General features: G+C 39.1%; 7 protein-coding genes and 1 pseudogene across 9 annotated transcripts; 1 reads left to right on the top strand and 7 right to left on the bottom strand.

Annotated features, from left to right (window-relative positions):
* Positions 1-65,542: 65,542 nt before the first annotated feature.
* Positions 65,543-89,537, bottom strand: ca2.S (carbonic anhydrase 2 S homeolog). Of its 2 annotated transcripts, XM_041567068.1 has the most exons (8): positions 89,449-89,537; positions 86,049-86,237; positions 83,657-83,854; positions 72,189-72,307; positions 71,456-71,548; positions 70,332-70,394; positions 69,707-69,862; positions 65,543-66,720 (listed from the first exon to the last, which is right to left on the bottom strand). In XM_041567068.1, exons 2-8 carry the CDS (start codon positions 86,080-86,082, stop codon positions 66,601-66,603), a joined length of 783 nt encoding a protein of 260 aa, XP_041423002.1. In that variant the 5' UTR covers positions 86,083-86,237; positions 89,449-89,537; the 3' UTR covers positions 65,543-66,600.
* Positions 89,538-123,045: 33,508 nt separating this feature from the next.
* Positions 123,046-139,004, bottom strand: LOC108719741 (carbonic anhydrase 13). Its single transcript, XM_018268905.2, has 7 exons — positions 138,830-139,004; positions 134,471-134,668; positions 130,567-130,685; positions 128,113-128,208; positions 125,512-125,574; positions 124,717-124,872; positions 123,046-123,508 (listed from the first exon to the last, which is right to left on the bottom strand). Exons 1-7 carry the CDS (start codon positions 138,858-138,860, stop codon positions 123,383-123,385), a joined length of 789 nt encoding a protein of 262 aa, XP_018124394.1. The 5' UTR covers positions 138,861-139,004; the 3' UTR covers positions 123,046-123,382.
* A 1,336-nt stretch (positions 139,005-140,340) lies between these two features.
* LOC496283 (uncharacterized) lies at positions 140,341-158,750 on the bottom strand. 2 transcript variants are annotated; one of them, NM_001095443.1, is given in 7 exon segments: positions 140,341-140,585; positions 140,782-140,937; positions 141,116-141,178; positions 144,588-144,683; positions 145,210-145,328; positions 146,964-147,172; positions 158,722-158,750. In NM_001095443.1, coding segments are annotated over 6 exon segments (792 nt in total). In that variant the 5' UTR covers positions 147,160-147,172; positions 158,722-158,750; the 3' UTR covers positions 140,341-140,423.
* A 9,565-nt stretch (positions 158,751-168,315) lies between these two features.
* Positions 168,316-174,853, top strand: rbis.S (ribosomal biogenesis factor S homeolog). Its single transcript, XM_018223835.2, has 4 exons — positions 168,316-168,473; positions 169,534-169,697; positions 172,464-172,580; positions 174,753-174,853. Exons 2-4 carry the CDS (start codon positions 169,584-169,586, stop codon positions 174,819-174,821), a joined length of 300 nt encoding a protein of 99 aa, XP_018079324.1. The 5' UTR covers positions 168,316-168,473; positions 169,534-169,583; the 3' UTR covers positions 174,822-174,853.
* A 3,183-nt stretch (positions 174,854-178,036) lies between these two features.
* On the bottom strand, positions 178,037-194,913 carry e2f5.S (E2F transcription factor 5 S homeolog). The gene is made up of 9 exons (XM_018223833.2): positions 194,597-194,913; positions 188,535-188,644; positions 186,941-187,102; positions 185,599-185,642; positions 185,406-185,470; positions 184,986-185,238; positions 180,241-180,456; positions 180,113-180,157; positions 178,037-178,481 (listed from the first exon to the last, which is right to left on the bottom strand). Exons 1-9 carry the CDS (start codon positions 194,708-194,710, stop codon positions 178,375-178,377), a joined length of 1,116 nt encoding a protein of 371 aa, XP_018079322.1. The 5' UTR covers positions 194,711-194,913; the 3' UTR covers positions 178,037-178,374.
* A 3,561-nt stretch (positions 194,914-198,474) lies between these two features.
* Positions 198,475-220,809, bottom strand: LOC108719740 (annotated as a pseudogene).
* A 24,244-nt stretch (positions 220,810-245,053) lies between these two features.
* Positions 245,054-255,132, bottom strand: slc7a13.S (solute carrier family 7 (anionic amino acid transporter), member 13 S homeolog). The gene is given in 5 exon segments (NM_001089793.1): positions 245,054-245,323; positions 245,353-245,800; positions 247,831-248,195; positions 251,227-251,358; positions 254,361-255,132. Coding segments are annotated over 4 exon segments (1,245 nt in total). The 5' UTR covers positions 254,863-255,132; the 3' UTR covers positions 245,054-245,323; positions 245,353-245,554.
* A 10,713-nt stretch (positions 255,133-265,845) lies between these two features.
* Positions 265,846-275,076, bottom strand: LOC108695346 (solute carrier family 7 member 13). Its single transcript, XM_018223803.2, has 4 exons — positions 274,251-275,076; positions 271,627-271,758; positions 268,731-269,095; positions 265,846-266,329 (listed from the first exon to the last, which is right to left on the bottom strand). Exons 1-4 carry the CDS (start codon positions 274,975-274,977, stop codon positions 266,084-266,086), a joined length of 1,470 nt encoding a protein of 489 aa, XP_018079292.1. The 5' UTR covers positions 274,978-275,076; the 3' UTR covers positions 265,846-266,083.
* Between the last annotated feature and the right edge of the window lie 13,282 nt (positions 275,077-288,358).

Genomic DNA, 288,358 nt, shown 5'->3' with positions numbered 1-288,358 from the left:
GTTCGGTAGGTTTTAGATTGCGAACTAAGGGGTCGAAGTTTTTTTTAAATAGACAGTACTTCGATTATCGAATGGTCGAATAGTCGAACGATTTATAGTTCGAATCCTTCGAGTCGAAGTCGTAGTCGAAGGTCGAAGTAGCCCATTCGATGGTCGTAGTAGCCCAAAAAACACTTCGAAATTCGAAGTTTTTTTACTTCAAATTCTTCACTCGAAGTTAGTGAATCGGCCCCTTAGAGTAAAGTAATAATAGCAGTATAAATTCAGCACACACTGAATGTTTAGAATTATTTTTAACCCTTTGTAGAATCTAACTGACTGACTCTTAGGGTTGCCACCTGTTCCGGATTTCACCAGGACAGCCGAGTATTTGGAAGGGCTGTCCGGGTGAAACCTTCCTGTCCATTATGACTATGAAGATTTTCATATTATATTATACATATAATATTAAAATATTTTCATATTATTATAAAACATAGGTTTGCAAATTAGGAAATCCGAACAGGACAATGAAAATAATGACAAGGTGATCAGCCAATCACTGATCACCACATCATCAGTCCCGCCACTGCCATCACCAGTCCTGCCCCGCCCCCCTGCCCGTTTTCCAGCCCCAGAAAAGCTGGCAACCCTACCGACTCTCAAGTTTAAAGGGTAAATATCTTGAAAATGAAAATGTAATATTACAGTACATTTACAGAGGAAGCGTTTGAACATTCCAGCCCTCAGGGCCCCCGGCTTCCTCTGTAGTTACACTAGTGCCAGAAACCAAAACCTGTGAGGGTTCAATTTTATAAGTATTTAGGGTTTCCAACTTTTCTGGAAAATAATACCAACGATTTGGACAAATCCAAGTGTCTGGATGAAACAAATTCTATCATGTGATTAAAGATACTGTTCTAACCACTTACACAAAAGCATGGGCCTGTCTCTTTGGAAGATGGTGTGCACTATCCAGTGTTGGCTACACAATCATTTAGCACCACAGTATAGTAGAGTTCCAGCAACAAAACTTTTACATTTATAAAACATTATAAAGTACTCCCATTTGGTCCAACAGAACCTTTTACTGGGCACACCTCCAGCAAACTATAGGGGAACAGCTCTTCCTTCAATCTACACACTTGATTTTCTGTACTGGTAGATTATACACCTAGTAAACTGACTAAGCCAAGGTATAGCTTAGGCCAACAAGGGATGTCAGTAGCTCAGTTCACTGAGAGGGGAAGCAGGTAGACTTCTACCATTTGTAATAGTTACAATTGGCCTCAGGCTATATAGGGCCAGAGTCCCAACTTCTCAATGTTGTTGGGTGACTCTTGAAAATTTTGCTTTTGGGCCCAGTAGCACCAAGTTGTACTACTGGGTGGGATACAAGTTCAATGATACAAGAAAGATGGATAACTGTGGTCATCTGTTCATCATCCGACTCTGAAAGCTATTGTTATAAACACATAAACTACTAATCAAGTCACTGACACAGCAACTATTTATCAAAGCATTCCTAACATGACTCTCCTCTGCTCTTTATATTGCAACACTTATTCATCACTACATGTTCTTCTGGTAGCGGCACTTACCCACACTAGGATACAGATATATTGTTATTGCTTCACTTTAATATATGTCAGGCAAGGAAGTGTTTAGTGATGTGCAGGTTGACCTGAAACTCCTGGTCACCTATGGGTTGAGTACTGGGTAAAGTTTAGGGTTGGGTGCAGGTCAGACTGGGAAGTGCACCCCTGCTCTGCTCCTGAAGATTCCCTGTCTTGGAACCAGTGGCATGCACGGAAGTAGCGTACAGAGCAAGAAGACATGGGTATGGGTAGGATGCTGGATAAATGACAACTCAACCCCCCAATTAAGAAAAGCCCATACCTACTAAGCTAGATAGTCCCACATCCCTGTTTCCCCCTGCTCCTCCCTGTTTTAAGGAATATGACAACTAGACTCTACTTTAAATCAGAACTCAAGAGCAACAAAGAATTTGTACACCTTGTTTGGGAGGTTCTGTAAAAGCCCAAGGCAACAACAGCCCTTTGGCAGTGAAGAGTTGTACCCCTAATTATGCCCCCCAAGAGCCCCCCCATCTTCTTTTCTGCTGGTTCACTTCACATGGGCCACTGTCACTTACCCTTAGGGATCACAGTGTATAAACACAAATATCAGGAACCGGCACACCCAAGTAAAAAATTTTCCCCTCTTCATTTACATCATATTAGGTCCAACGTTTCGGTCCTTGTTAGGACCTTTTTTAAGGAAATAGATAGATATTTGAAAAAGGTCCTGATAAGGACCAAAGCGTTGGACCTTATATGATGTAAATAAAGAGGCGAAGATTTTTTTATATGGGTGTGCCAGTTCCTGATATTCGTGGATATACGTAAATTATAACTGTGCACCCCGGTTACATAAGGAAAAAAAAGATTACATTGGAGTGCGGATACTCATAATATTTATTATAAATGACTAACGTTTCGGCTAGGTCCCTGCCTTGAAACGATAGGGACCTAGCCAAAACGTTATTCATTTATAATATATTGATTTTTATAAGTCCTGAAAGTGCAGACCTTCTTGTAGTATTTATGGATAATTTATTGGGACTGCACCCAGGCAAATTCAAGCAACTTTATCGAGAGTACTGGCAACCCTTGGACTTGTTTATATATATATATATAGTGAATAAAGTACCCCCTCTTGTAAAATATAAGGATATTATAAGTTACCGAGGAGTTTCATAACCATTTATACCATATTTTATACAGGTCATGGAACTCTGAGGTAACTTCTAATATCCTCATATTCTGCAACTGGGGTACTTTATTTGTTATAATAAACAAGTTTCAGTGAGTCATGTGACAGAAATGACATCAGAACTCACCGTTTATAAGGATATAATTTACAAGATATTCATGGCTTTTGTGTAATATACCGTATATATATATATATATATATATATATATATATATATATATATATATATATACTGTTCAAATGACCAGCAACTCCAGGGATTTCAGTGAAAAAAGTTTTGTATTTAGATAAGTGCAGTTACAGCCAACGTGACGTTTCGGTCCACTCAGGGACCTTTCTCAAGGCCCTGAGTGGACCGAAACGTCACGTTGGCTGTAACTGCACTTATCTAAATACAAAACTTTTTTCACTGAAATGCCTGGAGTTGCTGGTCATTTGAACAGTGTATGAATTTTTTACCGTGCACCCGGGTAATCGATGTGATACAGTGTGCCACCCAGACGAATACGGATATATATATATATATATATATATATATATATATATATATATATATATATATATATATATATATATATATATATATATATATATATAGTCCACGAATAGCCAGCACTCACGATAAATAGTATAATTTGCCTGGGTGCAGTATCACAATTATTTCGATAGACAACCAACAGAAGAGATCCGCACTCACAGGTCTTAGATGAAAAATAAAGAAGTTTTATTGCAAAGATGTAAGCAATAACATCTTTACATCTTTGCAATAAAACTTTCTTTATTTTTCATCTAAGACCTGTGAGTGCGGATCTCTTCTGTTGGTTTTATATATATATATATATATATATATATATATACACTAGATATATATACACTCCAAGAAGACCAGCAACACCAGGATGCTTGTGTATCAAATCAAAGTGTATTAATTTAATGCATGAATAGCCGACGTGACATTTCAGTCCATGTAGGTATGGAACCTTTTATCCAGAATGCTCAGGACCTGGGGTTTTCCCGATAATGGATCTTTCCGTAATTTGGATCTTCATATCTTAAGTCATGTCAACATTAAATAAACCCAATAGGCTGGTTTTGCTTCCAATAAGAGTTAATTATATCTTAGTTTGGATCAAGTACAAGCTACTGTTTTATTATTACAGAAGAAAATTGAATTATTTTTAAAAAAAATTTGGATTATTTGATTATAGTAGAGTCTATGGGAAATGGCCATTCCATAATTTGGAGCTTTCTGGATAATGGATCCCATACCTATAAAAAAAAAAAAAAAAAAAAAAATATATATATATATATAATAAAAAAAGATTAGGCATTTAGATTCACATTACATGAACGATCAAGTTTCAGTATGATGCTGAGAGAGTGTGCCATATGAAATACATTGCTTACATCCAGAAATGAAATTATTCAGGCTATTTCCTCACGGACTGTAATTATAAGGGCACAAGGACACATCCCAGATCCCAAAGCCCCGTGAGATGCAATTTCTATTTATCTTGTATGTAACTGATTGACCAAGGATAGAGATTGGCCAAGGTCAAGGCTCCTATTGGCCAAGGATAGAAAACTGCAAAGTCCCTGTGTGTAGAATGAAGGGTGCTGATAATAATTAGATCCATTCCAAAGAGTATCTTATATTTATATTATAATTTATCTTTATGATGCACCCTTCTCTGCATAGTTGGCTGTATATGGAGAAAATCTTAGGAGCAATTATATGAATGTGTCTGTGTGCCATCTCAAAGACATTGCTTACAAGTGCAATTATGCAGGCTATTTCAACATGGCTTGTAAACACAGGGCACTAGGACACATCCCAGATCCCAGTCCCATGTTTTATCTTGTATCGAATTCAGCTGCTCATATTGGCTATGGAGAGAAGACTGTGAGGTGTCATGTAGGTATTAAAGGAGACATATAGGATTGGTGAAGACCCACCTAATATTGTGGCAATAATGAATAAGACATGGTGCTGCTTTTACTTTGGCCTAAAAATAAAGATTATCTTTAACCAATTACATTTATCATAGTATGGTTCAATATAAGAAAAAAGTCCTACATACGCATTCTAAATGCTTTGTACTTATAGTATGCTCTTATATTGAGTATCTATACATATATATGATTATTGTGGCCCCAAAGATTTGTATCTGCTGTGCATTTTCTAGTTGAGGTTGCAGCACTTCAACAGTGCAGTAGCCAGCAAGGAAGGCCTATTCACAGAATGGGAACAAGCTTCTCTAAATGACAGTTGCTTCTACACTGGATGCAATGAACTTTTTTTTATGAGGATATTAGAACTTCAGAGTTCCATGACCTGTATAAAAGCACTCAGCCTTCAACCTTGTGCTTTTAGATGGTCATGGAACTCCTCATGACTTATAATATCCTTATATCTTACAATAGCAGTACTTTTTTCACTATATAAATTGCATGCTTTTTGTGTAATTGAAATGCAGTAAGTTTGCCTTGCACAAATGGTTTACAATCTGAACATCAGCATGGGGCAAGCTGTAATACATCAAATGAAAATGCTATGTTACATACAGTATGTTATAGATTACATTGCAGATTACACAGGCCAGGAATGCCAGCACTTAGTACTCACTGTTCATTCCTGCTAAAGAACAATGGGGCTCATTTATTAACGCAGCGCAGCGCTAAAAAGAGCGCAGTGGCCAGACATTTGCCCAGCGCATGCGAGTATTTAATAATGTAGCGCACGATACCTTAACAGTGCGATTTGTGCGCTAATGTAGACACAAGACAGGTGCGACGTGTGAAACTGCGTATCAGCTGTCGCAGTGCTTATAATAAATTGTGCGCACAGGAAGATACCGCAAAGGTAAGGATTAGTTGTGCTCATGTATGAATGCGCTGCTTTAATTAGTTGCGTCACATATTGCGCATATTGCGTTCACTTAGACGCATCTGCATTTGTTTCTGTGCTAATATTTGTTTGGTTGCAAAGGTGTTTAGCCTACCTGATACCCTTAAAGGAACCTTGGTCAATATAAACATGTTGGGTGGAAGGCGTGGTTAATATGCACTTTACAAGGGTTGTTCATCTTGAATATACTAGCGCAGCTGGGCAGGAATGCGCATTTTGAAGAGCGTTACTATTACGCCACGAAGAGGCAGGCGTAAAAATTGTGGTGCTGTTGCCCGGGTGCAGTTTTGCACATATACAGACGCAAATCTGCGACGGCCGCAGTGCAAGCGCATTGTAGCCACGCCCACAGCCACGCCCCTAACAACCACGGCATCGTTTGCGACATAAATGCCCAATCTTTTGCGCAATGCGCATAAACAAAACCATCGCAAAAGCTCTGTGTTATGCGCAATATCACGCAAATATATTAGCGATCACGCTTGTGATGGCGCAGACAACCTTTTGCGTCCACTTATGCGCTGCGCTGCTTTAATAAATGAGCCCCAATGAGTTTCCCATCCCTCTTATAGATCCTAATATGGGCAAACTGTGCAACAAGTGCAGCTCTGTGATATCACTAATCTATGGGCTGTCGATCAGCAGCAAGTTGCCTTTCTGCTGCATTTCATTACTTTAAGAAAAATAAAGCATATTTTGTAATAAACTATTTCCCAATGTTTTAGCTTTTCATACGTTCTGCAAAGTCAAAGTTGCTTTCTGCATGAATATTTCTGTCATTCTTTTTCAGCATTTATAAAACAAAAGCTGAGCTTGGCATTAAATAGTGATATGTCAAAAGAAAAATGCATTACCAACTCCAATGATATAATACAGTTATTCATATATAAGAAATCAATGCAAAATATGTGTTTTAGAGGGATCTCCAATAAAGTAATTTGAGTCGTAACCATATCAGACAAATAATTTATATTATTCCAACTGTTGTTTATAACACATGCTAGTCAAGTTTTATTCCTTATTGGAAGCAAAACCAGCCTATTTGATTTATTTAATGTTTAAATGATTTTCTAGTAGGCTTACTATAATTTTCATAATTTGGATCTTTATAGCTTAAGTCAACTAGAAAAGCATGTAAATAAAACCAATAGGCTGGTTTTGCTTTTAATAAGGATTAATTATATCTTAGCTCAAGTACGAAGTACTGTTTTATTATTACAGAAAAAAAGGAATTCATTTTTAAAAATTTGGATTATTTCGATAAAATGGTGTCTATGAGAGACACCATTTTTCTGTAATTCAGAGCTTTCTGGATAACGGGTTTCCAGATAACGGATCCCATATCTGTACAACAGTAGTCACTTTTGCTTTCCAGATCCAACCTATGGGGAAAAAAGCCTGTAGGTGTGCATAAGCAGGCTACATGATATCCACTTATTACCCGTTACATACAATTTTATATGCATAGTTAAGTTGGGTTGAAAAAAGACTAGTCTATCAACTTCAACCCCACCAAATGATCCCCAGTGCACATACCTACACTTGTACAGACCTGTCTATACACATATATAACAACATATGCACTAAACTAGCTGTAAACCTTAAAATCACAATAGCCTTGGATATTATGCTTCTCCAAGAAATCATCCAAAATTATGAACTAAACCCTAATATATACTGTATACTGAACTTATTGAACCTTTCACTGAAGTGTCATTGCAAATCAGCAGGCAGACAATTAAGCTGGCCTGTCAAATAGACTGATGCTATATTGCTGATTATTACAATTCTGATACCAATTATGTTGGTTTCTGAGCTGCTATGTACCAAATTATTCACTGTATTGTGTGCAATAGTCCCTAACAGCATGTGCAGTGAATCAGCAGAAAAGAAGATAGGGAGCTACTGGGGCATTTTTGGAGACACAGATCTTTACTGCTAAAGGGCTGTGGTTGCCTTGGGCTGGTACAGAAGTACAAAATATAATGTGAAACATTTCTGCCTACTTCTTTAGTTGAGCTTTAGTTCTCCTTTAAAGACATTAACACAATTAGCCCTTACAACATCACCCGGCAGTACATTCCACAACCTCACTGTCCTCACTGTGAAGAACCCCCTACGTTGCTTCAAATGAAAGTTATTTTCTTCTAGTCTAAAGGGGTGGCCTCTGGTACGGTGATCCACTTTATGGGTAAAAAGGTCCCCTGCTATTTGTCTACAATGTCCTCTAATGTACTTGTAAAGTACTTGTAAAGTGTAAAATACTGGTCAGGTGGCAACCCTACCTCTAAAGCATCATTTTCCAAAGAAAACAACCCCAACCTTGACAGTCTACCCTCATAATTTAAAGGAAAACTATACCCCCCAAACAATGTAGGTCTCTATTAAAAGATACTGAGTAAAACAGCTCATGTGTAAAACCCTGCTTCATGTAAATGAACCATTATCATAATAATATACTTTTTTAGTAGTATGTGCCATTGGGCAATCATAAATAGAAAATTGCCAATTTAAAAAATAAGGGCCGCCCCCCTGAGATCGTAAGATTCACTGTGCACACAAACAAACCACATGTAAGGTCACATGAGCCAATTAACAGACAGAGTTCAGCCTTTTGCTTCCTCACTTCTTCCTGTTACAGTTAAAGTTGTAGTATTTCTGGTCAGGTGATCTCTGAGGCAGCACAGATAGAGTCACGAAATGGTGGTTCAAGGCAAAAGATGTAAAAGGGCAATATTTATGTAAATATATATTCCAGTTTGGTAAGATTCTTTAATATGTCATTCAATTTGATATAAACTATCTGTTGCTTAAGTATTCATTTTGGGGGTATAGTTTTCCATAAGTCTTCCATTCCTCTAACCAGTTTAGTTGCACTTAGTCTCTGCACTCTCTCCAGCTCATTAATAGCCTTGTGTTGGGCATCACTGATATCAATTATTGGTTGGATTCCAAATATACAAATAGCTAAAAGCAATGCAAAATAATCTAATCAGTGATAAATTCAAAAGTGATATTGTACCTTCAAGTTCATTAAATGCAAGGAATCATTACATTAAAAAGCATATTTTATCTATTACTCTGAAGGTTACCTGCTTTATTTAAAACTGAATTAACCTTTGGGCCCAGTGGCATTGGCAGTTAACAGACTGCATTTGAGAAGGTTAATTAATTAACAGCCGTCTATCTCTTCATTAGCAAGTGACAACAGAACATTGACAACGTTACATTGGGGAACAGCAGGTACATGGGGGTAAATGTATTATGTACAGGTACAGAACCCGTTATCCAGAAAGCTCAAATTATGGGAAGATCATCTCCCATAGATGACATAATTATAAATATTAAAACATATTTCCTTTCTCTCTGTAATATTAAAACAATACCTTTAGTACTAGTAGACTACTTTAGTAGACTTAGGGCAGGGAGATCCAAATTACGGAAAAACCCTTATCCAGCAGTAACATGAATACTTCCAGCTAAAATACAAATGGAAATGACCCCAGTATATAATTAGGGAAGCAGGGCAGCTATCAGCTGAATTAGTCTGTTCTGAGCATCCGAGCACCAAATCAGTTTCCTATCCCTCTATGCTGTGTGACAATTGCAACTCTATGATATCTCTCCTCTATGTTATCTGTTGCAAGACTTTCTGTTAGTGTCAGTACATTTTGTAACAAACTGTTTTGTCTTTTCATATGTCTGAAGAGTCATACTTACTTGCCTAACAGCTTGCGTCTGTGTTGCTTTATCTATTCCATAAAATGCAAATAGATACTGTATATATATATATAATTGGGACATTAGTGTTTTTTCAGTGTCATGATGAATTATCTTACATGTGTCTTTCTGACACTTTTGTTGTTGGATGGAAAACAACTGCACTAAAAAAGTAATATTAGAGAACAAAAGTTTCAACTTTATAGATGAGATGCAGTTGTTTCAGATACAGGAAAGGGATCTTTTATCTGTAATGTTTGGGGCCTGGGGGTCTCGGTTCTTTCCACAATACAGAGCACCATACCTTAAGGCTACTAAAAACATTTATATATTTCAAAAACCTAGGGGGCCTAGGGTATCCACCTCACTTACTCTTCCTTTCGTGTCTTCCCAGCACCAATAGAGAACAGCTTAGGGTGCAAGTTATGAGGTCGCCCCATAATTTCAACCTGCATGGACCTCAGACGGGCACCCTCATCCACAGTGTTGCCCTTCCCCACTCTTGGAGTGAGCAGATCCACAGTTTGAGAACTTCTGCCATTGAAGTTGATTTAAAATTGTTTATTTAATTACCAACACTTGCAGTTGATGAGTTAAGGCAGATATTTATATTAGATTCCAATAGTAACTCAAATCACCTGCAGTGTTTGCAGATGCTTCACATGGTGGGACCAAGGAGGTTATTTACTAAACTCCGAATGCCAAAAATCTGAAATTTTTTTTTTAATTTAAAATCCAATTTTTTAGTGGAAAAAAACCCAAAAAGTTTTCGGGATTTATTATACCCCAATGATGGAAAAAGTCTGAATCTCAGACCTGCCACAAGGTTGCTTATAAGTCAATGGGAGAAGTCCTAAAGATTTTTTGATATGCTCTGGGTTTCATGCAATAATAGGATTATGTGGTTTCGGCCAAAAATCCAAAGTAATCAGAGTTTTTGGGTGGAAAAACCGAAAAATTTGCACGATTACTTTTTAAATATTTTTTTAGGGTTTTTTTGCCGCAAACGAAGTTTTCAGAAAAAGTGTATTAATAAATAAGGAGAAAAAACCCATGCAAATTTCTTCAGAAAATATTGAGATAAATTCGGACTTTGAAAGATGGGCCTTCAAGTATGTAGAGTCAGTTTTATAAATCAGTAACAGACAATAAAAACCTTAGTAATGGGCAACATGCAAACATTCAGGACATCACATGTAGCCCTTGCATACTCATTAAATATCTCTTGGGGAACTGTTTAAGCACGCAGAGTTATCCAACAAAAAGGCATCATTATTCTGAGTTTTAGTGAAATGAGGAAATGTGAATTATTTAACATTATGTGCATGTATATTTCCAAGCTCTCCATAAAATCTGTGAAGGCAGCAGAGAATGGCAATCTGGTGGACCCTTTTGTGGTGGACTGTAGCTGTGCACCTATGTGACATGCAGTGCTGGGTTGACTTCCAATTATATATAGATAAAAGTAATCCTAATTTAACTAATATATAGTGATATTGTCCCTTAAAGCAAAGGCACAGACACCTTGGGGGTTATTTGTTAAAGTCTGAATAGTAAAAACTTGAAAAATTTCAGCTCTAATGTTTGGAGATTTATTATAACCTGAGGATGCTAAAAGTCTGAATCTGAATATATTCTATCTTCAACCTGTCGAGGTCATGTAGAAGTCAATGGCAGAGGTCCTATTTGCAATTTGAAGAGATTATTCGTCTGTGCTGGGTTTCATACGATAATCCACACATTCAGGTTGTCCCGACGATTTCATGAAAAATTCTGACTTTTCAGGCGTCAAATCTGAAAAAATTCAGATTTTTCACATTACAATCTGAAAAAGTTGCGGTTTTTGACAATCTGATTTTTATGTGGTTTTTAACAATAAATAAGTGCAAATTGTAGATTCTAGTTTGGTTGGACTTTTTTTATTTAAAACATCAGCAAAAATTTTGAATTTGATAAATAACCCCCTTAATAATGCAATTCATTTTTAAAATGAATGTTTAGCTATTATTCTGAAGGATATCATCTGTCTGGATATAAAACTGCATTAAGTTTTGGGCTCAATCGCGTTGTCGAGTGCACAGACTGTATTTCAGATGGTTAAACTAGCAGCAATCTATCTCTTCATTAGCGTATAATATAAACATAATATAGTGAATAAAGTACCCCCTCTTGTAAAATATAAGGATATTATAAGTTACCGAGGAGTTTCATGACCATATAAAAGTAAGAGGCCGAAGGCCGAGTGTTTTTATACAGGTCATGGAACTCCGAGGTAACTTCTAATATCCTCATATTTTACAACTGGGGGTACTTTATTTATTATAATAAACAAATTTAAGTAAGTCATGTGACAGAAATGACATCAGAACTCACCGTTTATAACTGATGACATCAGAACTCACCGTTTATAAGGATATAATTTACAGGATATTCATGGCTTTTGTGTATTATAACGGGTTACAGTGGGGAAAAGTAGCTTCATGGAGATTAACATACAGTCTACACATTCTGCTATTGACACCATCAACTGCAATTCAATACTTATATTTAAGTTCATAAAAAAACATACAATATAAAATAAAATAAAGCTCTCATGTAGTTAAAAGTCATGCTTACTTGCCTAGCTGCTCTGTGGTCATTTATCTATTTTATAAAATGCATACCTTAAAAAAAAATTTTTTTTAAATGATTTGTGCCATCAAAGCTTGTATTTATTATATGGCTTGCAGAGTCATGCTCGCTTGTCTAACAAGTCTTTATGGACACTCTTTGCTGCAGCACAGAGATAAAAATATTTTGATGTTTCAGTTATTAAAAAAGCAATTTTACAGAACGTAATGTCTCAGCCTTTCTTTTATAGGAAGGCACTATTTCCATATACAGGTAGAAGATTTTGAGTTTTCTGGATAAGGCGTCTCTCCATAATGCAGAGCTTCATTCCTTTAAGCTATTCAAATATTTAAACATTGCAGTTCATTGGATTCAGTAGGCTTGTTTTCCCATGAATTCATGCAGCTTATGTATCATGCAGTACTAGGTACTGTCTACAAAGAAAAAGCAAATTGCAGAAAAATGCAGAATACATTTACGAGTTTCTGAATTATAGTTCCCATACATGACTATCATCAAGTACAAGGTACTGCCTTATTATTGTATGCAGTGTTGCTTTAATTCAGATTCTGGATAGCAGCCTTTCTGAATAATGGATCCTATACAGCTTCTGAAGATGAGAGATGAAAGGATCTCTGTGCTTATAAAATACTTACTACCTAAAACTACCTAAACGTAAAACTACCTAAAAACTGATCTTTACTTAAAGGAGAACTAAACCCTAAAAATTAATATAGCTACAAATGCCATATTTTATATACTGAACTTATTGCACCAGCCCAAAGTTTCAGCTTCTCAATAGCAGCAATGATCCAGGACTTTAAACCTGTCACACCGGGTCACCATCTTGGAAAGTGTCTGTGACACGCACATGCTCAGTGGGCTCTGAGCAGCTGTTGAGAAGCTAAGCTTAGGGGTCTGCACCTAGACCAGCAGCACCCTCCTGCACACACAGATGCAGAGCTAACTTAGTAAGCAATAGTATACAACTGGTAGTGATATGATTGAGCTAAATAGTCAGATATACATAGCTCAGTGTTCCCTTTATTTCTCCATATATGGCAGTTGTGACTGTGTATCTCAAGCCTTTACAGGGTATTAAGCATAAAATGAGGTTGGTCTGTAATTTAAGATAATGCTGAAGGGCTGATTATTAAATTCTGGTACTGGTTTCTGTGCTGCCATGTAGTAATTATCTGTACTAATTACTAATCAGCCTCGACTATTCACACACATTTAATTGTACTATGCACCATTTACTTCTTTAGGGCTCTTACTCACGAGCTTTTTTACCTGCGCTCCCCTGCGTTCCGTTTTTCGGCGTTCAGCCGCAGGGGAGCGCAGGAATAGACACATTTCATTAAATGGGGCTGTACTCACACAGGCGCATGTAGGCGCCGAACGCAGGTTGAGACGCAACATGCTGCATTTTTCCTGTGTTCGGCGTCTACATGCGCCTGTGTGAGTACAGCCCCATTTGAAAAAATGAAATGCGTCTATTCCTGCGCTCCCCTGCGGCTGAACGCCGAAAAACGGAACGCAGGGGAGCGCAGGTAAAAACGCTTGTGAGTAAGAGCCCTTAATCTCCAACCAAAACTACAGTTTCTGGCTACCAGTCCTCTTATTTCCAGAGATACTTCTAAATAATGTATAATAAAGTCAAGTATATGCCCATTCACACACATGTCCATGGTAGCAATGTCATTTATAGTGATTATCCTATTATATACTGTGCTACAGAAACACTCTTTGTGTTATTTAAAGTGATTTGGTCATGGGAAAACATGTTTTTCAAAATGCATAAGTTAATAGTGCTGATCCAGCAGAAATCTGTTTTTGAAAAGAGCAAACAGAATTTTTTTATATTTAATTTTAAAATCTGACATGGGGCTAGACATATTGTCAGTTTCCCAGGTGCACCCGTCATGTGACTTGTGCTCTGATAAACTTCAGTCAGTCTTTACTGCTGTACTGCAAGTTGGAGTGATATCACCCCTCACTTCCCCTTCCCAGCAATCTAACAACAGAACAATGAAAACGTAACCAGATAACAGCTCCCTGACACAAGATAACAGCTCCTTGGTACATATGAGAATAGCACACAGTGGTAAAATTCCATGTCCCACTGCGACTCCTTCCGTTACATTGAGTAGAGAAACAATAGCCTGCCTGAAAGCAGTTCCATCCTGAAGTGCTGGCTCTTTCTGAAAGCACAGAATCAGGAAAAATGACCTGAGATGTTGCCTAAACACCAATATTACAATTAAAAAAATTATACTTGAATACAATTTTATATGGTAGAGGGAATTATTATTATGTAATTTAGAAATAAAAACTACACTACAAAAATCATGACAGTATACCTTTAATTTACATAATGAAATAGGCACATAAGCCTACCTTACTGTTTCTCCATTTTTTCCTTTTCCTCTTAAACAGAGGTCAATCCTTCGTTTTCTGACAGCACTTGGCTAGGCCTCATTCATCCTCAAATATGGTTGAGGATAACATTTATAAATATATGTTGGTTACAGTCTCCTGCTGTGCTCCAGTAATAGCTAACACAGGGAATGAGAATGTATCCCCAATTTTCAACAAATCCATACCTCCCAACTGCCCTGTTTTCGGTGGGACAGTCCCTCAGTCCCGGGTTTCTTACAGAAATTTCCCGACTGTCTCTTTGATCTCCTGACTCAAAAAAAGATACAAAGTTTCAGAAACTATTAAAATAATATGCTTTTTGGCAGATAGCCAAGAACAGTCAGCAGTTGCACTTTTGATACTTTTGTAACAATTTAAGATAAGCAAAGAAACAGTTGTAACAATTTAAGATAAGCAAAGAAACAGTTGTAACTATTTAAGATAAAAAAATCTCTTGGGAGAACTGAGACTAGCAGCTTAATGGGCAATTCACTTTCATTAGCAAAACTGTTATAACACATAAAACATTGCACTAAAACTCCCAGAAATGTTTTCAAACTTTCATAACCTGCCAAATTTTGGAAAATGGACATGGTAATTAGGGGTGTGAATAGTAAAAAAACTAATGATACTTGATAAAGGGCCTTGCCCGAAAAACATGTGGTGTGCCCACACTGCTAATAAACACATTGCAGTTTAAAAATACTGCCTGGAGCTGTTTGATTAAACTATTTTCCTAATTTGGGGTGTAGCCATAAAATGGGTGTGGCCAAAAAGTTTCGCCGTACTGCGCACAGCACAATTTTTTGTTTCTCATTTCATTTTTCAAATGTTAGGAGGTATGTAATTAGGTAATTCTTTACATAAGTAGTGATTATGATGCCGTTAAATATAATAACAAGGTTTTTATCGTAAGTAAAGTCGAGTGCCCTATACAGGTATAGGATCTATTATCCAGAATGCTTGGGACTTGGGATCTTTTTGTAATTTGGATCACCATACCGTAAGCCTGCTAAAAAAATATTTAAACATTAAATAGGATTGTTTTGCCTCCAATATGCAATTTAGTTACCATCAAATACAATTTACTGCTTTATTACTATAGAGGTAATTTAAAATTTTTTAAAATTATTTCCTTAAAATGGAGTTTATGGACCTTCCCGTAATTCAGAACTTGGATAGCATATTTTTGGATAACGGATTCCCATACATGTACTGTAAAAAAAAAAAATATTTCTGAAAAAGTTACTTTCATTGTTTTTCCTTTGCTGGGAAACAAGAGTCCTGTCTTTATTAGGGATGTAGCGAACGTCGGAAAAAAAGTTCGCGAACATATTCGCGAACTTGCGCAAAAATGCGAGCGGTTCGCGAACGGTTCGCGAACCCCATAGACTTCAATGGGAAGGCGAACTTTAACATCTAGAAAAGACATTTCTGGCCAGAAAAATGATTTTAAAGTTGTTTAAAGGGTGCAACGACCTGGACAGTGGCATGCCAGAGGGGGATCAAGGGCAAAAATGTATCTGAAAAATCTGCCTGTGTGTGCTTGGAAGAGATAGTGTAGGGGGAGAGCTGTTAGTGATTTCAGGGACAGATGATAGTAAATTTGCTGGCTAGTAATCTGCTTGATACTGCTCTGTATTGGAGGGACAGAAGTCTGCAGGGATTTGAGGGACATTTTAGCTTAGGTAGCTTTGCTGGCTAGTAATCTACTGTTCTCTTTAAACAAAACATACGTTGACCTTGTAGGCATTGTTTGCCCAGTTTTTTTGGACGCAGCCACTGAAGCACAGTTGCCAGAAAAAATATGCCATATAAATGCTGAAAATAGTCATTTTTCGCCATACGTTGACCTTGTAGACATTGTTTGCCCAGTTTTTTTGGACGCAGCCACTGAAGCACAGTTGCCAGAAAAAATATGCCATATAAATGCTGAAAATAGTAATTTTTCGCCATACGTTGACCTTGTAGACATTGTTTGCCCAGTTTTTTTGGTTGCAGCCACTGAAGCACAGTTGCCAGAAAAAATATGCCACATAAATGCTGAAAATAGTCATTTTTTGCCATATACGTTGAGTCAACGTATGGCAAAAAATGACTATTTTCAGCATTTATATGGCATATTTTTTCTGGCCTCTGTGCTTCAGTGGCTGTGGCCAAAAAAACTGGGCAAACAATGCCTACAAGGTCAACGTCGTTGACCTTGTAGGCATTGTTTGCCCAGTTTTTTTGGCCACAGCCACTGAAGCACAGAGGCCAGAAAAAATATGCCATATAAATGCTGAAAATAGTCATTTTTTTGGTCGCAGCCACTGAAGCACAGTTGCCAGAAAAATTATGCCATATAAATGCTGAAAATAAAAATTTTTTTGGTTGCAGCCACTGAAGCACAGAGGCCAGAAAAATTATGCCATATAAATGCAGAAAATATGCATTTTTTTGGTCGCAGCCACTGAAGCACAGTTGACAGAAAAATTATGCCATATAAATGCTGAAAATATAAATTTTTTTGGTTGCAGCCACTGAAGCACAGAGGCCAGAAAAATTATGCCATATAAATGCAGAAAATATGCATTTTTTTGGTCGCAGCCACTGAAGCACAGTTGCCAGAAAAATTATGCCATATAAATGCTGAAAATAGTAATTTTTTTGGTTGCAGCCACTGAAGCACAGAGGCCAGAAAAATTATGCCATATAAATGCAGAAAATATGCATTTTTTTGGTCGCAGCCACTGAAGCACAGTTGACAGAAAAATTATGCCATATAAATGCTGAAAATATAAATTTTTTTGGTTGCAGCCACTGAAGCACAGAGGCCAGAAAAATTATGTCATATAAATGCAGAAAATAGGCATTTTTTTGGTCGCAGCCACTGAAGCACAGAGGCCAGAAAAAATTAAACCAGTAGGGTTTGCACCCTAGTTTGTAACGGTGGCGGAGGGAGGAGGAGGACGCTAAAGGACAGCTGTGTGTGGAGTCATGAGGCTTGAAGAGAAGGACAGCTGCATAGAAGTCAGAACAAGTCTTCCGGCGTGCAGTAACCCTCCGAGATCCACCCCTCATTCATTTTAATAAAGGTCAGGTAATCGACACTTTTGTGACCTAGGCGAGTTCTCTTCTCAGTTACAATCCCTCCTGCTGCACTGAAGGTCCTTTCTGAGAGCACACTTGAGGCTGGGCAAGACAAGAGGTTCATGGCAAATTGTGACAGCTCTGGCCACAGATCAAGCCTGCGCACCCAGTAGTCCAGGGGTTCATCGCTCCTCAGAGTGTCGATATCTGCAGTTAATGCCAGGTAGTCCGCTACCTGCCGGTCGAGGCGTTCTTTGAGGGTGGATCCAGAAGGGTTGTGGCGCTGCCTTGGACAGAAAAACATTTGCATGTCTGACGTTACAGACTGGCCAAAGGGCTTTGTCCTTGCAGGTGTGCTCGTGGCAGGATTACTGGCACCTCTGCCCCTGGAATGTTGATGAGTTCCTGAAGTGACATCACCCTTAAAAGCATTGTACAACATGTTTTGCAGGCTGGTTTGTAAATGCCGCATCTTTTCGGACTTGTGGTATGTTGGTAACATTTCTGACACTTTATGCTTGTACCGAGGGTCTAGTAGCGTTGCGACCCAGTACAGGTCCTTCTCCTTAAGCCTCTTGATACGGGGGTCCTTCAACAGGCATGACAGCATGAAAGACCCCATTCTCACAAGGTTGGATGCAGAGCTATCCATCTCCGCTTCCTCATTATCAAGGACTGCATCATCCACGGTCTCCTCCCCCCAGCCACGTACAAGACCAGGGGTCCCCAAAAGGTCACCACTAGCCCCCTGGGAAGCCTGCTCCTGTTGGTCCTCCTCCTCCTCCTCCACAAAGCCACCTTCCTCCTCTGACTCCACTTCTGGCACCTCTCCCTGCGTTGCAGCATGTGCCTGGGTTCGTTCTGGTGATTCCGACCAGAAATCGTGCGCTTCCAGCTCCTCGTCACGCTGGTCTACAGCCTCATCTGTCACTCGTCGCACGGCACGCTCCAGGAATAAAGCGAAGGGTATTAGGTCGCTGATGGTGCCTTCGGTGCGACTGACCATATTTGTCACCTCTTCAAAAGGTCGCATGAGCCTGCAGGCATCGCGCATAAGCACCCAGTAACGGGGGAAAAAAATCCCCAGCTGTGCAGATCCAGTCCTACCACCCAGTTCAAAAAGGTACTCGTTGACGGCCCTTTGTTGTTGCAGCAGACGTTCCAACATAAGGAGCGTTGAATTCCAGCGAGTCTGGCTGTCAGAAATCAAACGCCTGACTGGCATGTTGTAGCGCTGCTGAATGTCAGCAAGGCGTGCCATGGCTGTGTAGGAACGTCTGAAATGGGCCGACACCTTTCTGGACTGGGTGAGAACGTCCTGGAATCCTGGGTACTTGGAGACAAAACGTTGGACTATTAAATTTAACACATGTGCCATGCAGGGCACATGTGTTAAATTGCCTAGTCTCAACGCTGCCAACAGATTGCTTCCATTGTCACACACCACTTTTCCGATCTGCAGTTGGTGTGGGGTCAGCCACCGATCGGCCTGTGACTGCAGAGATGACAGGAGTACAGATCCGGTATGGTTTTTGCTTTCCAGGCACGTCATCCCCAAGACAGCGTGACAACGGCGTACCTGGCACGTCGAATAGCCTAGGGGGAGCTGGGGGTGCACAGGTGTGGAGGAGGAGAAGGAGGACCCAGCAGCAGAGTAAGAAGAAGAAGAAGACGAGGTAGAGAGCGATGGAGGAGTAGAGGTGGTGGCAGAACCGCGTGCAATCCGTGGCGGTGACACCAACTCCACTGTTGTTGTTGAGCTACCCATTCCCTGCTTCCCAGCCATTACCAAGTTCACCCAGTGGGCAGTGTAGGTGACATACCTGCCCTGACCATGCTTGGAGGACCATGCGTCAGTAGTCATATGGACCTTTGGCCCAACACTAAGTGACAGAGATGCGGTAACTTGGCTCTGCACATGTTGGTACAGGTGTGGTATTCCCTTTTTAGAAAAAAAATTGCGGCTGGGTACCTTCCACTGCGGTGTCCCAATTGCTACAAATTTGCGGAAGGCCTCAGAGTCCACCAGCTGGTATGGTAAAAGCTGGCGGGCTAAGAGTGCAGACAAGCCAGCTGTCAGACGCCGGGCAAGGGGGTGACAGTCAGACATTGGCTTCTTACGCTCAAACATGGCCTTCACAGAAACTTGGCTGGTGGCAGATGACTGGGAATGGGAACAGGTGGTCAAGGTGGAAGGCGGAGTGGAGGGTGGTTCAGACGGGTCAAGGAGAGCAGAGGTAGAGCAGTAAGATGCTGGACCAGAAGGAGTGTGGCTTTTAGTTTGCCTGTTGCCTTTGAGGTGTTGCTCCCAAAGTGCTTTGTGCTTGCCGCTCATGTGCCTTCGCATAGAAGTTGTACCTATGTGGCTGTTGGGCTTACCAAGGCTCAGTTTCTGACTGCACTCATTGCAAATTACGATGCTTTTGTCAGAGGCACACACATTAAAAAAATCCCACACTGCTGACTTTTTGGAAGTGTGCGATCTGGCGGTAACAGTAGAAGTTGGCGGAGTTGGCGGTATTGGCGGCAATGGCGGGTGCGTTGGCCGGCTGAACACAGGTGCCGATACATGTTGTTGCCCTACTGATCCCTGCGGGCTGTCCTCCCTGCTTCTTCTAAGTCTTATTCTCCTACTGCCTCTCTGACTCTCCGTCTCTCCATCTGAACTACCCTCCTCTTGCTCTCTTCTACTAGGCACCCACAAAACATCAATCTCCTCATCATCATTCTCCTCAGATGCATCAATTTCTTCTGACACATCACAGAAGGAAGCAGCAGCGGGGACCTCCTCCTCATCACTCATTATGTCCATCTCTATCGTGTTCTCTGCCAGAATTAAATCTGGTGTAAGGTCCTCATCTCCTTCATCTTCTTCTGGCAATAATGGTTGCGCATTACTCAGTTCAAGAAACTCATGGGAAAATAACTCCTCTGACCCCAGTGAAGAAGGGGCACCGGTGGTGGAGGAAGTGTTACGTGGGGTGGCCATAGCAGTGGAGGATGAGGAGGATGTTGTGGTAAAGTTAGAAACGGTAGAGGATGGGGTGTGCTGTGTAAGCCAGTCAACTACCTCTTCAGCATTTTGGGAGTTCAGGGTCATTGGCTTTTTAAAACTGGGCAATTTGCTAGGGCCACAGGATTGCATAGCAGCACGGCCCCTAGCACGGCCTCTGCGTGGCGGCCTGCCTTTGCCTGGCATTATTTTTAAAAAAACAACAACAACAACAAAAACTCAGTTGGTTTTTCTGGAAACGATAATACACACAGCTAGATGGCGGGTTGAAGAAAACACTGTGCAAATAATGCCTACAAAGTCAACGTATACACTACTACAGCGGTGGATACGGATTACGTAAAATATATGAATGCTGCTTGAAAAAAAGTAACTCAAGTGGTTTTTCTAGAGACGATAATATTATCAATATTTAGACAAAATGTGAACAAGCTCACACAGCTCGATGGCGGGTTGAAGAAAACACTGTGCAAATAATGCCTACAAGGTCAACGTATACATTACTACAGCGGTGGATACGGATTACGTAAAATATATGAATGCTGCTTGAAAAAAAGTAACTCAAGTGGTTTTTCTAGAGACGATAATATTATCAATATTTAGACAAAATGTGAACAAGGTCACACAGCTCGATGGCGGGTTGAAGAAAACAGTGTGCAAATAATGCCTACAAGGTCAACGTATACACTACTACAGCGGTGGATACGGATTACGTAAAATATATTATGGCTGCTTGAAAAAAGTGACTCCGGTGTTTTTTCTGGAGACGGTAATATTATGGATATTTAGACAGAATGTGAACAAGGTCACACAGCTCGATGGCGGGTTGAAGAAAACAGTGGTGCAAATAATGCCTACAAGGCCAACGTATACACTACTACAGCGGTGGATACGGATTACGTAAAATATATGAATGCTGCCTTGAAAAAAGTGACTCCGGTGTTTTTTCTGGAGACGGTAATATTATGGATATTTAGACAGAATGTGAACAAGGTCACACAGCTCGATGGCGGGGTTGAAGAAAACAGTGTGCAAATAATGCCTACAAGGCCAACGTATACACTACTACAGCGGTGGATACGGATTACGTAAAATATATGAATGCTGCTTGAAAAAAGTGACTCCGGTGTTTTTTCTGGAGACGGTAATATTATGGATATTTAGACAGAATGTGAACAAGGTCACACAGCTCGATGGCGGGTTGAAGAAAACAGTGTGCAAATAATGCCTACAAGGCCAACGTATACACTACTACAGCGGTGGATACGGATTACGTAAAATATATGAATGCTGCTTGAAAAAAGTGACTCCGGTGTTTTTTCTGGAGACGGTAATATTATGGATATTTAGACAGAATGGGAACAAGGTCACACAGCTCGATGGCGGGTTGAAGAAAACAGTGTGCAAATAATGCCTACAAGGCCAACGTATACACTACTACAGCGGTGGATACGGATTACGTAAAATATATTATGGCTGCTTGAAAAAAGTGACTCCGGTGTTTTTTCTGGAGACGGTAATATTATGGATATTTAGACAGAATGGGAACAAGGTCACACAGCTCGATGGCGGGTTGAAGAAAACAGTGTGCAAATAATGCCTACAAGGCCAACGTATACACTACTACAGCGGTGGATACGGATTACGTAAAATATATGAATGCTGCTTGAAAAAAGTGACTCCGGTGTTTTTTCTGGAGACGGTAATATTATGGATATTTAGACAGAATGGGAACAAGGTCACACAGCTCGATGGCGGGTTGAAGAAAACAGTGTGCAAATAATGCCTACAAGGCCAACGTATACACTACTACAGCGGTGGATACGGATTACGTAAAATATATTATGGCTGCTTGAAAAAAGTGACTCCGGTGTTTTTTCTGGAGACGGTAATATTATGGATATTTAGACAGAATGTGAACAAGGTCACACAGCTCGATGGCGGGTTGAAGAAAACAGTGTGCAAATAATGCCTACAAGGCCAACGTATACACTACTACAGCGGTGGATACGGATTACGTAAAATATATTATGGCTGCTTGAAAAAAGTGACTCCGGTGTTTTTTCTGGAGACGGTAATATTATGGATATTTAGACAGAATGTGAACAAGGTCACACAGCTCGATGGCGGGTTGAAGAAAACAGTGTGCAAATAATGCCTACAGGGCAAATAATGCCTAAAAGGTCAATTTATACACTACTACAGCGGTAGTAAAATAAAAAAAAGTAAAATAAAAAAAAAATGAATATTAAAAAAAAAAAAATAAAGTTGGTGCTGCTGAACTACTAGGAGCAGCAGATTAGCACACCAGTCCCACTCCCCAACACTGCTAGACTAATAGCACTGGGCTCTTATAGTAGTAGTAGTAGTAGTAGTAGTAAAACAACAAAAAAATAAATAAAAGCAGTCCTTACAAGGACTACTGTTATTGCAGCAGTCAGCAGATGAGATCAGAAGCAGGACAGCTGCCCACTGCAGCTACATACAGAGCACTGCAGTAGAAGGTAGATTACTAGCCAGCAAAGCTACCTAAGCTTAAATGTCCCTCAAACCCCTGCAGACTTCTGTCCCTCCAATAACAGAGCAGTATCAAAACGATTACTAGCCAGCAAACTTTCAACTGTCCCTGAAATCACTAACAGGCAGCAGCTCTCTCCCTACACTATCTCTTCAGCACACACAGGCAGAGTGAAAAAACGCTGCAGGGCTTCGGTTTTTATAGGGAAGGGGAGTGGTCCAGGGGAGAGCTTCCTGATTGGCTGCCATGTACCTGCTGGTCTGGGGTGAGAGGGCAAAAAAAAGCGCCAACAATGGCGAACCCAAAATGGCGAACGTCGCGCGACGTTCGCGAACTTCCGGCGAGCGCGAACACCCGATGTTCGCGCGAACAAGTTCGCCGGCGAACAGTTCGCGACATCTCTAGTCTTTATGTCAGCAATTTTAGATATGCCCTGAGGCTGACAGTCCCAGAAGGCAAAGTAAGATCCTTTAGCCTTTTATCTGAAAGACTCATTAGTATTTAGTACGCTGTATCTTGGAGATGCCTGTGGCTGATTTAACAATGAGAATGAGAAATAAAAGAAATATTTGCTGAGCCACTGAAAACAGCAATATCCAACTTTTTCAATTTCGACCTCTTATTATTATTATAACATTTATTTATATAGCGCCAGCATATTTCGCAGCGCAACCTCTTTTGAGAGAATATAACACAGCATTATTATAGTTTGTGCACATAATTATATGTTTTGTGATTAATATTGTGAAACAATACAAGTGTGTTTAGATACAGTTCTGCCTAAAAGCTCTGCAGTGCTAGAAACCCACTTCTCCAACTAGGGGAAACAAATGCACAAAATAAGAAAAAAATGCGTTGTTTCCTTTCACAAGGAACTGTTGCTATTTTAAAATGCACTGCATTGTAGTCATTTGGCAGATGTTTTATTATTTTTACTGTACTTCCCGAGCCTTACATTTTTCCCGTTCTATAAACACCCCAGCCATGCTGTGGGTCATTGGAATCTGTAGGCGACTCACAGCATCAGGGTATTTTGTTGCAACTGCAAAAGAAAAGGTCTCAGGATGAACCGATAATTTCAGATTTGATTTTTTTTTCTGAAAACTTGTTTTTTTTCTGAGTTGTTATGAGACCCTTCGGCCCTGCTTCCTAAATTCTTGTCTGCATTGTTTAAGTGTGCGCTTTCTTATATTTGTACGCACACCTTCATATATATATCGTGCAGCCAGTCTTGTGCAGCCTAGTGAACCCTATGTACATGTTTTTTGTTCTTCATGTAGGTCTTCCTGGTGTCAGATTGGGCCAGAGAACCAGGTTTTTTCCTGGTGTTCCGCTGACCCAGTCCAACACTAAACAGACCTACATAACCAGACCTGCTTCGCTCCCCACCAGAAATGACTGCCGCTCCCCCGGACATGTGTCACCAGCTCATAACTGGGGTAAGGGGGGCCCCTGAGGTGGCAGCTCCGATGGTCCCAGACACCTCAGTCTGATGCTGGGTCTACTAGACATTTTACAATTAAAATTCTTCCCTGAACTACTGAATTTTCCAGCCTAGAGGTTCAGAAGCCATATAATAGTCTATGGTCTTTGTCTTCTTCAGTTCCCCATCCAAGGTACTTGTAGGCCATCTTTTGAGTGTCAGTGGCCCTGCACATGCTCAGTGTGCTTTTGAGAATATAAGCCGAGGGACCATTGTAAATCATCAATACACTGACAGAAAGTGTGTTTACACCAATTCTGATACAGAATATACTTTGGCTCTTTATTGCAAATTTTATTTTGTGTATGTGTCATGATGTCTCATCCTTAAAGGAGAAGTAAAGGTTAAAAGTAAGTAAGCTTTATCAGAAAGGTCTATATAAATACACCAATAATGCTGTTCTGTTCTGTCAAAAGAAACACCACATTTCTTTCCTTCTATTGTGTACACATGGGCTTCTGTATCAGACTTCCTGTTTTCAGCTTAAACCTCCAGGGCAGGGCTTGAGCATGCTCAGTTTGCTCCTCTCTCCCCCTCCCTCCTCCCATCCCTGCTGTAATCTGAGCTCAGAGCTGTAAGTGAGCAGGGAGAGACTCAGACAAGAAGTGATGTCACACCAAGCTTAAATGGCAGCTTCTATCCTAAACAAACAGAGACAGTGTCTAGAGCATTCTGCAGAATAAATATAGCGTTCTAGCTTGCAATATTGTGGCTAATCTGTTGGCAATAAACTGTCTTGGAGCTTTCCTTCTCCTTTAAGTTATCCTTACGTGTTATGGGCATTGATCAGGTGACCACTGATGTGGATAAGAATACTTTATTACTCAGGAAGGAAGCTAAATGGATATTTTGTTTGGACACTGTCACTGCTGGTCTCAATGATATGTTAAACCGTTCTTGTTTTTTAAAGACTAGATGAATTCCCTTTGTTTATAGCCTTATCTCTTGCTTAGCCCTCGAATACATCATAAGACTCCTCTTTAACCTCAAGGTGGGTAGTCTATTTCAGTACATGTGTCTCTCTCATGATCTCTCACATCCTTAATCCCTTTTTTTCACATTTAGGGCCCCACACACTTGGTCTCTCTAAATGTTCCTGTATCAAGCTGACTATCTTCCATCTTCTGTGCATGGACCTTTGCTGTTATTGATGGCATTATATTTTATATTTTGATATTGCATACCTCCCAACATGTTGGAAACAAAAAGAGGGACAAAAAGATGTGATCACGCCCATTTTTGTGACCATACCCCCTAATTATCATGTCCATTTTACAAAATTTGGCAGGTTATGAAAGTTTGAAAACATTTCTGTGGTTTTTATATGTTATTACAGTTTAGCTAATGAAGGTAAATTGCCCTTTAAGTTGTGTAAGTTCATATCTTATCTAAAACTGTTGCAAAAGTATGTTAAGTATGTATTCTGTGCTCTCTGCCATGAGCCAATTAAGTTAGAAGCTTTGTATCTTTTTCTGGCAGATCAGTGCAGCACATCAAAGAGAAAATCTGTACATTTCAGTACATATCCGGGACTGCGGGTTGAGCTGTCAAAAGCGGGACTGTCCCGCTCAAAAAAGGACTGTTGGGAGGTCGTACTATGTGACTGTACTATTGTTGTACATAAAGTAGTTATGAGCCTCTCGTATTGTCACAACTATCCCCATATGGGTAAATGGAGTTATCTCTAAGGCAAAGTGAATTGTAGGAATAATACAAATGCCAGTATACCTAAACAGGGCGTTTATTAAATATATGTAATATACGTATATGTTGAAAGCGTTATTAATAATTGTATAAAGAGGACATAGAATCTTCGCTGTGACTAGGTATTCAGTTGGTCCCATAGATTTAATACTTTATTAACAGATATATAGTCATGCCATTTGAGTTCTGGTTAGGGTTTTCAGCCTTGTGAAAACCGAACAATAATCTGGTCAATTAATGAATTATCAAGCGAGGTTAATTTCTTATTACAGAAAACAAAAAAAAAGCAAATCAATCAAAAATAAGAAATTGGTTTTCTAAATTAGCATTGCTGTATTTCAGAGCATTCTGGATAACTGATTTCTGTAAAATAGCTCCCATACCTGTAATTGAAGCATTGGGTTTACTCATCAAGCATAATATAGATAAGAGAAAGGTTGCCACCAGTGTGTGGACATCAAAACTTTCTTTCTGGTTTGTCATTACTGCTCCACCCCCAATGCTATCTGCCCCACCCCCTTGTTTGGGTTTAGCCGCTGGCAAAGGTGGCAACCCTAGTTATGGTTCCCTTCAGGTTGAGCAGCCTTCAATAGGTTAGTTCCACATGTTGGAACACTAGTGCGCTCCAACTTGGCACACCTTATGCATCATGAAGGTATAAAACTAGTATGGACTAGAGTGATCCCCAACCAGTAGCTCGCGAGAAACATGTTGCTCTCCAGCCCCTTGGATGTTACTCTCAGGGTCCTCAAAGCAGGTGCTTATTTTTGAATTCCAAGCTTGAAAGCAAGTTTTAATTGCATAAAAACTAAATATACTGCCAAGTTGAGCCTCTTGTAGGCTGCCAGTCCACAAAGGGGCTACCAAATAGCCAATTATAGACTTTATTTGACACCCAAGGGACTTTTTTCATGCTTGAGTTACTCCCCAACTCTTTTTACATTTGATTGTGGCTCACAAGTAAAAAAGGTTGGGGACCCCTGTACTAGACACTCATTCTGCCTTTATCCCTTTTGTTTTTCTTTGCATTATTTTTGATATTTTTCCCCTGATGTAGACCTTAAACTGTAGAAAATTGCAGGGCTAGTATTTTGATCTTGTATTAATTGATGGAATAAAATGGATTTAATTCTTCTTATAAGTGTGCAATCTTAATTTTTGGAACAGCACAGAGCATGTGCAGTGAAACAGCAGAAAAGAAGATGGGGAGCTACTGGGGCATCTTTGGAGACACAGATCTTTACTGCTAAAGGGCAGTGGTGGCCTGGACTGTTACATATAATATAGTCTTTCCATCCTAATCCTTTGTTGAGCTTCCCCTTTACAGAGAAAAATGTTTCCTGGAAAAGTTATACATCACAAATCTGGCTTCTGTTCACACTGCTGTAAATATTTTACTATGTTCTACTAAGACTTAGTGAATCGATTTTATGAACGATATTAGCTAAAATCTAATGAGAACCTTATACAGGCTTCTTTCTTACAATTGCAATAATCTAAATTGGATTCAGGCTATAGTATAAAAATACAGACAGGCAGGCTTCATCTGACATTTATTTCAATAGTAAATCATTATCTAGATTTATTTTTCCATTTTGCTTTTGATTTAGGACATGGTGTGGTTTTTTTTTCCTAGGAGAGAGATGGAGTTTTTTGGGCAGTAAATCACACTGACCCTTTAGCAGTGAGAGAATTGTTAGTTACAATGTTCAGAAATAAAATATAATGGGAACTGTTCCACTTAGTCACTTGACTGATTTATGTATCGGCTCATAAGCTGACTGTCACAGTAACATTATATTATCTGCAGTTTCTATGACTTTTAATGGATTGTCACGAAACCCATGGAAATGACAGAGAACAGGCAGAACTGTGTGCTGAAAACTCACTGGATTCCATCAGATTACTTTAAAGCATGGTATGGGATCCGTTATGTGGAAACCCATTATCCAGAAAGTTCTGAATTACGGAAAGGCTTTCTCCCATAGGTCCATTTTTTGAAAATTGTACTTCATCCCAACTAAGATATAATTAATCCTTAGTGGAAGCAAAACCAGCCTATTGGGTTTATTTAGTGTTTACTTGATTTTATAGTAGACTAAAGGTATGATGATCCAAATTGTGGAAATATCTGTTATCCGGAAAACCCCAGGTCCTGAGCATTCTGGATAACAGGTCCTATACCTGTACTTCTACCAGGTCCCATCCTTCTGGATAATAGGTCTAATACTTACTTGTACAGATATACAGAATGTGCTTGCTTTTATAGACCCCACTTCACTGACATTACAAAATGATGTTGTGCAGCAGCACCAAGTCTACCTTTGTATTGTATTGTCCAGAGCTATGAATAAGGTGCCTTGGAACATGGACTTATGTGAGGTATTCTGGGTGCATGCCATAGCCCCTCCTAAGACCAACATGGGTGTTCTTGGCAACAGAAAGCAATCTATCCAACACCATATATAGAGGGTGAAACTATATTTGGATGAAGAGGAGAATCTTGTATGAAGAGCAGTTCCTCAGTGCCGGCAATACTACACTGTCCAAATACCCTGACCTATTATTATTGTATTATGTTCTTTACCTTAAGTTCAATGGATGATGTTCAGCAACTGAAAGGCAATCATGAACACTGCTTTTTCCTCAGAATACTGCTTTTTCATTAGTACAAATTCCACTAGAAAGATAAATTGTTTAGCTTTATGTGACCATTTATTTGCACTAGTTTAGTGTATACAATACACTGTAACACACTTTTGTATTATAGTGTTTTCTACAATACAGTGTTGCCTTTAAAATAATAATAATTGTTACATAAAATGAGCCACGTAGCAGGCAATTGGGAATAAAGTAAGTTATATAACACATGCCAAACACACAGAAGTTAAATGAGTTTGTCTATTCAATTTGTTGCTTCCTGGGCTTTGCACTTAATGCAGACAAATAAAATTTGACTGCTCTCAATACTAATGAGAATTTCAGAGAAATTAGCAGGATCCAACACAATGCAAATTCTTCATGGTTCCTCAAAATAAATAAGGCATTCTAATGGAAACTGTGGTAGAGGGTTCCCTATGCACACCTCTCACTAATGTAAGTGTGCACAAGGGATAAAAAAGGCTAAATTGAAGGGCTAAGTCCTTTCCTTCTATATTGTGTACATCATTTCTGTAAGTGCTATCTGGATGTGTATATAGGTCTGGTAATGCAAGATAGATACATATATGTGTGCAGCTGGCTTTCATGGTTAAGAATAATGTATACATTTTATAACTAAAAACATTTCTGTTTTCCTAATCAATGGGTTGAGTGCAGATGACCTGTTGTATTTGTCTATGTGAATTTTGTGGTCACAGCCTCATTGCACCCCCGCTTAATGTTTTTAAAAAATTAGTTGTGAGCACAACTTTCCCTTGTTTCTTAGTTTATACAGGAGCAGTGGCCAGCTCCATGTTTTAGCTCCCACCCATTCCAGCTACAGTCAGGTGATCCCACTGGTGTCTAATAAAAGGGCAGCCAAGTTTGGGAGTTTTACTTTGAAAGCAGCAAGTAAGTTGCGGGTAAAGCTTAGTCCCTTTACAAAATGTATAATGAAGCAATAGAATTGTCAATGAATCAGATGAAAGTTGAGTGTAGGACTGGCCAGTAGTGATGGGCGAATTTATTCGCCAGATGCAAATTCGCAGCGAATTTGCACGATTTGCCCCGGCGAATAAATTCGCGAAATGGGCGCGAAAATTTACTGGCGGCAAATCGCGCACAATGGGCGTCGGTGTCAAAAAACGGGCTTCGGCATCAAAAAAGCGTACGCTGGCGTCAAAAACGAGATGCCGGCGCCGTTTCCCAAATTTTTCGCCGTTATACGAATTTCACAGGAATTTTTCAGTGAAGCGAAACGGCGCAAATTCGCCCATCACTACTGCCCAGATATGGGATGACTTTGACGTAGTTGGCCAGCTTAAATATATTGCAATATATGGACAAACAATCCCTGTTTTGTTTAAAAGGTAAGGCATTTTTAGTAGCTTAAGCCACAAAATGTTTTAATGTCCTTAATATATTGATAATGGGTTGAGTGCTGAGGACCTTGTATTTTGTATTTGTTTATGTGAATTTTGTGGTCACAACCTCATTGCACCCCCGCTTAATGTTTTTAAAAATTTGTGGTGAGAACAACTTTCCCTTGTTTGTTATCTAGGAGGTGGTTGAGACTAATTAACACATGGCACTTTTTTCCGCTGGATGCACTTGATATGTAATTAATCAATTATGACTCAATTAACTTTTGTATAGTTGTATTATTTCTTACATATGAATTTAAGTGATTATTTTTTTACTTTTTCATCACACTTAATTTTCTTTACATGGGTGGTACAACATTAATAACTCTTCTGGTAGCGTCTTACTTTTGGATAATTTAAAGTTATCAATAAAGGAGTTGTCAGCACATATCATTACCCCATCAGTAGTCAACAGTGTTCTTCGACATAATGACCATGATTATCATAACATTCAATAACAATATAAGGCAGAAAATAGCCCAATTGCAGCATTTAGCAGTAGGGGCAGAATAAGATATTCGGAAACAGTGGGTAGATCTTTCCAATATCCATTAGTGTCACTTTTGGATTCCACTTAGAAGCAGATAAGGAACATTTTCCATGCATTTTAATGTGATTATAGAAAGAGAACATAATTCTGAACTATGGTGATTCAGTGTGACTCTCGCTGAGCACAGCCAGATGATTCTTTCTTTAAGCAAATTTGTCATGCTTGTTAGAACTTCATATTGGTCAGAGATTACTGCTTGGGGCATTTAGATATTCATATAAATAGCTGTTCTTAGCCTCTTTATATTTGTACCTACATACATAATTCATGAGAACGTTCCACTGCAAAGCGGAAACATTATTTTTTATGGAATACATTTTATTTTATAGAACTTTTACGATACTTTGAAAAAATCAGAACAGTTATAGCACAAGATGAGAACTTTGGTACGGATCATTTTGTGCAAGAAATAGACATTTTTGTGGGGTTATCTAACTAGGATACCGGAATATAGCCCATAGTTGTTTCAAGAATCCCATCTGCTGCAAGTTTTTTTTCCTTGAAGCAGAATTAATGGGAGAGCTTATGATATCCCTCAGATCTTGTCTGGGAGTGTGTAGTCCCATGTAATAAACAGGACCATGTAACCCTGTCCCTAGTGTAAGGAAAGGGACTCCAGAATCTTTCTTGGATTGAAGGTATATGTGGATCTTGTAGTAAAGGTTGCGTTCCCTTGAAGGTGGGTAAACCAGTGTAGGGCTTGAACTCGATTGGACCAATTTACTAAAATTCAAACTTCTTTTTTTTCCATGAATCATATCTTTTCTCTTAAAATGTGTGTTTTTATTTATTTTTCTAAAACGCTAAAAATTCAAGACAAGTGTAAAAACCAAAAAAAACCTCAAATGCTAAACATGTACGAGAAAAAGTCTTGTTAAAATGCCTGGACAGTTAGGCAGAGGCAGCAAGATGTGGAAGTAATTGAGTAGTTGAAGGTACACCTCTAGGATGGAATGCCCAGGTGTGGTCCGGATCCCATACAGTGGAATAATCAGGGAGAATAAATCTAAAGCCTGTTTCCCTCTATCCAGCTGTGGTCCCTTCACTATAGGCAAACTCAGAACCCTACTACAATCTTGGTTGGAGCTCAGGACTGCTTGTGCTATTTAACCTCTCTATCTTACTCTCCTAGAGATTACTAACCTGTCACTGTCTGGCCTCATTCACGGGGTCCCTGCTCCCCGAGTGATTACTAGAGGTACTGCTGGTCCCTCTAAGGCAGAACAACTTTACTGGGCCTTGGTGTACCTAGGCTCCCCCCGGAACAGATCCAGCTGGGGCAGCAACCAAAAGCCAAAGAGAAAGATTTTGCTATTTGGCTTAAGAGATGGGATAACCAGTAGCTCAATCTCAGGTGAGCCTGCCTGCAGGAGAAACTGCACACAGACACCATGCTTATCTTGCTTCAAGAAGACATACTTTATTAACACTATTAAATGCCTTCCCGCAGGCAAGAATGTGAATCGCCATCGGGTTGACATACGTATTGCTTCCTTTTCCGAAGTTGCCTGAAGTTTCCTTGTGTGGCAACTTCAAGCAAATTCGGAAAACTGAAGCGATACGCATGCCATCCCTCTGGCGATTCACATTCTTGCCGGCGGGAAGGCATTTGGGGAGATTAGTCGCCCGCAGTAGAGAAGATTTGTCACTTGGCGACTAATCTCCCCATGTGCCACCACCCTAAAAGAACCCCACATATATGCATACCTATTCAATCGTTCTTCAGAGCTACGTAGAGCTTTTTTTACTGCTTGTTGCTTAACTTAAACCCTAGGGGATTATTTAGCAAAATTTGTATTGGTGTAATAGTAGAGGGTTTTTTCTACCACAAACAAACTCACAATTTAAAAAAGCTCAAATTTTCCATATTTATTTAAAAATCTGAATATAAAAATTGCAAATTAATAAAATTGTGGAAAAAACAAATATGGCAAACCTGAATTCATAGTTTACTCTTTTTAGTGAGTTTACAAGAAAATTTTATGAAAAACTCTATAACCTCAAATGAAATAAATAGTTTTTTATTTGCTAAGGACAGCTCCCATTGCTTTCTACATGACCTCGGAAGCTATTAGATGCCACATATATTAGATGCCACATATAAATTATATTTGCGTTTCTTTCACTTTTTTTTAAAGCTTAATAAATAAAAGTTTGTGGTTTTAAATCTATTCTTAACTTAAAAGTTCAAATGGCGGGAAAGAAAATACAAAATGCTGATGAATCATCCCCGTAGTGTGTTGCAAACTATGGAAATCTACAATTGGCCTCCTAGTTAATATTGATATGATCAGAGACTGCATATTGTAAACTACTTGTATAATTACATCAAAGAGTAATCATTGTATATACAAAGATGAATCCCATGTGTGGAGTACAATAAATTTGCACATTAGTAGTTAACCTGCGACTTTGTCCTTCTGTTCTATACTTTGAACTTACGATGAATCCCATGGCTTCATGGGTAACATGGACGTCTATTGACTTTAATGCATTTGGCCAACATAGGCGCGCGTATAACAATTGTTGAGGGCGTCGAGATTGACGTTTCACAAATTTTGCAAGAAATTCTTGAATTTTTTTGCGAATCGAAACCATGACAAATTCACCAATCACTAGCACAGCATAACAGAAATAAAAAGAATGGTCAGATCTTATGGACTAGTGCTTATAAAACCAATAGTCTCCTTGCATACTGAGTACACAAGAAGACTTTTGCAAGTTGAACCATAAAGTAAATGAGGCCCAATGTCTTGCCTAAATATTTGCATTGATATAATTGAACAACCAATGTTATCAGGCTTTCCAAGAAGGGGAATTCTCCCTAAGTCCATGCTTTAACACACATAAGGACATACAGTATATATTAACATGGATGCTAACCAGCAGACGTGCAGTTGCTAATGGCAACCAATATGCCATGAAAGAGGAAAATAAGCTTGAAGGTATAGATTTGTATTCCTACATACAGCTACTAATTATACAGAGCACTGCACAATTAATGGTTCAAGCTTTGAAGACTAGCTGAGGAAGAATTAAAAGAAGGGGAGCCCTAATTACTTTGGAGTATATGCAGCTCAGAAAATATATTAATTATTCCCCCACCCATCCCACTTCTCCTTGGATTGCACCTGCTTGAAGCACACCTAACAGAGCTGAAATATAAAACAAATAGGGGTCTGTGGGGTTTGTGGGTATCCACACGTACTTGCACTTATTGCATTTATGATCCTATTCCAAAAGATTAAAACTCCAGCCAGCAGTATTACAGTGTCATACCTCTAGGGTTAGGGACATGGGTGGATTACCATAAGTGTAAATGGAATGTCAGCTCCAGGAGTTCCAGGCAAAGGCAGCAATGGACAGGCCAAACCCTTTTATGATGATGTGGCCTTTGTAAATGTTATTTTCTCAGAAATTGAGCTCTTTAATACCTTTATTGTCATTCAATATAAAAGTGACCATTGTGCCAAAAGTAGATTTCAGGCTTGTGTTTGTGTGTTTACTGACGACACCTGGCACAGCAAGATGTAAGAGAAACTGGAACAGAATGGGTTAAACACTAACCAGTTATATATCTTGTAGTGTCTTGTTTCTTAACCTTATATTGCCAGATGTAGTTGGCCTACAATTGCAATATGGTGTAATACTTGATTATGGGGGTTATTTATCAAAATCCAAATTTCTCTGATTATTTAATTTAAAAAAGTCCGACCAAACTAGAATCCAAAATTTGACCTTATTTATTTATAAAAAAGCTCAATTTAATTGGATCGTGGAAAAACTAGAAAAAAATTAAGCAAAAACCAGAATCTGAAGACTTTTTCGGATTTCTTTCCTGAATCGCTCGATTTTTTCAGGCTTGTTCCCGAAAAGCCAGAATTTTTCAGATTTTTGCCAGAAAAGCCCAAAACAGTCAGATTTTCGGGGTAATTCCAGCGAGGACCAGAGACATTTCCTAATAGGATTGGGACCTCTTTGCCTGATATAAAATAAACAGTTTTGCAAATGTATAGCCCAGAATGTGCAACCGCTTCATTATTTATATACTGACTGTACATCATGTCACTGCTTGAAAACTGAATAAGCAAATCATAGACACTCCTTTATAAATAAGTCAAGCACAGGCAAAAAACAGTTGATGCTTGCAATATGCCTGCTAAACAGCACAAGCCAGCTCTCTGAATGGGCTCCGTCATATAATTGGTAGCCATATGCAATGGGATGTACTGTATGCATTAATGTTTATTGATAGCTTAAACTTCAATTGACCCTCAGAATATAGAATATGCAGTGTATCTTGTATCACTGATGATTTATTGGAGCTACTTATCCAGTTAATGAAATGAAGCAGGGACACAAAGCTTCAACAGAAATGTTCTTCAGAATGCACATGATAGAAGTTACAGTCCACTTAACTCTGGGTTTAGGAGACATGGGGGATGCAAATATTTCAGATACAAATCTAAAAAACAAATTGGTTATTGGTCAAACATGGTCAATATATCAGCAGCTATCAGAATACACTTAATGCACCCAGTGGTAAGGATCTAGTTCAGAGATCCCTGACCCCTGATCCCCGACTGTTTTCTCCCATTTGCCTCAAAGCCGGTGCTTATTTTTGAATTCTTGGCTTGAAGGCAAATTTTGGTTGCATAAAAAACAGTTGTACTGCCAAACAGGACCTCCTGTAGGCTGCCAATCCATATATGGGCTACCAATAGCCAATCACAGTCCATATTTGGCACCCCCTGGAACTTTGTGCATGCTTGCGTTGCTCTCTCCAGTTCTTTTCATATTTAAATGTGGCTCAATGGTAAAAAAAAGGTAGTAGTAATGAGATGAAAGTATTTGAGGTGCAGGCAGTAGGGTTAACCCTAACTAAATCAAGGCAGGGTCAGAGCTGGGATTAGACAATGTACAGGTATGGGATCCTTTATCCAAAAAGCTCCAAATTAAGGAATGGCCACTTAAAATACAAGTTTTTTTCATTCTCTGTAATAATAAAACATGCCCATATCACTTCATATTTCTACCTTAATATCATTATACCAATACAGCTGGAAAATAAAAAATATGACCGGCAAGCATTAAATGGATTTGATCTCTGCTATTCCACTATCTGATCAGCTTAACTGGTGAAAAAGTGAAACCCAAAAATGTGTCACTTGCCTGTTTTTCATCTTTGAATCTATATTCAAAGATTAATTCTTGCCATTTCCATGCTTCTTCCTTTGTATCAGCAGCATAATAATCCTGGCACAAATAAGGTCCATACGAGATGGATTTTATGAGATGGAAGTTAAAGAATTTGACTGGCCTGCACAGACCCTTGCCCTCAACCCAACTGAACATCTGTGGGATGACCTTGAATACTGATAGATGCTAGGTCTGATCACCCAACATTGGTGCCTAACCTCCTACTAGAGTCCTGCAGCGGGTCGGGTACCCACAGGTTACCCGCAAAAACCTACGGTACCCTGCGGGTTGCGGATAGAAGTTCCGGGTGCGGGTACAGGTGCGGGTACAGATGCGGGTCGGCGATTCTGTGGGTTTGCGGGTCGACCCTCGTCTTAATATAGATTTTTACTCATTTTCTCTGTTCACGCCTACTTCCGATGATGTCACTTCCATTTACAATGACAGCACTTCCTGTTTTACTCCTTTTTTTCTGATCACGCCTACTTCCAATGATGTCACTTCCAGTTTACAATGACAGCACTTTCTGATACTTGATCGTCAGTGGGTCGTGAGTCCGGGCTGTGGATAAGGTACTTGCAGGTCAGGTAGAGTAGCGGGTCCAATCGGGTAAAAATGCGAGTTTGCGGATTGCAGGTTGCGGGTACGGGTCGGGTACGGGTTCCAAAAAATGGACCCGTTCAGGACTCTACCTCCTACGTATAAATGAGAGCAAAGCAATATTCTAATATATATATATATATAGTCCACTTGTAGCAGCCTCACTCAAACTGGGTTTGTTCAATTTAATTCGGGTGCAAGGTCCAAAGTTTTATGTATAATTATTGAAAAGACCCGCACTCCATTTTTTATAAAGTTCAAATTCTTTATTGTGTACAAAAATCCGACGTTTCGGCCCCCATTGGGGCCTTTTTCAAGGCCCCAATGTACACAATAAAAAGAAATAAACTTTATAAAAAATGGAGTGCGGGTCTTTTCAATAATTATATATATATGATTTGAAAGCAGCTAGTAAGTTGCAGGGAGTGCTGGTTTGGAAACTATTGGTATATATATATATATATATATATATATATATAATATATATATATATATATATATATATATATATATATATATATATATATATATATATATATATATATATATATATATGAGTCTTTTCTTGCTTTCCTCAGAAGCATGGCACAGGCATTCTCTCCTGGTATTGCCGTAACTGCTCTGCATGCTATTCATCTTTTGCTTTCATCAGTCATACCTGAAATGCTTCTTAGTAACTCTGTGCAACTCAGCACCAATGAATGAAATGGGAATTGATGTTGGTACCTGGAAACCATCAGAAAGAAGATGTTATTTTTTGTTATATGTAAATTAAAAAGTTGAACTTGGCTAGTACCACGCATAAGAATATCGGCTGCATTGCAATGAGACAGATGCAATTACTCCTAAACATGTCCACATCCAGAATTTTACCTGGTGCATTAATGAAGTGTACATAGGTCTTAACTGTTGTTAAACTTCAACTTCCAACATTTACTTAGAGTCACAGTCAGGAGACGCACACTGGGACTGATTATTAGTCAATTCTGATGCAGAATGCATTGTCCTAAATCCAGTATTTTAATGTTCTCAGCGCACGCTCCCTGCTGAACCTGTAACAATGAACAATGAAAATGCCAGTATCTGCCTTCAGGTGAAAGTGCTGTGTAGAAATTTCTACATTTGAGCATGAATTAATATTAAAGAAAGGAATCAGCCTTGGGAAATGTTATTTAAAGACCTGGATTCTACTTCATGAGAAAGATTTAAAAGGATACATAGGTACCCCCTTTGTTTTAAAGTAAACTAATTGTTTATAGAAGCTAGAATAATATAATAATAATTCTCCGTCACAGTTGCATAAAAAATTAAAAACTGGGTAAATAGACAGACTGTACAACATAAAAAATGTTTCTAATATAGTTAGTTAGCCAAAAATGTAATGTATAAAGACCCTATCTGCTGCCTGACCTCCATAAATTACAATCAGCTACCACTAACTGTATTTGGTGACACCCGCGGATTCCAAAACATATAATATTACTCCACAAAGTGAAATATATAAATATGCAAATATTAAAGATTTTATTGGTAAATCGTATTAACTAATACGATTGAGCAAATATGTCTCGTTTCGCTTCACTGAAAAATTGGGAAACTGCGAGAAAATTCGGAAATGCGAAAAATTTGCAAAACACATTAAAGTCTATGGTCGACATTTTTATCACAGCAAAAAAAATAGCAAAATATATTGTCTTCTGCATGACATTTTCTGTTGCACATATGAACATTTTTGTCACACACTGAACTTACTGCATGGTAAATTTGTGGCGCCGTTCCCTCAAAACTTTTTCCCGGCGCCAAAACTCAGAAATTCATGGAGAAAAACATTAATGCTAAAAAAATGCTTATCACTATGAACTAATCCTAAAGCCTTTTTTCAGACACTGTCATATTTTACAGAGTGTCCTTTGACAAGGTCAGACACAGGGGGATTAATCGCCAAGCGACAAATATTCGCTACTGCAAGCAACTAATCTCCCTGAAATATCTTCCCGCGAGCAAGAATGCGAATCGCCTGCTGGATGGTATACGTAACGTTTTGTTTCCTTGTGATGCAACTTTGGCGACTTCAGACTTTGAAGCGATACGTATGCCAACCAACCAGTGATTCACATTCTTGCCGGCTGGAAGGCATTTCAGTGAGATTAGTTGCCCACAGTAGCGAAGATTTGTCACTTGGCGACTAATCTCCCTGTGTGCCACCACCCTAAAAACTCTTTCTATTGCAGCAATATACCTTCTCTTGTTTTTGTTTGTCCACAGTAACTTCATAAGCTCTTTTCTTGTTATCACCTTCCTTTACTTTCTTTTGATGAACTTTCCTGTTGTGTTCACCTACTGTTCTAGTGCAGTTGACATTTATCTTGGTAAAACTCTTTAACCTCTGCCATGTCTTTCCCTGGGTTGTTTGAGTCAACCTATACCTGGTTGTACACCTGGATGACTCAACTTTGTTTCTTTTCCTTGATACTGCCAGAATTATTCCAGCTCTCTGTTTCTGATACTGGCTTACTGCTGTTATTAGTGCCAGCAGCAGATATTTTCTTAGTAAAGATCGTACCACTCAACATTTCAAAATTGAAAAAGAGAACATTTAAGACAACACTCATGATATGCCCCAGACAGCTTCCTCAAAACCTCTGAGGTATGGTCAAGATGAGCATAATGTTTCAATAAATCTAGAAGATAGCAGAGATAAAGAACATATGAAAAGTTTTTTTAACCTGCTTAAAAACTTTTTCAAATTAAAAGACGAAACAAGACATGATGTAGCGTTAACCTTAGGAGATGTAGCACTGAGAGAAACTGAACCAAACCCAAATTTTTCAACATTCAACCCAAATGTGATTCCAATGTCTGCACCACAACCTCTCCCACTTCTTCCTTTCCAGCTACTCCCTTCACTTTATATAAGAGTCTCCATCCATTTATACTCCTGTATCCTCCCTATCTGCTGTACTTTTCAATAGATTTCAGCTAATGCTTCCATTAATGGCTGTTTGTTTGCTGCCCTCTGGATAACTATAGACAGGATTGATGTGAATCTGAACTTAATGGTCTGGCTCGAGTCTTATTTTAAACCTCAGCTGCTACATAACACTGTTCTTAAGTAACTACTACATCTCACCTCCTTTTCATAATAGAAAATTATGAGCCATTACGTACTTGGTGCTTTTATCTACTTGTTCAATATAAAGTATCAGATATACAATTAACATAAGGTTAATAATTATAAGGTATTTTAGAATCATTCCCCCTTTGCACTCAAACTATTGTCCAGGAAACACCTTTGCTCAGACCAAGCTAGCACATACTGTATATGAAACCCTTTTAAAGGGGATCTTAACCCAAATAATGTAGTGATATATACAATGCTTTTCAAGTACAGGTATAGGATCCCTTATCCGGAAACCCGATATCCAGAAAGCTCCGAATTACGGAATGGCTGTCTCCCATAGACTCCATTTTATCCAAATAATCCAAATTTTTAAAAATGATTTCCTTTTTCTCTGTAATAATAAAACAGTAGCTTGTACTTGATCCCAACTAAGATATAATTAATCCTTATTGGAAGCAAAACCAGCCTATTGGGTTTATTTAATGTTTACATGATTTTCTAGTAGACTTAAGGCACGAAGACCCAAATTACAGAAAGATCCTTTATCCGGAAAACCCCAGGTCCCGAGCATTCTGGATAACAGGTCCCATACCTGTACTTTTTATACTGCTAATACAAGGCTATTGTCTCAACAGCCCTTTGGGAGAGTCTGGGGCTCATCTATAAATACTAGGCAAATTTGCACCAGGGCAGTAATCCATAGCAACCGATCAGTAATTAGATTTATTTCAGCCAGCTGCAAGGGGAACAATAAAAGCAAACATTGGATTGGTTGGCACGGGTAACTGCCCAGGGGCAAATTTGCCCAGTGTTTATAAATGATCCATTCTCAGCAACCCTAGTGCGACATGACTGAATCTAATCGGGGAATGTATTATTATTATTATTATTATTATTATTATTAACATTTATTTATATAGCGCCAGCATATTTTGCAGCCCTGTAAAGTAAATGTGTTTATACAACTAAATCACATGAATTATATACATAGAACATATGGAGTTACATACATCACAACCAATACCGGTACAAAGGTGAGGAAGGTCCTGTGCAAAGGAGCTTACAATCTAAAGGGAAGGGAACAAGACACGGTGTGGGAGTGGGCAAGATCAGAATTGAGTAGGTGAGAAACATTTTGCGAACCCTTTGTCCCTAAGAAAATTGGATAGCAATTGCAAAATGTATAGTTTTCGATAATGCCTCTAATACAAATTCTTATTGAAAATTGTTACATTTGCTCCAAAAGTTTATGCCATCTGCAGGCACATCTTCAAAGTGTGTAATTAAGATTTGCAATGCAATAAGAGTCTAATGAAGAATATTACATTGCGAAATACAAATTTTATTCTTAATTGTGCGTAAATTGGTTCTCTTTGAAAATGTTTATTACATTTTCCCCATAGACAGTTAGGGCAAGGCCAGACGTGGCGTTTTTACATTGCATTTTTAAAAAAAGAGACGCCGGGCGTAAATATGCCACTGAAACCACATGCGACCGTCAATATGCGCTTTTCATTCGTTTTTCAGCACGTAGGTTTCCTTTTTCCAACATGCACTTCAAATTGTTCTCATTGAGAATTTGGACTCCATTTTTAAAATACGCTGCGTATTTACGCAAAGTGTGGTTTCAAACGTGCAGATCCTATAGAGCCTATTGAATTGGTAGTTTCATGACGTATTGGCATTTCTGCTGAAAAACACCAATACTGGCGTCCTGTGGCAGATTTAGGCTTGCAAGTGCCCTGTGTGAAATCCCATAGTGCGTTTTCCATTAGTTTCAGTGGTAGTGCAGTTTATGCCTATTTACGCCTGGCGAAGCTTTTTTAAGAACGCAGCGTAAAAACGCCACATCTGGCCTTGCCCTTAGGGTTGCTGATCCCATGACCTTCAATCGCTTGCAATTAGCAGTCTAAAATTGTCCAAAACTGACTCTTGGAAACCACCAAACTCAAAAAATAAAAACTTAATTTTGATCCTTCAGCAGCAACGAGGCCAGGAAACAAAGCCATGTGTGGAATGAATTAAATGGTTGGTTAGTTAAATAGTATGGTTAAAAAAACATTTTACAAGTTGATCCATAGAAACGGTAACCCAAACATCCTGCCCATGAATTGCTCAACCAAAATTTGACCAAATACATATTGGGCAGATTAGAAAATATTCTTGGGAGGATCACATTGGCTCTGTTGATGGATCTGAATGGCACAGAGGCACATGATCGCTTATACCTTATTTTACCAGTGTACATGGGTTGCAAAAGGTCCATTCAGGCAAAGATTAGGAAATGATCAGGCAATAATTTGCTCATTTGGTGCAAATAGTGGGCTAATTTTTTCATCTTTTTGGGATGGGTCAAAGACTACTATTTTATTTTATCATGCAAAATAGTGTAATAAAATGTTTATTGAAGTTTTTTGCCTTTGATATTTGTTTTGTTTCATGGCAGGGCCTGGCAGAAGGTTATGGTGGTGACTTTGTTTGGTAAATTAGACAGAAAAGTGAGGCAGACTGACCAGGACTGGAACAAGGGGCCGACAGAGGAGGCACCTGCCTAGGGCACAATGATAGGGGGGAGGGCTGGGCAGGTACCTGTTAAAGGAAAATTATACCCCCCAAACAATGTAGGTCTCTATTAAAAGATACTGAGTAAAACAGCTCATGTGTAAAACCCTGCTTCATGTTAATGCACCATTATCATAATAATATACTTTTTTAGTAGTATGTGCCATTGGGTAATCATAAATAGAAAATTGCCATAGAGTCACGAAATGGTGGTTCAAGGCAAGAGATGTAAAAGGGCAATATTTATGTAAATATATTTTGCAGTTTGGTAAGATTCTTTAATATGTCATTCAATTTGATATAAACTATCTGTTGCTTAAGTATTCATTTTGGGGGTATAGTTTTCCTTTAATGGGTCTTCTACCTATCCCTAATCCATGCCACTCTCCCCTACTGAGAAGACAGAGAAATCCATCACATCCATGGTCCTGGAGAACATATGCAAAGATTTAATTGATCAACAATGTCTCTCAGGCCCCGCAAGGAATGATAGCTGTGTCTGGGCATTGCAATGAGTCATTTAAGCAGAACAGTGATAATATGCAGAATTCAGGCATAACATAATCAAGAGATGATATTTTTGCCCTGTACATTTAGTCATCTCCATTTGCACATTATTATTCTGTCAATGCCATTCATTCTCTATTGGCAGCTGCAACCAGGAGGCTTGATCAACAGCCGGAAAGTGACAATAGGATTTGATTGGCTGCTGGCAGTTCCGCCGTCTGTATAGTATATTCAATTGCATTTTTTTTAAAAGGTTATTTAGTTTAGCATTTGATAGGATTGTCATTTTATCAGCATTAACCACACTGGTGGATTGGCATATTTCTGATGCTTGTGGTTTTCCTGTTTGAAGGAAATGTTTTATTTTCTTTGTGGACTTTCCTTATTAGCTTTAATTATTATATAAATCCATTATTATAACTGTCAGACATAACGTACATCATCTGCTTTATTAGAGTAATCCATCCTCACTTTTCTTGCCTCTGCCCAATATAAATATTTACAATAAGTGAATATTTGCATTCAATGGACACAAGAAAATGCATTTGTTTCCAAAGGATGTAAATTGTTATCCAGGAAGTGAATTCTTAGGCAAACAGGTCAGGCTTCCTCCTGGGATTTTACGGCACCAATCAGGGAGGGTCTTTGTTAATGCAGCAATGCTGGGGACCCCTAATTGTATGGGAATGCTTTAGTTATGCATCCCAAGTTTATATTATACAGACAGAGTTTCTGTCAATGGGCATAGTAAGCAACAGAAGTTCCTGGGGTATAACACATATACAGCAGTAAGAAAGGATATCCGGAAAATGGACCTTTAGCTGTTGATAAACTAAGAAATCCCAGTAAAAAATAAAACGCAAGAATTTGCTGAAAGTTGAGAGCTGCTTTGAAAACCCAATTTAATAAAAAATAAATTAACTCCTCAAACACTGTTTTGCCCTTTGGCTCACCATAAATGATTCTGCTAGTAAAGATATTGTATAGTCTTGTAACCCCTCTGGGCCTTTATTGTTATGCCTCTAATGTTTCTTATTCCCCCAACATTTTTTAACTATATTCTGAAATCTTGGGGTTTGTCTCTGTTGATTCAGTGCATTGGCTTAGATAAAGTTTATGGTACTGTACCATTTTCCCATTTAGGGCATAAGAAAAAATGTTATTCAAGATCCATCCTCTGTGTATTCTCTGTATTTCAACTACCTCTGTATCCTTAAAGGGCTATTGTGGAAGACTACATTGAAATTGCTGGGCTGAAAGATAATGCTATATCTCATTGCAGGTAATGACAAAACTAGCCCGTGGAGAGCGCCATTTACTGCCTAGTTCTGTTGCTCATGCCTTAAGAGAGGTCTATACCCAGATCAATCAATAAGATGATATTTATATAAATAACACTCTTGGATCTCCTTTTTAAAAAGTGACTTTACTGTATTAGTAAGTCTTTGAATGCTATCCAGGCTGAATAGAAGATATCTGGTTTTCTATATGAAAGAGAGAGAAAAAGAACTGACCCATATGATTGCACCCTCGAATCTGAATGTGTCCGGAAGCTCATATATATACTATATATATATATATATATATATATATATATATATATATATACACAATTAAAACATAACTTTTAATAACCAAAATAGTTTAAAATAGTCCAGTGTATCACCATTAAAACCCGGTTAGGACCAAGGAGACGGATTAACAAGAGGCAGTGGGCTGGTGGTATATACAACAGTATATTATCTGGCAAATTAATCCTTAAACCTGAGGTGTCATTTCCAACCAAAGGCATAACCCAGTAGGAGAATGATTAGGAAGCAGGAGTGATCAATTCACCCCCTTAGATTCCCAAAATTACCAACACATTCACCCGCTTAGATTCCCCTCACCCAAGAGTAGACAGATCCAAATCAATGGAAATTAAAAGTGCACATGTATGTTCAGATGGGATGGTGCAAGCATATGGGTCAGTTCTTTTTCTGTCTTTCATATGTGATTTAATTACTTGACCCTGCACACCATCCACTGTTTTTCACATTTGATAGGAGGTGCTCCCCAATATTTCTTTTACATATCTGGTTTTCTAGCCTCTCTGTGCCATTAGCATGGGGTTAGGAAGTTCAACTTTCAAAGGCATGGCCTCTCTGGTATTTAAAGTCTCCTCAATGTTCACGTCACAATACAATGGTTCTCTTTATGGCTTGGGAAACGTTTGTTACTATCTGCCATTTGGCCTCATGGCTGTCTAACCTTTAGCTCTGAATACACCTTTGGTACTGATGCTATTTTCAGCAAGTTGGATTCTCTCAGGTCACAGAACATGTTATCAATAGATTTTTCTATTTAATAAATAATAAAAGACACTTGCACTCAGCATTCAGCAAGGGTAGTCATATAGCCTGTGAAGCCACATCTTCCCATCTTGTGTGTTTCACCATTTCCACGAAGCTTTGTGAAAATGTGTGATAAAGGCAATGAAACAAGAACAGCCTGAGCCTGACTGTCTCAGCTTCCATCCCCTCTATCTTTATACTTAGAAATGCAAAGCATTTTATTGTCCTTATTATCCTTATTCAGAAAAACAGGCATTCAAAAGGAATACATTTCCAAACCTGAATAGAGTTGCACTTGTTTATCTTTAATATTTATGGCACTTAACATACAACACATGAAACAACTTTATATAGCTAAAAACCCCTTCCCTGTAAAAATATTACTAGAAGAGAGAACATACAGTCATCAACCTACAGAATAGATTTCAACACCAAAGCAAATATTTTATGTGAACACATACTCGCAGCATTATTTTATGTTAATTTCACTTGAATACACTGCAATAAAAAAGGAAAATATAAACAAAATGGGTTTCGAGGGGTTCTCATAACTAGTGATGGGCGAATTTATTCGCCAGGCGCGAATTTGCGGCGAATTTGCGGGATTCTCCCCCAGCGAATAAATTCGCGGCAAAAATTCGCCCGTGTCAAAAAAAATTTCCGAAAAAACGGACGCTGGCGTCAAAAATGAGACGCCAGCGCCGTTGCGCAAATTTTTCGCCGTTTCGCACAAATTCCACAATCACTACTCATAACTATCCAAATTATTCACACCAATGAGCTCACTCATACTTATCTTTATCTTATACTTATCTTTAAGTGCCTATTCACAAGGAGTAATAGCAAAACAATTTAGACCTAACAATGGGCAACGAAAAGGCCCCTTTAAATAGATTTGAATTTCATGCCAATGCGTGATGACGTCATCACGTGGGCGCGTAAAACTCAGAAGTGTGAGCTGTGCCTGCCATAGGAGAACTGGCACAGAAGGTGCAAGTGTGTCAGGCATCCCCGCCAGCCACTAGACAACCAGAGTAAGCGTCCCTCACATTACCCCCCTCAAGGAGGGGCCATTGGACCCCCAGGCTTGTTAGGAAACCTGATGGGGAACTGTTTCCTAAGTCAGTCAGCCCTAACATCTGAACAGAAACCCAAGAATTCTCCATAGGACCATATCCCTTCCACTGTACTAAGTATTGTAAATACCTCACACAAGGCAAGAGTCAATGAGTCTCTGGGCTAAAAATTTGGGCTGACCCTTTTATTAGGGCTATATGATTCAAAAAGAAGAATGTTTCACCTGAGATCAAACACATGGAACAAACAAATTGTACATGCTGTACTGAGAAAAAGTTGTTTACACACTGATACAGAGTAAACACTATTTACAGTAAGCACTCACACATCTGGGCATATAAATATAATAAATATACAAATAGCATCATAATGTGAGAGCTTTTAACATGCTGTAATTTGCACAGTCCCTACACCTTCTTGGCTTGCCCCATACCTAACTACATCAGAGTGAAAGGAGAGTTTTGCATTGGTTTCTACTTAAACTTACAAATGTGCAATTACTGCATGAAGCAAAAATGAGATATTGAGTATAACAGCATACACAACCGGGTGGAGAAGTAACATTAAAATCTATTTATGTTTTTTTAATCCATTGTCCCTATTAAGTTAAAAGGTCAAATTAAAGTAAATGATTATAACATGCTTTAACACTGGTGGACGTAATAATTCATTATTCACATAAAGAGTTCTTAGTGAGTGAAAACATTTCATGTACACAGGAAGACCAATTCATTTTCTAATTGATTTGAGTGGTACAATCATAGTGATTATTCAAATGAAACCCTTATCAACAATCAGTCTGACCATTTAGATAATTAACACCATTCTGATTAGAAACCTTTATCCCAAGGGAAAGCTACTTAGTTTTCAGAAAACTGCATTGCCAAATATCTAGTTTGTACTATGTCAATATGGTTTCATTGCAGGTAGCAGGTTTTTACATAGGATAGGAGGAGTTTAAAAAAAATATGTATATATATATAATATAAAAATATAGCAAAAAGAAATAAGCTTTGCATTAAACCAGAAAGCCCCATAATCCAACAGTAAATAAAAATGTACCCTTTTGTTTAAAAAAGGTAAGATAATATGGTAATTTATGAGCTCAAGTTCTGAGTGTGCAAAGTGTGATTCGGATGCAATTTGCAGAGTTTTTCCTCATAATGGGGAAACCTTGTTTAAACCTTGGATTTAATGTCACGTTTGAGGTGATACTGTCAGGAGCACTCTGCTTCACAGCCCAGATGGTGATGCCCATGGGTGCAAACTGACATAATCACACTGCATTGTGATGTATTGACACATGATGTTATTGCGCCAAAAGTACACCAGAGACCCGGTTTAATGCCCAAATATAGGTGTTTCTTGCCAAAGTCCCTGGGTGCTCCTAAATTGTTTTTCTGTTTTGATCCTTTTGTTCCTGACCCTGACCTTGGTACTTGCTGCCTGCCCCAATCTTTGCCTGGATAACGACTACAAACTCTCTTAACCTTTCAGATACAGCATTTTGGACTTTCTCTGCATACATCTGCCTCCTACAAGTGCTGCTAGGCCTTGACAGATCTCTTATATATCCAAATAAGTATAGTATTATTATGAAATCTTCACTGGAGTGGTAATGTGACCCATGAGCTGTAAGGACTGGAGTGTTCATTTTTGTATTCATGGGGCACAGCTAATGTAGCACCACTGTATTCCAACATACCCCATCATAAGGGTATGATGGAGTATCACTTGTAGAAATATAGTATGTATGCTAAAGGGGCCTAGATTTCAAATTAAATAAAAATTGGCATTTATTCATTGTTTATTTTATTCACGATTGATGTATTATGTCCAGCATTCCTTTATATTTAAAATCTGATGTGAGTTTCAGAGCACAGAGCTAAAAGATCTTGAAGCAAGTGCTCTGTACATGGGGCTCTAAGTGGCTCTAACTGCTCCTGCAGTTTCAGCTAGCCCATTAAAAAATAAATTAAAAAGTAAATTATCCCTCATTCTTTTCTGCTGCAAGTTTTTAGTATGTTTATTAGTGTTACAAGCAGGATATTTAATATGAACTGAATATTAACTGGATATCCAGACAGGTGGTGTGCATTTAGCAGTATGTTGGCTGCACTTTTAGGCACCTAAAGATAAGTATGAGTGAGCTCATTGGTGTGAATAATTTGGATAGTTATGAGAACCTCTATATGAAACACGTTTTGTTTCTATTTTCCTTTTTTATTGCAGTGTATTCAAGTGAAATTAACATAAAATAATGCTGCGAGTATGTGTTCACATAAAATATTTGCTTTGGTGTTGAAAGGTATTCTGTAGGTTGATGACTGTATGTTCTCTCTTCTAGTAATATTTTTACAGGGTGGGGGTTGTTAGCTGTATAAAGTTGTTTCACGTGTTGTATGTTAAGTGCCAAAATATCTCATTTTGCTTCATGCGGTAATTGCACTTTTGTAAATTTAAATTGCAAAACTCTCCTTTCACTCTGATGTAGTTAGGTATGGGGCAAGCTAAGAAGGTGTAGGGACTGTACAAATGACAGCATGTTAAAAGCTCTCACATTATGATGCTATTTGTATATTTATTATATCTATACGCCCAGTTGTGTAAATAGTTTTTACTCTGTATCAGTGTGTAAACTAGTTCTCAGTACAGCATGTACAATTTGTTTATTCCATGTGTTTGATCTCAGGTGAAACATTCTGTCTTGTTGGATCATATAGCCCTAATAAAAGGGTCAGCCCAAATTTTTAGCCCAGAGACAAGGGGGCACATTCACTAAGATGCGAAGTTGCGCCAGGCGCAACTTCGCCGCAATTCGCCGCACTTCGCCAGGCGTAGTTTCGCCAGGGCTCCGCAAATTCACTAAAATCCGAAGTTGCGCACAGGGGTAGCGTAAGGTTGCGAAGTTGCGCTAGCGTTGATTCGCTATATAAAGCGAAGTTACGCTAGCGAAGGCTAATTTGCATACGGCGCGAAATTCAAATTTCAATGGAGGAACACGTATCTGCACTACAAATGCCTAGAAAACCTTCAAATCAGCAAATAAAAATTTTATTTTGCCCTACACATGTGCCCACTGTCTAGGTAAGTTGCCATGAGTCAGGAAATGTAGGGGGGAGGAAGGGGAGCCCCAAAAATTTTTCGATCTTTTTCAGCCTATCAGCCATCATGTAGAAAACACGCCAGCTTTTTTTGGGACTTAGAAAAAAAATTGACTTTTTTTGAAACAATCCCTTTCTACTCTATTGCGCTTCGCCAGGTCTGAGGTGGCGAAGGAAATCTAGCGTAAAAGGTAGCGTTCAGTACACTGCGCAAGTTAGTGAATTTGCGTAGTTTCTTCGCTAGCGAAACTTCGCCTGGCGTAAGGTTGCGAAGTAACACTAGCGAAACTACGCCAGCGTTCGTTAGTGAATTTGCGCAGTAGCAAAAATGCCAAACGCTAGCGAATTAACGCTAGCGTTCGGCGCTTCGCATCTTAGTGAATTTGCCCCCTTGACTCTCGCCTTGTGTGAGGTAAGTTACAATACTACAGTGGAAGGGATATGGTCCTATGGAGAATTCTTGGGTTTCTGTTCAAATGTTAGGGCTGACCATCTTAGGAAACAGTTCCCCCTCAGGTTTTCTAACAAGCCTGGGGGTCCGGTGGCCCCTCCTCGAGGGGGGTAATGTAAGAGACGCTTACCCTTGTGGTCTAGTGGCTGGCGGGGACGCCCGACACATGGTTCCTTGCTCCTTCTGTGCCGGTTCTCCTATAGCACGGACAGTTCAGACTTCCACGTCATCACTCATTGTCACGAAATTCAAATGTATTTAATGGGGCCTTTGAATTAAACTTGTTGCCCGTTGTTAGGTTTAAATTGTTTAGTTTCTGGGTGCTTATTCCTTGTGTATCCTGCTTGTTATATTGGTATTGACCCTTGCCTGCCTGCCTGACTATTCTGAACTCTGCAATCCTGACCCTAGCCTGTCTGACTATTCCAAACTCTCCAATCCTGATGCCTGTCTGGTTATTCTGAAATCTCCAATCCTGATCCTAGCCTGTCTGACCTTGCTTGAGCTCTGCCTGTACTGACCCTGCCTGTCTGACCACGCTATTCCATTTGGTTCCTTCGGAGTTGTGGCCTTCCTTCCAAAATCCTTGGTAAACAATCGTGCCCCTTTGCTCGTCCAGAATTCTTGCTAGGCTCCTCTCTTATTAAGACCTGATGGCATCCAATTAGGGGAGGACTCCTCCAGAAGTGAAAGGCGGCTGCTACAGGCGGAAGCAGAGCCGAGACCAGGGAGCCTAGCATTTGTTCTGGATTTAGGGTGCTGATCGTTACAGCTTAGAACCATAATTAAAAATTTGTGTAGATGGCATAAGAACTCAGAAGAGCACACTGATCAGGGATACATTCATTTGTTTTGAGGGTTTGCACCCTATTTACATATTTGTTGTAACATTATATAGTGAATAAAGTACCCCCTCTTGTAAAATATAAGGATATTATAAGTTACCGACGAGTTTCATGACCATATAAAAACACGAGGCCGAAGGCCGAGTGTTTTTATACAGGTCATGGAACTCCGAGGTAACGTCTAATATCCTCATATTTTGCAACTGGGGGTACTTTATTTATTATAATACACAAGTTTCAGTGTGTCATGTGACAGAAATGACATCAGAACTCACCGTTTATAACTGATGACATCAGAACTCACCGTTTATAAGGATATAATTTACAAGATATTTGTGGCTTTTGTGTATTATATAGTTATAATACACAAAAGCCATGAATATCCTGTAAATTATATCCTTATAAACGGTGAGTTCTGATGTCATCAGTTATAAACGGTGAGTTCTGATGTCATTTCTGTCACATGACTCACTGAAATTTGTGTATTATAATAAATAAAGTACCCCCAGTTGTAAAATATGAGGATATTAGAAGTTACCTCGGAGTTCCATGACCTGTATAAAAACACTCGGCCTTCGGCCTCGTGTTTTTATATGGTCATGAAACTCCTCGGTGACTTATAATATCCTTATATTTTACAAGAGGGGGTACTTTATTCACTATATAATACAGACAAATTCCAGAAGTCCTCTGAACTCTACCCATTATCAATATATCTAAAACATTCAGACATTTTTGCCTTATGCTACTAAAAAATGCCTTACCCTTTAAACAAAACAGGGATTTTTTGTCCATATATTGCAATATATTTAAGCTGGCCAACTACGTCAAAGTCACCCTGGGTATGGCCAATCCTACACTCAACTTCATTAGCAAAACTGTAATAAAAATAACATAAAAACCAAATTTTGTAAATTGAACATGGTAATTGGGGGGTGTTGCCACAAAAACGGGAGTAGTCACCAACTATTTTTGTCTCTTTTTCTATTTCCAAAATTTTGGGAGTTATGTGACTGAAAGGCCCAACAGAAGTCGCTAAAAGGAGGTTGAAATCATGCATGAGTGGGATGATCGACTCAACCCTTATTAATTATTGCTACATGTGGCTCCCTGGGACGCTCTGCTAATGGGTTTAATTAGCTAAACATTTAAGGGTTCACAAAGCTGTTAAAGGAGGGGGAGAGGATGTGAGAGCAGGACCACATGCTTGACCCTCAATGATAAACAATATATGTGGCTGCAGACCCTGGCATGCTCTGCCAATGCTTTTAACTATGCACTGGATGATTTAATATTCTTCCTAACCTGGCACACTAAATAATCTTCATTGTGTCTGAGGCAAAGCTGTGGGAGATTTCTATTAATGCAATCTGCTACATTAATTGAGCTATATATATCTGAAGTAATCTCATTGGGAAGGATGTGGAGCTCCACGTGTGGGTATACAATTGAATATATTAATCCGATGGATTCATTTTTCTTTCCCCAAAATGGGACTACCTTTTTCAGTTGAGTTGTTTTCAGATAAAAAACACCATAAACAAAGACTTTTTTCATTTGCTTTCCTTCTTTTATGTTTTACTTTTTTCCCAAAATGTAAAGTTTTTTTTCAGTCTGGCAGCTCAGTGATCCAGGAGCAGATTCTGAACTGTTACACTAAGGGGCTGATTCACTAACTTCGAGTGAAGGATTCGAAGGTAAAAAACTTCGAATTTCGAAGTTTTTTTTGGGCTACTTCGACCATCGAATGGGCTACTTCGACCTTCGACTACAACTACGACTTCGAATCGAAGGATTCGTAGTAAAAATCGTTCGACTATTCGACCATTCGATAGTCGAAGTACTTCGACCCCCTAGTTCGACATCTAAAAGCTACCGAAGTCAATGTTAGCCTATGGGGAAGGTCCCCATATGCTTGGCTAACTTTTTTTGATCGAAGGATATCGTTCGATCGAACTATCTGCGCTAAATCCTTCGACTTCGATATTCGAAGGATTTTAATTCCTAGTCGAATATCGAGGGTTAATTAACCCTCGATATTCGACCCTTAGTGAATCGGCCCCTTAGTTGATATATTTCTCAGTAGTATCTGTGCAATATTAGCAACTATTGTATCAATTCTAACAACTGCCTTGAAAAATTCTTTATTTTCGGTGAACTATCTGAAACCAACTGAACTGAAAAAACAGTTTGAAGGTGAACAATCCCTTTAACATGTGTGAAGCAGTTGAACTATAACTCCCTTACATTGTGATGCTTGTCAAATGATTTGTAAAGAAAAATCTTTGGAGTGCCTTTATATAGGTCTTTACTGGCTCTTTTTTTTTTTTTAGTTCTACCCATGGGCTCCGCCACCAGTAAATATATTGGGAGTGGACATGTGATTATTGGTAGATGTGCAATCTACTTATTTATTTAAATATTATACACTCAACTTTACCTGATTCATTATGATTTTTTTACTGCTTTATTTTAAATTTTACACAGAGACTAAGTTTTACCTGCAACTCATTTGCTTTCAAGGTTAAAACATAGTTTCCCTTTAATTGGTCACCATTGGGATCACCTGACTATAGTTGGGAAGGGTGGGAGCTACAACATGGAGCTGGCCACTGCTCCTGTATATATATCGTCAGGTGATCCCACTGGTGGCCAATAAAAGGGCAACCACGTTTGGGAGTCTTTACCTCGAAAGCAGCAAGTAAGTTGCAGGTAAAACTTAGTCCCTGCTTAATATGTATAATAAAGCAATAGAACAGATGAAAGTTGAGAGTAGGAACTGGTCAGATTTGGGATGACTATGACGTAGTTGGCCAGATAAAATATATTGCAATATATGGACAAACAATCCCTGTTTTGTTTAAAAATGGGGCATGTTTAGTGGCTTAAGGATAAAATGTCCCAATGTCTTAAAGGGATACTTTCATGGAAAAAAACCTTTTTTTTTTTAAATGAATCAGTTAATAGTGCTGCTCCACCAGAATTCTGCACTGAAATCCATTTCTCAAAAGAGCACACAGATTTTTTTATATTCAATTTTGAAATCTGACATGGGGCTAGACATTTTGTCAATTTCCCAGCTGCCCCAAGTCATGTGACTTGTGCTCTGTTAAACTTCAATCACTCTTTACTGCTGTACTGCAAGTTGGAGTGATAACACCCCCCTCCCTTTCCCCCCCAGCAGCCAAACAAAAGAACAATGGGAAGGTAACCAGATAGCAGCTCCCTAACACAAGATAACAGCTGCCTGGTAGATCTAAGAACAACACTCAATAGTAAAAACCCATGTCCCACTGAGACACATTCAGTTACATTGAGAAGGAAAAACAGCAGCCTGCCATAAAGCATTTCTCTCCTAAAGTGCAGGCACAAGTCACATGACCAGGGGCAGCTGGGAAATTGACAAAATGTCTAGCCCCATGTCAGATTTCAAAATTGAATATAAAAAAATCTGTTTGCTCTTTTGAGAAATGGATTTCAGTGCAGAATTCTGCTGGAGCAGCACTATTAACTGATTCATTTTGGATACATGACAGTATCCCTTTAAATATATTGATAATGGGTTGAGTGCAGAGGATCTCTCGTATTTGTCTGTATGAATTTTGTGGTCATAGTCTCATTGCACACCCTTTTGGTTTAAAAATGATTGGTGAGCACAATTTTACCTTGTTTGTTATAGTAATAATACACTAGATCAGTGATCCCCAACCAGTAGCTCGTCAGCAAAATGTTGCTCCCCAACCCCTTGGATGTTGCTCTCAGTGGCCTCAAAGCAGGAGCTTATTTTAGAATTCCAGGCTTGGACACAAGTTTTGGTTGCATGAAAGCAGGTGTACTGCCAACCAGAGCCTCTTGTAGGCTGCCAGTCCACATAGGGGCTACCAATAGCCAATCACAGCCCTTATTTGGCACCACTCATGAACATTTTTCATGCTTGTGTTGCTCTCCAACTCTTTTTACATTTGAATGTTGCTCACAGGTGAAAAAGGTTGGGGACCACTGCACTAGATCCATGAATTTGCTATACATTATATCCTTATGAATGGTGCTTAGCTTAGTGATGTCATTAGATATAAGCAGAGCTTAGTGATATAGTAAGAACCCTGTAGAAAAATATAGAAACAGAAATAATAGAAATCACCTTGGAGTTCCATGACCTGCATAAAAGAACTCTGACTTATGCTTTTAAATGATCATGAAAATACTTGGTGACTTAAAAAAACCTTATATTTTACAATAGGGGTTACATTTTTCACTATATATCAGATTCTTCATGCAGTTGTTTGCTTACCTTCTTGCTTCTAACACTCTCCCTGACATTCTAATCACGTGCTTGATGATTTATTCAACTTGGAAAATGTTTGACTTGTCTGAGCCGGTTTGATACTTTGACAAATTAACGTGTAATGAAAAATTTACAGGTCATCCAACATGACTGATATATTTAATAGGGTTTAAAATGCAATTTACACACAGTGCTGGTTAACATGCGAGACAAGCTTTTAATGGCAGTTCCTGGATTTTATGAGGAGCTTCAAACTATGACCCCTTTTTCTTTGTGTTTTCTTGTTCCTCTGCAGCCCAATGCAAGTTACTTTTTATTAACATTATTAACAGTTAGGTGGTCTGAATATTTCTCACTATTTTCTTAAAACCACTTTGACCAAACTCCCATGTACATTTTTACTGTATTTATCAATAAATTTACTCAAAAAAAATCTGGTGCATGCAAAGTCTCAATAAAAACTTAAATTGTACTATTTTTTTGTATTTGACTCGAGAAGATTAATTAGTGGGCAATAATCGGGTTATTGTATGAAACCCAGTGCAGTTCATGAAATCTTCCAATTGTAAATGGAACATCTGCCATTGACTTCTACATGACCTCGGCAGGTTTCAGATGTAGTATTTTTTCATTTGTTGAATGTACAACTTACATTCATGTTTTACATAACACACCCGCCCACACTTCATTCCTACAAAGAGTAACAATCTAACTTTACTGCCCAATAGTGATGGGCGAATTACTCGTAAATCGACACCCGCGTCAATTTTGACGCCAGCGTTAAAGTCAATGGACGTCTGAATAGTGTTGACGCATGGTGATTTTGAAGTAATTGACTTTTCGGATTCTCGTCCAAAATATTTTTTTCACGGGAGTTTCACAAATTTATTTACCGGGGGTGAAATCCGAAAATTAGCTTCGAATTCTCGCCCGGGTGAATTTATTCACTTATCTCTACTGCCCAACTATTTGACTCATCTACTCACCTGTATTATATCAAAAGGCTCCCAAAAGATTGAAACTTCCATAGGTGCTGACACCTGTTTGAGATCTGATTGAATCTGCCCAGTTCACCAGATGGACAAGCAAAAACGTTAAGTATATGTTCAGTTTGACCATCAATGTTTATGTCTGTAGCTTTCAGCAAATTCGTTCAGTCACCTTCAAGTGACCTCAGTCACTTAAAAAAGGATCCCTGTGATCCGGAACATGTTGTGAATCAATAAATATTTATTTGCGGCAGAGTCTGCAAGTTATGTGCTCCATCCATACTTATGTTTGCTGTTTATGTATGTCAAATACAAGATTTTCCAAGATTGTTTGGAGGTATTCTTTTGCAACATAGTCAACCAAAAGGATGAGACAGTGAAGGAACACTGAGCCAGTGAAGTTGCCAGACAGGCAAAGATCAAGTAAGGGCAGAGAGCTGACAGTATCATTAGTATGCAATAGGGAAATCTTTTCAGGACACGTCTTTTATAAGTAAAAAAAAAAAAAATAATAAACAAAGAACTTGAGCCATAACCCGATAGCCAAAGATTGTGACACAGAACAAGACACCGTTTTGGACAACTGAACAAGGTTTCCTTCCCAAGGAAGAAAGATTATTATTGTTTAAAGATATAACATCAATAACTAGGACTGGGTGTTCAGATCTTTCATCATTCTAGATGCTTTGTTGTGTTGTTATTATCATTATTGCATTTACAAGTTTACAAACTTCTGACATTTCGGATTGGTTGAATACAGAATATTACACAAAAGAATAAATTACCAGAGAAATATGCAAACTAAATTTTGCAAGAAAATGTCCAAAACCTATCCAACTGTTGATTGAAATTCATTTATCAAAAAACATGTTGTACTTTTTGAGGCACCACACAAACTACCCGCCCATATTTATATACAATTGCATAGCAAAAGTGGGGGTACTCCACAAGTTTATTTAATGAACATTCAACCAGATTTAAACCCTGTAGGCTTTTCTGAAGAGAAGTTAAGATGAATCTTACCACAATACCTACAATTCAGAAGAATCCCACAGAGAACGTATTTTGAACATTTAACAAGTAAAAATCCCACACAATGATATAATTTATGCTTTCACGGATATGCTAGGTCTCTCCTCTGAGGGTTGCGGGTAATCTTATATAATCTGCTGTATTTTTACAGGCTCTGTTGCAGGTCAAGCACAGTAACATGTTATGTGCAGTTCCAACATCAGAGAGATTAATATGTTTCACTTGCTGGGAATGAGAGGTGTCTGATGACCTGGAGGGATCGAGTGAAATGGAATGAATATCAGCAGCAGGAGCATCAAAACTCTCTGCTATGTCAGCTCCTTATTTAATGGGAACTTATCTGGGGAAAGGGCAGGGCCAGGCCAGGGTCAAACCAATCAGTCAGTGCAGTACAGAATCAGGATTCAGAAGCATAGTCAGAAAACTGGCAATGGTCTGTTCAGGCAGACAAAACAGGAATGGTTAAGGACAAGCAAGTGTCAAGATACAGTGAACCACTTTAGAAACACACCCAGGAACTATCTATATAACAGAAGCAGGTGCCTGTAAATATTTGAATTTCAAGCCAAGTGTGATAACTTCACATGCAGCACACCAGATTTAAAAAGATGAGCAGGCCAAAAAGCGGGCATCTCCAAGGCCCACTAGACCATCAGGTATTGTTACAATCTATCAGCTATCCATCTGTCTATATATTAATCTATCTATCCATCCATCCACCCAGATATCTTTCTTTCTTTCTTTCTTTCTTTCTTTCTTTCTTTCTTTCTTTCTTTCTTTCTTTCTTTCTTTCTTTCTTTCTTTCTTTCTTTCTTTCTTTCCACTAACTATCTAATAATTTATCTATCATCGCCTTTCTATCTCTAAACAGTGTTGCAGATGGCCTCTTAGGGTGTATCACAGTTACCCAGAACACACTCTATGAACCTTTAGATGTAAAACAATTTGATGTTATCGGTACCAGTCTCTGAAGGTAAAAGCAGACAATTAACAGTAATTGTAATAGAATGACCCTCCCTACAGCTTGGGCCCATTGGGAGATTGACAGGAACACTGGCAGGCCCTTTTGACTTGTGAGTAATTATCTTTCTGTCCATGTGTGTCTCATACTCCTGGAACAGCTTCAGATTTGTTGGCATTTACCCAGAGTAAACTAAAACTGTCTAAAGCCTTTTAAGAACTGAAGGTTTTGTGTTTCTTCTTATAGTATTGTGAGGGTTACATTCACTGTACATGAAAAAATCATAGGTAGACCCCATTGTTAATTGTTAGGGGCAGATTTATCAAGGGACGAAGTGAATTCGAGGGACTTTTTTAAGTAAAAAAATTTTAAATTTGAAGTAATTTTTTGGATACTTCGACCATCGAATAGGATACTATGACTTCAAATTTACTTCGAATTCGATTCAAAGTAAAAATAGTTTGAATATTCGACCATTCGATAATCAAAGTACTGTCTCTTTAAAAAAACGTCAACTTCAATACTTCGCCAAATTAAACCTGCCAAATTGCCCATGTTAGCCTATGGGGGCCTTCTACAAACTTTTTCCAAGTCTTTACACATCGAATTAAAATCCTTCATCGATCGTGAAATCCTTCGAAACGTTTGATTCGAAGGATTTAATCATTCTATCGAATGATTTCAATTCGATCGATCGATTGCCAAATTTGCTGAAAAAACTTCGAATTCGATATTCGAATTCAAAGTATTTTAATTTGATGGTCGAATTTCGAAGTATTTTCAACTTCGAAATCTGCCCCTTAGTGTTGATGGGCATTTCTGCCAGTTTAGAATATAGAAAAGATAACTTTGTGCTATATACACTCTCACCATGGGTGCCAGCATTTAGTCTATGACCAAATACCAGACAACAGACCATATATCTCAAAATAGTTTTATGGGTCAGGTAGGTAAAATGGCACATTACCTGCAGCCAAAGCTCCACTTGTTTGATAAAAACCAAGCACCAGCTTGTTTGATAAATTCACTATTAATGGTTAACCATGGTGTAACTTTAGAAAGAAACGTTAGCCTGCTCTATGTGTGGCTTGAAATGAAAGTGCTTGCTGTTGGCACGGACTACGAACTGCAATATGTCTACTGTAACTTTCCCTTCAGCAATTTGCCGACATGCAGGTTGTGAAATCTTAGTGCTCACGAAAGCATCTGATATTCCAACGCCTTAAAAAGGGCTGATACATGAACTGACTCAACTACTCTGAATGGCCACTGGTATGTGATCTTTACTGCAGGGAAACCCTTCACTTCACATAAGCAGATCACCGCCACCTATTTTCTAGCTGAGATGACTTTCAGAATGCAAAAATATCTGGATTTCGAGTAACAAAAAATATGCTTTCATACTGTGATATTTTATGCAACTGACACATATATTTATGCCAAGCATAAAAGCTGTAGCAATATATATCTGTCTCTTGTACATACAAGTCAGTTTATTGTAAATAATACATGTAGGTTATATAATAGCTCTGGTGAACCTATGCTCTGTGCATGGTGGTTATTAACATTTTGTCTAAGAAGATACTAATAATGAAATCATGTTTCTGATTGGTTGCTGTCAAATAATTTCCCAGAGCAAAATTTGTATTTAGTTATAAAAGATGGTAGCATTTATAGGTCACCAGTTTGAAAGCAAACAGATAACTAGTTAAAACCTCTATAATTACACTAATTGATAACACTAATTAATAAATAGGCCTCCCCGAGTATATTCTACAGAATGACAAGTTTCATGCTGGTGATCCTGAACCTCATCAAGCTATGGAAGCATGAGATCCTCATAAACAGATCATATATTGGAATCATATACAGTTCAAGTCACTAATTTGGATTTCAGATACTGCAGTTCCAGTTAGCAAAAGATCCGAAACACGTTCAGAGTTATTTTATTACATTTGCATTAATCAAGAGACTAAACACCTTGGTCTGCAGGATTTCCACAATTTTTCCACTATTACGTTTATTTCCAGCACAATTTCTGATTTAGTTTAAACCCTCAATAATAGGAAAAAAGAGCTACTATTAATTTCTGCAACGTGAAGATTGCGATCAGTCTTATCTGCTTATCTTTAGGAAGGGCATGTATTGTGTCAGACCTAGTTAGACAACTTCAGAAGGGGAAGTGGAAAGTGAGGCCTCACAGCCAGTCGGAACTGAGATCAAAGTTTACAAAAATCGACAAAATCTAAAAACAAACAGATGCAGCATAGGCAAGCGGCCAGGTCAAGTGTAGATGGGCAGGAGGTAGGCCTATGGATTAAAGAGCCATGTAAGGTTTGGCACACCTCTGGAATTTAACACACTTATACTTGCCATCATTATTGTACGTTTCTTATAGATTGATCTTCACAATGTGACTAATGGCTTAACTAGGTGTTACTAGGCCCCACAGCAATCTGTTTTTCTGTAGTTATGCCCCTGGATGTGACATGTTATCAATAGAAAGTGGCAGTGAGATGTACATAATGGCTATTCTGCCTAATGGTAGCATGAACCAGGATATTGTTTCTTTATTTGCATTAAAGGAGAAGTAAATGTTTGCATTGCATTCACTATCCACCAAACACATTAGCTTTACACGGGAATTACATTACACAGAGAGAGAGAATGAAACAAAAAGCACATCAGCTATCCCTGACAGTTACAAAGCCGCAAGATTGCCAGGCGCAGACTGAGCAGATCTGTGGGATAAGGAACTGCTCTCTGGAACTTCCTGCACAAATTGGCAGTAGAGCTAACACAGCCAGATTGTGGGATGTCGAAAAACAGCCATAAACACGACAGAAATCCATGAGCAAATATGCAGGCAATTAGGATATCAGAGGAACGTTTCTCCACTTGTATTTGCTCTACACGTGGACTGGAAATGCAATATAAGTGAATTTAAATATTAGAAAATGAATTACTTTATTTATTTTCTAATATTAGACCAGTGCCACATGAGGCATCCACGGTCTCTTGTGTCGACACTGCGGAAGCCAGGATGCAGACACACAGAGCGAATTTCTGCATGAAACCGACTGCATGAAACTGTTCCTTCATGTCGGGATACCTAGACCTATACTTCCCAAACTGTGGGTTGGGCCCCACATGAGGACCCATAGCATTGCCACTGGTCAATCCTGAATGCCAGTGTGAGATTTAGAGTGAATGCTTAATTTGCTGTACTATATACTCCCAGAAACACAGCCTAAACATCATTTAGAGTAACATTTGTGGGTGCACATTTTGCCCTCCAAGAAATTATTGTAATTATGGCTGAATGGATGATAAATCAATGTTTTCATATAACTTTAACCTTTTCAGGGGCAATTCTATCCCCTCAGCCACCTGAGGCAACTTCTACACTGGAGCAGATCCAGTGGAGCAGCACATTGCTAGTACAAAGAGAGAGCTCTCTGAATTAGAAGAGCCAAAAGTCCAGTTTGTAAACACCAAATTTGGGCTTTTGCCACCACAATAAAGGCACATGTAGCTCATGGCCAGGGACAGAACTAAGGGTAGGCAGAAGAGGCCCATGCCTAGGGCACAACAAAGTGGGGGTGCCAAACACGTACCTCTTCTTTTCGAATACCCCCAATCAAGTTTCCCCACCGGCACTAGTGTTTCGGCACTCTCTAACTCCCCCCTGCACTGTCACATTGTCCGCACACTTGCTGGGGAGTGGCCGAAGTGGCCGGCTGGGTTTCCTAGGGCGCCTGGGCGTCTTGGCCCTGGCCTGCCCCATATCCCATACCTCCCAACTGTCCTGTTTTTCACAGGACAGTCCCATTTTGACAGCTCAACCCACAGTCCCGGGTTTGTTACTGAAATGTCCTGACTTTCTCTTTGATCTCCTGCTCTGAACAGCCAGAAAAAGATACAAAGTTTCGAACTTAATTGGCTTTTGGCAGAGAGCCCAGAATAGATACTTAGATACTTTTGTAACAGTTTAAGATAAGACGGTCTCTTGGGAGAACTTAGACTCACAGATTAAAGGGCAATTCACCTTCATTAGCAAAATTGTTATAACACATAAAAACCACGGAAATGTGTTTAAACTTTCATAACTTGCCAATTTTTGTAAAATGAACATGGTAATTAAGGGGTTCAGAAATAGACATGGTCAAAAAAATGTTGACCGCGCGGCAACTCTTTTTGTCCCTCTTTCTATTTCCAAAATGTTGGGAGGTGTGAATTATCCTTCTTTTTTCATGGAGGGGCCCTGATCATATTGTGGAGCTCAAAGCTGGGCTTGAACCCAAAATGTCAATAAAATATTTAGATAAATATCAAATATCAGCATTCAAAGCTAGGGAATCATTTTGGATACAAGATACAGTATATTGGACGTAAAACAAATAAAAAACATTTATATACATAAATATACATTTATGCAAATATCCAGAAAAGAAATACATAGATAAAATATGGCTAGACAAAAAAAAGGTATAATGTTTAACATATATACACTAATAAAGCCAAATGTTTTGCCTCCACATTATCTGAGAGCAGGAAAAGGAAGTGATGTCACATCACCTCTGAGTATCATAACACTTCCTGCCCAGTGAAAATGTTTCCCCCAGAAATAGATACATAGAAAAACTCGACATTTACATTTCTGTTCTGATTTCCTTGTCCCAGTACATGATTATTTCTGCAGGCAGCAAGAGACAGAAATACATTACTGGCCATATCCAAACTTGGAAGTTCCTTAATGCTATCCCAGGTATAATCTGATTTATGTTCTGGGAAACTTCCTGTTTTCTAGTTCCCAGCTCCGTATTATTTTCTACTGTCATGGAAGCAAAGATTCAGCCTGCAGAAACAAGACCTTTACTAAAGTTTTACTGCAGCTTCACATTGGCACCTCCAAAGTATTGGAAAAATTCTGTGCTTTGGACAATTTACCGGTAACTTAATCAAGATAAAAAATGTAGGCGCATAGGAAAAGAGTGCAGATAGTTTAGAGGATGAAACCACACTGGTTGGTAGGACTTTTTGCTAATCACTGTTGTTTGGCTGCAGTTTAAAATGCCAGCACACATGTATGGCTGCCTCATCAAGTCTTCTTTTCACTGTGTATATAGGACTGTGGGGGAACTTTATCAATCATGCTGTTTTTAAGTGTTTTCCCATTTGCCCGTGCCAAATGTTTCCCTTTTAAAGGACCAGCAACATTAAATATAATAAAGATTAATCTGATTTGCAATACAGTTTTTTTTTTTTATCCGGTACATATTACTTTTAAGCCAAGTGTTAGCTACCTGCTCTGCTTACCTCATATATCCTACAAAACTAAAGGTGACCATACACAGACCAGTAGAATCTCCAGCCCCAGTTGGCATCTTACTGGCCTTGTATGGGACCCTTAACACAGCCTGCCTGACCAAGTTGGTCGAGGATCTATCCCTAAACCACACCTGTTGTGACCCATGGTGCCGTTGGCCAAATCAAGTAAAGATCCACTTGTTTGGTGAGCTACCCAAACAAACTGATCTTATGGTATATGCCCAGCTTTAGTTTAAAGCAGATCTAGTATCCCATAACAACCTAGGAGCAGTGCACCTCTAGACTCACTCACACCACCTACTGCCACCAACCCTATCCCACCCAGTTAAAAGTTCCTACACAGCCATTCCCAAGGGCAGATATGGCTTGTGGGCAAAATATTGCTCCTACAATCTTGCCCTCCTAGGGATAGGGCTTTGTGCCCTTACCCTGTCTATGGCATTTTCCAAGAACACTATCCTGCGGGCACCTCTAAGCTCAGCTAGTGTGTTACTCAGTGTCATGTACCTCCAAATCCAGACAGCCTTGTTTTACACTAAGGCCTGACTAAGTATTTAATGTAGGTCTCCCTAGAACTAGGCCTCATATTTGATACTCCCCCAACTAATTTCCTAATTCCGCTTGTTTTGCTTTCAGGAAAGGTTCCTTAGCAAACAAGCTCTCTCACTAGTATATCTATCTTACTAAACAGTTCCAACTGGTTATGCACAGGAGGATTAAGCAGACATTCTGGGTTTTTTTATGAGCAGGGATGGGTAGAGAATGGAATAAATAGGATTTAATTGTGTCTGTCATTTCAGTCTAGGGGACAGGGATGAATCATTTGTTTTACTTCAGGCCATGCTGACATATAGATTTCATTATGATTCTACAGAATGTTTTTTGTTTTCGGATATTAGATTTAACCAATACACCCATTAAAATTATTGATGGTTGCTATGACAACTGTGACAGTGTTTTGCACTGTTTACTTATAATTTTAGTATTGCTCGTAAGTATGAGGAAACTGTAATTGTATTCATTCCTTCAAGATTCTGTGTAGAATGCTCTATATATAGCAGAGCCGAATAAAATAATGTTGCCTGCTGATTTACTGTATCTGGTTTATTTTGCTGTCATGGGAGGGAAAACCCTTTTCACAGAATTCTTTTTTTTTGCATATTTTTGTTTGCAATAGAAGCTAAAATGTTCTGTGCTACTATTCATGCTGCCTATATGGTACCAATACCATTATGGGTATCTAACTTGTAGGTTAATGGGTTATGAGTACACTGCAATAGGAGCAATGCAATGCTGGTAGCACTTGAACTTTGTAAAGGTCTGACTGGGCCGGCAGAAAAAGCTGGTGGGCCGCACAGACCTACTCCCACCTGAGACGCCCACTACCCCCTGAGCTCCTCCGATGGCTCTGATCACGGCGGGGGCGGAGGCGTGCAATTCTGAATATAGACATCAACTTATTTGTGAAATCAAGTATGTAAAAGTGTAAAATATAATAAAATACATGTATCTTTATTTTTGGAAATTAAGATATAAAGTACCTCACACCCATTTAAAGTTATGTTATAAAAAGCACTAGGTTTTCCCATGTGCAATAATCCATAGCAACCAATCAGTAGGTAGCATTTACTGGTCACCTGTTTAAAAGCAAACATCTTATTGGTCTCTATGAGTTACTGCACCTGGGCAAACTTACTGCCTTTTATTACACAAAGGGGTGGTTCTCATACCCTTCTCCTCTTAGCTTGTAAGTAGTGAAAGGCAAATTTCTCCCTTTTCGATTAGACGAAGAATTTTATTTCATTTAAAAATCTCAGCTGTCAATCAAATATTGCCTGCCCCTCCCCTATGCCTTAGGCATATAGGCGGGGCAGACAATTACTTTCACTTTCCATTCAGCACTTCCTAGATGTCACTGCTCTCCCCACATTCCCCCATTCTCTTCACCATTTAATTGTGTAACCAGTACATGGGGATGGACATCAGGTCCCCCATTCTGATGCACAAACAAGATTCTGAGATGATACAAGGCTTGCCTTAATAACAGTGCCCACAAAATGGCTCCTGCCTGCTTGCTATAATTATGAATTCTCAGACTGATGGAAACAAGATTCAAATAATTTATACATTTAAGTAAAGTTCATTTTGCTTGACTAACATGATAATATAGGATTTGGAATATTTTTTTTTGGGTGATGGGTCCCCTTTAAAGAGCTGCTTCCACTCCCCCAAATGAATGGAAAATGAATCCTCCTTAAAAAGAATACATACTTAAATAAAAATAATTTGACCATGAAACTGTAAACCAAAACTGAATCAGTAAACCAATTTGTGATCAATAAAACTTTTTTATTAAGGTATCTAAAATACATATATATATATTATCATATATGTCATCTGCTAATTGAGGTTAAGACAGGTGCAAAATAGGCACCGATATTAAGACATTTTATATTAGCTCTATGAGTGTAAAATTTGTATACCTCTGTTAAAAGCTATGTTTAAATAAAACAAATTTGAAATGAGCATTGGTTCACATTTCTAATACATATCTGTGTATGCACCTATATTCAAGTTTCTTTGTTGAAGAGAGACTGTAATTCCTGGAACTCGAGGAGGGAATTCACGCAAGTCGAACTTATACATTGATGTATCATTATCATTAAAATATTGCGCTTCATTCAGAAACATCAATTGCTGTTTCTAAGTCTTTTACGAGGCCAAACATAACGTCACATCTAAAAGTTAAATGATGTAGTGGTAACACTTCATTAATATGTCATCGTGCCACATCTATTTCAGTTGCTACTTCATTTTTGGTGTTTTGCACGTTTTCTAGTTGACAAATTGTAAATTTGCTTTATTTGCAAATGAATAGAGAACATTAACTAAAGCTAAAAATTGGGATGACGTGTGTTTTGGTGAATTCCTCCCTAGGGCCGAGTCCGTTTCCTATCTTGTTAATATAACAGTGCAGCATATATTTTAGCAAGAAGATAAAGGCAAATGCTAAGCTAATGGGCAATATCTCATGATATACCTAGGGATTTGATTCTCCCAGACGATTTTCACATTTCATTAATCAGAATCTCACTTGAGGGCATATTTATCAAAGAGTGAAAATAGAGGATGCCAAAGGGGAATTCACAACTATAGGCTTTTTAGGGGCATGCTTATCATACAGCGAAAGTTCACATTATAATAAATAAGCCCTAGAAATCATATACACGTGAATAGAGAACTGGAGATTTCCCTTCTAGTGAACTGTGGCAAACTCTATTTTCACTCTGATAAATATTGAGGAATGAGAGATACTCCTAATGTGCAGGCAGCGAATGGAAATTGAGCATTTTAAAGTTGCTTCCAACGGATGCAGGAGTCTCGTCCTACTGGAATGAAGCTCTCACATCACGGCCCTTCAGAGGCTGAGCTGGGCGGAAGTTGTCCACCATGGAACAAGGGGTATCTCCTTCAGCATTAAAGAAAAGGCTACGCAGCTGTGACAGCTAAATTAGAAAAAAAAACAGAAAATAAATCAGTTTTTGCTTGTCGCTATTAACACAAATAACACAATAGTTGCATGGTTTGTCCAAGCTTTACAAGGTATTTAGATGACTCTGATCAATATTTTACCCCCTTCTTTCTCATCTGCATGATAATGCCACTTGATCTCCCCATGCTACTTGTATGAGCAGGTAATAAATATTTTGAGAGACAGTCTATGGCAATGGCAAATATTCCATTTGCCATTGGTCTCCAGCATCACTGGGACCATTTTGAGCATCAGTTGCTATATATTTTTAGCATTTTCAATAGGCAGCCTTCTAGCTGTTGTTTTAACTTCCAACCAAAACAGCTAGGTGGCTGCAGGTTATTTTCGCTGTTAGATATGGGCCCCAACTTTCCTACACTGACAGGGGCCTCATGATCTCTAACTGTGGTCGTACAGTGTATGCTATTCCTTATATATTTAGTGACATTCTAAATGCTATCTGCTTGAGAGGAACCTAACTGGTACCCAGTGGCATTATAAGATAACTGAGGCCTCCTCTGATAAAATTTGAAGTAACCATGAGTGCATAATTTTAAAGAAATGCACTCTCATACTAAGGTTTTTATCACTATCAAAAACATTTTCCTAATTCGTGGTTCTTTTTTGAAGAAAAAAATTTATTAGCGTCTGGGCAATATTTATATATTTAATGTTAAAACCATGTTTACAGTAATAGTCCTATATGCCACCACAACAGTTACCTACACTATGTCCGTACTGACCTACTCATGGGGTAATAACACAAAAGACTGTTTGGTCTTAGCTGAGGAACTTAACTCCCCAGGAATCATCCTTTGCTATAATGCTGGTGCTTGTACTATACTTTTTCTATTATACACAGAAGTGTTTTTGGCCCTAAGCTAAGCTACAGTATCAGGTAGGGATCCACTATTTTGGATGCGGCCGAACCCCCGAATCCTTCGCTTAAGGTTCGGCCGAATACTGAACCGAATCCGAATCCTAATTTGCATATATTTGAATATGCAAATTAGGAGTGGAAAGGGGAAACCATTTTTTACTTCTTTGTTTTGTGACAAAAAGTCACACAATTTCCCTCCCCACCCCTAATTTGGATATGCAAATTAGTAATTGGATTCGGTTCGGCCGGACAGAAGGATTCGGAGAATCCAAATCCTGCTGAAAAAGGCCGAATCCCGGACTGAATCCTGGATTCGGTGCATCCCTAGTTTCAAGTGACTTTATTCAAGTTTTCACATAATCCACATGGGGATAAAGTCACTTGAAACTTGAAACCGTTAGTGCTCCTACATTTATTATTCCTATTATTCACAACTAAGAGGAGCACCCAGGACTTGACTTGGTATATAGAGTGCCTGTATACGCTGAGACTATATATATATATATATATATATATATATATATATATATATATATATATATGCCATGTCCTTGTGTACATTTCAGATAACATATACAGAAACAGCTGCTTTGTTGTGGAGAAAAAAGCATAAAAAAGTAAAAACAAAGCATAACAGTTAAGAGTTAATCATGTGCGAGACAATATGCTGGAAACCAAATGGAAATATTCATAGACAGTGTAATCTGGTGGTGTAAATGAGGCAAACAAATGAAACACAGATAATATATTACTTACATTTACTATTACTCTCCTTCGGTAAATAAAGGTGCATTTGTCATCAGAGCCGGATTTACATAGTGGGCACCCCTAGGCCCGCTGTCGTTCGTCGCCCCCGTCCCCTCCTTTTTATTCACTCAAATTTTCATTGGGACCGGAGAAATGGGGATTGGCGCACGGTAAATTTAAAAATCTATTGTATTTCCTGTGCATCCCCAATGTTTCTAAACCAATGTGGGTGTGGTTGGGCATCATGCCGCCCTAAGCTCGGGCCTAGGTGGCCTTTCCACAAATCCGGGCCTGTTTGTCATGTAACTTATACAAGAACTATATGTAAGTAAGTAAGTAAGTCTTATATATGAACTCCATGACTTTCCTTACTCTGGTTGGGCACCACAATAACAGTCTCACGGGCTGCCAGTTGTTACTGAGCCTGGCAATTCTTATTCAGAATACATGGACATAAATATACACTGTCAGAACCATCTCCCAGAGACTCAAACCAAATTATCTGGACTATGGCATGATTGGACTTCTACCCACCTGCATCTCAGACATGCATCAGTTTTAAAATAAACAAACGTGTGCGGATTGTATTCAGAGTAAAGCATTGCATGATGGGTTTTCTGCTTATCCATACTAGTTTTTGATCACAGAACACCTGCCGTGCCTCCATATATAGCCCACTCAGGACTATGGGGTGAGTCTACATGGAGACTAGCCTTACAGGGAGATCCCATCTCTTCCAAAAACATTTATTTATAGTCAGTGATAGATTTCTAGCATTTATCTTAGCTTGACCACCCCACCATTTCTCTCAATTCCAAGGAACTGCTCAATGTAGAAATTTAAGATGTATTTTGTGAAACAGTTTTTTCTTTAAAAAAAAAAAGCAGTCAAATTTTATGTCATTGTGTTGGAGGAGACATTGTTAATATTCTTTTAGCTTACACACATCCACATCTTTCCTAGTAACATTCTATGAAACCTTTCACTGGTGGATGCCATACCATGGCATTTTGCCTTCAAAGGAACACAAACCTTTAATTGTATAAAGGGACTTTATGGCTGTCTAATAAGGGGCTATGAGAAAACATTGGGAATGTGTCCATCATTCACAAGGTAACTGCTGTTATCCTTAGCCACACACCCAATGACTCTAGGATGAAGCCATGCCCATAAAATTATTATTTTATAGTATGACAAGATATGAATACATTTGAATATTTATTTGAAAGGCAATACGAGTTATCAGCTCCCCCCCCCCCAGCTTGAGCTCAGCTTGTCCCATGTTATTATTAATGCTATCAAGTATATACACAATTTATATAGACAAGCCTACCTGCTGCTTGCTCACAGCTATCGGCTCCTTCAGGACATGCCACAGCACACACTGGAGCAGTGGGGGTGTAGTTAAAGATCCCTTATAGGTCCAGAAGTCCAGTGAATTGGGAAGTAGGACAGAAGGATCAAAATCACTAAAGTGGGCTTCATTTCCCTAAAAAAGAAAAAAGTCACAATGAGTTTCCTTAATTCTGAAAAATGAAGGTGTTTATATTTGTATGGAGCACCTAATTGTTATTCCCTTCCCTGTAGCCTTGCAGCGAATATGAATAAAAACATTAATACAGAGCATGACATAGAAACTAATGGGGCAGCTATGATCCTTAATTTGCAGAGTTGGACCAGTAAAAAATCAATACATGCAGAACCCTTTAGATATAATTTCCATCTAGCAGACAACTAAAAAGCTCCATCAGTGACGGACTAAATCATTAAAGTAGATTATGAAAAATAATGAACCTATGTGCAAACCTAAATGCCATTGTGCTAAGTTGCTTGGAAAAAAGTAAAAAACAAACAAAGAAAAAATAAATTTAAATATAAAACTAATAAGTGCTGGAAATATTATATATTTGGATATATACAGATGCATTATAAAAAAAAAAAAAAAGAAGCAAAGTTACCTTGTTTGGTATAAGCTTTAGTGCATCAAGCACTTTCTGCAAACCTGGATGTGCTTCTCCTACCTATAAAATATTTAAAATAAAACAAGCTTTTCAGCATTCTTACATTTATTTATAATGTGAGAACAATTCTTCATCACTGAGAGCAAAGCAAGATTTTTCACTAGGGCCCCATGTTAGTGTAACTTTTCATGGTCCATATATAAGATCAAGCAGCAATACTTGTTGATTTGAAGGGCTCCAGCAAGAACTTCTGCAAAGGTAGATCCAATTATAGGCCGAAGTGTTATTTGAGTGGCCATAATAGGTAAAGATCCTGGGGAGTGGTTTGGACAGCTTCTAACATGGTGGCTACAAATGGTGTACATATACAGGGCCTCAAAGTATCAGGTGAGTTTGTTATATCAAGGAGCTTAATTAACAGTTACCTACAGCAACCAATTATCAATTGCTATTTTAACTACACCGGTGCAATAGAGCACTTATTTTTCTGTATCAGCCCCAAAAGATAAATGTATTTGTACCCCCACTGTGATTCTGCAGCTGTGTTTCTGAAATGTGGGTCCTCAGGGTGTGCTTAAGCTAAGACAACCCTCATGCTTTGTCTCTATACGTTGGAGGATTCTAGGAGATACATTCCAGCAACATTAATGGACTCAACATCCACAGAGTCACTGTTATTCAGTGTTTTGGTAAGGGTCAGAAAACTGTTCATGCTCTATGTGTACTGCTTAGTAGAAGAAAGATATTTTGCTCTGATTTATTAGTGATGTAAACATTTTAAATTTAGAACTTTGAGAAATTTTGAACATGAAAAGCCTCAAGAAGAATTAAGAGTGGAAGTAATTAGTTACAGTTAGAGTAGGAATGGCTGTTCTCATTGTGTTCAGGTAAGCAGATAAATCCTCTGCAGGAACCAGTTAAATCTCACAGTGTATTGTTAGCCATAAGGGGTACTGTAATATTGCGGTCTAGGCCACCCACCCCTGACATGTTCAATACAAATATGGGAAGGACTAGTATTCTATGCACACCTATGTAATATTCTCTTGCTTTACTCTTTATTACAAGAAAACTAAACACATTATTATGTTTCCATAAATAGAGTGTATATCAGTTATTACCTTTAAAAAGACCCCAACCACAGCAAGTCCATCACAGTGCTTTACGGCTTCTGCCATGCTTCCATATTTTGTATTCCAGTGAACCAAATGAAGCTGAAATGAACAACAGGAAACTGTGTAACAAGAACAAAACAAACAGCACAAACTCCCCCTTCCCTACAGCATTCTACATCCCCCAGACCAGTGATCCCCAACCAGTGGCTCGTGAGCAATATGTTACTCACTGACCCCTTGGATGTTGCTCCCAGTGGCCTAAAAGCAGGTGCTTATTTTTGAATTCCTGGCTTGGAGGCAAGTTTTAGTTGCATAAAAACTAGTTGTTCTTTCAAGTAGAGCTTCTTGTAGGCTGTCAGTCCACACAGGGCTATCAAATGGCCAATCACAGCCCTTATTTTGGCAGCCACAGGAACTTTTTTCATGCTTGTGTTGCTCCCAAACTCTTTTTACAGTTGATTGTGGCTCACAGGTATAAAAAAGGTCTGACCCCTGACATTTGTTTCAGAAAAGGATCATCTTGACTTCATGGAGTTATTCCCATGATTATGGGATTTCTGATGGCCCCCCTCTGTTCTACCTTCCCTTCTTGTTCCACTTAGTCTTCCCTTTCTTGTATTTTGCTGTCTGTTGGTATCCTGCTCAGTTTTCCACCTCTACTGTTGTCCCATCCTTGGCAGTTTATCTGTTTAGCTTGTCCTTAGATGACCATTTTATACACATCATTATATTTCCTTACCTCTGCTTCACATTTGACTCCATTGACTGTATGTTCTGAGCCATGACCCTCACAAGATCCCCAGTGGAAGTGGAATTGTTTAAGGCGATAGGGTTCACTCAGTGCTCCCCCACTAAGGACTGCAAAAAACAAAAAAAACAAAAGAAGAGCAAGTAATTAATATGTGTTAGCAATGCAAGCTTAATATGGAAAATGGAATGTGATGTTTGGCTCAACCCAATCTACTTAAATACATTATATATATATTAGAGTCCCTATCAGCAGAGGAAATGCCCTTCCACATGTGATTTAATAAAAGCTAAGGAGACTGTAGTTTCTCCCCGCTGTGTCATCTGGATTTAAGAGATTTTCTTTTAATTTGAAAATGAACTGTGACATCTAATCCCTTTACATACATTAACAGGATTATAAGAGTGCAGATCATATGCACAAACAATATTTCAAGCAGTCAGCTATGCATTTCCTACATATTCATTCAAGATTCATAAACATTGCAGAATGTGTGAATTATTCCTGCCAGTTGGACCTATTGTAAGGCTTTTGGAGACAAGCTCCATTTAGGCTGTTCAGTAGTCTAACAGATATAGAACACCCAAGATATTCCGCCAAATACCAGCCACATCCTCATATAACCTTCCTGATCTTGGTGGGTTATTTACCAATACAACATTAAGTATATGCCTTGAATGCCTTGATTATTAAGTAGCTGCAGCCTGCAGAGGAGATCGAGTTTGACACATATAGTAATATATTTGGTCTCAGCATACCTTCATGTTATAAGTATCTTTATATTATTTACAGGACCTAATAACATTATACAGATTCATACATTAGATTAGTAGATTCCTATCTACTTAACCATCTTAGCATCCGCTGGTTACATACAGCTTCCTACAGTGCTAGAAATACTGTTCTTTCAAGATAGGGCTATGAAATACATAACATCTTAAGATGAGGATTCCAAAAATCCCTTTAGATGCCTATAGAAGTATCTATTCTAAGCAACTTTTGAGTTAGCATTCCTTATTTATTTCATATGTGTTTTTTATTATTTGACTACTTACACTGCCTATTGTATTTCTATTTGGCAGCTGAAAACCCTAGAGGGTCGCTAATTCCAGCAAACTCCCCCCCCCCAAATGTTGACTTCAGTTTCATTGTCATTCTTATTTTTTATTGTTTATGTTTCTGTTCAGACCCTCTCCTATTCATCTTTCATTCTGACAACCAAAATGTTGCTAGAGTCAAAATTAAGACCAGTTGCAAACTGTCTTCTTCATCATACTACATGCCAACATCCATTTTAAGCATAAGAGGATGCACACAATAGTAATTAGCATAGATATGTTGTAACTTCCTGTAGATGGGCAACATAGAGTGCACTGGTAGCATTATATATATTTTTTTTTTGTTTTGTTTTTTTCCCCCAACTCTGTAGAGGCAATAACTGCATGAGCCATATAGTATTTAGCTTTTGAAAACAGCGTTCTCTCATTCAGACTTAGAGCAGGGCTTTTATATCTCTATGAGCCTGCCGATCTAGCAAATATCACACAGCGGGAGTTTCCTGCTTGGAAGATTTCTAACCAACTTGAAACAGAAAGCAAACATCCCTGGAAAACTGAACTCCAACTCCGACTAAACTGGACTGCAGCACAGTCATAGCAGTCAGCCTGTTGCCATATCTGTCTACTCATTTTTAAAATGATAAAGCAAAAATCTATCCAAATGTATCAAATGCACTAATTCTTTATGACCACAAGGGGTGCTGTTGCTATTGCAGGCTACCTAGTTGCAGGTAATATGACACACCTAAGGCTTACGGTAACTACAATGAAACTGAATTCCTGTCAACAGAATCAGCCCTGCCCTTATACTTTTTTTTTTTATTCAAGGGAAACTAGAGTTGAGATTGTAATAATAATTCTACACGATAATCTCTACTTGACATATAAGGCTGTGGTTTCTGAGATGACTAATTTCTTTGTATCCAGCAGCCCAAGATAAAAACTCATTGTCTGGCTAAACTGTCGGCAAAGCAGTCACGTACAGGTCTGACACTATTGTTCCTCAAAATACACAATACACAGCGTGAGTGCAAAACTGAGGAATGTTTCTCCCAGAGCAGCACAGACTTTGTATATTCTAAGGGTTATTGCTTCTGCTACAAAATAATCATATGAACAAGACACTGGTTTATATGACAAACATAACCAGAATGTGTATGATCTTACTGCCCTGCCATGTGCCGCAAGCTGAACAGATGAGAACTGACTGGGCAGGAGGGGCACCTAAAGGCCTTTAGAGCAATTGGCATTTAGTCCCTACAATGGTTCCCAAGAGCAATACAACACCAAGCTGCCATAGGGTTTAGAGGGTTTACTCTGCCTGCCCTATGCTCCCTGTGTGTGCCTGTTCTATACTCCCTATGTGTGCCATACTCTGCCTGTCCTATGCTCCATGTGTCTGCCATACTCTGCCTGCCCTATGCTCCCTGTGTGTGCCACACTCTGCCTGTGCTATGCTCCCTGTGTGTGCCATACTCTGTTTGCCCTATGCTCCCTGTGTGTGCGCCATACTCTGCCTGCCCTATACTCCCTGTGTGTGCCATACCCTGCCTGCAATATGCTCCCTGTGTGTGCCATACTCTGATTACACTACTCTGCCTGTGAGGCATAAGCCTGGTAGTTGTTTTTTCTGGGGGTTGTTAGCATTTGGAAATGTTATGGATTTCAGGGTATAGCTTAATATGACTTTTTCACATGTAAGTGAAAGCCCTTGCAGCAAGTACCAACCATTTGTTTTTTATGTTGTGCTATCACCATTAATGTGGACATGGTCTTGTGGTAACATGGTGTGTTGCAAGAGGGTGTGGTTTAAAACAGGGAGTGGTTAACACTGGCTTCCATTATTGGCCCTCCACCAGAAATGTAAGCCCTTGGGATCACAGAAGTTGCACAGCACTGAAGTAGATTATTATATTTAGCTGATATTTAAGTCAAGTAATGGAAATCCCAACCAAAGAGAAGTCACGATTAGCATGATTCATTGGCTGGGTTTATAAATAGGCTAGGCGCCTTCCAGCAAGAGAAAGCATTTGGTACAATGATTATAAAATAAAATCATCTGTGTGTCTGATAGAAGGAGAAACGTATTCCCAGGGCAGTTATATCTGCTGTCCTCAAGTAAATGGGCATATCTGTACAAGACTGAGGTATGTGCAGAACATGGAGACAAACTGGTTGCTTGCCAGCATACAGACTGTATATAATCTGATTTGGTCTGCCTAAACTTTCTGCTAAAAGTCCATACTCATACTAATTCCTGAATGCTAAGGTCAAAATCGAACAAACATTCAAAACCACCTAATTCAAAACCAGTTCAAAATGACTAGAAAAGTTGGAAATTTGGCACATCCAACCTTTGAACCTCCATCTGTTGATACGGTGACAGTCGAACCAACTCTTAAGCCAATATCCCCACTAAGAAGGATACCCCCGACAAAGTTAACGTTAAGTTCTAGGGGTTAAAAGCTTGGCAAAACACCCATGTGACTGCTCCTATCTGTATAGCATGTGGCTTGAGAACAGCACTGACTGGGTTAAATTGAAACCAAGCAAACTGATTATAAGTAGAGAGGATCATGTTGGCAATTTCATTTTGATGTTAAACAGCAGGAAAATGGACTCATTACATGGAGGGCAGCATTATAGAAAGGCAATTAGCTCATTCAATAAAAGTACAAAGTAGAGGAATAATTGAATAGCACCAAGGCAGGATGATTATTTTGTAACTTGGGTTCGGCTCAGATAAAAATCTATTATGGAGGGAAGATAAAAAGCAACGCTGTTGCACACTTGGCAGCCTCGGGCAGAAGCCTTTCACCTTAGTCAGCAAATGAAACAGTAATTGCTCAGTTAGAAACATCCTGCAACTTCAGTAGTACAGTAAATTGGGCAGTCTGATATAGGAGGAGCTAAATGCCCCAGCATCGTGATAGGCGTATGGCATGTGGTCAGTTTAATTTAGACTTGAACATTGTCCTGACAAAAATGAAAATTTAGGAAACATTCCAAAAAGAGACCAACTGCTATGTATGTATGTATATATATATAATTATAAGATATTGGTTTAATATACATAGGCATTTACATGTGCATCTCCACTGTGATTTTGCATGGGTACTTTGCACAGATTTGCTGATGGTCCCTGTGTGTATTTTGTCTTTGGGTGGGCTAAATAAAACACTGGTGTATTCAAGTAAGAGTAAGGCTACCTAATTATGGACCAGCCATCACTCATAATGTTATTTCTGAGGCACATTACCAAAGACAGGTCAGTCAATGGGTTTATTGTGCTTACAAAGGCGCATTTAACAAAACAGGGTGAATTTGCACCTAAGCGGTAACTCATGGCGACCAACTACTGATTCCCTTTGTTCAGCCCACTGCAGGTAGTACAATGGAAGAAAGAAATTTGATTGGTTGGCATGGGTTACAGCTCAGATGAAAATGTGTCCGTTGATGAGCCGACTTATCATGCAAAGATCCTTATGCTTCATTAGCCGCAGTCACTTCATTATGTAGTTGCTGTGGATAAATGATAAATGCAAGATTTCCTACTCAAATATTTGTCTCTCTTACGCCCATACATTTCAAACATGTCACTTACAATCCCTTTATCTTTTTTTTTTTATCCAACCTAAAGGCAGGAATGGTTCCATTCAATGATTTCAAACAGCACTTGTTTCAATAAAGCCACCTTTATAATCAGTGAGGGCATGGTTCTGTAGATTGCACAGCTATGCATCAGACTCAGCATGGCCCTAGGGTGCAACATTCCCCACAATGACTTCTGTTCCTATTAAGGAACAAGAGGGGGTGGTGCTGCCACTGCAACTATGGATCACTTGTGTCCAGGTCTTTGCTGCACTTGCACTGGATAAAAGTCCAGTATAAGGTTTAGAGTTCAGTGCTGGTACGTGCCATAGTGCTGCAGCCTACACTCACCAATCTCCCTAACTTGTGTGACTGAATGATGAGCATGTAAGGAGATGGGTAAGGGATGGAAGAGGGGATGCCTAAGTACCTTCCCCCACCTACTCCTCAGGAATACAGCACTGTATGGGTCCCTACAGCACTGAAACCTTGATGAAGTGTGCAAGGTGCAAAAACATCATGGCTTACCTCTACTGTTTACATTTTGCACTGTGTAATAAAAGAACTCTTATGTATTCATGAACTACTTTCTCTCTAAATGATATACAAAAGATATGAGATAAGTTAAGTAGGGCTCCCTTACCGCCCCAGAATCCTCACCAGAACAGTAATGTGCAGGGACAGAAGCCTATACACTCAGTGCTGAGCAAACTATTTTGGATCCAATGGGATTTCCATTATTCATGAGATGGGAACAAACACACAACAGACTAAAGAATATTTCACATTTCTTGTGACCTAGATGTGTCCCCACAATCCGACGCCTCGGTGATCAAAGTGCTCTGGAAATAGTTATCATATTGAAACTGAGAAAGAGAAGGTCCATGTTAATTTCGAGGCTTCTAACACTTATTTATGGGGTTTTATTGGAAAACGATAACTTTTTGGGATGGGGGTGCTTTTCCCTTTAATTTTATTAAAGATCTTAAATTTGCTTTGCAATAAAAATGTCACAAAATTTTAATGTAAAATTCTTACATATTAACTACAGTTTCTTGTTCTCTCGGTGGAGACCTGGCAGAGGGCGGGGCTGTGATGCGGAGGGGGCAGGCTGTGATGCAGAGGAGGCAGGACTGTGACACGGAGGGGGTGGGCTGTGATGATGGGGGCGGGGCTACGATGTGGTGATCGTCGTTTGGTCGATCGCGGTGTCAATCATAGGGAATTTCCTAATTTCCTAATTTGGAAAACCATGCAGGCAGTTTTGACCCGGGCAGCCTTTCAAATTACTGGGCTGTCCGAGTCAAAACCGGACAAGCGGCAACCCTATTCTAATATCCTCATATTTTTCAACAAGGGGTACTTTATTTATTATAATACACAAGTTTTAGTGAGTCAGGTGACAAAAATGACCTCACTAAACTCCATTTAACTGATGACATCACTACGAGCCATTTACAAGGATATAATTTACAGGATATTCATGGTTTTTGTATAGGATTTATGAGGATTAGTTAAGGATGATGGGAATGTTTGCAGCATCAGGAATAGCCTGTAATCTGCAGGGTTCCTCCTCCTGTATAAGCTGGTAAAGTCACTATTGCTTTAATACAAAGATCCTGGTCACTGGAGGAACTCAGGGCTTAGCAGGGAATCACAGACCTTGAGCGTACTGAGTTGTCAGATTATTAGCCAGCATATTGCTGCGTCTCCCATGGGTCTCCAGGGCCCAGGTCCGCTCGATAATTCAACAGTAACATTCTAGTGAGGCACGACCCTGTATTTTATATAAATACAAACACAGAAAGAGCCAGGATTCTCTGCAGATTCCCTGCTAAATCTGAGAGTTTCCTGGAACATTCTTCCACCCTATTTACTATGAAAGATCATGAGATGAATTTACAAGAGCAATACCATTCATCATACTGGATCGGCATAGAAGTGCAATGTATTAAATGTTCTAGTGGATAACACAAGGTCATTGAGCAGTAAAGGGAAAGTTATCTTAAAGATGAACCTGTTCATTTGACTTCTTATGCCGCTTCTTTCAAGGCTTCAATTTCAACTGCTCTCTGGTTACAAGGGTTGCAGGGATCACTGATCACACAAGTTAAATGCAGGGAACTGAACAGCAAACCAGGCACTCAATCTGTTGCAGCCCCTACATATAAATTATATGTAAGTGTACAGGTATAGGACCTGTTACCCAGAAAGCTCGGGACCTGGGGTTGTCCGGATAATGGATCTTTCTGTAATTTGGGTCTTCATACCTAGAAAATCATGTAAACATTAAATAAACCCAATAGGCTGGTTCTGCTTCCAGTAAGAATTAATAATATCTTAGTTGGGATCAAGTACAAGGTATTGCTTTATTATTACAGAGAGAAAGGAAATCAATCTTAAAAATCTGGATTATCTGATTATAATGATTTTTTTGTAATTTCGAGCTTTCTGGATAATGGGTTTCCGGGCAACTGATCCCATACCTGTATATGTATATATGTATATATAACAGGTAATGCTCCAAGTAACCCCATTGCAGCCAATTAAATATCTTCCATGAGTTACTAGACCTGGAGCAAACCTTGCATCTGCTAATACATTAACACCAATTTGTGCAGAAAAGAGCAGTGCAGTGGGAAAAAATTAATTTGGGGTTAATCAGGGTGCACACAGGCAGGAAAAAACTCTGGACCATGGGCTGAGCTAAAGCTCTTGCATGATCTTAAGTTTTGCTCTTTCACCCCTCCGTGCGATATGGAGCTTACAATCTATTTTTAGAGTTTAAGCCATTAGGTGCCAAGACTGACACAGCAAAAGAAGTAAAGTCCAGTCTGCCAGTTACCACCCTTGCCAAATGTTTAACCCATTCAACTCAAGCTCATTTTCTGCTTATGGGGAACAGGCAACCTACAATCTTTCAAAACTACAACTCCCAGAATCCCACATTTTACAACACATAACACACAAAACAGGTTGCCTGTATCTGATCTAAATCCAACCTGCTGTTAAACTGCAATTCTCAGCACCCTACGTTAAATCAGCTGGACAATCTTGATCTAGATTTGCATTAAAGGGGTATTGTTCACCTTTAAATAAAGTTTTAAAGTTTTAGTTTTGTAGATAGTGTTATTTTGAGACAATTTGCAATTGGTCTTCATATATTATTATTTGTGTTTTTTTAGTTATTAGTAGCTTTTTTTTTAGTGTAACTCCAGTTTAGAATTTTAACAGTTATTTAGTTGCTAGGGTCCAAATTACCATAGCAACCAGGCCAAATAATAAAAAATAACAACAAAAGTGCAATGTTTTTTTTGGCTAAAGGTGGCCCCCATTTAAAAATGGGAAATATTCAGAAGAAGGCATAAAAGTTAATTTAAAGGAACAGTAACATTAAAAAATGAAACTGTTTCCCTGTACTGCTACAACTGGTGTGTTTGCTTCAGAAATTCAATAATAATTTATATAATTAAGTTGCTGTGTAGCCATGGGGGCAGCCATTCAAAGAATAGGTTACATAGCAGATAACAGATGCACTCTGTAGAATCCCATTGTATTCTATTACATAACTTATCTGTTATCTGCTAAGTAACCTGTGCCTTTTTTCCTTTTTTATCTTTAATGGCTGCCCCAATGTCTACACAGTAGCCTATTTACAGAGACTATGGTTGTCTTTCTAAAGAAAACATATATCTTGCATAGCAACAGTACATTATATTTGAATTACTTTAAAAATGTTATTATTTTTTGGTGTTACTGTTTGGACCACCACATTAAAACACCTTGGTTATTGACACGTGCAGCAAAAAAGCTCAGAAATATGTATGAGCTCATGATTATTTATCTGTATATAAAAACACTCGGCTAGGGCTGCCATGCCTTGGGCAATGCAGTACATGTGGATAATAAAGGTCCCTGTATTATCATAACAACATGATGAATAAATACCATTTTCCTTTGAGTTTCTAATGCACTACTAACACAGAGCTGTGATAATTAGGGGCACAAGCACTTTGCCAGGTTGGTATTTTTCTTACCAACTTAGCAGTGATTTTCTGCATTGTGCATAATTAATACTGTTCATTAGTATAGCAATTAAGCTGGACTATCAATAGAAAAAAGCACCGCTGCAGGGGAGGGTACTGAATGGGCAAGTGAAATGTCAGAGGTGCAGCACAGTCTCTGCAAGTCATTGAAGAATAAAGGGAAGGATGACTATGGGACGAGCGGAACAGCCTGCATGCCTAGTTCTAATGTGAATGCAGTGCATTAATCAAGAAATCACTCCCAAACTTGATAATAAGATCAGCAGCAGCATCTGCGAACATTATGAATTAACTACTGAAACCTCAGTAAACACCACTGCCCTTACAGTGACATTACAGCAGCCACTAACTGATTGAAACACACACGCAACTTGCACTGCTTTTCTGCTTCATATCAACTCCATTGTCCATGTCTTAAAGGGATACTGTCATGGGAAAAACATTTTTTTTCAAAATGAATCAGTTAATAGTGCTGCTCCAGCAGAATTCTGCACTGGAATCAATTTCTCAAAAGAGCAAACAGATTTTTTTATATTCAATTTTGAAATCTGACATGGGGCTAGACATATTGTCAATTTCCCAGCTGCCCCAAGTCATGTGACTTGTGCTCTGATAAACTTCAATCACTCTTTACTGCTGTACTGCAAGTTGGAGTGATATCACCCCCCTCCCTTTTCCCCCCCAGCAGCCAAACAAAAGAACAATGGGAAGGTAACCAGATAGCAGCTCCCTAACACAAGATAACAGCTGCCTGGTAGATCTAAGAACAACACTCAATAGTAAAAACCCATGTCTCACTGAGACACATTCAGTTACATTGAGAAGGAAAAACAGCAGCCTGCCAGAAAGCATTTCTCTCCTAAAGTGCAGGCACAAGTCACATGACCAGGGGCAGCTGGGAAATTGACAAAATGTCTAGCCCCATGTCAGATTTTAAAATTGAATATAAAAAAATCTGTTTGCTCTTTTGAGAAATGGGTTTCAGTGCAGAATTCTGCTGGAGCAGCACTATTAACTGATGCGTTTTGAAAAAAACATGTTTTCCGATGACAGTATCCTTTTAAATTATTGCTGAGCAAAACATAGAAAGGATTATTTCTACTTGTCCACCTATGGGCGCTGTTTCACTGGTGCCTTTGTCTATAGCTGCTCCCTCTCTAAAATTCAGAGCTCACCACTAATCATACGATGGAAATTTCACAGGTATCTAATTAAAGGTGGCCATACACGCTACAATTACGATCTTTCCCACGTCCATTCTACCAACGTTAAGAGCTGAATAGTCAGATATGCAGATAAAAACTAAATAATTCTTTACCTCTATCTGACAACTCAGCATTCAAGTTACAATGTTCGGGCACCGTCAAAAATTTTCAGTTCTGCCTATCCAAGGCTTTTTACCGATAACGGTCGCCTTGTCTCCAACCAAACACACACTGATTATCGTAGGAAATATGTTATTAATAATAACAATATATCATTTATTATTATTATTGTTATTACTGTTGTTATTATTATTATCATATATAATAATTATAATAATAATATATTATTGTTATTATTATTACTATCTTATATAATAATTATAATAATAATAATAATATATTATTGTTATTATTATTATTGTTATTATTAACATCTTTCATACGATAATCAATGCGTGTTTGGTGGGAGACAAATATATGATATATAATATATTCTTTTTATATTATAATATATGATTTATAAATATATAATAATAATAATATAATAATAATAAAGATAATTTTGGTCTGTGTGTATGGCCACGTAAAGTAGATATGATTTTTAGGGGCATATTTATCAAGGTGGGTAAAATGAGAATTCCTACATACATACGTAGTAACAGAGAGCTATGAAATTGCCCTGTGAAGGCCTCTGTATTTATTTCTATATACACCTTTATGTTTCACAGAATATTTACAGACAAAATGCCATATTTTCCCTTTAAAAGATCTTTTTCCAGCTAGTGTGTACTTGTAGAAGTGTGTACTAGTGTGTACTTGTGTGTACTTGTAACATGTAGTTACAAATACAAAAATGCAGTTGATAAGTTTGAAAAAAAAGACACAAAACAATTCAATCACTCAACCAAATAACCCCTTTTTTAAGCCTAGAGTCTAGAGATCCCGGTGCCCCTAACACACACACTTATTTAAAGAACAACAGAATCAGACCTGCTACAACGATCTAATTTAAAGTCTGTCTAGTCAGACTTCGTAGTCAATGGTAGGGGGTGGGGATATAGGGTCACTAATTATAAATATATTCATTATGTATAGATATTTTCCACTATGCATATGATTGGCCTTTCGCAGTTGCACACTTCAGTTCCTTCTAACAGCCAAGTCTGTTAAGAGGTGATGGGAGTTGCAGTCTCCAACTGCCAGAGGATCAATAATATGTTGAAAACTATTAAGTACTTAAAATGAAATCCTGCAGAGATCAATTTGTAATGGAGAAGGATCCAGGATCCCCTATATCAATTGTAAGGCTAGAAAACTTCTAGAGGTTGTAGTTCAGCAGTGTAGCTTCTCAGCAGAGATCCACATTGTAAGGAGCACTGGAAAGTTATCGGGCCATTGTGAGTCATGCTGATAGTGTGAGCGGAATACAGTAGCACGCTGGAGAGTGTGTATATAGCATATCTCTTGCACAGAACAGATAACTGCCACCTTGAAATGGGCCAACTGCCACCTCTGACTTTCACAGTTACACACACACACCTATTCACTAGAAAGCTCACCTGATCTGTTTTCAGAGTCGTCAAACTCCACGTTGAAGGCGTGTCCATTGTTCAGGATGACTTTGGCCGTAGATGGGTCGTACTTGATGCTGATGGGTTTCAGATGTTGGTCATACTTGGCTTCGGCGGGTACAATGTTAATAGGGGACTGATATTCTCCATTTGCCAGAGGGAAGGCATGGTGCCAAGTGCTTGGTCCTATGGAAATATACAGAATGGAACATTATATCCTCCCTCTGTGGGCTAAAAGAACATCACTATGTCTATATCATGTCAACTATTGTTTAAGTAAATTAACTATACAAACAGCAAAAGATGAAGGTCTCCTTAATACTATATTTTGTAGGATGGAAAGTCATTTAGAAAGTGATCCTTATTTATTGATATATTTTTTTAACACACCATAGTTAGCGGTTCCCTTTTGGTTAATACTAAACCAGTGGGTAGTGGTGCTCCAAAGAGTGTCCTACAGTGGAGCTCCCAAGTACCCTACAGCTGCTGGAGTAGTTCCACTAAGTACCCTATATTTATTATTATTATTATTATTATAAACATGTATTTAAGTGATCTAAAGCCTGATGAGTGAGATCCCACCAGGTAATCTATTGCCATTGGGGGAAGAAGCTCTACCTAGTAACTCTAGGTACCCTACAGTTGCAGGAGGGATTCCACCAAGTAACCTAAAGTCTGATGAGCAAGATCCCACCAGGTAATCTATAGCCCCTTGAGAAAGAAACTCTACCTTAACCTACAACCACTGGGCAGAGGTGCCACCAAAATTGCCACCTGAGCAACCAAATACAACTTATTTTCCTATTATTTCCTCTTCTTTTTAACACAATTATAAGAAATGTTAGGATAGGGGAGAAAGGGGCATTTGGGAATAAAATGTTAATAACAGCACAAAGGACGTATCACCTGTTCAGTTAAAATATATACACACTGTGGAAGTCCAACTTGCAGCCCTCCAGCTGCAACTGAACAGCAACATCCAGGCCCCCATTGATAGTTTGCAGGTGGGGGTATTTGTCATTTATCAGTTAGAGGACCATGGGCTGGACCTCCTGCAGTTGCATAAAGTTTCTCTTGGCTTCCTTCAAAGGGGCAAATTTACCAAAGTGTGAAATTAAAGCTCAGCACAGGCAAATTCACCACCTTTCTATTCATTCAACTGGTGAACTCAGATTTTCACTCATTGATAAATACGCTTCCAAAAATCCCATAGGAATGAATAGAAAGTAGTGAGCTCTAATTTCTCACTTTAATATACCTGCCCCAGGGTCTCTACAGCTCAGCTGGAATTTCTAGGAGCAAATTAAAAGCCTAGATGTACAATATGTGATATGATACTTCCATATTTGTTATATCCTTCATGTTACAAGTTTATAATCCTACACCTGGCGTTATCACCTTGTGAGCAGGGGACACAAGCAAGGAATACAAAAGCATCATTTGCAATTAACAGAGAAATATAGAAATAAAATAAATATTTCACAAGGATTTTATTCATCGTATTATTCCCTTATTCTTCCGTATCAGTGACCCAATAATACAAACCAGAAGGAATGTCAAGGTTCCACAAGGTCAGAATAAGATAACAGCGCTCCCTTGTAGCCAGTAGCTTGGGAAGATTAATCAGTAGCTCTTAGCAAAGTTAATATTGAATTATTCCCTGAAACAGGCAAACAGTATGCACAGACGTTGCTAATTCTCAGATCCTTCTATACGTGCCCATCCCACGCTGGCATGGATTTCAATGAGGACATTATAAGAAAGAGATGTCATTAAAGCTGAGTTATTGAATAGATTGCTGGAAGAGGGTTTAATGAGCACAATAAAGGGGGGGGGGATACAGTTATACCTGTCCTATTACACTACCGGATGTCTTCTATCAAGGTCACACAAGCAGCAGACAGAAGAGGGATCCCTGCCATTCAGTATACTGCACTGAATACAATGTATTGCTACAAAACTCACTGCATCAAATGCATTTAATAATAACACATAATAAACACATTGCAATACTTTGAGTAAAGTTAGAAACATATCCTAATAATGCACAGGGATGCCCGGTGCTAAACACATTAATTTGGAAATATAGAGCTGGAGGGACAGATACCTGTAAAGCACTAAATACAATACCACGTCCCCCTTGCACTGAGGTTAATGGGAATCCCCGCTGCAGCAATCTGCTTAAAGAGGGTTATAGGGCAGATAAATGGGACACTCAGAGATGTGACTCCTTAATGAGACACAACTTTAGTGGGATCAGGGGGTGTTCCTCTCCTAGCTGAGTTTTCCTTAATGGTTTGGCATCTTTAAATACCAGGCCATTAGCTGTTACCGTCAGCCCAAGTCTGCTAAACATGCCCCACTTGCTCCCATCACTCACCGTTGTCAGGACCATATCCCCAAGCGTGTGCCATTCTGGTTAGTAGAGTTGCGTGCTGTCAGCTTGCTGCCTTGTGACAAGTGTCCCTTCTGTGGGTGCCCAAGAGCTCTCCACCTGGCTTCTTGTAGTGCACTTTTATAGGATCCCACCAGCTCCATCTCCATCAGAACACAGCAGGTGGGATTGGCTCTGTTTATGGGTGGAGACCAGTATTAACCCCCTTATTGGCCAAACAGGGAGATAAAGGGTTATCATTCTGTGCCAGCCCCTTCTCCAGCCCTCCTCCCATTCATTATCTTTTAAAACTCATAACTATATACACAGTAAACATACAGCACTGCTGTCTCTTAGCACCCACAACAAGACAGGCCAGATTCTCTAGTACAAGCTGGTATAGTCCAAGTCTGGCTGGGAAAACCCACCCCAAGGTACACTCATCATCACCAAAGCGATTCAGCAGTAGCAGCACCAGGGTAACATTGCACAACTAATGCACCACAAAGCATCACAACATATAGACTGACAACATGTCAATACCAGCTGCAGGGCACACATGTCTCCCAGCTGCACAAAACAACCCATGTCCAACATTGCATGGCCATTGAACTGCTTTTCATGAAATTCTTGAAACTTGAGATCAAGCTTTTCCTGACGCACACAAACAAATATACAGTGACACACACAAATATATATACACACACACACCCATGTGAGGGCTAGCTGCAGTGTACATGGTGGCACCACTCCCGCTCACTAAGGATTACTTGATGGCACGGCTGTTGGCACTGCCCCTTCCCAGGCTGTACATTATTTGTGGCGGCTCTGCTGTCCATTTCCTGTAAGTTGTTTGATAACACTGTTACCCCCAGTCTATAGATTTCTGTATGCCTCTGCTCCCCCAGCTGGTAGTTACTTGGTGGCACTGCTTACCCTCTAGGTCAGTATCTGGCACCACATCCCCCTCTCTTTAGGACCAAAGCTGGCACCATATCCCCATCTCTTTAGGACTGTAGCTGGCATCATCTCCCCATCTCTTTAGGTCAGTATCTGGCGCCATATCCCCCTTGTTTTAGGACAGTAGCTGGCACCACGTCCCCCTCTCTTTAGGTCAGTAGCTCACACCATATCCCCCTCTCTCTAGGTCAGTAGCTAGCACCATATCCCCCTCTCTAGGACAGAAGCTGGCACCATATCCCCCTCTCTCTAAGTCAGAAGCTGGCACCCTATCCCCCTCTCTAGGACAGAAGCTGGCACCATATCCAACTCTCTCTAGGACAGTTGCTGGCACCACATCGTCCCCTCTCTTTAGGACAGTTGCTGACCCCATATCCCCCTCTCTCTTTGTCAGTTGCTGGCACCATATCCCCCTCTCTCTAGGTCAGTAGCTGGCACCATATCCCCCTCTCTCTAGGTCAGTACCTGGCACCATATCCCACTCTCTCTAGGTCAGTAGCTGGCACCATATCCCCCTCTCCAGGACAGAAGTTGATACCATATCCCCCTCTCTCTAGGTCAGAAGCTGGCACCCTATCCCCCTCTCTAGGACAGTAGCTGGCACCGTATCCCTCTCTCTCTCTAGGACAGTAGCTGGCACCACATCCCCCTCTCTTTAGGACAGTTGCTGACCCCATATCCCCCTCTCTCTTTGTCAGTTGCTGGCACCATATCCCCCTCTATCTATGTCAGTTGCTGGCACCATACCCCCCTCTCTCTAGGTCAGTAGCTATAGCTAGCACCATATCCCCCTCTCCAGGACAGAAGTTGATACCATATCCCCATCTCTTTAGGACCATAGCTGGTACCATCTCCCCATCTCTTTAGGTCAGTATCTGGCGCCATATCGCCCTTGCTCTAGGACAGTAGCTGGCACCACATCCCCCTCTCTTTAGGACAGTAGCTGACACCACATCCCCCTCAATTTAGGTCAGTAGCTCACACCATATCCCACTCTCTCTAGGTCAGTAGCTAGCACCATATCCCCCTCTCTAGGACAGAAGCTGGCACCATATCCCCCTCTCTCTAGGTCAGAAGCTGGCACCCTATCCCCCTCTCTAGGACAGAAGCTGGCACCATATCCCTCTCTCTCTAGGACAGTAGCTGGCACCACATCCCCCTCTCTCTATGTCAGTTGTTGGCACCATATCCCCCTCTCTCTAGGTCAGTAGCTGGCACCATATCCCCCTCTCTCTCTCTCTCTAGGTCAGTAGCTGGCACCATATCCCCCTCTCCAGGACAGAAGTTGATACCATATCTCCCTCTCTCTAGGTCAGAAGCTGGCACCCTATCCCCCTCTCTAGGTCAGTAGCTAGCACCATATCCCCCTCTCTAGGACAGAAGCTGGCACCATATCCCCCTCTCTCTAGGTCAGAAGCTGGCACCCTATCCCCCTCTCTAGGACAGAAGCTGGCACCATATCCCTCTCTCTTTAGGACAGTTGCTGACCCCATATCCCCCTCTCTCTATGTCAGTTGCTGGCACCATATCCCCCTCTTACTCTAGGACAGTAGCTGGCACCATATCCCCCTCTCTCTAGGTCAGTTGCTGGCACCATATCCCCCTCTCTCTAGGTCAGAAGCTGGCACCATATCCCCCTCTCCAGGACAGAAGTTGATACCATATCCCCCTCTCTAGGTCAGAAGCTGGCACCCTATCCCCCTCTCTAGAACAGTAGCTGGCACTATATCCCTCTCTCTCTCTAGGACAGTAGCTGGCACCACATCCCCCTCTCTTTAGGACAGTTGCTGACCCCATATCCCCCTCTCTCTATGTCAGTTGCTGGCACCATATCCCCCTCTCTCTATGTCAGTAGCTAGCACCATATCCCCCTCTCCAGGACAGAAGTTGATTCCATCTCCCCCTCTCTCTAGGTCAGTAGCTGGCAGCATGCCCCCCTGGCTGTACTTGATGGCACATGAAGTGTAATTGCTGCTCCCTCAGTGTGAGTCAGATAAGAGCAGCAGTATTGCCCCAGTACCACAGGCTGTAGGATGACACTGGGCGGCACAGCGCTGAGCTCACTGGGATACCCGCCGGGAAACATAACATTAATGGAGGAGGAGAAGGACTGGGAAGCAGCAGACTGGGAGACCACTCAAAGCTAAGGATTCGTGGGTTCCTCTGTGCACAGTTCAGTATCTGTTCCCCAAATAGCAGCACCGACTCCCCCAGAGCCAGAGGTACCAGCTCCCCACGAGTCAACCAATAACAGCCCCCCGGCATCCTCCGTCCTTCATCCTGGTCCCGCCCACACGCACGGGGACCCGAGAGCAACAGGAGCGAAGTCGGATCGCGGCGGAACTTTCACACCTTCCCCGAGACGTGATTAGAGGAGATAAAGCGCTGCCTGACCGTGCGAGCAGCCAATCGCCTTCTATAAACCCGTCCTGCCCGCAGCACCTACCTGTCCTGCACCTCCCCATCCAACAGTATCAGCGAATCTCACTCTTATCAATAAATCATCCATTGACCTTGGCAGCCAGAGCCGCGGAGCCGCAGTTGTCTGATCTGGATTTTTAATCAGGATCGGATTACAGGGAAATGGAAGTATCTGCTGCCCCCTTGTGGCAGAAAGAGAGAATACCGCTGTTTCCTAATCCATCAGAAAACTCGAGCGAGCCCCAGAGAACCCAACTAGGGCTGCCGCCTTGCCTGGAAATAAACGCCTGGTGGCTTCCAATTTCTGCATTTTACTGTATAAAAACAATAAAACAATAAAAATAAATTTCCAAAGGGTGTTCTTTTCCCTTGCATTGACTGTATGATGTACTTACACACACACTATGTCCCATGTTATGAAGCATCTGCATCTGCTTTTTTAATGTTTTTTCAAATTACTGCCTTACATTTATCAGAACAATAGTTGCCCTTTATTGTAAGCATATGGCAGTGCCGCTATATTAATTGCCTGTGTTTGCTATTACTGGAGCACAGCAGGAGGGTGTAGCCAACATAGAGTCCTAACCAAATACTAGACAGAAAATGAGTGATTGATCCTCAAATGTCTGAAAACCTCTGTTCAATACGAAGTAGGGATGCACCGAATCCAGGATTCGGTTTGGGATTCGGCCAGGATTCGGCCTTTTTCAGCAGGGTTCGGATTCGGCCGAATCCTTCTGTCCGGCCGAACCGAATCCTAATTTGCATATTCAAATTAGGGGAGGAGAGGGAAATCACGTGACTTTTTGTCACAAAACAAGGAAGTAAAAAATGTTTTCCCCTTCCCATCCGTAATTTGCCTATGCAAATTAGGATTCGGATTCAATTCGGTATTCGGCCGAATCCAAAATAGTGGATTCAGTGCATCCCTAATACGAAGAGGCAAAAATGGCTTCTTCGAGAAAAAACTGGGCGGCAGAAAACTGTAACAGAGGCGTGTGTGTCTATTGAATTGTGAAAAGTTCAGTTCACTATAAATGACTTTGCTACCACTGGGAATCTGTATGGGTGGGCTTTTACTAGACTTTAGAATACATTATTCAGAATATATATCTGAGGAAATAAGAGAATTGGTGGTCAGAAATAGTAGTTTTTGGATGGTAGTAAGAAATATGGGTAAACAGCTGAGGCCTGAAGGTTGTTCATATCTGGTGTGGAATGTGGTCAAATGTACTTTTGGGATAATGTGTAACCAGGGTTGGACTGACTTGACAGGATACTGGGAATTTCCCTTTGTATCCTAGACAATATAGGCCCTGCATTACTGGAATATATATATATATATATATATATATATATATATATATATATATATATATATATATATATATATATATATATACACGGTCCATAGATCCTCCGCACACCATTACGTTGCAATTACCCAGGTGCTACCAATAAACTGCTGTATTATTCATTCATCCAAGGAGTAGGTGCACACTGGGATTTAATAAATATAAAATTTAAACTTTAATTGTCATCTTTAAAAATCGGCCAACGTTTCGGACCTTTGGTCTTGATAAAGGTCTTAAGTGGAGACCGAAACGTTGGCCGATTTTTAAAGATGACAATTAAAGTTTAAATTTTATATTTATTAAATCCCAGTGTGCACCTACTCCTTGGATAAATGAATATATATATATATATATATATATATATATATATATATATATATATATATATATACACATTTTCCTGAAAATTTCCTGTGCGGAAAAACAAGAAAAATTCATGAAAAAATTCGTATCGAACTAATTTTTCAGATTTTCCGCCCAAAACCTCAAAATCTTTAGATTATTGCATGAAAACCCAGTGCAGATCAAGATATCTTCTCCCATTGACTTAAAGGCATTTTCGGCAGGTCTGAGATGACGGTTTTTCGGATTCTGACTTTTTCCATCCACAGGGTGTAATAAATCCCGAAAAATTCATGTTTTTTTTTTCTCATTAAAATTTTTTGGCATTTGGACTTTAATAAAAAAAAAAACCTTGGTGTTTTCGCCCCTATGTAAATCTAGATTAGGTAAAGATTAGGGGATTATTAGATAGGTAATAGAATTTATATAAATCATTACTGCATACCATAATTAGGCAGTACCTTGCACTTGATGTTATTCATGTATGGAATGGTAATCAGTGACCAAATATCACAGGACAGGCATATTTCTCATGGCTCATGGCATAGATGCACAGCTAGGGAACCCACCAGAATGACTTTGTCTGCTGCCTGCAGAGATTTTATGGAGTGCTCCTAATGTTAAATAATTTAAAACTCAAAATAGTGATGGTTCTATGTGCAATTGCTTGGATCACTCCCTGTGCTGCACACAGGTTCATAAACAGTTACCCAAGAGATATCTAATGAGCAGGTCCGGACTGAGAATTAAAATAGACCCTGCCATTTCAGGTACACAGAGGCCCAATCAGCCCTCACAGAGGCCCAAACAGCCCCCACCAGCCCACTAAATACTGACTTTCTATGGCACCTTATAGCAGCCCCTCTGGCATTTGCCAGAACCCACAGATTGCCAGTCTGGGCCTGCTAATGAGTATGCAAGGGCTACATGTGATGTCCTGAAGTTTGCATGTTACCCATTACTGTTTTATTTATGATCTGTTACTGATTTATACTAATATTTCTTGATTAGTTCTGTACTCTACATATAGTGAAAAAAGTGCCCCTTATTGTAAAATATAAGGATATTATAGTCACAAGGAGTTCCATGACCATAGAAAAGCACAAGGCAGAACTCTGAGGTTACTTAAAATATCCTTTTATTTTCCAACAAGGGTACTTTATTTATTATAATACACAAGTTTCATTGAGGCATGTGACAGAAATGACATCACTACTCACTATGTTTATAACTGATGACATCACTAGTCACTGTTTATAAGCATATAATTTACACACACACACACACATATATATAATACACAAAAACCATGAACATCTTGCAAATTAAATCCTTATAAACGGTGAGTACTGATGTCATCAGTTATAAACAGTGAGTAGTGATGTCATTTCTGTCATACGACTCACTGAAACTTGTGTATTATAATAAATAAAGTACCCCCGTTGCAAAATATGAGGATATTAGAAGTAACCTTGGAGTTCCATGACCTTTATAAAAACACAAGGCCGAAGGCCCTCTTATAATTTACAAGAGGGGGTACTTTATTCAATATATATTGTACAGGGAGACCGCGAGTTACATACAAGCAACATACATACAACTCATACTTACATACAGAGGTTATTACAGTAACATACTATGGTTTGCTTGACTTTCATTACCATTTAGCTTTAAGAAACCACCTGCCCCAATCCCCCTGGTGTGTGGTGTCTACTGCAGAGCACAGAAAGGTAAAAAATAAATATACATAGAAAGGTAATAATAAATACTATGTTAAGACAAACATCTGTCTAAGTTGCATTTAATAAGTAAATGTATATGTTTCAACTCACATACAAATTCAATACGTAACCTGGGACTGCCTGTACCTGAACGCACTTGGTATGTGCCATCATGTGACACATCTGCAAACACATTAGGTGATTTGAATTATGTTCGTTGAGTTACCAAGGTTTAAATTAGTGCCGGGAAGGCAGGCAAAGGAGTCATATAAGTAAGGTGGACAGCAGACCCCAAAAGCAGACCAAGTCCCCTCTACCCTGGGCCCCCTATCTGGGTCAGCTCTATTTACTTCACTGAATACTGTTTTGTAGTGTTTTCAGTAGCCTTAATATATGGTGCTCTGTATTGTGGAAAGAGCTCCCATGCCCCAAACATTACAGATCATAGATTTCTGTACATGAAAAAAATGCATTTAATCAATAAAGTTGAAACTTTTGTTCTCTAATATTGCTTTTTTTTAATGCATTACTTTTCATCTCAATACAGCAAAAAGTGTCAGAAAATACCCATGTAAGCTGTGAGGCAAGTCATCATAACACCGAAAAAACACTCAAGTGACAAAATGTATGTCTATATATTTTTTTAAGGAGTGCATTTTATGAAATAGATAAAGCACCATAGACTCAAGCTGCTAGGCAAGTAAGCATGACTCTTCCAACACATGAAATAGACAAAACAGTTTGTTACAAAATGTACTTTATTATTTTCCTTCCTCTGACACAATGTAAAGACATGCAACAGATAACATGAACCGATACATGTGATGTCCTGAATGTTTGCACGTTGCCCATTACTGGTGAATTTATTATATGTTACTGATTTATATAACTGATTCTACACACTTGGTCCCATCATGTGAATCATCTGCAAACATTGGAGGTGATTTGAGTTACTAAGGATATTTATTGGAATCTAATAAAAAATATCTGCCTTAGCTCATCAACTGCAAATGTTGGTAATTTAATAACTGAGAAGTTCTCAAAACATGGATCTGCTCCCTCCAAGAGTGGGGAAGGGCAACACTGAATGAGGGTGCCCGTCTGAGGTCCATGCAGGTTGAAATTATGGGGCGACCTCATAACTTGCACCCTAAGCTGTTCTCTACTGGTGCTGGGAAGACAAGAAAGGAAGAGTAAGTGAGGTGGACAGCAGACCCCACAACTGATCCAGCCCCTCTACCCTAGGCCCCCTTGCTGAGTGAGCTGCACTTATACCACTGAATACTATAGGTTTTTGAAATGCATCAATATTTTTAGTAGCCTTAAGGTTTGGTGCTCTGTATTGTGGAAAGAACCGAGAACCCCAGGCCCCAAACATTACAGATAAAAGATCCCATTCCTGTATCTGAAACAACTGCATCTCATCTATAAAGTTGAAACTTTTGTTCTCTAATATTACTTTTTTTTAGTTTATTTGTTTTCAATCACATGTAAAAAAAAAAGACACATGTAAGACAATTCATCATGACATTGAAAAAACACTAATGTCACAAAAGATATATATGTATTTGCATTTTATGGAATAGATAAAGCAACACAGACACAAGCTGTTAGGCAAGTAAGTATGACTCTTCAGACATATGAAAAGACAAAACAGTTTGTTACAAAATGTACTGACACTAACAGAATGAGAAAGACTTGCAACAGATAACATAGAGGAGAGATATCATAGAGTTGCACTTGTTACACAGGAAACTGATAGGAATAGGGATAGGAAACTGATTTGGTGCTCGGATGCTCAGAACAGACTAATTCAGCTGATAGCTGCCCTGCTTCCCTAATTATATACTGGGGTCACTTCCATATGTATTTCAGCTGGAAGTACAGGTATGAGATCCGTTATCTGGAAAACTGTTTTCCAGAAAGCTCTGAATTACGGAAAGCCTGTCTCCCATAGACTCCATTATAATCAATTAATCCAATTTTTCAAAATGATTTTTTCTCTCTGTAGTAATAAAACAGTGGCTTGTACTTGATCCCAACTAAGATATAATTAATCCTTATTGGAAGTAAAACCAGCCTATTGGGTTTATTTAATGTTTACATGATTTTCTAGAAGACTTAAGGTATGAAGATCCAAACTACGGAAAAATCCATTATCCGGAAAACCCCAGGTCCCGATCATTCTGGATTACAGGTCCCATACCTGCATTTGTGTTACCGCCATTCCAGACTTTCTTATTATAATGATTAGATGTTGTTGCTTTTTTACCTTATATGTTCAATTACTGTAGGTTTCCAAAACACTCACCCTTACTGCATTTAGCAAGTAAGCAATTGTATTTATATGTAAAATTATATGAACCTATATATTTGAACCAATGGACAAACTTGGGGGTCATTTATCAACACTGGGCAAATTTGCCCATAGGCAGTAACCCATGGCAACCAATCAAATGGCTGCATTCATTGTTCTGCCTGCAGCTGGCTTTAAAAAGCTAACCACTGATTGGTTGCTATAGGTAACTGCCCATGGGCAAATTTGCCCAGTGTTGAAAATGAGCCCCACTAGTGACTCAACATTTGGATTATTTGCATATTGGTGCTCGCCCATCTCTCTTATCCCCGGCTCATGCATGTTTGCTGTGTTATATATTTTCATTTATTTTCCTTAAATATATGTATTGGGTTTGGTTGAGGGTGCCACTAACAGAATGTATATAGATGCAGAATGTAGATGATTATCTCCATGTAGCGACTGTTCCCCATGTAACTGTTATTACTCACTTATGAAGAGACAGGCTTCTGCTTGCTGATTAACCATCTCAAATGCAGTCTGTGTATTGATGCTTTGTTTGAAACCAGAGGTTAAGTTTTCCAAAGAATGATAAACTTCAGAATAAGAGTTAATGATTGAACTTAAGTAAATGATTGAACTGAAGGCTGAACTTGAAGGGATAATCTCACTTTTGCATTTCTTACTGATTTAATTACTCATCATTATTTTACCTATATAAATATATAATTTGGAACCCAAACCATCAATTATATTAGGAATGTCCAATAAAACCTTTTGGATTGCATGTGGCCGATTGATCGTCAGCGACAGACTTCAAGCTAGGGAGCCCTCCGCGATGCCATAGTCTGCTGCCCTGCTTATGTCATCTATATCTTCATCTTTAGAGGTCACTGCAAATATTTGGAATTCTTCATTGAGTGACCAAGTACATTTATGGGGAATAACTGAGAGATGAGAGATATGCATTTGTTTCTCAAAAGCAAAGACTCATGGGTTGTTGCACAATGCACCTTGTTTCCCTGTTTTTACATCTGGAGGCACAAACATTTACTTCTTGCACTAAGGTGTCAGTTGACCAAGGTGCGATAAGCAGCGATAATAGCCTGCGTCAGAAAAAATGCCAGAAAATCAAGTTTACTAAAGTGCGAGCACTTCTGTCATTGCAGATATTCTGGGGAATATATATATTTACGCCTATTATCACATTCATGCTACGTAAATTGTCTCACAAAGTTTACTAAAGATTATCGACAGAATTGTCACCAAATATGGAGACAATTGTCGCCAATTTTTATCCCCACCCAGAGAGTGGCGTTATGTGAAAAAAAGACAGAAATTGTATAGTAAAAGAGGAGTATAGTCAATTTTTTTAAACATAAGCAATGAAAATGAGTGATTGCACTGGGGAAGAATGATACCTCTAAATGTATTTTAAGTGAATTTAAGAAAAAATAATATAATGGGAAAATAATTTATTCCTGATAGTGCAGTACTTAATTTACCATAAGTATATTTAATATCACATTTTAAACTGGTAATAAATACTATTTTATATAAACAAATCCATATATTCATACATATATATATATATATATATATATATATATATATATATATATATATATATATATATATATATATATATATATATACAGTATATATATATATATTCATTAGTGTGGCCTTTGGCAGTGGTGCCAGAAAAAATCTACAATATTTAAAGCAGATTATGCAGTTAATCTAAATGAGCACCAAAAAACTCGGAATTCACCAAAAATAATGCTGAAACTAGCTACAACGTTTGCGTAATTAACGGCACTTATTACAAATTTGTCTTGAGGCATTTTAGTAAACATTCGAGCGGCGTTAATTTTGTCACAAGAATATTCTCAGCGATAATGGGCGATATTCTTTAAACCCATACAAGTAATCACAATCTTCTGGCTCCCATGTAATGGAGATACTCTGTACAGAGACCAGGACACATATTCTATGACAATTACACTCTACGGGCAAACATAAAACATCCAGCATTAATAAATAAAATATTTAAAATGGTGCCTTAAATAACTTCCTAACCTTCCCCCCCCATTTAAGTTGCCTGCCATCTTTTAACAACAATAAAGGTGAGCATCACAGGTATAGTAACCCATATAAATGAGTCAGAAAACAACATTATCTGGTCTACAGCAGTCAGAATATTGGAATTCATAGGCTAGGAGTAGTGATGGGCGAATAAATTTGGCAGGTGCGAATTTGCAGTGAATCTCTGCATTTCGCGAAACTGGCGAGAAAATTTGCCGGCATCAAAAAATTTTGGACGCGCGTCAGAAAAGTCACTTGCATCAAAATCATTGAGTGTCAACATTATTCGGACGACCATTGACTTTAATGCTGGCATCGAAATTGATGCAAGCATCTGAATATTTAGCTGTTTTGTGGGAAATTCGCGCATTTTTCTGCGAAGCGAAATGGGACAAATTTCACCCATAACTAGTTAGGAGACCTGGAGTAAAGTACAGCTTTATTAGTTCCTACATAAAAATGATCCATTTGGTGGAAAAGTAAATAATCTCTAATCACTTGATTTGAGATCTCAGTCATGCTTTGCCTATATACAGGTATAGCCAGTGGAGTAACTAGATGTTACTGGGCCCCATAGCAAACTAATTTTAGGGCCCCCAACATATCCAGAGGTTTTTAACAATATATATTGAAATTGTTCATTAATTAGGGCCTCATGGGGCCCACTATACTGCTTGGGCCCCCTATACTGCTTGGGTCTGCTTCCTCTGTAGTTATGCCCATAGGTAGTATCCATAACGGCTTTTATCCAGGATGCTCCAAATTAAAATAAAGCCATTTCCCAAAGTCAGCCAACTATTACTCATGCTGCATGTTCAAGGGCCAGATTATATTGAAATGATGATGATGTTATACATTATAGTCTATTGAACCCTTTAGTAGACTGGGGGCCATAAAAATCATTTAAAGGTAGTGATGGGCGAATTTATTCGCCAGGCGCAAATTCGTAGCGAATTTACGCAATTCACCGACGGTGAAAAATTTCGCTAGCGTCAAAAAAATTTCTGATATAAACAGACGCCGGCGGCGAAAACGGACGCCGGCGTCAAAAACGAGGCGCAAATTTGACCATCACTATTTAAAGGGCCACATGTGGCCATCCAGTTTGACATCCCTATACTATATAATGCCACTGAATCCTATTGGTTTCTGTAATACTTAAAGGTTTTAAGTAGCTTTAAAGTATGGTGCTCTTTTTTGTGAAAAGAACCCTTATCTGGGGATCTCATCCCTGTATGTGAAAAAACTGCATATCATATTAAGTAAGGTCAAAACATTTGTTCTCTAATATCGCTTTTATTTAATGCCTCATTTTTTATCACAATATAGAAAAAAAGTGTTGGAAAAGACCCACCTAAGCTGTTAGGCAAGTCACCATGACTCCGAAGAAACACTAATGTCACAAATAACATCAGTATATTTGTTAAGCTATGCATTTTATGAAATAGACAAAACACTGCAGGCCCAACGTGAAAGGCAACTAAGTATGACTCTTCAGTACAAAACTATTTATGCCAAAATGTACCAAATGTTCCAAACAGATGCAACTTGCAACAGATAACATAGAGGAGAGATATCATAGAGTTGCACTTGTTACACAGGAAACTGATAGGAATAGGGATAGGAAACTGATTTGGTGCTCGGATGCTCAGAACAGACTAATTCAGCTGATAGCTGCCCTGCTTCCCTAATTATATACTGGGGTCACTTCCATATGTATTTGAGCTGGAAGTATTTGTGTTTTTGCAGTTCAAGGCTTTTTTTATTATATTCCTTGGATGACCCTTGTTTAGGTTCCCAAAACACACACCCTTAGGGTTCTTTTTTATGAGTTTTTTAAAAGCATGCTGAGCGACTAACTGCAACTAAGTACGTTTTTTTCTGTTCTAAACACAACCCTCTGTTCTATTGATATCTGAACGTGCCTAAGTGAAAGAAAATGCAACATGCTGTGTCTAAACAAATGCACTAAAACGCAAATGGAGTAAAAGGCAACTCAGAATGCTCATGAATACAACCAGGCAGAATATAATGGAATTGATTAAATATAAATGTTGGATGATGGATCATAGTTGATGGTGCCTTTAGCAGAATGTTGATCAGTGATCCCCAACCAGTGGCTCATGAACAACATGTTGCTCACCAACCCCCTTGGATGTTGCTCCCAGTGGCCTCAAAGCAGGTGCTTATATTTTGAATTCCTAGTTTGAGGGCAAGTTTAAATTGCATAAAAACCATGTGCACTGCCAAACAGAGCCTCTTGTAGGCTGCCAGTCCTCATAGGGCTACCAATAACCATTCACAGCCCATATTTGGCATCCCCAGGGACTTTTTGCATACTTGTGTCGCTCTCCAACTTATTTGTACATTTGAATGTAGCTCATGGGTAAAAAAAAAAAGGTTGGGGAGTCGGGACCCCTGATGTAGAATGATAAAGAATGCAGAATGTAGGTGATTATCTCCATGTACCTACTGTTCCCCCCTGTAACTGTTATTATGTTTATACTCTCTTATGAAGAGAGAGACTGCTGCTAGCTGATTAACCATCTCAAATGCAGTTTGTGTACTCTGTGTTCTCAAGCTTGAGAAAGGGGCGTGACCCCGAAACATTGCACTTTGCAATAAACACGCAAGGCAACTTGCTTGCAATTATCCTGTGTGCCTTGGGATTCTTTCTGCTGGACTGTTTGGGAGGCGGCCGATCCTCTACCTTCGTGCACCAGGTGTCGTTACTCTAATTTACTAAGGGTGTGCGAGAGCCATAGTTGAACTAACATAATAGCCAGAACACTACTTCCTGCTTTTCAGCTCTCTAACTCTACGTTAGTCAGCGACTTGAAGGGGGGGAAACATGGGACATAACTGTTCAGTGAGTTTGCAATTGATCCTCAGCATTCCGCTCAGATTTAAAAGCAACAGTCATGACCCATGTGCCCCCCTCAAGTCACTGATTGGATACTGCCTATTAACCAATCAGTGGAAATCAAGAGAGCTGAAAAGCAGGAAGTAGTGTTCTGGCTATTATGTTACACATCCAGTCACTCCAGCCTTTATACATTACATTTTTGGCTAACTAACTATATTAGATACATTTTTTATTTTGCACAGCCTATTTACCAGGTTTTTATTTTTACACTGAACAATTCCTTTAAAGTAATGAATAATAAAGCACTGTTGCCCTGCACTGGTACAACTGGGGTGTGTACTTCAGAAACACTACTATAGTTTATATAAACAAGCTGCTGTATAGCCATGGGGGCAGCCATTCAAAGCTGAAAAAGAAGAAAAGGCACAGGATACACGGCAGATAACAGATAAGCTCTCTGTAGTATACAATGGGATTCTTCAGAACTTCTCTGTTATCGACTGTGTATCCTGTGCTTGAATGGCTGCCCCCATGGCTACACAGCAACTTGTTTATATAAACTATAGATGTGTTTCTGAAGCAAACACCAGTTTTACCGATACAGATCACCACTTCATTATATTGTCATTCCTTTACAACGCTTTTATAACTTTATCCAAGATCCCGCCTATGCCTTTCCTGTACAGGTATAGAATCTACAGTATTATCCAATAAGCCTCTTATCCAAAAGTCATATACCAGTGTGTCCTGTTGAAACGAATAGTTCTTCAACTTACACTGCTTTGCTTTCCTCTAAAATAAGGTAATATCTTGTACAGCACTGGGTGGTACCTAATCCATGTGTAAGGCAAAGGAATCCTTTTGAAGTTTTTAATATACCTTGAGTCTCCTCAATGCATTACAGAATAGCCTTTGTCTGTAAAACCCCAAGTAACTGTCTATGGAAAAATTGTATCTCATGTATGAGATTAAGGTTGAAACTTGAATAATATAAATGTAAATACCCCGATCAGCATTTGTGTTTATCTCCATTATTTCACAAAAGCCTGTACAGGATCTGTTATCCAGAAGGCTCAGAATTACAGGCATCACCCATAGACTCCATTTTAATCAAATAATTTAAAAGTTTCAAAACATATTTCCTTTGTCTCTGTAATAACAAAACAGTACCTTTTACTTGATCCCAACTAAGATATAATTAATCCTTATTGCGTACCTCCCAACATTTTGGAAATAGAAAGAGGGACAAAAAGGTTTGGCACGTGGAACGCAGCAATTTTTGACCAAACCCATTTGACCACACCGATTTTTGACCACACCCATTGACCACACCCATTAGTGTGGCCACACACCCTAATTTAAAAAATTTGCCAGGTTATCAAAGTTTGATCACATTTCAGTGGTTTTTATGTGTTATTACAGTTTTGCTAAGGAAGGTAAGTGAGTCTTAGTTCTCCCAAGAAACAAAACTGTTACAAAAGTATCTAACTATCTATTCTAGGCTCTCTGCCAAAAGCCAATTAAGTTAAAAACTTTGTATCTTTTTCTGGCTGTTCAGTGCAGGAGATCAAATGAGCTTTCAAAAAACGGGACAGTTGGGAGGTATGCTATTGGTGGGGGAACAATCCTATTGGTTTTATTTAATGTTTAAATCAATTATTTTTTAGCAGACTAAAGGTATAATAATCCATATTACTGAAGGATCCCTTATCCGGAATACCCCAGGTCCTGAGCATTCTGGAGATCATGTCTCATACCTGTAATTAGACTCATGTAAGAAGCTGTTAAACAAGTAAAGATCACTGTAGAGATCATTTAAAAAGTAGAAATACTGTTGTCACCAAAAAGATATATATATTAAGGTAGGCCTTTTATAAAATAAAGCACCACAGACACAAGCTGTTAGGCAAGTAAGCATGACTTTTCAGACTATGAAAAGACAAAACAGTTTGTTACAAAATGTACTTGATTTTCCTTATGCTAACAGAATGGAAAGACATGCAACAGATAACAGCTCATAGAGGAGAGATATAATAGAGTTGCAGTTGTTACAGAGCACAGAGGGATAGGAAATTAACATATCAAATTAGGGCTCAAGTTTAGGGTTGGGCAGGGCCGCTCCTGCCATGAAGTGAGAACCTTGCTTCAGACTAGGGTTGCCACCTTTCAAAAAAATCTCTACCGGCTGTTGGAGGGGGGCGGGTATAAAAGGACGGGCACTGTCTGCAAAGGGGCGGGTGCGACAATTAAGGGGGTGGATCCATGGCACGTGATTGGCTGGGCCAGTCGTGACGTCAAAGGGGGCGGGTCCACAGCGCGCGTTTGGACTCAAGCCAGCAGCAAAAAGGTAAGTTTTTACTGGGCTGGGTGCAGGCCACGGGCATTTGTTTGATGTATTACAAATTTACCAGCAGCTACATTGCCGGTAAATTTCTAATACCGGCCCCGCCCTTTGCTGGTATTTTACCGGCTAGGCTGGTAAAATACCGGCCAGGTGGCAACACTACTTCAGACGGCAGCGTGAGGCCAGTTACAAGGGGCAGCAAAAAGCCGAATTAAGAACCGAATTTCCTGATTTTAACCCAGAAATTCAGCTCCACTAGTGCAGAGAGCTCCAGGGGCGTAAATACAGAGGAAGCAGACCCTGTGGCTGCAGGAGGCCCAGGAGGTATAGGTGGCCCCATGAGGCCCAAATAATGAGCGATTTCAACATATATTGGTAAAACAGGACAATCTCTGGATATGTTGGGGGCCCTAAAATTAATTTGTTGTTAAGTAACATCTAGTTAATGCACTGGAGAGTACTATTGTGCTCATTGCACTAGCGATGCGGCCAGCCTTTTACCCACTCAGACTCTGGTGTTTTAAGATCAGAGCAGGAGAGGGGGGCCAGGATTACCCAGGATCGCCCCTGGAATTGGGTTAAAGAAAAGTGCACAGTGGGACAGGCAACTGATTAATTTGGTCCTCGGATCATCTGAGCAGACTTCTGATTCACCCAAAATTCCAGGGTAACTGAAAAACTTTACCCATCCAGTACCCAATATGATGCACCCCTGCCATCTTGGGTTTTGCACAGGCAGGACATATAGTTACATACAGTGATGCAAGGGCACATTGCTATAGGTACCCATACTGACTCCTTGATTAATGGCAAATATAAAGAACAGGGCTCTCTCATAGGATAGCTATTGGCATACTTGCCTAGTTTTGTGTATTTTATGGTATGTATCTTTGTTTCCTAGTGTTTCTGAGTGTGTTATGTCTAATTCCATATCACCCAATAACTCATAATAGGACAACAGTATTGGTATTACTGACCTGTGTTTATTAATGTACCAATACTGCTGCATTGACTAATACTAATTAACTTTAATGCTCTGTCACTATATACAGTTAGGTCCATAAATCTTTGGACAGAGGCAGCTTTTTTCTACTTTTGGTTCTGTACATCACCACAATGAATTTTAAATGAAACAACTCAGATGAAAAAAAAGCACTGGTGAACTCAGCAACTCAGCAAAAAGACCTGTACATCCACGGAAGACAACAGTGGTGGATGATCTCAGAATCATTTCCATGGTGAAGAGAAACCCCTTCACAACAGCCAAACAAGTGAACAACACTCTCCAGGAGGTAGGCGTATTGATATCCAATTCTAACATAATGAGACGACTGCATGAAAGTAAATACAGAGGGTGCACTGCAAGGTGCAAGCCACTCATAAGCATCAAGAATTGAAAGGCTGGAAAAACATTCTTTGGACAGATTAAACCAAGATCAACCTCTACCAAAATGATGGCAAGAAAAAAAGTATGGAGAAGGCGTTGAACAGCTCATGATCCAAAGCATAGCACATCATGTATAAAACATTTGGGAGGCAGTGTGATGGCTTGGGGGTGTGCATGGCTGCCAGTGGCACTGGGAAACTAGTGTTTATCCATCATGTGACACAGGACAGAAGCACAAGAATGAATTCTGAGGTGTTCAGAGACACTGTCTGCTCAAATCCAGCTAAATGCAGTCACATTGATTGGGAGGCATTTTGAGAGGATTCGGGTCCACGTTCTATCCGGCGCAGGCGCGGGCGCGTGAATGCGCACCGGCGCGTGACGCTGGACGCCGGCAACGGGCGTGGGCGCGAAGGCGCCGGTCGCTGGCGCAAGGACACGGGCGAAAACGCCTAAGACGGACGTGACGTCAGTACGGCGACGCCGGCGAAAAGACGCCAGTTGGCGCCAAACTGACAATATTTAAACCTGGTTCTGATAGAGATGCATTGCCTGGTTATTAGGTTGTTTGACTGAAACCCTAGCGTCTCTATACTCTTGAATTCCTGTTGTTGACCATTGCCTGTTCCCGGACTACGATTTCTTCTGCCTGTCTCGACTCTTCGGCCTGTCTCATCAATTACGAATCTCGCTGCCTGCCTTTTGACCTCGGACTTCCTGACTACGACTTTGCCTAATCCTTTTGTACTTCGCTGATCGTCTCATTGGCTACTCTCCACAACCCTGCTCCCTGTTCCACTCCAGGTGGGTAGCGGTTGTGTGAGGCGCTTGTGGGTTCACTATCTACGGCTCCAGCTCCTTCTACGACTGGATTATACTGGTAAGCTTGACACATTTCATAATGACCCAAAACATACAGCCAAAGCAACCCAAGAGTTTATTAAAGCCAAAAACTGGAATATTCTTGAATGGCCAAGTCAGTCAACCTGATCTGAACCTAATTCAGCAGCAGTTCACTTGTTGAAGACTAAACTTCGGACAGAAAGGGCCACAAAGAAACAGCAACTGAAAGCAGCTGCAGTAAAGGCCTGGCAGAGCATTTAAAAGGAGGAAACCCAGAATCTGGTGATGTCCATGAGTTCAAGACTTCAGGCTGTCATTGCCAGCAAAGGGGTTTCAACCAAGTATTAGAAATGAACATTTTATTTTCAGTTTCTTAATTTGTCCAATTACCTTTGAGCCCCTGAAATGAAGTGATTGTGTTACCAAAAAGGCTTCAGTTCCTCACATTTTCATGCAATCTTTTTGTTCAACCTACTGAATTAAAGCTGAAAGTCTACAGTTCAACTGCATCTGAGTTGTTTCATTTAAAATTCATTGTGGTAATGTACAGAACCAAAATTAGAAAAAAGTTGTCTCTGTTCAAAGATTAACTGTATATATATGATAAAGGTCACTGTACAGAAATAAAGTGCAATTTAGCAAATGATATGCTGACTGACTAGGGCCAAGATGAAATAATGGTATAACATAATAATCAATAATATCCATTACACTCCAGAAAATATAAACCAATTGCTAAGGTACTTCCCCGGTAAGTACAAATCCATAATATAAGTCCAATAAATAAATCACCACAATCCAGGGGCTTTCTACTATGTCCTGTTAATTGAAAGATTAAGGGGTTCTTTGATTAACTGAAGACAGCGTGCAATTGGCTATTTTTGGGCACAAATTGCTGCAGGTCTCTGTTCTCTGTTTTCGGACACAGGACTACCTCCATGAATACAATGCCCCTTTCAGCCCCCTGTCTATCACAAATGACCCTAATACTATCCATTTTATTAACCAAGTGTAAAGAGTGCCATCTAGTGGACATATGATTACCAACTTTTTTCATAAATAAGGCTATTTTAGTAATAGTTAAAGGGATCCTGTCATCAGAAAACATGTTTTTTCCAAAACGCATCAGTTAATAGTGCTACTCCAGCAGACTTCTGCACTGAAATCTATTTCTCAAAAGAGCAAACAGATTTTTTTATATTCAATTTTGAAATCTGACATGGGGCTAGACATTTTGTCAACTTCCGAGCTGCCCCTGGTCATGTGACTTGTGCCTGCACTTTAGGAGAGAAATGCTTTCTGGCAGGCTGCTGTTTTTCCTTCTCAATGTAACTGAATGTTGCTCAGTGGGACATGGGTTTTAACTATTGAGTGTTGTTCTTAGATCTACCAGGAGCTGTTATCTAGTGTTAGGGAGCTGTTATCTGGTTACCTTCCCATTGTTCTTTTGTTTGGCTGCTGGGGGGGGGGAAGGGAAGGGGGTGATATCACTCCAACTTGCAGTACAGCAGTAAAGAGTGATTGAAGTTTATTAGAGCACAAGTCACATGACTGGGGGAAGCTGGGAAATTGACAATATGTCTAGCCCCATGTCAGATTTCAAAATTGAATATAAAAAAATCTGTTTGCTCTTTTGAGAAATGGATTTCAGTGCAGAATTCTGCTGGAGCAGCACTATTAACTGATTCATTTTGAAAAAAATATTTTTTACCATGACAGTATCCCTTTTAGGGTAATACTACTGGTGAGGTAATGGAATCCTGTTCACACAAATGAACTGTTCAGACATCATTAACAACAGTGCAATAAAGAGTGTGGTATAGAACATATGATACATCAGATGTCAGGAGTGGTGATTACAGGTACATAAAAACAATTGGCTATTAATACTACCCACAGGGATTCTCAAGAGCAACAAATTGCTCCCTCTGCCACTGCCCTTAAGGGTTATGGCAAATATGGAGCTCCTAAGGTCATGGCCACATAGAGCTGTAGGCTCCATTGCTCTCAGACTGTGTATTTTTGCAGGCAGAGAGAAGCAGATCCACTCCATGCCCCATCTTCATTGCTTCCACTTGTGTGTGCTAACAGGCAGGAAGGAATGTTGGTCTAGAACATATTATTGTACCTGGATAAGAACTGGCTGAAGGTAGTAAAAAATAAATTGTTTAATTGGACAATTGTTTTTAGTGGAGTGCTGCAGGGCCATAACCCTTAAAAGTAATGTATTTTGTTCCAACTCATACATTCAATAATAGGGGTTTTTAGTTGCAATTTTCTAATTATAAAATTGCCAAGCCACCATACCATGTCAAGGGAAACCCCATATGGTGGTCCTAACTATTTACCTCTGCTCATGTTTTTCATAGCTTTGCATCTCTATTTGTCTTTGCATGCTTTTAAGAAAACTGTCTCCTGATCAAATAATAGGTTTCATAGTTACATAGTAAAATTGGGTTGACAAAAGACCAAAGTCCATCAAGTTCAACCCAGCATCCATACATAAACACATTCACACTGACCCCTTTATACACTCACATAAATTATATATATATATACCATTTATAAAGTTTTTTTAATCATATAGGCATCCGAGGGCCATCCCCTTAAAGCTGTCACCCTAGGTACAAGCCCTTGAGTGACTATATGGTAAATATGCCCCTGTCTGAATTAATTACTGAAGATAAATGTATCCTGTATTTAATACTGATGTCTGCTCCTTGGTGCAGACCCCTAGGAAAACAAAAAACAATTAAAACCTGTATTGTTCTGCAGAGGAGTACATAAAAGGCACCACGCATGAATTTTAGAATTCCAATCTTACCTTCTTAGTTGGCGTATCTCCATAGAATCCTTGAATAAAGTGCCTATAACTGTGAATTGTAGTAAGGTGCCTGTTGTTCATAGGCAAGTAGCATCAGGCTGCCCTTTAACATTAAAAGGTACAGAACTCAGGCTTTATCCTAAAAACAAAAATACTCTTTATATAGGCATTTACATCCAAATGACTATTTAATTGCTGTGCTTGGGGTGATCTCCAGATCTGCGTTACATTCCCCCATTTAATTAAAAAGACAGCAGTTCTGTGACACAGATGAACCAATTACATGTGTAATAATCAGCAGTGCTGCAAATAGCACCAACACAGAGAAGTCTGCCTTGTGAACTCAGTGTTTAAATTGGAGCATAAGGAATGTTTTTCTGCAATTTGTTGTTTCCTAGGTTTTTGATAAGCTCGAGCTGCTGTTCAGTGCAGACAAGATTAATTACAGCACTAGTTTTAAGATGAGGCCTTTCTGGTACCTCTGTGTAGGGCTGAGATCTGTTGAAAAAAAGGCAGCTGCATTCTTGAGGTTCTGCAAAGCTGGCTTTAAAGGGCATGTAAAGTCTAAAATAGAATAAGGCTAGAAATGCTGTATTTTGTATACTAAATATAAACATGAACTTACTGCACCACAAGCCTAATTAAACAAATAATTTATGCTTTCAAAGTTGTCTACAGGGGGTCACCATCTTGTAACTTTGTTAAACATCTTTGCAAGACCAAGACTGTGCACATGCTCAGTGTGGTCTGGCCTGCTTAGGGATCATCATAAACAAAGCTGCTTGAGTTCTGCATGGCTGGGAAGTAAGGCGGGGGGCTCCCCCTGCTGTTCATAAGTATGATTGTTTCCCTGCTCAGCAGTTAGGGACCATCTGACAATTCCTATCCACAGCAGTAAATGAAGGGAGAATTTCACTGCATACAGTCAGGTTTCTTATAAAAACGGTACACATTTTTTAATTAAAGTATATTGGAAGGTTTCTTTTTCATCAAAGAAAGTAAAAATGGGATTTTATTTTTTGCCTTTACATGCCCTTTAAGGAGATGCAGGGAGTTGTAGTACAATGGCAGTTAGAAAGCCACAAAACAGTATATGGATCATAGTCGTCCAGAACGAAAATATAAAAAATGGCTGTTCAGTCCATTTCAAGCATTCTAAGTGACCTTAGTAACTCACACTTTTTTCCCACATTTTTGTGGCCACACCCCCCAATTACTGTGTTCATTTTACAAAATTTGGCAGGTTATGAGGGTTTGAACATATTTCTGTGTTTTTTTCCAGTTATTACTCAAAATTGTTACAAAAGTATCTTATCTTCTGCTGTGGCTGTTCTGGTCTCTCTGCCAAAAGCCAATTAAGTTAGAAACATTGTTTCTTTTTCTGGCTGTTCAGTGCAGAGAAAAATGGGACTTTCCAGTACAAACGAGGGACTGCGGGTTGAGCTGTCAAAAGAGGGACTGTCCCTCTGAAAACGGGACAGTTGGGAGGTATGCACCCCTTTAAAAACAAACACATATGGAATACACAGCCTGCATGGCTAATTAGCAATTCATTTAGATACATGATGCATGGTTGCACATAAATCAGTTCAGTCTGCAGCATGTATATAAATGAATTGTTAATTAGCCATGCAGGCTGTGTATTCCATATGTCTTCAGGTTTTAAAGGGGTGAGTTTGCAACCCTATGGTAAATATAGTTTTCTCAACATTTTGTCTGCCATGCATTTTTCTATGCAAAACATGGTATTAGTATGCGGATGTTTTCTATTGGAAAAGCAGAAAAACCAGCACAAGTGTAGATTACAAGATGGGCATCCACCCTTGCATGTTTATTTGCAAAAAAAGTTACGTGTCCCATTTGTCAAACTACCCTTTTGCAATTAAACATTCAAGGGTGGATGCCCATCTTGTAAACTCCACTTGTGCTGGTTTTAGAGACTTTTCCAAGTGTTTGGTGGAGTGCTGATCCTTCGAAACTGAGTACCGGGAGGAATTGAGAGGAGAGGCCAGGGTGTGCATGAGACCATAACCATTGCCAGCAATGAGCAACTATTTCAAGCTCAGACTTCAGGTTCACAGACTCAGGTATGTAGCTGGGACATATTCAAGGGGGGATGCTGCTGAATCATGCAGATTGGAATTGAAACCCGGAAGAATAGAGTTCTGTTGCTGCTGGAACTGAACCAACGTGGCCACAAAGCAGGGGAGTGGAGCCTTAGTATATTTACAATGGAGTCTCAAAAAATAAGCAATGGCCCTTAAAGGGGAACCTTTAGGCCTTTATTTAGCTTAACCCGGAGGTGTAACCAATTGTGGCTTTGTGCAAGAAACAGGAACATCCTGAGAAGAATGTATGATAAACACATGCACCGACTGTACCATGAACGTAGGTTTACAAGCACAATATAATCATGGGATGCTTTGCTGCAGTGCAGTAGATAACACAGTACTACAATACAAGTACAGTATAATCACTGGATGCCACATGACAACAAAGGACATAACACAGCACTAGCATTTATTTCTAGTTTATACTTTGTTTACCTTCCCCTGATGCACACACCAACTATCAGCACAAAATGTATAGCAACCACTCCAGGCTAAATTGCAGCTTTGGACTGGGAGTCTGGGCCGTGTCAGTGGACATTACTAGTGTCTGGACACTACCTCCAGCCCCCCATCCCAGGCGCCTCCATTGGCCCCGATGCCATAAGTGCAATACCTTCCAATGTCCCCTCGTCCCAGGCACTACCCCTTCTGATGGCCCTTGGATTCAAAGAACTGGCTGAAGGGCAGAATACAAAGACTAGTAGTAAAAAATAAATCTTTTTAATTAGACAATTGTTTTTAGTGGATTGCCGCAGTTATCTGTCCTTGGTTCTTTGCTTTTAAACTTGTTTATTAATGACCTGGAGGTGGGCATTGAAAGTACTGTTTCTATTTTTGCAGATGATACTAAATTGTGCAGAACTATAGGTTCCATGCAGGATGCTGCCACTTTGCAGAGAGATTTGACTAAACTGGAAAACTGGGCAGCAAACTGGAAAATGAGGTTCAATGTTGATAAATGCTAAGTTTTTATACACTTATGCAGAAATAATAAAATGTGACTTATGGCAGTGTTTCTTTAATTGAGAAGGATCAATGTTCTTTGTAGATAACAAGTTGTCTAATTCTGGGCAGTGTCATTCTGTGGCCGCTAAAGCAAATAAAGTTCTGTCTTGCATAAAAAAGGGATGAAAACATAATTATGCCTTTTTTTAGGTCCCTGGTAAGGCCTTACCTGGAGTATGCAGTGGAGTTTTGGACTCCAGTCCTTATCGATCAGTCAGTGCCTTGAAGGGCACATGCGACATAACAGTTCAGTGAGTTTGCAATTGATCCTTGGTATGCAGATTCGATTCAAAAGCAAAAACAATTATGACCCATATGCCCCAACCCATAAGTCACTGAGTGGTTACTGTCTGGTAACCAATCAGTGGAAACCAAGAGAGCTGTAAAGCAGGAAGTAGTGTTCTGGCTATTATGTAACACATCCAGTCACTCCAGCCTTTATACATTACATTTTTGGCTAACTAACTATAGTAGAAACGTTTTTTTCTACGTTCACCCTATCTATTTTCCCAGTTTTTATTTTTATACTGAACAATTCCTTTAAGAGTGGTTTGAATGATTTCTATTGATTGATTTCTATTTTCTATATGATTTGGTATTGGTATATATAGTTTGAAAGTGTGTGGAGAAGTACACGTGTGTGTATGTGCACTAGGTTTCATTTGGAGGGGTTGAAATTGATGGACTTTGGTCTTTTTTCAACCCTTGACTAGATAACTATGTAAGTAATAAGAATAAAAAATGATAAGTGAAACTACACTTTGATGAAGAGAGTTTTGTTGCAGCCGGGACGTGACCTAGCTTGAAAATGATTGACCTTTCTTCTTTTGAAAACAAAAGAAATCATTTAGAAGGGGTGAAACATATATACTGTGACATGAATAAAATATGAAACAAAAACAAAAGATGAAAATAAAAATATGTGAAACTATATCTTGAAAAAGTGAGCTTTGTTGCAGTTGGGGTGTGGCCCAGTTTGCCAATCATTGAACTTGCTTAATGTTGGAGATCGAAAGTTACCAAATGTAACTTCCATCCTGTCACTGCCAAAAGGAAAAGTCTCGAGCATCCAAAATAAAATAATTCAGGAAGGGTTAGGAATGGGTGAAATTGTATCCCAGGTTTCACTGCAATAGACTTCAACATATTAAGAAAAATGAATGCATTTACTTCAATGCACTTTGTGAATTTTCACCACTTTGCAAATTTACAGCGAGGCGAAACTTAAATTTTTACCTGTGCAGGGTTACAAATAACTTTGTTGTACAGGTTTGTTTGTACAATACTGCTGGGCAGAAATACAGGATCAATATATGCTTCAAACAATGTTACCTGGAAAAAAAAAACATTTCCTTCCCAAGACAGCCATTAACAAATGGTATTGTGTTGCCACCCTGTGGCTGAATTGAGGTAAGCTATAGAATATAAATAAAGTATTATCAGTAGTCATCATCACCATTTATTTATATACAGTAGCTCCAAATGCTACATTACAATAATAATATAATAAACAGGGAAGCTTGAATATATTCCATTATATATATATATATATATAGAGCAGCAAGTAAGGGCCGCACACCCCGAAAAATGGACGAAACCTGGGTGCATATACATCAAAAGTTTATGTAAGGTATAAAGTGATGGCACTCACAGGAATTGGTAAGGCAATAAATGGAGATAAAAAGAAAAAAGTTTATTGATCCGACGTTTCGGTCCCACACAAGGACCTTTTTCAAGGAATATATATACACCCTCCTGTGGGCAACACCGGGTCTTCTTTTGTTTTATATATATATATATATATATATATATATATATATATATATATATATCAATGTTTTTCAGACCAGCACTCCCTTTTATATAAAACAAATAATCTTTTATTGTTGCATCATTATCCAATGATTCGGTCCCTGTTGGGACCTTTTTCAAGGACATCCTTGAAAAAGGTCCCAACAGGGACCAAAACGTTGGATAATGATGCAACAATAAAAGATTATTTGTTTTACATAAAAGGGAGTGCTGGTCTGAAAAACATTGGCGTATACAAGATTTACCGTGCACCCCTGCCTCTATTAAGATCGACCTTGGAGTGCGGATACTCATCTGGAAGTTATATATATATATATATATATATATATATATATATATATATATATATATATATATATATATATATATATATATATATATATATAAGAATAAGTTACCGAGGAGTTTCATGACCATATAAAAACACGAGGCCGAAGGCCGAGTGTTTTTATACAGGTCATGGAATGCCGAGGTAACTTATAATATCCTCATATTTTACAATTGGGGGTACTTTATTTATTATAATACACAAATTTTAGTGAGTCATGTGACAGAAATTATATCACTACTCACAGTTTATAACTGATGACATCACTACTCACCATTTATAACTGATGACATCACTACTCACCGTTTATAAGGATATAATTTACAAGATATTCATGGCTTTTGTGTATTATATATATATATATCCACTATTTTGGATTTGGCCGAACCTCCAAATCCTTCCCGAAAGATTCGGCTGAATACCGAACCAAATCCTAATTTGCAAATGCAAATTAGGGGTGGGAAGAGTAAAACATTTTTTACTTCCTTGTTTTGTGACATAAAGTCAGGCAATTTCCCCCCCCCCACACCCCTAATTTGGGTTCGGATTCAGTTTGGCCAGGCAGAAGGATGTTCTCTTGGTCCCCTGCAGGGACTGATATCGAGCAAAGGTGCTGTGAGTATATGCCTTTCCACTGATGATATGTGATCCTGCTTGCTCTGTATGTACACTCCATTGTAGATGCTCCTGTTCAATAAATATGTTCTTTGGTTAAGTTATACGAACCACTGGTGCCCAATTATTGTACCCTGCACCAAGTTACAGTTGTACTGCAACCTGACTCCACATCGTTTATGACGGCTTACCCCTGAATAATTAAAGTCTCATCGGGAGCACAGTATAGGGGTGAAGCCTATAGCTAGAGAACGGTGCACTCAATTTACTATAGCGCTACACAAGTATGTTATCAAAGTGCACTTCTGTTCTAGTGTATCAAATAGTAATCCAGCAGTGAGAGTGTGAAACGTTGTGTTGCTCTCTCTATGGATGCCGGCACAAGTGCATGGGCTCTAAGAGCAAATATCCATTAAAGGAACAGTAACACCAAAAGATTAAAGTGTTTTAAAGGAATGCCAATATAATGTACTGTTGTCCTGCATTGGTAAAACTAGTGTGTTTGCTTCAGAAACTCTACTGTAGTTTATATAAATAAGCTGCTGTGTAGCCATGGGGGCAGCTATTCAAGCACAGGATACACAGTAGATAACAGATACCGTATATACTCGAGTATAAGCCCAGTTTTTCAGCCCCCAAAATATGCTGAAAAACACTACCTCGGCTTATACTCGGGTCAAGCGCAAAAACGGTCGCCGACGTCTAAGAATAGTCGCCGGTGTCTAAGAATAGTCACCGGCGCCCAAGAATAGTAGCCGGCATCCAAGAATAGTCACAGGCATCCAAGAATAGTCTCCAAGAATATACGCCGGCGTCCAAGAATGGTCGCCGGCATCCAAAAACCGAGACGCCGGCACCTCCAATGGGAGCAGAAACCCTCAATTTTTTGATTGAAACTTACCAGAAGCTGCTGCATTTCTCACCCTTGGCTTATACTCGAGTCAATAAGCTTTCCAAATTTTTGGAGGTAAAATTAGGTACCTCGGCTTATACTCGGGACGGCTTATACTCGAGTATATACGGTAAGTTCTGAAGAATCCCATTGTATACTATAGAACTTATCTGTTATCTACTGTGTATCCTGTGCATTTTCTCCTTTTTCAACTTTGAATGGCTGCCCCCATGGCTACACAGCAGCTTGTTTATATAAACTATAGTTGTGTTTCTGAAGCAAACACTTACCAGCGCAGATCAATAGTACATTATATTGTCATTCCTTTAAAACTCTTTCATATTTTGGTGTTACTGTTCTTTTAATGAGACCATATACTGAATATATTGACACCATAGAATTTACCATAGAAGGCAAGAGACGGTCAATGTAACAAAAATATGTAGAATGAGAGATAAATGATTTCTGATGACACCTGTAGATGGCAGTGCACATCCATTGGGTGAATTACAGCACGTGTCCCAACGGAAAACCCAAACTGCCATTCATTGCTCTTTATAACTTTGTTACAGTGCAAAAAAAAAGAGCAACACATTTACAAGTTAACCTCCCCCCCCCAAAGAATGTTATTGCATTCAACAGTAGATAAGTTAAATGAAAAGTCATGGTAATGAAACAAAATTCTTAGGCAACATTTAAAAATAATAACGTAAAAAAAAAACTAAAAATAACGTAAAAAATAATTAACAATGAGCAAATCTATCAGGTTTCGTTTCACAACAAAAATCGAGAAGCGGTGCAGCATTAGCAAAGCACATTAAAGTCTTTGGGTGACTTTTTGTAGCAAAATACAGTCTATGGGCATTTTTTCATGTCACCTTTTTCCTCTTTTGGGCTACCAATAAAACATTCCCTTACTTTCAAGTCTTGTTGACTGTGTTGAATGAGTCTGCCATGTTTTGCTTTGTGTCAAAATTTGCAAACCGGTGTAAAAATTTGCCAAATTGCATTGGAGCCAATGAAAAGGCAAATTCACAGGTAATTACAGGTATACTGCTACACACATGCCCTACATTTTTAGGGGACCTCCTATGCACTATGTTACAACTGCTTTTTCAATAAAAAAAAAAAGGCTCCCATGTTGCCAATTTCTTTAAAACATGTCTGTGAATTTTGACATTGGTGGACTGGTAATAGTATCTACTACTACACATAGTAAGTATGTTGCTGTGTTAACCAAAAAAGTACCATCCATAGTTTATATATCGCTAGCTTACTAACACAGGCACAACTTATAAATCCAACCACCAACAAATAAGATCTGAGTGCACAAATCCTCCCATTAGTTAATGTGGAGGGAGAGAGGAGGATAATATGATGCGCAGGTGTTTTCTTGTCTACTGTGGCGAAACCATTCATGCCGAAAAAATTCGCTCATCGCTAATAAGGATTTATAGAAAAGGGCATTATTGTCCATTTATATTGGGGGACGTAAGTAAGGGGTTAAATACAGTTATAGTATTTCAGCTCCTGTTCCAATTGCCATGGTAATAATATTAGACCATCAGCATAACAACATTAGAAATGGCAGCTCAATATGTTAACTGCTGTTATCTTAAAAGAGACCTGTTATCTCTTGGATAATGGAGAAATGTGCCGAATAAAAGGTCAGGGAAGTCTGACTATCCAACATGTACTAAAAGATAGAATCTTCTTCTAGATATGAATTATAAACAGATGTTAGACGTCATTGATCAGTTCTGAGGCCATATAAAACCAGTAAATAGTAAACGAATAAATAATCACTGACATTGACTGGTACGTGAACTCTGAGTATAATTTTTGCAGTGTTGGTTATAATGTACACCCTAATGTAAATTATAAGGATATTTGAAGTCACTATGGAGTTCTGAGGCCAAATAAAGTCACAAGTCAACAGACAGAATTATAATATAAGTCATATATGATAACATGTTGCATCCTATAATTTGAGGAGCTCTGTGACCATATAAAATGATTACGCTACAGGCTGACAAATTCAGAACAATGAAAATCACTTGTGTATTATATGGACTGATGTGCCTTCTAGTGTATGAAAAGGATTTTAAAGGCCAGTGAGTTGTGTGATCATAGAAAGGCACAATGCTGTTTGCCCATTTAAACTGGTACAGGTATGGGACCTGTTATGCTCAGGACCTGGGGTTTTCTAGATAACGGATCTTTCCGTAATTTGGGTCTTTATACCTTAAAGGGCATGTAAAGTCTGAATAAGGCTAGAAATGTTGTATTTTGTACACTAAATATAAACATGAATTTACTGCACCACAAGTCTAATCAAACAAATAATTTATGCTTTCAAAGTTGGCTACAGGGGGTCACCATCTTGTAACTTTGTTAAACATCTTTGCAAGACTAAGACTGTGCACATGCTCAGTGTGGTATGGGCTGCTTAGGGATCATCATAAACAAAGCTGCTTGAGTTCTGCATGGCTGGGAAGTAAGGCGGGGACTCCCCCTGCTGTTCATAAGTATGATTGTTTCCCTGCTCAGCAGTTAGGGACCATCTGACAATTCCTATCCACAGCAGTAAATGAAGGGAGAATTTCACTGCATACAGTCAGGTTTCTTATAAAAACGGTACACATTTTCTAATTGAAGTATATTGGAGATAGGTTTATTTTTCATTAAAGAAAGTAAAAATTGGATTTTATTTTTTTGCCTTTACATGCCCTTTAAGTCTAATAGAAAATCATTTAAACATTAACACAATAGGCTGGTTTTGCTTCCAATAAGGATTGGTTTGGCTCAAATACAAGGTACTGTTTTATTATTACAGAGAAAAAGAAAATCATTTTTAAAAATCTGGATTATTTGGATAAAATTGAGTCTATGGGAGAAAGCGTTTCCATAATTCGGAGCTTTCTGGATACCTAGTTTCTCGATAATGGATCCCATACCTGTATCTTAAACTCTGAGTATCATTTTTGCAGTGTAAGTTAGTAAGCATCATTTATTAAGTGCAAGGTGCAAAAAATATTCTGCCTTTCAGACCCCCCCCCCCCTTTTAGGTGCTTTTTGCCATCAAAATAATCATAGCATTATCAGTGATGGACCATAGGATAATAACTTATCCTGCTATTATTATTGAACAAGCAAAGTGTTTTTTATCTGTATGGCTATGAACAGCACCAATTTAATGATTGAGTATCCACAGTTACTTTTTTAGGGCTGTATACAGCAGATCTTTGTTCAACTAATGCTTTTAATAGGGAAAAAATTGATCAGGTGTGACTGAGGGGTCCATGGCCAACTGGAGCTGCTGCTTTAGGAGCCCCCATACCCCCCAGGACTCCAGTCTCAGATGTGAATCCCTGATAAAGAAAAATATTGGGGTATCAGGCAGCCAGAGTTCTGCTGGGTACTCAAAACGTGATTTGGAAAAAAATTTGAAGAACATTTTTTTCCTGAGTAGATTAAGGTGATTTATGTCTTTATGGAGTGTTCATGACTTAATTACTTAATTTTTATTAGCTTTTACCACATGGTGTCACTTACAGAAGAAACTTCATTAAAGGAGAACTAAAGCCTAAAAATGGATATTGCTTAAAATGACAGATATTGAACGTATTGCACCAGCCTAAAGTTTCAGATAATAGCAGCAATGATCCAGGACTTCAAACTTGTCACAGGGAGTCACCATCTTGGAAAGGGTCTGCGACACTCACATGCTCAGTGGGCTCTGATCAGCTGTTGAGAAGCTAAGCTTAGGGGTCGTCACTAATTATCAAGCAGAAAATGAGGTTGGTCTGTAATATTAGCTGATACTACAGGGCTGATTATTAAATTCTGATGCTAGTTGCACTGGTTTCTGTGCTGCCATGTAGTAATTATCTGTATTAATTACTAATCAGCCTCTATTCTATTCTATGTGTACTGTATATTGTGAGTGGGTCCTTAAGCTCAGTAAGTGACAGCAGCACAGAGCATGAGCAGTGAATCAGCAGAAAAGAAGATGGGGAGCTACTGGGGCATCTTTGGAGACACAGATCTTAACTGCTAAAGGGCTTTGGTTGCCATCGGCTGGTATAGAAGCCCGAAACATAATGTACAACATTTCTAGCTACTTCTTTAGTTGAGTTTTAGTTCTCCTTTAAGCAGGGAAAACAATGTAGGAAGTTAAGAATAAACACTGCCGCCAGAGAGGTTACAAAGGTTACAAGTAATAAAAGTATAGGAAAATTACATAATGACACAATAGTCTGGTTACTACGCCTTTGTGTATGAGGTTCTTTCACAATATCTGAAACAATCATCCTTTTAATTAATCAAACCTACTCCTTATCAGTGTGAGGTTGCACATTAGCCATGGCCATGAAACAAGATTACAGAAATTGGCTATTGCAACATACCGTGTGACAGATAAAGCTTTATATCTCCTTTCTGCACATAAGGGATCAGTAAGCCAGCGCTGGGAAATATGTTGGCACTCTATAAATACATGTTAATAAATAATAATAATAAGCACCTTACCTTGAAGTGTCTTGTTATTCTGAATCATGCTACAAACTTTGGAAACAAAACTTTTTAGATGATAAAATCGAAGTATTAAGAGACCTGCAGAACCGAGCTTAGTCCAGGTGAATATATATCCTAGCATATTCATATAATATATCTCTCCATAGGTTATGAACAAACATAGAGGCCATAGCTGCATAATTCTATTTTAGGTAGCCAGCATGGAACAAAGGCAGTTTAGGCAAGACTATTATATATATATATATTATATTTTGTGCTTCTGTACCAGCCCAAGGCAACCACAGCCCTGTAACAGTAAAGATTTGTGTCTCCAAAGATGCCCCAGTAGCTCCCCATCTTCTTTTCAGCTGATTCACTGCACATGTTCTGGGCTGCTGTCAGTTATCTGAACTAAAGGGCTGATATACAAGTATGACATCCATTATCCGGCAATCCATTATCCAGAAAGCTCCAAATTATGGGAAAGCTATCTCCCGCAGACTCCAATTTAAGATAATAATTCACATTTTTCATTTTTTTCCCTTTTTCTCTGCAATAATAAAACAGTACCCTGTATTTGATCCTAACTAAAATATAACTAATCCATATTGGAGGAAAAACAATCCTATTTGGTTTTTTTAATATTTAAATTATTTTTATTGGACTTAAAGTTTGATGATCCAAATTATGGAAAGATCCAATATTTGGAGAACCCCAGATCCCAAGCATTCTGGATAACAGGTTCCATACTTCTATTGCAAGTCACTAACCAACGCTGATTAATAATTTGCACCAGAATTTAATAAATAGTCCTCTGGCATTAGCCTTTATGATAGGCAAACCTCATTTTCTTCTTAAAGGAAAACTATACCCCTCAAACAATGTAGGTCTCTATAAAAATATATTGCATAAAACAGCTCATATGCAAAACCCTGCTTCATGTAAATAAACCATTTTCATAATAATATACTTTTTTAGTAGTATGTGCCATTAGGTAATCATAAATCGAAAATTGCCATTTAAAAAAAATAAGGGCTATATAGACTGTATATCTGTTTCTCAAGTATTCATTTTGGGTGTATAGTTTTCCTTTAATGATTTAAAGCTCAGCTTGAAATGTAACCCTAAAAAAAGGTGCTTTTATTCAAAAACAGAAAAAATCTTTCACAACTATTAGTTGAGGTCTGACTAAATGTCAGAGCAACAAACACAATTTTAAGAAAAAGAAAAAGAAACCCCACCAATAGTTATGATTCTAAAGTTGTCCAAAAAATTCTAAAAAATGATGTACCACAATTATTTAATATCAATAGTTCCTAAAGAATTATAATAAGATTATAAAGTGCCAGTGCCGCTATAAATTCATCCAAAGATAGAAAAATTCATTATTTAAGTAAAGTGCAGTGCAATAATTTAGAATATTAGACCCAAAAAGGATTTTGATTTAATTTTAAAAAAAAATTTTTTTTTTAAAAAAATGATCAAACATGGTAGTGGGTTAAAAAATGCAGTCACAATCCAAAGAATTAGATGGTAGAAATTGGAAAAAATAGATGGTGGAGTTGTCCCGTAAACTAGCTGCCTGATTTTTTCTAGAACCTGGGACACCACAAAGATAAGGCAGGACAGGGTAACCGGGGCTGTGGCCTTGGTATTTAGCTTGCCCTAGATGTTTACAAGAGGCTAGATAACCCTAAAAAGCCACAAACCGTCGGCCCCTTAGAATAGAAGGAAGATTACAAGAGGTTGTATAGGATAAGAGAGGATTTGACCCAAAGCTTTCTTGCCCCCACTTCCGTTAAAAAGAGACCCAGCCAGGCTATTGTTGATAGATCGATTTTACAAAAAGATTCAATTTGAGCACAAGAGGATTACTAGGAACGCCGACGTACGTTTCGCTGAATAGCTTTGTCAATAGCTTTCGCCTTGACAAAGCTATTCAGCGAAACGTACGTCGGCGTTCCTAGTAATCCTCTTGTGCTCAAATTGAATCTTTTTGTAAAATCGATCTATCAACAATGATTTGGTGAGCTCCTGTGCACAACATTAAATGCTTGAATTATTATTGTTACAGATTATGAAACTTTAGGCAGGTGCAGTTTGGTGTAGAAAATTTCCACTCATATTTGTTTATAGGGTTTAATTCTCCTTTAATAGCAGATACAGGTGACTGACAATGTACTGTAAATAATGAGGGATGCACACATATTGAAAATAATTAATGATGGTGAATCTTATGTTGGCATAAAAATCTGAGGAAAAGGCATAGACACAGGTGTTAAATTGGGCAGTTCCTCTTGAAAGAACATTGTCCAACTCCCAGATATTTTGCAGCATCTAATTTCATAATTCTTACTGTAGCCTGGCGACTAATCGCCTTTTCTTCTGGGTGGCAACTGCCTTTGCGTGTCTTCCCATCTGCTATAATGAAAAGCCACCTGCGCTAAAGCACACGCGGCGCTTTGTTTTCCTAAGTCGCCCAACGTTTCCTTGTGAGGCCACTTTGGGCGACTTCGGAAAACGGAGAGCCGCGTGTGCTTTAGCGCAGGTGGCTTTTCATTGTGGCAGACGGGAAGACACGGGAAGGCAGTGACTCTGCTCGTGTCGACTGACCCTTAAGTTATAAATGTTACATTCTGATGTCAGAATGTACCACTGATTAAGCTATAATGTACTGTTCAGTGATTAGCTGAACAATATATGTGGATATGGGTTTTATTTGTTCTTTAAAATACAATGGTGGTAGTATAGAATGTAAGCCCCAGCAAATCTGATATTTTCACATTATCTATGTTTTATTTGGTTGGGGGCAGTAAGAGTCTTTGGCAAGGGACAATGGCACCTGTTCCTTACTATTGTATATAGGGGCTCACAATTCAGCAATCCATCTTGCAAAGCAGTTCACTTATTTTTTGAATAGCTGCTATAAGTGACTAGGAAGAAGCATATACTTGCCAAAGTATTTAGCAAGCAAAGAGAGAGGCTCAGTTTTGCATCAATTATTATTTTATTAACATGTATTTATATAGCGCCAACATATTGCGTAGTCAATGTTTATTTAACCATATCTGAATCAGTATAAAAGAATACACAGAGCTGAAACATTAAAAAAATATATACAATTATCAAAAAGGATAAAAAGCTCTAAACATTCCAGACCAAGATGATTATGCACCTAGTACTACCTTAGAACCTTATGGAGATACCTCCTGGTCACTGCCTCTCAGACAATGGAATGTGACATTGACCAAAAAAGAATAGATCTCAATACACATTGTCCTATAGAAAATATTAAAGAATAGTGACACCAAAAGAAAGGCCACATATGCACCACCCAGTTCCTTAAAATGCCTGATAAAAGTAAATATTGTGGGAGCAGGTCAGGGAAATGTTATGCACTCAAGTAGAGAACTATGTTGTATGACTCAATTGTCTTCTTCAAACAATGGTGCCTTCATTTGTAGTTAAAATAGCAGTACAAGTCTACCGCAGTAGAAGATGAAGGAAGATCACCACCTTTGTTGACCAAACTCAGAAGCCTTCCCAATCAGTTCTGGCCTCACGTGGATATACAGGAAGGATATTGTGCCAGGTGGAAAATTTGGCTGCCAAATACAATCAACACAAGGGTCTCAATTTTTTATTGACATTGATATGAAAATAGTTTTAATATGTTGTCTTCATTTTCATTTTGTTTCTAAGGGGTAAATTTATCAAAGAGTGAAGTTCCGCCACTAGAGTGAAATTCCGCAGCTCTCAATTCATTTCTATGGGATTTTGAAAGGCGTATTTATCAGTGGGTGAAGTGAAAGTTCACCCTTTGATAAATACGCCTAAAAAATCCCATAGAAATGAATGGAGAGTGGCGGAATTTCACTCTAGTGGCGGAACTTTACTATTAACTTCACTCTTTGATAAATATACCCCTAAGTCTTGTAAATTGCATATGCTGCCAATAGTGGAAAAAATATTAAAAACAATAGCATAAAAAACACACAATCTACACTATGTGGCCTTCTTCTGAGAAGGGTTTCCACTAGATCTTGCAATGTTGTTGGTGGAATTTGTTTCCATTTATACTGAAGTTGGAGAGCAGACTAGGGTTATATTGGTTTTCCAGTTCATCCAAAAGGTGTTCCATGTGCTGAGGTTAGACAAGCCAAGTCTCCCATCCACACACATTCTGCACAGACCTTACTTTGTGCAAGGGGGAATTATTGTGCAGAAATAGAAAATAGCCTTCTCCAAACTGTTGCCACAAAGTAGGAAGCACTGAATTATCACGAATGTCATTATATGATTGTATTGTAGTGGATCCTTTGTCTACAATCATAGCTGTGGCTTATATAGCCAATACAGTCATTAGACGGGTGTCCAAACTTTTGGTCATAGATTGTACTTTTCAAATAGATTTCAAATAGGCCCTGGCATTCCTAGTACACAGAGGCCCAAAAAGCACCAATCAGCCCACTTAGAAGTCACTTTCTATGGCATCTTACAGCAGTCCCTCTGGCATTTGCCAGAACCCACAGATTGCCAGACCGGGCTTGATTACTAAGGACATCTACAACAAGCAAAAGTTGAATAAACATTTCAGCAGAGCACTGGAAGTGATCTAAACGAACGATGCCCTGATGTTCCGGTTCTTGAGTGGCTGAACTGGTCGGTGATTGGTTACCATGCAGCAGGATTCTATTTCTGCTGTCTCATTGGTGAACAAAAGGCTACGGAATTTGGCCAGCTGGAAAAAATATAATACAGATTACATAATTACAGTAACCAAAACCTTAAAATGTTTAGGTTAAATATTTGAAGTAGAATAAAAGAATGGGAAATTCTCATTCTACCCACATTTGCATGGCACATTACAAAAACTAGGTCTTTATATTTAAGGAGACACTAATGGGCACAATTACTAAGCTCGAGTGAAGGATTCGAATGAAAAAAACTTTGAATTTCGAAGTATTTTTTTGGGTACTTCGACCATCGCATAGGCTACTACGACCTTCGACTTCGATTCGAACGATTCGAACTAAAAATCGTTGGACTATTTGACCATTCGATAGTCGAAGTACTGTCTCTTTAAAAAATACTTTGACTACATACTTTGGCAGTTTAAACCTACCGAGGTTCAATGTTAGCCTATGGGGACCTTCCCCATCACTTTTCTAACCATTTTTTGATCGAAGAAAAATCCTTCGATCGATTGCTTAAAATTGTTCGAATCGTTAAATTCGAAGAATTTTATCGTTTGATCGAACGATTTTTACTTTGATCGATCGATCGAAAGGATTTGCGTTAAATCCTTCGATTTCGATATTCTAATTCGAAGGATTTAAATTCGAGTGTTGAATTCGAGGGTTTATTAACCCTCGATATTCGACCTTTGATAAATGTGCCCCTAAATTGTACATTTCCATTTCAGGAAAGTTTTTGATACTTATTTAATACACAATTACCAAAGCAGATTAATGCGTCTGTCGGTCGGATATGCTTGGAAAGATATGCCTCTTAGACAAGGTTAACCCCGTTTTTTTTATCACTGACTGTGTGCTAATATGCAATGGAATAGTGATGTTGCTTAAGCTGGGTCTATCCCAAGCCATTCACCCTCCACCCAGGAAAACACCAGACTGGCCTTCAGTGTTGCAAAATGGTGCACTTTGGTGCATTTGGTTACACTGATTATTTCTAACTGTCAATATTTATATTAATTTAGCTGGAAGATAAAAAAAAAAAGTTTGGAAACTGTGATTCCAATTGCAGTCCGGATTTGACCCATTGGAGTTCTGACTAGTGACTCCAAATATGCCTTTACTTTATTTACACAAGGATGAGACAGAGGCTGATATTATCATGTTCTCTGAGATCAAGGAAAGTCAAGGTTGATCTGAACCAATTTGTTAGTTTTGGAGGTAAGATTCACTTACTGTTCTGAAGCATATTTACCTGTTCACAACTAACAGATATTGGTTCCTTCAAAACAGTCCATATGACACTCTCTAAAAGTGGTGGAACAGTAAGAGATCCTGGGTAGGTCCAAAAATCCATGGAGGCAGGGAGCAGGCATGAAGGATCAAAGTTTGTAAATGGAGACTCTTTGCCCTTCAAAATAAATAGGTACATATATGAAACACATTTACTGCTGTTATAGTCATTACATAAACACAATAATTAGCGATCTTGACAAAAAAAAATTGTTTGGCCCAGTGGCACAAACTAAAGCTGGTTATAAATGGGCCAACAACAGCCAACATCAGTCCAAGTTCACCCACAAACTGGCTGCCAAATTCGAATAACAAAAAACCCCACCCAGTTATAAATGCTAAACCAGAACACACCAAAGCCATTGTATCTGTTACTGGCCATATTTCTCCAGTGGATTAATCAACAGAATCAGTAATGTAAGAGATTTCAGAAGAGAAACCCAACCAATAATTCTCATTCATATTACACAGATGAGCACAAGTTGGATCCATTAAACTGAATTTGTAAAGTACATAGCAATTTAACTGTATAAAAAAAAATATATTTAAATCTTCAAAGAAATCACTTCAATTAAAACTGAGGGAGGTAGCATGGTGTGAAGCTGGTTTATTACGCCAAGTCTGTAAGTAGCTGATCTATGTACATAATACATGTTTATAAAAGATTGGCTTTTCTAAATCCATTTGGATAGGGAAAAGGATCCAGGAAAGATTTGCCAATTTATTTTTACAAATATAAGTATTTTTCAACTGTTACCTTAGATCTGATGGCATCAAAAGTATCTGTGATTCTCTCAATGTATCTGTTCGGCTCACCAACCTGGATGGGAAGATGAATGCAAAAGAACATTAAAGGAGAAGGAATAGCATTTTACACGTGGGGTTGCCAAAGGTTAGGCAACCACAAGTGACTACTTTTACTTACCTGACACCCCAGGCCGGCGCTCCTATCAGCAGAAAACTGCACCAACCCAGGGTTTTTCTAGTGACCACCATGGAGAGATCCTCTTCCAGGTCTTTGGGTCTTCTCATGGTTTCACATGCACATTAGAGAGGAAAGCCGGACTTTAAACAAAAAGCTGACTGTTTCACTCTACTGCGCATGCGTCTGCCCCAGTAAATTTAAAAACTGATGAAGCACGAAGAGGATCTACTGATCGGAGCACCGGCCCGGGCTGCCAGGTAAGTAAAAATAGTCACTTAGGGGTGCCTAACTTTTAGCCCCTCAATTGTAAAATGCTATTCCTTCTCCTTTAAGGGAGTATTTTAATAAAAAAAAAAAGTCCGCCTAAATTAGAATCCACTGAAATTAAAAAAGCACAATTTAATCAGATCGGGGACAAACTCGATAAAATCGAGGGAAAATCTGAATCATACAATTTTTTCGTAGTTTTGTTTCCTGAATCGCTCGATTTTTTTCTGGCTTTTTCATAAAAAAACCCACATTTTTTGCCCGAAATAGTCAGATTTTCAGGGTAATTCCAGCACAGACCACAGAAACTTCCAAATAGGATAGGGACCTCTCCCATTGACTTGTATACAACCTCGGTAGGTTTGAGATAAGTCTAGAAAAGTTTTGAGTTTTTTTCCCCCGCTAAAAATTCAGATTTTATAGTAAAAAAATGTATAACCCCTACATATTCAAATAGCATTTGTAAAATTTTGGTTTAGTATCCCTTTTAAAGAAAAAGCCTACAAAGAGTGATAATTAGGGCTTTAGACAAGTTTATTTTTTTGTAGCCAGTTGGAAGCAGTCAGACTATAAGAGATAGACTATCTCTGCTTTGACCATTTTTCCCACAACCCTAGCATTTCCTTTTACCAGTCTGTATCACACTGAATTACTGTTTTTGTCCTGGCTAATTACATTATATTTATTTAGTGTATAACAGACAATACCAGGTGTTGTAGGAGGTCAATAGTACAATTAAACTCACTTACATCTACCTGAGGTTAAATAAAACACTTGCCAATGTGCCTTTTATAATATCTTAATTATTGTATATTGGAAAGTTGCCTGGAACAGCATTTTCTTTTATACAACAATTTTTTTTATACTGTGGGTGGAGCTCGCTTTAAAGGGAAAATGTATTTTCTCTTAAAGGGAATATATGTTTTAAAGGAAAACTTATCCAACAGATGATTTATATTCAAATATGTGACCTATCATAGAGCCATTTCATTAGCACACACATTTGTTATTAGTGTCACTCACTGATAACCTGTGGGTTCTAACTGTAACAGGAAGAAGTGGTAAGGCTTTGTGTGTACTCTGGAACTCTAGTACTTACACACTATTTTGGGATAAGCCAATGGCACTTATTAACGGGAAAAAAATACATTTTACTCCAAGACAAGGTTTTATTTATTACAAATATACTTTTAAGATGATCTATTTTATGTGATACCATTATGATAGTGAGACAAGGTAGAAAGTGCCAAAAATGTGCAAAGCTCGCTTTTTCTTGCACTTTGTACCTTGCCTTTATGTTATTTTATGTGTGCGTCCATAGGTACAACGCAAGTCACAAAATGAAGTGCAAAGAGCTGGACAGGACCTAGGTGCCCACTGGCAGTCTCCCTATCTTATGCATCATTCAGGATTGCCAGAGGATGCTGGGAGCAAAGGAATCCACTACATCTCTTGTACCCATGCAAGTGGCACTTTGCATCTTGAACTACATTTTTAAAGGATAAATAAACCTTAAAAGTAAGTGAATGTAAAATTGATGAGAGTTTTGTTCTAAAAACTTTTGCAAAGTGCATTCATTATTTATTTATTTTTAATTCCAAGATATTAAGGGATACATGTACTGTTAACATCAATGAATTTGTTTACAGCAGCGCCACCTGCTGGTTATTTTCAGACCAGTCTGACCACCAAGTAGTCACGGAAGTTGTCAGGAGAAAGAAAGAGGGCTGGTCTTAGTGTTTCTGGTTAGGAAATAAATAAGAAACCTTTCTCAAATATATCCTAAACAAATAAACATCAGACCAGGCCTCTTTCTTTCTCCTGCCATCATCCTTGTCTACATGGTGATCAGAATGGTCTGAAAATGACCAGCACTGCTGTAAACAAATTTATTGATGTTAACAGTACATGTATCCTTTAATATCTTGGAATTAAAAAAATATAAAGAAACTGTTCAGAATAGCACCCTCATCAATTTTACATTCACTTATTTTTAAGGTTTACTTATCATCATTTATTTATATAGCGCTGTCCTTTGTGTGTTGAGTACAGCTTGCCGACAGGAGGTGTAGGGGATCTAAGGAGTACCAGTCTGCACTGCTTAGTACCTTGGTACCATTTTATTCATTTTTCAGTAAAGCAGCTTGAGCCATATTGTGAGCTTACCTTGAGAAACACTGCCAGTACCGCTAGTCCATCTGGCGCATAAGCTGCATCAACAAAACTGGAGAACTTTTCCGAATTCCAATGGACAATATGCAGCTAAATGAGAAAGAAGATGAAACTGAGAGGAAGAGCAGAGTAACTGACCCCCTTACAGTCCACAATTGTAATGTTATGTCTATGGGGAATGACTATAATTGGTCCTCCCTTTTCTCACCCATCTTACACCACAGTCCTTTCTTGGCTGCTTAAATACATGGGCAAAATGGGGCAGAGAATACAACACGCAAAGATAAGTGATGAGCGAAATTTTTTGCCGGGTTTCACCAGGTTTGTTGCATGATAAAAAAAAAAAAAGTGCTGCATGTTAAAAAAAATGTCGCCCATAAACTTCAATGCATTTGCCTATTTTTCACCATTTTGTGAATTTTTGGCAAAGTGAAAAGGGTCAGATTTGCCCATCACTAGCAGAGATCTTACAGAAATGGCATGCAATGGATATACTTCTACTCTTTACCCCCCTGCCAGCAAGGTTGTCTCTCAGAGCCGGGCCAGACCGGCCAGGCACCCTAGGCAACCTGGCCGGTCGCGGCTCTGGCTGAGCGCGCATACGTGAATTGGTCCTCACTCACGCAAGCTGTCGCACGCATGCACAAATCGGTATGCGCACATGCGTGGAAGTGCCAAAAGACACTGAAGTCACACACATGCATGGGGCAGATTCCCTAAAAGGCGAAGTGATTAACGCTAGCGAAAATTCACCAGCGTGACGTCATTTCATAAACAGGTGCAGGCGCCACTTCGCTGGGAAGGAGATAGATGATAGCGTTGATTCACACTCTAACACCAGATGAATTTTCTCTCTGGCAAACGGACGTAATTCACTAAGATGCAGATTTTACTGAACGTTACCTTATTCGCTAGACTTGCTTTGGCAGCTCAGACCATGTGAAGTGCAATGGAGTGCATAGAACTTCCTCAATTTTTAGTGCAAAAATTTTCCCAAAAAACGCTGGTATCTTTTCCTTTTTTTTGAGTGATAGCCTGCAAAGGTCTGTAAAATGTTTTTGGGTAACTGGGTTCCCCCCTACATTTTCTAACATATGGAACATAAACTATACACTGGGCTCATGTGTCGGGCATTATAACAACTCTATTTTATTTATTAAGGTTCCCTGGACTTGTGTAATGTAATGTATTTGCTGCAACATATACATCCATTCAACTTTTTCATTTCCCGCCATATGCAAATTAGGGAATGCTAGCACATCTTTGCATTCATTGCTGAAGCAACACTAGTGAAAATTCGCGAGCGTTCAGCACCCTGGACACAATTTCGCACGAGGGAATTGGCTTTGTCCTAGTGAATTTAAGCCTGAGTGAAGCGAAGAGATGGCTGCGAGGTTGTAGCTGTCGAATTTTCGCCGCTTTGGCAATTTGCCCTATAGTCGGGAGAGAGGGGACCAGACATGGGGTAGGCAACAGAGCAGGTACATGTCTGGCGCCCCCCAGCTTTGCACCCTAGGCGTGTGCCTACTCTGCTTTCCCCTAGTTCCAGCCCTGTTGTCTCTACAGGATCTAATGGAAAAATTACCGTTAATTCTGATATGTTTACACCATCTTACTGAGTCCCTAAAATAGCTAGGCAGTAGTGATGGGCGAATTTGTCCCATTTCGCTGAAAAATGTGTGAATTTCCAGGGAAATTCGCAAAACGTGTAAAATTTGTGAAACGGTGACAATTTGACATTCATCAAAGTCAACGGGCGTGCGTTTAATTGTCGTCGGCGTGGGAATTGTTGCTGGCGTGGCTTTTTTTAAATTGTGAATTTGATTTGCTGGCGGCGAAATGTGGAAATTTGCCGTGGCTTTGCGCCTGCTGAATGAATTCGCACATCACTACTAGGCAGCAAGGAGAAGCTGTACTTCACTATAACTAGATAGAGAAGCCTCCCAAGACCCTCTGATGGTACCTGGTCATTTAATTCTATGCAAATGAATAGAACACAAAAAATGAGCAAGTATGATAAAGAATGATGTTTGTATACAATAAGCTCATTTCCCTTGACTAGCATATTGTCCCTTTAAAATAGAGGCCATAAAGACAGATATAATGGATAGTGGTGGTATTTATGATCCCTCTATTAAAACATTAATCGGTAAAGAGTGATAAATGTGCAGTAAAGTTAATTTCATCTCCCGTCATAACCTTGAGTACACAAAAGGGACAATGTCCTCCATCCAGTGCTGAGCCTCATTGCAGTAAAAACCTGACAGTACCTCGCAGGGGAGCCCTGATAAATCCCAGCTTGCTAATCACCCTGTAATATACTCTTTTAATTATTAAATAATATCGTTTTATGGTTTTGTGTTTCATTGATTATTCATCATTATCAACATCTTAAAGGCATGTTTTTCATTTAAGGTTGGCATAATAAAAATGAACTGTCTCTAATACCTCGGCTGCATAGTCCACGCCATCCACCTTGTGTTCAGAGCCATGGCCGTCGCTGGGACCCCAGTGAAAATGAAACTGGCGGAGTCTGTAGCTTCCCACGAGTGGGCCTCCCCTGAGCACTGCACATGAGGAGATGAAAGTTACAAGAAGCTGATGCAATTCCTCTTCAAGAAGCTGAGATGTAAGGGCAACTCAAGAATCTATTTTTTTTTCTATTTTCAGAATTTGAACATCTTAAGTCTGTGGCTTACCATTTTTGGATCACTGTGAAATGGAACACTGTTTGAAGAAGAACTAAAGCTTAACTAAAGCTTTCAAAGCACTTCATAACTCTGCCCCACCCTACATCTCTGAACTCATCTCTATATATTCACCCAACCGATTACTACACTCCTCTACTGACCTGCTACTCAACTCTTCTCTCATTACCTCCTCACATGCTCGCATTCAAGACTTTGCAAAGTCTGTCCGACTTTCTCCCAACCTTTCTGCTTTCAAGAAATCTCTGAAAACGCACTTCTTTCAAGAAGCCTACCCTCACTCTGTTTAACTACCAAACGCAACACCACATACAATACCACATTTCTCACCCACTTAATTCGATCTTGCCCACTCCCACACCTTGTGTATTACTCCCTTCACTTTAGAGTGTATGCCTATGCATAGGGCCTTCCTCACCTTTTGTACCTGTATTGATTGTGATGTCTGTAACTCCATATGTTCTATGTATTTAATTCATGTGATTTAGTTGTATAATCACATTTACTTTACAGTGCTACGCAATATGTTGGCGCTATATAAATACATGTTAATAATAATAATAGGGTTTAATTTAAATTTAAATCACACATTTTATAAAATATGTCACTAAACAAAAGCGTGATTTTATAATATTTTGGGGCCCATTTACTAACAATCAAATTTAAATTTTTTTGCCAAGAATCACAAAAAAATTGAGGTTTTCCTATATTTCTCGAAAGCTCCAAAAGTTCGATTTTATTAAGTGTAAAAACATTGACAACCTCTACTGCAAAACTTCAGCAAGTCAAACTTGTTGAGGTGCTGTAGAAGTCAACGGGAGCTGTGCTGATCGTATTGGACTGCTTTTAATCAATTCAGACTTTTAGAGGTTTTCAGATTTATTTCGATAGGAATTGTCCAAAATTTTTTTTAGAGGTTTTCAAGGTATTTGTACCTTGTACTTGATCCCAACTAAGTTATGATTAATCCTTATTGGAAGCAGAACCAGTCTATTGGGTTTATTTGATGTTTACATGATTTTTTAGTAGACTTAAGTTATGAAGATCCAAATTACGGAAATATCCATTATTCGGAAAACCCCAGGTCCCGAGCATTCTGGATCACCTTTAGGGGCAAATTCACTAAAGCGCAAAGTGGCTAATGCTAGCGCAAATTTGCCAGCGTGACGTCATTTCATTACTTCGCCGATTTACTAACGGGCGCTGGAGTAAATTCGCTAGCGAAGTGGACTTACTCTAGCGCTACTTCGCACCCTTACGCCAGGCGAAGTTGCGCTATGTCGATAGGACGTAACTATGCTAATTCACTAACTTGCGCATTTTACTGAACGTTACCTCTTGCGCCAGACTTGCCTTCGCCACCTCAGACCAGGCGAAGTGCAATAGAGTAGATAGGGATTGCTTCAAAAAAAGTTGAAATTTTTTCTAAGTCCCAAAAAACACTGGCGTCTTTTCCTTTTTTAAGGGCGATAGGCTGAAAAAGATTGAAAATTTTTTTGGGGGTATCCTCCGTCCCCCCTACATTTCCTAACATTTGGCACCTAAACTATACAGTGGGCACATGTATAGGGCAAAATATCAACTCTATTTTATCTTATGAAGCTTTCCCAGGCTTGTGTAGTGTAATGTATTTGCTGCTACATATACGTCTATTGTACTTTAAATTGGCGCCATATGCATATTAGGCATCGCTAGCGTAACTTCGCTTTGCTTGACGAATTAACGCTAGCGCAAAATTCGCTACCGTTCGCCTCCCTGAGCGCAACTTCGGATTTTAGTGAATTTGCGTAACACTGGCGAAACTACACCTCGCGAAGTGCGGCGAATTTGAGAATTTAGTGAATTTAGTGAATTTGCCCCTTAGTATTTTTGTTCTGACCATGTCAATGATGAAGAAAGCCAGATTAAAAAAACAATGCTCTGAGCCCCCTATGGTACACTGGAAAGGAGGTGCTACAGCGTATCTGTGTGTCATCATGATAGGAGCACTGAATTAATTTGTCACTCATGAAAGATCCTCATCCCTGAAAGAACCACCATTGCAATTAAAATGCTCTGTGTAACAAAGGCCTGACATAGGGAAAACCTGCAGCCGACTGTCATTCATACAAATCTGGGCTGCAAACCTGCTGCTAAGCAAAGTTTATATTCTCGATATACAGGTATGGGATCCGTTATCCAGAAACCTGTTATCCAGAAAGCTCAGATTTACAGAAAGTCCGTCTCCCATAGACTCTGTTTTATCCAAATAATCCAAATTTTTTAAAATGAATTCCTTTAATAAAACAGTAGCTTGTACTTGATCCCAACTAAGATATAATGAATCCTTATTGGAAGGAAAAACCAGCCTATTGGGTTTATTAAATATTTACATGATTTTCTAAAGGTATGAAGATCCAAATTAAGGAAAGATCCCTTATCCAGAAAACCCCAGGTACTGAGCATTCTGGATAACAGGTCCCATACCTGTAAAAGTTAAAATAATACAGAAGAAAATGTGCATATGTATCTAGTCTCTAGATATGTATCTAATCTAGTATTTAGATATAATATATAGCAAACTAATACATTCGACATACGAGCAGAAGGATCACCTACGTGTCATTATGGTTCACATTTCATTCCCCGAGCAGGAAATATAGAGGCTCAAGTTGTGTGACTCAGTGCTGAAAACTTTCAACAACTTGATGACATACAAGTGGTTTGGTTTTAAGGTTAGGCCCCCATAGCAGCTCCAAGCATGGCACAACTAAGGGTCATGCTTGACAAAGGGGCGTGCCCTGGAACGTTGCACCGCATTAATAAAATTGCAAGGGCTTGCCCTGCTAATTGAATTCCTGTGTGCCGGTGAATTTTCTATGTACCTTGGCTGGGAGGTTGCCGATTCCCCTATCACCGGGCACCAGGACACGTTGCTTTGGTTTTGTGAGGTGTGCAGTTTCTCCAATTTGGCTTAAAACTAAGGGTCAGGGCACATGCTCAGATTCGGGGAGATTAGTCGGCCGTCGACAAATCACCTCTTCTTCGGGGCAACTGATCTCCCAGAACTGCCTCCAGCCAGCTAGAATGTAAATCGCCGGCGGGATGGTATTCGGAGCATTTCGTTTTCTGAAGTCGCCTGAAGTTGCTTCACGAGGAGCTTTAGGGTCAGGGCACACGCTCCGATTCGGGGCGATTAGTCTCCCACAGAAGAAGAGGAGATTCGACGTCAGACGACTAATCTCCCCAAATCCGAGCGTTTGCCCTGAGCCTAAAGCTCCCAGCTATTTAAAATTACAGAAGGGATTCGGGGCTTGTAAGTGTTTGTGTCCTGTTTATCTGTTGTAGGGATATAAATAAAAATGTTGATAGTGGCTTTTAATGGAGCAAGTTGTAGCTCAATATGGACATCTAGTTTATTCACTCAGCTAAAGCAGAGGGCACAGGGTTGAGCAGCTGAGGGGAGAAGGGAATTTAAACTAACAGGGGAACCCCGACCGCACAGCTAAAATTCTCTATTCAAAGTTAGCACAGTCATTAAAAAACAAGCCAATTCAGCCCTTCAGAAATACAACAAATAACTACATTATAAACTGTTGCACCTGAGTGATCCAGAGAGCAAAAGACTGCAGTAAAACACAGGCAATAAAATCAGTTCCACATACCTGAGCTGTCGTCCCCATCATCAAACTCCACGGTGACCGTATGGCCATTGTTACTGATAACCTTGGCTGAGTGAGGCTCATAATCGACCAGGAGCGGCTGCAGTGAGGGGTCATGGGTGGCATCTTGTGTTATTATATTGATTGGAGACTGGTGATTGCCATTTGCAAGAGGGAACAGGTCATGCCACGTGTCTGGACCTGGATTCAATTGAGGAAGATTTGACATTTTATGTGGCAAAATAATATTAAAGGAGAACTAAAGCGTAACTAAAGAAGTAGATCGAAATGTTGTACATTCTGTTTTGTGCTTCTGTACCAACCCAAGGCAACCACAGCCCTTTAGCAGTAAAGATCTGTGTCTCCAAAGATGCCCCAGTAGCTCCCCATCTTCTTTTCTGCTGATTCACTGCACATGCTCTGTGCTGCTGTCACTTACTGAGCTTAGGGACCCACAGTACACATAGAATAGAAATATCACAATATAAGGCTGATTAGTAATTAATACAGATAATTATTACATGGCAGCACAGAAACCAGTGCAACTAGCATCAGAATTTAATAATCAGTCCTGTAACATCAGCTTATATTACAGACAAACCTCATTTTCTGCTGGATAATTAGTGACGAGCCCTAAGCTTAGCTTCTCAACAGCTGCTCAGAGCCCACTGAGCATGTGAGTGTCACAGACACTTTCCAAGATGGTGACCCCCCGTGACAAGTTTGAAGTCCTGGATCATTGCTGCTATTGACAAGCTGAAACTTTAGGCTGGTGCAATAAGTTCAGTATATAAAATATGGCATTTTTAGCCACATTCACTTTGACACACAATTGTCACAATTCTCCTTTAACAATCTCTAGGCACAAACTAACACCAGCCTGGGCCAGGCAGTATTTACAGAGCTCCCGTTAAGTTTATAGGCATGGAGGTCATAGAAACATATTCCTGTATCCCCTTCTCATACCGCCCCTTCATTAGCAGGTACCAGTTGTGTCCATGTAATAATCTTTACAATTGTGGGTATTAAACACAGTGAATATTTTACACTTACGCTCTGGTAAATGAGTCTTTTTATTTTCTAAAAACAGCAAATGTCCCATGTGGGCTGCCTGACACTTCTTGGGAAAAGCAACAGCAACAAAATGCCTGGGACAGTCACAAATCTCTTTCTTTCTGATTTAATGTTATTGTACCTAATTTAATGTGATTGATAACATGTTTGCAATCATGAAAAAATGACCACCTTAAAAATGATTCCTATTATGATCCTTTATAGAGTGCTGATGTCATTGTTTCATTATTTATTTTGAATTAGTCCTTATATTCAAGTAGCTGGCAGTAGAACAGAACAGAAAAGAAGATGGGGAGCTACTGGGGCTTCAAAGGCCCCTGCTAAGGGTCTATAGTGGCCTTGGGCTGGTACACAACCCCAAAACATAATGTGCAGCATTTCTAGCCTAATCCTTTGTTGAATTTTAGTTTTCCTTTATGCATTCTAACCCACTGGAGTTTACAGTCGAATCCCTTTAATTACCCTAGTTACTATGTTGGTGGAATAGTATAGGATCTCTTTTCCGGAAACCCGATATCCAGAAAGCTCCGAATTCCAGAATGGCTGTCTCCCATAGACTCCATTTTATCCAAATAATCCAAATTTTTAAAAATGATTTCCTTTTCCTCTGTAATAATAAAACAGTAGCTTGTATTTGATCCCAACCAAGATACAATTAATCCTTATTGGAAGCAAAATCAGCCTATTGGGTTTATTTAATGTTTAAATGAATTTCTAGTAGACTTAAGGCATGAAGATCCGAATTACGGAAAGATCCGTTATCCGGAAACTCCAGGTCCTGAGCATTCTGGATAACAGGTCCCATACCTGTACTGTATAAATTAAGTCTACTAAAAAAATCATATTAACATAATAATAAATAAACCCAATAGGCTGGTTTTGCTTCCAATAAGGATTAATTATATCTTAGTTTGGATCAAGTACAAGCTACTGTTTTATTATTACAGAGAAAATTAAATCATTTTTTAAAATTTGGATTATTTGATTATAATGAAGTCTATGGGAAACAGCCTTTCCGTAATTCCATAATAAAATGCTAACAGGTACAGTTTGGGGCATGAGCCATGGCCACATTCTACAAATGTGCTGATTATGATTACTAATAATGCAAAATGAATGTAACATTTGCAAAGAGAGGTCGTATTGTGCTAAAAGGCAATGGCACACACTACATTTCCATTGCTGTAATCCATTGTTTCACTATAAGTGCAAGAAATAAATATGTTGTGTGTGTGTCACAGCCATAACGGCAAATAAATGCAAGAAACATTTACAGAGCTTATTTCCCTTTCAGCACCCACAAATAAGGGTTTGTGAAGCACAACAATGTTATTATATGCAGTGAAAGTGACATCTTGTAACAGTAGGTAATGAATAGACTAAACACTCGGCACAGATAACCCCTATCTCTCCAATAGAGAATAGATGCAGTGTGTGCTGATAGCAGGGCTGTGAGGTTCAAGGGCGGAAGGTAGATGATCATATTTAACTGTTTTACTGCCATTACTGCCTGTTAATAATAGGCATTTAGGTAATGCACAGTTTGATCGCATTGACTCTAGAAACCAGGGGGCCTATTTATTGAAGAGGGAACAGACTATAAAGCTGGCCATAGACTCAAAGATCCGCTCGTTTGGCGACATCGGCAAACGAGCGGATCTTTCCCTGATATGCCACTAACGGCATGTCTATATCGGGGTAATTCGAACGTTCGGCCGAAAGATCAAATTGCGATACGCCAAGGGGCTCTGACGGGTCGGTCGGTTAAAAATCAAACCTTCCCGATCGATTTCGTGGCCAGATATAGATCAGGAAGACCCGTCGGAAGCCCCCATACACGGGATAAGCTGTCAAATTGGTCCAAACGACCGATATCGGCAGCTGTATCTGCCCGTGTATGGCTTCCTTCAGACATGTAAACATTCAATACCAGTGAACAGAGCTTTGTAATTCTCCTCTTGTGAACTTCTCTTTGGTTAATGCGTCCCTTGGTGCTTTAGATAAGGGAAGTTTCTGTCTGTATATCACCCTCAGGATCAATGCAATGCAAAGGGCAAAGGAAAGTTTCCAGTCTACATTTCAAAAAATGGTTATAACCCTTGCATTTTATTTATAAGGGCTTATTCACAGACATTGCCGCAGGTATGGTCACATTAAAATGCATGCAGATATTGTGTACATTGCATTCCAAACACGCTTTGCACTTCCATATAAGTGCAACAGCAACATGGCATGTATTTCGCCTCTTTTGCTGAATTGTGCACAAGTCTGTCTATTGGTGCTGTGGAATTCCAATAGGTTTTGCATCAAGAGGTGCAACAGATTCACTCGCTAGTGGCATTGTAAGAGCTCCAGAAGTGACACAGTCCTATCTCTGAAAATGATACAGGAAGATACAGCATAGATTTCATGCATCAGGCACATTGCGGTGGGGAGCAATTTCATGTTTGGCTGCAATTACGATGGTGTTCTGGGAAATAAAACTCTGCAATGCGTGGATAAAAAGATTTGCACACCAAATTGCCCTTTGCACACTACACTTGGTTAAATAACAATGACATGCTAACATATTCAGGTCATAGGCAAGGAGTAATAAACAGACTACTGTATATTTAGCTTGTTATTTTTGTAATCCAACAAAATTAATTACAACATTTGAAAGAAAAAACTGGGGTATTAGGGTGAAGACACACGGAGCTATTAGTAACAGCTACTTGTTGTACCATGCCATAGAAAAAACAGAATATTGCCTCTGCTAACACATGTAAAGCCAATTATCACTATTTGTCTACTTTGTAGCCTTGACTAGTAGCTGCTACTAGTAGCTCTGTGTGTCTTTACCTATAAATTCTGAGCACGTTTGCAATATAACTTTATATTTGAATCTAATTTAAAATGTTAAAAAAATTTGTGCTGCTAAACCGGCTTCATAGTTCTCTTCCAGGGCTGCTGAGCCGGCGGCTCCAGGATTTTCCGATTATGCATGGGGTGCCTTCAGTGCAATTCAGCTGTGTCCCCTTGGGATTCTAGATCTGCTCCCAGAGAGAAGGAGCTGCTACTCACCAGCCCAGAATAGTCCCCTACTCACTGACACGGATCCTACATGGCACCAGTGTACTCACCCCCAAAAACAGGATTTCCATGCACATTATTGGGTTTTCATAAAACCAGAATGTAAACAAAATATAATTCCCTCTACCATTCCTACCATGTTGTGGTTGTATTTTCCCCCTTTCATCCTTTTTTGCAAGTTTGGCTCTCACAGCCCATATCAGCCACTCTACTTACCATTGTGCTTTTCATATCCCCACTGCTGCATTATGTTAGAGTTGGCAGTGTCCCAGGGTTTCCCTTTTGCTTGTTTCTTTCACTATAAGCTTGCAAAATACCAAAATTGTTGTAAAGTTGCTAATCTTCCTATACAGCCTTCTACAACCCTGGTCAGCTGGAAGAATAGATTGGAATTGCTCAAGTGCAGATATTTTGTCTCTTGTTCCTGCCCACTGCTTTACACATTCATAAATATGGGTGGAGTAGAGATGATAGGCAAACCAAAGTACAATCTTACAACGCAAGCCGCTTCTTTAAAGGGAAACTACGCCACGCTGCAAACTTCTCTACCGTCTAGACAAGGGAAAGCTGTGCAAAAATATAGCTTGTAGAGAAGACTGTGATGAGCAGTTTAAGAAGGACTTATATATATATATATATATATATATATTTATATCTGAACATGTAAAGGAAGCAGCTAGCAACTGATTATCAAAACCATATACAGTTGTTCATAGCAACCAGTTATTTTTAAACTTGCAATAGACTGATCAAAATGTATTGATAATTAATTAATATAGGAAACTATTACAATTTGCATTTATTTAGAAAATCAGGCACAATATGAGACATAATACATCATGTGAATTGCAGCAAATGATAAAGAATTTTATATTTATTGCTTCTGCTGGCACAGACAAGGTAAACACGTGTCTTTAAACCTATGGCACAAGGGGAATTTTTTGGGTTTGCTTCAATAGGTCGGGTGCTGACATGAACAAAGTGTATATCACATTAATGACAAACACTTAGACCCTCATTTATCGAAGTTTGAATTTATCTCAATATTTTCTAAAAACAACTTTGACCAAATCTGCACAGGTTTTTTCACCTTTTTATCAATACAATTTCCCAAAAAATTTTGTTTGTGAGCAAAAATACGATCGCAGTTCACCGCAGCCATCTTCCAGGTCTATGTGTTTTCTTCTGGCGCTTCGGCAATTTCTATCCTATTCGGCGCAGTTGTTGTAAACCGGTAAATTCAACTTCAGCTTACCGAAGACCGGGAAGATGGCTGCGGAGAACTGCGATCCCTGAATCTGCACCAAGGGGTAAGTAAAAAGTTAGGGGCATTACCCCGGGGGCCAGCTAGGCTGGGGAAGAGGAGGGAGGGAGGTCTACGTGGGTTGGGGATTAGGGTTTTTTTGGTAAAGGGTTTGTTTCTCCTTTAATGATGTTTTTGTGTTCAAAAGTTGCTTCGATTTCTCAGTTTTTGGGTGTTAATTATTTGACCATATGGTTAAACGGAGAGTGACTTCTCACAAGTTTATTCTTTCCTTTGGGACGGGGAATATAAAAATGTACTTAATATTATTACCTGAACCTACGTTTTTGATAGCTTATCTAGATTGCCGTGGCGATTTAACATATTATACACAGGGATATAGTCAAGAGATCTGATTTCAAAATGATTATCTCCTTTGACTAGAATGATTGCAAATGTAAAAAATATACAGAAAAGCAAAATATTTGGGTGTTCAAGCTTTAATACCACAGTGGACTGAACACAGGATGCTGGAAGGTGAACGTTGAAGATGATGAATTGCAAAGTTTAGAGGAAACCCTGTTGCCATGAATGGAAAAGTTTGTGTTTGACGGGACACGAAGATCGAACAACTCTGTGGTCTAGTGGCTGAACGGGCCTGTGGTTTTCCAGAATGAAGCTCGGATTTTCATTCTCAGATGTGCACTGTAGCCTGCGAAATTGTTCCAGCTGTATAAAAGAAAACAATACTTTCTTACTTTGGGCATAAAATTTGTATTACATCATGTTGGTTTTCATGTTTTTGAAAGTGTAGAATTGTAACGAAATGCAAACGTACATATTTTGTACTTTAAGTAGCTTCTACGATGTTTACAATGACTTTCAAGGTGTTGGAGGAGACTGTAAGTTGTTCAGCAAGACTTACCTGCTCTGAGCTGACAGTTATGGCCTCCTGAAGAATAATCCAAGTAACACACTCAAAGTAAGGTTTTGTGGTTAGCGATCCCATGTAAGTCCAGTAGTTAAGATCCTTTGGAAGGAGGTCAGTAAGATCAAATTCTGTAAATGGACATGTTTTACCCTAAACACATAATAAAAGCATGAAAGTGATTAGTAGGATTTAGTTATCCTACATGCTTCATCCGACAAAGAGCAAAATCTTGACCACGTTCGAAGTTATCATCATTATCCAGGAGGAACTCAGCATATATATATTATATGACATATTACTGTTAGGGGTATTGAGAAAAATAACGTACCTTTGTTTTAACTCTATCCAGATTTTGTATAATGCTTTCCAGAACGGGGTTTGTGTCTCCGAGCTGAAAGTAGAAATCAACTACAAATGTTAAAGGAAAACTATACCCCCCAAACAATGTAGGTCTCTATAAAAAGATATTGTATAAAACAGCTCATATGTAAAATCCTGCTTCATGTAAATAAACCATTTTCATAATAATATACTTTTCTAGTAGTATGTGCCATTGGGTAATCATAAATAGAAAATTGCCATTTTAAAAAATAAGGGCCGCCCCCTGGGATCGTAGGATTCACTGTACTCACAAACATACCAACAAACCATACATGTAAGGTCACATGAGCCAATTAACAGACAGATTTCTGCCTTTTGCTTCCACACTTCTTCCTGTTACAGTTCGAGTTGTAGTATTTCTGGTCAGGTGATCTCTGAGACAGCACACAGACCATCACGAAATGGTGGCTCGAGGCAAGAGATGTAAAAGGGCAATATTTACTTAAATATATATTCCAGTTTGGTAAGATTCTTTAATATGCCACTTAATATGATATGAACTATCTGTTGCTTAAGTGTTCATTTTTGGGGTATAGTTTTTCTTTAAGCATTTTCCTTCACTGTAGCAGCTACCAAAACATGGTCAGTTATACATCTATTAATCCATTCATTATGTATATAATCCTTATACATATATACAAATACAAATTCTGCAGCCGATTTCATTGTCAAACAAACATGACTGTATTCAAGGAGAAATGCAAAGGAGCCACAACTGTAAAACTGGGAGCTTGCATAATGTTCTTAATGGTGCTGGAGAACAATGGCTACCAGAATCAAAGTCTCTAAATAACTGAAAATAGCTTTCATTCGCCTCTGTAAAACTTCAGTGTGTGCATATTTGCAAGTCAGTGGAAAGAAAGATCATAATATGCCTTTATGTTTCCAAGAGACTACTACAAAAGTACAATAATTGTTTCATATAGGCAGCTAGCCTTCCTTTAAATATGATTCATTTAAATATGATTTTTCCCCGAAGGTCAGTCAGTACAAACTAACCTGAGTTTTGTTCTTGGGCCTAGAGTCAGAATAATGTTAACTTGTCTTTGGGGGTCAAAAAATTATGTCCTAAGCACATAAATGATTTCTATTTCTATCTGTCTTCCCTGTCTTCCCTATGCTAGTTCCAAGTCCTTAAGTTCTGCATCTACTGTACTTTGCGATGTCCCTCTAGGTCAGTCTCTTATCTGCTTCCCATCTGGTACCCATCCCTCTGCAATATGATGGAGGCCATGTCCTCTAGATGACACTGAGTAAGAAGGTCATAGTTTGTAATCCTCTATGGCCAGAAGGTTTAAAGAGTCTTTCTCAGATGTGTGGTATAAATGACTGTTAAATAGTTAAATTGGGTTGAAAAAAGACAAAGTCCATCAAGTTCAACCCCTCCAAATGAAACCCCAGCATCCATACACACACCCCTCCCTACTTTTAATTAACATTCTATATACCCATATCTATACTAACTATAGAGTTTAGTATCACAATAGCCTTTGATATTATGTCTGTCCAAAAAATCATCTAAGCCATTCTTATAGTCATTAACTGAATCAGCATCACAACATCACCCGGCAGTGCATTCCACAACCTCACTGTCCTGACTGTGAAGAACCCTCTACATTGCTTCAAATTAAAGTTCTTTTCTTCTAGTCTAAAGGGGTGGCCTCTGGTACAGTGATCCACTTTATGGGTAAAAAGGTCCCCTGCTATTTGTCTATAATGTCCTCTAATGTACTTGTAAAGTGTAATCATGTCCCCTCACAAGCGCCTTTTTTCCAGAGAAAAAAACCCCAACCTTGACAGTCTACCCTCATAATTTAAGTCTTCCGTCCCTCTAACCAATTTAGTTGCACATCTCTGCACTCTCTCCAGCTCATTTATATCCCTCTTAAGGACTGGAGTCCAAAACTGAACTGCATACTCCAGATGAGGCCTTACCAGGGACCTATAAAGAGGCATAATTATGTTTTCATCCCTTGAGTTAATGCCCTTTTTATGCAAGACGGAACTTTATTTGTTTTAGTAGCCACAGAATGACACTGCCCAGAATTAGACAACGTGTTATCTACAAAGACCCCTAGATCCTTTTCATTTAAGGAAACTCCCAACACGTTGCCATTTAGTGTATAACTTGCATTTATATTATTTTTGCCAAAGTGCATAACCTTGCATGTTATCTTGGCTAAGTCACTTTTTGTCATATGCAAGCACAATGAACCATAAAGCAGTGTTGGTTTTGCTTGTGATGTTCCTAGCTTTACGGAGCCTGTTTCGATTGACATTTTTAGGGCTACCATTTTTTGATCAATACTCCCAAGGTAAAGGAAACTATAAATGGTAGTTTTTACCAAAAATATTCACTGTTGCTGGTGTTTAAAAATTCAAGGCCATGTTCCAGTTTTAGTTTCCTTTTGACGGACCTTCAAGCCTACCATTCAGCAAAGTACCTTCAAGCCTACCCATTCAGCAAAGGACCTTCAATCCTACCGGTTCAGCAAAGGACCTTCAAGTCTACCCGTTCAGCAAAGAACCTCCAAGCCTACCTGTTCAGCAAAGGACCTTCAATCCGACCTGTTCAGCAAAGGACCTTCAAGTCTACCTATTCAGCAAAGGACCTTCAATCCTACCTGTTCAGCAAAGGACCTTCAAGTCTACCTATTCAGCAAAGGACCTTCAATCCTACCTGTTCAGCAAAGGACCTTCAAGCCCACCTGTTCAGCAAAGGACCTTCAAACCTACCCGTTCAGCAAAGGACCTTCAAGCCTACCCATTCAGCAAAGGACCTTAAAGCCTACCTGTTCAGCAAAGGACCTTCAAGCCTACCCGTTCAGCAAAGGACCTTCAAGCCTACCCATTCAGCAAAGGACCTTCAATCCTACCTGTTCAGCAAAGGACCTTCAAGCCTACACCTGTTCAGCAAAGGACCTTCAAGCGTACCTGTGCAGCAAAGCTGCACAAGTGCTCTTCCCTCTCCTGCTTGTGACGGTGAATGTGGGTCAGTAAGGCTAAATTGTCTGAAAAGTCTAGGTTATTTAATGTTTTAACAAGGGACTACCTGAAACTTCTAGGTATATCATCAGGTGTCTGCCACAAAACCCAGTTGAATAGGAGATTAACAATTAGTGCAGACATCACACATCCCAGTCTGACACTTGCCTTTACTTCAAAGAGCATATTGCTATAGTGCCCACCACAGAAAAGGTCCTTGTAGAAGCTATTTATCACCTGTACCAAATGTTGTGGTATGCCTTAAACTCTCATGATATGCCATATGAATGCTATCAAATTCCTTATAGAAAAAGTTGATATAAAGCTGTCTTTGTACTGCTCGAGCTGGTGGCAGCCAATCTGTCTTCAAGTTTTTAAACAGATAACCAGTAAATGCCACTTGTTAATAATAAGTCTACTGTAAAGTACCATACCTTTAAGAAAACTCCTACTACGGCTACACCATCAGAATGCTGTGCAGCTTCTTCAAATGAAGTGTACTTTTTGGAATTCCAATGTACTATGTGAAGCTAAAAAACAAAACAGGCAGTTAAAACTAGTCAGTTCTTATCCACACAGCATGCATTAATATAAAGCATGCACATAAGTATAAATAATACAGTGTTACTAATTGCTAGTACAACTTGATGCACATAGAAAACTGAAATAACTTCAATTATCATTGGCCCCCAGATAGAGATGTGCTGGGACCCAGCAAGTTTTAGGTTCCCACTGTGTTCACAAATATAAATATTTCATGACTTTTCACTAATTCTAGTTGGTATAAGTGTTTCTACACTGGGACCCTTTTGTTCTGTCTTTGACCAAGTAGAATGTGGAAATAATATGCTTTGGCAGCCACGGGTACCATTTATCTTGCCATCACCCCAGTCCTCTCTTTGTATGTCTCCAAGATCATCTGTTGATGGTACTAAATGCGTCAGGTGCTCAGACACATGTTTTATTCCAATATGCCTTCATTCCCACATGTTAGTTACATAAATGATTTGTTAATTAGATCACAAGGAGAATGGAAATACACAAAGTGACTCTCACCTCAGCAGGATACAGTTTTCCATCAATATTGTGTTCAGAGCCATCCTTATCGGATGATCCCCAGTGGAAATGGAACTGACACAGGCGGTAATACCCAGTTAATGGCCCCTCTCCAAGTACTGCAATAAATCCAGACATGTATCAGCGGTGTTTTGTACAAGTATTTTGGTGGTGACATAATAATAAGGGAAAATATACAACAACTGGCAACCCAATCAGCTCTTTGCTTTAGTCATATCTACATGAAATAATTAAAGAAGAAGTAAAGGCTAAAATTAAATAAGCTTTATCAGAAACGTCTATAAAAATACACCAGTAAACCCTGTAATGCTGTTCTGAGTCTTCTGTGTACACATGGGCTTCTGTATCAGACTTCCTGTTTTCAACATAAACCTCAAGGGCTAGGGCTTGAGCATGCTCAGTTTGCTCCTCTCCCCCTCTTCCCCTCCCTTTCCCCCACTCCCTCCTCCCCTCCCTGCTGTAATCTGAGCCCAGAGCTATGACTCAGGCAGGAAGTGATGTCACACCAAGCTAATATGGCAGCTGTTATCCTAAACAAACAGAGAGAGCTTCTAGAGCTGTTTATTCAGGTATGGTAAAGTATTCTGCAGAATAAATAGAATGGTATAGCTTGCACTATTGTGGCTAATATATTGGCAATAAACTGCTTTGGTAGCTTTCCTTCTCCTTTAAAGACTAAACATCAATTAGATGCAATGGCTTACATCTCCAGTAGCAGTTATGACAACAGAGTAATGATATCTAGCTAAAAGGTAGCTGGTAGTCTCCTGCATGTCCATACCCGTATATGCGTATTGTGATACTGTGGCAAAAGGTGGACTTTAAGGCCAAGGGCAGACGGTTTGTTGGCTCCACTGCTCTCATTCTGTGTATTGTTTTGTAGGCTGAAAATAGTGAAACACCTCCATGCCCCATCTCCATTAATTTGAGCCACTTCCACTTGCATGCAGTCCCGTGCAGCAGAGAGGATGGTCTAAAAATATGCTTTTGCATATCTGTCAAATAGTAAGAAGAGCATCAACCACCTTAATATTATTCCTGCATTTGTGTCTCTGGGCTGACCTCCACTGTGCTCTTGGTATCCACATGCAAGCGGCAGCGGTTCATTTTTATGGAGTTGGGGCACGGAGTGGATCCACTTCTCTCATCCTTAAAAAATGATGCAGACTGAAAGCAGTAGAGCCCTTGACCTAATGATTATGTTACTAGCTGGAAATCTGGACTGATAAAAGATTCAGCTCCTTTTGACTTTGGGGAATCCATTCTATCTCCCAATCCTTTAGGCTCCAAAAACTAAAATGCAGGTTTTATGACGCATACATTCAGTATAACAGTCCATAGCACACGAACACCAACAAGTGCGGACAGATACCTTTCTTTTAGTGCAATGTTGCCGTAGGGAGCAGTTTAATAGTTCTAATATCAGCCTATTTGGTAATACAGGAAGAGACTGTTTATCATTGACATCAGTCCCTGTCCAGAGGAGCTTACAATTTAATTTCACTGTTATAGTCACACATATTATGGTCGATTTCTAAATTAAAACTAATTAACCTCTCATTGTTTGTTTGGAGTGTAGGAAAAGCCTGGGGTACCTTCAGAAAAACCCACACAACCAAGGGTAGAATATGGAAACTCTTTGCAGAATGTATCCAGGTGAGAATTGAACTCAGGACTCCAGCACTTCAAAGCAACCATGCTAACCACTGAATTAAAAAAAAAAACCTACATACCTGATCTATCACATGTATCTTCAAATTCCACATTGAAGCAATGCCCAACATTAACAATACGTTTAGCTGTTTTTGGATCATAGCTGAACTTCAGAGGCTTCAGGGAAGGATCATACTTTGCCGTTCTGGTGTGAATATTGATGGGAGACTGGAGGTGAGTTGGACAAGGCTTGTGGTGTGAATTGTGCAGACCCATTTTGTGCTGTATTCTGAAAGGTATGAAAAGGTAATGAGTAAAGAGAAATCAATGATTTCAGAGTATGTCCCTTAGCTGTAAAGTCCCATCAGGGAGGACTGATATGGAAGTATAGACAAGACTGAATTTTGAAGATGAGCTAGTTGCACCCTTATAGCAGCTAGGGCAAATAATACAAAAGGAAAACAAATACACATAAAACTTTCTGAATATTTTCAGGTGGTCACATAACAATGCAAAAATATATAATGACAGGATTTCGGTCCTTTATGTATGATATTGTGACATGCAGTAGGTGGTATAGCAGATACGGGATATATTACCCAGAATGCTCAGGGGCTTTCCGGATAAGAGATCTCTCTTTAATTTGGATCTCCATACTTAAGGCCTACTATAAAATCACTTAAACATAAATTTAACCCAATGAAGTAGGGATTAATTATATCTTAGTTTGGATCAAGTACAAGGTACTGTTTTATTATTACAGAGAAGAAAGAAATAATTTTAAACAATCTGAATTACAGGAATATGAATTTAATGGAATTTATGGGAGATGTCCCATAATTCTGATCTTTCTGGATAATGCACTTCTAGAAAATGGATCCCATACCTGTACATGATTTTTATGTATTAGATCGGGTACAGCACTCTTTTATGCACAGGAACTGTATATGTTTTTCTACATATAAAAACTCTAAATATATTTTATATAAAAATGCATTATCTTTGTTATCATTTGCAACACAAGCAAAGCTTTTCAGTGATATATTCAGAATCTTGGGTTATAAGACTACTTTGCAGAGTAGCCAGAAATATTAAAAAAAAAGGTAAGATGTAAAAATAATAGAATATAATATAAAACTTATAAAGCATAAACTCAGTCTCAGTTCCTAAAGAAGGGTCATGTAGCCTGGGAAAAAGGCAAAATATGCCTGAACTTTTCAAAATAGGGTATATTATGGTTAAAAAGTACAAGAAAGGCCATTATTTTCTAACAGGTCAAAAACAGGTCCATCATAGAACCTAGGAAATACAATCCTGCATCTGACTCTTCTTTATTAAATGCTAAATAAAGTGTTAATATATTATTTGTATGGTATCAATTATACATTGCATAGTTTTTTATTATCTGGATAAGACAGAATCATCTGCACTGATTCTTTTTTTATGATACAGCTCTCCTGTTGCTTTCTAAAATCTGAATATATTGTTAATTTTCAAGTACGATGAACAATGACATGTTATTATACCTATTATTATCACTTCAATCACGTCATGTTACAAAGACCTTATTAGTTCCATGAAATAACCAGCAAGACGTGTGAATCAGACAAGTTAATGTTTAGTTGAAAATTTGATATGCACAAATAATAGCTGGAGAGGGTACACTGAGATACACACCTTAAATTGTCTTTTACACTGTGTGTTTATCATTTTGTCATCTAATGTAGCTGCTTCAAAAGCTGATGATTGATCTTGCCTGGCAGTAGTTATAATAATACTTGTAAAGGGGTAAGAATAAAGAATTTATTTTTATGTAAATAGTTCAGCTATGCTGTAGTGCAGCCAGCAGGTGGAGCTAAGTCCACGTGTGAGCCTATATAAGACTGCTTTGCTGAGGTACTCAGGGTTGCCCGGTTGGTAGCTTTATAGCCAGATTGGGCTGTTTTACAAGTCCAAATCCAAATGGATTTGGGCTACTTTTGGAAGTTGCTGCGGGTCTGAACTTTCAGAACCTGCCCAATTTTTTTTAACCAAATTGAAGCACTTGAGTGACTTGCACCGGAGGGGGAAGACGATTTGGGTCAGAGTTCGTGTGACAGTTGTATAGAGAGAGAGAGAGAGATTGTGTGGCCGTTGCTTAGTGACCTGTAGCGTGTGTGTGTAGTATTGTTGCACAGCCAATTCCTCCAGGGCACTTTATTGTGTGGGCACTTTAACAGGGTACAGTGTGCGGGTAGAATTCAGCGTAAGGGGCAAAGGGGCTTCTGAGTGCTTTATTGGGCCACTATGTGTCATGCTGCACCGGATACATGGGCAACTGATATACTGTAACTCTATGTGCAGGTGCCTCTGCATCTTTATTTTATTAAGATTTTTCAGTGTACAAATTGGGCTATTTTTGGGCTACTTTTGAAATGGCTTTTGGCTAGTTTTTTTTTTAAATTTCTTTGGCTGGTTTTGAAATGTAAACCTGGAAACTTTGCTAGCGAATTGTCCTCTATGCCTGTTACTAAATTGGCGATGTCCCTGTGGATTGAATTTCTGGAAAATTTTCACTAGCGATGGCCACTTCACCCTTCAGTAAATCTGCCGCCATATATTTTTCATAGCCAAACATTCAGTTCTAAACCACTGCTGTAATGGCCCTTGTGCAATGTCAATAGCTGGTGGATCCCTGGAACAGTGGAAATGAATGTGGCAGCAGTTTGGACTGGACCAACCCTTGTTGCTGGTGATGTGTTTTCTATACATTTTCTTACATGCAAATTTAGTTGCCAAAAAAAAAAAAAGTTTGTTTCTACATAGTTACATAGTTACATAGTTACATAGTTAAATTGGGTTGAAAAAAGACAAAGTCCATCAAGTTCAACCCCTCCAAATGAAAACCCAGCATCCATACACACACCCCTCCCTACTTTTAATTAAAATTCTATATACCCATACCTATACTAACTATAGAGTTTAGTATCACAATAGCCTTTGATATTATGTCTGTCCAAAAAATCATCCAAGCCATTCTTATAGTCATTAACTGAATCAGCCATCACAACATCACCCGGCAGTGCATTCCACAACCTCACTGTCCTGACTGTGAAGAACCCCCTACGTTGCTTCAAATGAAAGTTCTTTTCTTCTAGTCTAAAGGGGTGGCCTCTTTAGACATAGGTCTTTTAGCATGATATATTTCACAAAGAAGCACAATGATTGTTAATACGGAAATAGAAATACTTTCTTGGGGTTTGGTAGAGAGGAGAGATATTTGGTTGAATATTTTGGGAAATATTCCTCATTGTATAATCAGGGAAGTCATTTAAGCAGGAAATCAGGATGTAGGTACAATGGCGCAACCAGGAAGGAAAGAGATTGGGAGATTCCATTTGAATGTAAAACTCTTCCTTGAAGATTTAAGAAATGATGGTTGAATATGAACATGAAAATCTGGATCAATCAGTTTCGGGAAAAGGAAGAATGATGTTGTATTTTGGTAGCCGAGGATGAGTAGAGTATAACAGTGCTTTATTAGCAGGTTCATGCAACCATTACACTGCAACAGTAGCTTCAACTCTAATATGTTTCAAGCAGTATAGAAAGTACTGTGTACACAGTATAACTCTTGTGTACAGTGACACCTGCAGGCCATTTGTATAAACACCATAAATCAGAATATCTATTGGGAAATGTAGGTCTTTTTCCTCTACAGTTGTTTCTTTTTCAACATGTACCATATTAAATAATACATGAATAAACGTTCTACGGATATGGGACCTGTTATCCAGAATTTTGGGAGATTTCTGGATAATGGATCTTTCCGTAATTTGGATCTTCATACCTTAAGTCTACTAGAAAATACTTCAAAACATGAAATAAATCCAAAAGGCTGCTTTTGCATCCAAAAGGATTAGTTTGGATTAGTTTGGATCAAGTACATGGTTCTGTTTTATTATTACAGAGAAAAGGTGACCTTAAAAACTTGGATTATTTGGATAAAATGGAGTCTATGGGAGATGGCCTTTCCATAATTCGGAGCTTTCTGGATAACGGATCCCATACCTATACACGGCTATCTGCTGGCCAAATGATACAGAGGTTACCTAGTGCATGAGTGGCAATGAGTTTCATCGTTTGTATGAAGCCTTGAAAAACGTATATATAACTGATCCTCGTGACCTTGTCCCATTGGTTAAAGGCACCATAAAGTGACATCACGGAATATAATTATTACATATGCTGAGGAACATCTTCAATAATCAATCAATAAAGAATGTACAGTGCTGGGAATTTTGCTATCTGATAGAAGAAGTTTATGTCAAGTTTCCAAATGATATGACTTGTTTCAGCCAAAGTATCTTTATTGTCATAACAGTTGTATCGTGGCTTTACATAATTTATCAGTTGCATTTAGACAACTCCAAACGATTATGATTTATATATGTGAGCCTAAACTCAACTCTAACTCTGAAGACTTCTTAAAGGAACCAGTTCCTTTCTTTGTTTACTCATTATGATTCTGAGTAGTTATTGATAAAATAAATTAAAATATGTCAGTATCCCTATATAAAACATAAACTCTTAAAGGAGACATATAGGGGCTGATTCATTAAGGGTCGAATATCGAGGGTTAATTAACCCTCGATATTCGACTAGGAATTGAATTCCTTCGACTTCGAATATCGAAGTCGAAGGATTTAGCGCAAATTCTGCGATCGTACGATCGAAGGATTATTCCTTCGATCGAACGATTAAATCCTTTGAATCGAACGATTCGAAGGATTTAAATCCAACGATCGAAGGAATATCCTTCGATCAAAAGAACTTAGGAAAGCCTATGGGGACCTTCCCCATAGGCTAACATTGACTTCGGTAGCTTTTAGCTGCCGAACTAGGGGGTCGAAGTTTTTTTTAAAGAGACAGTACTTCGACTATCGAATGGTCGAATAGTCGAACGATTTTCAGTTCGAATCCTTCGATTCGAAGTCATAGTCGTAGTCGAAGGTCGAAGTAGCCCATTCGATGGTCGAAGTAGCCCAAAAAATACTTCAAAATCAGAAGTTTTTTTACTTCGAATCCTTCACTCAAATTTAGTGAATCGGCCCCCAAGTGTAAAAAAAAAAAACAGGGATGTGCCAGCGCATTATACTCTTTTAAATATAGGATTGTGCTTTAAAAAGTAGTGTTTTGGGCTGATCTATTGAAAATGTCTGCAAAAACCCTACTAGCCACGCCCATCTGTTCCACTTCCTGCTGCCTCCTTTCCCAGGCAGAGCAGGGGAGCCAGCAGCGTTTAGAACACTGCACTGTAGGATAGGAACAGTCAGAAGCTAAGCTGGCCTGATAGGAAACTGAAACCTGTCTTTGCTTGCCTCCCCCTCCAACTGTACTTCTGGCAGGGACCATTAGGACATGCCGACCCCTTATTTAAACTTGGACTGCGACTGTAGCAAACCTATAGGGAGCTCCAATAAAGGCACCATTTTTAAAGATAGTATCTAATTTTAGCCTAAAGTAAAAAAGTTCCATATATTATTCATTACTGCCTATCATATTAGGGGGGTTCACTTATCCTATATGTCTCCTTTAAGAGCAGGGGCAGTAAAATGTTTGGTTAATAGACTTCAAGGTCTTGGCATGTACAACTTAAAAGGAAAATAAAGCAAACATTTACATTTAATATAAGCTTCATCATACTGAAATAAGAAATTTTCTAAATACAATCAATTAAAAATTATGTACCGTACTCTCTCAGCATCTGTTTCTCCTCATTCTGTCTTCATACAGGAGTTCAGTGTCAGATGAATGATCCAATATATCTTATAGGGGGGCTCCTTTTGCCTAGAAGATGTATTAGAGCTCACTCTATTGAAATCACCAGACAACATGTCTCTCTACATGCAGGATTTGTGCAAAAGGCAGTTATTTTGTTTGATTTTGTTTGTACTGGAATCAGTTATTTGAGTGAGCTCTAATTCATCTGCTAGGAAAAGAAGCCCCCTATAAGATATAAAAAGCACTGCGTATCTTGTCGGCACTATATAAATAAATGATGATGATATTGGATCATTCATCTGACGCCCAACTGCTGCATGAAGACAGAATGAAGAGAAACAGATGCTGAGAGAGGGGTAGTGAAGATCAACTTGATTATTTTGAAAACCATGCAGAATTTCTAATTGATTGTTTTTAGAACGTTTCTTACTTCAGTAAGATGAAGCTTATATTACATTTTCATTTTCGCGATAGTTCCCCTTTAAAAATAAACAGGGTGGAAGCTGATAAAATAAATCAAGAGAAGTTTGTACAGTTTGTAGGATAACAAAGCACTACTCGAACTACATGGAAACAGATATGTGGATTAGCCTCCCAGTAAATATTGCTGACAACATAGAAAAGGGAAAATAAAAGCTTATTTCTATGACACTTAAATAAAAATAAAAAAATAAAAAATTAAATAAATTAAAAAAATTAAATAAAAAATTAAAACGTAAACTAACAAAACATGAGATTATACTTTTGAATGGGCAGGCCAGTGCTTCAGTTGGATATGTTGCCTACAGTGTCCCAGGCTCTCCACACCATTCCCCAGTGACATCCCCTCTGTTCTCATTGGAACAAAGACTTTTCTACAAAGCAACATAATTTAGAGGTCGAATGTTAGAGTTTTTTTTACCTCGTATGACCTCAAAACTCAAATAGAATCTTATTTAAAGGGGTGGTTCTGTTATGTTATAGAAAAGCCTATTCTAAGAAACTTTTCAATTGACCATCATTATTTTTTACAGTTTTTCAATTATTTGCCTTTCGTATTTTGACTCATTCCAGCATTCAAATGGGGGTCACTGACCCCGTCTAAAAACACACACTTTATAAGGCTACAAATGTATTGTTATTTCTACATTTTATAACTCGTCTTTCTATTCAGACCCTCCCCTATTCATATTCCAGTCTCTTATTCAAATCAATACATGGTTACTGGGGTAATTTGGACCCTAGTAACCAGACTGCTGAAATTGCAAACTGGAAAGCTGCTGAATAAAAAGCTAAGTAACTAAAAAAACACAAAAAAAAAATGAAAACCAATTGCATATTGTCTCAGAATATCACTCTCTACATCATACTAAACATTAACTAAAAGGTGAACAACCCCTTTAAGAAGAAACTCAAACGTCTAAATATTGATAGAATGTTCCCAAATGGAATCAAGTTTTTTCTCTGAATGTCAGGAAGGCTATTAACATGTTCAAAAGGGTCACTGGACCTCTGCCATTGACTTCTACATGAACTCGGGCAGGTTTTAGGTGGTGAATGGTCGAATTCAAGTTGTTCCCACGGTCCAGGTATGATAAATCTCAAATTCAAGTTTAAATTATTCCCAACTCGAATTTGTGAGTTTTGACCAAAAATCCAACTTGGAAATTTTAATTTGAATTTACAATTCGAACCTTAAAGGGGTGGTTCACCTTCAAACAACTAAATGTCCTAACAGTTCCGAATTTGCACCTGACTTTTTGCCAAACTCAAACACCAGAGACACGATCATTCAACTTTAAACTTAGATTTTGGAAAAACAGTAAAAAATAAATAATGGAAAGTAATTGGAAAAAGTCTTTGGGGCAAATTCACTAAAGCGCAAAGTGGCTAGCACAAATTTGCCAGCGTGACGTCAGTTCGTTACTTCACCGATTTAAGTCCCAAAAAACACTGGCGTCTTTTCCTTTTTTAAGGGTGATAGGCTGAAAAAGATCGTACATTTTTTTGGGGGTACCCTCCTTCCCCCCTACATTTCCTAACATATGGCACCTAAACTATACAGTGGGCACATGTATAGGGCAAAATAACAACTCTATTTTATCTTATGAAGCTTTCCCAGGCTTGTGTAGTGTAATGTATTTGCTGCTACATATACGTCCACTGTACTTTAACTTGGCGCCGTATTCAAATTAGGCATCGCTAGCGTAACTTTGCTTTGCTTAACGAATTAACGCTAGCGCAACTTCGCTACCGTTCGCCTCCATGAGCCCAACTTCGCATTTTAGTGAATTTGCATAGCGCTGGCGAAACTACGCCTGGCGAAGTGCGGCGAAGTTACGCCTGGCGCAACTACGAATCTTAGTGAATCTGCCCCTTTATTTCTGGGGGAAAATCGAAAAACAACTTAATTGAAAAAAGTGTTTGGAAGGTGAACAACCCATTTTATAAATCTGCCCCAGATGTATTGTTTGAACTGCCTACTCAGAGAAGTAAGGTTGCACCAAGTGCCGACAGAAAGTGCAGCAAATCATCTTTCTGTATAAAGACAGTTCATCATGTGCCTTATACTCACAGAGCAGCTGATGATCGAGGCTTCATTCAAACTGTACTGAGCTTGACTTCACCAGCATTAATTTCAACATGAATCAGAGATACGGCAACAGTGCCCGAATAAGTGATACTGGTTCCACGGCATGTAGAAGGCAGTCTATTTAAGCTGGGTGGAACAGGATGGCACTGGAGGAGCGGTTACATTCATTTGTGCTCGTAATAACCAGACTTACTATGTAATGCAATACTGCAGATACCTCGCACACACACACACACATACACAAAGTTCACAAATTCTGTGCATTTTTTCTTCCTTGTGGCTTACATCTGATGCACGAGTTATTTGCTTCTGTTTCACTGTGGATGCTTTCTGTACGTCAAAATATGTTTTATACAAACGTATATCATGAAATAATGCTCAGAAACCAAGCAGCAATTCAGCATCAATCCAAACCCAGACACAGAAATGAACGACTGCATCCCACAGAAACATTTAGCATTATAATTATTGCACCGATTAGCTGAAAGGCAGTGTGACGGCACAGTGGGGGAAAATTATATATTTGTGTTTAAAGGTAAGAAAAGTGGAAAAACAGCGTCTGTGATCTCCGTCAGTCTGGCACACTAGACAGCATGTGAGATTTAACGGGTTGTTCACCTTCGAGTTAACTTTTAGTATGATGTAGAGAGTGATATTCTGAGACAATTTGCAATTAGTTTCCATTTATTATTATTTGTGTTTTTTTAGATATTTACCTTTTGATTCAATAGCTCTCCAGTTTGCAGTTCCAGCAATCTGGTTGCTAGGGTGCAAATTACCCTGGCAACTATTCATTCATTTTCCAGCGACAGTATCCCTTTAAACAAGAGACTGGAATATGAATAGGAGAGGGTCTGAATAGAAAGAGGAGTAATAAAAAGTAGCAATAACAATAAATCTGTACCTCTAAAGAGCATTTGTTTTTCAGATAGGCTCTGCAACCCCCATTTGAAAGCTGGAAGGAGTCAGAAGAAAAAGGCAAATACTTAAAAGTAAATAATGAAGACCAAATTAAAAAGTTGCTCAAAACTGGCCATTCTATAACATACTGGGGGGCAGATTTATCAAGGGTCGAATGTCGAAGTAATGGGAGTTTTTTTTGAACTCCCATAACTTCGAAATTTGAATAAAAAAAACCAATCGAAATTTATTTAAAAAATCCAAGTTTTTAACTTTGGGTGAATAGGCTGTATTCAAATCGTTCGAATCGAAGTTTTAGCCCATTCGATCAAATTCGAATCAAAGTATTTGCCCCAAAAAACTTAGATTTCTCGAAGTCCACCAAATGACTCCAAATAGGTTTAAGAAGGCTAAAACGACAATGCAGCAGGTTTTAGATGGTGAAGGGTAGAAGTTGAAGTTTTAAATAGACAGTACATGATAAATTTTGATATTCGAATCGAATTTTGGCCTATTCGATAGTCGAAGTACACAAAAATAGCTTGAAATTCTAATTTTTTTACTTTGAATTTTCACTTCGACCCTGGATAAATCTGCCCCCTAAAGTTAACTTAAAGGTGAACCACCCTTTTAAGCAGGTTATTTATCAAAATCCGAATTTATCTCACTATTTTTGGAAAGCCCCCCCGACCATATCCACATGGACTTTTCCCCCCTGTTTATCATTACATTTTCCCAAATAATTCTTGTGCGGGAAAAGTCTTGATAAGATCGTAAAAAAAATCTGAATCTGCAACTTTTTCGGAATACTGCAAATTGTTGTGGATTTGACGCCCTGGACTTTTTCGAAATCCCAGCGCAAATCAGGATATCTTTGGGACATCTGCCATTGACTGCTACATGAACTAAGCAGGTCTGAATTGGAGTATTTTTTTATTTGGACTTTTAACACCATCAGGATTTTATAAATCTAGAAAAATTCAAGTTTTTTTTTCTATAAAAGAATGGTGTTTTTTCCCTTTAAATGTCCAACCAGAATAAAATCGAATTTTGATAAATAACCACCTGAATGATACTTATTTGTGAACATGATTTCCAGAATGTGTCTCATAAAAATACAGGCAGTGTGTGGATTAGTAGCACTGCGCAGATAATAATTCTTTAGTTAGGTCCATTACAAGAATCTATACTGAGATTTGTAATAAATGGTCAAGGGAACATGTGCCATGTTACTAGGGGGCAGTAGAATATGGTTCTGTTCCTTAGGAGCAAGACTAGATCTACCATAGGGCAGGTAGTAGTTACAATACCCTGTGCACAACTGTCTAGTAGCGGTATTTGGAGCAGAAATGGTTCTCTACAGATGATACAGGCCCAGAAGTGCATCAGCTTGTAATGCTGTACAGGTATGGCACCTGTTATCCAGAATGCACAGGACCTGGGGTTTTCCAGATAATGGATCTTTCCATAATTTGGATCTTCATACCTTAAGTCTACTAGAAAATCATGTAAACAAGGTACTGTTTTATTATTTTAGAGAAAAGGGAAATCATAGATTTCAGAGATACTGACACCTGAAATTAAACTTTTTTTTACATCTATTATAATATTGGCTTTGCAAGCTACTTCTAACTTTGCCATAAAGTATTTGCATGATGCTTTAACATTACCTGTCTGATCCCCCATGTTCCTGTATGAGGGGGCTGCCATATTTGTGCAGCAGGAGTCCGTTAGCATTAGAAACTGTAACTAACAGGCTGAGATGGGACAGTCAGGTTGGCAAAGTCAGAGTGTCAGAGAGTCAGGCTTAGAAACTTCAACTAACAATTATATACAAAAACAAACCTCTCAGCAAAAAATGATCAACATGACCTATAGGTAACATTTAATGTACATTCATATGCTAAAATTCATTTTTTAGTGTCAGTATCACTTTAAAAATGTTGAATATTTGGAAAAAATGTAGTCTATGGGAGATTGTCTTTCCATAATTCTGAACTTTCTGGATAATGGGTTTCCGGATCCCATACCTTTATTTAAAAAATAAAATAAAAAAGGACACCTCTCCCCATTCTCAAATACAAAAAGCCTGTTCTTTAATTTAAACTATATTCACTGGATGCTGGCAGATGTGACAGAGGTGCTTCATTATAAATATCTACATTATAAATATCTGGCTGATTCAGTTAATGACTATAAGAATGGCTTGGATGATTTTTTGGACAGACATAATATCAAAGGCTATTGTGATACTAAGCTCTATAGTTAGTATAGATATAGGAATATAGAATTTAATTAAAAGTAGAGAGGGGTGTGTGTATGGATGCTGGGTTTTCATTTGGAGGGGTTGAACTTTATGGACTTTGTCTTTTTTCAATCCAATTTAACTATGTAACTAACTATGTAACTATATATAGGGAGTCTAGGTTTTGGGGTCATAATAAGTCATGGGACTGGTTCAATAGAATGGCCTAGTATAGCATAAAATACTGCTAGGGTCTCACACACTATTATCTATATACCTCTGCTCTATGCTGGCAGTTGTTAACAATTTATGTAGCGATCAGAAGAGCCAATTTGAATCTTTTCCCAAATGCACATACCTTACTGTCTCCCTTCCACTGGATTATAACCCAAACAGCAATACTGGACAGCACTTATTTAAACTGCCTTTACTGTACTAGACATGGCACAGACTATTCACCAATAAAGGGGGTGGCAAACTGCTATCAAGTCTTATAAAGGACTTTCCCCCAAAGATGCACATGCACAGGCTACACATTCTCATTACACTCTACATTAGTGGCAAAGTTAGTACATGTATGGGACCTGTTATCCAGAATGTTCGGGACCTGGGATTTTCCAGATAAGGGATCTTTCTTTCATTTTTTTTCATACCTTAAAGGGGTTGTTCACCTTCCAAACACCTTTTTCAGTTCAGTTGTTTTCAGATTGTTCCCCAGAGTTTTTTCAATTACTTTCCATTATTTATTTTTTTCTGTTTTTCCAAAATCTAAGTTTAAAGTTGAATGTTTGTGTCTCTGGTGTTTCAATTTGGCAGCTCAGTAATTCAGGTTCAGACTCTAAACTGTTACAGTTTTGCAACATTTAGGGGCACATTTATCAAGGGTTGAATTTCGAATTCGAAAAATTTTTTTTTCTTTTCACCCGTGTCTTTTTTTGTGAACGTTGTGATAGGGTTAACTTTCCCTTTAAAGCCACTTTAATCCACTTGTGAATTGAAATAGGGTTAACCTTCCCTTCAGAACTTTTAAAAACACTTGTACACTCACTTTTCTGCCACTGTCAACAGGTTTAAGCTGAATGATTAATTTACAGGCCTTAAATAGCCTACGGATTGAGGGAAACACCTTCCATACACAAGATTCTACTGTAGTTTCTAAAAATAAATGTTATGATTATTAATAATACTGTAATAAAGGCTTCCTTCTTCCCAATTCCAGTAATAGGAAATTATAGCATGATGCTAAAGGTCAGTGGGTGCAATCCAAAAGGCTTTCTAAAGATGCTTTCAAAGCGTCAGCTACAAAAAGGGATATGCATAGAAGGTACAGTATATTAACTCACACACATCAGAGCTCCACCTTAGGTGTGTTTCTTAACCCAAAATTCCCCAGCAGGGAATAAAGTTTCCAACTTCCTGCTTTACTAAGTACTCACAAGACATGAATCACCACACTATAACAAGGACATAAATACATGAAATACTTATATAGGGTTAAAAGACCTGTCTGAAACATTGAATAAATGTGAAAAAATGCAGATTTTAAAGGTTATATTAGTTATATAAGATTCTTATACATCTTATACATCATAATTCAGCCAATAATACACCAAGAGCAATGACAATTAACAGGCATGATATTCCCAGCATGTGTAATACATGTAACTCACTAACAATGAGACTGATCCACACACTCCTGGCAGTCTCTACCCCTTCTCTCTGAGGTATCCAGAGTGGCTCCTTTAGGCTAACAAATCTCCCATGAAAGATTCAGGGGGTTATTTATCAAAATCCAAATTTTTTTTTATTTATTTCTGAAATATACTCCGACCTTATCCGCACGGGTTATTTCCACTTATTTATCAATACATTTTGCAGAAAATTTCCTTTGCAGGAAAAAACAAGAAAAATTGTATAGGGCCAACAATCTCAGCATGCTGCTTCCATATTCCAACGGGCACCTACTTACCAATGCTGGACCCTATAGCCTTCTCTCATGGGTGCCACACTGATTGCATACCTCCCAACTGTCCCGTTTTTAGAGGGACAGTCCCTCTTTTGACAGCTCAACCCGCAGTCCCTTATTTGTACTAGAAAGTCCAGTTTTTCTCTGCACTGAACAGCCACAAAAAGAAACAAAGTTTCTAACTTAATTGGCTTTTGGCAGAGAGTCCAGAACAGCCACAATAGCAGATAAGATGTTTTTTTTAACAATTTCAAGATAAGCAAATATGTAATTGTAACAATATAAGATAACAGGTCCCTTGTGAAAAGTTAGACTCACAGTTTCAAGTAGGGATGCACCGAATTATAATTTTCCCTTCCCATCCCTAATTTGCATATGCAAATTCGGATTCGGCCGAATCTTTTGCGAAGGATTCGGGGGTTCGGCCCAATCCAAAATAGTGGATTCGGTGCATCGCTAGTTTAAAGACCATTTTATCTTCATTAGCAAAACTTGTAGGGGGCCCTCCAGTCGTTAACCCCTTACAGGAAACAATAGTAAGACGTAGTAATTTTTAAATAAAAATATTTCTGATTTATTTGAAGTAACAAGGATTCCGTACAGTTCCACTTGCAAGTTACAAGCATTCAAGCAACATCAACTCCTGTGTCACAACTGTTCTTAGTTTTCCACCACAGTTTCCTAGGGCCTTTCCCAGATCTCAGGCAGGGTTAACTCTTACCATTCCGGACTCGTCCACCGCTTGGTTCGGTAATCCGGTGCACTTTAGCACCCCTTTACCACTCCGCCAAGCCTTCCCGTCTCAGTAATCCGGTGCTCGACCAGCACCCCTTTACTATTCCGACCGGGACCACTCACAGTCCTTCTTCTTGCCCCAGGCCTCTTTAACCCTATCCTGTGTCTTCCCTATCTTCTGGGTCCCTAACTTGTGGGGTATCCACGGAAAACTAATTTCCACTACACTCCTAGGTAGGGCAAGAAACTACCCATGCTAACTTCCCTATCTCAGACAACTAGTGCCTGCTAACTACAAACTACTATACTAAATTCTATCTTTCTTTTCTTTCTGCTGTAGCTCTTCTTCAGGACCGCTCCTCCCATAAAAGCCATTAACTCTAGGGTGTGGCCTTCTTTTATACCTTCCCCGGTTCCCAGTCACTGCTGTATCACTCCCTCTGCATGTGCTAGTCCTCAGTCTGTCCATGTGTCTCTCATCTGCTGATGGGAAATAAATTACACTTTTCTTACCCTTGATCTCCACCTGTTGGCCACTTACCCAAATAACACTCTCAACAATTTTTTACACATACTCACACACATTATTCAATCAACTTTCAACCACAACACAACATTTGTTTCACCCTCTTACACTCGTGCCCAGTTGAATTAAGCACGTCCTCTAGCATACTGCAAACATACTAATAAATCAATGTCCCAAAACAATTGTGATGCACCACCAAACTTTTATAGAAATAGAACATGTTCTATTAGCTTCATAGAACCATTATTTTTAAGAAAATTAGTAACAAAAAGAAATCAGCATTTCCCCGTGAAGTCATTACCTCATGACAACACAATAAACAATTCCCTTCTCAGGAATATTTAGAAGTTCTGAAATAGAAAACAGTCAACATTGAAACATGTTAGGCAGAATCATAATACCATAACTTCCAACAACAAAGTTCAACTGGACCAGCTCACATCATACGGTGAAACCAATATTTGGTGAGAGAATGGGAGACATAATACGCCGGATGAGGCTTTTCCACCAACTCCTTATTGTCACGGACCACGTCCTTGCTCAGACGTCTCTCTGGTGCTCTCTTACAAATACTTCGCACATGGGTGCGCAAAATGGTGTGGCCTAGCCACCATTTTGGTAAACAATCGGCAATCAATTCTCTCACTTGTTTCCGGGCTTCACTCTCATGCTGGTCCAGGCTGTTGCTGTCCATTTTGAGGTAGCTTATATTATCTTGTTCAATCCAGCCTCTCAACTGCTCATCCACTTTTCTGTACACCCATTTGGGGGCATAGGGCATAAAATACCCCCACTGTTGATGTACTTCATAATTGATGATCCTCTGTACTTTAGAGATAGCTCGATATTCTCTCGGGGGTGCCTCTCCAGGTAATACCCATATATCAGTGGATTCCTCCCAGACAGGTCTTGGAACAGTATCATCAGCTGGAAAATACGCCTCGGATGTTGAAGGTAGAGTCCCATAACTGCTGGTCTTATTGCTCACGAGGTCTGTTGTCCGCAGTCGCGAATCTTCGGCAGAATTAGAAGGTTCCCAGTCCTCAAACCAGGTTGACAAGGACATTTCACCAGATGAACGTATGAACGGTCCTTGGGAATTGCCCATAAAGAATGGCACATTTGCCTTTGAGTCCTTTGCCGTTTGCAGTTCAACAGGAGGTAGGGTTGACATATTACCTTGGACTTCCTCAGTCAATTCAGCCAACTCCCTCACTGTGGTATCCTCTTTGGGTACATCTCCTGCCACAGGGATATTGGCCAACTGCAAGTCTATTGGGGCACTTTCCACCACATCATCTGTAGCAACGCTAACATCCATTGCCACAATAACGGGACACTGCGTGCCTTGCTCCTGGAACGTTGGTTCCAGCAATGGTTTGTCCATCATAAAAGGCCCCAGATAATAGCGCCGCTTACACCGGGCGCACCTTCCATCTGCTGCAAATATGGCCCAGCGCAATTCTGCGTGGCAGCCGCCACACATAGGTAAGAGCCAGTCCTCACCAGTAGCCGTTGTACTTTGGCTAAAATAACCGGCCCATATGAACTGCCGATTGTGGTCAGCAACATCAGCAGACACGTCCTTTGCTTCCATGTTGTATGCGCCAACAATAATACTGCGCCACAGCAACTTCACCAGGTAAAGATGGCCGCTCACTAATCCAGCCTCTTCCGTTCTGCGCAGCAGTATAATGTGTATTCCCTTTTCAAATATGGCTGCTGTTCCGCTTCCCTTTCCTGTAACCTGTCACAGAGCCTCGCTCACAGCGCCACATTCAAACAGCTGTCACCACCGCTGTCAATTGTAAATCCACAGTCCTGTGTTCCGCAAAAATCCCAAAATTTCTTTAGCAAGGGGTTCCCAACAGCGCATACGCTTTCTCACCCTGCTCGCAGCGCCAAATTATGTAGGGGGCCCTCCAGTCATTAACCCCTTACAGGAAACAATAGTAAGACGTAGTAATTTTTAAATAAAAATATTTCTCATTTATTTGAAGTAACAAGGATTCCGTACAGTTCCACTTGCAAGTTACAAGCATTCAAGCAACATCAACTCCTGTGGCACAACTGTTCTTAGTTTTCCACCACAGTTTCCTAGGGCCTTTCCCAGATCTCAGGCAGGGTTAACTCTTACCATTCCGGACTCGTCCACCGCTTGGTTAGGTAATCCGGTGCACCTTAGCACCCCTTTACCACTCCGCCAAGCCTTCCCGTCTCAGTAATCCGGTGCTCGACCAGCACCCCTTTACTATTCCGACCGGGACCACTCACAGTCCTTCTTCTTGCCCCAGGCCTCTTTAACCCTATCCTGTGTCTTCCCTATCTTCTGGGTCCCTAACTTGTGGGGTATCCACGGAAAACTAATTTTCACTACACTCCTAGGTGGGGCAAGAAACTACCCATGCTAACTTCCCTATCACTAGACACCTAGTGCCTGCTAACTACAAACTACTATACTAGATTCTATCTTTCTTTTCTTTCTGCTGTAGCTCTTCTTCAGGACCGCTCCTCCTCTGACAGCATCCTTAACTCTAGGGTGTGGCCTTCTTTTATAACTTCCCCGGTTCCCAGTCACTGCTGTATCACTCCCTCTGCATGTGCTAGTCCTCAGTCTGTCCATGTGTCTCTCATCTGCTGATGGGGATAAATTACACTTTTCTTACCCTTGAGCTCCACCTGTTGGCCACTTACCCAAATAACACTCTCAACAATTTTTTACACATACTCACACACATTATTCAATAAACTTTCAACCACAATTCAATTACATTTGTTTCTTACAAACTTTAATAACTGAAAAAAAAACACAGAAATATTTGTTAAATTTTGTAATATGAACATGGTAATTAGGGGATGTGGCCACAAAACGGGTGTGGTCAAAAATAATTTTGCTGCGCTACAAGCGTCAACTTTTTTGTCCCTCTTTTTCTTCCCAAAATGTTGGGAGGTATGTGATTGTGCAGCTGTGATGCTGGCCTGGAGCTCCAACCCATATAATGTGTCTGCATAGGGAGACAAGGGCGCTTAGATTTATAAATTAGGAATATAGACAGTTTTTGAAAATGTTAAAATAATTTTGAAAACCTTATAAACAAAAATTCATAATTTATTTTAGGGATTATGCAAAGACTAACATATATTGTGCATCTTAATATGTCTGATAGGTTAACAATGAAGCACAAACGCAGCCCTTTACTTGCAGGTATATATAACGAAACATTCTGACAGCTGTTTCACTTTTACAGGTTCTCATCTCTGCCACTATGGGACAATGGCCTTTGAGGCACAAAACATTCAATGTACTCATATAATGGGCTAAAATATATAGATGTAAAGCCCTCTTTTATTTAAAAAAAAACAACAAATCTGGGTACAGGTGGGTAGAATTGAAATTAAATAAGCAGATTTGTACCTCCCTGTACCCTTATGTAATGAATAAAGTAACCTCTATTGAACAATATATCGATATTATAAGTCAGTCAACAAGGATTCCCATGACCATATACAGTAAAAGCACAATGCTGAAGGCCGATTGCTTTTATACAAGTTATGGAACGCCGAATTGACTTCTAATATCCTCATAATTTTAAAAACAGGGGGTACATTATTTATTATAACACACAAGTTTCAGTGAGTCATCTGAAAGAAATTACATCACTAAGCACTGTTTATAAGGATATAATTTAAAGGCTATTCAGGGCTCTTGTGTATTATACAGGTATCTACTAAACTTTATATTATTTCACATTACATACTCCAGATCTAAGGCCTAATTGATGAAACATTGTGCAAGGTGTAAAATCAACAGTGCAAAGTACTGAACTTCTTGCCCTTTTTTGTAAATCCTACAATGGCCTAAAAAGAGTTGTACCTTACTTTAAAAGCACAATGGTGTCTCCTAAACTGTAACTTGCTTATGCAACACTTTTTGTACCCCCCCCCCCCCTTTTAGGGTTGTCATCTGGACGGTTGATCCCAATGTTATTAATAGGGAAAAAAGATAAATACAGTGGTGTGAAAAACTATTTGCCCCCTTCCTGATTTCTTATTCTTTTGCATGTTTGTCACACTTAAATGTTTCTGCTCATCAAAAACCGTTAACTATTAGTCAAAGATAACATAATTGAACACAAAATGCAGTTTTTAAATGAAGGTTTACGTTATTAAGGGAGAAAAAAAACTCCAAATCTACATGGGCCTGTGTGAAAAAGTGATTGCCCCCCTTGTTAAAAAATAACTTAACTGTGGTTTATCACACCTGAGTTCAATTTCAAAGGTTATAAAGCCATTTCTAAAGCTGGGACTCCAGCGAACCACAGTGAGAGCCATTATCCACAAATGGCAAAAACATGGAACAGTGGTGAACCTCGCCAGGAGTGGCCGGCCGACCAAAATTACCCCAAGTCTCAATTTTGCTAAAAAACATCTCAATGATTGTCAAGACTTTTGGGAAAATACCTTGTGGACCGACGAGACAAAAGTTGAACTTTTTGGAAGGTGCGCCTCCCGTTACATCTGGCGTAAAAGTAACGCAGCATTTCAGAAAAAGAACATCATACCAACAGTAAAATATGGTGGTGGTAGTGTGATGGTCTGGGGTTGTTTTGCTGCTTCAGGACCTGGAAGACTTGCTGTGATAGATGGAACCATGAATTCTACTGTCTACCAAAAAATCCTGAAGGAGAATGTCCGGCCATCTGTTCGTCAACTCAAGCTGAAGCGATCTTGGGTGCTGCAGCAGGACAATGACCCAAAACACACCAGCAAATCCACCTCTGAATGGCTGAAGAAAAACAAAATGAAGACTTTGGAGTGGCCTAGTCAAAGTCCTGACCTGAATCCTATTGAGATGTTGTGGCATGACCTTAAAAAGGCGGTTCATGCTAGAAAACCCTTAAATAAAGCTGAATTACAACAATTCTGCAAAGATGAGTGGGCCAAAATTCCTCCAGAGCGCTGTAAAAGACTCGTTGCAAGTTATCGCAAACGCTTGATTGCAGTTATTGCTGCTAAGGGTGGCCCAACCAGTTATTAGGTTCAGGGGGCAATTACTTTTTCACACAGGCTTGGATTTCTTTTCTCCCTAAATTATAAAAACCCTCATTTAAAAACTGCATTTTGTGTTTACTTGTGTTATCTTTGACTAATAGTTAAATGTGTTTGATGATCAGAAACATTTTGTGTGACAAACATGCAAAAAAATAAGAAATCAGGAAGGGGCAAATAGTTTTTCACACCACTGTATATAGGAAGGTTGGTATTTTTTTCCAGAAAAGGTGGCAACCCTACCCCCCTTAGAGCCCCAGCACTAAAATAAAGTCCCTTATCTCGTGAGTGTCTAATATATATATATATATATATATATATATATATATATGTGTGTGTATTTTCACCTTGATAAATGTCCGAACGGGGACGAGAATTTCTCGACCTGCACCCGACCCTAGCCTACCCCCTCCCAATACGCGCCCGGCCCTCTGTTGCCCCTCTATTTATAGACCTGTGCCCGACTCGGAGACGGGCGCAAGTCTATAAATTTCGGCGCCGGAAGCTCTAGGCCATGGGCGGGGAGAGCAAGAGAACAGCTTGACCCGGACCCGTGACTTGAAGATTTTGTGCAGGAGTCGGCCTTCCTATATATTTAGATTTTCTCCCTATTAATAACATTGGGGTCAAGCATCATTTTTAGAGGTCAGGCAGGTAAAATACTGGCCAGGTGGTAACCCTATGTAACAATGTCTTGTAATGTAACACTATAACACTACTTTATTATGGCAAGACAGCTGGTGCTGTTTTTTTCTTTTATTTGTATTTATAATTTCATGGTAATAATAAAAATACTTTTCAGCTGTATCAAGTGAAATGTTTAGCTGCCAGGCCTTCAACACATCAGCTAAGTGGCTGCTCACCTGCCCCAGTATTGGCTAGAGTAAAGCAGATTAATAAAAACTATGTATACCCTGCTTTAACTAAAATATTAAGGGTTTCAAAGCTTTCTCCAATAACTAGAAATTGCCTGGACAAAATCCAACGCCCGACATTGCTTGCCGTAAAGTGCGAGCTTTGTGTATGACGCACGCTACAGAACTCAGGGGATACTGGGAGTTGTAGTGCAACTAATAGCACTTAGGGCCAGAAAAAATGGCACATATTCAGCCCCCTAAAACCTGCGCTGTGACTATCCTGTCTCCCCTCAATAGGCAAGCCGGCTATTAATCAACTATTTTGCGCATGATTATCCCGGTTCAGCGCCTCCCCTCAGAGCGGAACTTCCCTCCTTCACAAAAAAACACGCCCACTACAGGCTCATTAGCTGAGCACATTCAGCGCCTCCCCTCAGAGCGGAACTTCCCCGCCTTCACAATAACCACGCCCTCAACAGGCTCATTAGCTGAGTACATTCAGGCTCATTAGCTGAGCAAATTCAGCGCCTCCACTCAGAGCGGAACTTCCCCTCCTTCACAATAACCATGCCCACAACAGGCTCATTAGCTGACTACATTTAGCGCCTCCCCTCAGAGCGGAACTTCCCATCCTTCACAATAACCACGCCTACAATAAGCTCATTAGCTGAGTACATTTAGCACCTCCCCTCAGATCGAAACTTCCCCGCCTTCAGAATAGCCACGCCCTCAACAGGCTCATTAGCTGAGTACATTCAGGCTTATTAGCTGAGCACATTCAGCGCCTCCCCTCAGAGCGGAACTTCCGGTCCTTCACAATAACCACGCCCATTTTACATGTCGCATGGTAATGACGTCAACAGACCCGCGTGTGTTCGCAGGACAGGAGACAGGCAGCGAGTGGCTGGAGGAAGTTCTGCGGACTTGTGTTGTTTACATTGGGGATGAGCCCTGCGAATTAATAGAACCGTAACCAGGTAACGGAGAATTGGTCTGTTTCTGTCTCATAATTGGTTTTATGAGTTTAAACTTCATCTTTAGGTGAAGGATAACATGAGTGTAGCTCAACATCTGCTTTTGCCATTTCCCCCTCTTGTTGGCTAAAAGAGGAAATCTAATTCTAAGCAACTGTACAGTATACATTAACTACACGTTTTTGTTGGCTTAACAAGGGTTTCAAATGCAATTGCGTTGGAAAGCAGTATCTGTCTGTTTATATACTCTGCACACCTGGTTCTGACTCCAGAAACAATGTAGCCACAAATGTGGAGAACTGACCTCTGCTGCAAGAGTCAGCCAACAGAAAGGAGTCCCTTTAGACTGATTGAATCAACTTAATGGGGTTGTTCACCTTTGGGTTATCTTTTAGTATGATGTAGAGAGTGATATTCTGAGACAATTTGCAATTGGTTTTCATATTTTATTATTTGTGGTTTTTGAGTTATTTAGCTTCTTATTCAGCAGCACTCTAGTTTGCCATTTGTGCAATTTGGTTGCCAGGGTCCACATTACCCTAACAACTGTGCAAAGATTTAATTAAGAGACTGGAATATGAATAGGAGAGGCCTGAATAAAAAGATGAGTAACACAACAATACATTTGTATCCTTACAGAGCATTTATTTTAAGATGGGGTCAGGGACCCCCCCATTTGAAAGCAGGAAAGAGCCAGAAGAAGAAGGGAAAATAATGAAAAAAAAAACTATAAAACCTCAATAATGAAGGTCGATAAAAAAGTTGCTTAGAATTGATCTTTTTATAACATATTAAAAGTTAACTTTAAAGTGAACCACACCTTTAAAGTAGTCAGTCTGTACAGCAGCGCACTCCGGACCTCGCAGGAAAAAGCCAACAAAGTCAAAATTCCAAGTTAAAAAGATATACATTTTATTTGAACATTAGATATGCAAACAAGCGTCTGAGGTCTTAAAAGTAGATAGCAACACAAAAAAAATACTTGATTGGGCCACATTTAGTCTGCAGGTATCTGGTTGGACAACCCAGGCTTTAATACTTTTTCATCTTTTTTTTTTATTAGATTGCACCCAAAAAGGCATTTGATTTCCAAAGTTATCATCAGCAGAAGCAATGGCAAAAAGCAAAGGGAAGGGGCCAAAACAAAAGAATGTATTCCACGTGGCAAATAGTAAATGCATGAAAGCCAAAAACAAAGCAAAGCCAGTGAAGACAAGTCTAAAGAAGGTTTGTATTGCTATACCAATATTCTCCGTGCCATTTATGCTAAATGTTATGGTGTGCTGCCCACTTTGTTGGGAAAAGAGTAAAAGAGATTAGAACTTTTTAAAGGCTAACAAAAACATGAAAAGGCAGAAGGTTAGCAGTTGGCTCACAAGAAGATACAGGTATGGGACCTTTTATCCAGAATGCTCGAGACCTGGGGTTTTCCGGATAATGGATCTTTCCGTTATTTGAATCTTCATACCTTAAGTCTGCTAGAATATCATGTAAACAGCCCAAAAGGCTGGTTTTGCCTCCAATAAGGATTCATTGTATCTTCGTATGGATCAAGTACAAGGTACTGTTTTATTATTACAGATAAAAAGGAAATTATTTTTAAATATTTGGATAAAATGGAGTCTATGGGAGACAGCCTTTCTGTAATTCAGAGCTTTCAGGACAACGGATTTTCGGATAACAGGTCCCTTACCTGTATCTTACAAATTGAAAGTCCTTCGTCAATCAAATCCGCTCAGGCCATTGCACTTCCATAAAAATCCAAGGAATTGTACCAGCTTGGAGTACTTTACAGCTGAGCAAATCACCACCATGTTTTTTCTCTTCCCTTGTGCTGGGACATACACAGTACAGTAAAGTCCATAAGTAATATATAATAGATACTATTCTGCACATATGCAGCAAGCATTACACACAAAGAAGACAAAAGCTAGTGGCACTGCGCCCTGCAAAATAAAGTTCCCCAGGCCAGTGGCGTTTATATAGTCGAGGTCCACTGATTTGGGGCGGAAAGTTAACAGTTTGGTTCACTGTGGGTTTCCTAACAAATTGGCAAACCCATCATTTCAATAATTTTTTGTTTAATGGAGAGGGAAAGGCTAATTCATTTGGGGGGGGGGGAATAAATCCGGCACCCCTCGGTGATTTTAATCTCTTACCCAAGCTTAGACTAGCAAGCACTGTGCAGCCATTGTTTCCTTTCTCCAGATACTTTGCTGGCTTTTCTAAGATGAACATGGGGTGATCCATTTATCAAAGGTCAAATTCATGTGAATTTTTTTTTTTTAATTCGAATGTACTCACAATTCGACTGGGAGGTTATTTAAGTAAAAAATTGATTGTCTAATATTCGATCTAGTGGTTCCGACTCGAAAATTAAATTCTTACAAATTGAGTTTTTCTTAGAAAAACAACCTAGAATGTCAGGAAGGCTATTAACATCTGCAAATGGCTCAACAGACCTCCGCCATTGACTTGTAAATGAACTCTGCAGGTTTTAGGTGGCGGATATTCCAGTTAGGACAGTTTCCATGGTCGAGGTGTGATAAATCTCACATTCGAATAGGGGGAGTAAAATTCAAATGTGTGAATTTTGAATCTTGAAAATTCAAATTTACTATTCGACCCTTGATAAATCTGCCCCTTACCCTGCTGCGCATGCCCAGGCCAGAGTAAAGACCTTTGGACAGGAAAAAAAGGATTGCAAAGCAGCACTCACTAGAATACTATAGATAAAGATTGGCATACCACTGATTAACCCTTGTTAATCAGTTGTTCATGTTCTGTATTGTGTAGCACATATAATCAACTGTTCCCACCCCCGACGTGCAGTGGATTCCCAAAGGGTTCATTTCATGTCATATGGGAGAAATCATTTACAACTATAACCATAAGGGTTCTTACACACGGGCGTTTTTTGCTGCTTTCTTCCGTTCAGCCGCAGGGGAGCGCAGGAATAAACGCACTCAATTATTGTCAAGGGGGCTGTACTCACACAGACGCATGTAAGTGCCAAATGCAGGTGGGACGCAGCAAAAACTGTCTGTGTGTAAAAGCCCTAATGCTTCTCCAATGAGGTTGATGCACCATATCCATCCAAATCGCTTAAAAGGAGGACCAGCAACTAATTTCATTAACATTCCAGTCACAGCTGTAAACACTGGCCGACAGCCACTGCATCCATCTGGAAATCACTGCCTATGAAGTCCTTGTAGAGATTCCCATATGTATATGCACTTAAAGGGGACCGGTCACCCAAAAAAATTATTCATAATCCTATTTTATCACATCAGTCCAGTAAAATAAACTTCAATTATGCAATATAAATTATTAAAATCTTGTTTCCATCAGTCTGGGAACTTATAATTATAGCAAGCAGGCAGGAGCCATTTTATGGACACTATTATTAAGGCAAGTCTTGCATCATCTCAGAATCTTGTTTGTGCACCAGAATGGGGGACCTGATGTCCATCCCCATGTCCTGGCTACACAATTAAATGGTAAAGAGAATGGGGGAATATGTGGAGAGCAGTGACATCTAGGAAGTGCTGAATGGAAAGTGAAAGTAATTGTCTGCCCCGCCTCTATGCCCAGGGCATAGAGGAGGGGCAGACAATATTTGATTGACAGCTGAGATGTTTAAATGAGCTTACAACCGCTATGAATGCTTTAATAAAAATTAGAAATTGGATTTCATGTTTAATTTGAAAAGGACTTTTATTATGCAGCTTTTTGTGTCTGGGTGACAGGTCCACTTTAAGTCTAAAATGAAGGCAAAAATAGTCGACAAGTTCATGTGATACAGAAAAGTTTGGCTTCGCAATCCCTATAATAAATGGCTGAAGAGCATGTGGCAAGCACAAAGCAGCTCTACACAATACACACGTATTTTCCTCCAGTTATTCACTTTATTTAGCGGCAGAAATCCTCACTGATGCACATGGAGGAAATTGGTTCAGTATGTTCTAATACATTTGTATTTACTTTTAACAGATAAATGTTTGTACCAGCGAGAAGGTGATCACTATTAACAAGGTATTTACAGAGATCGAAAAGGAGGTCGTACAAGCAAAACAGAATGTCCCCTCAAACCAGATAAAGAAAAAACAGGTAAATAACATTTTAATCAATTTGTAGTAACATAGCCAGAATTCCATCGTGCTACCCCTATATGTCCTGAGAAAGGAGTACTATAAATCACATTTCACTTGTTTTTTGTGCTGTGTATATGTTTCATTACTTAGAAGCCTTTTTGAAAGGGATACGGTTGCAGGAAAAATGCTTCTTTCAAAACACATCAGTTAATAGTGCTGCTCCAGCAGAATTGTGCACTGAAATCAGTTTATGTAAAGAGCAAACAGATTTTTTTTTATATTTAATTTCGAAATCTGACATGGGGCTAGACATAGTCAGTTTCCCAGGTGCCCCCAGTAATGTGACTTGTGCCCTGAAAAAACCTTCACTCTTTACTGCTGCACTGCAAGTTGGAGTGGTATCACCCCCTCCCTTCCCAGCAGCCTATCAAGAAAACAATGGGCAGCTACTGTTTTATAATCAGGAGTTCAATAACCTAAGGCAAAGCCAGAGGGACATGCCCCGGTCCAATGGGCAGTTAACCAGACAGCAGCTCCATGACAACTATGCTGAATGTTTTGCTTGCATTGCTAAAGGTGCTAGCCACACCTAGTGGTAGACATGAGAATAGCACCCAAGCAGGAAAACCCCTGCTTTTTTTCTGCTAGGAAGCACAACCTAGAGGTCATGGTGAAATACATTGGGAAGGAGAAAAAAAAGATTAAAAACTCAGCAGTTATTTTAAAAGCTATGTTATAAAGGGTAACAATGTGAAGTCCCTATTCTTGTAATTTTGCTCCCAGTTACTCGCCAACCCTGCTTTCTTCCTTAAAGGGATAGTTCACATTCAATCCTTTTTCAAGTAACGGGTGTTTAGTTTAGTTTGGTAGCTCTTTGGGAAAGCGACCCATCACTAGTCAATACATTTTTACTCATTTCCTAACCTAGAAAGACACTGGTTTGCAGGGAAAGGGTTCCATTAAAGCTTTAGTATGATTTAGGCTCTGAGATTCTGAGACAAATAGCAGTTGGTCCTGATTTATTTTTTATGGTTTTATTTTTGTTAGGCAGCCCTCCAGTTTGGAATTAGCCATCTGGTTAACATAGAACTTATCCTAGCAACCAGGAGGTGGTTTGAATGAAAAACTATTTGGGTTAGCCTGGGGAACAGCACATATCTGTAATTCCATATGGCACTGCCAGGGGTCAGTTATACTTCTTCAAACCTGATCACGCCCATAAGACGTTTTCTTGATACCAGGCCAGTGGCACAGTTTACTTTTATAACTGACTAACCCCATAACATGATGTGTTGCTACCACTCTTAATGGATTTGGATGGGACAAAAGAACTAGATACTTTCCTGTTTTTTTTTAAAATAACATTTAATTATAACTGTGGGCAGTGCTTTAATCAGTGCTAGAAATACTATATTTACATTGCATATGTTTGACTAAAGGTGGCCATACTTTTATCGTTCTGCGATGAACGATTGTACTGTTAAACGATCGTCTGATTATTTTACCATACGATATGCCATCCACGGAGAACAATTAATGGTATTGTTTGCTTCGTGTACAGACGAACGTTGTTCAACAAACAAGGAGTGGTGCAGCTTTGTGTCCTTGTCTGTAGTATATAGTCGCTTTCTCCTTCCCTGCTCCATGCAGACATATGGATTTATGTCTTGCTATGGCATAATAAACTTCTTTCACATACAGTGTGATATTCCAGCAGTCAGCACCAATTTATTTCTTTACATATTTCATATAGTTACAAATGAAGCTGTCAGCAAAGAACGTTTGGGTTCTTCCGTATATGTTCGTTGGCTTGAGCTACAATCCTAACATGCGCAAAGAGGGAGTTTATCCCTGAACGACTAAAATTTTTAAACTCATCCGATCAATTTTGCGAATGATAATGTCAAGACGATCGTTTGTACACCATCAACCATCCGATTGTTATCGATATCAGAACGTTCTGAAATCGGTCGTTTGGACGTAAAAAAATCTGTCCGTGTATGGCCACCTTTAGACTGTGCAGGCACAATAGATGGACAAATAATTCAGCATCCACTGAAACCTGATGCAAATCAGAGGCCACTAGTGAACTTCCTCTCTAACATTAGGAGGGATTTAGGCAATGCTGTATCCTATATCAAATCTCATAGGAAGTTAATTACTAACCCACAAACTTTCTCTTTCACAGAAACCCAGTGTAACACAGGAAGCCCCTCCAGATGTAGACCAGGCTGCAGACTTGTTTTCACACTTGTAACACTATAAATGATTAAACTAAAATCAAAACAATTTGTCTGAATGTGTTTATTAAAAAAAAGTTACCAGTACAAACATTGGCATATTTAATTCTCATGGAAGCAAAACAAAAATATGGAGTTGCCATATTAGTTGTGTTGTACAGCCTATAAGAGTAGCCTGCCAATTGCTTTGCACACCAGGCTACTGATAAAAGGAGTGAAAGTGCAGCGTTTCAAGGCACTTTACAAATCTGTCCAACTAAAAAGAATGCAACAAGACGAGTTTGGTGTAACCTGAAACGGGCAGTGACTATTTACATAAAAAACAAACTGATAAGAGCATTCTTGGCAGCTACAACACATCATATAACAATGAAAATCAACTGGTACAAGGAACTGCTCATTTTAACTTTTTGCACTAAAAAATATTTGTCCTTTTATGCGTTTCAATGTCTTTGAATCGAAACACATTGAAAATGGCTTTATGTGGTGGCTGGTATTTCATATTTGGAAGGCTGACAAGACATGTATACAATATAAATGGCACCAGTCATTAACTAAAACGGTATTGGGCAGTTTTGTTAAGCGTTTCATGGGATTTGTGTAAAGATACCCTAGAATAGATCTTCAGACACCCTTTAGAATTTTTTTTTTTTTTTCTACCTGACATTACATGCTATCTGGCCAATTTTCAACCAATATCAGCAAGGCAGGTTTCACATTATGCCATTCTTACCAATTTTTTTAAACTAAACAAATTTAAAGTCAGTACTCCCTGGCTAAACAGAGTGCCTAAAGGTATCCGTTCTGAGCATTAGTACCCGATAATGCAGCTATAAACCTTGGTCTGAAATGAGATATTCAGTGAGTTTGGGGGGTATGTACAGATCAGCTGCAGATCAAAACAGGTTCACAATGTCTTCTTAGTAACAAATTTATATTACCAACCTCTGTCATTGCAACAGATGCAGATGAGGTCTGGTAGCATCACAGCCAAGTACCCTGTACTACTTTGACTCCAGGCACAGTCTGAATACAGTACAAACCCCCTATATTTAATTCTGAATCCAGTGTCTCTATCCTCTATCTTCAAGTGCATTTCTTCAGAATACATACAAGAATGTCAGTGAAGTGACTTAACATTCTGCCAATGGATATGCTATAATAATCTAACTACGTGTTATAAAGTTGTACAATATCCCCTTTAGAACAGGGATGCAGATGCATCAGAAAGAAGGCCACTGTTTGGACATTACTGCAGTTCCTATACAGCGATGTGCTGCTTTGGCCTGTAAACAGAATTCATTATACAATTTTTTTTTTTTTTTTAGTAAGCCTCCATGTTTTTTATAATAATAATAAAAAAGTATACTTATACGCTTAAGGGGATACGGTCACCATCATGATTAAGCAGAAATTGTCACTTTGCCTTTGAAAGAGAAGGAAACCCAGTCGGCGCAAAAACCCTCCCCCCTCCCGTGTGTTGCCCACCCTCCCCCCTGGCCTACCTGTCCCGCTGGGCAAATGCCCCTAACTTGTTACTTACCCTTCTGCGCCGGTCCAGTCTACGGAGTTCACAGGCACCACCATCTTCCACGCGATCTTCTTCCTGCTTTGACCGGCGTTTTGGCGCATGCGCAGTAGGAGCATTTCGCCGGTACAGATCTACTGCGCATGCGCCAAAAGTCAAAGTTTTCCGATTTCACTTTGTGACTTTTGGCGCATGCGCAGTAGATCGTACCAGCGAAATGCTCCTACTGCGCATGCGCCGGTCAAAGCAGGAGGAAGATCGCTTGGAAGAAGATGGCGTCGGTTTTTGCACCGACTAGGTTTCCTTCTCCTTTATTAAGCTTTGCATCACTAGATCTTACGTTTTGTACTGTGCCAGTCTCCAGCAGTGGTGTCATTGAGAAAATCAGTCCAATACCTTCGGGTGCGGGAAGGCAGGAGGTGAGTTACCATCATGTATTAAAGGCACAGTGACATTACTTTTTCCCCCCCAAAATCTCTCTGCCCCCCCCCCTTTAATTCCTTTAGTAATGATGTGGACACAAGGCTGCAATAAAGGCATGCAGGCAATTAAACGCTAATTTGTACATAACCAGCTAATTACCATTAAAATAAACGGGGGCAATTACATGTCATCCCATCACCTGCCCAGTGTGAACAGTTGAGCAACAAATGTGTTTATTAACCCTATAGGCGTCGTTATTGGTACTGAACCTATGGAGTGCTCAAGTGTCAGGTCACATTCTAGTTTTACCGGGAAAGCTCCACCTTGTGGTGGTAACAACAGAGGTTCACAGAGTGATGGCAATGAATTGACTGTCTGTGGACATAGAGCAGTCTTATGAAATCCCTAAGGATGTTTTCAAAGAGACAGGTCAGCACATGTAATGAACAAAGCAGATATAGTAAATGTAGGTCCCATATACATGTGCTCTCCATGCAAGCTTTGTCAAATCAATGGCTAACACCCTTAAAGGAGAACTAAACCATAAAAAAAATATATGGCCCCATGCTTTATATACAGAATACATTGCTCCAGCTTAAAGTTTCAGCTTGTCAATAGCAGCAATGATCCAGGACTTCAAACTTGTCACAGGGGGGTCACCATCTTGGAAAGTGTCTGTGACACTCACATGCTCAGTGGGCTCTGAGCAGCTGTTGAGAAGCTAAGCTTAGAGTTTGTAGCAAATTATCAAGCAGAAAATGAGGTTTGTCTGTAATATAAGATGATGCTACGGGGCCGATTATTAAATTCTGATGCTAATTGCACTGGTTTCTGTGCTGCCATGTTGTAATTATCTGTATTAATTACTAATCAGCCTTATATTGTGACATTTCTATTCTATGCAAACTGTATATTGTGAGTGGGTCCCTAAGCTCAGTAAGTGACAGCAGCACAGAGCATGTGCAGTGAATCAGCAGAAAAGAAGAAGGGGAGCTACTGGGGCATCTTTGGAGACACAGATCTTTACTGCTAAAGGACTGTGGTTGCCTTGGGCTGGTACAGAAGCACAAAACATAATGTACAATATTTCTAGCTACTTTAGTTAAGCTTTAGTTCCCCTTTTAGTGCATATTACATCCTCTGACTCAATATGTACTACATTCCATCACTCATTGCAGCTAATAAACAAAAGCAAAGAGGAGCTTGTAAACAGTTGTGTTGGACTGGTTTCACCATGCAAGTTGTTGCAGGGAGAAAATCACATGTACATGAGACCTGAAGAGCCATTATTTCTCACGCTTTATGATTCAACCACATAACACAGTTCAAAGATTAAAAAAATGGAAGTATGCAATTGAAAACAAGAAAATTAATATATATTCAATTGAAATATACTTAAGGCAAGGCTATGCCAATCACAGATTACAAAAAAAAAAAAAAAATACAGATTAAATTTCATCATTAAACCTGGAATTTCATACTTGGAAAATCTACTTTCAAAGTGCAAAAAATACAAACCTAGACTATACATAGTATGACTATCAACATTATGGATGTTTCCCTGCTTGGAGTAGGGCAGAGAGGTAGAGATTGGGGAAAAGAAACCCCTGAAACGGTGTCTAATAATTTAATATCTGCACATCAAAGAGATCACAGACGCCTTCATTGTCATCCAAATTGAAGTTGTAGTCATCTGGAGTTGGTGAAAGTCGTAACAATGGGAAAACTAGAAAGAGGTGGGAAGAAAACAGGAATTATGGTAAAAAAACATATTTAAAGGGGGTAATTCACAAGTAAATTAACTTTTAGTATGATGCAGATGGTTGTCTTCTGGTAGATTTTAAATGATTTTGCTCTCCATCCAGTATGGAATTTTAGCAGCTAGTTGTTGCTAGGGTTCAATTTAACCTAGCAATGGTATAAACTAGACTGGAGGGATAAATAGGAGAGGGTCTGAATAAAAATAAAATAGGAAGCCACAATACAATTCTAGCCTCTCAGAGGTTGTAGGAGTAGCATAGAACATCCTAGAACATGCTAAGTGTTAATGTAAAGGTTAAATACCACATAACCTGTAATTAATTGTAGAAAATGTACATAAATTAACAATTCAGCAGCTTTGAAGTTATTTATAAAATGCTATTGAAAGCAGTAACTCCTCTTTCATCTTTCTTCTGCTAACTTCAAGTTGTTCTATTTACTCTGCTACTTTCCCCCTTCTAATACTCAAGAATAGCTCAGTATTTCTTGAGCTCAACATGGAAATTGACTCCAGGAAGATAATTTGATAATGTGAACAACCCCCCCCCCCACTCTTCACTCTTTGTTGTTATTGTTTTGTATTATAGATAAGCAGACGTCCATTATACAGACATTACTGTACACTGAGAATCAGTTGTTAGCTCACAAGGAGCAAACATGGAGTAGCTTCAACTTCCCTGTTTAGCGCAGGAATAAATAAAATAAAAATCTTTTGTAATTGAACAGTAGTACAAGTACTATTCGCTGGACTCATGATTACCAAGCAGGTATTCCTGCTTTAGCATGGTTTCTACTGATCGAGAGGGAAATGTATTTTTAGGCATTTTGCCACACAAAAACTTGGGGATGCAAGTACTTATAGTTGAACTACTGCTTAGAAAAGCTTAAAGATAGACAGAAAATGTGAAAATAAAAATAATATAGTATAGTTTATATAGGCTATAATACATCTTTTTGTACACCTGTAGAAATATATCAAGGCTTGCAGATTTAAACGTTTGTAAGTATTTTATCTTAAACCCCTGAATAAGTTTCTGTTAAAAAAAAAAAAAAAAATATATCAACTAAAGGGGAATAATTCCTGCAGGTGAAGGAAAAGAACACTGTTCCCGAAGAGTGTGGTTGCACAGAAAGGTGTATTAACACATTTAAAAACTGCTACACTATATTATTACATTTGCCTTCTATCCCCGAGCTTTTCTAATTATAAACTGTACTTGCTGCCATATCTGAGGGTGAACAGATACGGAGGAGCGGCTAAGGGAGTGGACTAGAGAGTTCCTAGGTACTTTATTCGGATTCTTAAAACCTGGTGATGGGAAGGTTGCTTTTTTATTATTATAATTATGATTTTATTATAAATGTAATACATTATTGATATTAAATTATGAATCTATTACTATATTATTATTATTATTATTATTATTATTATTATTATTATTATATCACACTATTGCAAAAATGCTAGCGCACAGAAAATCTATAGCATTATCTAAAATCTACCAACATCATCCTCCCAAAAATAATGGTGATTATTGGTTAAGACTGTCAGTATCTTAGAAATAAAGGCTACTTGTCAGAGTATTGGCTACATACCATCAGAAGACATAAGCTCATCAATAAGGTCTCCACTTATGTGACCTAGAAAACACAAATCAAGGCAACTTAAAGAGCAGATTCATCAAATAACATTTAAAAAAAACAAAATTATGAAAGGAACTCACCTTCCTGCTCATCAATTTTTGTTATATCGAATGCATTGGGTCTCAGAATACTATTAACATCCAATGGAAGCAGAGGAGAATAGTCACTTGAAGCAGCTGCGCTTTGTGCTACATCTGTCCCATGTGCAGAATACAGAATTGACTCAGGAAGTTCAGGGTAAGAGCTGGACGTGTTCTCCTGTAGATCACTGGCTGTGCAATCAGGGTTTAATTTACCTAAGAAAAGCAAACACCACAAAGTGCAGAATACATCAGTATAGTATACTGTGGCAACCATACATTTACTTTCATTACTATTTTAAAGACACATAACCAAGCAAAGCTAAGTGTCCATGGAAATGAAGAGACAAACAAATAAATTGCACTTATGCCCCTGGGGCAAGGTGGGAGGACTGTGTGGGTGCCATTTACTGTAAAGAAGTGGTATCAGATGATGTAAATTCTACACAAGTGCCTGTAGGGTTTTAGTTCAAACGGATCTGTGACAAATATGAGGGTCGTAGAATAGGAAGCATAATAAAGCTTTTTACCCCTGCTTCCATCCATAGATTTGCATATGCAATGTTGGGCATTGTAGACCGTTCCATACAGTAATGTGCTGCTACAAACTTTCCTCCGTGAGGCAACTACGGGCGACTACTGAAAACGCAGCGCCACGTGTGCTTTAGCGCAGCCGACTTTTCATTATAGCGTATGGGAAGACACGCTGAGGCAGTTCGGGGAGACTGTCGCTCAGAAGAAGAGGCGATTAGTTGCCAGGTGACAAAATCTCCCCGAATCTCCTCGTGTAAACTAACCCTAACATGTACATAACTGGGGGTATAGGAGATAATTGCTTAGAGATTTACTAAACTCACAAGAACTCCAAGGGATACTGAAAGCCAGCTTCAAGCAAAAGCAAAGTAAATGAAAGTGAAACACTCCTTTATAACAACAAACACTTGCTACTTTGTGCTAACAAATGAATTCCATGGTTGTGCGTCAGATGAATGTCAACAAATAGCCTCCATCAGAGAAATGGCACACACCAAAAGCTTTGCAGCAAAATAATGAAAACACCTTTACATGAACAATAAGGGTAAGGACACACGGGCAGATTCAGGGAGATTAGTCGCCCCGGCGACACTCTCCCCAAACTGCCTTCCCTTACTTTCCCACCCACTATAATGAAAAATCGCCAGCGGGACGGCACTCTTAGCGCTTCGTTTTCCGAAATCGTCCCACGAGGAAACTTCGGAAGACGAAGCACCACGAGTGCCATCCCGCATGCGATTTTTCATTACAGCCGGCGGGAAGGTAGGGGAAGGGTTTGTCGCCCCGAAGAAGAGCCGATTTGTCGCGGGGGCGACTAATCTCCCCGAATCTGCCAGTGTGTCCCTTACCCTAATGGTAATTGTGCAGGTGAACCACAGGTCAGGCCTTACCAATCAGAAATGCTCATTGAAGATAAGCGATATATTGTGTGACTAGCAGGGTGCACAGCAGGCTCAGCACGATTAGTATTATTATCAGTACAAAGGTATTTTCCATGGGGTGCAAGGGTAAGGGCACACAGAGCATTGCCACAGCAGGGAAATAATTTTGCACAGTGTAGGCAATGTTTGTGCACTTATAATAACCGTCTATTTTACAGTAGCCATATTTTTGAGAATTGTTTATTATTTCAGTTGTCAGAGCCACTTCATCAGATTCTGGTCAATGCATAATGGTTCCCAAGGCAAGCCTCAGTCATTATAGACCCCCCTCCCCTCAGCTTCCCAACTCTCCAGCAACAACGTCTGGGGTGCTCATTCCTGCACTTTGGAGTTAAAATTACAAGTGTGGGTATCTATATAGCTCTATCTATATTGACCAAATCAATAAAAAAAAAAATTGTACCACTGGAGTAAGAGTGATTGTCATGTCTAAAACAGCTTTTAGGGGTGGGTTACACAATATGGCTAAAAGATGTATTAGAGTTCAAAGTTTCAAAATACCCAACTGACAAATGTGGTCACTCTACATGCAGGATTTGTGCAGAAGTTAGTTATTGGAGTTGTCTTTCAAGGGGCTGTTTACCTTAAAGGACCAGTAACATTAAAAAAAAAAAAAATTTCAAAATTCGTTAATATAGAACGAAAAATCAACACCAAGGCAAATAAAACGTTTAGATTGCAAAGCCTTTATTAAGAGATAACTTACCAAAACTCCCACTTCCTGTCCTCTTCTAAAACAACGAAAGGGCGACCATCCATGCAGCGGTGTTCAACTTCTCCTCCCTGGCTATCCTCTCTGCAGAGCTTCCCCTATTCCCAGCAGTCAGACTTTGAATCCAGCCTTTCCTCGTCCGGCGAGGAAGAAGAAGAGGAGGAGGGCAGCCTCTGCCTCTCCAGCGGCAAGTGTTGTCTGCAGGCGCACCGATCTGCTGAAGAATATCCCCAAGCGCATGCATCAGTGCAACGTAGAGGAGCAGCGCAAGCACAAGGCTTTCCACACGGGCAAGTGCACAGCTCCTGCAAACCGTGGCATTCCGCTCCGCCTTTGAGCCGGGAGTGCTACCAGCTCGTAGACTGCAATCGTAGCGCAACGGCAGGTAGCAAGTGGTTCGGCGCTACTGGAGTCTACAATCGCCACCTTCTCCTGCAGCAGCGGGGACTGCCAGCCCCACTCAGGTGGGCACATCACGGGAACAAGGGGTTTGTCCATGCGCTTGTGCACCGTAGTCCTGGGGATATTCTTCAGCAGCTCGGTGCGCCTGCAGACAACACTTACCACTGGAGAGGCAGAGGCTGCCCTCCTCCTCCTCTTCTTCCTCGCCGGAGGAGGAAAGGCTGGAGTCAAAGTCCGACTGCTGGGAATAGGGGAAGCGCTGCAGCGTGGACCTCTGCCTCCTTCAAATACTGTCACTAGAATAGCCAGGGAGGAGAAGTTGAACACCGTTGCATGGATGGTCGCCCTTTCGCCATTTTAGAAGTGGAGTTTTGGCAAGTTCTCTCTTAAAAAAGGCTTTGCAAATTAAAAGTTTTATTTGCCTTGATGTTTATTTTTCGTTCTATACCAAAGAATTTTGAAAAAAAATGTTTTTTAATGTTACTGATCCTTTAATGGGGTGGTTCGCCTTTAAGTTAACTTTTAGTATGTTATAGAATGGCCAGTTCGAAGCAACTTTTCAACTGGTCTTTAGGTATTTTCTATAGTTTATTAATGATTTGCCTTCTTCTTCTAACCCTTTCCAGCTTTAAATTGGGGGGTCACTGACCTCACCTAGAAACACATTTTCTGCAAGGCTACAAATGTATTGTTATTGCTACTTTTTATTACTCATCTTTCTATTCAGGCCCTCTCCTATTCCAGTCATTCATTCAAATCAACATATGGTTGCTAGGGTAATTTGGGGCCTAGCAATCAGATTGCTGAAACTGCAAACTGGAGAACTGCTAAATAAAAACCTAAACAACTCAAACACCAGAAATAATAAAAAATGAAAACCAATTGCAAATATCACTCTCTACATTATACCTAACGTTAAATCAAATGTGAACAACCCCTTTAACTTAAAAATTAACATTTAGTATGAGGTAGAAGACGTTATTCTGAGACAATTTGCAAATGGTTTTCATTTTTTATTATTTGTGTTTTTGAGTTACGGTATTTAGCTTTTTATTCAGAAGCTCTTCGGTTTGCAATTTCACCAATCTGGTTGCTAGAGTCCAAATTACACTATTTACCATACACGGATTTGAATAAGAGACTTGAATATGAATAGGAGAGGCTTAATAAAATGTAGCAATAACAATAAATGTATAGCCTCACAAAGCGAACCACCCATTTAAAGGAGAACTAAACTATTTACAGCTAAAAATGCCATATTTCATATACTGAACTTGTTGCACCAGCCTAAAGTTTCAGCTTCTCAATAGCAGCAATGATCCCGGACTTCAACCTTGTCACATGGGGTCACCATCTTGGAAAGTGTCTGTGACACTCACATACTCAGTGGGCTCTGAGCAGCTGTTGAGAAGCTAAGCTTAGGGCTCGTCACTAATTATCCAGCAGAAAATGAGGTTGGCCTGTGATATAAGCTGATGCTACAGGGCTGATTATTAAATTCTGATGTTAATTGCACTGATTTCTGTGCTGCCATTTAGTAATTATCTGTATTAATTACTTATCAGCCTTATATTGTGACATTTATATTCTAGAAGTACTGTATATTGTGAGTGGGTCCCTAAGCTCAGTAAGTGACAGCAGCACAGAGCATGTGCGGTGAATCAGCAGAAAAGAAGATGGGGAGCTACTGGGGCATCTTTGGAGGCGCAGATCTTTACTGCTAAAGGGGTGTGGGTTGCCTTGGGCTGGTACAGAAGCACAAAACAATGTACAACATTTCTAGCCACTTCTTTGGTTAAACTTTAGTTACCCTTTAATACCTAAAAGACATATTAGACCTAACTGTAAATCAAAATCTGGCTCCTGCATGGAAACAGAGAATGTAGAGAGACAGATGCAGAGAAGGTAACGAGTGTAACTTCAATATTTCTGAAACCGTACAGAATTTAATAGACTATATTTAGTTAAGTTTCTGATTTCAGTATGATGAAACTTATATCAAGTTTTCATTTTTGAAAATCAATGGCTGGAGTGATGAGCAATACGAAGCACTGTTGACTGCACCTCCTATTTTCAAGCACCCTAGGCAGCTGTCTACCCTTGGTTCCGGCCCTGCACGTCATTTTCAAATACTTCAAACAAAATCAATTACTCACCTGCAGCTGCCTGTTCCGCCAGGTCGCTCTCTTGTTGTTGTTTTGCACTGAGAGAGCTATTCTGTGCTGCCGGCTGTTTATTTGAAGAGGATGTAGCTTCAGGCTGTGAATTGGGTTGTGTAAGGTCATCCGGTGGAGGAACAGGAAAGACGACTGGCTTGGAGGAACTGGATTCCTTATTAATTAGAAGTACCTGAATAGGACCTGAATTACTCTTTAAACTAATCTGGTATTTCTTTTGTCCGTTTTGACCCTAAGAGGAAAAACAAATGCCCACAAATACATAAAAACGCAATGGATGTGATCAGAAAAACCTTCTCTACTCTTCAACAGCAATAAAGCAACTAATATTGATGGATCTCATCGATAAGCATATAATGTAGTCATAAGTATTTGTGGCAAAGGAAACATGTTTTATACCATTTCAGGAACTGGAACTTCCAATTGAGTGCCAGATGGAGCCTGGATAGCAAGAAGAGTGTCTCCTAGAAAATAAATTTGAAAATAAATAAAGTCAGTCCTTTATATCCACCTTTATAATTAAGCTGGAAAAAAAATAAAAATAAATAAAAAACGCTAAATAAAATGAGATATTTTGAATAAAAGCACCTACCATTAAAGCAGTTACACAGGTCTTCATGTGTAACAAATGAATACGTAAGACATTGTCAAGGTATGAACAGTAACGGTAAACAGTAAAAGCATGGCATTCAGCTAATGGGAATGAATGAATCACTCATATAATGTAATGCAAAAGGGCTAAATTTTAATTTATAAGGCAAACTGCACTGGTTTCGGAGCCGTCACGTGACAGGAATCTGAATGAATTACTAGTCAGTCTAGTATTGTGACATTTATATTCTATATTTACTGTGTATTGGGCTCAAAGCTCAGTAAATAACAGCAGCACAGAGCACGTGATATAAAATCAGCAGAAAAGAACAAATGGAGCCATTAGGGGCATTTTTGGAGGCTAAATTCTTCACCGTTAAAGGGCTGTGGTTGCTTTGGGCTGATACAGAACCAAAATATAATGAGTAGCATTTCTACCCTACTTGTTTATTTAGTTCTCTTGTAAGGTTTGGAACTGGATTGTTTGTGGGTTTGTAAATATTCTACATTGACTACATTTGCAAATATAGTCCCAACCCATTTCTAGACTTCTCAACTTCAGTCCCCTCTGTTCAGAACAGATGGCTAAAAATCCTACTGTAGATCCAGGGCCATAATGGGCTGCTAATATACACCCAAGCCCAAATCTCAAAAAAACTTAATACCAAACTATTTCTAGTACATAAGGCTAATGTCACACCTAGAGGCACATTTATCAAGGGTCTAATTTCGAATTCATGCGAGTTGGTTTTTTTTTTTTGTTTTTTTTTTGTTAAACTACCATAAACTCTAAATTTATTACTAAAATCTAATTTTTAAAACTCTGATGAATGGAATCGACCTGAAAACTCGAATTGACATTGAATTTTAAAAACTCGATTTGAGTCTTTTTCTCCAAAAAAAAAAAATAAATAAAAAAAAAAAAAAAGGTTTAAGGTGGAGAATAAAAGAATTCATGTTTTTAAAGGGCCAGTGTATGATAAATATCAAAATAGATCTATAGAATAAATCTGCCCCCTATGCGTTTCCTATGCTGGAAAAAAAACAGTGACCTGTGTTTGTAGCAACATATACCTGCCACAGGGCATACAGGGGGATTTCAGACAGAAAATGAACAAGCACTTTCTAGTCTGTGCAGTGACGAACAAATGGTCTCCCTTTCAAGTACAGTTGAACCCCCATTTTCCATTTTTCAGGAGACCAGAAAAAATGTGTAAAATCCAGAAAAATGTAAAATCAGGGAAATGTTTTGTGGTCCCACCTATATATTATGCAGAATACAACAATGTAAAATGAGGGAAAATGGGGGTTCTACTGTAGATCATAAACAGATAAAAGGATATATTCCATTTTCAGATGAATCCATTACATTCTTGATGCTTTGCTGAAGCCATGCTTTTTGCTGGTCCAGTTCTTTCTCCTTAAGTTCTAGGTCCTCAATTTCTGCTTTCAGATTCCTTAGTCGGTCAAGCACTTCTTTTGTGTTGCAACCTGCACCTACACCACTTCAACAAAGGTACAAATATTAAGTGCATGTTATGCATATTCATTTATGGGGCTCATGTATAACTAGTAGGCACATTTGCACCTGGGCAGTAGGCCATAGCAACCAATCAGTGATTAGCTTTTTCATTCATCTGCAGGTAGAATAATGAAGAATACAAACCTCTGGTTGGTTGCCATGGGTTACTGCCCAGATGCAAACATGCCCACTGTTTATAAATGAGCCCCATCTTCTTAAAATGTATCAGTTTCATTTGTGGCAAATTATTTTCAAATCCCTTTAGGGTCAGGGCACACGCTCAGATTCAGGGAGATTAATCTCTTTCTTGGGGCGTCTAATCTCCCCAAACTGCCTTCCCGCCGACTAGAATTTAAGTCACAGGCAGGTTGGCACTTTGTTTTCCAAGTCCCCTGAAGTTTCCTTGTGAGGCAACTTCAGAAAATGGAGCTTTCCTAGTGCCATCCCGCCGGCGATTTACATTCTAGCTGGTGGAAGGCAGATCGGGGAGCTTAGTCGCCCCGAAGAAGAGGAGATTTGTCGCCAGGCGACTAATCTCCCCGAATCTGAGCGTGTGCCCTGACCCCAACAGCCCAACTGATTGAGATTATATCCCAGATATAATCTCAAAATCAGTTACTTGGGCATCATCTGGAAATATGCTATACTCGGTTCTCAATGTCAATTCTCAACCTGATTGATCTTCAGACAGTCACTCCATAACACTGAGCACTACAATTTTAGGTATATACTGTAAGTGTGTGGACAAGAAGAGTAAACAGCGGTAATGCTTAGGCCAGTTTTCTGCAAATAAATGGCCTCTGTTTTACTGAAGGATAGGGTTTTTTAAGGGCATATCAATACAAACATATACATTAATATAATTATGTATACAGAATACACATGTTTAACTGAACATCTGAAGAAGAAAAAAAAAAAAACAGCAACAACGAAAAAGGAGTCCCTTGACTGTGCTCCCCCCCCCATAAACAAACTTCCAACTGAAACTCATTTAAAGGGCACCTGTTCTCAAAATATATAATCCCCAACAAAAAGGTGTGGTGTAATAGAGCCAGCACTCTCTATGGCAGTTAGGCAGGTTAAAAAAAAGTTTATGGGTTAAACTTAATGGACGTGTGTCTTTTTTCAACCTAACTTACTATGTTACTCTGGTTGGGGGTAACAGTAGTTTGTTTTGTTTTTTAAAATAAAATAAAAAATTGCCCAGTGTTTATAAATGAACCCCCCAATGTGCAACTGCGGGTTCTAGGCAACGTTTTAGCACTTTGAATGCAGATTGGTTAAATGCATGCATGTGTTGCATCAAATAAAAATATAACCAGGAAAACTAGAACCAATAATGCAAGGGTTAACGTAGACACACCCCATTAAATGTTTGTATATATATTTGTGCAAAATCAAAATAATGTTCTTACTTCCACTGAATGCTGTTCTTGGACTTCTTCTCTATTAAACCAATACCTTCCAAAACATTGGTAATATCATATATTCTTCTTTTTTGTCTGACAGCAAGACTATCTGCAGCCTGCAAGGGAAACACATTTTCAGACTTTATAAATAAATCTGGAGTTGCTAGGTAATGTTGGCAACACTGTAAACTTCTCACAGATGGACATTTTTTTTTGCATTTGGCACTTCCCTGTTGCACTGCAAGTACAGATTTAAAAAGAACAGGCTACATTTCTTCATGAGGGTCCTTGTGGGACCAGTAACATAAAAAAAAAAACTATTTTTTAAAAATTTTTGTTTCTACGTAACCAAAAAAATAAAAACACAAGACAGTTTTAACTTTAAATTCGCAATTAAAGTCCTTATTAAGAAATTAATTCTCTGCTTGAGCTCCTCTTCAGAAACACAGACAATCCATTGTGCGATACTCTATTTCTCCTCCCTGGCTATCTCCTATAGAAGGCAGGGAGGAGAAATCGAGCGATGCACGATGAATCGTCGCCGTTTCTGAAGAGGAGCAGAATTGGAAAATCTGTAAGTTATTTGATAAAGACTTTGCGAATTTGAATTTAAAACTGTCTTTTTGTTAAATAGAAACTTTTTTTATGTTACTGGTCTTTTAAGAATGTTTATGCAATTTACACGTTTTTGTTTCATTTTCATGATATTAGCAGTTTTACACAATTACAATCATGAAGCTGAAATGGCAGTGTTGCCTGTTGTTCTGTCAGACACAAAAGGGTTCAGTTACTGATGTGCCTGGGCACAGATGCATTGGGAGATGCTTCTTGAATCAGTAACTTTACCTTCCGGGGGGGGGGGGGGGTCAGGCTGGCAGCAAACTTATAACATGAGCAGTTAAATTCTCTAGTTCCGGTAAAGGAGCAGTTATCCAGAATGCTCAAGACCTGGGGTTTTCCAGATAAAGGGTCTTTCTGTAACTTAGATCTTCATATCTTAAGCCTACTAGAAAATCATGTAAACATTAAATAAACCAAATAGGCTGGTGTTGCCTCCAATGGGGATTAATTATATCTTAATTGGGATCACAATACGGTTTTATTATTACAGAGAAAAATGGGAAACATCCTTTCCGGAATTGAGCTTTCTGGATAATGAAACTAAAGAAAACATGAATTGTAATACCAAATTATTTTCACTCTCCCACTAACTTTTGCTTCACAGAAACCAATAAATTAGAAAAAAAAAAAAAAAAATATCTTACATTTCCCCCTGCACACAGGCAGGTTCACCCAAGTATACCATAATCAGTAGGGATGCACCAAATCCATTATTTTAGGATTCGGCCAAACACCGAATCGTTTGTGAAAAATTTGCCAAATACACAATCGAATCTGAACCCTAATTTGTATATGCAAATCAGGAAACCAAGAGGGAAAGAGAAGTGTGAGCTGCAAGAGCGGTTAAAGGAACAGTAACACCAAAAAAAATTAGTGTTTTAAAGTAATGAAAATATCATGTAATGTTGCGCTGTACTGATAAAACTGATCTGTTTGCTTCAGAAACACTACTATAGTTCATATAAACAAGCTGTTGTGTGGCAATGGCGGAAACTGAAAAAAGGCTATATGGCACAGGTTAGATAGTGGATAACATTATGTTCTACAGAGCTTATCTTCTATCTGCTGTGTAACCTGAGCCTTTTCTCCTTTGAATGGCTGCCCCCATTGCTACACAGCAGCTTATTTATATAAACAATAGCAGTGGTTTTGAAACAAACACAGCAACCTGAACAGTGCGTTATATTTTTATTACCAATTTTATGATCAATTTCACTTTTTAATGTTTTGACTTCCTTGTTTGCGTGACGAAAAGTTGTGTAATTTTTTGGATTGGCCAGGCACTTGGATTCAATAGAACAAATTCCTGCTCAAAAGGGCTTTATCTTGGCCATATCCCAAACCCTCAATTTGGTTCTTGCCTAATTATCAAAACTCAACTAAACTGTGTCAACATGCATACCATTAAACAAATATAAGCTCACCAAATCCTTATTTGCCTAAAGTGTACATTTTACATGCAGTCCCTTCTATTAAAAGTATCTTATGTAATAAAAACTAGAACTTGCACTCTACAAAGGACAAGCAAACAAGGAATGTAAAATATAAAAAAAAAGTGTAATGCTTCCTCTCTGTACATGCTATAAACACAAGAAAAACTCCCCAGGACTCACCAGATTTGGCTAGAATTGGTTGACCACATTCACTAAAACAAAGTGCTCTGGAATTTACTCCCATTTACAAGGCACTATAGATTTATTGTGGGAAGGATCAAACAAATAAGACACTGAGTGGATTAAATGGCTTATACTGTAACAAATGAAGACAAGGCTAAATGTGCAAACAGGGTTAGCAATACAGGTATGGGACCGGTTATCCAGAATTCTTGACTTGGTGCTTTCCAGATAATGGATCTTTCCATAATTGGGATCATCATACCTTAAGTCTACTAGAAAAACATTAAATGAAGCCAATAGGCTGGGTCTGCTTCCAATAAGGATTAATTATATATCTTCGTTTGGATCAAGTACAAGTTACAGTTTTATTATTACAGAGGAGAATTTTTAATTTTCTTTTTAGGTTTGGATAAAATGGAGTCTATGGGAGATTGCCCTTCTGTAATTCTGAGCTTTCTGGATAATGGGTTTTCAGGATAAGGGATCCCATACCTGTATCTTTATAGAAGAGTTATACTTCTCCATTATTCTTGTTACAGGAAAAATAGAGAGGGGAAGATAACCTCACTTAAAGGGATACTGCCTGCCCAGCCCATAATATATTTGTATCGAGTGGTGACACAGCTTCTCCTGGCTTAGGAGGGCAAAGCAAAGATAGATAGGCTGGAGACACGGACTGACACTTAAAGGAAAACTATACCGTCCAAACAATGTAGATCTCTATAAAAAGATATTGCATAACACAACTCATATGTAAGACCCTGCTTCATGTAAATAAACCATTTTCAAAATAATATACTTTTCTAGTAGTATGTGCCATTGGGTAATCATAAATAGAAAATTGGCATTTTAAAAAATAACGGCTGTCCCCTGGGATCCTAGGATTCACGGTGCACACAAACATACCGTCAAACCATAGTTTTTAGGTCACACGAGCCAATTAACAGACAGAGTTCTGTCTTTTGCTTCCACACTTCTTCCTGTTACAGTTAGAGCTGCAGTATTTCTGGTCAGCTGATCTCTGAGGCAACACACAGACCATCACAACATGGTGGCTCAAGGCAAGAGATGTAAAAGGGCAATATTTACTTAAATATATATATACCAGTTTGGTAAGATTCTTTAATATGATGTAAACTATCTATTGCTTAAGTGTTCATTTTGGGGGTATAGTTTTCCTTTAATTGATGGTACTGAGGAGGAAGCTCTAGAATTAATGTACAGTTGTAAGAACCATTAAGTCTAACCAACTCTACCATGCACATTTAATGAAAAGATCTTTTATTCAGGACTCTTTTTACCCTATTGTATCAGTTATAATTTTGTGTGTAATCTGTTTGGTCAATGCATACACCCATTTATTTACACTGCCGCAGAATATGCCGACACTTAAAGAGGACCCGTCACCCAGATATATATAAAAAAAAAAAGCTGTATAATGAAAGTTCTAAACATGAACACCAATTTATTTATTTTTTAATTACAATATCCATACTGGTTATAAACGTGTTTAAAATTGTTTGCTGATCTTGTGAGGTGTCTACAGCACCATGGAATAAATTAGGGATCACTCAGTATGCTGCAAAATCAGGTATTGGCTCTCGGTCAGTCCTCTGTATCTCAAGCATAGAGATGGAACAGGCAATTACATTCACTTTCCATTCTGCACTTCCTAGATTTCACTGTACTCCTCAAATGCCCCCTGCCTCTTCACCATCAAATTGTGTAGCCAGTGCAATAAACAAGCCTTAATACAAAATCCACAAAATGCCACCTGCCTTCTTGCTAGGATTATGAATTCTAAGACTTAAAAGAACAAGATTTAAATAATTTCTAAAATGCTAGTGAAGTTGATTTTGTGATTACATCATAAAGTAAGATTTAAAATTATTTCTTAAGGTGACAGGTGTCCTTTAAATATGTATTATTAATAATAACAGCAACAAAACGTCAGTGGTTTTAAATGAATTGTGGAAAATTGGGATCAGTCTGGCGTGTGTGTGTGTACATCCAACAAGAAAGACAAAGTCTATGTAAGCTGATTCATTGTTGCACCAAAACACAGCATGCTGCAGTATAATAATGGTAAATGCCTTATCTTTTCTATTGCCAAAAAACTCAATTTGTGTTCAGCTACACCCAACTTGTTGCATGTGACTGGTATGTACAAGGACTCGCAAAAAGTATTGTGTTATTCATTATTAAGAAGCACAATAGTTTTCAACCCATGTGCCTCACATTCTGCTCTTCCCACCTATTATAAGTCATCCATACCTCCCAACTGTCCTGTTTTTAGAGGGACAGTCCCTCTTTTGACAGCTCAACCCAAAGTCCCTCATTTGTACTGGAAAGTCCCGTTCTCTGCACTGAACAGCCAGAAAAAGAAACAAAGTTTCTAACTTAATTGGCTTTTGGCAGAGAACACATAACCGCCACAACAGAAGAGAAGATACATTTGTAACAATTCATATGTATCTAGATAAGCAAATAAGGAATTGGAACAATAAAAACAGGTCCCTTGGGAAAAGTTTGACTCACAGCTTAAAGGGCAATTGAGCTTCATTAGCAAAACTCACAAAACACAGAAATATGTTCAAACTTTCATAACGTGCGAAATTTTGTAAAATGAACACGGTAATTAGGGGGTAACTTTTTTGTCCCTCTTATTATTTCCAAATTGTTGGGAGGTATTCCCTCCTGGGCCACAATATCACACAAGGCTACCCCCTGTTTTCCGATTGGTTGATAGGAAGTCAACATGCCACCTTCATCTACACCTCCTCCTCTGTTACTTACCTATTACTCATCCCTTCCTACCAGTGCAGCACAGGTAGAAAAGGGTTGCCAGGTCTTATTTTCAAAACCAGCCAAAGTCAGCTACAAAACCAGCCAAGAGGCATATATTTTTATACATAATGTAAAATAAACACTTTTTTATACTATTCAAAATATTTTGGCTCCTGGATTCCATTGACCGATTGACTTGGTGTTCCGGAATGGTGCCTGCCCACTATCCAAGTTTTTAGTGTGTTGCTCCCCTTTGCTGAAGGTCTGGGGCATGAGCACCCAGACCCACCGTGGAAAGCGGTAAACTTGTCCTTTTATTCAAATAATCCATGCTTTCTATGATTCTTATGTATAGCACAAAAATAGCACAATATATGAAGTGAGGAAAAAACCAAAAAAAAGTCTAAAAAATAAATGTGAAAATTCGCCTTTCAAATTTTCACCGATTAGTATATTTTTCCATGAAGCAAAACGGGACAGATTCAGCCATCACCAGCGGCGTACAGAGGGGGGCACAGGAGGTATAGGGGCAAGAATGCTTATGGGAGACTGGGGTACAGAGCCCAAAATTTGGTAACTCCCAACTTCAACATAAGCCCCATTGCATGCTGGGTATTTTAGTCTTACATTAAACTTTGCAGTAGGCAAATTGTTAAAACAAAAACTACATTTCCCAACATACATTGGGAGATATTTAGCACATTAGGGCAAGGAAAAATTTCAGCTGATTTCCAGGCAGCCAAAGGCCCAAAAAGTAGCCCAAATCCCTACCTTGGCTAGTTTGTGCTTTCAAAACTCGCCTGGGCTTTAAATTACTAGCCTAATTTGGCTGGAAAACAGACAACATGGCAACCCTGGGGTAAAATACCCAGCATGCCATGCCAGCCCCCTGTTAGTCTTACTTGCGCCCCCTGTGGTCAGTGCAGGTACTCCAGGCAGCACATTAATGAGTCCCTCTAATTGCCCTGTTAAACAGTACCCAGCCACTGTCTGGATAAACCAGAAAAACAAGCCCGGGCTGCTCACGGATTACGGGAAACTTACCACTTTCAGGTCGAGCACCCCATCCTTCGCCTCCTGCAGCAGCGACACAAACTTACTAGTGAGCAGCCCAAGGCTCTTCTCGTGCCGGCTGGACGCTCCCGCTGCTTCCGCCATAGTATCCACCGACCGCAAAGTAAACTCGGGGCGGGCCCCTGAAGCCCGCCCCCAACTCGGCAAGTGATAACGAGGAAACTCGGTGAGACACGCGGAGAACACGAGAAAGACTCTAGTTCCCGGACGTGACGTACCTGCAGTTGCCTAGAAACCATACACTCGAGGAAAAGTTTTTGAGCGCTCCGAGTGACATTTCAAGAGGCGGAGCTTCACAGAGAGACTTCCGGAACAACAGTGACGGAGCGGCCATGTTTGATAATGGCACGAAATGGATATACAAATTTAAATCGCTTGCGTCGTCGTCGTGCTGATTTCACAGGTGTTTGTAAAATTTGTTCTGACGAGTGGATTAAATAAAGTCTTCGGACAAACTCGCTGTATACTAAATGAATCGCCCCGCCCCCTTACCATCTCTATGGTTAAAGCCGCCGGGGCTGAGCTAGGAAGTAGGCGGGGAAGTAGCAAGTGATTGGCTGGTAGAGAGGAAAAACAATGGACCACGTGTAGGGCTGTTTTATTAACAAGATATAAAGTAGTTGGGTGGGTAGGAGTGTACTTTGTTAGACAAGTGGCATCTCATTATTTCAGACCTGCAATACTCATTTCATTATGAAATCTATTATAGTTAGGGGTTGTTTCGCCTTTGATATCTAGTATAGGTAAATCTAGACAAAAGATAAAAACACTTTTCCACAAAACACGAGAGGTCCTCACTTTGTGGCAGAAGAATTGTCAAGACCTGGGTGCAGGCCCGGATTTAGGGAGAGGCCCCCTAGGCCCGGGCCTAGGGCGGCAAGATGTTTAGGGGCGGCAAGCAGGCACCCCTAACATCTATATAACTATCAGTATAAGCCCCAAACTTTCCTCGCCAAAGTACTTTCCTCGCCATGATCGCCATCGCCCCCAAGAGCCGAGAAGAGTAGACAACTAGACACAGAGAGAGGAGAGGGAACCGCCAGGCCAGCACGTATATCTTCTTCCTGGTTGTGCGCAAGGAACGTCATCACGTGCCGTGCGTGCGCACACAATGTTGTGATGTCACTCTGCGCACGGCCGCGATGTTGTTCGCATCACAGACTCTGCAAGCCACACGGACACGGATCTCTCTGTGTACAGCACGCACACGCGGCACAGGATAGATTTGGCTGGTGGCTGCTGCCTGCTTGGCTGCAAGTCAGCAAGTGCAGTGTTATCTGCAATTTAAAAGCGCAGCCAGTCACAGTCAGCAGGCAGGATTTGATTTCTGTCCTTTTTTTCCTTTATTGTAAATTTATTATCTTCCACAGTTCCACTTGGTAGGTTAAGTAATAATTATTATATTAAAGGACCAGTAACATCAAAAAATTTTTACAAAAAATTCGTTAGTATACAACGAAAAATAAACACCTTGACAAATTAAACTTGTAAATTGCAAAGCCTTTGTTTAGAAATAACTTACCGAAACTTCACTTCCTGTCCTCTTCAAAACAGGCGATACGGCGACCATCCATCCTGCAGTGCTCGATTTCTTCTCCCTGGCTATGCTAGTGACAGCTGTGAAGGAGGCTGAGGCTCCGCTCTTGAGTGCTGGCTGGTGGAGCAGGGTTTGTAGTGGGGTTCCCGATGTGCTCCGAGCCTGCCAGTGCCTGAGTGCACCTCACCTTCCCAGGCTAAAGACCACGACTTGTACTTTCGTGCTGCCTCACAATGAAGTCTGTGTTTTACCGTCGCTTCTTCATTCTCCTTCCTTGGGTGCTGATTGTGGTGATTATAATAGACAGTGACACGAGGAGATCCCCGGGCTCAGGCAGAGTCCCCAGCGCTTGCTATTACCCCTACTGGAACCGGAGGGTCGGACGCGCAGCTCTCGTGAGACCCCGACCCAGTGATCCCAACGCTAACCTGGGGCTGAACTCTGCCCCTCACAGGAGGAAGAACGAGACTGTGCTGCTCATGATCTATGCCATCACCCCCACCTACAGCCGCCCGGTGCAGAAAGGAGAGCTCACCCGCCTGGCCAATACCTTCCGCCTGGTGCCGCGTTTACATTCGATTCTGGTGGAGGACTCTGTGCACCCGACGGAGCTGGTGAGCCGCTTCTTGGCTGGGGCAGGAGTCAAAAGCAGTCACCTGTATGCGGTCTTTAGCATAGGAGCAGTGCGGGAAGCGGGGCAGCATCGGCAGCTCCCCGTCCTTTTTTTCCACTGCCCACATCAAAGTCGGTCTTTTTGGGGAGCAGATGTAGGGCCCGCACAGAATGCACAGAGTCCTCCACCAGAATCGAATCTAAACGCGGCACCAGGCGGAAGGTATTGGCCAGGCGGGTGAGCTCTCCTTTCTGCACCGGGCGGCTGTAGGTGGGGGTGATGGCATAGATCATGAGCAGCACAGTCTCGTTCTTCCTCCTGTGAGGGGCAGAGTTCAGCCCCAGGTTAGCGTTGGGATCACTGGGTCGGGGTCTCACGAGAGCTGCGCGTCCGACCCTCCGGTTCCAGTAGGGGTAATAGCGAGCGCTGGGGACTCTGCCTGAGCCCGGGGATCTCCTCGTGTCACTGTCTATTATAATCACCACAATCAGCACCCAAGGAAGGAGAATGAAGAAGCGACGGTAAAACACAGACTTCATTGTGAGGCAGCACGAAAGTACAAGTCGTGGTCTTTAGCCTGGGAAGGTGAGGTGCACTCAGGCACTGGCAGGCTCGGAGCACATCGGGAACCCCACTACAAACCCTGCTCCACCAGCCAGCACTCGAGAGCGGAGCCTCAGCCTCCTTCACAGCTGTCACTAGAATAGCCAGGGAGAAGAAATCGAGCACTGCAGGATGGATGGTCGCCGTATCGCCTGTTTTGAAGAGGACAGGAAGTGAAGTTTCGGTAAGTTATTTCTAAACAAAGGCTTTGCAATTTACAAGTTTAATTTGTCAAGGTGTTTATTTTTCGTTGTATACTAACGAATTTTTTGTAAAAAATTTTTGATGTTACTGGTCCTTTAATCTGAGCTGTCTGCTGACTAAAATAATAATATGAGCCAATTCAAACAGGCTTTAACAAATGCAGCTTGCAGAGATTTTTTTAAAAGGGGTTTTTTATGTTATAATTAGCTGCCTGCTATATACACAATTATTTCCAGTTTATTGTCTGTTTTTATTTGGGTTAAGATTCCCTTCTGAGGGGGGGGGGCGGCACAGCAGCTGGGCCTAGGGGAGCACAAAAGGTAAATCCGGCCCTGCCTGGGTGAGCGGGGCTCCAGACCCGTCTGTACAAGGGGTGCAGTGGTTGGGCCCAGGAATTGCGCTTTGTGTCGACCCCCGGCCCGCAGAACTTTAGTCGCTATTGTAACGCTAATTTGGGCTATCCAGACCCAAAGGAGTTAATGTCCAGCTAGTTGTTAGGGCATGGGTTACATGTGACTCAAACAATGCAAGCTAGGGCCTTCGCTAAATAGAAGATTTCAGGAATGGTGTAGTGCAACTACAACTCTCAGGCTACTGTGCAACGAAACAGGAATGAATGGGAGCCAGGAGGTTCTTGCAATATAACAAAATAACTTTTATTTGTCCAAGACAAATGATCCACAGGTTTACTTACAGTGGTACAGAGGCATTGGCAGTATATATAGGCATTCCCCACTCACACAAAGCTGACAGAGGTAGATGCAGAATATACAGGCACACCTGCTCACACATAGCTTCCAAGTTAAATGCCAGGGACTTTCCTCTAGAGACAGCACAGTGACCTGGATCCTCACACAGGGGATCAGGGAAATCACTAGACCTAATGGTTAGTTACAGACGGGAGCATTGCCAAGTCACTGCTTTAATAGCTGCAGCTGGTGGTGTGAAGTTATTGATTGGTATTGGATTACGTTGCTCAAAATCATTATGCACCTTTAAAAGAAACATAACACCAAAAATTAAAAGTGTAGTAATGAAAATATAGGGGCATTTATTAAGGTTTGATTTGTAAATTCGAATTTCCACTTTTTTTTGGTGTCAAATTCGAATTTAAATGTACCAACTCTAATGTATATTTGAATGTGAGATTTATCACATCTCGACCATGGAAACAGTTCTAATTCGAATATTCACCACCTAAAACCTGCTGAATTCATTTACAAGTCAACGGCAGAGGTCCACTGACCCATTTGAAAATATTAATAGCCTTCCTGACATTCAAAGTTATTATAATAGAATACAATTCACATCAATTCGAAACCTGTCCCAATGTACAGATTGTGCTGCATTGGTACAGCTGGTGTGTTTGCTACAGAAACACAACTATAGTTCATATAAACAAGCTGCTGTGTAGCCATGGGGGTAAACATTCAAAGAAGAAAAGGGAGAAAAGGCACAAGATACACGGCAGATAACAGATAAGCTCTGTAGTATACAATGGGATTCTTCAGAACGTATCTGTTATCTACTTTGTATCCTGTGTCTGCTTTCTGGGGGTCAATTTACCCAAGCAATCATGTAGTGGTTTAAATGCGAGACTATAAAATTATGAGGAGAGGTCCTGAATAGAAATGCAAGTATAGGTATGGCATCCGGAAACCCGTTTTCCAGAAAGATCCAAATTACGGAAAGGCCGTCTCCCATAGACTTCATTTTATCCATATAATCCAAATTTTCAAAAATTATTTCCCTTTTCTCTGTTATAATAAAATAGTCCTTTGTAATTGATCCTAAGTAAGATATAATTAATCCCAACTGGAAGCAAAACCAGCCTATTGAGTTAATTTAATGCTTAAAAGATTTTCTATGTATGAAGATGCAAATTACAGAAAGATCCATTATCTGGACAGCCCCAGGTCCCGAGCATTTTGGATAACAGGTCCCATACCTGTATTAAAATGTAACAATACAATTGTAGCCTCACAGAGCCATATTTTGGCAGCCAGCATCAGCAACCCCCATTTGGCTGGCAAGAGGCAGAAAAGGAGGAAACGAAAAATTATAAAAAAATAGAAGATCAATTGAAAAGCAAGAACAGGACATTCTATAACACAGTAAAATTTATCCGTTTAATATGTATTATTCCCAACATCATTTGCCTGCTCAAGAAAACAGACTCCACACTAGCTGTTTTTTCAGTAAGGAATAATGATGCCTGATTGGTACAAATTATAGATTTACTTTTAGATACAACATTGCAGAGCACAACACATACTCTTTCATTTGCTGCTTCAATTTCTTCTTTTTGCTTGCCGCTAGCCAGCTTGATCAGCTCAGCCTGGTGGGCAGAAAGCACAGATTCTAACTGCCTCCGAAATGAGTCGTCCACAGGCCGAAGCTTCTCCATGGTCACCCTGACATAAGGTACTGGGAATTAAAATCATAGCAGGAAATTGTACAGAGAACAATTTGTGTCTTGGCAATAACCTGTGGCACAATAGTCTGTGATTTGACAAAAAGCAGTACACATAGTTCGATACACAGTTCTGGCTTCACATATTCATGTTTTTATTGTTTGACAGGTGGAAACAAACCTACATTTTCACAGTGTGACATCAAATGGAAGGAAAGGCAAGGGATGACACACTGTGGACACCTATGGAGTGTAGAGACAGCATTAGTGGCTGGAAAAAACTATCACCACCAATACTGCTGCTAAGCAACTGCTTTTAAATTCAGAAGTGATGTCACTCAGCCATATAGGCCCACAAGACTTTTTTGTTTTGCCTCTGGTACAACAATGATGTAGAAAACACCAATAGATATTGTAGGGAATTAGTGCAAAACCCTTGCACTTATCCCTGTAAGGGATCAGGCACAGAGTCCGTGTGCTGTAAGCTGTTACCTAGCAACCAGCTGTTCAGTGATAACAGTGCAGCAGGAAGTGAGACAGCAGCTAGTGAGTGGCTGGCAGGAAGAGGAAGTCGCAGATCCTGGCAGAAGAGAAATGCCTAGCAGAGAGAACTACATGGTGGACCCACAGAGCTGAGAGGCTCCACCAAAAGCAGACATTTGGATCAGGCTGGCACAGGGAAGCCAGATACGGTGCCTGGAGGGAGAGAGTGTGTGAAAGGAATCTAGGCTGGAGGAACAACCAGCAGAAGATTCCCATCTGAGCATCCAAAGGGGCTGGTAGTCACACTGTTTGAATGTGCCAGACTCGCCTCAAGAGAAACTATAAAGCATCCGAAGAGGATTTGGAGTGAGTGTTGATAGTTAAAGTGACAGCATATTAAAGGAGCACTCAAAGATTTCTACAGATTTGTATTACTTGGACTGTTAGGTGCATTCCTGAATCCTACTAGGTGGAAGCACTGCACTAGTAAGTACCAGGTACCCAGTCTCTCCCAATACCACTAGGGATGCACCAAATCCACTATTTTGGATTCGGCCAAACCCCCGAATCCTTTGTGAAAGATTCGGCCAAACACCGAACCGAGTCCGAATCTTAATTTGCATATGCAAATTAAGGGTGGGAAGGGGAAACATTTTTTACTTCCTTGTTTTGTAACAAAAAGTCACACGATTTCCCTCTCCGCCCCTAATTTGCATCCAAATCCTGCTGAAAGGCAGAATCCTGGCTGAATCCCGAACCAAATCCTGGACTCGGTGCATCCCTAAATACCACTGTGGAGTGGCTAATAAGGCACAAGTCAGTGACTTGAAGGGGGGCCACATGGGACATACCTTTTCAGTGATTTTTCAATTGATCCTCAGCATTCTGGTCAGATTCAAAAGCAACAGTTATGGCATATGTGCCCCCCCTCAAGTCACTGATTGGTTAATACTGGTAACCAATCAGTGGAAACCAAGAGTTAGACAAATGTTTTTTTAATTATTACAGTATATAGTTTACCACCAGGTTGGATGATGTTCCAGAGAAATTAACTGATTAGCAGGATTGGCATCAAAACGGATAAATAATATGCTCATTAGGGAAAGGTTATACATGATTGATTCATGTCTGATTTCAACACTCGTTATGTAGTTGTTGTGCTAAAACGAATAGTTCTCTGCTTACTTCTGAGACTGAAGGTTTTTGTCTTTCTCTTCAATCAGCTTCTTTTCCTTGGCATCAAACTTCTCTTTTATCTGTCTGACTTGTGTTTCAAGCTGATTTAGTAATTCTGCTTTATCTTGCAACTTTTTATTCATTGTGCTACGAATGAAAAGAGCAAATGCTTGAAATGAGTGGACATCAACATCAAACAGCACAAGCTGCATTGCTAACACCTCTGCTCTACAGGCTGCTTAATCACCTGTAAGCTTTCTTTACATCTTCCAGCTCAGTTTCTTTTTCCTCTAGAAGTTGTTTGACTTCCTCCTTTCTCTCCATCTGCCTTTCCAGCTTCTCTTTCAGCTCTTCCAGTTGTGTTGTCCATTCATCACTTTGTTCTCCAAGAACTTTTTCAAGCTGAATATTTTCCTCTTGCAGTTTTTTGATTCGTTCATCTCTCTCATGCAGGACTTAATAGCCATGAATCGGGTACTCATTCAGTGGTAAACCAGATGTTTAGAAAACATTTTAATGCTTTAAGCAAATAGTTCAAAGGAATTGTTCAGTGTAAAGACAACAACTAAGCAAATAGATAGGCTATGCAAAATAAAAAAGGTTTCTAATATAGTTAGTTAGCCAAAAATGTATAAATGTATAAAGGCTGGATGTGTAACATAATAGCCAGAACACTACTTTGCAGCTCTCTTGGTTCCCAATGATTGGTTACCAGGCAGTAACCAATCAGAGACTTGAGGGGGGTCACATTGATCATAACTGTTTGTTTTTGTATCTGAGCTGCATGCTAAGGATCAATTGCAATGTCCCATGTGGACCCCTTCAAGTTGCTGACTAACTCAGAGTTAGAGAGCTGAAAAGCAGGAAGTATTGCTCTGTTATCCCGTCACCCCAGCCTTTATACATTTTTGGCTAACTATATTAGAAACATTTTTTATTTTGCAAAGCCTCTATTTACCCATTACTCTATTTCAGACTACTGTCTGAAGAAGATGGGAAAATTGACCTGGTGGGACTATAACAATTTCTGGATGTCCTCCCAATGGTGCAAGCTGGCAAACAGGTTTATTGGTATAAATGTCAGCTCAACCTGTACTGCTGTAAGGATTGCTCTATATCTTACCCTGTTTGTGAGAAGCAGATATCAGTATTAGGGACCCCAGTCTATACTAAAGAGGTGCAGATTAGTCTCCTGTGTTAACTACTTATGGTCTCATACCAGTCCCTTAATCTCCCTGTGGACTGCATATGTGGATTCAGATTCGATTGTAAACTTTATAAATTAGAGACCCTTTAAATGTAAATATTTCAAGTGTAAATTACTCAGCAGTGTTGAAACCCAGAACTACTTATCTCCTTTAGCCTTTCATTGTTTTAGGGCATTAAACATAATAACAACAAATATCTGTTTGCTATGGGATACTGGACTGGGGCTTTTGCACTGTGAATTAGGGCCAGTCTGCTTATGTGGGTACAGTATTAATAACTGCTACATGGTGCTGTCGGCCCAAACTGCAGTTTAGAGTGCACTAAAGCAAACCTGTCACCTACAAAAAAAGCTGCATAATGAAAGTCCTTTGCAAATAAAACATGGAACACAAATAATTTTTTTCATTAAAACATCCATACCTCATATATCCAAAATCAAATATCTGTCCCGCCTCTATGCCTGAGGCATAGAGTCAATTACTTTCAGCAATTACTACATGTCACTGCACTCCTCACATTTCACCTTTCTGCCACATGCTCTATAATTGTGTAGGGCATTATGCATGGGCATTAGGTCCATCACTCTGGTGCATACACAAGATTTTGGGGTGATACACAATTTGTCTAAATAACAGTGTCCACGAAATGGCTGCTGCCTGTTTGCTGTGATTGTGTTATTTCCAAGACTGAAGGAAACAAAAATTAAATAACAAATGAGAGTCCGAATTTTTACGACTACTTTAATTTAGAAAAGTCCGACCAAACTAGAAAGCTGTGTAATTAAATTTGTTGCTGTAATATCTGAGAAAGGAGACTGCTGGGAAGACAAAGTATCAATGACCTCTGTGTATTGCAACAATGGTTTTTTTTTTAAAGAGACAACATCTGTAAAGTCAGATTAAAATGAATGTAAAAAGAGCAGTAACAATCTTCTGCTTATACTTGCTGAGATGGGACAACTAAAAAGGAAAACAGAAACTTGTTCATAACAATTGATGATTTTTTGGACTAGATTAGACTTTGAGTTATGACCCAGTTTCCGTGGAAGCAGACATCACATCCATACCCTACATTCCAATTGTGTTTGCAGTATAAATACAGGAATAAAATACCAGTTCCGAAGATTGTTTGTCACTTATTCATTGCATCTTCAACAAAGCTGTCTTACTATAGGATATTGCTTTGTTAGCTAGATTTATTATTGTTCCTATATTATTATTATATATATATATTATTATATTATTATATTATTATATTATATATATTATTATATTATTATATTATTATATTATATATATATATATATATATATATATATATATATATATATATATATATATATATATATATATATTATATTTATTATTGTTCTTATATTATTGTTCTATACTTTTGATGTTTTATACCATATGGACAGTGTCAACAGAACAGCAATTCTAGGACGAAAGGCTGAAGCAGTGTGTTGTGAATTAATCATTCCTTGGAAAGACAGATGCCTATACTTGGTTTTCCCACAAGGCTAAACATGTTTAAATTGCTTGATCTGCATCCTCTGTTAAAGGAAAACATCACCCCCCAAATGAATATTTAAGCAACACATAATTTACATCATATTAAGTGGCATTGTAAAGAATCTCACCAAACTGGTAAATATTGCCCTTTTACATCTCTTGCCTTGAGCCACCATTTTGTGATGGTCTGTGTGCTGCCTCAGAGATTGCCTTACCAGAAATATTACAGCTCTGATTGTAACAGGAAGACGTGTGGAAGTAAAAGACAGAACTCTGTCAGTTAATTGGCTCATGTGGCCTAATGTATGGTTTGTCTGGTTTGTTTGTGTGCACCGTGAATCCTACAATCCCAGGGGGCGGCCGTTATTTTTAAAGGATAATTCAACCCTGTAATAAAAAAACCCATACCCCCCACCCCATGTAGACCCCCCTCCCTCCTCGCCCCAGCCTAACTGCCCCCCGGGGAAATGCCCCATACTTTATACTTACCCCTCAGCACAGATTCAGGCAGCGGAGTTCCATGCAGCCATCTTCTGGGTCTTCGGTAAGCTGACTGGGAGATCGACAATTTCCTTCCATTTCGGCACATGTGCAGTTGTTGCAAACCAGCAAATTGCTCCAACTGCGCATGCACCGCCATGCCAATCTCCCAGTCACCCTACCAAAGACCCAGAAGATGGCTGCGTGGAACTCTGCTGCCTGAATCTGCACCGATGAGTAAGTATAAAGTATTGGGGGCAGTTAGGTGGGGGGAGGACGGAGGGGGGGGGTACGGGTTTTTTTTATTATAGGGTTGAATTCTCCTTTAAAATGGCAATTTTCTATTTAGGTTAACCCAATGGCACATACTAGTAAAAACATATATTATTATGATAATGGCATCAGAGTTCACAGGTAGCATCTTCTGGCAGGTGGCACTGCTCAGTAGCCATGTGTGAAAGAGGCTTTTCAGTTCCATCTTTTGACTGCAAGAGGAAAAATCTAACCTTGAACTGGCTAAAGAGGGGTGTCCAGTGGAAATAAAAGATTTCACAGGGCTGCCCAATTTCAACAAGGGGAATTTCCCCAAGAGAAACTAACAAAAGCTTCATCATGAGGAAAGAAGCAAGACTGCCTCAAACTGGCAGAAAGTTTGGCCTAAAAGGAACAAACACAAATTCTAAAGAAAAAATGGCTTCAAAGAATATTTTTTTGTTAGTTTTGCTCTTTGCACTGTGGGTAATAGTTGATGTCCAGGAACATACAGAGACACAAGTTAAGTGATGTTATGACTTAAGAAGAAGCAAGTGATTTGGAAGATAAGCAAAGAATAACTTCCAAAATTCCATGTCTTAAAGGATGTCAAACCCAAAAATATTTTTTGCCTAATAATAGAAAACACAATTCTAAGCAACTTTCCTATATACATTCATTACATATTTATTATGGTTTTTAAGTCATTTGTATAACCATTGAAAGCAGTGTTTGTCTGGCCCTTTCTATTCTCTGCCCTGATGTTTAAGACTGCTGATACAATGTAAGACAAGGCAGCTGATTAACAGACCTGTCTTTGCTGGGGAACTAAGACTTTTGCAACATTGTACAGTCAGAGCCACCAGTGCAGAGAATAGGCAGGGACAGACACACATTGCTTTCAATAGCAATACATATACAAATAAATTAAAAACCATAGAAAATTTGTAGTCTATGTTTATTGCAAAGTTGCTTAGAATTGTGTTTTCTTTTATTAGGTAAAAAATTATTTTTGGGGTTGACATCCTTTAATAGGGGTCCATAATAAAGAGTTAAGCAGAGGAGCATTCCAGCAGCAGAAGAAAACTAAAGGTGGAAGTCAGGGAGGTCAGTAAGTAAAATAAATCATTTGTCTTATCAAATATATAATCCTATTGTTTTGTCTACTGTAATGTTCTACATTGGTTCTTAAAGGGGACAGTATACCCCTTGATTGATGTGAGTGCATTAATATGACTTTGCTGAACACACTTTTTTGGATATGGTTTTAACTACAAATTATCTATGGTTTGTTATGTCTTGGGCTAAACAGAGAAACTGAAGGCACTTCATGTTTGGTCCTTTGAGGAAAAATGGTAGATTACTATCACACAACACCCTCCCGTTGCCCACTATTTTGGTTCACGGATATGCAGAAATCCATTATGCAGAGGAATTACTCGAGCACCGGTTATATAATTATCTAGCAGCTTGCAAGAACCAAACATGGAGTGAAAGTATAAAGGAAGCACTTTAAAATAATACTTTAGATACATTTCATATACACATTTGCAGAAACCAGTACCACCACCCCCCTACATACACGCCTGGGCAGTGAGCTGTGAAATCAGTTTTGATTTTTCTTGCTTAAGAAGTTGAAGCTGAAGAGTTTTCTGTCTTCCTTCTTCAGCTACTTTTTCCAAAAATTGTATTTTGCTCTACAAGAACATGAAGAAATGCTGAGATCCGTGTCATTCACTGAATGAGTAATTACTCAAAATTTGTAATCAATGGAGGATGAAAGGGCACTTGATGAATGTTACAAAACATTGTGGATTCATGAAACACTTTGGGGGTTATTTAACACTCAAAAAAAAAATGTAACTATAAGATTGGAAATTTTCAAATTTGAACATATCATGATCCGTGCTGAGTTTCAGCCGAAAATAAAGAACAAATGGGGGATTTTTGAGCGATTTCACACAAAAAAAAAATTGTGTTTTTTTCCGAACCAATTTTAATGAGTTTTTTCAATGATAAATAAGATGAAATCATGGATTCTGGTTTGGTCTGACTTTTTTTTACTTAAAAAATCAGAAAACAAATCGGATCTTGATAAATAACCCCCTTAATTTAGTCATTGAAAAAACTCGATAAAATTGGGGGCAAAAAAACATGGTTCAGTTTAATTATCCTTTCTGCAGCAAAATGACATATAAATGGTTAATTTAGCAAATGTTCATGAAAAATACCCAGAATCATTTGCAATATCAAAATAAATATAATTTGCATAAATATCAACTCTTGAAAGTCTCTCTTTAAAGACATACTGACATGTGTAGGTAGATACAAGGCAGCAGAAAGAAAAGCAGGACACTGGCAACAAAATACATTTGACGCTATATATAAAATCTGCTGCTTTTTCTGTCCGGCCTGATTAGACTGCAGGGCCATGACACAGAGTCACCCTAATCTGACAATGAAAAAAGGTGGCCAAATCAGATAAGGTGTGTGCCTAACTTTAGCCTCCACTGTTCACAAACTGGTGGGACATAACCTTATCACTTACTCAGGACCGCCATCAGAAATCGCAGGGCCCCATACAACAAAATTTACTGAGCCCCCTGGGCTGCACCCACCGCAAGCCCCACCTACAGGTCCGTCCTCCCCACCCCCACAGGTCTGCCCCCCACCACACAGTAAAAAAACAAAAAAAATATTGGTGGCTAGGGTTCCCACATGTTAATAAAAAATAAAAAGATATTGGTGGTCAGGGCCCCCCATAAAAAAAAACATTTGTGGCCAGGGCCCCCCCATTAAAAAATATTGGTGGCTAGGACCCCACATGAGAAAAGAAAAATTGGTGGCCAGCCCCCTCCCCCACATTATGAGAAAATTGGTGGCCAGGACCCTTTAAACGTCCATGCCTTCCTGAAGTCAGCAGCTCTCAGAAAGATGGGGGGCCCAGCTAATCAAGTAAGTGTGGCCCCCTCGGGGCCCCCTACAACTCTCCCCCCGTTCCCGCCCTGATGGCTGCCCTGCACTTACTACAGCGCTCCTGTAGTGTTACAATCCCTTAGATTGGAAATGAGCAAAAAATAGCTACACCACCAAGTGTTATAGAGGACCAACAATGCAATGGTTCAGCAGCATAACAGAAAATGTTTCCCTAATGAATACATACTAACTACTAGCCCATGAAGGAATACTGACTTTTAGATCGCTTAGGATTTCTTGTTTTGCCTTGGTGATCTCTGCAACCCTTGCTTTTTGTTCCTTCACCATGGTAGTTAGCTCTTGCAAATAAAGTGTCCGATTGATTTCCTTTTTGCCTACAGCGATTAACTGTCTGGTTGTGCTCTGCCAACTCTGCAGCCACGTTATCAAAACCATCTTTAACCTGCATCACATGAAAAGAAAAATACCTTGCAAATTACACCATTAATCTCACATAACTCATTTGTTGTTGCCGGAACTATGTTCAGTGACCCTCATTTGAAAGATGGAAAAAATCAGAAGAAGAAGGCAAATAATTCAAAAACTGAAGTTTATAAAAAAAAGTTGCTTGGGACTAGCTGGAACTTTCACGTTATTTTCAGCATTCACAGTCAATTATTTAATTATTTGAAAGTCTTTAATTATCTTAAATTATCTTTATTCCTACCGCTAATGTTAGGCATTGCTGGCCTTATTCTCAAACTTAAAGGGGCGGTTCACCTTTCAGGTAACGTTTAGTATGTTTTAAAATGGCTAATCCCAAGCAACTTTTTAATTGGACATTATTTTTTATAAACTTCTGTTTTTGAATTATTTGCCTTCTTCTGATTCATTCCAGCTTTCAAATGAGGGTCACTGACCCCATCTAAAAAACAAATGCTCTGTAAGGCTACAAATGTATTGTTATTGCTACTTTGATTACTCACCTTTCTATTCAGGCCTCCCCTATTCATATTCCAGTCGATTTAAATCAGTGAATGGTTGCTAAGGTAATTCAGACCCTAGCAACCACAATGCAGAAATTGCAAACTGGAGAGCTGCTGAATAAAAAGCTAAATAACCCCAAAAATACAATTAATAAAAAAAGAAAACCAATTGTTAATTATCTCAGAATATCACTCTCTACATCATACTAAAAGTTAATTTTAAGGTGAACAACCCCTTTAATCTAGGTCATCAGAAAAAAAAGATTAATGGGGCAATATACCCCCTTTTCAACATTAGTTCAATGAGTAGGGCTTGTCCTTTTGACTGTTATTTCTTGACTAAACCACGCAGATCTGTAACCCCTTCCCCAGCTGAAGGCTGTTTAGGGTTACAGATAAGGAGCAGGTCATGATGCAGAGGACTTCAGAGTGGGCTGGTGATTTGTTATTATTATGTCAGGAAGTAGACTGTGACTTTACTTTTCGTTTCTGACTTTGTTTTTTGTTATTTCTTGGACTAAACAGGGCAGACATTTTAGATATTAGAACCATAGGCAAAAATAAAGTATGTTCAGAACAAGCCATATCAAAAATAATATTGAAGGGGGTAATACTGGCCATTTTACCCTATTCCTCTAGGAACCCTGCTAACCTTTGAGAATAAGTCCCAGACATTATTTAGAATTACATATTTATAGAGACCCACTGTTACAGGTACAGTGTTATTATTACTGAAGAGAATTAAATCATTTTGAAAAATTAGAATTATTTGCATAAAATTGACACTATGGGAGATGAACTTCTCTTAATTCAAGCTTTCTGGATAATGGGTTTCTGATAAGGGACTCCCATACCTGTACTGTACAGTCATTTATATCAGCGCATATTAGTATACTAAATGGCAGAATTGTAAGAAGGTTATTCCAACCTCACCAGTCCTACTATAGTTGCAGCTGAACTGATCAATTCGATTGAAATATCAGGTGTATTTATTGACAGCCGAGTTATGGGATTGCTGCTGAAAGACATCAGGTAGCATTCAAGCAAATACAGACAACAAAAGAAGCCCTGATTTTGATAAAGTTGCTGATCAAAGCACTAAAAGTAATAAGAATATCCTGCTTTTCAACAATATAACCGGTTGAAAGGAATTAATTAAAATTAGCTCTGTAATGTGTAAATATATAGAAACTCTGCATAGTTAAATACATTTTCCATTCAATTCTTTCCATATGTAGGGACATTCCATATCACCATAAATACAAATGCCACCTTAACACTACCGCTTTAAATCGCCCTGCTTCAATGATCAAGGCCGCACAGAACTCATCTTCTAGTTCAGCGTACTGCTGTGTCAGCAATTTAATCTTCTCTTGAAATGAATGTATTTGTCGACGATGGAGATGTTCTTCTTTGGCTATTTCTTTAGCCACTGCATCCTGAAATTCAGGTCCATTAAAGGTGACCCATTAGCCGAAAAAATTATTCCAAATCCTATTTTATCATGCTAGTCAAGCAAAATGAACTTTACTTACACTATATAGATTATTTGAATCTTGTTTCCTTCAGTCTGGGAATTCATAATTATAGCAAGCAGGCAGGAGCCATTTTGTGGACACTGTTATTAAGGCAAGTCTTGTATCATTTTAGAATCTTGTTTGTGCACCAGAATGGGGACCCGATGTCCATCCCCATGCCCTGGCTACACAGTTAAATGGTAAAGAGAGTGGGGGGAGGGATGTGAGGAGTGCAATGACATCTAGGAAGTGCTGAATGTACACTGAAAGTAATTGTGTGCCCCGCCTCTATAGGCATAGAGAGGGGCAGGCAATATTTGATTGACAGCTGAAATTTTTAAATGATTTTACAACAGCTTGTAAGAAGGTGATTGGTTTGTGTGCATGAAAATGTGTATTGTATGTTTAAAGTGAATGTGAGTGCTGTAAAAATGTTAAAGTAATGTTTAAGTGTTTGAAAGTGTTAAATGTGTTGGAAGACTGTAATGTGTAAAATGTACCACAAGATGGCAGTGTTGTCATGTAAATGGATGATAAAGGTTCCATGCTGGGTAACAGAGGGAAAGCACATGTACAGTAGTGAGAATAGCACATGCACAGTGAGTGTTAGGGTAGTGTCTAATTGAAGAAGGTATTTAAAGGGGAGACACACCCAAAGGGTTGTACACATGCATTTGGATTTAGATAGAGAGAGGGCACAAGTGTGAAATACTAGGTATTTCAGATAGTCAGGACTATTTAGCATGGGTAGTTAAGACCCCAACGAGGAGGTAGTGGCATATGTGCCAAGGCTAAGCCAGTGAGGGTGCAAGTGGAAGTTATAGGAAAAAGGACATCCTGAAGGAGGGGGAAAAGAAAAGTCCTATCCGGAGTAGGCCAGAGGGGCATAGGTCGTATGCCGGACTGGTAGGACCGGAAGGTGTCACAAGGAAATTCCTACCCTGAAAGGTCAGTGGTGCACTGGCGTGGTGTTAGCCCGGCTGAAGCAGGGAGGTGGTGAGTAACCCTGGAAAGGGATGTCCTTCGGAAGGTTTCGGGGAAAACCCTTTGTGTGTTTGGAGTGTCGGCTTAGCCAGTAAAGGAGAAGTTTAATATTGCCCGTGGATTGTATAACTGTATGCCCTGATGTGTGGAAGAGTCAACTGATGAAAAAGTGTGCCAAATAAACAGTTCCAGTTTTTGTTATAATCAAGAGTGTGGACTTTAATCCTTGGATCAAGCTGGGTTTCCATGGTGACGGTGTTTAACCCTTTAACCCCCTTACATAATTCGGTGTTAACCCTTAACTCCCCTTACATAATTTGGCGCTGCGAGCAGGGTAAGGAAGAGTATGTGCTTTGGGAAACCCCTGTGAATACCTGGATGTATGTTTTGAGACTGTGTATTGCACTGTTCCCTGATTTGGCTGGCTACAATTGATGTGACCGGAAGAGCATATACCAAGTAACAGTACTTACCAGGCAGGAAGTGGGCAAGCAGCCTGGGATCCCTTTTCGCGCCACAGGAACAGGAAACAGTAGTGTGGCCATCTTAAAAGTCTACAGACCGTGCGGAGTGGCGCAGTGCTGTGGTGCCGAGAGATTGGAAGGAGTAGACGCACCTGTTACTATGCAGAGTACCTCCGCAACCAAGATGTCGGATAAACAGCTGGCCGACACCGGCCGTCGGTTTATGTGGACTGGAGTCTTTGCCCAAAAAGTTGGCCGCAACGGAGCAATCGTGATGGTTCCCATGTGTGGGAACTGCGGCGACGAGGCCCAGTGGTCGGAAGTGCGGGCGGCTGGACATTGCCTGGTTTGCATCCGGGATTACTTCACTGGCCCGGTCTACCTAAAGACCCAGCTATCTGCATCGATGAAGGACATCGACCGGCGCCTGACTGCATGGGAGGCCTGGCGTCTTACTGTACCGGAGGGAGAAGCTGCGCGGATAGCAGGCAAGGTGGCGGTAACCAGACCGCTGAGCTCCGATTCAAGCCACGAGGCTCTGCCGCCCTATACTGTGAAGGATGGCGGTGTGGAAGTGCCTGACCCGCGACCAACCTCGGCAGCAGGTATGATGCATAAGGCGTTGCGCACCAACGACAAGCCGTGGCGTACGGGCAGTAGCAGTACACTGCCCAGTGTTCCCATACCCCCAGTGGTGCAGGACTCCATCGCTCGGGTGGATTCTTGGCTAGACCTGCACAGTGCCGGGACATCAGAAGGGGCCCCATGGGAAGAGGATTGGGAGGCAGGACCCCATACGGGAAGCCCAGAAGTCGCCGTATCTGTGACGGCGGTACCCGCGGTAACTGAGTCGGTTAGGGCGGTGGTTCCCGAGGTTAAGCAGAGGGTATCAACCCCGGTGAGTGTATTGTCGTTGGGTGCTGGATCCCGAAGCAGCGTGTATCGGTCACCACATACCCAAATGGTGAACGATGAAAGCACATTCTGGGTGTTACCGGGGAAAGCTCAGGAAAAAGAGTTTAGGGCCGTGTCCCGGGTCCAAAAGAGATTAACCTGGAGATTAGCAAGAAATGGGGCTTCTACATGCCGTATGCCCCGGAGTATGTTTTTGACGAAGTTGAAAAGAACTTAGAGCAATGGGTGCGGCAGGATATCCTCTCCTTTTTGAAACTGGATGAATACAGTTTGGTGCACCCCGACAGCGATACTCGGAAGAGAGCGAAAGATCTCTTGGAGGAGACTGTTCCCATGTGGTGGCAAGGGCGCACCGTGATGCGGCACTATGTCCGGAGTGTGACCAAGCACACCCCAGAGCGGCACCTCAGTGTCGATGTACCCTTGGAGGGTGGGGGTACCGTGGAAAAACCTCACCCAAGGTATTACATCTCATTTGTCAACACCAAGAACTGGTTCGCCCGGATGATCTGAAAACAGGGACTGTTATTTGAATGCACAGAACTGTTGGTGAGTGCAAAGTTTACAAAGACTGTTATTCGGTTATTAACATTGAAAAGGATTACCCAGTCGGGGTAATCAGTTAACTGTTTGGTTTCAACGATGCCATGGAAAGGTGTATCACCAGTTGGTCAAGATGTTACCCAGCCGGGGTTAACCGTGGACTTATTGTTCAGTTTTACAAGTGTGCCTTGTTTTACAGTTTTATATTGAAAATTTTACTAACCTTATGAAGGTAATAAGGTTTTGTTACTAAAAAAAAAATCAAGTTATTTAAGCAAATGCAAACTTTTGTGTCTGTTTTCATTTTCATGTGTGATTGGTTGTGTGCACGAGGACGTGCTTGATTTAAAAAGTGTCGAGTGTAAGAAGGTGATTGGTTTGTGTGCATGAAAATGTGTATTGTATGTTTAAAGTGAATGTGAGTGCTGTAAAAATGTTAAAGTAATGTTTAAGTGTTTGAAAGTGTTAAATGTGTTGGAAGACTGTAATGTGTAAAATGTACCACAAGATGGCAGTGTTGTCATGTAAATGGATGATAAAGGTTCCATGCTGGGTAACAGAGGGAAAGCACATGTACAGTAGTGAGAATAGCACATGCACAGTGAGTGTTAGGGTAGTGTCTAATTGAAGAAGGTATTTAAAGGGGAGACACACCCAAAGGGTTGTACACATGCATTTGGATTTAGATAGAGAGAGGGCACAAGTGTGAAATACTAGGTATTTCAGATAGTCAGGACTATTTAGCATGGGTAGTTAAGACCCCAACGAGGAGGTAGTGGCATATGTGCCAAGGCTAAGCCAGTGAGGGTGCAAGTGGAAGTTATAGGAAAAAGGACATCCTGAAGGAGGGGGAAAAGAAAAGTCCTATCCGGAGTAGGCCAGAGGGGCATAGGTCGTATGCCGGACTGGTAGGACCGGAAGGTGTCACAAGGAAATTCCTACCCTGAAAGGTCAGTGGTGCACTGGCGTGGTGTTAGCCCGGCTGAAGCAGGGAGGTGGTGAGTAACCCTGGAAAGGGATGTCCTTCGGAAGGTTTCGGGGAAAACCCTTTGTGTGTTTGGAGTGTCGGCTTAGCCAGTAAAGGAGAAGTTTAATATTGCCCGTGGATTGTATAACTGTATGCCCTGATGTGTGGAAGAGTCAACTGATGAAAAAGTGTGCCAAATAAACAGTTCCAGTTTTTGTTATAATCAAGAGTGTGGACTTTAATCCTTGGATCAAGCTGGGTTTCCATGGTGACGGTGTTTAACCCTTTAACCCCCTTACATAATTCGGTGTTAACCCTTAACTCCCCTTACAAGCTATGAATGCTTTAATAAAAAATAGAAATTGGATTTCATGTTTAATTTGAAAAGTACTTTTATTATACAGCTTTTTATGTGTGGGCGACAGGTCCGCTTTAAGTGCAACTCTTGATTCCAGTTCCTTTCTACAGGATGAAAATATAGAAAGTATAAAGCAAGTAGGCAGTGGCATAACTAGATGTTTCTGGGCCCCACAGCAAATTATTTATAGGGCTCCCAACATATCCAGAGGCTGTCCTGTTTTATCAATATTTATTGAAAATGTGTATGAATTAGAGCCTCATGGGGGCCCCAATACCTCCTGGGCCCCCCTGCAGCTGCAGGGTCTGCTTCCTCTGTAGTTACATCACTGCAAGTAGGGATAACATTACAGCATTGATAAGAGACTTACAGGGGAATGTAATAAAAGTCGCAAAGAGCAAAACAATTCGCACCAATAAGACTAAAAATCCACATCTCGCAATGTAATATTGTTCCTTAAACTGTTATTGCATTGCGAATTTTAATTGCGCATTGCGACTTTTAATTGCGCATTGCGAATTTTAATTGCGCACTCATAAGAAGAGCTTGAAGGTGTCGTAATCTTGTGGAGCAAACATAACGACTTTTTCAGTAAGAAGTTTTATTACATTGACTGCGCATTGGCGCAAACTATAAAATTCGCACACGGTCTTTCACTGTCGGAAGTGGTCGCTAAACAGTTTCCGGGCTCGCAAAAGCTATATTAAATTCGCACAAAGCAAAATTTGTTCGCGCAAAGGCATAACTTTTCGCATTGCGAATAGTTTTTCCGTTAGCGATTTTTATTACATTCCCCCGTTATACAATTAATAGGGTGTTCCATCTTTATGTAATAAGTAGGGTTTAAATGTACTTTTTTTCTTGCTATTCTACTGCCACAAATCTGATTTCATACAAGTGCAATGTGGAATATAAGCCCTGTACATACCAAATAGTCATTGCCAGGAGATACATGGCTACTGTGCAGCTTGTACCTCATGCACAACAGAAGGAGCAATGGCACACAGTAACTTTACTTTTTTCCCCATGATGTTTTGATGAGCATCAGTGGAACTAGAGGCTCAATGAGAAACTGCTACAGCATCTCATTCCCTCCTTTTAGGTTTTCCAAATTGATGTTAATTAAATAATGATGACTTTTTCACACAGATTCTTTTTTTGGAGACTTCAGGGGTTCAACATATAAAAAGAGTACTTGTAAGAAAGAACATACAACATATATAGCTATATAATACAATATATATACAGTAACTGAAAATTTGAAGTGATATTAACATGAATTATTACCACATTGCAGTTGTAAAATGCTAAACCAATTTAGGTTAAGCTAAATCTCAAAACACTTGCCCTTTCCTATTTCTCAGCTACCGTACTTCAGAATAAATTGAACCTAGAAAAAGTAATCATGCTGTGAACATTTAGCTTTAGATGATGTTTATAATTTTATTTGGTCTGAAAACTGGCGTGCATTGCCTGAAATACTGCAAATATCTTACAGTGCGGGGATCTTTGAAGTGCAGTTCTTCTAAAGCTATTATGTACAGAGCCCCTATAGGAATAGAAAGGACTGCACAGCTGCTCTCAGAAGTCTTTGTATGTGTTTTAACTTTTATCCACAAAGAAATAATAAAACAAGTCTGCCTTTTTCATCTATTGGATACATGACCAAAGTACAAAATTTTAATTAGACATCACTCTGCGAATACGGTAAAGGTCAGTTATATATTTTATCTATTCATCTACATGATGCATCTTAAAACATGAAGTTATCAGCTATCTTAATTTATTTGCCCTGAGTCTTTTATGAATAAATGCAATTGTATTGTCTAGCTAGCTGTGTGTGCCAATACCATTGGTTGCTATGTTTTTATATATAATACACAAAAGCCATGAATAACTTGTAAATTATATCCTTATAAACGGTGAGTTCTGATATCATCAGTTATAAACGGTGAGTTCTGATATCATCAGTTATAAACGGTGAGTTCTGATGTCATTTCTGTCACATGACTCACTGAAAATTGTGTATTATAATAAATAAAGTACCCCCAGTTGCAAAATATGAGGATATTAGAAGTAACCTCAGAGTTCACTTTGCACTTTTGTTTTGTTTTGTTTATAATATATGCACAACATACTCAAATTTATGTATATTGTTAGTGAGGAAATTAGTATGTATTTTCATATTATAAACACAATACAGCTGTGTTTTGGAAAAATATGGCACTGCATTTTATTTATTATATATTTAGGGGCACATTTACCTAGGGTCGAATATCGAGGGTTAATTAACCCTTGATATTCGACTGCCGAATTAAAATCCTTCGAATATCGAAGTCTAATGATTTTGCGAAATTCCTTCGATCGAACGATCGAAGGAATAATCGTTCGATCGAAGGAAAGGATCAGAAAAGGAAAAGGATCAGAAAAACCTTAGAAAGCCTATGGGGACCTTCCCCATAGGCTAACATTGGCCTCGGTAGGTTTTAGGTGGCGAACTAGGGGGTCGAAGAAATTTTTAAAGAGACAGTACTTTGATTATCGAATAGTCGAACGATTTTTTGTTTGAATCGTTTGATTCGAAGTCGAAGGTCGAAATAGCCAATTCGATGGTCGAAGTAGCCAAAAAAAACATTTGAAAATTGAACTATTTTTCCTCTATTTTCCTCTATTCCTTCACTCGAGCTTGGTGAATGGGCTCCTACGTATGCATTGTTTAAGGCATTGCACTGGCTTTTGTATTTAAGCACTATTACACTTTTTATGCGCTAGTTTATTATTTTAAAACCATTCCACAGTTTATGAATGATCAAGGTACATTTCACTACAGGTTGTACTTGTATTATCTATCTATCTGTCTGTCTGTCTGTCTGTCTGTCTGTCTGTCTATCTATCTATCTATCTATCATCTATCTATCTATCTGTCTGTCTGTCTGTCTGTCTATCTCTCTCTCTATCTATGTCTATCTATCTATCTATCTATCTATCTATCTATCTATCTATCTATCTATCTATCTATCTATCTATCTATCTATCATCTATCTATCTATCATCTATCATCTATCATCTATCTATCTATCTATCTATCTATCTATCTATCTATCTATCTATCTATCTATCTATCTATCTATCTATCTATCTATCTATCTCTCTCTCTATATCAATCTATCTATAGTATCTATCTATCTATCTATCTATCTATCTATCTATCTATCTATCTATCTATCTATCTATCTATCTATCTATCTATCTATCTGTCATTGTAGGTCCAAAAATTAACACATTTAACTCACTATTAACTCTTATAGGGCAAATGCTAAAACATAATTAAAAAATGTTTTTGGTAAGAAAAAGCACATTTTGCTACCTGTGTAACTGCTCCTTCGAGGTAAGCAGTTCATGAAGTTGATAAACTTTATCTTTTGGCTGACGAAGGGAGACACAAAGCAAGTCTATTTCTGTTTGGGAAGCAGATATTTTACGTTCAGTTTCATCTGTGGCAGAAAGACAGGTAGAGAAGCAGAAGTCAAAGCAGAGACCTAAGTAGTCCCTGCTTGCTTGAATCAACTAAGTTAGCCAATAAAAGGTTTCACCTACCCTATATTTTCTGGTTTTGATCTATGGCTAACACTCTGCTACTATGGTGCTATTATGTTTTTTCACTTGTAATATCTGGTTCTAGAATAAAGCAGTTAAGAGCCGTTTCACTTCTTAAAAAGTGTGTGCAGTTCCTGTATTTTTATCCAAGCATAAAATGATATATCTAGAGTGCAAAATCTACAGTGTTGGCTACCAGGAACCTGACTGTTAGCTCCAAGTTGCTCTTTTGATCTTGCTGAGCAAACAGTCTAGTTCAATCGCTCCAGCAGACAAGCAGTTAATCGGTGTACTGAGGTAAAACACAACCTGCTGTAAAGGATTTGCTAAAGGCTTCATTTTATTGGAACAAGAGATGTAAAACATATATTTGGCTGTAGAAAAGCAGCTATGATAGAACTTATAAGCATAGACTCCAAAACTGTGAAGCTATCTCTCCTAAGGGAGTCCAGTGTACTAAACCATGGTAAAGACTGAAGACGAAGATCGGTTATGCAGAATGCTTGGGACCTGGGGTTTTCCAGATAAAGGGTCTTTGTGTAATTTGGACCATCCATCCCTTAAAGGAGAAGGAAACCCAGTCGGCACAAAAACCCTCCCCCCCGTGTTGCTTCCACCTCCCTCCTCCCCCCTGGCCTACCTGTCCCGCTGGGCAAATGCCCCTAACTTGTTACTTACCCTTCTGCGCAGGTCCAGTCTACGGAGTTCACCGACGCCATCTTCTTCCAAGCGATCTTCTTCCTGCTTTGACCGGCGCATGCGCCGTAGGAGCATTTCGCCGGTACGGATGGCATGCGCCAAAAGTCACGAAGTTTTCAGATTTCGTGACTTTTGATGCATGCGCAGTAGATCTGTACCGGCAAAATGCTCCTACTGTGCATGCGCCAAAACGCCGGTCAAAGCAGGAAGAAGATCGCGTGGAAGAAGATGGCGTTGGTGAACTCCGTAGACTGGACCTGCGCAGAAGGGTAATTAACAAGTTAGGGGCATTTGCCAAAGGGGACAGGTAGGCCAGGGGGGAGGAGGGAGGGGAAGCAACACACATTTTTGCGCCGACTGGGTTTCCTTCTCCTTTAAGTATATTTTAAAAAAAAAAAACCCCAATTAGGATTGTTTTTGCTCTAATAAATATGAATTATATCTTAGTTGGGACCATGAACAATGTACGGTTTGAAAATTTAATTATTATATGATAATGAACTCTATAGAAGAAGGCCTGCTTGTAATTCTGAGCTTTCTGGATAACTGGATTCCAGATAATGGATCCCGTATCTGAGAACATTTCCTTATCCTATAAAAAGAAGACTACAAGAAACATGCTTTTCTAACTTGCATATGTATAACCTTTTTTATGAACCCTGACCATATGCTGGACTGCAAGATAAACTTAAAGAAGGAAACCCCCTGGGTGCAAAACCCCTCCCCCTGGGCAAATGCCCCTAACTTGTTACTCACCCCTCTGCGCAGGTCCTGTCCATGGAGTTCACAGGCACCATCTTCTCCCACACGTTCTTCTTCCTGCTTTGACCGGCGTCTTCTGGCGCATGCGCAGTAGGAACATTTACAGGTACGGCTTTACTACGCATGCACCGAATGTCACGAAGGAAAACCCTTAAGAGGTTTTAGGTGAATCCCTAAGGGCAATGGCACACCAGGTGATTAATCACCAGCAATAAATCTCCTATTCTACTGTAAACTTTTTCCCACCGATAATAAAGAAGCCCAAATAGCGAGCCTGGGACAGGTGGAGCGGAAGGGGCACATGACTAAGGGGAGAGTAGAGGAAATTAAGGGGTAGTGGTGACAGGTATTGTGGGAGTTGTAGTGTGGAAAGGCAAGGGAAAAGGGGGCAGGGCTTAACCTTTAAATAAGGGCTAAAGTGCGGGAGAGCTCATTACCTGTAGATGGCACAGCAGTTACAACGTCCCTCCCTCCCGCCCTTTTGGAAGTGGGGGGGGGGTGGATGGTTATGTCGCAGCAGGGCATAGTGGGGCTGCCCTACTGGGTAGCCAAAAAAGGGGTCTGGAAGGTAAAGTGAGGTCGGTTGGATAGGCCTGGGGCGAGGCTAAGGGGGCAAGGAGGCACCGTAAGTGAGGAAACAGGTGACGGAGTCTTAGCCTTAGGCTAGTTAATGGGTTTTGACTAAGAAGGGTTTGGGAAGTTATTGTAAACATTGATAAATGTTATGTGCAGCCTTCAGCGGCTATTATTTTATACAAAGTGTTATGCGTTATTATTTTATGTTGGTATGTTTGTTATAAGTTAAATAAGAACAAGTGAATGGAAATGTTACTTAATAAAACAAGCTGCGGCCTTTTTCACCAAATGATCTGTGTTGGAATGTATTTATGGGGTGTTGGAGTATTGTATCGGAATCTAAGCATACTATAGTCAAGTGAATGGCTGGTGGTAAAGAGGAAATTTATCACTTACGAGTAATCTCTTGGTGCGCCATCAGCCTAAAAAGAAGCTAAATTTTTTTTATAAAGATTTAGGCAAAGACACACTTATTTGGCAATCTTGCCTAACAAGCAGAGCTTAGCATTTACATTCAAGGCAGAGAGAGATTTTAATCTTTTTTCTAACCCACTTGAAGGGTGATGTAGAAAAGGATGTAACCAAGTCAGTGCCACCAAAGAGTTGTAAAACACTGCCCTCTTCTATCATGAGCTGCTTGATGCAAAGTACACTACAGTATTCACACTCTAAATCATACGAGGGGGACTTGGCTCACAAAGAGCTGTAGTCCACCCATTAGTGATAGACAGATAGAAGCAGACAACCTACATTTAACTGTTTTAGGCTAGGGATGTTTAGAATATGCAAACAAATCCACATGTGATGAATTTTAATGACAGTATTCAAATCTTTATGTATAGATTACCTGATGCATGACAAACAGGATTGCCTTTTGCATTCTGCTCTAATGTAAGATGAAGCGAGCAGTTCAGTCAAACCATACTCTGGAGTATCTGGACACTTCACCAATGCTATTAATGCAATCAGTATGAAGAAACAGGTGGCTCCGTTTATGATTACATCCATGAAGAGGTATTAAACCTGGAATACAAATGTTAAAGTTAAATATCAAAAATAAGAGGTAAAAAACATTCATAAGTTATTGTTGCAATAGCTGCCAAATAAAAATATTCAGTAACATAATTAAAATAGCTGGGCATTTTTGACTAGAGAATACACTGGGATCCATGATATTTGGATAAGGCTGAATAACAAACTTAACTGCATATACAGACTGATCAAAGTAAAAAAAAAAATAAGGTCACGTGAACGTAAAGTAAAAAAACTCTGTATTCTGCCTAATTCACCAGCACTGTAATGTAAGTATTTCATGAACTGGGATCACACCACAGGGTTCAATAAAGCAGCCCCAGCTGAAGCAAGGTATTCACATAAAGATCTTATTATCCATAGCAAGTAGTTTTGATCTGGGTACAAATATTTCTTCCCTTTCTCCAAAAACACACAGGGAGATAAATCTGCTTATGACATAAAAAATAATAATAGTGTAGGAATGTGATTGGGACATTGAGGGGCAGATTTATTAAGGTTTGAATTAGAATTTTTGATTTCTAATTGTGGTCAAAACTCACAAATTCAAATTGGGAATAATCCAAACTCGATTCAAATTCATAATTCGAGATTTATCAAACCTTGACCCTGGGAACAATTTGAATTCTACTATTCGCCACCTTAAACCTTTTGAGTTCATTTCGAAGTCAATGGTCCAGTGACCAACTTGAAGATGTTAATAGCCTTCCTGACGTTCAATTTATTTTGAAGAAAAAACTAGATTCGAGTTTAGTCGAATTAGATTTGAGTTTTGGGGTCGATGATATTTGTTCACATTTCAGACATTTGAATTTTATTCTTAAATAACCTCCCATTCGACCTTTGAGTATATTTGAATTTATTAGAGTAAAAAAAATTCACATGAATTCGAAATTTGACCTTTGATAAATGGGCCTCTAAATCCACTATTGTGACGTATACCGTAATATCTGTATGTGCTTTTTAAACATGTAGGTTCTACATAAACGAAGGACAAGAATAACAACTTTGGGTCTCTATAACCAACAGGCCCTGCCTCTGCGTTATGATTTTGGAAAGCAATTGATGTGCTGAGTAATGCAATTACATAATAGTTTTACTTTGAACAAGACAGCACATATTCTGCTATTCTTCATAGAAACTAGCTAACAGAGGTCAATCTTATTAGAGCTAATGAATAAAAAGACAGATTTGGACCTAAGCCAGACACTAAGCACCTGTTATAAACATGGTAAATTTCTACTTTTTGCAAGTTCATTTCCGATTATTAAAACAAAATATAAAATACCATCTCAACAACATGTTCTGTTAGTAATAAAGTACAATAATGTTTCCAAACAGAACTTAATGGGTTTTGTGTCCTAATTAAATCCTCTCAATGAGTAATGGAGATAGGAAGTTGTACATCCTCTTACTGGTAAGGTCTTGTATGCGGTTATATGACAAATTCAGCTTCTTGAGATTAAATAGCTTTTCCAACCCTGAGCAAAACAATCAAGTAAACAGTTTAATGAGAGCAAATGATACCACCATCACTTTTTCAGGGATCATCAACTATTCTAATTGAATGAAATAGTCTCAAAAAACAAACAGATTACTGTGTTTCAGAGTTTTTCTTAACCTTTTAAGAGGTGACCCAGATTTAGTCCGGCAGTCAGTCAGCTTAAGTTCAGTTTTGAATTTCTATTTCAGGAGGACATTTATCTTTAGATAAATACATTTAGGGGCCCATTCAGTTCGAGTAAGTAAGTTCGAGTGAAGGAATAGAAGAAAAAATACTTCGAATTTCGAAGTGTTTTTTTGGCTACTTCGACCATCGAATAGGCTACTTCGACCTTCGACTACGACTTTGAATCGAACAATTCGAACTAAAAATCGTTCGTCTATTCAACCATTCGATAGTCGAAGTACTGTCTCTTAAAGAAAAAACTTCGACCCCCTAGTTCACCACCTAAAAGCTACCGAAGTCAATGTTAGTTTCCAAGTTTTTTCTGATCGAAGGATAATCCTTCGATCGATGGATTAAAATCCTTCGAATCGTTCGATTCGAAGGATTTAATCGTTCGATCAAACGATTATTCCTTCGATCGTTTGATCGAACGAATTGCGCAAAATCCTTCGACTTCGCTATTCGAAGTCGAAGGATTTTAATTCACCAGTCGAATATCGATATTAACCCCTGACCCTTAATACATCTGCCCCTTATAAGTATATTCAATAATACCCTTCTGTATTCCTGCAAACATTATGGATATTTCTTTGACAATATATTGTTTCTAGCTTTTTTTTAATTTAATATATAACCGCTGACCAGAAACAACTAGCTGGAAATTTTTCAAGACATTTTATGCAAGGTGTTTGTAAGAAACAGTAATTTAGATGTGTGTGAAGTTCTGCTTCTGAACTAAAGTGTGTGTGGGGAAGTGTTGTATGGTGGAATTGTATAAACATAAAAACTGGATAAATAGGTAGGCTGTGCAAAATAAAACAATGTTTTCAATATAGTTAGTTAGGCAAAAATGTAATGTATAAAGGCTGGAGTGACTGGATGTCTAACATAAAAGCCAGAACTCTACTTTCTGCTTTTGCAGCTCTCTTGGTTTCCACTGATTGGTTACCAGGCAGTAACCAGTCAGTGACTTGAAGGGGGGCCACATGGGTCATATCTGTTGCTTTTGAATCTGACCAAAAAGCAAACTCACTGAACAGTTATGTCCCATATTGTCCCCTTCAAGTCGCTGACTATCTCAGCTATGAGAGGTGCAAAGCAGAAAGTTTGTAGCCTTATGACTCGAGGAATGGACAACTTTCTAATAAACCGTTCCAGTTTATTGTGGTCTGTAGTGCCATAGACAGGGATCATTTATTGGGCTTGTGGGGAGCTATTTGGAGTTTAGGCACTTGAAATGTCAAGGTCTATTTTAATTTCTGTCCAAATCTGGAGGGAACCAGGTAGGGTTGCCACCTCACCATTTAAAACCGAACACATATGGAATCCACAGCCTGGAAGGCTAATTAGCAATTCATTTAGATGCATGATGCAGACTGAACTGATTTATGTGCAGCCATGTATTTAAATGATTTGCCGTGCAGGCTGTGGATTCCATATGTGTTTGATTTTAAAGGGGTGAGGTGGCAACCCTAGAACCAGGGGAAAGAAATACTTTTAAAAATAGGCTCACAAAAATATGAACAGTAGCCTTAATGTAAATCACAGTGATTCAACTCCCATCCATATAGCTGTACAAGTACAACTCTCATAACCTCTCTCAGTGCTTGGGGCTTCTAGTTAAAGGAACAGTAACACCAACAAATTCATGTGTTTTAAAGTAATGAAAATATAATGTACTTTTCCCCTGCACTGGTAAAACTGTTTGTTTCAGAAACACTACTATAGTTCATACTGTATAAACAAGCTGCTGTGTAGCAATGGTAGAAATTGAAAAAAGGCTATATGGCACAGGTTAAATATGTGTATCCTGAGCCTTTTCTCCTTTGAATGGCTGCCCCATTGCTAAACAGCAGCTTATTTATATAAATAATAGTAGAGTTTCTGAAGCAAACATGACAGTTTTATCAGTGCAGGGCAACACTAAATTATATTGTTATCACTTCAAAACACTTCCATTTTTTGATCTTACTGTTCCTTTAAATAAAAGCTGAATGGCAGCAGATATTTTACCCAATCTACTTCTACAAAAGTATTCACTATTGCCACTTTAATAAGTTTAACAAGTCACTGCTGGCAGTTTAATCTAAAATAGAAACCTTCTACTCTTGTCAGTTTGTTACAAGATGATTCAGGCTCTGCAGACATGCCAAAGAGTCAAGACCTTCAATCTTAGTTATAACATTTGATGAGAGGTTCAGATGCTGTAAGTAGCAAAGGCATCCAAGTCTTTCAATATTGGATATTTGATTACAATGTAAATTGATGGAACAGAGGCGGGAGTTCAAGGAAATCTCCAGCAAGCTGTTAAAAAAATGAAGCATTTCAATTAACTACATTTTCTGTTAAAAATGAAATGTACTAACCTAGTGATCTACATCTACTTCACATTAAGTTCACATGAAGCCTAATTTCACACTGGGAAATTAGAAGCCGCTACTTGCACTTGGTCAAATATAATCTCTAGTCGGGTTTAACAGACACGGGCCTACGTTGCAATACCTTCAGCAACAGGAGCAGAAATAATTCTTTAAACTTAAGAAAGGTATGTACACTTGAGAAAGGCCACACAATCAGACTTTCAAAAGTAAAAACATATTGTACAGGTATGTGATCTGAACTCAAAATTTCCCTCTTTCTCTGCTATAATAAAACAGTAGCTTGTACTTGATCCAAAATAAGATATAACGAATGCTAATTGGAAGCAAAGAGCAAAAAAAAAAAAAAAAAAAAAGTTTAATGTTTACATTATTTTCTAGTAGGCTTAAAGCGGTGGTTCATCATGAAATTAACCTTCAGTATAGTATAGAATGGCTTTTCTAAGCAGCTTTTCAATTGGTCTTCATTATTTTATTTTTTCCGCTTTCAAAATATATGCTTTCCTCTTCTGGCTCTTTCCAGCTTTCAAATGGGGGTCACTGACCCCATCTAAAAAACAAATGCTCTGTAAGTCTATACATTTATTGTTATTGCTACTTTTAATTTCTTTCTATTCAGTCCCTCTCCTATTCATACTCTGGTCTCTTATTCAAATCAGCACATAGATGCTAGGGTAATTTGACCTTAGCAACCAGATTGCAGATTATCTGTATGTGTGTGCCATGCATATCAGTTACACCTTCATGGCACATTTTTTTCTTCTTTTCATAATAGGCACATTTATAGGCTACCTGCACCACATAATAATGTGATAATAATGTGATAATAATGTGAATGTAAGCCTGTGACAATAATACTGTCACTGTAAGACTGATCATAATGTGACTATAAGACTGATAATAATATGAATGTAAGACTTGACAATAGTAACGTGACTGTAAGACTGATGATAATATGAATGTAAGACTGATAATAATGTGACTGTAAGACTGATAATAATGTGACTGTAAGACTGTGATAATAATGTGACTGTAAGACTGATAATGTGACTGTAAGACTGATAATAATTTGAATATAAGACTATGATAATAATGTGACTGTAAGACTGATAATAATGTGACTGTAAGACTGATAATAATGTGACTGTAAGACTGATAATAATGTGACTGTAAGACTGATAATAATGTGACTGTAAGACTGATAATAATGTGACTGTAAGACTGATAATAATGTGACTGTAAGACTGATAATAATTTGAATATAAGACTGTGATAATAATGTGACTGTAAGACTGACAATAATGTGACTGTAAGACTGATAATAATGTGACTGTAAGACTGATAATAATGTGACTGTAAGACTGTGATAATAATGTGACTGTAAGACTGTGGCAATAATAATGTGACTGTAAGACTGATAATAATTTGAATATAAGACTGTGATAATAACGTGACTGTAAGACTGATAATAATGTGACTGTAAGACTGATAATAATGTGATTGTAAGACTGATAATAATGTGACTGTAAGACTGATAATAATGTGATTGTAAGACTGTGATAATAATGTGACTGTAAGACTGATAATAATGTGACTGTAAGACTGATAATAATGTGACTGTAAGACTGATAATAATGTGACTGTAAGACTGATAATAATGTGACTGTAAGACTGATAATAATGTGACTGTAAGACTGATAATAATGTGACTGTAAGACTGATAATAATGTGACTGTAAGACTGATAATAATGTGACTGTAAGACTATGATAATAATGTGACCGTAAAATGATAATAATGTGACTGTAAGACTGATAATAATGTGACTGTTAGACTGATAATAATGTGACTGTAAGACTGTGATATGAATGTGCAAGACAATAATAATTCAGACTATAAACAGCAAGTTACATGGGCTGATGTTGACTAAAGAGAAAAGTAATGGAAGGGTAAAGGGACACATTTACTATGGGTCGAATATCGAGGGTTAATTAATGTATACTTAGGCATATTAGAGCGAAGGCAACTGGAGCTGCAACTCCATCTAACCCTGTTTCAGATCAAGCTTCTTGAGTTGTACAGTGCCCCATCAGTTCCTTACAAGGTTATAGATATAAGCCAAAGCAAATAAGTGTCACTCCATATCTAATCTAAATTGGCCTTAAGGTTGGACAGACACTCTAGGAGAGCAAATAGGCTTCCCCCCTACTCTCCCCCAAAGTAACTGTTGTGGCTGGATCCTCTATTGTGCGCCAAGCCCCCCCCCATTAACTATCCAAATGCCATTCAACCAACCCTTAGGGGCATATTTATCAAGGGTCCAATTGCAAATTGAAAAAACTTAGAAATTTGAATTCAAAAAGACCAACCGAAATTTGTTTTTTTTTGTCAAATCAGTCCGTTTTCGATTGAATAGGTCCGTATTCTGCATAATTCAAAGTGTAAAATCTAAGGAATAGCGCATTCCCCCAAAAAAATTTGATTTTTCAAAGTCCACCAATTGACTCCAAAAAATGATGCAATTTCCCCAGTACCAATCACACACATTTTAGTGATTTTCATTGCCCAGTTTGGCAGCCAGTGTGCTTTTGGCTAGTCATGGAGCAAGAAGCACTCAGCACATTATCACATTTGGGGGCAGTCAGGGAAAAGCTGCCCTTAAAGGAACAGTTCAGTGTAAAAATAAAAACTGGGTAAATAGGCTGTGGAAAATAAAAAATGTTTCTAATATAGTTAGTTAGGCAAAAATGTAATGTATAAAGGCTGGAGTGACTCAATGTTTAACATAATAGCCAGAATATTACTTCCTGCTTTGTAGCTCTAACTCTGAGTTAGTCAGCGACTTTAAAGTGGTGGTTCACCTTTAAGTTAATTTTTAGTATGTTATAAGCAAGTTTCCAATTGGACTTTTTTTTTCTAGTTTTTTAGTTAGGTGACCTTTTCTTCTGACGCTTTCCAGCTTTCAAATGGGGGTCCCTGACCCCATCTAAAACTAAATGCTCTGTGAGGCAACAAATGTAGTTGTTGCTGCTTTTTATTACTCATTTTTCTATTCAGCTCCTCTCCTATTCATATTCCAGTGTCTTATTTAAATCAATGTATGGTTGCTAGGGTAATTTGAACCCCAGCAACCAGATGGCTGAAATTGCAAACTGGAGAGCTGTTGAATTAAAGCTAAATAACAAAAAATAAAAAATGAAAACCAATTGCAAATTGTCTCAGAATATCCCTCTCTACATTATACTAAAAGTTAGCTCATAGGTGAACAACCCCTTTAAGGGGGGGGGCACATGGGACATAACTGTTCATTGAGTTTGCAATTGATATGGTTACCAGTAACCAATCAGTCACTTGAGAGGAGGCCACATGCCATCCTCCAACAACAGCGCTACTGCTACACCTCCCAGCAGGACAGTCCCAACTTTATAAGACAGCTCGATGTCCCGTATTGCTTTTCAAACACCCTGTTCATTAATTCCTGCCACCTCGCTTTCCCAGAGTCTAGTTGTCAAGACTACAGAGTATGTAAGCGTAGAGACGTAGCACAACACCACCTGGGCTGTGACTTGATGGGACCCAGCACCTTGCGCTGGCAGCTGCGCACTTCGCGATTGACGTCAGTCAGATTTGTAGGGCACAGGAGGCTTTGGGTGTTTCTCTGCTCATATGTTATGTTTGTGCCGGAAAACTAAGGGGGAGATTCACTAAAGGGCGAATTGTCGACAGCGACCGCTTCACACACATTGCACCACTTCACCAGGTGCAAATTCGATACAATAACGCTAATTCACTAATGTGCAAAGTTGCGGTGAACGTTGACGATTTTTCGCTAGCGTTACTTCGGCAGTGCGAGCATTTCTGCTAGTGTTCACTTGTGTCTAGCGAAAATTCACTAGTGATCTTGTGCTTAGGTCAATTTGCATACGTCCGGTAATTTAAAGTTGTATGAAGGTCTTTATTATAAATGATGGTGCAAATGCTTGAAGTTACTACTTTTTATTACAAATGTCCAGAAACCTTAATAAAGACAAGAGAGTTAATATAATGCCCTACACATGAGCCCACTGTAAAATGAATGTACCATATGTTATGAAATGTCTGGCGAAAACCAGTTACCCAAAAAAAGTTTATGTTCGCCAAAAAAAGTTTGTCAGGACTTTTGCAGGCAATTCCGTTTTAAAAGAGGGAAAAATTGCCAGTGTTTTTGGAACTTTAATGCATTTTTGGCTCATAGGATATGATGTACAGTAAGGGGCAGATTGTGACAAAAGATTGAGGAAGACCGAGGGGCAGATTCATTAAGGGTCGAATTTCGAAGTTAAAAATACTTCGAAATTCGACCCTCGAATTGAAATCCTTCGACTTCGAATATCGAAGTCGAAGGATTTAGCGCTAATCCTGCGATCGATCGAAGGATTTTTTGTTCGATCGAACGATTAAATCCTTCGAATCGAACGATTCGAACGATTTTAATCCAACGATCGAAGGAAAATCCTTCGATCAAAAAAAGGTTAGCAAACGTATGGGGACCTTCCCCATAGGCTAACATTGACTTCGGTAGGTTTTATCTGCCGAAGTAGGGGGTCGAAGTTTTTTTTAAAGGGAAAGTACTTCGACTATCGAATGGTCGAATAGTCGAACGATTTTTACTTCGATTCGTTCGATTTCGTTCAAATTCGAACGAATTTAACCAATTCGATGGTCGAAGTACCCAAAAAATACTTCGAAATTCGAATTTTTTTCATTCGAATCCTTCACTCGAAGTTAGTGAATCTGCCCCTTAGCTTCTTTTTAGCACTTTTCGCCTGGTCTGAGGTGGCGAAGTCAAATCTGGCAAAAGAGGTAAGGTTCAGTAAAATCCGCAATTTACTTAATTTGCGGAGTAACGACCATAGAGTGTGAACGAATACTAACGACGGTCTCACTAGTGAATTGATGCCTGCGATGTCCTGACGATGTCCTGCAGATGTGATTCCTGATGAAAAGTCGCTAGTGTTATCAACTTCACAGTGGGTGAAACTGACCAAAAATACTCTTGAGGTTTATAGTTCTTATTACTAATTTAGCATTAGCAGGTCCCCGGTGGTTTTTTGAAGGAACAAAGGGCAGATTTTTACCAATTTGGGGGTGTAATTGGCAAAAAGATATTGACCAAAAGTAATCTCGAGTTTTAAGCTGTTTAAAAAACTCCAGGTTTTTTTGCAAGCAAGGGCCAGATACAACTAATGAACAATACAAGGAGTCCTTTAGGAAAGGACAATTGGTGAAATTGAGCAAGAGCCATCTTGGCTTTTTAGCTCTTTTATTCTGGCATCAGAGGTTTATTTTGCAAACAATGGTTATAGTTTTAACAATTTGGGGAGAAAAAGGTCTAGAAGGTTTTTAGAAAAAAAACAGGTACAATTTACCAAACATAATCATGGGTTTTATGCTCTTTTTTTTCTCTGGCATCAGAAGATCCTGTGTTTTTTTTCAAGGGCAAGATCTGTCACAACCAAAAACAGAATAACTGCACATTAGAATTGTATTTGTACTTTATTCCTCCATTTCGTAAGTCATGAAATGCATTAAGCATTACTCTAGCCTGCCTGGTGCTTGCTCCAACTATTTGTGCTTTTCAGTAGATGAATATGTTTTTTTTTATTTTATCTAGGTTTGGTTGCATTCCTTGCCTTGGTCCAGAGAATATGATCCTAATGGGCAGTTTCTCCATTTTTGGTTGTTCATTCCCGCAGCCAGAGCAGATGTGAAGGAAGTAGCGGGTGAGTTTGCTCCTTGACTCAAAGGGTTATTAGGTTGGGTTTTAAGGCAAAATTAGGCAAAAACAATGGACAAAATTTCAAATTGAATTTTTAGATTCATTTTTTCCTTGTATTAGAGGAGGTTTGAGGAAGTGCTAGGGCACTAGGCACAAAATGCGGCTCTTTTGCACATATGCTGTCTCATAAACTCACGACATGCACTGGAAAAAAGTTGTGGTTTTATAAAACTATGGTTCGAGAATTTAGGGGGCAAATTTATCAAAGTGAAAAATTAGAGCTTACCACAGAAAAGCTCACTTTTTATTAATTCCTATGAGTTTTTTTTAGAAGTGTATTTCAAATGGTGAAGGAGGATAACAGGGATTTTTTTGAGTCAAATTCTGTTCATGTTTGGGACAGAATGGGATTATTTATGAGAAGACAATGACTTAAAAGTAATTTTGGGTTTCAAAGTTTTTCTTCAGTGGGTTTGTATTAACAAGGGACAGATATTTCACAACTTATAGAGAAAACAAAGACTAATTTAGATGAAGGCAATGATTTAAATTAACCAAAAGTAATATTGGTTTTAGGATCTTTTATTACTCTGGTACCATAGTTTTTGGTACAAACAAAGGCCTTATTTTTAACAATTTATGGACAAACAAGGCCCAATTTAGGAGTTAGGTTCCTTGTGATTTTCGTGTAAACAGGGACATATTTTCTTCTCTACTTTGGGATAAAACAATGTCACAGAAAACAATGGGTAGAATTTTAAACTTTTTTTTATTCTGGCAGCAGAGGGTCCCCAGAGGTCTTTTTGCCAACAAGTGCCAGATACTAGCAAATTTATGCTAATTGAAGCACAGGGCGGTTTATTGTCTTCCTGCAGAATTATTTACCAGAATAAAGAGACAATACTTGCCAAGCAGTTGTAACTCAGTATGATTGGGTATCTGAAACAATGCAAGATAATGCAGGTTATTCTATGAAAGATTCTCTGTTATACTTGCTTCACTATAGGGGTGCGCATATTTCTCTTTTTCGAGTTATGCTTCTACCAAGTAAAGTAGCTAGCATTGTTCTGCTAAAAGACAGTCAGTAATGGCCTTGCAACAATACAGTATACATCTTTTGTAGAGCCTATTCGTTTTACTGCCTTTGAAATTCTGTCTAGGACCTTCTGTTTTCTTTCCCACCTTTATTTCTTATATCCCTGATCAGTAATGAGTTTCTGCATTTGTTACAGGTGAACAGTTAAACTGTCAAGCAAACACAGAGCGGCAGCTTCATCTTTTGAAATCATTCTTTGCCCTGGTCATTGCGATTCCGGCTATTCTACAGATCACAATGTTTTTTCCTTTCTTTATTTGCGCAGTAGATATTGTTGCATTCAGCTTCAAATCATCCTGAGGACAATACAAGGGTAGTAGCTCCACCTAAAACGTATACTGTTTTTCTTTCTTAGAAACCTTTGGGCAGCACAATGTATAATTCTTGCTATGGTGCTCTATAAAAAATAAATTCTCTAGTTTGAACATTTATCTGAATGGCTCATTTTTATTTCTTATGTAAAATGGGATATATTGTTATATTTTTTTTATAAAATCTGACTTTTAAAAAAATCACGAATTTTTCAGAATTTATTAAACACTGAGGGCTAAAAATCCCGAATATAAAAACATGGCAACTCAAACCTGTTGAGGTTGCATAAAAGTCAGTGGGATTTCACTATGTTTTCTGAGCTTTCGGGTGAAAACTCCGAAAAATTCTGAGATTTCGTGGGAAGATTCACGTAAAAATCTTGAAAATCTGAGCTTTTCCCGCAAAGCAAATTTTCGGGAAAATGTAATAATAAATAAGCGTTAAAAACCTGAGCGGGTTAGATCGGAGTTTGTAGCAGCCGATATTGAGATAAATTTGGACCTTGATAAATAACCCCCAAAGTGTCATAATAAGGTTTCAATAGTTGTTGTATAAATAAAAAAAAGTAATCCAACTCCTGCTGAGTTCATGAAGAAGTCAATGGCAGATGTGCTGTTGACATTTTGAAGATATCCTAATCTGGCAAGGGTTTCATTCAATAATTCGAAGATTTTGGGCTTGAAATCCAAAAAAATCTCAGGTTTCGGGTGTGAAATACAGAGTCACAGGTTTTGGGTGTCAAATAAGAAAAAGTCACAGGTTTTAGAGACATCCGAAAAATGGTACGATTCGGATTTGTTCACAATGTTATCGAGTCTTTTCCCACACAAGAAATTTTCATGAAAATTTATTGATAAATAGGGGGGAAAAGTCTGTGTGGATTTGGTCAGAGTGGTTTTCAGAAATTACAGAAAATTATATACAGTTTCTGCATAATTTTGTAAGTGTCATAGTAAGGTTTCAATAGTTTGTTGTCCAAATAAAAAAAAGTACGCCAACGCCTGCTGATTTCATGTAGAAGTCAATGGCAGATGCCATGTTGACATTTTGAAAGATATCCTAATCCGTGAAGGGTTTCGTTCAATAATCCGAAGGTTTCGAGTTTGAAATCCAAAAAAGTCGCAGTTTTCCTGGGGTGAAATACGAAAAGTCACAGGTTCTGGGTGTCAAATCAGAAAAAGTCACAGTTTTTTTAGACATCCAAAAAATCGTACTTAGGTGAACCTGGGCTTTTCTTTAGCATTTATCACGGACACCTAACAATATGTCATTAATAAATTAGCAGATTTGGAATCAGGAGGTGCTTAAGCAGGTAAATCCCAAATAAGGTAGAATATATATATATGGCATGAAATTAATTAACCCAATAGGATTGTTTTGCCACCAGCCTGGTTTTATGGAGTTTAGTTAACATCAAGTAGAAGGTATTGTTTAAATATTACAGAGAAATAATTACATAATTACATAATTTAAAGCACTGCGTATCTTGACAGCGCTATATAAATAAATGATGATGATGATGATGATAATTTGCTTAAACTGGACACAATGGAAGATAACCATCCCATAACTCAGGATGACATGTTTTTGGATAAAAGATAAAAAGCTTGTAGACATAATGGTAAATCCTCTTGGCTCAGGTGTCAGAACATGTAAATGACTATTAAATGGATGAACAATAGGAACCAAATTGGTAAAGGCAGACTTGGGTTCATTGCCAAAATATGTACAGACCCATTTAAAAACCCCTAAAAATTGAACTTTTCCATGTTGTGGATGTAGTCATTGTAGTAATGTATTGAAAGGAGAATGGATATATCATCCTTTACAGGGCACCCGTATTCCCATCGGGGGCTTTTTTACCTGTTTATCCACATATGTTGTATACAGTATTAAATGCCCCTGTGGGAAAACATATGTGGGAAAAACTGTTCGTTGTTTAAGGGTTAGACTCACTGAGCATAAGTCAGCTATTAGGAATAAATTGAACCAGCCTGTTGCGAAACATTTCAATGAAAGTGGTCACACTATTAGTCAGTTACGCTTCCAAGTTTTAGATACAGTCCCGAGAAGGAGATGAGCGGGTAACATGGACAAGGAACTATTACGCAAAGAAGCTCAGTGGATTAGGAGGTTGGGGACCTTATCCCCACATGGACTGAACCATGAGTATGATCTCAATCCATTTTTATTGAAATAGTTTTTAATTTGAATTTGATCTTATTTATTTATAGGTTATTACATGGACATTTGTATTCGCTTCCTGGGAGTGGGATGTAACTACAATAATGTTCAGTGATTTTGTGATTTGATATTTGATGGATACATTTAAAGATAAGTACTACTGGAAGTTATTTGGATACATATGGAAAGCTGTTGATTTTTAATCACTAAAAATATGGTCACATGTGATGACACTAGGGGGCACTGTGACACATTGTATTTAAGGTCAGGTGGTGATGTTTGTTTTTATGCTTGACAAAGAGTGGAGTGCCACTCGAAACGTTGTATTTTCATGCTGCTGTCCCACATACAATAAAGACGGTTTTATTGAAACTGGAGTACTATCTACTGGGAGAGAATTAACGTAATAGTGGAGCCTTGATGAACAGGCCACATGACGTGCACCCGATGATATACTGGCCAATTCAGTAAGTGCGGTCTAATTGGAATTATTTATTAAATGGATTCTAGACATCCTTTTCTCTAAATGACTGCTGGACCTATGGAATGGGTCTGGACCTATACTTACCAATTGGACCAATAATCTGTGCTTTCATTGGGCTGATCAGAACATGCACAGTATGTAGTAGCATTAAATGAACTAATCCTCGGGTACGGTACTTAAAGAAGGTGATATTATAAGGTCTTTGAATATTTACCACACTACTATGCATACTATTCTCCACATTTATGATTCAAAATCTGACAACTGAGTAAAGTTAGTAACCAAAAATAAATATCAGTGGCCATCAAAACATTTGCTGTGGATGTCAGTATTGTAAGGTATGTGATATTTACCAGCAAATAAAAGAAAATCCTTGCAGATACACAGAGTGATATTATTGCAGGTTTTTTTTCTCTAAACAAAAAAAAAACAGTTAAAGATAATGTACATTTTTTCTTAATAATATTAGAGTGTTAAAATTAAACAGATAATTGTTGTTTTTTCCCCCACAAACTGGAATTATTAATTAACAATTACTATACTTTTCCTTTAAGTACAGATGCTTGACATGAAATAGTAAGGACAACTGCAGGAAACATACCTATACAATGGCTTACATCTTACAGTTACTCAACAGATCTGCCTGCAGATATGGCACAATTTACATTAGGATGGTCAGATAGTTTTATTAGACATTCTAGCCAGCAACTTTAATGATTGGATTTGAACAGAATTGGGAAGTAGCTGCAGGTCCTGTCACTTCTAAGTCTGTAGATGCTTCATCATCCTGCTGAGAAGAAACATTGGTCAGAATATAAATGATCTCGTAGGGTGGTCTTAAAGGTGCCATAAACTAAAAGAGTGTTGGGAAACATGGTCAATACCAGCCAAGGACCTACCGAAACTAAGGCATGTATGTTTTATAAATCAACTGAATTCAGAAAACAGGAGTGAGTTCAGGAGTGAATTCTACAAGCAATGGAAATAGCCGGGTACTTGCAGGTCTATGAATCAGGCCCTCAGTATACCTTTTGAATGTTAGGTTTTGTTCTCTCTTACATATTGAGTTTGTGTATTTTGTGTTAGATGATGTCCATAGGGGCCATTTACAATGTGCAATGCAAGGTGTAATTAGCTCCTCCATTCAAAGATAATAAAAATGGTTAAAATGTGTCTAACACATGCACATATCCTTAAAGGATAAGTAAACCTTTAAAATAAGTGAATGTGATATTTATAAGAGTGCTATTCTAACCACTTTTGTCCTTTACATTCATTATTTATTATATTTTTATTCCAAGATATTAAAGGATTCATGTGCTGTTAATATGAATGAATTTTATTGCAACAGCGCCACCTGCTGGTCAGTTTCTGACCATTCTGACCACCAAGTAGTCAAGTAAGTTGTCAGGAGAAAGAAAGAGGCTGCTCTGATGTTCTTCTGCTTAGGAAAGATTTGAGAGAGGGTTCTAATTGTTTTCCTAAGCAGAAGAACATCATAGCAGCCTCTTTCTTTCTCCTGACAAGTATTGAAGTATTGCTTCACTATGGTGTATAAGAGTCAGGTCTCTGGGCTGTCTCCTGTCTGAGCAACTCTGGAGCTGTTGTAGGCGTTCTAGCTAACGTCTTGTCTGGTTTTTTTTTTTGAAACCCCAGATCCCGGGCATTCTGGATAACAGGTCCCATACCTGTACCAGCCCATTTGTGGCCAGATGTTGGCAAATGTCTGACAAGTTTACTATAAATAAATCAGATTAACCAAATTAAGCATAGGAGTGAGTTTTCTTTTTTTTTTTTTACCCCAGGCGGGTAAAGTGATAGAAATGTGGTGGTCATTTGACTATCCAAAACCCTTTTTACTGTTATGAAGCATGTCTCTTTGGAGTTAATTCTCTGTCCCTAGAAACCTGCATTTTAGGTGCCTTACCTATACAAATTTCTACTTTCAGAGCTTTTTGCAAAGCGGTTTCCTTTTAATTTGATGGAAGAGGTCCTGTTATCAGCTTTAATGAAACAGTTGGAGATTTATTTTTAAATGCATTTTAACCTTTCCTTCTTTTGTATATAGTAGAGTATCTCTTTGTTAACAGATCGGTCACATGAATTGAGGCAATCAAATATATTATCCTCAGCCCATGGCTCGTTCTTTTCTTATCTCTTTGGCAGATAATTAATGGCACTATTGAGTCTGGCCATATCCAATGATTGCTATTTTATATAAATGCTACCAAAGGAAAAAAGAGCCGAGCCGCCTATCAAGGATGTTTTCCACTATGATAATTTCTCATTCTCTGCTTATTTTGTAAAATACATTTGATCCTGTTAACACTAGAGGAACAAATAAACACTTGCCTTTCACTGATTTAACACAGCTCATGCTTTGCATTACACACTGTTTTCTTTTATTTATGCCTTTAGTGGTTAGACTATTGCATTTTAATACATTAATGCAATTTTTTGTTTAACAGAAAATGTTTAGTATGTTTTTTATGGAACCATTTGTTTATTAGCAATCCTATTCTGCCGCTCTTCTGCAAATGAAAATGCTTTCTGGTGGTTGGAGACACTGACCCAGCAACCAAAAATACAAGGATGTAAGGATACAATTACCTAGTTATTTTAATTGCTTATTTTCTTTTTACACCTTCTTCTACAGAGCTTCTGCTCTGACTTTCAACTGTTGTCTGGTTGCTAGGGTTTGTGGCTTATAGATTAAAAAACCCACAGAAACACAGAAAGTGTATCTTCAAAGCACTTCAAGCATTTGGCTAAGAACCCCTTTAGCTCATAACAAGTCACAGATGGGAGGGGGTTGCTGTATCGGCTATTCAGCCACAGTTTTAATATGTAGGACAGTAAATACATTTTCACCCAATTTTGAACATAACTTGACCTTCTAGCTGACTTTCAATTGTATCTAGGAGAGCCAACATGCCACCAAAGCTCACCATAACTGGCCCTTAAATTCCCTTTTAGTCCCTTTATGGACTCACTAACCTACAGTTTGCTTTAGACTATGCATATGGGTGGATTTTGTTTATGCATTTGTGAACCAATATTCACAGTCATAGGTGGGATAGAATTAAAATTAATAGTAAAGGGGACAGACAACATTTGCTTTTTCCTTTCTGTCCCAGTGGAAAAGCACTTTAAAGGGATACTGTCATGGGAAAAAAAATTTTTTTCAAAATGAATCAGTTAATAGTGCTGCTCCAGCAGAATTCTGCACTGAAATCCATTTCTCAAAAGAGCAAACAGATTTTTTTATATTCAATTTTGAAATCTGACATGGGGCTAGACATTTTGTCAATTTCCCAGCTGCCCCATGTCATGTGACTTGTACTCTGATAAACTTCAATCACTCTTTACTGCTGTACTGCAAGTTGGAGGGATATCACCCCCCTCCCTTTTTCCCCCCAGCAGCCAAACAAAAGAACAATGGGAAGGTAACCAGATAACAGCTCCCTACCACAAGATAACAGCTGCCTGGTAGATCTAAGAACAACACTCAATCGTAAAAACCCATGTCCCACTGAGACTCCTTCAGTTACATTGAGAAGGAGAAACAGCAGCCTGCCAAAAAGCATTACTCTCCTAAAGTGCAGGCACAAGTCACATGACATGGGGCAGCTGGGAAATTGACAAAATGTCTAGCCCCGTGTCAGATTTCAAAATTGAATATAAAAAAATCTGTTTGCTCTTTTGAGAAATGGATTTCAGTGCAGAATTCTGCTGGAGCAGCACTATTAACTGATTCATTTTGAAAAAAAATTTTTTTCCCATGACAGTATCCCTTTAAATCACAAAACTTGGTCCAACAAGCTAAATTGTATAAACATGTGTGCACTGGTGTTGATGTGAGTTTGCAATAATAAGAAACAAATAAGAAACAATAAAACAGTAAAATAGATATCACATATTTGCCTCTTGGAGGTTGGGTCAAGCAAAGGGTCAGGCTGGTGGAGCACCATTGGCAGGAGCATAAGGGGTCTTCTATCTTGCCACGCAAACTTGTTGCCTTAGGGGTTCTGCCTTATTTACATGTGATTCATCAATAATCCGAGCTGCTAATAAAGCACAGACCCCAAAAAAGCATTTCTGAGCAACTTATGTTATGATGATTGACACTGAACAGGTCAAACAGGTAAATGAATCCCAGTACCATTAACTAAAAGTGCAAGTTATACCACCACCCCTCCCAAAAAAATCCAAGATAAAAAAAAAAGAGTATTAAACTTTGTGTGAGAATTCAAGTTCAGCTGCAGGATGAAGCTTAATGTGAGGATACACGGAGTTCAGTTGTCTTTGAGCCCATATTTACCATCTACTTTATTTGTGCATTTACCTGTGTAGAGCAGACTTTATTGTTTTTCTTGTAACAATACAGTCAATGGGTTTTTATAGAATGTCTTTCTCTTACCACTTCTAATGTTTCTCAATGTAGGACCTGTCTATTTCCTTTACTATTTTTATTTCTTATATCCCTGATCAGTAATGAGTTTCTGCATTTGTTACAGATGAACAGCTGAACTATTGAGCAAACGCAGAGAGGCACTTTAGTCTTTTCTTTGAAATCATTTCTTTGCCCTGATCATTCTTTTGTAAAGATGACAAATGTTTGAGTTTCCTTTATGTGAGCAATAGATGTTGTTGCGTTATGCTCCAAATCATCCTGAGGAAGAGTTGAAGTTTCACTTCAAAGTTAAAATGTTTTTGTGTTTTTCTTTTAGAAATATTCAAGGCAGCGCAGCATTATTATTCTTCCTATGGAGACTCTTTATTTATTAGTTTTTCACCTGATGCCAATCTTCTCGAAATGAGAATTTCTGTTAATAGTAATCATTGCTGTTAAAGGATAAGAAAACCTTAAAAATAATTAGTAATGTAATGTAATGTACATTGATTATTTATTTATTTTTAATTCCAAGATATTAAAGAATACATGTACTGTTAATATGAATGAATTTTGTTCCAACAGTGCCACCTGCTGGTCATTTTCTGACCAGTTTGACCACCAAGTAGTCAAGGAAGTTGTCAGGAGAAACAAAGGGGCTCTGATGATGCTTAGGAAAGATTTGAGAAAGGTTTCTAATTTTATTCCTAAGAAGAACATTAGAAATGCCTCTTTCTTTCTTTCTAATTTTATTCCTAAGTAGAAGAACATTGGAACAGCCTCTTTTTCTGTTAATATCTTGGAATTAAAAATAAATAAATAATCAATGTACATTACAAAAATGCTTAGAATAGCACCCTCGTCAATTTTATATTCACTTATTTTTATGGTGTACTTATTTCAAATTCAATTCTTATTTATTACTTTTTGGTACAGTTAATGGAAAAGATTAAGCAATGGTGTGCATATGCACTGTGTGTGCCAGTTGCATCAATTATTTTCCAGGTGCAGTTTAAAACCTGCAAAGTACAAAAAAACAGGTGGGTTTAAAACTTTCCTTACCATTGTAATTCAACTGTTATTAATAATGTAATCAAAATAAAGCTTAAAACTATTTAGAACACTGGACTCCTTTTCTTTACAGTAGCACTAAAATGTGTTGAATTCATTTCACTAACTAAACCAAAAGCATATGAACAAATCAGAATTATGTGTTCTAAATCATAAAATAAATTACAAAATAAATCTTATACTATACTACAATGCTAATGGGGGTTATTGTGCATAAAAGACTTTACAACTCTAGGCAGTGTTCAGGTCTGGACTGAGAATGCAATTAGGCCCTGGAATTTTAGGTACACAGAGGCCCAAACAGCCCAAACAGAGGCCCAAAAAGCACCTACCAGCCCAATAAATAGTGACTGTCTATGGCCATTTACAGCAGCCCCTCTAGCATTTGCCAGAACCCACAGATTGCCAGTCCGGGCCTGGCAGTGTTAGTCAGTGTCAGTTAAAGCCAATTAAGCATGGATCCCCAACATATTTTACTCATGAGCCACATTCAAGTGTTCAAAAGTTGAGAGCAACACAAGTGTGAAAAAAGTTCCTGGGGTGCCAATTAAGGGCAGTGATTGACTATCGGTGGCCCCTTTTTGGACTGGCAGCCTACAGTAGTCTCTGTTTGGCAGTACACCTGGTTTTTATAAAACTAAACCTCTTCCTCCAAACCAGGATTTAAAAATAAGCACCTGCTTTGAGACCACTGGGAGCAACAAGGAGTTGGGGAGAAACATGTTGCTTGCAAGCCACTGGTTGGGGATCACTACAATAAAGTATAAAAAGAACACTGACTTAATAGATGAAAGAACAACTTGGGCTCTATTTTGATTCCTTATACATTGTTACCTTGAGTATTCAGTGCAACTTAGGTTGCCAGCAAAGGTAGTAATGAGCTGGCAAAAGTTCAAAGGAATGAAACCTTTGAAATAAGTGCATGTAAAATTGATGAGAGTGCTATTCTGAGAACTTTTGCAATTTACATATTTTTTTTTAAATTCCTAAATATTAATGGATATATGTACTGTTAATATGGATGGATTTTGTTACAACGGTGCCCCTTGTTGGTCAGTTTCCAACCATGAAATAATCAAGTTGTCACTAAAAAGAAAGAGGTCTGGTCTGATGTTCTTCTAGTTAGGAAAGATGTGAAAAAAATAGTTTTTATTGAAATGTAAGGTGGCTTTATCAGTTCATGCATATTTTGGATACTTGAAACTGCCATTTTTGTTGATAATTCTTTTTACATTAATTAGTAAGTCCACTGAGTGAAGTTTGGTTTATTATTGTTTCTTTACTTCATTATTTTATTTACTATGTTAATTATTTTCCTTTGGAATGTGTGCTTTTGAGTATATATTTATAGATATGTGTTTGTATCTTTGGCATGTTATACAGCATTGTATATTCTTTTCTTTTGTTATCTTGACATACTCAATCTGCGTAATATATTATATTGTGTTTATGGAAAACTCAATAAAGTTATTGAAAACAAAAAAAAAAAAATAGTTTTCTGAGGTTTTTCCTAACCAGAAGTCCATCTGAACAGCTCTCTTTCTATCTCCTGACAACTATTTTATGGGTGGAAACTGACAGCAAGCAGCACTATTGTAACAAAATTCAGTTATATTAACAGTGCATGTGTCCCTTAATATTGTGGAATTAAAAAAAACATTATGTAAAATCCAAAAGTGCTTAGAATAACACTCATCAATTTTACATTTAATTACTTTAATGCTTTACCTATCTCTTAAGGAATTATAGAACCCACATACCGTTGGAATGAAACTTAACTTAAAACTGCCAATACAGAGACCAATCTTAGCTAGATTTATGATTCCTACATTTTAATTCAATACTTTCCCATGTACTTTTCTCATTAGGTTAGTTAAAAACATCAGCAGTAGTTGAAAAACGATGCCTAATAGAATATTTAAATATGGATTTTCTAAAATGCTGACTGCACTAGATGTAAAAACCTAATAAAATATGAATTCACCTTTCCTCACATTTAACAGATATAATTGATGCATTTACATCCTTAGACCTGTAGGTTAAGATTTTGCATATTTAATTTACCATGAAAAATGCTTCTGTCTCTAACCACAGTTATTTAATTTTAGCACACAGTCAGATACAAGAAGTCTTAACCGTGGAATTTTGGGTCAAGGAGACAAATTTAGTAAATTGAAGCCGTTTGAGCTAGATGTATAATTCTCAAGTGTTGTTCTCCTTCACAGATCTGTATTATTTAACTGATTGTAGGAAAGTAAGGTTGAATAGGACATTTGTTTCATATATGCAGATTGACAACAGTCGGGGCCAACAGCCTGTGTGGCCATAACCTTTAGGGTGAAAGGTCTGCTTCAAGTTTTCGAAAAGGACCATGCAAAGTACTTTCAAAATTCTACTTGATTTAATCTAATTAGTGTTTTTAGCTGGAATAACATGCACTCAAGCAATATGTGGCATGCTCTCTTTGCTAAATATGCCCCTATGGGGCACATTCACCATGCTCGGGTGAATGAATAGAGGGAAAAAAACTCGAATTTCGACTTGTTATTTGTGTTCCTCGACTATCGAATTTGCGTAAATTCTCCTGAGTAGAATGATTCGAATAGATTGAGCGAAAAAACGCTGCGACTATTCGCCCATTCAATAGTCGAAGTACTGTCTCTTTTAAAAATACTTCGACTGCCTACTTTGCCAGATTAAACCTACTGAATTGCTTTAATAGCCTATGGGAAAGTCCCATAGGCTTGTTTACTAAGTTTTTGATCGAATAAAAAGGTATTCGATCGATCATTCGATCGAATGAAAATCCTTCGATTGAATATTAGATCGTGCGACTATTCGCGACTATTCACCAGCGCGAATTCCCTATTTGATTCTATTCCCCAGTCGAATTTCGAGGGATTTAACCCCTTGAAATTCGACCCTTGATACATCTGCCCCCCATGTGTCAACCTCCGGGAAAACAGGAATAAAGGACATTTCCGTTTTTAATATAAGAGTAAAGGACCAGGAGCAATGACCTTCAGCTGTGAATCCTAGAATTTTAAATTCTGTCAACTGCTACTTTTAGGGGGCAATCTTTAAAGAACCCCCATGTGAGGTCACTAATCATGTAGAGTTTTGTGCCAAAGTTTTGTCCCCTGCAATCTTCATTTTAGGCAAAATGCAGGGCTAAAGTTTTTCTTCATTTCAAAAGACCAGTCGGGTAAAATGACGAAGACTTACTATGTTTTTTTACGGCACAAAACCCTGTGTGAATAGTAAATTTACACAGGGTTTTCTTAAGAATTGCTCATGCTGAAATGTATTGAGGCAAATTCACTAAAGGGTGAATTTTTGCCAACGAACGATCTGCCACACTTCATGCCACTTTGCCATTCGCTACCATTATGCTAATTCACTAAAATGTAAAGTTGCATTTGTGCAGTCAAACGCTGGTGGTTTCGCTAGTATTAATTCGTCAGCGCGAGGATTTCATAGCAATCTTTCGCTAGCGTTCATTTCTCCCTAACGAAACTTCGTTAGTACTCTTATGTTTAGGTCAATTTGAATAGGGCGGGTACATATGGGTCGTATGGACGTCTTTATTAAAGATGTCCAAAGAGGCAAAATAAAGATAAAAGAGATCTTCTAATGCAGGGCTCCCCAACCTTTTGAACCTGTGAGCAACATTCAGAAGTAAAAGGAGTTGGGGAGCAACACAAGCATGAAAAATGTTTTTGGGGTGCCAAATAAGTGTTGTGATTGGCCATTTGGTAGCCCTATGTGGATTGTCAACCTACATTGAGGCTCTGTTTGGCACTGCACCTGGTATTTCTACAACCAACTTGCCTCCAAGCCAGGAATTCAAAAATATGACTTTTCAGCATACAGGATATGATGTCACTGACAGAAGATTGAGGAGGATGCAGCTTCATCTAATCAGTTCGCCAGGTCTAAGCTGGTGAAGGAAACTCTGGCAAAAGAGGTAACGTTCTGTAAAATTCGCACTTTATTAATTTTGCGGAGTAACAATCGTTCACCTGAGGAAATATTTGTCGGGATATAGGGTGCGAAACTGCGCTAGCGATGGTCTCTTTCGCTAGTGAATTGTCGTCTATGCCTGTAAATTGGCGATGTCCCTGAGGATGAGATTTCTGGCGAATTTTCGCTAGTTACGGCCACTTCACCTCATTCGTTGTGTTTAAAAACAACTTTAAGGGAACCTGTCACCTAAAGAAACAATTCCATAGGAGGTATTAGTCAAACCAAATAAACTGTACTTAACGTCTCTACTGAGTAAAAGGTTTTTTCCAGTGTTATAAATATCATTATTTATTCAAAGAAGACAGTTTTAATTCAAAATATTTTTGCTGACGAAACAGAATATTTACTGTCAGTATTTTTGCAAAGACATGTTTATATTTTAAGCAAATAAAACAAAGTGTTAAAATGACTGAACCAATGAGCCAGTGCAATCTTTCTGTAATAAAAGCAAAGCTATTGTCTAAAATGCTTGTGACCTGGGGTTTTCCATAATTTGGATCTCCATACCTTACGTCTGCTGAAAAATCATGAAAACATTACATACAAAACAATAAGATTGTTTCGTTACCAATATGGGTTCATGCACCTTAGTTAAGATAAAATTCACATTACTGTTTTATTACAACAGAAAAAAAGGAAATCATTTTTAAAAATTTGCATTACTTGCTTGAAGTGGCCACTATGGGAGATGGCCTTTCTGTAATTTGGAGCTTTGTGGCTAACTGGTTTCAAAATAAGGGATCCCACACCTGTTTTACTATTTATTGGCTTTTGGGATCTTCAAATATATCTGTGGGAGCCACCTCCAGCAACAGCTGTAAGTAGCAAGTAATGGCATCGAAGTATGGGATACGTAGTTTAAAATAAACAAAAGGGAAATAAATGATCATGCTGCTCAGCATAAACAGTAAGGCATAGAAATATTGCACTTTGGGTGATTGTATTATTGGTGCTAGAACTAAAAATGTGGCGACTAACACAACTCCAAAGGCGATTGGCAGAAAGACCTGTGAATGAAAACAGAAAATGGTCAGTGTAATTGATAATGCAAAACAAGCATACAATATATGTGTATGTAAAGCAACATAAGTTAAAGGGCATGTAAAGTCTAAAATAGAATAAGGCTAGAAATGCTGTATTTTGTGTACTAAATATAAACATGAACTTACTGCACCACAAGCCTAATCAAACAAATAATTTATGCTTTCAAAGTTGGCTACAGGGGGTCACCATCTTGTAACTTTGTAAACTCTTGTAAACATCTTTGCAAGACCAAGACTGTGCACATGCTCAGTGTGGTCTGGGCTGCTTAGGGATCGTCATAAACAAAGCTGCTTGAGTTCTGCATGGCTGTTAAGTAAGGCGGGGACTCTCCCTGCTGTTCATAAGTATGATTGTTTCCCTGCTCAGCAGTTAGGGACCATCTGACAATTCCTATCCACAGCAGTAAATGAAGGGAGAATTTCACTGCATACAGTCAGGTTTCTTATAAAAACGGTACACATTTTTCAATTAAAGTATATTGGAGATAGGTTTCTTTTTCATTAAACAAAGTAAAAATGGGATTTTATTTTTTTGTCTTTACATGCCCTTTAAGTTGTTATTTATATATATATATATATATATATATATATATATATATATATATATATATATATATATATATATATATATATATATATATATATATATATATATATATATATGCTTGAATACTGGCTAGGGCCATAAATGGATTTGCAGTAATCAGTGATGTTTTATTAGTATATTCCTAAGATTTAACTTAAATACTGTAAATCAGGGGGTCCCAACCTCTTTTTACCTTGTACTTGATCCTAACTAAGATATAATTAATCAATTCCTGGGGATGCCAAATAAGGGCTTTGATAGCCCCAAGTAGATTGGCAGCCTACAGGTGGCTCTGGCAGAACTTGATTTTTATTTAACAAAAACTTACCTCTAAATCATGAAATTAAAAATAAGCACCTGCTTGGAGGCCACTGGGAACATCCTAGGGTTTGTTGAGCAACATTTTGCTCATAAGCCATTGGTTGGGGATCACTGCTGTAAATCATTTCAAGCTGTAGGCTTTCTCTTCAAAATCATCATATTTGAGCAGTTCTTTACAGCTAAGGCAATGTTAATGTTGATGTGAGCATTCTAAATGATGATTATTAGTGATTGGCAAATCTGACCCTTTCGATTTGCCAAATGCACTGGTCTAGGTCACTTCCCAATGATGAGTACAAGCAGCCCTGACACAATGCGTTTGTATTAACTAATGCATTTTAGGAATATTATAATATTATTAGATGTGTGGTTCCTGGAATTGTGTTGAGCTTTGTTCCTAGATGTGACCTTGACTCTTTTTTTAGCTGCCACATATCAGCTGCTGATGCTTTGGTCACTCATAAACAAGTTGGAATCATATACAGTAGGCTGTATATCAGAGCCCATACTATGGAATGGTCTGCTGATAGGAGAAATATATGAGTTAAAATCCTTCTGAGCAAGGGTCACATTGGGAAGCTGATGCGGCTTTATCTTGACAGGTCTGTAGAGGACCTTGGCCAAACGATTGGATCAACCTAATTTAACCCACCAAACAAATGGACAAGTCAAGCAAATATAAGCGTGTTTGGGAACCTCTAAATGAGTTTATCTTTTTTGTGTATTAACCAGATATTAAGACAAAACAAAATGGTGTGCACCCCACATTGAAGGTACCAGTAATACTTCCTTATGTGCAGCCACATCAATCATCCAGAAATAAACAAAATATTGTTTACCGAAGTGCAGAAGGATCTACCTGAAAAGTGGGTTATTTACCAGAAACATTAACAGTGATTAAAAAAAATAGTTTTATCTGTTCATAATTGTCATTGGTCCTTTGGTGAGTCAAATAACTTTGGAAGTCTATAGAAATCTACGGAATACATAAAACTCTGAATTGTAACATTCATTTTATTGCCCCCTACTTGTTTTTAATCTTTTTTCTCTCTTGAAGTCTCTGGCATGTCTTAGGATTGCATCTTACCTTATATGGTCTTGGAATGTCTGGTTCTCTGAAGCGTAGAACAATCAGACTTGTAACAGTTAGTCCAATCAAAAGCCAAGAAGAAAAGCCAAAGTAATTAGTTAATGACAGAAGATCTGATGGAATGACGAATACTGATGCAATAATGGTTGAGAGGACTGCAGCTGGAGCCAGAGTCAAGTGATTTACATGAATCATTGATATCAGGGCAGGTAAATGACCCTCCTTGCTCCCAGCATAGTTTAATCGTCCAAGCACAAACACATCACCATTTAGAGAACCGAATATTGAGATAGCGACTGAGACAGGTATTATCCAGGCTACCTCTGGAATAATTCGAACAGCCCAGGTAACAGATACAGCAGCTGAAATAAAATAACCAATTATAGATAATCATAATAGGAATGCTAAACTATGCAATATACATCTTAACGGAAACTATTACATACTATAATTACTTTTGGAACTGGACCAGGGGCCACAATTGAAGGCATCACAGACTGTGTCCACGGAGTAGTTTATTTTAAAACACAGAAGTTGTTGCAGGTGCACATTTAGTTACATAGTTACATAGTTACATAGTTACATAGTTAAATTGGGTTGAAAAAAGACAAAGTCCATCAAGTTCAACCCCTCCAAATGAAAACCCAGCATCCATACACACACCCATCCATGCCTTCACATAAATTATATATACCCATATCTATACTAACTATAGAGTTTAGTATCACAATAGCCTTTGATATTATGTCTGTCCAAAAAAAATCATCCAAGCCATTCTTAAAGGCATTAACTGAATCAGCCATCACAACATCACCCGGCAGTGCATTCCACAACCTCACTGTCCTGACTGTGAAGAACCCCCTACGTTGCTTCAAATGAAAGTTCTTTTCTTCTAGTCTAAAGGGGAGGCCTCTGGTACGGTGATCCACTTTATGGGTAAAAAGGTCCCCTGCTATTTGTCTATAATGTCCTCTAATGTACTTGTAAAGTGTAATCATGTCCCCTCGCAAGCGCCTTGACAGTCTACCCTCATAATTTAAGTCTTCCGTCCCTCTAACCAGTTTAGTTGCACTTAGTCTCTGCACTCTCTCCAGCTCATTTATATCCCTCTTAAGGACTGGAGTCCAAAACTGAACTGCATACTCCAGATGAGGCCTCACCAGGGACCTATAAAGAGGCATAATTATGTTTTCATCCCTTGAGTTAATGCCCTTTTTTATGCAAGACAGAACTTTATTTTAGTAGCCACAGAATGACACTGCCCAGAATTAGACAACATGTTATCTACAAAAACCCCAAGATCCTTCTCATTTAAGGAAACTCCCAACACACTGCCATTTAGTGTATAACTTGCATTTATATTATTTTTTGTGGCTATAGAAATGTCTTGAAGGACCAACTCCAAACTCCTGATGTAAATCAACCATTAACTTTGTATAGTATACACAGTTAATAGCTGAACTGCCTCAAAAACTGTTCATAATGGTTAACGCACATAAACCTTATTGGTTTCTTCTAAGCTTAATGAGGCACAATACAGGTAAAGTAGCATTTATCAGCTTTTAAACATATAAATCTACCTGCAGCCTACATAAGAAAAGAATCAATCACCTTGTTGGTAACTGACTTTCTGATTCTGTGGTCCAGTGCTGTCGAACTGGATGTTGCCCTCTAAAGAATGTTCATAACTTTTAGCATGCACACATTTTCTAAAAGTTTTTCAGACCCAGTTACTAATCTTTTCTGGCACATACTACAAACTGTTAAATGTAATGAAACGTCTAGTGATGGGCGAATTTATTCGCCAGGCGCAAATTCGCGGCGAATTTGCGCGATTCGCCGCCAGCGAATAAATTTGCGAAACTCCCGCGAAAATTCGCGGCAAAAATTCGCCGGCGTCAAAACATTTTTTTTTCGAAAAAACGGACGCCAGCGTCAAAAACGGGCGCCGGCGTCGGAAAAACGGGCGCCGGCGTCAAAAACGAGACGCCGGCGCCGTTTCGCGAATTTTTCGCCGTTTCGCGAATTTCGCGCGAATTTCGCGAATTTTTCGGCGAAGCGAATTCGCCCATCACTAGAAACGTCTACTGAAGGCTATAGCAAACAGTGCAAATAAACACATAGGGGGCAGCTCAATGGTGCTGCAGATGCTTTCAACATGTTGTAACGTGGCTACAAAAAACAATTCAGTTTTTAAATTATACTAATTATATATTCAATTATTTTTTCATTCATTATTAATTTAATGTATTTGTTTATAAAGAAAAAGAGTCAGGTTTGCTCATTTGCCTAAAGCGGAAGCCCATATACTGGGTAACACTGGTAAATGGGGCCATATGCTGTCTGTTGACAAGGTAGAGGGTAGAAACAATTCATGAAAAATTAATTCAAACAGAGGTCTGAATGTGATAAACAGGCAAGAGGTCAGGGCAGGCAAGTAGGAGACCAGTATAAATACCCAAGGGTTGGGGCAGGCAGCATGCAGAGACAGTGTTGAAATAACAGGTCTGAGGTTAGAACAGGGAAATTCGGAGCAACAAAAAATCAGACAGGGACTCAGTCAAGAAGAAAAAGCAGGGTATCAGGAGCTTCAAAGGTATGAGGCAGGTTTATAAAGGCCTTTTATTAAGGGACCACAAATATCTAGTCTAAATGAAGAGATGGAAACAATAGAGGCTGTAGAGAGAAGATTATCAAAAGCATGCTAAAAAATACTCCAGGGGCTCAAGAGAAATGTACAGTGACCTATCACCATGCAAACTAGGGTTTGAATCTGAGCTAATCCTGGCAGGCAGCCTCAGCAATCCTAGTCCACCATACTCAAGCAATCCATTCAGTCAATGCCCACACTCAGTTGCAACCAAGTAGTCATGACCAAGTATACATCACCCCATCACCACTCACATACTCATATAACATATACTCACTGGCGATTGGCTCTGAGAGTGACCAATCAGGTTTATTGAACATTGTGGTTGCCTGAGCCAGTGGAGCTAACCCCCTTTATCTTTATTATCATAAGAAAATAAATATATACTAAAAACTGGATTTTTTTATGGAATAGAATAAATGCATACAGAATAATACCGAAAATCATTTATAAATAAAAATAAAATAGATGTGTCAAGCTACGCTTTTTTCATGTGTGATCGCACCTCCAAATGTAACCTAACTCTCCTATAATAAAATAAACTAATTCGAGATATAACAAATCAGCACAATAAATATAATTTATAGGTAAAAAGCATAACAGCTTGCATGTTTTTATGAATGAATACAATAATAAATTAGCATAATAATAAATATAATTGTTAGTAAAAATCCAGCTGGAGGGAATGTTATATTGTTACAACAATGGCAGTTTGATCCCTAAAAAGAACATATTCGACCTACCTGAAGAAACTATTTCTTTTGGTGTCAGTACTGTGAGGTATGAGATGTTTACCAGCAAATAAAAGACAATCACTGCAGACACGGCTGTTATTGTACAGAGCGGAATGTTCTTTCTTGGGTTTTTAATGTCCTCTAAAAAAAAAGATAAAGAAAAGAAAAGTCAGTGAATAATGTATAACACTTTTACTTTTTGTTGTTTCTAATGTGTCCTCTACATTTTCACACAGCAGTATAGTGGGTGCATTTAATTCTTGGGGAGGCTTCCCATTCAGTCTTACAAATTTGTGAAAAAAATTAGAGAAAAGTCACATTTGAAAAGATTTAAGATCACATTTTTTGGTCACAATTTTCTTAAAACGTTGAAAAAAAATTATGCATTTTAATTATTTGGCTCCAAAGTCTTTGTGTCACCTTTGCTAGTAGGCACCAAAGTAACATAGTAAGTTGGGTTGAAAAGTCCATCAAGTTCAACCTTTTAAGTCTATATAAAACCTTCCTAACTTTTCTAATAGTGAAGTGTAAAGTTTCATTTTTCAATCTTTTGGAAAACAGTAAGAAATAAAAGATCAAAAGCAATCTGAAAACAACTGAACTGAAAAAAGTGTTTGGAAGGTAAGCAACTCCTTCAGAACAGTGGAACAATTTACTGAACTTTCCAAAATTCTCAGAATGCAAATCACTTAAATTTCCAGGGTGTGTGCTCAGTTGTTATAGCAACAAATTAGTTCAAGTGAGCAGGTCAATAACATGCACAGTACTCACAAGTCATCCTTTCCATTCACCAACATACTTTGGGTAATACAGCCTGCCTCCTGGTCACCAACTCTCTATCATTAGGCAAAGCCTACAGAGGTGTATTACTTCAGGATCTAGCTAATCTTAAACCTAACTGCCCGGTCCCTATAAAGGCAGCAGAGGTGCCGCAGGGAACCAAACCTTACTCATCGCCTCTTTGGAGCCTTAGCTGCTCATTAACTTTCCTGATTCTACCTGTCACTCATTAAGTGACCTATAAAATATTCTAACCTGACACTTGCTTCTCCTATACTGAAGTCCACCTCAGGCCCTAACAGCAACTCCCCACTTCCTCCAGCTTGTGGGTGCACTAGAAAGAGGCAGTTCACATGTCGGAATCCCTTTTTATAACCTAAGGGAGCTACTTCCCCCTCCCATCTGTAAAGAAGGACCCAGCCTAGCTAACACAATCCCTGAGGACTTATAGACTTAACAATTAATAAAAACCCTACACCTGAAAATGACCCCCATTGTATTTCTGTGCTAATTTTGGAATTTCTAGTTAAAAGATAACTATAATTTATATTACTGCGGTTCATTTGCTGTTAATTATTCAACCTGCTTTCTGAAAATGCTTTCTGTCTAGATACTGATTTGCAGTTGTAAGAGCAAGTTCAATAAAGGTTCCCATACACTGGCTCATGATACAGTTAATCTGAGCCATCAGCCTGTGTCAGATGTTGCCTTGTTTGGCCATTAGGGATCCACCGAATCCAGGATTCGGCCTTTTACAGCAGGATTCGGATTCGGCCGAATCTTTCTGTCCGGCCAAACCGAATGTGAATCCAAATTTACATATGCAAATTAGGGGTGGAGAGGGAAATCGCGTGACTTTTTGTCCCAAAACAAGGAAGTAAAAAATGGTTTTCCTTCCAACCCCTAATTTGAATATGCAAATTAGGATTTGGTTCGGTATTCGGCCGAATCCTTCGTGAAGGATTCGGGGGTTCGGCCGAATCCAAAATAGTGGATTCGGTGCATCCCTATTGGACATCCATGTCGGCAAATAGTATGTTTCATGCGCTTGTCCAGTAGACCAAAGAAGCATATCTTAGTGGAACCGAGGAGCTTTTGTGTCTTCTATCACTTATGGAAAGGGTTACCATTGCTTTGACAATGGTGTTTCATTGATTAATGTTTTTTTGTGGAATGTTATACAGGTATGGGTCCTGTTATCTAGAATGCTTGGGACCTGAGGTTTTCTGCATAATGGATCTTTCCGTAATTGGGATCTTCATACCTTAAGTCTACTAGAAAATCATGTAAACATAAAATAAACCCAATAGGCTGGTTTTGCTTCCAATAAGGATTAATTAAATCTTAGTTGGGATCAAGTACAAGTTACTGTTCTATTATTACAGAGAAAAAGGAAATCATTTTTAAAAAATTGGATTATTTGGATAAAATGGAGTATATGGGATGCGAGCATTCGGTAATTCAGAGCTTTCTGGATAAAGGGTTTCTGGATAATAGATACCATACCTGTATATTGTTTGTATCTATTTGCAGCTTCTGTTGTACCTGATTCCTTTTAGTCAGGGGTGCTCCACCAATGAGACACTTGCTTATTGATAATGAGCGATGTTATATTCACCAGCGAACAACTTACCATTCAGACCAGCGCAAAACATTCACAAAAACGCCATTTTAAACAACGCTTGCTATTTTAGTTACTTTCCCCCCTTTGTGTGAATTTTGTGATCACAGCCTCATTGCACACCTGCCTAGTGGCTTGAAATTTAGTGGTGAACACAACTTTCCCTTTTTTTGTTATCATCTCAATGTAGCTAGAGGGGCTGCCAGCTATAAGCACTTACACTTTTATTTTATATATAAGTATTGTGGAATATGGTGCTCCCTATTTTCCTATTGGTTTGACTGCTATGTCTTGCTTTTTGGAAGGGATTCTAAAGCCTTACAAAACATCCAGGATTCTAAAGCATTCAGGTATGGGATCTTTTATCTGGAAACCCATGATCCAGATTCTGAATTACGGAAAGGCTGCCTCCCATGGACTCCATTATAATGAAATAATCCAAATTTCTAAAAAATTTTTCCTTTTTCTCTGTAATAATAATAAAGTGTCTTGTACTTGATCAAAACTAAGATAAAATTAATACTTATTGGAAGCAGAATCAGCCTATTGGGTTTATTTAACGTTTACATGATTTATTTACTATTAGACAAATTACAGAAAGATCCATTATCCGGAAAACCCCAGGTCCCGAGCATTCTGGATAACAGGTCCCATACCTGCACAGAATCAGAGCTTTACAAGGTCGTGTTTAATATGGCAGTTTAGAGAACAGAGAGGGGATTTAGAAATAAAACATACATACCAGCAATGTAATTTAAGCTGCTCCAACCTCCATATGCATATAGACTCTGGAAGAAAGACTCTGCTATTTGAGCTGCATTTGGATCAGGAGAACTAAACACATTCTTTAAGTGTCCTGGAATCTCTTTTCTTCCTCCAAGTTCTCTGAGGCCACAAAATACAATAAGGATCAAGGCCAACATTTTCAGCACAGTAAAAACATTCTGGACCCAAGTGGTCATCTTTGCACTCTTGATATTTATAATTCCCAACACCCAAAGAACTGCAAGTGCCACTATTTTCTTAAGCAGCTCGGGTGTGGGGCATCCAGAGTAGAATGGCTGAGTGGCGTATTCGGCAAATGTCAGCGCTCGAGCGGCATTGGACGCAGGTAATATGAACAATATTAATGTCCAGATGAAAATGAAGGCAGGTAAAGATCCAAGTCCTCGTTTTACATGATAATATTCACCACCAGCATAAGGTAATGCAGAACCAAGTTCAGCGTAACAGAGGGAGCACATCATCGATAAGACCCCACCAGCAGCCCAAATGCATAAGGTCACACCAACGTTAAGCTGAGCATATTCTAATACGCCTGTGGGAGAGACAAAAATTCCAGCACCCACAATACTTCCCACAAGAAAGCAGGTGCAATCAAAAATACCCAAGTTTCTCTTTAATGAAACATGCTTATCTGCATGATCTGCGGCAGCTTCTCTTTCTTGCATGGCAGGTTTTGTTCTCAATTAGAACAAATTGGATAGACAGACCTAATTTCACCTTGGATTTCAAGTCTTGAAGTTTCTAATGTCTAGTGTTGCAATTTAAGCATTATACACTGAATCATGTGGTAAACCTTAAATAAACTGTGTTTTTTTTTATATTTATCCTCACTAACTGGCTAGTTAATTCTTGTGTATTCTTTTTTTAGTGTATAACTGTCCCAACAGAAGTTTGTTTTTCCAGGTGGGATGTATCAGGGTCATTTTAGGATAAAGGGCTTATACCAGTGTTGTAGTTCTTAGTTTTCAATTTATTTTAATGTAAACAGGGTGAGGGTTTGATGAATTGAACTTTGAATTGAACAGATAAGAGCCCTGTGCAGGTATAATCAAGTAAACCCCAAACCAACATATTTACCTCCTTGGACCCTTTATGAGATCTAAATCACAACTGATTTATTGGTCAACAAGTTTAGAGCCCTACACCTATCAAATTGATTAGACCCCTAATTCATATTTATATTCACTCAGACCCTCATTGTGACTTGGATCCCAACCGATTTATCTGCAAACTGACCTCCTGGCCACCATACAACTGGAGGTGATGTCAACATATACCAGTGACCTCATCAAAGGGAAGGGTAAAAAGTAGTATAAGGAGTTTATATTGTTAACTGTAACCTGACCCACAACCAACACACATACATACCAATATTCCTGAAACCTACTTGTATACCTTTAGGGCCTATTTATGATGATGTGTAAAGCATTTTGTAAAAAATTACCAGTGATGTTGCCCATAGTAAGCAATTAGATTTCAACACCTACAAGTTAAGCTGGCCAAACACTATAAGATCCGCTCATTTGGTGACACCGCCAAACGAGTGGCTCTTTCTCTGATATGCCCACCAACGGCAGGGCTATATTCCAAACTTCGGTCCTAGGGCGGAACATTTGGATTACAACGAGGAGAAATGGGCTCTGATGAGTCGATCGCCTGACAGATAAAAACTTCCCGAATGATATTGTGGCCAAATATCGATCGAGAAGACCCATCGGAAGCCCCATAAATGGGCAGATAAGCTGCCGAATTTGTCTAAAGAACCGATATCAGCAGCTTTAATCTGCCCCTGTATGGCCTCCCTTAGAAAACAAAAGCAAAGATCTGATTGGTTGCTATGGGCAACATCACTGGTAATTTTTTACACAATGTTTTAAACAGCATCTTCTACAGGACTCTAGAGTAGATGGAATAAATATAGGCATTGTATCTTGCTATCTGCCATGGTTTGAATTCAAAACAGCAGTCAGTTTACTGTATGCTAAATGCATGACACATTTTCTAGCAAAACTAAAATTATCTGCTGGCTAGTATAGGGTTTGTGAATGTGCATACAGTACTGCATTCTATAGGTGCTATAGAAAACCCCTAACCAGACAATTTAATTGCTTTATATCAGGGGTGTCCAAAAGGCAGATCTGGATCTACCAGTAAGGAGAACTAAACCCTAAAATTTAAAAACCCCTACCCCCCTAGACCACCTCCTCCCCCCAGCCTAAGTGTTACCCCAGGCAAATGCCCCTAACGTTTTACTTGCCCCTTTGTTGCAGATACAAGTACCGGAGTTCACGGGTGCCATCTTCAGCCGCTTCAGTAATCTTCAGAATGAGACCAGCGCTTCGCCAATTTCGTGAGTTTCAGCGCATGCGCAGTTGTCGCCAAACAGGAAATTGCTCTAACTGCGTATGCGCTGCCACACCAGTCTCATTCCGAAGATTTCTGAAAAAAAGAAGATGGCGCCCGTTAACTTTAATCCCTGAATCTGCACCGAGGGGTAAGTAAAATATTAGGGGCATTTGCCCGGGGTAACACTTTGGCTGGGGGGGAGGAGGGGGTCTATGTAGGGTAGGGGGGTATTGGTTTTTTAATGTTAGGGTTGAATTCTCTTTAAACTAGTCAGTAGATCTCAAGACACTGTCAACAAACAGCCGGTCACCCTTCTCATGCTTTTCATTAAGATATTTATTCTAAGGATACATAAGAAATAGATATTTAATTATAACATTATACATTTCTCATAAATAAATATTTAAGTAATATTTTCCATGGAACAGAATGTTAACAATGCTTTTATGGATGTAGATCATAGGATACCATCCCTAAAAGTATGGGCACTGCTTTATATGAGAAGGTATGATGAAACCTAAATGTTGTATTGCAGATGATAATATGATTTCTTTTTACTTCAGTATTCAATAACTCACACAATGCTACTGATGACAGTTCATAAATGAATACATACAATCTATGGCTGACAGATTTCGGGAGCGTGGCTACACTCCTGAGGTGATTGATCAAGCAATTACAAAGGTAAAAAAAATGTAGAAAGGACAGACTAATAATAGGCGGTATTTGTGTCCAAATTTACAACAGCAAGTCATTTTATTAAGCATACAATGTCCACACATTGGCATCATTTACAGACAGACGCGATTTTAGGCACTTCGTGTCAGGAGGGACCCATGTTCGCATACAAAAGAGGAAAAAATTTGAAAGATCATCTGGTGAAGGCAAACAATAAATTACACTATACATCTCCACATTTCCTGAGCAATCCACAACCGGGCAATTACAGATGCTTTAATTGTTCAGTATGTAACAGCATGGTACAAGGTACATCCTTTACTCGCAGACACTACAGAGATATAAGATTAGGCATAGAATCACATGTCAATCCATGTTTGTATATTATTATTTGCCTGTGCGGCTTATATTACACTGGAAAGACTATACAAAAACTGAAAGATAGATTCATTAAGCATAAAAGTGTCATTAAGCTGGGAAAGGAATCTACCCCTTTGGTGCAACACTGTAGGGAATACAATAATAATATATCGGCGTTACGTCTAATGGGGATTGACCAGATAACTTCTTCTATGGGGGGTGTTGACAAGAACACTCTATTATTGCAACGTGAAGCGGAATGGATATTTCCTCTCTATACAGTAACTCCGTCTGGGCTTAATGATATATTAAATTTATCTTGCTTTCTGCAGACTAGATGAGAGGTCTCTTATGGATTCTCTTGCTCAGCCTCTACATATGCCTTGATCTTCTGTTCTCGAGTAAGTATAGATTTTTTCTTTTCTTTTTTCTTTCCTTCTTTTCCATTTTTTTGTTTCACATTTTACCTAGTATATTCTGTTGAGAACATATTGCTCCCATTGATAGGTCTTTTGTTACTTGTCTTGTTAGTGGTCCTCTAATGAAAATTACATGATTTATGGGCTCTGAGACCTTAGCATTGTTAACGATTTGTATGGTTCACGTTAATAGAGGGGTGTGACATTTACTACTGTGCCAATGTGAATGATGCCATAATGCTATGCACTCCTATAACCTGTTGTTGGTCATGAGTATTCATTAATATATTATTGATATTTGTTCTTGTTTTTCTGCTAGTGGACTGCTTCAAGAATCACATTTGACAGTCTCCATTATATTCATATAACCCTTCCTGAATGTGTGAAGCTTTGGTGCTATGGTGGAACGCATGTGCGTTCCAACTGGATCTTGATGAGACGCTGGGTTATTTCTGGAAGTTGAGCTAACCGGAAGTGACGTCAGGGGAGTGATCCGCATCTCTAAATGTTAGATGTAGGACGCACGCTATATTGGAACGCATTTGCGTTCCACCAGAATACTAGGTGACGCTGCTTCTCCCCCCACGAGCAGAGGGGCGGAAGTGACGTCAGACGCCGGATCCCTATCAAATGGACTCAGCATGGACTATAAAATGATACAGACAGTAAGGCTCGTTCTGCCTTTTTGATTTTTGTTAATTTTTTGTGCCCCTGATGAAGACCCTTAAGGTCGAAACGCATTGGGCTCATTATGCTTTTGTTTTGTAAATTTTTTTCTGTTAGATTTTTTTCTTTTTTATAATAAATTAATTTTGGTTTTTTCAAATTGGGTGTGCTATCCATTCCTTGCAGCAGTTATAGATTACATGGAGACCCTTATGGGGAGTCACCTATGGATTAGCACCCTGATCCATAACCTGACAAATTTTGTAAAAAGAATGTGGTATTTAAAGGGTGTGCCCATAAAATTGGCGTGGTCCAAAAATATCACCTCGCTACACGTGGCAAACGGTTTTCTCCCTTCCAAATGTTGGGCGGAATGTATATGTGGTGCACCACAAGGGTTAATGAATGGTATTACTGTACTACTTTATTCTTTACTGACATTCATTCTATTTGCCGTTCATGGTTCTGATTGACATGTTTTAGTAAAACAGAGAGTTCTGCATTCACTCTCTTTATAAATACAGCGAGGTTTGCATCTTTACTTTGTACCAGGCTGTTAAAGGAACCCATACCTTGCCAGGCTACCTAGAACTTAATAGATAATTTGGTACAATACTGTCCTGAAAGTTAGCAATTATTGTAATGCATAGTCCTCTGAGACTAGAATTAGAATTAGAGTTTTCTGAAAGTTCAATATTTATTATGCGCAATTTTTTTTAAAAACTCAAAACATCGTGCATCTAAAAACTGGAGAATTCAGTCAATGGGAGTTAATTAAAAAAAATTAAATTCATGTGTTGTTTTGAAAGTTGGTAGACTTCAAGTTTTTAAATGATTTAAAGTTTTCAAAACTTGTTTCTTAATAAACAAAGGCACATTCGAGGTTGGTGATCTTTTTTCGAAATAAAAGATAACTGGAAATTTCACAGATTCGAATTTTGGTAAATAGGCCTCTCGATATTCATTGCAAAAGTGTTCAGTTGCCTCTGAGCTTAGATTAAGCTAAAAATTTCATGGCAAAAATCATAGCGCCTATAACTGATAATATAATGAAAACGAAACAGGATAGAAAGCTCAGAACTATTTCACCTTTTTAATTTGTCCATTCTGCCATGAATGATTGCTTGCAGCAGTTTTTAAGTGATTTCATGTGATCATGTTATTTGTATTGTCAGAATTAATTCTTAATTTTTTAATAGTGGTTAAACTCCAAACCTCTTAAACTTGTTTAATTTTTTGGACTTTGTATTTGTATAACTTTGAGAGAAAGAGAACATACCGTTCCATGGTGCTGTTTTTTTTTGTGTACTAAGGATACAAAACTAGTGGAATAAGGATTCAGGATTAATAATCTGCAAGCACTAAAATTCCATTTAGAGACGAATGTCTTTATCAGTGGGGAGGGAATGTCTGAATAGTAGCTGCCACTGAGAGTATGCTAGGACTAGAATAATGTAATAGGCAGATAAATAAGGATAATGCAAAGGCCACCTCCAGCCTGCAGATGGCAGTGTTAGGCAACCCGGAAACAGCAAGGCTGATGCCATGTGATTGTGTGAGGGATGCTGGGAAAGAGGAAGTCAAGGTAACAAGGCAAGGAGAGAGCAGGCACAAATATGGCAGCAGGGAGACAGATCCCTGTGATGTAAAGTTGGTAAAATGCAGGAAAGGCTGCACCAACTGCAAGTTCCACTAAGAGGAACGTTTATCAAGGGTCGAATTTCGAATTTGAGTTTTTTAAAGTCCCTTAAAGTCGATTAAATTCAATTGGCTGAAATGTATTCATAAAAATCGAATTGTTAAAACGCGGACGAATTTTACCGATCCGAAAATGCTAATCGAATTCAATTAGAGTTATACAAAACTCAAATGTCAGGAAGGCTACAAACATCACCAAATTGATCCCTGGACCTCCCATTGACTAATACAGTAATTTGGCAGGTTTTAGGTGGTGAATAGTTGAATTCGAATTATTAAAGGGCCGGAGTATGATATATCTCGGAAATCTAATTTATTTTAACAAAACACAAATCAAGTTTGGATAATTCCCTAGTATTGACCATTAAAAAAAAATCTGTGTGTTAGTAAGTGTCAGTTAGGGAAGGACTACACTCTCTTTGCAGTTTAGGCCCCTCAGGTTCCTGTTCCAATAGGCCTTCACTTGAGCTGTTGCAGATCTAGGGCCCACATTGAGACTCAGGGAATCGTCTCATAAGAAGCAGAAGGTTCATTAGTCAGGCCCCTTTTCTGGGCAGAGAAGGTTAGAGCCCCAGGTTCCAGTGCCTATTAGGGTCGGCTGCCCTGGTTTAGCTAGTGGTCCAGTTCTACCCAAAAGGAGAGCCAGGACAACAAATTGTATACTGCACACTGAAAATGTCCTGACTTTCTCTTTGATCTCCTGCACTGAACAGTCAGAAAAACATACAACGTTTCTTAAACTGAGGCTTTTGGCAGACATTTGCATAAATTTAAGATAAGCAAATATACAACTGTATTTATTTAAGATAAGCAGGTCTCTTGGGGAAACCGTGACTTGCATCTTAAAGCAGAACCAAACCCTTTATATCCCCTACATAGACCCCCTCCCTGCTCTCGCAGCCTAGGTGTTACCCTCTGTAAATGCCCCTAACTCTTTTCTTAACCCTTGTTGCAGATTCAGCACATTGGAGTTCACAGGCGCCATCCACTTCTCTTTGGTAATCTTCGGGTCTTCTTCTGGCGCTTCAGCAATTTCCGTGACATTCGGCGCATGCGCAGTTGTTAAGAAAATGGCAGACTGCTCCAACTGCGCATGCGCCGATACCACGCTTACTTCACAAAAAATCCCGAAGAGACGAAGATGGTGCCCGTGAACTCTGATGCCCTGAATCTGCAACGAGGGGTAAGCAAAGAGTTATGGGCATTTAACGAGGGTAACAGCTAGGCTGGGGGGGAGCAGGGAGGGGGTCTATGTAGGGTAGGGGATTTTAATATAAAGAGTTTGGTTTGCCTCAATTATCAAAACTATAATAAAACAAATAAAACTTGACCTTAAAATCCCCAGAAATGTGTTCAAACTTTCCATAACCTGACAAATTTTGTAAAAAGAATGTGGTATTTAAAGGGTGTGCCCATAAAATTGGCGTGGTCCAAAAATATCACCTCGCTACACGTGGCAAACGGTTTTCTCCCTTCCAAATGTTGGGCGGAATGTATATGTGGTGCACCACAAGGGTTAATGAATGGTATTACTGTACTACTTTATTCTTTACTGACATTCATTCTATTTGCCGTTCATGGTTCTGATTGACATGTTTTAGTAAAACAGAGAGTTCTGCATTCACTCTCTTTATAAATACAGCGAGGTTTGCATCTTTACTTTGTACCAGGCTGTTAAAGGAACCCATACCTTGCCAGGCTACCTAGAACTTAATAGATAATTTGGTACAATACTGTCCTGAAAGTTAGCAATTATTGTAATGCATAGTCCTCTGAGAATACAGACTTGGTATGATCCTTATTCCCATCGTTGTAGGCGCTTATCCTTTTTAAAAACTAAAAGCATATAATTTATTAAAATAGATGTGGTCAGTGATAGATCAGATTAAAGGCTGATTAGGGTGGCTGTATGGTGAATGCTTAATTAAAATGGAAAAGAAGGGTTTTGGCCGCTCTTAATTAAAATGGACTACTAACTCGTTACCAGTCGGTAGACGCAAAAATCTCATCGTACGAATCGAGGATTGGTACGATTTTTGGGACGTGTGTGGAGAGTCCTGACATTTTTCGTCCGGCGGAGATCGGTCGTTTGGTCGATCGGACAGGTTAGTAAAGTTCTGTCGGCTGCCGATAATATCTCTGCGTCTATTGCCGATCATACGATTTTCAGTGGGAGACTGTCACTACCTTTGTCTATCCAGGCTGGGCCAAGCCACCTGGGCACCCAAGGCAACCTGGCTGGGCGCTTCGCCCCCTTGCCATCACAGCTCCCGAGTGTGCATGCACACGCTCGTCCTGTGCGTGCTCGTCCGGGAGTATGCACGTCACGGACGATACACATCCCGGAGTGCGCATGCGCATGCTTCCTGAAATGCGCATCTGCTGTCAATATTTAAATTTGTGGAGGGGGGAACCAGTGCTGATGGAAGAGAAAGGGTCCAGACCAGGGGTAGGCTGATGGAAGTGGTACGTGCTTGGCGCCCCCACTTCATTGCGCCCTAGGCACATGCCTCTTCTGCCTACCCCTAGTTCCGGCCCTGTGTCTATCGTACGATTGCTGACAGGGGCAGAACATAGGCTGATCTGTTCTTTAACTACTTTATTTGGTCGGAATGGTAAGACTTTTATCTGAATGGTTAGTGGCAGGTCGGGAGATGGGAAAGTCCGATCGTACATTGATTCGTACGATCGGATCTTTGCGTCTGTGGCCAGCTTAAGAATGGTATTGGGAGAATGGGTGCAAGGGTAGATTGCAATTCTGGCAGGAATGTGGAAGGGACATTAATTCATCTCAATTATTTGGAGACGAAGACTGAAGACTCCAGCTGTTCTCAGCCTGTGTATTTTTGCATCCTGAGAGAAGCAGATCTGTGGGCCCCTGCCCCATTGATTTGAATCCTATTAGCCTGCATGATCAATCTTTTGACATTTTAAGACAGTAAAACAGGTCAGATGAATATAAGTGTATGTGGGACTGATCTTCCTTTCTTTTTTGTCATGGCTTCCAAAAATGGACTGTTGTGGATTCTCAGGTCCTGTACACATAGGGGGTTATTTATCAAAGTCTGAATTTATCTCAATATTTTCTGTTACAAACTCTGATCAAATACGCTTTGGTTTTTTACGCTTATTTATTTTCCCGAAAATTTGCTTTGATGGAAAAAAAATCTAAAATTTGGATTTTTTATCCTATTTTCAATTTTTTTTTTTTGCCAAAAACTCAGAAAACTTCGGGGTATTGCACGAACCCAGCGCACATCAAAAAATCATTGGGACTTCTCCCATTGACTAATATGCAACCTCGACTGGTCTGAGATGCCGGATTTTCTGATTTGGACTTTTCCATCCTCGGGGTTTAATAAATTCCAAAAAATTCGTGATTTTATAAAAAAAAACAAAAAATTTTTTTGTGATTTTTTTGCATTCAGAGTTTTATTAAATAACCCCCATAAGGTTGCCACCTTTTTTGAAAAAAATACTGGCCTTCCTATATATTTCGATTTTCTCCCTATTAATAACATTGGGGTCAAGCATCATTTTTACTCGTCGGGCCGGTAAAATACTGGCCAGGTGGCCACTCTAAGTACACATGTGCTTTCTAAATGCCAGAGCTAAATGTGTTTGAAATGAGTTTTTCATGTAGGCTGTCATATGTTCAGCTTCAGTAAAACCATAGCAGAAAATTTATTTTTACACTTATTAAAACCTTTCCTTCTTTTGTAGACAGCATAGTCTCTCTCTTTGTTAACACATCAATTACATGAATTGAGGCAATCAAATGTATTATCCTCAGTCCATGGCTCATTTTTTTTCTCATGGTTTTGGCAGATAATTAATGGCACTATTGAGTGTAGCCTTATCTGATGATTGCTATTTTGTGTAAATGCTTCTGAGAGTACTGAAAAGCCTGTCAGTGATGTTTTTCCAGTATGATAAATTCTGCATTTTATTCTTTTTAATTCTCATGGATTATACTGCCCTTTAGTTATCTAACAGAGCTCAGGCTTTATGCCATATACGTTTTGTTTTGTCTATTCCTTCAGTGGTCAGACTATTCCATTTTAATAGTACAATGCTTTGTTTAAAAACGTCCATCCGTTGAAAAAGCTTTTCAAAAGAAAAGGCAAATCACGTTTGGCATTCATAACCAGGCTCGGACTGGGGGGCCCGGGCCCACCGGGACTGCCCCCCTCTCCCCCCCACGCCCCCCTACTGTGACGTGCCAAGAATGGCGCCATGCGCATGCGTGAACGTCGCTGTGCTGTGCCAAATTTTTTTTTTAAATCAAAATATTGGGAGAGTGGTTCTGGCCCGGGGGCCCATGAGGGTTGGGCCCACCAGGTTTTTTCCAGTTGTCCCGCCGGGCCAGTCTGACCCTGTTCATAACTATAAAGCTATCAAAGAAATTAAAGTATGGGACCTGTTATCCAGAATGCTTGGGACCTGGGGCTTATTCAGATAAAGGGTCTTACTGTAATTTGGATCTTCATATCTTAAGTCTACAGGTATGTGACCTGTTATTTAGAATGCTAGGGACCTGGGTGTTTCCAGATAACAGATCTTTCCATAATTTGGATCTTCATCCATTAAATCTACTAGAAAGTCCAGCCATCTCTACTCAAAAAAAAAAAAAATACTGTATGAATGCTGGCAGATGTTCAAAGCCTTTTTTTAGTGGTTTTCTAGTGTGGAAAAGAGGAAAACAAAGGGAAGGGGAAAACAAGTAGGTGTATTGGAATAGTAGCACTCCATTTTGCACTACGGCTTTCTTGTGTTTAAAGTCACTGTGCATCCGACCTAAAGCCAAAGTCACACTAATCTCTGCCTGCTTTCATGTTTTTCAGGATGACCACCACTCTGCTCCATGTAGCTTCACATAGACAGTGCTGTGTCTATCAGATGGAGCTGTGGAAGAGAGTGGATCTGCTGTTCTCCAAATGCCGGCAAAGAGCAAGGGAGCCAACGCTCTGTGTGACTTTGGACTTTCCATCTCTACAGGGACCATCATCAAGAATTAGGGATGCACCAAATCCACTATTTGGGATGCGGCCCAATCCCTAAATCCTTCATGAAAAATGATTTCCCTTCCCAACTCTAATTTACATATGCAAATTATTTGGATTTGGTTTGGCCAGGTGCAAGGATTCAGTTGAATCCGAATCCTGCTGAAAAAGCTGAATCCCAAAACGAATCCTGGATTCGGTGCATCCCTATCAAGAATATTTACAGAACTACCCACTAAATGACAAGAATTAAATGTTTCATTTTGCATTATCAATGTTAGAAATACTATTTTTCATTACAAAGGACTCGTTTTTATAAATACACAATATTTTTGCAGAAGAACGTGAACATCAACTGGACAGAGATATTGTCTACATAAAGTTTAATACATTTGTAAAAGCTAGATTTTATGGTTTAAGCCAAGAAACAAAAGATTACATATTAAAGGAAATACTCATATGCCAGAACAATATAAATTAAACATTGCAGTTTGATATACAAGTACTACTTATTGGCTTTTGGGATCTTCAAATATATCTGTAGGAACCACCTCCATTAACAACTGTAAGTAGCAAGTAATGCCATCAAAATATGGGATACGCAGTTTAAAATAAACAAAGGGGAAATAAATTATCATGCTGCTCAGCATAAACAGTAAGGCATAGACATATTGCACTTTGGGTGATTGTATTATTGGCACTAGAACTAAAAATGCAGCGACTAACACAACTCCAAAGGCGATTGGCAGAAAGACCTGTGGATGAAAACATAAATATTATTATAATGTGAATGGATCATCTTAAAACCACTAGCAGGGTTATCAATGCCCCTAATTTCTACTGTAAGAATAAACAAACACATTTGTCCTATAGTTGTGGGAGCCAGTGCCCTATACAGATTATGTATTTGGAGATGTATGTTTTAGGACTTTACCATTATTTTATGGTTTTATGAATCTTCCAAATATTCCAAGCTTTGCCATTATCACTGTGATACCTCAAGGGTTCACACTGTGCTCAGTAAAATTACAGATAAAGAACTGTGTGCAGATGTAATTTTGACACTGAATACCAGAAATGACTCCAACGCCGCATTCTAGGTAAAGCGATTTTCTCACATATACACGTCAGATCCTCTCTCTCCCTGACCTCTCCGAATTTAGACACAGCCAAATTAGCCACCTCTGCCTTGTGCAATATCCAACCTCTCCTCCACAGCTCCAGTACTCAGAGATAGAAGAATTAACATCTCTCCTATCCACTTAATCTCCAATAGGTATGACAATTGGTATGGTATGACAATAGGTAGACATCTAATCTCCAATAGGTATGCCCCACGACTAGTGATGAGCGAATTAAATCGACAGGCACAAATTCGTGGCGAATTCCCGTGATTTGCCGCCAGGCAAAAAATGGAAACCGGTGTCAAAAACGAGACACCGGCGCTGTTTCGCAAATTTTTCGCTGTTTCGCTAATTTCGCAGGAAATTTACAAATATTTCGACAAAGCGAAACAAATTCGCTCATCACTACCCACGACCTAGAGTAAAGTATAATTGGGAAAGCAGTGGGGTCAGAGTAGACCCGGACGACTGGGAAGAAATCATAGACAAGCTTTACATTCCCTTAGTGAGTACAAGAGACATGCTTATACAATTTAGAATCATACACTAAACATATCTCACCCCACAGAAATAGTATGGGTAGGACAGTCTCTCCCAGCTGCCTGCGATGTGGTGCCCCTGTTGCTAATTTCATTCATCTAATTTGGGACTGCAGGTGATACTCAGATATTGGAGAACAATTGTGAACTTTATGGCTACTGAACTGGCACTTCCCCAAGTACTTAACCCAGCTACCTGTCTTCTGGGCTTGCTAGACTCCCCGATACCCAGAGTAAGCACCAGATGTCTGATGAGACTGCTTCTGTTCTATACAAAGCATTCATTGCCCTGCATTGGATGGGCCCGTCGCCACCGACACTAAACCAATAGATTGGATTAGTTAACTCACAACTGAAACTGTACAAGCTCACCTATCTAGCCTGAGGATGCCCAAAAAACATGGAATCCTTGGCTCGGATCTCCAGCTACATCGATCATCTAATGAACAACACACTCAGCTGCACCACTTCCCCTCTCTTTATTTTTTTAACTAGCTTTTCTTCCTTCTGTCTTTACTATCTCTGTTAAAATTCAATAAAAATCATTCTTTAAAAAAATGACCATATCTTTAATTCTCACAGAAGCAAAGAGAACTTGCATCCACACACTTTAAAGCTTTGTTACTTATTTTAGTTTACACTCACATCATCACAAAAGAATTGCAGTCTCCCACAACAGCTATTGGCAAATCACCCAGTACATTGAGCCTGGGGTTCATGGAGTGATTGCAAACCCCTACTAACAGACAGAAAGGCTGCAATATGTATTCCAAATGTATCATGTTTGTAAATGAGATATGCACTGACATCAAAAACCATGATATTTAAACCAAGTTCTTATGCAATATGACTTCAGTGTTCATATTATAGCAAATTTGGGGTCAGCATGAATGGGCCCCCTTTAGTCTTATGAATATGTTACCAAAGTTGCCCTCAACCGAGGAGTTGTGTGATTATTGTGTGCCCCTTGGTTCCTGCAACGACTCTTGAGATTCCCTTGCATAAGGCTAAAACCAATTGGGGTGCAAGGTCCACCCATAGAATGTCTCTTCTATACTTCAACTTACACAAGTATTTACATGTCATATAGGGAACATTCCATCATGCTGGATGAATTGCCTGGTGAATTGGGAAAGTTTAGATCTTTGTTCTTGTTCATTAATGGGGTTAAAGGAAGAAAATAATTAGGAATATTTCTACCAAACTCTTGCTTCCTTATAGATTGGGCCAAATATTTCCCTAAAACTGAGAAACATACCTTATTTCTTGGATAACTCCACATAATTACCATTCAGAACCACATGTTATATAAAAGACTCAAAGTCCAGGTACAGTAACCCATAGCACACAAAAGATGTTTGGTTCTATCAGGTAACTTGTAAATGCTACCTGCTGATTGGTTGCTATAGGTGACTAGACCTGTACCATACTTTGGGATAAAACCATGTCTTTCTTTCTTGATGTATCAGGCAGGACTTGGGATTTCATCTTACCTTATATGGCCGGGGAAGGTTTGGTTCTCTGAAGCGTAGAACAATCAGACTTGTAACAGTTAGTCCAACCAAAAGCCAAGTAGAAAAGCCAAAGTAATTAGTTAATGACAAAAGATCTGAAGGAATGACAAATATTGAAGCAATAATGGTTGAGAGGATTATGGCTGGAGCTGGAGTCAAGTGATTTACATGAAGCATGGATATTAGGGCAGGCAAATGACCTTCCTTGCTCCCTGCATAGTTAAGTCTTCCAAGCATAAACATGCCACCATTTAGAGAACCAAAAATCGAGATAGCAACGGAGACAGGTATTATCCAGGCTACCGTGGGAATCACTCTATCAGCCCAGGTAATAGATACAGCAGCTGAAATAAAACCACAACAGATTATGATCATTTTCACTTTGATTACCAGACCACACAGTAAATGTGACAGTGGGCCAAATATGGAATTCAATGTCCATAGGCTAGATGTTTTAAAAGATTATATACAAAGAAGTCAATGAAACCCTTGGTCTGGCTGTCCTCCAAGAATATGGGGTAGATTTACTAAACCGAGAAAATTCTCCTGCAACACTTCACCAGGTGAAAATTCGGTCAGACAACGCCAATTCATTAACGCTGGCGACTTTTCACTAGCCGATCATTTCAAAGTGAAGATATGCTAGCGTTCATTTCTGCCTAAGACAATAGAGTTGCTATAATGCCTTACACATGAGCCCACTGTATAGTTAATGTTCCATATGTTAGAAAATGTATGGAGAAAACCGGTTACCAAAAAAAAAATTTTAAGGACTTTTGCAGCCTATCACTCTGAAATAAGGAAAAGTCACCAGCGTTTTTTGAACATTGCATTTTTCATTCACAGAATATGATGTAGGTGACAGAAGACTGAGGAAGATCTATGTACCTCATTGCACTTCGTCTGGTCTAGTGGTCTGTAGTGATGGGTGAATTTATTCGCCAGGCGCAAATTCACTGTGAATTTCTGCGTTTCGCCACCGTGAAAATTCAGCGGCATCGGAATAGTCTCCAGTGCAAATTTTAATGCCTATGAATTGACGCCAATGTCAAAAATCACAAACTGGACAAATTTACCCATCACTAGTGGTCTGAGCTGATGAAGGCAAGTCTGGCAAAAGAGGTTCAGTAAAATCCGCATTTTAGTGAATTTGCAGATTAATGTCCATTCGCTAGAGCGAATTCTTGACTGGCAATAGAGTGCGAATGACCACTATCGCTTGTCTGTTTCCCTAGTGAATTGGCGCCTGTGCCGTTAGTAAATTGGCAATGTCCCTGCGGGCGGTAGCGCTAGCGAATAGTAAATGTGCTCCAATGTCTAGGACGATAATATCTGGGTTGCCACCCTGATGTAAAGCATTAAAAGTGATATATGGCTCATATTTTTCATGATATAGGTGATGATAGAGGTGCTAATTAACAAACAGGGTTATATGCTCTGTCTTATTTGTCCTAACACATTTTCAATATATAAAATAATGCAATAATACTTGTAGCTCAATTTTAAAATAAAACAAACTAATTCTAACCCATTAATAACATACAGTTCTATGGAGGGGGGGGGGTAATTTGCCTATTCGTGAAGCATCTGTTTCATCATGTATGACATAATGTGTAACTCATTTCACAGAATAAAAAACAATAAATTCATTAATTGGCCATAGAGAATTATCAAGTCATGACTTAATATGAAAGCTGGACAATTAGTAAATTAGTAACTAAAATACCTCAAAGAACTAAAATGTTTCCATCAGTAAGTGGAACCTCTGCCTATAGGTCACTGAATCTCACATTTTCTGGTATAAAGTAGAGACCACCTGCTGGATGCAGCACTACAGGAGTTTTATGACCCCTCCCCAGCATGCCCAATGGTCCATAGAATTTTATGTAAACTTTATGCATTGTTACTTATGTAAACTTTATGCATTAATACAATCCATGTTATTTACTGTGTTTTATTGAGTGAAGCTTGCATGTATGCCTATTAAATTGCAAATACAGAACATAAAGTTTTTAATGAGATGTGCAGAAAAGATAGCCTTTTCAATGGATACATGTAATGTATCTTCTGCAATGATTTGAATACATCTCTGCACCAGGAATAGTCTGGTAGGTCCAATGCCAGGTGATAAACTGCGAGTACATATGCATACAGTATATTTACATTGTTCATCAGTCAAAATCACCACAATGGCCTTTAAGGAAATATTTATAGATCTTTCCAAAGGACCTTCTGTTTATTATAATAATTTTAAACTGGTTTGTGAATCAGGGACTCAGTCATGGTCTCCATTATCTTGGGTCTACAGCAGCCTCTGGGTCTGATTTCTCTGTCGGTACTCAAAACATGAGTATGACCTGGAATTACCCACTGAGGTCACAATCCAAGGTTGGGTCACAATCGACTTATTCACACCCTTGGAATATACTCTAGGATTTCATCCAGCAACTGCTTATATATTATTAATAAATACGTATACACATTTTCAATGAGATTCTGCATATACTGAATGTATAGTTCTTTTTGTCCAGTTATAATTTCGGAATGTCTATTGAATTGCTTTCCACTATGTCCTGTGGATGACTATTGATTCATTGGATTTGTCCTTATAAATGACAACATGGCCCACCATGTTTGATGAAGAATTTGCAATAATCTGGCAAAACTTTAAGTGATTGGTTCTCAAATATGGGTATTAAAATAAATGATTGCACTACATTAATCTATAAACAATTACAATTCCCAGAAAGGGAAGGAATACAAAAAATTCTTCAGCATTTCTTTTTTTAATATTCTCTGCATTTCTAATTTATAATCTGACAATTCAGCAAGAGAAATTATATTTGTATTAGTAAGCAAAAGAAGTCGCATGTACCTGAAGAAACAATTTCTTTTGGTGTCAGTACTGTGAGGTATGAGATGTTTACCAGCAAATAAAAGGCAATCACTGCAGCCACAGCTGTTATTGTACAGAGCGGAATGTTCTTGCTTGGGTTCTTTATCTCTTCTAGAAAAAAAAAAACAGTAAAAAATGTAACTCAAATTTGTTATGTGGATGTTAGGTAGAGGGTCAACACCAGGAGCTCTGCTAGCACAGCATCCAAAATAGCAGTAACCATGGCTGCCACGTGAATTCTGTGCAGTAAAAACAGTGCCGCCTGCATAGTGTTAGGTTACAGTTTGGAGCCAAATTTGCCAAATTTCAGATTTGTGAGTTTCTAAATGCATCTAAATTGCTGTTTTTGACTGATCTGATCCTTGACTCCCTTGCATGATTCTGACTTTTCTGATAGCTGCCTGTCCTAACTGTCTGAAATTCGACTAACCCCTTAGATATCATGTATTGGATTATTTTAGCTGAACTCTGCTTCATATTTGGTCCCAACTTCATCCCCTGAAAGAACCAAGCAGCCTTGACACAACCATATCCAAGATACATGGACTTTGGACAATAATCCAGTCTAGGTAAGAAAGGGCCAGGAGAGGGTATTTTACTTCACTGCGCTTAATATATTTGTCACGTTCGGCACCTATATCCAGAACCCAAGCTAAGCTCCCTGGTCTCACTTCTGACTCTAACCGCCGCCTTTCACCTCGGGAGGAGCCCTCGGCTAATCGGATGCCACCAGGTATTTGAGAGAAGAGCAAAGCTAACAGTTCTGAACGAGCAAAGGGGCACGATTGTCTCACCAGGATACTGGAAGGAAGAACACCACCAGGAACAAGCAGGACGAGCCAGCACAAGCAGAGAATCATCAGACAGGCCAGAATCAGGATAGGTGAACATAGAATAGTCAGTGGACAGGCAAAGGTCGGATTTGAGGTCAGAGTTGTCACAAGCAGGCTAGAATCAGGATCGGAGAGGTCGGAGTAAACAGGCAGGCAAAGGTCAGGATTGGAGAGGATCAGAATAGTCAAGAAGGCAGGCAAGGTCAAAACACAGGAGACCAATCAGGAATCGAAAGACAAAACACCCAGGAACTACAATAATAGAACCTAACAACGGGAAATGTGCTGATACCTGAATTCCCCTTTTATACATTTGAATTTCGCGCCAGGTACGATGACGTCATCACGCCGGCGCATAAACCCGGAAGCGCACCGGCTCGCGAGCCATAGGAGAACCGGCATTCAATGAGACAAGATGCAAGCGGCAGGCGTCCCCGCCGAGGGCATGGCGGGCGCCCCCGCATGTCACTAGACCACCAGGGTGAGTCCAAAACCTTACAATATTCAAATAATGCCCAAATTCAAGACTTCTGGCAAAAACAGACGATATGCACTGTAATGCAGAGTGCCATGAATAAATTCAACGGAACAGGAGTAGCATCTCATGACTGATCAAAGCAGAAAAGAGCCCTCACAGCCTTTTCTGGTACGATTACCAAAGGTGCTCCAGGGGATTTCTCTAAGATTTCCTAACCACTTGTGTCCCTACAATTTAGTGACTGTGGATCTCAAAGCTGCAGTTACTTGCTGACCCTTTCTAAAACTTCTAGAACATTAGCAAGGGAATGTAACAAAAGTCGTTAACGGAAAAACTATTGGTAATGTGAAAAGTTATACCTTTGCAAGAACAAATTTTGCTTTGCACGAATTTAATGTAGCTTTTGCGAACCCGGAAACTGTTTAGCGACCACTTCCGACAGTGGAAGACCGTTTGCAAATTTTATAGTTTGCGTCAATTCGCAGTAACTGTAATAAATCTTCTTACTGAAAAAGTCATTATGTTTGCTCCAAAAGATTACGACACCTTCAAGCACTTCTTAAGAGTGCGCAATTTAAATTCGCAATGCAATAACAGTTTAAGGAACAATATCACATTGCGAGATTTTTATTCTTATTGGTGCGAATTGTTTTTCTCTTTGCGACTTTAATTACATTCCCCCCTTGGTCATTTATCTGTGACTTAACAAAGGGCTTGGTTACCCTAAAGGTGGCCATAGACGTAGAGATCCGCTCGTTTGGCGATGTCGACAAAACGTGTGGATCTCTTCCCGAAATGCCCACATTGATATTGGGCGATATCGGGCTCATCCGATCGTGGGCCCTAGGGCCCAACGATCGGATCACAATGGATCCGATATGGGCATTTGGATCGAGGGACCGCATACACACATAGATGCGGCTGTGATCCAACGGGATTTTTTAACCTGCCCGATTGAGATCTGCCTGACTTTTGGCCAGATATCGATTGGGGAAGCCCATCAGATGGCCCCACACACGGGCCAATAAGCTGCTGACTCGGTCTGTTGGCAGCTTTTATCAGCCTGTGTATGGGGGCCTTAAGGCTTATCTTCCCTCTGAGACGTCATGACCTCAGCATCCACCCCTGACATAAGGTGGAATCCAAATAGACAGAACCATATGTGCACACTCCTCTTATATAGACTAGGGAACTACAGTCACTACCCCTGGGCCTATGGATGGATTCAAACACCACAGTAGATTAAGTTCAAAGAGAAAATATGATTGCGTATTGTAATAAAACCTACATACCAGCAATGTAATTTAAGAAGTTCCAACCTCCATATGCATATAGACCCTGGAAGAAAGACTCTGCTATTTGAACTGCATTTGGAGATGGAGAATCAAATGCATTCGTTAAGTGCCCTGGAATCTCTGTTTTTCCTCCAAGTTCTTTGAGGCCACAAATAACAATGAAGATCAAGGCCAACATTTTCAGCACAGTAAAAACATTCTGAACCCAAGTGGTCATCTTTGCACTCTTGATATTTATAATTCCCAAAACCCAAAGAACCGCAAGTGCCATTATTTTCTTAAGCAGCTCGGGTGTGGGGCATCCAGAGTAGAATGGCTGAGTGGCGTATTCGGCAAACGTCAGGGCTCGTGCAGCACTGGATGCAGGTCTTCTGAATAATATTGATGTCCAGATGACAATGAAGGCAGGTAAAGGTCCAAGTCCTCGTTTTACATGATAATATTCACCACCAGCAAAAGGTAATGCAGAACCAAGTTCAGCGTAACAGAGGGAGCTCATCATTGCTAAGACTCCAGAAGCAGCCCAAATACATAAGGTCACACCAACATTAAGCTGAGCATATTTTAGCACGCCTGTGGGAGATACAAATATTCCAGCACCCACAATACTTCCCACAAGAAAGCAGGTGATATCGAAAAGCCCCAAGGTTCTTTTCAGCAAAACATTCTTATTTGCTATGTGGAGAGTTTTTTCGTGCTCTGCGGCAATTTCTCTTTCTGCCATGGCAAGTTTTGTTCTCCCTCAGTGAAAATTTGATAAAAGAATTTCACTTTAGCTTTTAGCTCTTTTCCAGTTCTTTGGTAAATGCTAATGCTGAGTGGTGTGCAATGCATCACATATTAAACTCTAAATAAACACCTTCCAATTTCACATTGTCCTAAGTAAATGTTTATCTGCTGCTGACTGGTAACTAAATGAAGTTTAAAACAACAGAAGATCAGTATTTTATTTTAAAAAACTTTTTGATTTATTATGTGTGATAGTTTTGTGTTATTTGTTTAGTTGTGCAAAACTTTTTAGCATAGTTTGATGGGATATAACAGCGTGCCCCCAGTGTCTTTTCCCGTCTGTTGGTGCGTAGGAGCGCTCTTCCGCCTACGTCACGCGGCCAGGCGCAAATGAGACTGACGTCTTTTAGGCGGCGCTTGACACTGAGTGTCGTGACGCCAACGTTTTGACGCCGAGCGTCACAACATCATTTTTCATCATCGGATTTGAATTTTTGGCACCAATTCCTCTTTAAAAGGCCCTGTCTCCATTGTAGTGGTGCCCAAGCTGACTTCTGTTTACAGACCCTGCTGAAGCATGATTTTCTACTTGATTACTCTCGTTTTTGACTCCTGCCTGGTTTCTGACTACAATTCCTGCCACCTGCCTTGACCCGTTTTGCCTGTTTGACTACGTTTTTGCCTAATCCTAGCCGGCACCTCATTTCGGACTTGTTTCTACCAAAACACTCTTATTTCCAGTTGGTTCTGCAGCAGAAAGCCCGGGGCCCCAAAAGGGTGTTGGTGAACACTGGAATCCACAGGGGTATCCCTTGTGGACGATTATGTTACACTGTGGTTATAATATAACTATAATGAACTGCTAAGCAACTTATGAATGATGCCACTGTGCCCTATTTCCACTAATATATAAAAAAATATTATCAAGGATCTTTTGCTACCAAATAATTTGCAGCTAATATTGATAATACCACACAATGAAAAATATATATGATTGTAAAGCATACAAGTGAGTTTTGAGAGCACAAACTCAAGCATTATGGAAAAAACTAGTGATATTGGTCAAAACTTGTACCAAAGAAATAAAATAATAAATGTGCTTCTGTGCTCTGCCACTTAAGGGGTCCCCACACCCAGGGGCACTCCGCCAATGAGGCGAGCTGAGACGCTCACCTCAGGCGGCAGCGCCAGAGAGGTTTCCAAGGGCAGCAAAAAGCCGCTCCGGTACCTTTAATGTTAAGTGACCATTTTAACCTGCTGTGTGACAATTTAAAGATACATAAATGATAAAATAGAATAGATAATATCACAATGCTGTGTTTAAGATGGTGTAGTTAAATGAATCATGGGTATGTACCCTGGCATTTCCTAAGGTATAATAGAAGATATTTTATTTGATGAACTATTTATGTATAAACTCTACTTCAGTCACTAGTCACTAATGTCATAGTTATGTTTAGTATGAGCAGTTGAGCACTGTACCAATGAGCTATTGACTTATTCCATATGGAATGTACAGTCTCGTCCCTCTATTTCACAGTATTGGGTTGGTGGAGTTGTGTATGGGAAGTCAACTCCATATACTGCCACATCTGGTTGAATGTGATGGAACTCTTGTTTAAGGTGCTACTGAGCAGTTTGCAGAATGCTATTGGCTGTTGTTTGCTATTTGATTAAGTGTTTCAGTTTCTTAAAAGTGCTTAAAAGTTAACCTTATATAGGTTAAATGCAATTTACTATGTTGTAAAGCAAAACTTACTTGCAATGGTGTAGCCTAGTTTGTACTTCACATATTGGCATCAATGGTGCAGATGCAACAGCGGGTTCTCCATAGACCAGAGAGACAAGCATTACTGATGTGCGGGCCAGCCTGAAGCCCATGGGTTTACCGCACCTTGTCTTTAGGCTGCAGGCAGGTTCAGGGCTAACTTTAGCCTCAATCCTTCTACTGATCCACTTCTATCTCTGTGTGCTCCTTTTTATACCCCCTTCCGTGAAGTCACAGTGGGGCAGGTTGACCGCAGGTATATAAAGAGGTGAGAATATATATGTGAGAGTATTGATAAGTCTGTATAGGTTTCTATCTATAAACTCTATCTGTCTGTCTGTCTACCCATACACAAAGATATGTATAGTCCCCAGTTCAAATCCAGGCAGGATGTTACAATATCTGAGATGTCAATCAAATATTAACTGACCTTCCTCTATTCCCGAGGCAGTAAATTACTTTCACCTTCTATTTAGCACTTCCTCACATTCGCCATTCCCTCCTCACACTCTGTAATTGTGCAGGTAGGGCACATGGGCATTAGGTCCCCCATTCTGGTGCATACACAAGATTTTGGGGCGATACGCAATTTGTCTTAAGGTGGCCATAGACACACAGATCCGATCGTACGAATCCTCGATTCGTACGATTTTCGGATCGTGTGTGGCGTGTGCCGACATCTTTCGTCCGGCGGAGATCGGTCGTTTGGTCGATCGGTCAGGTTTGATTTTGACCCGACCAATCCACCAAACGAGCGGATCTTTGCATCTATGGCCACCTTAAATAACAAATTGCAACAAAATGGCTCTTGCTGTGATTGTGTAAGCCCAAGACTGAAGGAAAATGTAAATAATAAATATAGTGTAAGTAAAGTTTATTTTGTTCAACTAACGTGATAGAAAAGAATTTGCAATAATTTCTTAGGGTGACAGGTCCCTTTAACTCATAAAAATACAGAAAAGGAGACAAATACCTCTGGTTTAATGGCAGTGATACAATCATTAACTCAGTTCTGCAGTTCTTGAAATCAGACAGGCAAGTAATACTGTAGACTAAAAAACAAACCTTTAAATGATTTATCATTACAACATTCTGGTTATTGTTTTATAGCCACAAGCAAATCGATCAATGTGGATTCTGAAACATGCAGTAGTACATCATCAATCCATCAAATCATCCAACTCAGTTCAGCCCAAAATGCAAAGCTTTTATAAATGATTTTAGCCTGCAGTTCTGTATATAGATGAAGCAATTTTGTGGATCAAAAACTGCAGTATTTAAGTCTAGTGAAAATGCAATATACCCTCTGGGGCTGCTGTCTTAAATAAACAACCATTCTGCTCTGGTACGGATATTGTGGCATTCTGGGAACTACTTAGAACTTTAACTAAATCAGCATGTGATCAGGATGGTTTTCACCTTTTAAAAGAAGCTTATTTGAAAGAAAATGAATACAGGTAAAGGATCTATTATCTGGGAAGCTTGGGATCTGGGGTTTACTGGATAAGGGATTGCAACACGTTTTTGGATTATCCAGGCCAGCGGGATTAACAACCAGCTAGTATACTAGAGCATGGGTTACACTGGACTCTAACACTTAAGGCTGGGCCTTCGCAAAATGGAAGAAATGAAGCGGTATAGTGCAACTACAACTCCCACAGGCTACTGTGCTTTAACCAATAAAGAAATTGGCGAGGGGAGGTTTTTGCAATCAAACAGAACAAAATAACTTTATTTCTCAGAGACAAATGATCCACAGGTTACTTACATCAGTAAAGAGGCATTTGCAGAATACACAGGCACACAGCTCAGACAGTATATCAGAGGCAGATGCAGGTGCATTCCCTGAGGATGTAGTCAAGACAGTACAACACCTCCAGGCAGAAATATCTCACACGTGGTCTGGATCTACCCCAGTGGAGTGGTCAGGGAGGAGAACCTAAAGCCTATCCACTGTGTCCCTTCTTACAGCTTGGGAAGCTACTCCCTGTTACACCTCCTTGATGGAGCACAAAGCTGCTGTTTCTATCTTCCCTCACTGTCTTACTCTCCTAGAGAGTCTATAACATTATATTCCTGCCACTCACTAGCCTCATTGAAGGGTCCCTGCTGCCCGACTTCCACACTAGAGGTTCAGGTCCCTCTAGGGCAAACTGGCTTTACTGGGCCTTGTTGTACCCAGGCTCCCTGGAAACATCCAGCTGGATCAGCAACCAGAAGCCAAAAACGAAGATCCACCCCTTCTCACTCACTTTACCAAAGTGTGACAGGAAGTGGTCACAACATCTCTTGGCCAATAACTGGGATATGTAAATTACAACTAGCTACATGGGCATCAGCCCAGGAACTAGGGAGATCAGGAAGTGTAGGAATTTAAAGCCATAGGGGCACATTAACCCTATGTGTCCGTAAATGATCCACAATTTAGATGTTTACACCTTAAAGGGGTGGATCACCTTTTGAGGTAACTTTTAGTATGATGTAGAGAGTGCTATTTTAAAACAATTTGCAATTGGTTTTTATTTTTTTATTATTTGAGCTATTTAGCTTTTAATTCAGCAGCTCTCCAGTTTGCAATTTCAGCAATCTGATTGCTAAGGTCCAAATTACCCTAGCAACCATGCATTGATTTGAATAAGAAACTGGAATATGAATAGGAGAGGGCCTGAATAGAAAGGTGAATAATAAAAAGTAGCGATAACAATACATTTCTAGCCTTAGATGGGGTTTTTAGTTTTATATGGGGTCAGTGACGCAGATCTGAAAGCTGAAAAGAATCAGAAGTAGAAGGCAAATAATTCAGAAACTATAAAAAAGAAAAAATGAAGGCTCATTGAAAAATTGCTTAGAATTGGCTATTCTATAACTTACTAAAAGTTTACTTAAATGTGGACAACCCCTTTAAGGGTAAAACGCCACAGGAGATTTTGATCAAATATTGTGGGTCAGATTTTAATCGATCCTGCCATGTAACAGCATGCAACACCACACAACAGCACAAGATTTGTAAGATCCTACAAAATCTGATCCCTCTATTGCTAGAATATAAAGTCGGATCAGATAACGTTGGATGGTGTCGTTTGTTGGTGCATCTACATAAGACATTCAGGATTTTTTTTTAATCAAAATCTGAAATGTTCTCACTGTTTTCTATAAACCACTCTGACCGAATCCACATGATCCACTAAATCGTTGGATTATTGAACGAAACCCAGCGCAGATCAGGATATCTTCGAAATGTCGATAGAATATCTGCTGTTGACATCAACATGAACTCAGCAGGTCTGAGTTGGAGTACTTTTTTATTCAGACTTTTAACACCATCGGGGTTTAATAAATCTTGAAAAATCAAGGGGTTTTTTTCCTACAAAAAATTGGTGTTTTTTCCCTTTAAAAGTCCAAGCAGAAAAAATGGACTTTAATAAATAACCCCCTTAATGTATTTCAATGGAACAAAAAAACACCATCAGATTTTATCTCATCGGATGAAGCCGCAGCATCAGATTTTTGTAGCAGTCCCAGGGCCGGAACTAGGGGTAGGCAGATTAGGCACGTGCCTAGGGCACAAACCTGCTCTGTCGCCTACCCTGTGTCCGGTCCCATCTCTCCCCGACTGTCGCTGTTATCTACTGCGCAAGCGCGCTGAAGCCAAGTTTTGCGCATGCGTGCTGAAGCCAAATTTCGCGCTTGTGCTCTGAAGCCAAATTTCGCGCTTGTGCTCTGAAGCCAAGATTCGCGCATGCGCAGTACTGAGCCGGCGCCGTGGCCCGACAGGTTGCCTAGGGCGCCTGGCTGGGTTGGCCCGGCTCTGAGCAGTCCCATTATATTTTGACCTATGCAACTGCATCCGACCGATCGACAACAACAGCCTACAAAATCTCTTGTGTAATTTAGCCCTTTGTCTGCAAAAATCATTTACAGGTGAAGGAAAGGCTTTGTCTTCGCCTTTCCCTGCACGGCTGCGCATGCGCAGTAGAACGAAAAGCTGAACTTTAACTAAAAAGTCGGCTATTTCGTTTAACTGTGAATGCGTTTGCCCCGGGAAATTTGAAGAATGAGGAAGCTGGAAGATCGATCCATGGTGCTTGCTGGTATAACCCTGGGCCGGATATCCCTGGGCCGGTGCAGTTTTCTGCTGAGGCACCCCCAATCACTTGGGGCTGCCTAACATTTGGCACCAAAAACAAAGCCTTTCCTTCTCCTTTAAATAATAAACTCAACAGGATTTTTTTGCCACCAATATGGACTCATGCAGCTTAGTTAGGATCAACTACAAGAAACTGTTTTTATTATAGCAGAGAAAAAGGAAATCATTTTTAAATGTAAGAATTATTTACTTAAAATAGTCTATGGAGATGGCCTTCCCATAATTCGGAGCTTTCTAGATCAATATACAATAGTACAAAAGACTATGCTTTGTATGTTATGGTGTCTATCCGGAAACCTTGCTGCATGAATAGGTTTCAGTTAGTGATGGGCGAATTTGGGGCGTTTCGCTTTGCGAAAAATTCACAAAATGGCGTCGGCATCTCGTTTTTGACACCAGTGTCCATTTTTGAAGCCGGCGTCCATTCTATTTGACGCCGGACGCCGCAGTTTTGTGAATTTATTCAAAATCGCGGGAATTAGCAGCGAATTCGCGCCTGGCGAATAAATTCGCCCATTACTAGTTTCAATATTGCATGCGAAAAAAATAAAAAATCAGATGGCACACACTTCAGCAATTGTGCTTAAACTCAAGTGGTTTATTTAGATCTCTACACAACGTTTCGGAGGTACAACCTCCTTTCTTATGAGTGCTCTCATTCGTGTAATTCAACCCACAGGTATATCAAGGTACAGGGGTGGAACACTCCTCCCCTCTAATTAAGTGATATCACTAAGTGCATACATGTATTAACCATTATATAAAAATGTTGCAGTGTATTATACATTATATTGTATCATTACAATACCTGAATAGTGACAAACAGTGTTCAAAGGTGACTTTTTTTGAAGATTATTGGGGTTATGTAATAAAAGGCACTAAGTTTGCCATGGGGCAGTAACCCATAGCAACCAATCAGCAGGTAGCATTTACTAGTCACCTGTCTAAATGTAAGAGTCTTATTGGCTGTCATGGGTTAATGCTCCTGGGCAAACTTAGTACCTTATATTACATATGGGGGTATGTCTTTATTTGTGTCGAAAAATAAAAATTGATTAACCGAAACAATCCCAAACTTGGGGTCATACTAAGTCACTATTAGTTCAAATTACAAAAGAAAGTACATCACAAGTTGATACCAAATTTAAAAACAACAGGAATACCGTATATACTTGAGTATAAGCGGAGTTTTTCAGCATCCAAAATGTGCTGAAAAAGTCTACCTCGGTTTATACTCGGGTCAGCGGGCAGTAGCTGAGATTGCAGTCACTTTTAATCATTCCTATACCAACAGTTCACTTGGGGAGAGACTGCAATATCACACAGCGCCCTCTGTTGGTTATATAAAAGAATAACAGTGCGCCCTCTGTTGGTTATATGAAAGAATAACAGTGACTGCAATATTACACAGCGCCATCTGTTGGTTATATGAAAGAATAACAGTGACTGCAATATCACACAGCGCCATCTGTTGGTTTATGAAAGAATAACAGCGACTGCAATATCACACAGCGCCATCTGTTGGTTATATGAAAGAATAACAGTGACTGCAATATCACACAGCGCCCTCTGTTGGTTATACGAAAGATTAACAGTGATGGCAATATCACACAGCACCCTCTGCACATGGTAGTGGGACAGTGGGACAATGCACACAGTAATCTGTTTGGCAATTCTCTGTCACCATCAACTTTGCAAAGAAGTCCGGTTGATCGCTGGGGGGTCTCTTTGGCGGAATGTGCGCTGCTGGGAGACAGGGCTGTAGTTGTGTCTAGGCTTATACTAGAGTCAATAAGTTTTCCCAGTTTTCGTAGGTAAAATTAGGTACCTCGGCTTATACTCTGATCGGCTTATACTCGAGTATATACGGTAATTAAGATCTTCATTCAGTCCCATTGGTGCCATGGTATTCAATTTATCTATCCACATAATCTCTTTCTGTAGTAATATGTGATTATAGTCACCCCCCCCTCTTGGGGGCATATTCACTACCTGTAGCACTAACCATCTCAATTGGTTACTGTTATCCCCTGTAAACGGAAATGTCTACTCAATGGGCTCAATCTCTCGGCTTTACACATATGACTCTTCCTGTAACTGCACACTGTCAGGGGGGACTTGCTTACTCAGGCACCACTCTTGGGCATGGCCTGCTCCACACAGCTAAGCCTCTCCACTTAGGCCCTGGCTGGCAGGTTTCCCGCTGGACACACTATGCCCACTACCTCCTCATAGGGGCCCCAAATGCCATGCTAGTCACCTGACTTCCTTACGATATCTAGATCTTACTGGTTTTCACACCAGCCCTTTCAAAACTGACTAGGATCAGTAGCTCTTCCAAGAGATAACTCTACTGCTACAGAGTCTGCTAGCTTCCCATGACGCATCTCTTCAAATCTTACCTGCAACCTTCCCTTTTATAACCTCCCATTCTCCACCCACTGGGGACTTTCCCTAGCAACGTCCATAGTTATCGTCTAGCTCCCCCTAACGGCAAACTGGAAAACATCTACATTAAAACTTACTTAAAGGGATACTGTCATGGGATATACCAAAACACATTTTTCTTTGGCACACCACTTACTTTCTTTCCATAGGATGCATTCAACTCCTCAGGCTACTTCCAAGCCAATTTCTCGTACATGAATTCCCATAGGGAGGAAGCACACCAGACACTTTGCTTTGCCTTTTAGAACATTTATTCCAGCAGAGTTGGCACCTGAGGAAGGGGTTGACCCCGAAAGCTTGTGCCAAAAACGCATTCGTTAATAACACTGCTCCAGCAAACTTCTGCACTGTAATCCTTTTTTTAAAAGAACAAATGGATTTTTTTATATTTAATTTTGAAATCTGACATGGGGCTACACATATTGTCAGTTTCCCAGTTGCCCCCAGTCATGTGACCTGTGCTCTGATAATCTTTAATCACTCTTTACTGCTGTACTGCAAGTTGGAGTGATATCACCCCCCTTCCTCCCTCAGCAACCCATGAGCAGAACAATGGGAAGGTAACCAGATAACAGCTCCCTGGTAGATATAAGAACAGCACTCAATAGTAAAAAAAAATCCAGGTCCCACTGCAACTCCTTCAGTTACAATGAGTAGTACAACAGCCTGCCAGAAAGCAGTGGCTCTTTCTGAAAGCACATGACCAGGCAAAAATGACCTGAGATGGCGCCTCCACACCAATATTACAACTAAAAAATACACTTGCTGGTTGAGGAATGACATTTTATATTGTAGAGTGAATTATTTGCAGTGTAAACAGTGTAATTTAGAAACAAAAACAACACCATAAAACTCATGACAGAATCCCTTTAAACATTTATATAAAACCATTAACATTTTACCATATTACACTTCATCCTCCTTAAAGCCAGACACATCCTCGTGCCTACCAATTTAACTATTACTCTACATCTTCACATATTGTTCTCAAGCAGCAAAGGCACATAGCATAGAGAAGAGGAAACCTTCTTTTGCATAGATCAGAGGGCAAAATAATGTGCAGTGGCTTTGGGGGGGGGGAAAGGTCAGATGGAGGATATATAGATATAGGATGTCACAAAATAATAGTTAATAGTGATGGGCGAATTTGCGCCGTTTCGCCGAAAAAATTAGCAAATTTCGCGCGAAATTTGCAAAACGGCGAAAAATTCGAGAAACGGCGACGGCGTCTCGTTTTTGACGCCGGCACCCGTCTTTTCGGAAATTTTTTTTTGACGCCGGTGCCCGTTTTTCACGCCGGCGCCCGTTTTTTCGAAAAAACAATTTTGACGCCGGCGAATTTTTGCCGCGAATTTTCGCGGGCGTTTCGCGAATTTATTCGCTGGCGAATTCGCGCCTGGCGAATAAATTCGCCCATCACTAATAGTTAACAACCCTGTGATATGACAAAATGGCCATGGGCATGCCACGTAATACTGGAGCCACCAAAGCAGTCATTCTAGACAGCAGAGCTGCTGGGTGCTTAATGCTAGCGAAAATATTACCTAATTTCCCCAGAGTCTCTCCTGATAGTCGATGCCTGGTGTTGGCTGGAGGGGTCGGCACCTCTCCCAATCGTATCTATAGAGAAAATTAGCCGAACAACACAAGCTGGTGTAGCGGGGATCTCCCCTGCAAGTTTATTTAGTCAAGTGATGTAACGTTTCGGGGGCGTGCCCCTTCATCAACGTATAAGCTGATTTATTAGCAGAGAAATGGCAGATATGATTTTCATATCTGACATCTCAACTGCAACCTAATGGAATTACAGGGTGGTCTGTCGAAACATTCATCTAAGGGTATCTTACATACCTGTATGGTCAAATACTGTACTGTCACAGATGGGTGCGATAACATGTAGGGGGCTATTTACTATACTCATGAATACTAAAATCATGAAAAATGTTTGATTTTTTTTTTTATAAAATTGGACTTTGAAAATGTTTCAGAATTTCTTAAACCCCAAAGATGGAAAAGTCCGAATCTGCAAATCTAGCATCTCAGACCTGTCGAGGTTGCATATAAGTCAATGGGAGAAGTCCCAACGATTTTTTGATGTGCCCTGGGTTTCATGCAATACCCCAAAGTTTTCAGAGTTTTCAGGTGAAAAATCTGAAAAACTCGCGAAATTATGAAAATTGGATGGAAAAATACGAAAAAATCAAGAAAATTGTATCAAATATCTGAAGAAATAGTCATAATCAGATTTTTACCCGCAAAGCAAATTTAATCATAAATAAGCGGGGTAAAAAACCCGAGCGGATTTGATCGGAGTTTGTAGCAGAAAATATTGAGATAAATTCGAACTTTGATAAATAACCCCCCAATTGATTTAAAATAAAGGTCTTTTAAAATCACAATCAAAGTGCACCATATAGTACTATATCAAAACCATAAACTATTTATATGCAAACTGCCAAGGTTAGAAAATAGTACTCTGTATCTTCCTGTTTAAACATAAATAGCAATAAGGTTGTTTTCATCCAAACATTATTATTTGCACTTTTATATTCTCTTTGGCAGCTTTTCTTTCTGCCATGGCAAGTTTTGTTCCCTGTCAGAGCAAATTGATATCATGTGGGAATGTACTGAAATGGCCTAGTGGTAATAACATTTCCAAACACAGTGACACCCACAATAACTGCACAAAACTATTTACCTGTGTTTTTATTTACAGCGGAGGAAGTATATTCCTTTGACTCAAAAACAGATTGGTTCAATGGCAATATGCACTAAGGGGTCCATTTACTTTGCTCGAGTGAAGGAATAGAATAAAAAAAACTTTGAATTTCGAATGTTTTTTTTGGCTACTTCGACCATCGAATTGGCTACTTCGACCTTCGACTACGACTTCGACCTTCAAATCGAACGATTCTAACTAAAAATCGTTCGAATATTCGACAATTTGATAATCGAAGTATTTCAACCCCCTACTTCGCCACCTAAAACCTACCGAGGTGCAATGTTAGCCTATGGGGAAGGTCCCCATTTTTTGGTAGAAGAAAAATCGTTCGATCGCTGGATTAAAATCCTTCGAATCGAATGATTCAAAGGATTTAATCGTTCAATCGAACTATTTGCGGTAAATCCTTCGATATTCAAAGTCGAAGGATTTACATTCGGCAGTCGAATATCGAGGGTTAATTAACCCTCGATATTCGACCATATGTAAATCTGCCCCTTACATCTAGTATAATAAGGGGCACATTTACTTTGCTCGAGTGAACTTCGAATTTCGAATGTTTTTTTTTGGCTACTTCGACCATTGAATTGGCATCGACTTCGACCTTCGACTATGACTTCGAATCGAACGATTCAAACTAAAAATCGTTCGAATATTCGACCATTCGATAGTCGAAGTACTGTCTCTTTAAAAAAAACTTAGACTCCCTACTTCGCCACCTAAAACCTACCGAACCTCAATGTTAGGCTATGGGGAAGGTCCCCATAGGCTTTCTAAGTTTTTTTTTGGTCATGGAAAAATCGTTCGATCGATGAATTAAAATCCTTTGAATCGTTCGATCTAACTATTTGCGGTAAATTTACATTTGGCAGTCGAATATCGAGGATTAATTAACCCTTGATATTCGGCCATATGTAAATCTACCCCTAAATGTCTATTGTTCTTGGAAACAGAAACTTTAGTATAGACTAAATAACAAACCCTTAAGAGAACTAAAATCTTAAAATAAATATGGCATTTTGCACTAACCTAAAGTTTCAGCTTGTCAATAGCAGCAATGATCCAGGACTTCAAACTTGTCACAGGGGGTCACCATCTTGGAAAGTGTCTGTGACACTCACATGCTCAGTGGGCTCTGAGCAGCTGTTGAGAAGCTAAGCTTAGCGGTCATCACAAATTATCCAGCAGAAAATGAGGTTGGCCTGTGATATAAGCTGATACTACAGGGCTGATTATTAAATTCTGCTGCTAATTGCACTGGTTTCTGTGCTGTCATGAATTAATTATCTGTATTAATTACTAATCAGCCTTATACTGTGCCATTTCTATTCTATGTGTACTGTATATTGTGAGTGGGTCCCTAAGCTCAGTAAGTGACAGCAGCACAGAGCATGTGCAGTGCATCAACAGAAAAGAAGATGGAGAGCTACTGGGGCATCTTTGGAGACACAGATCTTTACTGCAAAGGGCTATGGTTGCCTTGGGCTGGTACAGAAGCATAAAACATAATGTACAGCATTTCTAGCTACTTCTTTACTTAACCTTTAGTTCTCCTTTAAATGATTTATCATTACGACAGTCTGGTTATATTTTTATAGCCACATGCTAATAGATCAGCGTGAGTTCTGAAACATTCAGTAGTGTTTCATCAATCCCTCCAATTATTTAACTCAACTCAGTTCAGTGCAAATATGCAAAGCTTCTGTAAATGATTTTAGCCTGCAGTTCTGTATATAGATGAAGCAATTTTGAGGATCAAAAACTGCAGAGTTTTTAAGTTCAGTGAAAATGTAATATACTCTCCTGGGTGGTTGTCTTACATAAACAATCAATGTGATGTTCTGGGAACTACTTAGAAGATTTTGATTCAACTAAATCAGCATGTGCTCAGAGATCCACTCACCTTTCAAAAAGAGAGGCTTACTCGAAGAAAAAAAAATCGAAATGTTTACATTTTGGAAAAGTCTTTGTCAAAAATGACATTTCTTTATTTTAAGTAAAGAAAGAAAAATCGTATATAACATTTTAAAAATAATTTAAAAAACTATGTAGAGAATACTGATTTTTATGATATTTTGTTTTTATTTATGCCAATTCACATTCAGCATGTTTTCACTACTTATTATAGGGCTAATTAATCTAACTTTTAATCAGTTCTTCCTTCATTTCTGAAAAATTCTACTAAGATCTGCATTGATAATTTAATTTTGGCTTCACTGAAAATCTCTACTGGAGTTTTTTCTCAAATTCACATTTGACAATGTGTCAAAGAAACTTTGATACTGTAAGAA

Source organism: Xenopus laevis, chromosome 6S (assembly GCF_017654675.1).
Source record: "Xenopus laevis strain J_2021 chromosome 6S, Xenopus_laevis_v10.1, whole genome shotgun sequence".
Lineage (NCBI taxonomy): Eukaryota > Metazoa > Chordata > Amphibia > Anura > Pipidae > Xenopus > Xenopus laevis.
Note: the sequence above shows the minus strand (reverse complement) of the source record. Positions and strands in the feature narration are given on the sequence as shown.

Excerpts from the sequence above, each read along its gene's own strand:
- ca2.S (XM_041567068.1), bottom strand. The coding sequence starts at position 86,082 with ATGGCACACGCTTGGGGATATGGTCCTGACAACG. Across the intron at positions 70,395-71,455 it reads TGGTTGGGGTCTTTTTAAAG|GTAGGAGAAGCACATCCAGG; the intron begins GTAATAACTGAT and ends AATATTTTATAG. Across the intron at positions 66,721-69,706 it reads TAGCTGTGAGCAAGCAGCAG|CTGTCACAGCTGCGTAGCCT; the intron begins GTAGGCTTGTCT and ends TTTCTAATTTAG.
- LOC108719741 (XM_018268905.2), bottom strand. The coding sequence starts at position 138,860 with ATGCAGCAGTGGGGATATGAAAAGCACAATG. Across the intron at positions 134,669-138,829 it reads GGGATATGAAAAGCACAATG|GTCCAGACACGTGGCATGAC; the intron begins GTAAGTAGAGTG and ends AATTGAATCCAG. Across the intron at positions 125,575-128,112 it reads TACTGGCAGTGTTTCTCAAG|GTTGGTGAGCCGAACAGATA; the intron begins GTAAGCTCACAA and ends CTTCCCATCCAG.
- LOC496283 (XM_041567216.1), bottom strand. The coding sequence starts at position 155,226 with ATGAAGCCTCGATCATCAGCTGCTCT. Across the intron at positions 147,173-155,200 it reads CCTCGATCATCAGCTGCTCT|AATACAGCACAAAATGGGTC; the intron begins GTGAGTATAAGG and ends CATACCTTTCAG. Across the intron at positions 144,684-145,209 it reads GAAAACTGTATCCTGCTGAG|CTTCACATAGTACATTGGAA; the intron begins GTGAGAGTCACT and ends TTTGTTTTTTAG.
- rbis.S (XM_018223835.2), top strand. The coding sequence starts at position 169,584 with ATGGCAAAAAGCAAAGGGAAGGGGCCAAAACAAAAGAATGTATTCCAC. Across the intron at positions 169,698-172,463 it reads TGAAGACAAGTCTAAAGAAG|ATAAATGTTTGTACCAGCGA; the intron begins GTTTGTATTGCT and ends TACTTTTAACAG. Across the intron at positions 172,581-174,752 it reads ACCAGATAAAGAAAAAACAG|AAACCCAGTGTAACACAGGA; the intron begins GTAAATAACATT and ends TCTCTTTCACAG.
- e2f5.S (XM_018223833.2), bottom strand. The coding sequence starts at position 194,710 with ATGGCGGAAGCAGCGGGAGCGTCCAGCCGGCACGAGAAGAGCCTTGGG. Across the intron at positions 185,643-186,940 it reads GATTCATCTGAAAATGGAAT|GTATTCATTTGTTACACATG; the intron begins ATATCCTTTTAT and ends ACAATGTCTTAC. Across the intron at positions 178,482-180,112 it reads TGAGCTTATGTCTTCTGATG|TTTTCCCATTGTTACGACTT; the intron begins GTATGTAGCCAA and ends ACCTCTTTCTAG.
- LOC108695346 (XM_018223803.2), bottom strand. The coding sequence starts at position 274,977 with ATGGCAGAAAGAGAAATTGCCGCAGAGCACGAAAAAACTCTCCACATA. Across the intron at positions 271,759-274,250 it reads CTTCTTAAATTACATTGCTG|AAGAGATAAAGAACCCAAGC; the intron begins GTATGTAGGTTT and ends TTTTTTTTCTAG. Across the intron at positions 266,330-268,730 it reads ACCTTCCCCGGCCATATAAG|GTCTTTCTGCCAATCGCCTT; the intron begins GTAAGATGAAAT and ends TTTCATCCACAG.